Raw genomic sequence first — 288,358 nt, 5'->3', positions numbered from 1 at the left:
GCTTTTTATTTTTATAAGTTGAATAAACACTGCCAAGGTCCTGTGAAGATGCACCTTGCAGTATTTTTAAACCATAAAAACTGTTTATTTGTTGTTGAGTTCATATTTAGTGGAAAGGCACATACATATTTATACATAACTGGCTATGTTAGTAATAAAAAATAATGTTTAATTTGTACGAATTTAGTAGTAATTGGAGTAAACCTTCTTTGTTAGGAAAATTGAAATGGAGATCACTGAAACGTTTAAATTATTTCTCCCTTACAGTCGACTTTTATCATCTTATGGTGATGGCTAATCCCTGATCTTATTAATTGTAATATTATGCTATTTTGCAATAAAAATATTGTCTATATCAGACAAGTGTCTAAGCCCTGTATTGGCCTGGTCTGAGCCCAATCGTCTCAGTAAGTACAGTAACAATTGCCCCTCTTTACCAAATTATAAGGTTTGTTTACTGACATTACTTTCAATAGCACTATTTGTAGCTACAAAGCTACAATAGCTAAAGATAGTAGGATCGCTTTTTTGTATCTCCTGCTTGATTTAAAGCTAATTCTTCGAATCCCTGAGGTGAGGTGAGGTGATTCTTAATTTGCAGACTTGATTGACATTGCTTTCCTGATCCAGGGACTGAGGGACAACCATCTTATGAACTTACACTAAAGAATAAAATAAAGAAAATGTACTTCATAAGTGTGGTTATATGGTAGGTAACTAGCAATAAAGATTACAAACTTCTTGTAAGACTTAATGGGACGTAAAAAAAAGCAAAAGGGCATTGGAAAATGGACCTACCTTATTTTCCGTCGATTACAGTTCGAAACAAAATGTAATTCCTCCGGCTTATTCAATTGGGACGTCATTAGGATCACGTGCGAGTAATTTTATTCTACGAGAACGCTTTTATCGGATTTACTTCGAAAAGAACACCATACTAAGTGTATGTGTTCAAAGAGATTTTAGTGAAATGTTAAAACAAATGAAAACTAACCTAAACATTTTCTCAACGCAAACAAAAGAAAAATAAAAAGTTGGTGTTTACCAACGAAACTATTTTTACATAAACTTACCTAATACTTAAAAAAATAGTTAATTTCCTATTCTTTTGTTTCAGGGTTGAAGTACACCGGCCTCCGGGGTAAGTTGTGTATAAGTTAATAATTTTAAAAGTTTTGTAGGGCCTTTTTGTCGACCCAAACCTACTCGTAAAGAAAATTACAAAGTTTTATTATGTGCTCAGGCGAAAATGGCTCTATGACTCTACTGTGTTTCTTGTTGGTAGTGTATTAGATTTTGAAAATCATTTAAGGATATTGTGGGACCTAACTTCTATCACGATCGCTCTCAATATGACAAATATTTATGTAGATCCATTCAGCAGTAATAAATGTTCAAATCAAGCTGAAAACGATTGCTAATACAAGTTTAGGATGAACCCATTATCACTAATTAGAATTTCTTTCTACATCGAGATAGTTGCTATCATAGTTAAATTACGTTGCCTTCTCAATGTAGAGTAGACTAAAACAAATGTTGTGTTCTGCTACTACAAAAAGCAAAATATACCACTTTCGTTTGTCGATGTCTGTCCTACCATGTATTAAATAGATACATTTAAACTCTGATTACCTTCTCCGCAGCGAAGTTCGGTTGGTCAGATGCCCTCGCCGACACAGAGTACTTCTTCAAGATCCCTCGCACCATCAGCGAGGCGGAGAGCAGCGGATGGAAGAGGACTGAGCGCCCTCCCGGCCCTCTCCCAGAGTTGAGGATGTACTGCCCTCCAGGCAGAGCAGTCTGCCCTCTGTTTGACACTGCTGGATTCGTTGCTGGTCTGCAGATTGCTGTGAGTAGAATAGAAAATATTGAAGATGATTTTTAGAATACTGTAGCTGCTTCGCCGTGTGGTGACGGCAGAGTAGAATACATTTGTCACCAACTCCAACTCTTCCCGCGGGTGTCGTAAGAGGCGACTTAGGGACACTACACATCAAACAGAGAACGGGCAGCAGCGCTCTCTGAAGAACATCAATCTTTTAAACTGCGATCTCCAACCCGCCTGCCAAGCGTGGGGATTATGGCAATACCCTCCACTATAGTGAAGGAGGCTCATAGTCCAGCAGTGTAAAGGCTGTTGATGAGCTGCTGAAAAAAACCGAAGCCCCTGCTTAGGCATAGGCGATCTAGGGCTTTCAAGGCATGCTAAGTCCGATGGATACAGGGAGTGGGGGTGCTATTAGAACCATAGCTTCGAATCGGTAGCCCAACGCCAACATCCTGGGGAGGGCACTAGACCATTCTAGGGCTAGGATAGGTACAACAGGTAAACTGGTTGACATACCTACATAAAAAGTTTACCTGCATACTACCTAACCTGTATATTCGCTTCGCTTTATACCTTGGTGATAAAAAAACAAAGTCAACGCAGGTCGCACGCAGCTTACAAGAGTAAGTAAAGTACACCCACGTTACTTATCTGAATGACGGTAAAAAAAGTTAATTTATTATTGATGAATTGCAAAATTGGAGGTCATTACTTGTTAGGCTAGCCGCTTTAGCCAGACGTCCAGATAAACAAAAGCATAGTACCTATATGTTTTAGTCTAACTTTAATGTATGTACTTGCCTACTTTTACTTACAAGGAAGTACTTTAAGCACATGATTACTTCAAGAATATGCACAGCTGCGCCCGCGCCGCTCAGCAGCCGTTTATCTAATTTATTTAGATGAGCAAGATCAATCTCAGCCGGGCGTGGACAAAACGATAAGTCCAGAACGATCTCGCTTCAATGTTATTTTTAGCTTTGCATTATGACTATGCAGTAAAAAGTACCTAACAAAAGAAAACCTACTGCTATGTAGGTATACGTGGGAAACGCAGTGGAAGTTTCCAGCTTTGACTTATAAAAAATAAAAACATTGGAACAAAAAAAATTTACATTCAATAGCGTGTACGATAAAACATCACTGTGGCATCTTTTGTAGTCGTGCTTGTTACTTGTAACATGTTGTTTTCCAGAGTTTTAAAAGATCAACCTTTCGACTCTACTGTATACAAGGACAAACCTTCGTTTATTCAGCAACATAATAAATAAATAAAATAAATCTTTTATTTACTTTTACAAGCAGGTACCTACTTACATTAATCTGAGGCTGGGGCCTACCTAGTAAGTATATGGATATACCTGTGGCAGGAGGCCCCGCTCTACTTACACTGGTTACGATAATTTAAGTACACATGTAATCTTTAACACTAGTATGCAAAATAAAATTATCTTTTTAGATTTCAGTAGAAGTTTTTTACAGAAGCAAATTCTTACAGTTTTTAAATATTTCAATAACTGTCGATTCTCACTGTTTGTAAGTGTACGTGCGTGCGCGCGCGCGCGTATATATGTGTGTGTGTGTGTGTGTGTGTGTGTGTGTGTGTACGATTTAAATCTTGGGATCGGTTCGGATCGGAAAAGCTAAACATTGCTTGATACATAGGTAGTTATAGGTAGTTATAATGCGTTAGATATAACAATCAATAAACTGCTTAATGTTTTCTCAGCTGCCTGTTGATGACTACGAATCCCTGGCCATCAAACCTGAAAAGAAATTTGTGAAGTGGAACGCGCCGGCCGTCGAAGGTGAACCTGCCAACCAGTACTGGACCCTAACCCAGTTCTACGTCTCTCAAGGTAAGGGTTAAAATCATTGGTAGTAGTTAGCCGCGTCGTTCTATCAGATTAGAATATGACCCTGCCAACTCCTCCCGAGAATCTCGTAAGAGGCGAATAAGGGACAAATGCGGTCATCAGTTCTCCGCAATCCGTGTGACTAACGTTGGGAGTGTAGAATAAATCTTCCATTTGGTTCTAATAACTTGGAGAGAATCGTGCTCCTGAATTGGAGCCTAAATGACCAATGAAATGGCAAAAACAAATTACGACTGTCTGCTCTGTGCGTGCTCTCAACCCCAGCGATTGTTGTTTGCAAAGATAAATTAGGTACGTTTAAATTGTCACATCCTTTCACTCACGTCGGCTATTGTGTCGATTTACGAGTAAGATTTGTTGTTGTATCTATGCTTATAAGTTTATAACTGATATTATAGACTGACATTCTTCGCAATTATTTCTTTACCTCCCCAACCAGTCTGGCCAGCGAGGGGAGTGTGGGTCAAATCCTCTTCTAGCCAATAAGAGAGAGCCGTCCTCGTGCTTCTTCGCCATAATTGTTTCGGTCTTGGCAGAGCAGTCGTGGTCACGTTGAGGCGATGTTGTTCACGTCTGTTGTAGAGGTGGATATAGCTCTCCGCACGATCTCCCGCTATCTCTCTCTGTTGGCAGACTGCCTGGTGATTTTACTTGGTCAGTCAGGTCCTCGTACAGTGAAGTCTAAATAACCTGATGGTGATGACGATGATGAAGTATTTGTTCCTTTCAGACTCCCTCAAGGCCGGCTCAGGCCCGCAGGTAGAGAACGGCGAGACCCTCCAAGATGGCGGCGTGTGGGTCACCGGGCTGGACGGCAAGCTCCTCAAGATTCCCATCTCTGAAGCTGAGCTGAACACCACCGCCTACAAGAGACAGAACTGCGTTCCTAACATGGGTAAAGATTTTTTTTTAGATATCACCAGTATGGAAACTTCCAGTCAGACTACGGAAGAATTGGAATCTTATTTTGCTAGAGTAAAAAGCCTGAAGAAATAAATGTGATTTTAAGAGATTGTTGGAAGCAAAAGTCTATTTACTAGGTACTATCAATCAAGGAGGCTTGATGTGGGTGTGACATGTTTTTAAAACTAATCAAGACACTTATTCTGATCACAAGGGGTGGATTGTTTACCCATTGTGAATAATGAAAATATTTTTATTTTTAACAAGCATTAAATTGTCTGTTATGTTTCTCACCTTACCATTCCTCTGTCCTCAGGCACCCACTACTACTACAACATGACAGAGCAGATGAAGTGCGAAGACCTGCTGCCCTGGTTCGCTCTGACCACCAACGGGGAACTCCTGGGCACAGGCTTTATGATGTTCGGCAAGCTGGCTACGCAGAAGCCGCGCCACTGGTTCGAGATCCCACCCTCCAGATCTGAAGTTGCTGAGGTATGTCACTTGAACAAAAACAGGACTATTCCCACCTCTTGTTCCCAACAATCCCAACCGCTGTAGCTGTAGATCCGTAGGAGTTGCAGCAGAACTCCTGAGTAGCCAGGATCTATAGCTTGACAGCCAATAAAAACCCAACCAGTGAAGGTCAAGTTTGTCACTTGAACTGTAAACATGTCATGAATCATATAGGGTAAACTTTCCAGGAATTGGACAAAACACCTTTTATACGTCTTTATGAATATTATTACTTTAAAAAGCATACAAAGTTCTTTCTACTAAATCAGAAATATGGACTAGTATTATATTATTTGTGATATGGCTTACTGATAAATTTTAATATGCTATGTTACTTATCTAATACAATTAATCATCTATAAATGAATGGATAAACCTGGGAATTTGGATTCAGTAATTCTTCATTTTTAGGAAAAACCAAATTAGATAACTACAATAACAATTTTATCAATTTTGTCGCAACAACAACCTTTGAAATTTTTCGAATTTCCCATAAGCCTCGTATCGCATATTCAAAATGTAAAACAAAGGCGTAAAACACGGCATTAAATCCACGGTTTGTTTGCTAATTAGGGTGTAATTTCCCCATGATTTAGCCCGACCCCGTGAGCCATGATCCCTCCAACAAGGACCCTTATTAGCGAAATCAGCGTTTAAGAGATGTCCACGTCACTACCACCCAGTTTGCTTTATGGGGTGTATTGCGTATCTTTATTGACAGTCTTAATAATTATTATTGACGGGATTGATACCATATACCTTAATTTCGAGTTTCCGATATTTCAGCACTGTTGCAAGCGCCATGATCACCACCATGGTGACCATGAAAGTTTAAAACAATACAATTTATTGACAGTCACTTGTTTAGTGAAAGCCAACAGATTTGAAGACTCGTTTAAATACCTAAACTCAAACCAATATGATCCCAATGTGATTGAAATAAATAATTATTTAATTTAATTTAAAATTGAATTACTGTGTCACCGTAAAATCTATACTTATAATAAATCTGTAGAGAGGTCAATTCTGTACATGAAATATATTTTCAAAATAACTATCAGGGGGTGATTAGTGATCGATTCTGATGCCAAAAATGCAATCAGTAAATTTTTTGTCTGTCTTTCCGTCTGTCTGTCTGTCCGTCTGTATGTTCCTTATAGAAACAAAAACTACTCGACGGATTTTAACAAAACTTGGTACAAATATTCTTCATACTCCTGGGCAGGTTTAGGATTTCCCACGGGAACAGGAATTACGGGAAAATCCTTTTGTATGAAACATCTAAACCGCTTAAGTTAGACGCTTTAAATTTCGCACGTAGGTACTTTAGTAAACTAATTCCCACGGGAACGGGAATTCGTGGGAAAATCCCTTTGTATGAAAAATCTAAACCGCTTTAGTTAGACGCTTGAAATTTGACATGTAGGTATCTTAATAAACTTAAAGCTTAGTTACAACAGGATATTGAAAAATTCCCACGGGAACGGGAAAAAACATTTGAATGAAAAAATCTAAACCGCGTAAGATAGATGAAGGGGGTAAAACGGGATCCACGCGTACGAAGTCGCGGGCGGCCGCTAGTACCTAATATTAGTAAACAAACATGCACGTGATTTCTTAAACAACACATCAAAGTAATAGCGTGACGTATTGGACTATGGCCACTGAAATGTATTGATTAACACCGATAATAATTAATTTTATCTAAACAATAAGATATTTTGAAGATAATTCACATTATCACCCACAAGCCTTATATTACGTAGCGTAGCGTGTTTTGTTGGCAACTGATAGCATAATTTGAAGATATGGAACTTTGTGCGCATCAAATCTTAACTAAATACATGTCGGGCTATCTAATAATCATATGATCCAATCCATAGATTAAAGTTTAGCGATCTATTGTATTTCAATATTTGAACCATCCAATCACAAAACAGAATCTATTACGTGAGAGCGACGTTCCAGGATACAAGCCTAAGTGCGAGAGTGTTGATAATATCAACATGCCTCAAATATATTTATAGTACGTATGCACCTATAGGTGCAAGTGTACTATGTCAACAATCTAAATTCTAATAGGATTTGGCGATAAGTAGCATTTCGCAAAATTATCGCAATCGCTAATACTCATAGCATGGTACGTAATAATAATAACCCTACGGATTTTCTTTGAAAGAGGGCTTTTTGATAAAAAAGCTGACTATCATGTAAAAAAATAATGAGGGTCGTTGTTAAGCTCCCTATTTAGTCTGCTTTAGATCTTTTAGCTAAAGGTATTCTTTTTACTTTGCTCTACATATTCTTACCTACAAAAATAAAATCTAATGGTCTATTTGCAATGTATAAAAATAGCTCTCATAGCAAATATTTATAGGTCAATAATAAGAAAATAATTTCGAGACCTTGTGAAAAGTCCCGCAAAGGTATAATGAGTTTTGAATAATAACTCTTTCGTAAGACGTATTAACTGATACCATTTTTTGTCATTTACTGAGCTTTAGCCTATTGCTATGAGTAAAGGGTTAACGATGGCATCCGATTTGATACCAAACTTAATTCAAATTGCCCGTCCCGTCCCAATTGGCCACTTGAGAGAGAGCCAAACGACCAGCGCAGCCGATATAATCGAATGAATCATGTTTAGAACGGCACTAAACTTTATGTTCCTGCATCTGCGCTTTTACATCATGCCGTCGTAACACAGAGAAATACGCTGTCATTAAGTACATATGTAGTAAAGCGAAATGAAAATTAGAAATTATTTGGAAAGCGAAGAGAGCCTTTTTGTAGTGTCCGACCGAATGTTCGGTTTCGGTTTCGTTTTCGGTTGAGTTTCGGTAAAAACACGAGTTTCGGTTTAGTTTCGTTTTCGGTGGCGAACTTGCCGAAACTACGACCGAAACCGAATGTGCATTCGGGAGTTTCCGCGCTGTTATCGGTCATGTTCGGCGCGTTGAATGAGTGAATGAATCCGATCAAAGCCAATGTAGTGCGTGATTTGCTCGCTTGTTTGTTTTGTTTGCTGTTAGTTTTGTTTTGTTGTGGTGGCGAGTTTTCGAGTGATTTATTTTGAATTTGGTAAGTTTTATCTCGTTTTATGTTGTTATAACATAAGAGCGGGTAGTAAACATCAAAAAATATATTCAATATGACTGATAAAAGTATAATCAAGTTTAATCTAACCTATAAATATTTTTTTTGGTTCGCAAATGCTAAACGTAAACAAACATTAGTTAGGTAGTTAGTAATGACTATAGTGCATTTCATGGTGATAATATTATGGATTCAGAGTTTCAAAGTTCATTTTAGTATTTATCACCAAGGTATCCAAGTGGCAAGTACAGTAGATACTAACTTACGTACTACCAATTTCGTTTTGAGAAATTATTAAGGTAAAAGACCCGACCATGGGACGGGTTATGTAGATGTCCTGAATATTGCGAGTAATTAAAAAAAATCTAGACTATGTCATCCTTCTTTTTCTTTTCTAATGTACAGTCGCGGAATGAAAAGGTTCGTCACCTTAGTGTCGGTTTTCGCTTGCACTAGGTACTGCCCCCCTAGACAAAACGCACTTTTTGATCGAATCGAAAATCGAATCCGTCAAAACTCCATACAAAAAAGGGGCTTTTCGACCACTTATCGACTGGTTTGCGATTATAATTTGCACTTTGTCTAGACCCACTGTAAGAGTCAAACCTGCCAACATAACCGTGCAAGAAACAATGCTGCTAACATTTAAATAAATATGACGTTTGCTAACGAATGAGGTTTTGCTTGTTTATTTTTCTATCCCATCAGTGCAATGTTACAAAATGTAGTTTTTTTTTTCAATAGATAATGGCAGGTTGAACCAACAAGAAGGTTTTAGTTTATCAATCATAATAATCTTCTTGACAAGTTAAATCGTCAAACAACTTTGATCTGAATAATTTTGAATTTTATTGACGAACAGTTAAAGATTATTTTCTCTAACTCGAGATTATTCTGTAACATAGTTTCAAAAGGTAATATGTGCTCGCGATTCGTTGAAGGAATCAATTTGAAAACTGACGAACCTTTTCATTCCGTGACTGTACATAATTTGATACCTTATAAAAAGGCGCTTTATAAGTTCAATTTTAATGCAATTTAAAGGGAAAACAATAAATACTGACTGATTATAATAACGTTTTCTTTATTTTTCCCTCAAAATATGAGCCTTGTGAGGAAGTTTCGGTTTCGACCGAAATAGATACCGTTGCCGAAATTCGTTTTCGGTTTCGGTTTCGGTCGTAAAACTAGTTTCGGTCGGACACTACCTTTTTGTGTCAGGAAATGCCTACGTGCACTGGTCAAGGACAGGGGGAAAATTTTGCTGTGTGAGAGTAAAAGTTTAAGAAACCTTTACACCACCTTAGCTGGCACTGCAACAGATGCACAGGCTTGCATTTTTAACGTCCGACATCGTGTGTTTTCAGTTTTTCACAACGGAAACGTTTCATCAAAATGACGTTCACTGCTGGACAAAGGCCTCCCCCAAGGATTTCCACAATAACCAGTCCTGCGCCGCTGATCCAGGCACTCACAATCACAAGGAAAAGCCTACCCAAATAAAAAATGAGACTACATTCGTAGAGCTCTACATAAAAATGTATGGATATAACGTTTTTTTCTCATCAGATCACCATCCCCTACGCCCCCAAATGCCTGGAAGAGTGGGGGACATCTTACGGGATTCTGTCCCTCCACATCTACTACATCGATGACCCATGGAACATTCGGTGCAAGTAAGTGAGTAAGTAATAAGTGCACATTCTTTTCAACTAACCCTTTAGATTTATGTACTAACCCTTGCTGATGTTTGAAAACTTTGAAGAGAACTTTTCCTGAGTTTCACTCGCCTTAATATCGATGAAATTGCGGGGAGAAAATTGTTTTTGCATTTTGAACATGGGTCATTCAAGACGAGAATAAAATAGTTAAATATTTTCCAAAATTCTCTAGTAGAGACATTCATCATTGACTACGACTAGCGTCTTCTTAACACGTTGCAATTTTTTTTAGTTTAAGTTTGTTCTCTATTCTATTTTATCTTTTGACTTACTTGTCGAATGTCTCCAGACTTTATTGCACCGATGCATTGATTATTGCACGAACAAAGCATTTTAGAAAGCATTGTTAGCATGTTGATATTAATTTGTTTGACTTTTTTATGGCACTATAAAAAAAGCCTCTAACAATTTACTTGCGTCTAACTTACACTATAAATCGTTCATTTCAGCCAAATGCTGTCCATTGCTGGACAAATTCCACTCCTATGGATTTCCACTGGTCCTGCACTGTCTGCATCCTGGTGCTTCCTGCACATTAAATAACAATAACTTAAATAAATGTTTAACCCCTTTTTCGAACTCTCAGGAATGGAGACTCAGTGAAACCGGCTCCCGTGATGGGCAGGCTCATGCTGAACGGGTACCGGTACGCCAACCAGGTCGCCGACGAGGTCAAGAGACTCTTCAGTGGTTGATCATAGAAGCGACTTCTTTCACTTCTAATAGGCATGGAAACAAATGACGATCGCGAAATTTCACCATTTTAACATTTGCAAAAGAACAAATGAAGACCAAGAGTTACTCGCGTCATTTGTTTTCAAGCCTATCACCGTAGAAATTATTTAAAAATCATATTGTTTATAATACATTAAATTAATTTGAAGTAACTAAGAACTGCATAGCTATGTCTTTCCAAATTGGTGAAGTCGCTTTAATTAGGTAATATAAAATCTTTATTAATATATTCTGTCTGTGTTGACTATCAATTATTTTTTAATCGTATTTATATTAATAGCCAATAGAGTCTCGTTTGAAGAGCAGTCGGTGACCGGTTTTAAGTTTAAACAACAAATAATACTTAAAATAAATACTTAATTGTGTACTGACTGACATCGTGTTTTATTTTCCTAACCCTTAACTTATAAAGATACAAAAAAATAACAAATAAAACACTGCTTTATACAGGAAAATAATCATTAGTTTCCTGGTTAGTATTTGATTAATATTACATTGAAAAACTCTATGCTTTACTGTTTTGCCGAAAATTAAGTGTGTGATGTGTAGGTAGAATTATCTAATGATAAATGTTGTTCGAGATATTATAACATTTATTAATTCTCGATTAAAACTTGTTAATTCAGCATTACCAACCTGTCTGTTAAGTTAGTTGCTTTCTCGATTAGCGGTTGATGATACACAAAATTAAAGTTTTAAGCAGATTCTGTTAAACAATCAAGATGACAAGAACCACGTGCTGCCCATTCTTGACGATGACAAACCAAGAATTAAAACAACTTTATCTAATGCATCTTATCTTATGAAACAGAAGAAACCAATTACTACCACAATTATTTATCTTTCACTAGCTGTTCCCGCGACATCGTACGCGTGAAAATAGTTAGTTTGAATAATATTTCCAGTTTTTGCAACATTTTTCTTTACTGCTCCGTCCCTATTGGCTGTAGGGTGATGTTATAGCCTAAAGCCTTCCTCGATAAATGGGCTATCCAACACAAAAAGATTAGCGCGTTTAACCAAGCAACAAACTCTTCAGTTTTATAATATTAGTACCTATAGATTCATAGCAATAATATACAGGGTGGAAACGTTAAGTGATCTCACTCGATTATTTCTAAACTATACACGATATCGAAAAACTGATTACTGATTCTGAAAGTGCTTCACAAGCTCTTTCAAACGGTACCAATAATATGTTACAGAATAAACTGGATCTATCAGAAAATTCAATGTTTCCAGCTTCCATACATTTAGAACTACATAATATTAAAAACTATACAAGATATCCAAAAACAGGTTACTGATCCTGAAAGTGCTTCACGAGCTCTATCCACCGGTACCAATAATAGATTTCAAAATAAACTGGATCCATTCGAAAATTCAATGTTTCCAGCTTCCTGGGCGTTTTAAAGCCGTTACGAGCGTGTTCGATTGAATTGATTGATTTTTGTAGTAATCTGCTCCACCTGTTGAAGAAGTAGCTGTCTCTTATTATTATAACAACCTAGAGATTGAATCCACCTAATATTATCTAATTTTGTTATTAGCATTTAATTTTAAAGTTTTGATTGTACCCAAATTCCAATCTCTATCTACATCTGCGATGTGTTTTAACATGATTAAGCCTAATCAGACACAGATAATGTTAGTTAATCATAATATAAAAGAGAACTTCCTAATTAGGCCGTGTAGTTCTTAAAAAAGCCCTAGCCATGCAGAAACTAGTTATTTTAGCTGCCTGCATCGCTGCAGCCAGCGCTGCAAGTAAGTAGCGGACCCAGGATAAGATAGTTTTGTAAGTTAGGATTTCAGTTCCGCAAAAACTGCAGTAACTGTAGACCACGTAGTAAGTAAGCAAAATATACTTACCTAAGCTCAAAGAGAATTAACAGCCTTGCGTAGACCTTCAAGTCTGTTGAAACCCTAGACTCTTCTAGAAACCTTACAGCAAAGCTGTCATATGTGTTTTTGGCAAGTACATAACACCCGGTCTGCAAACCTTTTGTACCCTTTGCACCACCGGCCTGCACCACTGGTGGTGCAAAGGGTATTTTTAAATCCCTCTTGCACCACCAACAAATAGTGCTGTGCTACCATCGACTGTAAAACTAGTAGTAGACTGTAAAATACTTAATAATTTAATTGTTATAAATAAATCAAAACCTACCTAAAAGTTTTAATTTGTGTGTGTGTAAGTGCCTATAAACATTTCACTTCAGACCCACGATACCCCGGGCCTACATCCTACATACAACGAATAAAGTACCAGGGCAACATAACCATAAAGGAGCTATTTTATGATACATGTTTATTTCTCGGGTCAACCAAGAAGAATTTGATATAAGTAGCTCCTTTATGATTATGTTGCCCTGGTACTTTAGGAATTATTCGTTGTATGTAGGTATGAATGGTTGTTATTAATTTTTATGTTATGTTGTCAAATCTGTCCAGTAGTTTCGGAGCCTATTTAGTAGGTACAAACAAACAAACAATCAAATCTTTCTTCTTTATAATATTAATATTATATGATTATAGATAATCGTTTTACAGTTAATGGTAGGGCGGCACTATTGGTGGTGCAAAAGGGATTAAAAAATACCCTTTGCACCACCAGTGGTGCAGGCCGGTGGTGCAAAGGGTACAAAAGGGTCTGCAAAAATGCTTGCGACTTGTGTGATATTCTTGATGGACTGACGACTTCAAGAAAATATGACCAGTGGCGCGCTTTGCTGTCTTGTAATACCTCACGTCCTCTTTAACTGTCTAAATAAATCTCTTTCTAAATAACTATTTATCCACCTGTTAAAAGTCAGCAAGCCAGGTGCTTCTCTTGGTCTCTGATGATGAAGTTATAGGTACTAGGATAAAAAAAAAAAGCATAGATTTTTAAATACGTTTTCTGATTATATTTCAGCTCCCTGGAACAGTGGACTTAGCGGTAAGCATAGCACTATTTTTTATCAGGTGATTCAAATTACGGAAATTTCTACTTATGGAAATAAAATCTTTTAAAATAAATAACGTAAATATCTCACTACTGGAATCAAATAACTTACAAAACTTTGTATATTGCCTTTTTAACTGTCCTTACCTTCTATCGTTTTCAGTCCGTTTCGGGGTTGGTCTTACCGGTTGGGGTTCATCCTTCTTCATCTCCGTCCCGCAAACTCTGTCCGACGCCAAGAACTCCCGTTGGGTGGAGACCGCCAGGCCCGATGGCCCTCTCAGTAGCCTGGTGATGCTGTGCCCCTCACAGGACGATGTGGTCCTCTGCGCCCTCTATGATGACAACGATGATGTTGCTGGTCTGCAAGTTGCTGTAAGTTATTGCCAATTAAACCTATGCTTCTTGCTCAACTATTTTGTTGATAATGATTTCATAAGGGGAACGAGTCTCCTGGAGCATTTATCTATGTATCCAATAGAGGAAAATGTAAGATGTTCTTAAACATGATGAGACTAATCTTATGGTCGAGGACACTCCACTTGCGAATTCTTACAGGGTATTATTGGATAAGTGGCGCGTATAAGGGCTAAAAGAATCAGTGACAATATAAACACTGAAAAAGTCACATGAAAACTTCAACGAATTAACTGATTCAGCAGACCTAACTTAAGAAAATCCCTACTAATTATAGCGTAAAATTGTTATAATTTTTCATTCCAGCTGCCCACTGACAGCTACACCGACGCTGCTCTGGACTGGGAAACCCAAGGCTACACGAGCTGGACTGCGCCCGAAAACTCCAGTGGTGATGTCAGGACTTACTGGACCTTGCAGCAGTACTTTGTCTCTGAAGGTATGGGCCCGTTTTCTCTACAACCTGCATCTTCCATCATTACCTTTGGTTGTGAATGGTGTTGAATTTTTACCCCTATGGCCAAATGTTACATAAGTAATTTTAAATGTTACTTACTAACCCGAATCTGATAACAGACTTATCAGATGACATTGCCCGCTATTTACGATTATATCAAAGTTATGCTACTTACTTAGTAGGTACTAAATAAATCAAATAAATTAAAATTAGTACGTAGCGTACTAATTTTAATTTAATTGATTTATTTAGTAGTAGTTTAGCGTAGCGTGAGACCTAAACCTACGTGCAGCTGTTCATGTCCTCTGGCTTTAATGATGATGATGATTATGATGGATGTCTTATTCTTAAATCTAACTTGCTATACACATAATTGCAGTGATGGGTTAATAATACATTTTTCCTTCTTCGTACCTTTCTTACAACATATTTTCCATTTTTAAAGCTACCCTGAGAAAGAGCAAAGAGGAGCGCCGCGCCTCCCGCTCCCTCAGCCGTGGGGTGTTGCAAGAGGACGCCGTGTGGGTCACCGGCTTCAACGGGGACCTGGTTAAGATCTCCGGCAACGCCACCGAGGTCACCGACACCGCCACCTCCCTGTTCACTGAACAGGCCTGCGTCATTCTCATGGGTGAGATGATAAGTCACTGCTATTTCAAGCCAAGCTGCTCAAACAACAAGTGAACATTTTCTTTCAATATCCAGTTTTACATTTAGACAGTCTATGCAACGCAACATGGGCAGAAACAAAAGCATATTTTGTTTGTAGTAGGTTTTATTTAAGCCTATGACCATAAATGACACATCACACATGCTACAGCCAGATCCTCTAGATTTGCTTATTATAGAATCAGAGAATCAGCCTCGAGAAATTGCAGGGTCTTAAAGCTTGTGACTTTTTCTAACATTCCATCCAATGCCTACCTCCTATGATCTACTAATTATTGTACAGTCGCACAATAATTCGTGACAATCAAAGAAGCCAAAAAGTTCGCAACACGTCTTGGTTACAATTGGAATAAGGTTGTGTTGTCAACTTTTTGACCACTTTGGGTGTCAAGGACTATTTGACGCTGACTGTACTTACCGTTAGTCCTGCCCCGCAACATAATATTCTTATGTATCGTTCCAGGTCGCCACTACTACTACAACATGTCGCCCACCACCGAGTGCTCGTCCTCCACGCTGCTGCCGTGGTTCCCACTTCTGGACGTGCGCACTGAACAGCTGATCGGTACGGGCTTCATGTCGTTCGGCAAGCTGCCCGCTTCGGCCCTCGTCAAGGACTACTTCGAAAGACCCACTGAGAGTGACGTCAAGGTAAGGCTGGTTTTCGAATCGCGCTGACCGCTCGCTGATCGTCGGCGCTGACAAATCAAAATGTATGTAATTGAAGGAAACCAGCCTAAGACATAACAACACACTCGTCGTCGTTGTCGAACAACGTCGCATGTCTTCATCCGTCTAATTTGTTTTTGGGCATTAAACTACTCTGAAGTAGCTCCTTTAAATGACTTTATTATTATTTTTAAAAATTCATAAACATATCGGCGGATGTGATTATTCTAACGCAGTTTACAGACGTGTTCTTTTTTATCAACCGATTTTCGATCCGTCCGTCCCGTCCCGTCGTTGTTCGACGTTATTTAGGTACTTGCAAAAATTCTTGTAGTGAATGCGGCACTAGCCCATTTTGATAGATTCAGGCTCGAGAAATTCAATAAAAGCTTACGCCCGTATTCACAAACGATGCTTGCTTAAGTGAAACAGCAATTCGAATGCACAGCGTTGAAGAGCTCTGTGATTGGTTCATGTGTCACCCTGTGCGTTCACGCGCACTAGGTGATACACAAATGTGAAGGTGAGGTCTCTAACTCATTCATTCTCACTCGTTAGTTGCCAAATCGCACCTAGCATACAGTTTTCTTGGTCAAAATCAGTGGTTTGAAATTTTTAAATAGTTAATTATGTGGATTGACTACGGAACATCTAAACACCGTAAAACACTCATGCAGTCTTTTGTTTTTGGGAAATTTTACAATTGACTTTGACTTTGACAGATGATCGTGCCCAACGGTCCCGACTGTATCTACGAGCTGGCGGCGAGCCCCGGCCTGGTCACTATGCACATCTACTACGTGGATTCACCCTGGCTCATCAACTGCATCAACAACTAGGCTCAAGAAGCCCACGCTTTACCATCGAATGTATTATTTAATAAATTCCACAATAAACAGTTTTAAATGTAAACAACAGATAGTGATTTGTCATTATTACCACTAGTACCTACCAGTTTGCAGCCAACTCCTGCTAACGCTAACGCTGCTGAATAAGTAGTTACGATTTCTGAAAAGATGGAAAAAAGATTGTGTGAATTAGTAGATATTAAGACTTCTAAATAGGTACTTATTAGCAGTGGCGGCGTAGCATGGGTTGGCACCCGGGGCGATCGACCCCTACCCTGTACGTACACTAACATTTAATCCTTGTGAGTACTTATTTATTTAGGGATAGACACAGTACAATATCAATTTAGTTTACAATATGTTTTAGTAAGATTTTGAAGGCTAAATGACTATCCAACATTTAAAATTTCCACATAATAGGTATGTACCTTCTCGTCTCATTAAGTCATTAGACTGAATTCTACAACACCCTTCTGGAAACACAAAAAAATATGAATGTGGTCGCCTTATCACACTTAAAAATAAATTTTATCTGAAATGATGATACCTTAACAATGTAGGTAATCAAAAACTGTAATCCTTATCCTTTCTACAATTATCGCTATGCAAAATATGTATACTATATATCTTATTTTATTTATCTACTTACGTACTAAGATAGCTGAGAAACATGGTGAAATCATTTACGCATATGCACAAAAACATTGTTGCCGACTACCTACATGGAAACGCTTGGACGACTACACAAAGTGCCACTGCCACTAACTACTACAATACTCCGAGTTCGTTCGTTCGTTCGTTTCAGCCAAATGACGTCCACTGCTGGACAAAGGCCTCCTCCAAGGTTTTCCACAATGCACGGTCCTGCGCTGCCCGCATCCAGGCTCTTCCCGCGACCTTTACGAGATCGTCGGTCCACCTTGTAGGAGGCCTGCCCACGCTACGTCTTCCAGCCCGTGGTCGCCACTTGAGAACTTTTCTGCCCCAACGGCCATCGTCTCTACGAGCTATGTGCCCCGCCCACTCCGAGTATAGTTAGATAACAAAAGGCGTTACTTTAAATTACAAGCCGCTACCAACCGGGCAGCATGGAAAGCATTGAGGGAGGCCTATATTCAGCAGTGGACGTCCTATGGCTGAGATAATGATGATGTTACTATAAATTATTGCTATCAGGAGTAATATCACATGAGTAAATAAATCGATTCTTTACTCTTTTTTGAGTGCAAGTTACCTTTAACAGTATTATTTTGCCTATATTCCAGGATAATCAGTATGAGGGACGTCACATCATCTCTACAATTAGTCCAGTCATTTGGTAGTTTTACCTATAAAGTTTTCCGGGAGTAATGAAAATTGGTATCTACAATGTCACCGTAAAATTGTGAATTCCGTCAGATTATAATCTGACGTAGTTAAATTACAATCTAACCTAACCTAACCCACTGTTTTAGTTTACAATCTAACGCGTTATATTATAAACTGACAGAGTTCACAATTTCACGTTGACATATTATACAGGGTGACTGGAACTGAGCCCGCCATAGCTAATACGCGTATAGAGGAGGTCATTTGCTAATTATTGAACCTTACTTTCTATAACTAAAGTTTTATAGTTTAGGAGATATGACAATTTTATAATTTTTCAGATTTTTCCGAAATTTGACCTAAAAACTGCTTTAATTTTTTTTCTCGAGTGATTTCAACAGTTTTTTTTTATTAAATATTAATATTGAATATGTCTTTATTCAAATAAAATAAATTTCTGTTCCAGATAATGATTGAACAACTAGTTACGAGCCGCCAAAGTCTAACAAAAGTACAAACCACGATAAAAAATTCTACTTCGAATTCTTAAAAATATCTCTAGCTTCTCTTCTTTCTACACCTCAACGATCCTTCAACGATCATAGCAAATGTTGTGATAGGGATAGAGACATGCGATTTTTGGTTTTACAAAGATAATACGATAGAGAATAATACAAAGTAATAAAAACCACCGGTTATAGGGGCAGTTTTTGGAGAAAGAAGAACGGTCACGCCCCATACAAAAAAAAACCCAGACCCGACAGAAACGAAACATACCTCAGTTTTTTTGTCATGTCTTAATTAGTTAAATTATATATTTTTTAAATTCGAAATCTATGTATAACACCAAAATATTACCCTTTGTTTTTGTTCAGGCGTTATACAAAAACTAATACAAAATGCCTATTTATCACCAAAATTGGTAAATCTATGTATCTAAATGTCTATTACAGCTGCTATGGAATGTATCTAGGTGACCTGGAGATATAGCCGGATTATACAGGGTGGTTATACATATGGAACGATAAGTGATCTCACTCGATTATTTTTAAACTATACAAGATATCGAAAAACTAGTTGTCTCATTCTGAAAATGCTTCACGAGCTCTTTCAAATGGTACCAATAATAGGTTACAGATTATGGAAGCTGGTAACATTGAATTTTTGGATTTTGTAACTTCTCGTTTCTACACTGTATAATCCGGCTGTATCTCCAGGTCACCTAGATACATTCCATAGCAGCTGTAATAGACATTTAGGTACATACATTTACCAATAAGCGATACGGTGTTGCGTTACAATCGGCCATCCTGAAACAATTGCTCCCGCAATGGGAACAGAGAGGTTTGTGATTAGTTTTCCAGCAGATCTATTAAATCTTCAGTCTCCAACTGCTCGTCCGAGCTGCTGGCACTGTCAGACACAGGAGCTACACTTTGGTAAGGCTACAAAGAGTCTGCAGAAACTAATGCCGTAAAACTTTTGTATCTTCTTAAACCCTTGATGCTTCTGAGTTTGTACCTATCATTGCCAACAACTTTGGTTATAATATAGGAACTAGAATAGAGCTATGTAGCTTAGTGTTGACCTTAGCAGTACTACTAGTAGGAGCCTGTCTCCAAAGCACCAGATCACCTTCCTTATAAACATGAGCGTTTTTTTTTTCGACGTTTATCAAAATTACGTTTCATCCTGGCACTAGCTTTTGTTATACGATCACTTGCTTTCGCAGGTTTGCTCTTGTGTGGTTTCAACAACACGCCCCGGTATAGAAACATCGCATACTGACCTACCACTACGAGAAAACATCAACTCATATGGTTTAAACCCAGTAGTTTCATTAATGGTATTGTTTATACCCCAGACTACATCAGGCAACGAACTGGACCACTGTTACCCGCAGCCTCGCCCGGGTCCGTAGTACGCAAAGCATTGCGAATAGTTCTGTTTGTGCGTTCAACTTACCCATTAGCACGCGGGCATGAAATAGCTGTCCGTATGTTTAAACTGTTTATCTGTTCCTTTCTTAAAATATCTACTAGTAAATGCCTTCTTATGATCGGTTACTAGTCTATCAGGATATCCAAACAAACTAAAATCCCTTTTAGTACTCTGATAGTTTCTATTGAGTTTACTGTTCGAGTTGGTTCCGTCCGCAATCACAAATTTACAAAATGCGTCGGTTATCACTAACATTTATACGCTTGCCCTTTTTATTTTGTTCTACAGAATATGGTCTACGTGGACCATTCGAAAAGGCTCGGTTGGTTTGGGAACAGGGTGCAACATACCTTCCTTATTGCTATGTTCGCCTTTCCCATAAGCACAATGTAAAACTGTTACATATTTACGAATAAATCGTGACATTTTAGGAAACCAAAAATCAGTTTTGATCAATTCTAGGTACCTATACAACGTTTTAATCCTACCGTACCCTTTTTCGTCATGATGCATTTGAACTAGGTATTTATCACCTAGCTGTTCTGGAGCATCTTATTGAATCTTACCAACTAATGGGAATTACTACCAGACGATTCCCGTATAGTGTTTTTCGGTAAAACATATCATTTATCAACACAAAATCTTTTGTTATATCGAGGTTTGCCGTACTACTTTTTAAGTGATCAAGTATAATTTTTAATTTATCGCCTTGAGACTGAAATTTACTGAGGTTTACTGAGACTTGAAACATTAAATAAATTTAGACACACTTTAAACAAATGGCTGTTAGCTAAGTGCTTCTACTCCATAAGAACTCCAAAGGAATAAAGGTTAACATTGTAATGTGTATTTTATGAATCACATTTAGTATTATAATTCAATTTAAGTATATAAGGTGTTATTTTTTAAACTGATCATACTTTACCAACGCATTTAATAAAATCATACAATTACAATCCAAGTGTTTTTAAAAAAAATTCAGGCTAGTTTTTGTTTTTACTTTTCCTAACAAAAAAAAGATATTATTTTTACAACCATCCTGTCAACAACAAGCCTCTCTCTCTTTCTTTACTCATTTCATTCATACGAGTACGAACAATGGCCGCGCGCGTTCATTCAACGTTCACACACATAAAGGTTAGATTACACTAAACCTACGTTACCAAAAATTATCACTCGTGAGTATGTACGATGTTACGTCATGTTAATAGGTACTACGCGCTGGGAGAAACAAAATCTAGTCACATAAGTAGGTAAATAAGTGTATTTTCATTAGTGTAATAGCGGGGGACTTTTCCAACGAACCGAGGCGAATCATCCGCGTTAAACTAGAAATTTAAAAAAGGATAGAAATTGGAATTCAATATCTACGGTTTCGTAATGCCTACGCAATTATTTAGAGACGTAATAAAAAATTGATAGGTACATACCTATTACTACTTCGCTTCGCTTCAGTGGAAATGCACCCTAATAATATTGAATATGAATAGGTGTTGTAAATAAAACTCACTGATCAATTTTCCTGGTTTTAATTCCTAAATTATGATTTGCCATCACACTTTAGATTCATTGTTGTTATTTAAAGTTCCTAGGTTATTATTACACTAATCACAATACATTTTGAACGTCAAGCCTTTGTTGAATGTTCACGTAAACACTGTCTTGCACTGTCTAGTCCAGCCACGATCGAATTGAGGTAATGCTTCCGGGCTGCACACTTGCTTGCTGTTCACTAGACACCAGTACACCACAAAAGTACACCACGTCGGATGTTGTATTCACAATTCGCGCACTAACTTTTTTACGGAAAAAGTCCCTTTCGCGTAAACAAGCACTCATCTGTCCAAATCACACTGTAGGAATGTACTTAGGTAGACTTCCGCAATATCCATCGATAGAACTCGGTCGCGGTCGTGGCCCTCTGGCAACAACTCCTTGATAAGGCATTCCGTATCAGGGTTGCCAACTCTACGTATTTTTACGTAGATCTACGTATTTTAAGCCTTCCTTGCAAACCTACGAACTTTAGTCCCGGAATCTACGTATTTTCTATCAAATTTGCAAAATAGGCTAAATAAATAATAAATAAATAAATCTTTGGACAATTTCACACAGCGCCAGCTAGCCCCAAAGTAAGCAACTTAATGCTTGTGTTTATGGGTGCTAGCTTAACGGATATACCACTTATATACTTTTTTTTAAATACATAAATATTATACATAGTCACACCCAGACCCGTCACAGAAATTAAAATTCATCATTTCAATTTCTGCCCGGGCGGGAATCGAACCCGGGACCTCTCGGCATAGTAGTCCGTTCTGAACCACTACACCAAACGGCCGACAAAAAATGGGCATAGTTTCCTTTACTTTCGCGAAAAAGTTAATAAACGTTCCGTTTTATACTAACGCACACCACTTGCCTGCCTCGCCACTCAACACATCGCGCCAAAACAGATGACTCATGTCACATGGGTTATAATCCGATCACGGTTATTTGCTTATTTGGCATGTGGCAAAAGTCGGAACTAATGTTATTTTGACATTTCCCCATACAAAAAATGCTGTACAGCGCCCCCCTGTAAATATTTAATTTGTCTGAAAACATTTATGAAAATGATATACAATAAAAGTGTACTTTACTATTTTTAGGGTAATATAAATTGTCGTTTTATTACTTTTATCTACCCCTACTCTCTTCCTTTCACTCAGAAAAAAAAGTACGTAGATCTACGTATTTTCTATATGGAAATTGTACCATTTCTACGTATTTTTCTAATCTGTCCTACGACTTTTTCAAAATCCGAGTTGGCAACACTGTTCCGTATTTTTACACAAAAGCTGCCGTCTGCGGCGCTCGCATCTGGGTACCGCCAGCACTGTGCCGGTGATTGAAATTGAAATCCAGAACTTCGTCCTCGAAGCGCACGGGATCTCGTCAAGTCAGGATACGGCTGCGCTCCCTGAAGCGCTGCGCGGCTCCAAACAAGCAAGGTGTGAAGGTTTTCGACTCGTCAATGTTTCTCGTTGGCCAGTTAGTGTGCCCGAAACATAATTTCACCTGCGTTTTATTATTTATCAAGCGCGGCATTCTAATAACTCGCACACACACTGCAATACGTTTGGGCACATTGGACGGACTGGGACGATTGTTTATGTTGTTGCGCTCCCGCATGCCGATCGGCGCCGCGGCGGCTCGGCGCGGGCTGTGGGCGCGGAGCGACTGGCAGCGATATCAATATGGCCGACTCACGAGGCGCGGCACGTGGCAGCGGTCGTTGCCCTCGCCGGCTACTACGATAGTGCGTAAACGAATACTCACCGCGCTCAAAGGATGATTTATTTTTTATTTTGTTTCGAAACATTCTTTGTCGTTTTACTCGAAAACTAGCCTGAATTTTTTTGAAAAAACACGGGTCTTATTTATATGATTTTATTAGATGTGTTCGTAAAGTATGATCAGTTAAAAAATTAACACCTTATATAACCTAGACATATAATGGAATCGGAATTAATCACTTCATTGTATTTTTAATTATTTACTAAAATGTGCTTTATTAAGTAACTATTTTATGATCAAACCACTGTACCATATTCTTGGAAATAAATGTTATCTTATCTTGAACTGTATGAAACCAATCTGAAATTTGTAACTGTATGACGACTCAGGGGCATCGACGTGACGCATCCTCTCGCCTGGGTTGTATTCAACACTAACTTATATCATAATCTTGAGTAAAAAAAATAACCACAACCTTGCGATTCGTAGGATAATATCACGCTTCGTTAAAGTAGCTCGCACTGCAGTACAGTCAATTACAATTTTGACATGTTTACCTACTACATACACACGAAATTTTCGTAACGACTCGACTACCGCCAATGTTTCGAGTTCGTAGCTAAGTATGATACATGCTCTCTTCCTTACAAGTAAGTAACGCCGCTAAAGTACATGACGGGTCGTAAAGTTTCATCGTAGAGTTTCATCGTAGAGACGATGGCCGTTGGGGCAGGAAAGTTCTCGAGTGGCGACCACGGGCTGGAAGACGTAGCGTGGGCAGGCCTCCTACTAGGTGGACCGACGATCTGGTAAAGGTCGCGGGAAGAGCCTGGATGCGGGCAGCGCAGGACCGTTCATTGTGGAAAACCTTGGGGGAGGCCTTTGTCCAGCAGTGGACGTCATTTGGCTGAAACGAACGAACGAAAGTTTCATCAGATTGTCGTTGTAATAATATACCCGCTATTCCTGATTTGCATGCATCTGTACGTATTTCTGTCGGCAAGGCGGAATTTTATAATGCTAAAACCGGCTTAGCGCAAATACACTTTTTCAGTTCCTCAAAACTGGCGATTTGTTTACTTACTATCCCAAACACAAGTATTTTTTTGTTTTGTTTAGATGAGTTAACGGACGGGCTATTCAAATTCAAATTCAATGTGCGTCCACTAGAGCAGTCGAACTTGAACCTAAAAACTAGTACTGTTTGAATCATTTTTATTTGTAGTTTTAATCATTTAATTTCGATTATAAGAATTTTAGACTAGGAGCCGGCTGATTTGTGTATTGAGTACCTAATAACCTATTTTTTAAATTAAAAAAAATAAAATGATGATATCCTGACTTCACTATACCATTTATATGCCCATGTTAACATGGGCTAGTGTCGGCTCATATACCCATTTACCTAACACCCTGTATACAAGTAACGAACTTGTTTCCAAAGGCTCAAATATTTGTGGCGTTTCTAAACGCAACCACTTTAATTTTTATTTAAATACTGTACGAGCACGATCGTACATCCTGCTGCACCGTCAGCATCGACCGCCGGGCGACCCATGAACCCTGAACGTGCACCGTTGGCACTCTACACCGACGGCACACTAGCAAATACTTATAATTGTGTATACTAAGTAAATCATGTATAAATAGCAATAAGAAACAGCAATAAAACAGATATCAACCGTCCGTCGTTGTGTCTCATTTCCCCCCGCTGCGGCCAAGACACCCTTAGCCGTCGCTATGATCAGTCCGGTGAGTCTGCCGGGCTGGCAGCGGGTCCCCGCCGCCTACCTGCCATCCTAACGCTGCTGCCCTGGGCGACCTGGGCACAGCTTCCTTCCTATCAAACCTTATTATGTCTAAGTATTTATTGTTAGGCAGGGCTAGGGCTCTAGGGACTTAGTGTCTTAGGGAATAGGGACTCTAGGCTCACTAGGGAGTTAGTTCCCTTCCTGACCGCATATCCCGGGCACGGGAGCGGTGCCTTACAACCACTGCCTCCCGCCCGTACATCTTCGAGCCGGATCATTATCATCAGTAACCTTCAGGACCCTACAGTCGGTCTTATCAGTTTATTTACTTGGCGTCGGGAAGGGGTGCCTTACAACCACTCCAAATCCCGACTGCTTAAACATTTCTTACAACATTTAGCATTATCAAGACATCGACCATACACTGGTATTAATTTGCACCGTTGCAGATGGACGTGCCATCAGCAAACAATTATTAATTTATTTTTACACTAAATAAAATCAGTGTCGTGCATACATCGCATAAATCTGTGTCAGCGCGTGTTAGTCATGCAGTCATTGACATGGTGTCATTGTGAATACTAAATACGAGAATGGAGAGTCCCTTTGGTAGGAGCACCAGGACCAGTCGCAGCCCCCCTCCACCACAACATAAACCACAAGCTAAGGTAGCCCAACCCCCCACTGAGTCGAACATTGAAAGTACTGTATCGACCCAGGAAATACAAAAATGGCTTTCTTCAATTGAGAATTGCCTGAGTGAGATATGCAACATATCTGCTGAGGGAAAGATGAACACTGAGCAGAAACTGAAAATCAACAACTATAGCAGAAATGTCATGGGAGGTGTATCTCAGTTAGCCGTACAATATCAGTGTCTGAAACAAAGATACATCTCAGCCCAACTGACTATCAATGCCTTAACGGACCAAAAAGAGACGTCAAATCAAATTGGGGAACAGATTCAGGACCTGAAAGAATGCATACGTACTGCCCCCCAAGTTCAACCACCTAGCTTATCTTTCGCTGACGTGGTACGAACTACCAAACATACGATCGCACGACCTTCGAGCACCAGCACTTTGGCCATTTACCCAACTAGCAAAGATAAGTCGAGCGAAGACACGAAAAAGCTCATTCAAACAATAATCAAGCCCGAAGAACTTAAACTGCATATACGCGGAATGAGAAAAACCAAAGAGGGAGGTGTTATTATTAGCGCTGAAGGTAAGGATGACCTTGAGAAGCTCAAGCAGTCAGAACAGCTGAGAACCTCGGGCCTGAAAATTGAAGAGACCACAAAACGGATGCCAAAAGTTATATTACTAGGAGTGCCCGCCAATACCCCCGAAAAGGAACTTCTGGAATGTTTATTTGAGCAAAATATTTCGGGTAAGCATCAGCATATAGAGCGAGAAGCGTTCTTAGCCAAGGTAAAACTTAGCCACAAATCCGGCAAAAAAGATGCGAGTCACTGTAACTACATACTTGAACTACCCTCTGACCTCCGAAAGCTTATTATTCAGCAGGAAAGGGTTTTCATAAATTGGACCTCATGCCCAGTACGGGATTATACAATTGTGACCAGGTGTTTCAAATGCCAACAATACGGGCACTCGGCTAAATATTGTCGAGAGACTGAATCCACCTGTGGGCACTGCAGCCACGTCGGGCATTCAATTAAAGAATGCCCAAAGCAACAAGAACCTGCCAATTGCGCTACGTGTCGGCGATACAACAAACCGAGCCAACATAAAACAGGAGATGAACAATGTCCCGCTCGGAAAACTGCTGAGGCTCGATATCTGAATTCCATAGACTATGGAGGCGCCTAGAGCGCCACACAACCAGTTCTACAAGCACAGGGATGGGTAATATATCACCTGATTTTATTAAGGACATAGACTCTTCTTACGAATTTGAATCAATAGTATGTGACCCACATTCATGCTCGTCCTATTTATCTAATAATAATATTAAAAGTAGTCTTAACATTTTCATGCAGAATATTCGTAGCATCAATTGTAACTTTAATGGAATGTTAGCGATACTTAGCCAAATTAATGTGGAAATAGACATGTTAGTCTTAACTGAATGCTGGCTCACCTCTTCCCCTCCAATTCCTCAGCTACTAGGGTATGATTCGTACGTAACTAACAAAACTAATATTTTACAAAACGACGGCGTAACTCTGTACATTAAAAGTAATTTGAGCAAGGTCACTGTGGAGGAACCCGACATAGTGGATGCAAATTGTCTCATAGCAAAGATAGGGACAGATACGGCAATTGTAGCTATATATCGTTCACCATCATATCATAATATTACCAATTTCCTACAGTCATTGAATCAAATTTTACAACAAGTATCAAACTTTAAAAATGTATTCATTATGGGCGATATAAATATCGACATCAAACTCGGCAATATCGAAAGTAGGTCACAGGAATACCTGACCTTTGCAGCTTATCTAGGTTTCCTACCTACTCATCTCCATCCCACTAGGTCGGGTAACTGCTTAGACCATATATTAGCAAAAAGTATCATCCCACTACAAACTTTAGTACTAACTTCCTCATTGACCGACCACAATTCCTTGCTGTTGTGCTTAGAAAAGCGCTACCAAAAATCTTACAGTATGCCGAAACGATCAACTATGTGTGCTCAATCAGCGCTCCATGACCTTGAAAACTTAGATTTAAGGCCTTTCTACAGTTCAGATGACGTCAATAGATCGGCCAATTATCTTATAAATTCACTAAAAAAGATAATTGTACAAAATACACGGACTGTATATTCAACCAGTAGTTCCAAAATTAAGAAACCATGGATAACTCCAGGTCTTCTGCGCTGCATAAGACATCGAGACAAACTTCATAAAAAATACACAAGAACACCAGACAGTGAAACTCATAAAATAATTTATTTTAGGTATAGAAATTTCTGTAATAACGTAAATGCGCCTATTACCGCCAGTTTAAGCTGTCTTCGGATAAACGTTAGAAAATTAGATATAAGACGTGGTGATAGAAAAGACACTTTAATTTATTTATAACAATGATGAAGTAATCTTTGAATTCAAGTAGTAACAATGAGTATACAATCACACAATAATTAATAAATAGCAATTTAATCTGAAAAAGCAGTTGTTTCTATTACCGACCTATAGACGAGGTGTGTTTCTATTAACGTTTTTTCTGTTTCTATTACCGACCGCTAAGAATATTGCTCTTCAATTGGGTATATTCCAAGAGGCACGGGTTCGATTCCCACTCAGAGGCTCGGGAACCACTTGATTTTTTCAAGTTAAATTTGTTTTGCTTTTAGTTTTAGTTAAATTTGTTTTTTTTTTTAAGTTTTTTTTTTATTATTAAAAGAGAAAAGGCATGCTTCTCGAAAACAAATAAATAATCAAGCAGAAATAGTAAAATAATAAATTCCTCTATTATACTTGATTACGCGGTACCCGGTGTTCTAGTGAGTAGTGAGGGTCATTATTTAAACTGTATTTGAGTTTTAATAAAATTTAATTTTCATTTAATATTTTATTTCTATTTTTAATTTGACTATAACTTTAAATTAGTTTTTTATTGATTTTAATTGTGTGTAATTGTGTATTTTAATTTAGACGTCTGTATAATTATTTTAAATTATTTTTTTATTATTCAAAATATCTTAAAAAGTTACATAGTAGTTGTGATAACGCATGATTGGTTTGGTGTCATGTCATAAATGTTAGTTATATACAAAATGAAGGCTTATAAGTGTTCGCAGGTGGCGTTATAGTTATGAGGCGGTAATAGAATTAAGTATGAATATTACTTTATTCTATTAGCGACCGTAAAAAAAAACAGTAACCAGCTAAAATATCTACTTTAATGAAGACGTGATCAGTGAAGTGCCATTTTTATTAGGTTTTATTTTATATCAAATAGGTACTAATTAGAATTTAACAGGTTTTTATAAAATCTATTGTCATACATTATTAGAGATATTCTTTAATGTTCATTGCAGTTTTATGCCAAACCTATGACAGTTAACATATGGCGTTAATTGATTTAATTATGTGAAATATTCTTATGAATCGATAAAGATAACAAAATGGAGGTTAAATGCGTAATTAAAGATATAAATACTAAAATAAAAAACGTTATCAAAATTCTAACAACGCCATGGGTCGTTATTAGGAACCAAATTATTAAAAGTGTTTCTATTACCGCCCTTAATTAAAACTGTATTTAAGCGACAAAAATACAGCGAGAGGGCTATATTGAAGTTTTATTAAGGAAACTAAAGTACGAATTAATATTGTTATGCAAAAACGTGTTGGTATACTCATTTTAAATGTGTTAAAATCGCTAATTAATAACAAGGTGCACCTTAAGTAGCTGGGAGCGCGTCAGTATGAAAAGTGCGCCCGTTGCGGGCGCGTCCCATTTAATGTCAAATAACTCCGTTTACTGGTTATTTACGAACACAAACTTTAATCGTTGTGATAGTCAATAAACATATCTAGATATTTTTTAGGTAACGTGTTTTCTGGAACCTGTTATTATGTCTTTCATGAAAGAAAGAAAAATAGGGCGGTAATAGACTACAAATTTTGGGGGGTCGTTAATAGGCGCACTTACGTTAATCTTTTAAAAAAATTAAAGCGTCAGTATGAACGTGACGAAATTCATAAAGCAGGTCATGACAAAAAGAAATTGTGGAAAGTCATCAAAAATATCACCTACACTACTAACACCAAATCTTCCGCTCGGCAACTAATCACGAATTCCGCCTCGGCTGCACAATCCGTAAATTGTGTAAACAAGTTCTTTACTAATATAGGCAAAAATCTCGCTGAAAAAGCTAAACTAAATTGCACGCAACTTTTTCCCTCTATGCAAAACCCTTCCAAATTACAAACATTACACTCGTTTGCCCTATTTAGCACTGACGAGGCCGAAGTTGAGCAAATTATCATGACGCTGAAGAATGACTGTGCGTCAGGAATTGACAAAATCCCCTGCTCTTTTATTAAACAATTCAAAAAAACAACTTACTCCTCCGCTCACACATCTTTTCAATCAATGCATGTCGAAAGGAATTTTTCCCAACGTACTAAAGAAAGCAATAATACGACCCATACATAAAAGTGGAGATAAAACCTGTATGAATAACTACCGCCCAATAGCTTTACTGCCATCCATTTCCAAGATCCTTGAAAGGCTTATTTATAACAGACTCTTAAATTATTTAGAAAAAAATAAACTTTTGGCAGACACTCAATTCGGTTTCAGACCGAATAGGTCTACTGATGACGCAGTACATGAGCTCACCAATTACATTGCGAGACAACTAGACTCAGGTAATAAATGCTTAGTCATCTTCCTTGATCTTGCAAAAGCTTTCGATACAATTTCGATACCAATGCTTCTAAAGAAATTATACGACCTCGGTATTAGAGGAATTCCTCATACTCTAATCAAGGATTATCTTTCGGAAAGAACTCAACGTGTAATTATAGATGATGAAGTGAGTGAAGAGTTAACTGTCGAATATGGGGTTCCACAGGGTAGCATACTGGGGCCGCTGTTATTTCTCACGTATATCAATGACCTATGCCTACTTCCACTTCCCGACAACAAAGGGAAAATAATATCGTACGCCGATGATACAGCTCTAATGTTTAGCGCAAACTAGTGTCCGACCGAAACAAGTTTTACGACCGAAACCGAAACCGAAAACGAATTTCGGCAACGGTGTCTATTTCGGCCGAAACCGAAACCGAAACCGAAACTTCCTTACAAGGCTCATAATTTGAGGGAAAAATAAAGAAAACGTTATTATAATCAGTCAGTCTTTATTGTTTTCTCTTTAAATTGCATTAAAATTGAACTTATAAAGTGCCTTTTTACTCTAAAAGGTATCAAATTATGTATTAAAAAAGAAAAAGAAGGATTTATAGTCTAGATTTTTATAAATTACTCGCAACGGGTCTTTTACCTTAATAATTTCTCAAAACAAAATTGGTAGTACGTAAGTTAGTATTTACTGTACTTGCCACTTGGATACCTTGGTGATTAAATACTAAAATGAACTTTGAAACTCTGAATCCATAATATTATCACCACAGAATAATAATAAGTACTACGTACAGAAGTTTTACTTCGCGAAGGCATTTAAAAAAATGTATGCTCAATGTCATTAACAATATGGTGTAATTTAGCCTGTCTCAAGAGTCAAGCACCATTTTGTTGACAAACGTCAGTGATCGGCACTGCGCCGAAGCTATAGGGCTGACTTCGGTAAAATGATGTGACGTGAGGTGCCAAACTGCGGAAAATGGCGGAGGAAATACATGATTTAGCATGACTTATCATGAATAATATTAACTACTTATTTACCTCTCAGTGTCTTGAGGCAACTTAAAAAAGTACATTCTGTGTTTTTATTATTATTTAGGCAGTTAAATACTGCACAGTATTTAGTACACCATTTTCTTTATTTTCTTCCATCATACACAAGAATACGCGTGTGTGGGTCAATGTTCGCTCGTATGTGAGGCCTTGTCGAATAGTATCCTGTAGGTGGGCCATCGTGCGTGTTTTGTTTTCGATGTAAACTCGCGGAGATGAACAGGCCTGTTATCACCATGAAATGCACTATAGTCATTACTAACTACCTAACTAATGTTTGTTTACGAATAGCATTTGCGAACCAAAAAAAAATTTATAGGTTAGATTAAACTTGATTATACTTTTATCAGTCATCTATCTATCTATATAAATAAAAATAAATAAATAAATAAATATCCTTGGACATTTTACACTGCGCTTCTAGTCCCAAACTAAGCAAAGCTTGTACTATGGGTACTAGACAACGGATATAAACATACTTAAATACTTTTTTTTTGTAAATACATACTTATTATACATAGAAAACACCCAGTCCAATACAAACAAATATGTTCATGCACACAAATGTTTGTACTGTGCGGGAACCGAACCCGCTACCTCCGGAATAGTAGTCCGTTTCGAACCACTACACCAAACGGCCGACAAAATGTATTGATGTTCGTTAGTCTGATTAAAACTCGAGAACGGCTGGGCCGATTGAGCTGATTTTGGTGTTAAAATTTTTGTCGTAGTCCAGGGTAGGTCTAAACGGTGAGCAAATAAGGAAAGATTTGCTTATTTATTGCCTTTAAGGCGGAACAGAGTTCGCCGGGTCAGCTAGTATCGAATTTTTTTTAAATGTTTACTACCCGCTCTTATGTTATAACGACATAAAACGAGATAAAACTCACCAAATTCAAAATAAATCACTCGAAAACTCGCCACCACAACAAAACAAAACTAACAGCAAACAAACAAGCGAGCGAATCACGACATTGGCTCTCGGATTCATTCACTCATTCAAAGCGCCGAACATGACCGATAACAGCGCGGAAACTCCCGAATGCACATTCGGTTTCGGTCGTAGTTTCGGCAAGTTTGCCGCCGAAAACGAAACTAAACCGAAACTCGTGTTTTTACCGAAACTCAACCGAAAACGAAACCGAAACCGAACATTCGGTCGGACACTAGCGCAAACACCTGGAGTGACGCGTTCGCACAAGCTCAACTCGGTTTCGACTCTGTCAATCAGTGGCTTAAAAACAACTTACTAACCCTTAATGTAGATAAAACTAAGTTCATAACATTCTCCTACAATGCTTTCTCGCAGCCTACCTCAAACTTATACTCCATTAAAGCCCATTCCTGCACTAATTCTCAACAAGCATGTGCATGCCCTTATTTAAATAGTACTGATAATATGAAATACTTAGGTCTAATCATTGACAAACACCTGAACTTTAAAGCTCACGTCGAAGCTCTCACATCTAGAGTCAGAAAATTGATATTTGCCTTCAAAAATCTGAGACACGTGGCTAAGGGTCCTCTTCTCAAAACTGTCTACCTCACGCTATGTCAGTCATTAATTACTTACTGTATTACATCCTGGGGAGGCACGCATAAAACTACACTAATACGCTTAGAAATAGCTCAAAGAGCTGTTCTGAAAGTAAGCACTTTCCGACCAACACGCTTCCCTACAGTAGAGCTTCTTACGAAATGCGACGTTCTATCAGTACGTCAACTTTTCGTATTACTAACAATCCTCAAAAAACACTCACTAACTCCCTTTAATCCCGACCTCAAAGCCAACAAAAGGCGCGCCGACATCGTATGTCCCTCTGAGCGATTTAACAGACAGCATACCCACAAATTCTTTTGTTTTCTAGGAAGCTTTTTGTACAACAGTATAAACAAGTATCTCTGTATATACCCAATGAACAGCAAAGAATGTAAATATGCACTGCAGAAATGGCTCAAGGGTAAAACATATGATGACACAGAAAACCTGTTAATAGTTATTAGTTAAATTACTTACTTTAGGTATGCTAGCTATAAATAAACATTCTGTCAGCAAAATTTTATTTATGTAACAAAATTGTCAACCTTTACCTTTATCAACATTGTTTTGGTGTAATTATTTATAATATCTGTTTAATAAGCACTAACTTACATAATAATTAGTATGGATACCTAAAACACAGGCAAACATTTTTGCTTAGTTTAGGTATACTACCTTAATTAACATATTGTTACTAACCAAATAATTTCATAGTCCCATTTAAGTTTCTTGTATTTAGGCTAAGTTTTTATTCAATAAATTTATCTTATCTTATCTTACTGGTCTTCCCATATCAATCGGGAATATCAATTTATTTCAGTAACATTATTATTTGTTACGTAATATCATTCATTCATAACACTTCGCGAGCAATGTAGCAAAACTGACCAACTCGTGAATTAACATTTTCACTGAGCGCGGTCTTAACATCATCATTATCAAATCATCAAATGGTAGCAACCAAGAAAGCTATCAACTTTATCATTATCAAGGTTATGTAGCAATCAAGAGTCTACATAACTTATTATCAAACAAGTAGCAATCAAGACGCTACAAAACAAGCAAACAAGATCAACAAAGTGGCAATCAAGACGCTACTGATCTTAACATATAATTTTATCAAGTTGTAGTACCTAAGCAAGAGGCTACAATTAAACATCGTGGTCCGTACGGTGCTACTCACAAACAAACATATAACATTAACATTGTGGCCCGTACGGTATCACTAAACATTATCATTTATCATTAACATTGTGGCTTGTGCATTGCCACAAAAACATCATTTTTTACATTATCATACTTTGCTACATTGCAAGCGCATTTTTTAGCATCAGCGATTCTCGCACAGTTTCAACATTCTGCAAACGTGAGCATTTTGCAGTCAATGACATTATCAAGTAACAAACATTTTATTACGTTTCAAAGTAGGTCAACTTAATCATAGGCAGTGTAGTTAGGAATTTGGGTGGGGGAAATTATAACATCATAACATCTTAAAATCATAACATAACATCAGGCAGCGTATATTCAACTCAACTCCGCTAGCCTTATCAAAAACATTTATCAGTTCTGTTGTCCTCAAATATCAAATTATTAATACCTTCTAACCAACACCTATCCTATCCTATCATCAAGCAACGACAACTACAATTATCAATTAACATCGACTACCATCAACTACCATCACCATCGATAAACAAAGGGACTGCAACCTGGACACCAAGCAGCCAGGACACTGCACCCTGGACAACAAGCAGCCAGGAGACTGCAGCCTGGACACACAGCAGCCAGGTCATGCAGCCCCACAACAGCAGCAGCTACAGTCGGAGCATCAGCATCTCCACTGCAGCACTGACCAGCATCATCAGAACAGCAACAATCTGACAGCAGCGGATCAGTTATCGGCCTCCCGGAAGTGGGTCTCACCGGTAACCGAGAAGTCGCATATGCTGTTCAGTCAACACAAGCCAAGAAGGCAAACTATCAAGAGGACGACAGCCAGAACATCAAGAAGCCTGGACAACCAAGGGGACTGCAGCCTGGACACCAAGCAGCCAGGACACTGCACCCTGGACAACAAGCAGCCAGGAGTCTGCAGCCTAGACACACAGCAGCCAGGTCATGCAGCCCCACAACAGCAGCCAGGCCATACCAGCAGCCTTTTTTTTTTTTTTTTTTTTAGTTTTAAGCTGGTACCTCTGACGTGGTAATCAGAGCCTTTGTTATCACGGATTTTCAATTTCACACGATGTTTTTAAAAGTTTGAGGATTAATTTGGAAGATTGTCTCATAATTAAAGTACTGTTTTGTTTTATTTCTAAAAAAGTGTACAACATAAAAATCGTTTGTAAGTTAAATTTGCTAAGTTTACTTTATTTTTCTTTAGTATTTGTTTATTTATTGTTATTCCTATTTTTGTATCAGATTCCGAACGTAAAAGAAGTTTTCTATAATTTTGCCAGATAATATTTATTTTTGTTTTATCTTTTATTTTTGTTACGCAATGCTTTTCGTGGTTATAGTCATTTTAACCATTCTGCATTGTTTTACTGTCTGTTATTATATTTTCATTTTGTAGTATCGAGATTGATGCTGTTTGACACAAGAGGCAGAACGCATGGGAGCGGTTAGCGACATCGCATTCATCAGCCATATTATCACTCGTATGGTACAGAAGCCGTGTCATCATTTCGAGATTTGTGAGGGCGAATGCCAGATTGCAGGTTTCAACTTGTTCACTGAGATTGGCCCTCCCTGTTTCTCCTATCCGATGATTCACACCATGTTTTAACCGACGCTGTGACCAACTGTCAATATGGGAATTCCCGTCGCTCCCACTCCCGTAATGTTCCCTGCGAACCTCGACCCGTGTTTGTATATTTTCATTAAAATATATCTTCTTTTTCAGATGCAGCTTGGTGATCTCCGGCATCCCGACCGAGGCAGCGTCCCGAGCCTCAGGTTTCTCGTCGACAAGCAGTTTCTTCAGCCTCGCAGAACCAGACGACGACAACAGTAAGTATTTACCAGTTTGCATATTACTTTTAATTTTGTGTACCAATTCTAGCTTCGGTTTCCCATGAAACCTATGCCAGATTGTTTTCCTACCCTGATTTTCTCTTAATGTTTTAATTTTACTTTTATTTACAGTGTTTTCCAATTTTATATTTGAAATTTGGTTGTCGTCGTCGAGCTCCGCTTGGCCTTCGGAAACCCCCTCCTTCTTCGAGTCCAAGATGTCAGTCGAGAGCACTACCCCACCACAGTCACCAGAGACCAAAGCCACACCTTCACCTGTTGCGCACGAGTCGAGTCCGTGAGGATTCATAGCCAGATCGTCGTTGCTTGCCACAAGGACCACCTTAGCAGTACGCAACCGACGACCTGGCCAATGCGTCCCACCGTCTGCGCACTGGACACGCATTGCTGAATGCGTTGTGGTCAGTTTTATCATATTTGGCAGAGGAGCAATTTTTACAAGAGGCGTTGACGCCAGCCAGAAAGTCCGCACACTCGGTCTTGAGGTGCGGGCCCCCGCAGTGGCTGCACAGGTCGACTGTCTCAGTGCAGAAGCGTTTTCCGTGGCCGTAGCCAAGGCACCTCGTACACTGGACCAACGGGGACTGATCTTCGACCCTGACCTGCTGCAGATCCACATGCAGGGAACCGCTGTCAATGGCTCTCCGCCAAACGGCGGGTGAGGTGGCGACCACCACATGGTTAGTGTGCGGATTCCTGGCGCGCTTCTTGAATTTAATCTGCAGACGGTCCTCCCCGTCGCCGAGGTCGCGAAACAAGTCCTTGTTTTGGCTCCTGATTGCCTTAAGGATGTCCTCGTCGCTGTTGAGCAACAGAACATCCTTAAGGAGCAGGAGCGGGTCCTTGTTCTTCACCTCCTCGACGACGAGCCGATCGCCTGCACTCTCTATCCTGGCCTTCACTTTTGCTCTCTCCTCCTTGGATCCGCAGCTCATAATAATCTTTTGGTCTTTAGCTTTCCGGATCCGCTCGACCTTGACCCATCCTTCTTTCGCATTAACAGCCTTCCTCACTTTACTCAGCACAGCGTCCCCGGTGTCGTAAACGTCCTCCGAGGACACTATGACTGAGTGAAGTGTCTTCGTCACTGGTGACCTCCCACTGGCCCGGCTTGAGGGGCAACCGGTCTGTGCTCGATTGAGGAGGAGTCGCCGAAGCCGATCTCGAACTCCCCTATGCTTCGCCGGACGTTGGTGGTTGTGATCGATGGTGAGATCACTATCGGTGACCTTCTACGCACCGGCGAAGTCCGGGGTGAAGGATCCCGGCGTTTGACGGGGGTCCTGAGACCGAGAACCATCCTGTGGTCGGTCAGAGGTACGCGTCTCTATGTATACGCCTTGAAATTGAAGAAAATCAACGGTCCGTATGACCGCTTGAAAGCAAGTTAAAATAAAAAAGTTTGTATAAGTTATATACATATAGAGTAAAATGTAAAAATAAAATTGCTATAATAAAATTTCCCTTTTTACAGGTAGGGGAGAGGGGGGCAGCTTTGGACAGGGGCAGCTTAGAACAAATGAATTTAAAAATCACTGGTTTAGGCTACAATGGTATAAATAATAATTTATATTGCCAGCACTGATGCGCATAGCCGTCACATCTCATTTTTAATATCTAACTGTAGGTTAACCGGCAAAAGTGGTTTTTTGTTTTTGACTGCCAATTTCGCACTTTTTTATTTTGGTTCTAAGGATTTTGTGGACGTAGTTTTATAAAATAGTGAGTGGTTTGTTTACTATATGGAAGTTTAAATAGTTTCAATGTAGATTTGATAACAAATTGCGATATAAAAGTATGTTCCGTTATTAAATTTATGTTTTTTTCTGGAAATATACCCATGGGGCAGCTTTGAACGAAATAGTTGGGGCACCTTTGAACTTTATCAATTTTCTTTTTTAAGTGGTATTATGAAATCTTAAGTTTTCTTAAGTTAAGTTTTTACATAAAAAATAAGCAGATTGCTTTACTGTGACAGATAAAATTTCAAGCTGGTTGAAGTCCGGGCAAAAGCTAGTTTTAGTAGTTGATTGATATTTTTTAAATTATGCAGTTTTGTCTTTGATGTGTCATTAAACAGAAAGTTTATTAGTATTTAGTTAATTGATATATCTTATATTTACTTTTTTTTAATAATATCCCTAAGTTTTGTGTTACTTTGTACAGAGTGATGTAAAATAAAATAAACATGTTAAATTGATCCCAAATGACACTGATCATTTAAAATTTTGTTTATTAATTATTTTAAAAATACACATTCATAAATATTCAGTTTTATTTCATTGAAAAAAATACTAATTCAAAACTGCCCCAGGCGTGTTCAAGGCTGCCCCGACTACGGGGCAGTTTGGAACGTTTACAGGTCTGTGCAAAAATCTAAATATCTTAATAAGCGTTCATGAATAATTAAGAAGAACATCATTATTTTGTTGTGTGATAACCATGACCTCTATCTAGGAAGAAAAAAATAATGAAATCGTTCAAATTTGGAAGATATTTAATAAAGTATAAAAATTGTTCAAAGCTGCCCCCCTCTCCCCTACTAACAGTCAGGGCGGCGATCGTTGCGGTACCGGTGAGTCGAATTTTATGTGTGTCAATTATTAATTTGTGTGCGTGTTTTATTTCCAGATGCCGGTAGTCGCAGCGTCGCAGCCAAGCGGTCAAATAAATAAGTTTAAGCGGTAAAATTGTTTACCTGTCGATAAAAATGTATAAAGTCCACGCAGTTGTGTCAAAAATCCTTAATCCTAAACTCAATTTGCCTTACAAATGTCAAAATATACCTATACCACTCGAAACCAGTGGAATCCGGAAAAATAGTATTTTGCCCAAACGAAAAACTTTACCTCCCTAGACACAAAAGGGTGGGTGGGCGGTCAAATTTTTAAAGTTTTTGACGTCGGATCCCTACAAACGGGGTGTCTACGGATAGGGCTCGCCGAGACGAACACGAATAGCCGATAAACGTCGGGGGTGGCCCTATAAAATTTTGAAAATGACGTCCAAAAACCGTCTCAGATGTTACCCAAAACACTAAAGACCGCCAAAAAAGCAGAATTTAGTATGGAGCGGTGTCAATCGAACGTCAGGGGGATGCTAAACCGAAAGGGGTGAGTCTATTTAAGCGAAAGAATTTTGAAAATCGGACCAAAAATGACAAAGTTTAAAAATTTAGTATGGAAATTTTCTAAGTCTAAATTAAAAATACAAAAAATTTAATAAATTAGCGAAATGAAATTGTAGGGGTCTCTAAATGGTACTGGCGTGTCGGCAAAAAATTTGCGCTCAAAATGATGTACAATACCTATAGGTGCGCTATTATTTTCTAGAAAATTGAGTTCTATTACCAGAAGCCTTGGCCACACCAGTGCCAGGCCTCATCAGCAGCCTTGGCCACACGTCAGCGCCAGGCCACATCAACAGCCTGACCATACCAGTGTCAGGCCATATCAGCAGCCTTGGCCATACCAGTGCCAGGCCCCATCAGCAGCCTCGGCCACACCAGTGCCAGGCCACATCGGCAGCCACGACCACATCAGTACCAGGCTACATCAGCAGCCTTGGCCACACCAGTGCCAGGCCACATCAGCAGCCACGGCCACATCAGTACCAGGCTACATCAGCAGCCTTGGCCACACCAGTGCCAGGCCTCATCAGCAGCCTTATTATATTTGATATTTGAGGACAACAGAACTGATAAATGTTTTTGATAAGGCTAGCGGAGTTGAGTTGAATATACGCTGCCTGATGTTATGTTATGATTTTAAGATGTTATGATGTTATAATTTCCCCACCCAAATTCCTAACTACACTGCCTATGATTAAGTTGACCTACTTTGAAACGTAATAAAATGTTTGTTACTTGATAATGTCATTGACTGCAAAATACTCACGTTTGCAGAATGTTGAAACTGTGCGAGAATCGCTGATGCTAAAAAATGCGCTTGCAATGTAGCAAAGTATGATAATGTAAAAAATGATGTTTTTGTGGCAATGCACAAGCCACAATGTTAATGATAAATGATAATGTTTAGTGATACCGTACGGGCCACAATGTTAATGTTATATGTTTGTTTGTGAGTAGCACCGTACGGACCACGATGTTTAATTGTAGCCTCTTGCTTAGGTACTACAACTTGATAAAATTATATGTTAAGATCAGTAGCGTCTTGATTGCCACTTTGTTGATCTTGTTTGCTTGTTTTGTAGCGTCTTGATTGCTACTTGTTTGATAATAAGTTATGTAGACTCTTGATTGCTACATAACCTTGATAATGATAAAGTTGATAGCTTTCTTGGTTGCTACCATTTGATGATTTGATAATGATGATGTTAAGACCGCGCTCAGTGAAAATGTTAATTCACGAGTTGGTCAGTTTTGCTACATTGCTCGCGAAGTGTTATGAATGAATGATATTACGTAACAAATAATAATGTTACTGAAATAAATTGATATTCCCGATTGATATGGGAAGACCATTGTATGGTAGATGTCTTGATAATGCTAAATGTTGTAAGAAATGTTTAAGCAGTCGGGATTTGGAGTGGTTGTAAGGCACCCCTTCCCGACGCCAAGTAAATAAACTGATAAGACCGACTGTAGGGTCCTGAAGGTTACTGATGATAATGATCCGGCTCGAAGATGTACGGGCGGGAGGCAGTGGTTGTAAAGCACCGCTCCCGTGCCCGGGATATGCGGTCAGGAAGGAAACTAACTCCCTAGTGAGCCTAGAGTCCCTATTCCCTAAGACACTAAGTCCCTAGAGCCCTAGCCCTGCCTAACAATAAATACTTAGACATAATAAGGTTTGATAGGAAGGAAGCTGTGCCCAGGTCGCCCAGGGCAGCAGCGTTAGGATGGCAGGTAGGCGGCGGGGACCCGCTGCCAGCCCGGCAGACTCACCGGACTGATCATAGCGACGGCTATAGGTGTCTTGGCCGCAGCGGGGGGAAATGAGACACAACGACGGACGGTTGATATCTGTTTTATTGCTGTTTCTTATTGCTATCTATTTATACTAGTCCAGTCAATGAATGCCTTAACGACGGTGTAGAGAGAAATCCGTGGAACACAATTTCAGACCTCGGGACTTTATTTAGCCTAGTTAGGTGGTGAACATAGCAAAAGTCCCCGCCCTTAGCCCTTGAGCCGGCGGGGAGAGAGGGGTTTAAAGGTACCACTTTTCGGTTTTTCGCTTAATCCTCAGAAACTATGCGTCCTAGTGACATGACTACTATGAACCAAAAAAAGCTTATTCAATTTGCTACAGGTGAGACCGTCAAGTTTTTCTATATCTTGTATAGTTTTTGCGGCATCTGCTCTAGAAGGTCTGTAAAATTGGAAATTTTATTGTTGTCTTACATGTTCCTTTCAGGAGAAAATCGACTAAATCAACATTGAGCAAACACTATAGACATGCGGGAGTATGTTAAGCCTAGTTCCATGGAGGGGACTGCACCGTGCGTATATTTAGACGAACCAATTAGAGCCACTTTTGACTCCTCATCATTCAAAAACTACTGTGCATTAACACTTCAAATTTGGCTCATGTATTGAGACTTGCAAGATATACATCAGCTTCAAATTTCATAAATATACCTCAAACGGTTATTTAGGTATTGACGTTCAAAAATCGATATTTAGAGCACTAAAATCTATCTATCACATGTGAAATGTTAAAATTTACTGGTTTTTTATTTGTTCCTTTGTATTTACATAACTACCTTTCTGGATGCCAAATTTGAACCTTCGAGGTCACCTGGAAGTGGTTAGAATTTGGTCTATAGGTCAGACTTGTAGATTTTTGGACGTCAATATCTAAAGAACCGTTTGAGGCATATTTATGAAATTTGAAACTGATGTATATCTTGCAAGTTTCAACACATGAGCCAAATTTGAAGTTTAGTGTTAATGCACAGTAGTTTTTGAGTGATGAGGAGTCAAAAGTGGCTCAAAGTGATTCGTCTAAATATACGCACGGTGTAGTCCCCTCGCTGGAACTAGGCTTAACATGCTCCCGCATGTCTAGAATGATTGCTCAATGTTGATTTAGTCGATTTTCTCCTGATGGGAACATGTAAGACAAAAATAAAATTTCCAATATTACAGACCTTCTAGAGCAGATGCCGCGATAACTATACAATTTATAGAAAAACTTGTCGATCTCACCTGTAGCAAATTGAATATGCTTTTTTTGGTTCAAAGTAGTCATGTCACTAGGACGCATAGTTTCCGAGGATTAAGCGAATAACCGAAAAGTGGCACCTTTAAACCCCCCTCTCCCCGCAGGCTCAAGGGATAAGGGCGGGGACTTTTGCTATGTTCACCTCCTAACTAGTCTAAGTAAAGTCCTGAAGTCAGAAATTGTGTTCTACAGTTTTCCATCTATAATGCTTTATTGACTGGACTATACATGATTTACCTACTTAGTATACACAATTATAAGTATTTGCTAGTGTGCCGTCGGTGTAGAGTGCCGACGGTGCACGTTCAGGGTTCATGGGTCGCCCGGCGGTCGATGCTGACGGTGCAGCAGGATGTACGATCGTGCTCGTACAGTATTTAAATAAAAATTAAAGTGGTTGCGTTTAGAAACGCCACAAATATTTGAGCCTTTGGAAACAAGTTCGTTACTTGTATACAGGGTGTTAGGTAAATGGGTATATGAGCCGACACTAGCCCATGTTAACATGGGCATATAAATGGTCTTAGATTAATAAAACCTAGATAGATAGTCAGTGCACGAAAGGTGAGGCAGATTTTAGTAAGCCAGAATGGCTTACTCGTAAACGTCACATGAACTGTCAAAGTGAAAAATTGGTAAACACGTCCGACGACTTTTAATTAATTAAGACGGTTTGTGCTGTGAAAGGGTGTCTAAATACATCAGAAAAACTAAAGAAAGTGACCAGTGTTACATTTCATAAGTAAGTACTACGATTCGACGCGTATTTTGCTTGAATTTGGCTTTCAAAAATTAAATACGGGAATGATACCAGTAACAAGAAAATTTATTTCCCAATTGTTCGCCGTACAAATACACTTCGTTTTTTATGAAATCGAGACTTTTCAGTCGATTTATCTTATTGTAATTATGTAGGTACTTTGAATTCAATAAATAAGTAAGTACATGATGCGTTTTGTTTTTGTTAGTTATAAAATAATTAAAAACGTATTAAAAATTTCCCTACTTTCGGGAAAATCGCCTTCACTGTCTACACTCCCCAACAAAATTGACACTAATGACATAAGATTTTTGCCTCACTCTTGACGAAGCGTTTGTATGAAGACTATCCATCTAGGTTTTATTAATCTAAGTAAATGGTATAGTGAAGTCAGGATATCATCATTTAATTTTTTTTAATTTAAAAAATAGGTTATTAGGTACTCAATACACAAATCAGCCGGCTCCTAGTCTAAAATTCTTATAATCGAAATTAAATGATTAAAACTACAAATAAAAATGATTCAAACAGTACTAGTTTTTAGGTTCAAATTCGACTGCTCTAGTGGACGCACGGAACGGCAACGTCGCAGTCGACCCATATTATTTGAATTATTTGGCGGGAAAATAGTTTTTGGCTTTTAATTATGAAACTGAGAGGCCTAGAGATTTGAAATTATGTCTCGTGTGTACTTTAATAATAACGAATTATTTGGTCTTTAAAACGCAACTCTAACTTATACGGTTTTAATAATCCACCGTGTGTTACGTGTCACCAGCTTACACATACATATCGGTTCGTAGTTCGAAAACGGTTAGAGATAAAGCTTTGAAAGATTTGAAGTCGGGTTTTAGTCCAGTCAATAAAGCATTATAGATGGAAATCCGTGGAACACAATTTTTGACTTCGGGACTTTATTTAGACTAGTTAGGAGGTGAACATAGCAAAAGTCCCCGCCCTTAGCCCTTGAGCCGGCGGGGAGAGGGAGGTTTAAAGGTACTACTTTTCGGTTTTTCGCTTAATCCTCGGAAACTATGCGTCCTAGTGACATGTCTACTATGAACCAAAAAAAGCTTATTCAATTTGCTACAGGTGAGACAGACAAGTTTTTGTATATCTTGTATAGTTTTCGCGGCATCTGCTTTAGAAGGTCTGTAATATTGGAAATTTTAATTTTGTCTTACATGTTCCCATCAGGAGAAAATCGACTTAATCAACATTAAGTAAACATTATAGACATGCGGGAGCATGTTAAGCCTAGTTCCAGGGAGGGGACTGCATCGTGCGTATATTTAGACGAACTAATTGGAGCCACTTTTGACTCCTCATCACTCAAAAAGTACTGTGCATTAAGACTTCAAATTTGGCTCATGTGTTGAGACTTGCAAGATAAACATCAGCTTCAAATTTCATAAATATACCTCAAACGGTTCTTTAGGTATTGACGTCTAAAAATCTACATGGCTGACCTATAAGACCAAATTCTAACCACTTCCAGATGACCTTGAAGGTTCAAATTTGGCATCCAGATAGGTAGTTGTGTAAATACAAAGGAACAAATAAAAAACCAGTAAATTTTAACATTTCACAGGTGATAGATAGATTTTAGTGTCCTAAATGTCGATTTTTGAACGTCAATACCTAAATAACCGTTTGAGGTATATTTATGAAATTTGAAGCTGATATTTATCTTGCAAGTCTCAACACATGAGCCTAATTTGAAGTGTTAATGCACAGTGCTTTTTGAGTGATGAGGAGTCAAAAGTGGCTCCAATTAGTTCGTCTAAATATACGCACGATGCAGTCCCCTCCCTGGAACTAGGCTTAACATGCTCCCGCATGTCTATAATGTTTGCTCAATGTTGATTTAGTCGATTTTCTCCTGATGGGAATATGTAAGACAAAATTAAAATTTCCAATATTAAAGACCTTCTAGAGCAGATGCCGCGAAAACTATACAAGTTAAAGAAAAACTTGACTGTCTCACCTGTAGAAAATTGAATAAGCTTTTTTTTGGTTCATAGTAGCCATGTCACTAGGACGCATAGTTTCCGAGGATTAAGCGAAAAACCGAAAAGTTGTACCTTTAAACCCCCCTCTCCCCGCCGGCTCAAGGGCTAAGGGCGGGGACTTTTACTATGTTCTCCTCCTAACTAGTCTAAATAAAGTCCCGAGGTCAGAAATTGTGTTCCAGGGATTTCTCTCTACACCGTCGTTAAAGCATTCATTGACTGGACTATTTTTTTATTCGACTTTAATTTATGAGATATAAAACATTGATGTAGCTTAAATATTTACGAAGATACAGATGTGTCAGCTGGAGACACGGTACTCCAGCTCGCACATAGTTTTTTGATCGTGGTTTTAACAGTATTTGAGCTAAAGTCTTGAAAATTGGAAAGCCTACTATTTGGATTCAACTGTAATTTTTGAGGTATAATACATTATCGTAGCATAAATATTTACGAAGATACAGATGTGTCAGCTGGAGACACGTGTCCTCAGCTTACACATAGAAAACAACTCATAGTTATGAAGTTCTAATGGCTCTAATTGAATGACTGAGAGGTTTGATGACTCTAATTAGGCTTTTATTGATGGTATCCTTAGAATTGCTCTAGGGCCAATGAGGAAGCTGTTGACATTCAGGTATATTTATTGGGCTTTCTATAATTATGGATATTTATGCGTCGGAAACATGGACTCTTCGTGAAACCGATAGGAAGAGGATTGACGCATTGGAGATGTGGTGTAGGAGACGGATGCTGGGAATATCGTGGACCGAGTTTCGTACCAATGACTCCATATTAAAAGAACTCGGCATCAGACAGCGCCTATCAACCACGGTTCAGTCACGCATTTTAACCTTCTTCGGCCATGTATCTCGGCGCAGTAATGACTCCATAGAGCGTCTCGTAGTGCAGGGAAAAGTTGAGGGCACCAGACCACGTGGTAGATCACCAATGAGATGGACGGACCAGATCAAGGCCGCAACTAAGTGCTCGGTTAGCGAAAGTACCCGGAAAGCTGCAGTCCGCGAGGAATGGCGCCGTATTACGAGGAACATCACTCTGAATCGTGATTCAAAATGATGACCACGACCACTCTGACAAGAGTGTACCGACTGAGAAGAAGAATTATTGGGCTTTCAAATAACACCAATATTGTTGGGGCACCATGATTGTGTCAGTAGAAAAGAGTTTTCCTGTAAAACGTAGGTGGGCCGATTTTTGTGATGACCAGTATATTAGTAGGAGTAGGATTATTTAAGATACCTTAGGGTATTTTCATCATAAATTCCAATTTATTTGTTTATGAATGAATGAAGTCAAGTCTATCAGCTTAAATAGATAATGAACTGACTATAATCTACCTAGATAATAAATAAAAGTAGATAGATATCTCAAATTTCTAATTTTGTGAGTTGCCCTGAGCACGAACAAATATTGTTCTCTGTAATCGTTTATTTTTTATAAAAAACGAAACAGCACAGATACGGTTATGTGGGTACTTCGAGCGTGTGTGTAGTCAAGTGTTGTGTAGGGCAGGGAAACCAAGTGATCAACACAAGATTCTAGTTCCAACTCATTTATTCATAATACCTAACTAAAACATTACAGTTCGGTGTCACGTGTCCGTGCGTGTGTCAATTTGGACATTGAACTTTACAATGCAATTTATTACAAATGTTATTGACACGGTAACCACAGTTAATTCATTTCTTTTTATTTATTTATTTTTTTTTTTTTTTTTAAATTAAAATTATGTATATACAAGCTTTATAAATAAAAAATTTCATCTAAATCGCTACCTTGGGGGAAGGTGCCCAAAAGGCTGGCCATATTTTATTTAAAACATAATACACATAATAAAAAAAAAGTACATGAGGCGAACATAATGCCATGTGGCGTTCTCCTCCATTTAACTTTGAGGCCAAACTGAAAATAGAGTTGTATAATGAATACAAAAATACGTTTAACAATACACGAGAGAGTCATTCGTGCTCAGGGCACAGAACTTACTGACGTAATCATGATTGACGTTGCTATCCTATCTATTTGTCTTCAGTATGATTTTCCCGATTAAACATAATCCCACAGATAATATTATCTAATGGTAATATAAAAGAGGGTAATTAATTAGGACAGTCTAGTTCTTGAAGAAACCATGACCATGATTAAACTGGTTGTATTAGCCGCCTGCATTGCTGCAGCCAGCGCTCTTGGTAAGTTTTATAAATACGCAATTTGTAATAATTTTAGTATGTTTTATGACTGTAATTGGCAAAGGAGAACCAAAGTGACAAAATCACGTGGGCGGGGCATATAGCTCGTAGAGCTGATGGTCGCTGGAGCAGGAAAGTTCTTGAGTGGCGACCACGAGCCGGAAGACGTAGCGTGGACCGACGTTCTGGTGAAGGTCGCGGGAGGTGCCTGGATGCGAGCGGCGCCGGTTTTTGTGGAAATCCTTGGGGGAGACCTTTGTCCAGCAGTGGACTTCTTTCGGCTAAAACGAACGAACGAACGATTTGGAAAAGGATCAATACCATAGGCCACGTCCACACAATAAGGCAGATTATACGAAAGTCGTATGAGTATGATCGGCCTTTGTGGAAAAGCTTTCGTTGTTGTCGAAACTTGGATTGTTCTGAAATCTAGGCAGCAATTCTGCAAGTCTAAAATCACTCCAGATTGAAAACGTAACTTAAAATATGATTAAGCAACAATAACCTACTTAATTACAACCGACTCTGTGGTCTAGTGGTAAGACCACCCGCTTCAGACGCAGAGGTCCCGGGTTCGATTCCCAGTGGGTCCTCCATGGTTGAGGATTCCGAGTGAAGCTCGCTTCCACCTTCGGCCTGATCGTCACTTACCATCAGGTGAGATACAGGCCAAGAGCTTCCTCGTTGTGGATAAAAAAAATAGCTTGAACTAGAGTTTAAATTCAAATTCAAATTCAAATCTTACAGCTGTTTTGTTTAGATGCTAGATCCAAATTTAAAAAGAGCTTGGTAACTAATTTTGGATGACGTATTTTTTACAGTTGACACGTGTTTTTAATCACGATATCTAATTTCATTTCAGGTCCCTGGAAAAGTGGACTAAGTGGTAAGCAATAATATATTTTTATTCAAGTAGGTAGTTATTAACATTTCGCCATTAGAATCGCTTTAGGCAGTTAGATTTTTTCAAGTTGTTTATTTATGATATTTTTATCTATTCAGAGAAAAGAAAAACAACAACAATCTGAGTTGTTGTTGTTTTTCTTTTTGAAATAAAAGCTTACTAAATATAATGAAATAACTACTAAAAATATCAATCTTTTTGATCTGTTGTTTTCAGTGCGTTTCGGGGTTGGTCTTATCGGCTGGGGTTCATCCTACTTCATCCATGTTCCGCAAACTGTGTCCGACGCCAAGAACTCCCGTTGGGTGGAGACCGCCAGGCCCGATGGCCCTCTCAGCAGCCTGGTGATGCTGTGCCCCTCCCGAAACGATGTGGTCCTCTGCGCCCTCTATGATGACAACGACGATGTTGCTGGTCTGCAGATTGCTGTAAGTTATTACTAATAAAATCTTGCAAAATTACAGTGTAATATAGGAAGTGACTAAATGATAAATAAACATCGAAACGTATACAACACCTTTGCTACTAAACTTTTTACAAGAAAAAATGTACTTAATGCCTGCACGTAAACTTTCGCCTGCCGTTGATATTATTTTAGACATGGATATCATGAAAACATTTAATAATTGTAATAAAAACTTCATCAAATGAAAACTTAAAAGAATGTGTAACTGAATCAAAAGTTCATATTCAGCAGACTTAACATTAGAAAGGTCCCAAATAATTTAAGTTATGACGTAAAATTGTCCTCATTTCATTCCAGCTGCCCACTGACAGCTACACTGACGCTGTTCTGGACTGGGAAACCCAAGGCTTTAGGAGCTGGACTGCTCCCGCCAACTCCAACGGAGTTGTCAGGACTTACTGGACCATACAGCAGTACTTCGTCTCTGAAGGTACTAATTTATTTTCTCTACAACCTGTACCTTTGTGATTGACGCTAAATTTTTACGCCGCTTGACCAAATATTTTTACATAAGTAATTTTGCATGATTCACTCACCCGAATCTGATACAAGACTTATCTATCAGATGACACTGCCCGCTATCTACGATTACATCAAAGTCATGCTACTTACTTACTGAATAAATCAAGTAAAAATGTGTCATGTAAAGTTCTTTAAAAAAGAATAGCCTAGCCCAGGATGTGTAGTGTGCATCCATACAGTAGACAGATGGTCCTTGGTTGAAGCAAGGCGCTGGATACGAGCTACTTCCAACCGGTAAAGATAAATATAGAAATCATATGGTGAGACCTACGTGCAGCAGTTGATGTCGTAATATGGCTGTTAAGTTGATGATGAATGTCTTTTACTTAAATTACAACTTGGTAAACGAGTATGACTTGCAGTTGTGGATAATCAAACATGAGAATTTTTCTTCCTTTTATATCTTTTTTGTAACTATATTTTTTATTTTTGCAGCCACACTGATGAAGAGCAAAGAGGAGCGTCGCGCATCCCGCTCTCTCAGCCGTGGTGTGTTGCAAGAGAACGCCGTGTGGGTCACCGGCTTCAACGGGGACCTGATGAGGATCTCCGGCAACGCCAACGAGGTCACCGACACCGCCAACACCCTGTTCACTGAACAGGCTTGCGTCATTCTCATGGGTGAGCTGATAAGTCAATGTTTTGCAATATTTATTGCTGTGTCCTGATCATGGATCAAACTGATCAACAAAATAAGGAAACGGTTCTCTGTTTTTAACCCAATTTACAAACTTAATAATATTTATCCAGAACTAAGGCACTGAGTCAAAAGCATTAATTTATTGGACCATTTTTGCGTAATCGTCTGGACCTTATAAACGCTAAAGAATCAGCCAGGATACTAATGTTTTGATAGAATTGCAGAATGTAAAAAGTGACCTCCAATACCATGAGGTTCTTATTAGTACTCGTAGCTTAATTAAATATCATTGGCGCCGTTTTTCCTTCTCTATAACATCCTGTTATGTGTCGTTCCAGGTCGTCACTACTACTACAACATGTCGACCACCACCGAGTGCTCGTCCTCCACCCTGCTGCCGTGGTTCCCACTTTTGGACATGGGCACTGATCAGCTGATCGGCACAGGCCTCATGTCGTTCGGCAAGCTGCCCGCTTCGGCCCTCGTCAAGGACTACTTCGAAAGACCCACTGAGAGCAACGTCAAGGTAATGCTGGTTTTAGAATCGCGCTGACCGCTCGCTGATCGTCGGCGCTGACAAATCAAAATGTATGTAATTGAAGGGAACGTTTCTGAGTGACGCTGATCGCTCGGGAGCTCGACGCTCCATACATTTCGGCTGTCAGCGCTGACGGTCAGCGTGCGTCAGCGTGATTCTAAAACCAGCCTAAGACATAACAACACACTCGTCGTCGTTATCGAACAACGTCACATGTCTTCATCCGTCTAATCTGTTTTTGGGCATTAAACTACTCTAAAGTAGCTCCTTTAAATGACTTTACTATTCAGGCTCGTAAAATTTAATAAAGGCTTACCTACTTACGCTCGTATTCACAAACGATGCTTGCTTAAGTGAAACAGCAATTCGAACGCACAGCGTTGAATAGAGCTCTGTGATTGGTCCGTGTGTCACCCTGTGCGTCCACGCGCACTGTGAGACCTTACAGTAATGTTTGTAAATACGGGCGTTAGTTGCCAATTCCCACACACAGTGCACACAGTTTTCTTGGTCAAAATCAATGGTTTAAATTTTTTAAATAGTTGATTATGTGGATTGACTACGGTACATCTAAACACCGTGTCTAAACACTCTTCTCATTAAAACATTGGTTCCCAAAGTGGGGGGGGCGCCCCTCGGGGGAGGCGCAAAGACCTTTAAAGGGGGGCGCGGGCCATCTGTGTAATTAAGTATAAAAAACCTGCGACCGCTGAGAGAATGCATTCCAGACTGCTCGATACGACCAATAAATAATCTGCACTGGAGGAGAGGGGGTGCGGAATTTTTTGTATGGTCGAAAGGTGGCGCGTCTCAAGTAAGTTTGGGAACCAATGCATTAAAATATTATGAGACTAAAAGCTCATTTGAAGGACAACGCTTTGAGTTTTTTATTAGTTATTTATGTTACCCTCTTTTTTGAGAAATTTTACGATTTCTGACTTTGACTTTGACAGATGATCGTGCCCAACGGCCCCAACTGTATCTACCAGCTGGCGGCAAACACCGGCCTGGTCACTATGCACATCTACTACGTGGATTCACCCTGGCTCATCAACTGCATCAACAACTAGGCTCAAGAAGCCCAGCCTTACCAGCCCAGCCGAGTATAAATACTTAACAATTTCTACAATAATCAGTGTTGAATGTAAATATTTAATAAACTCTACGACAGATAGCGTTTTGTTATTATTACTACAAGTACCTACCAGTTTGCAGCCAAGTCCTACTAACGCTAAAGCTGCTAAGTGCCTAGTTAGGAGTTCTGAAAAGGTGGAAAAAGATGGTGTGTTTAACACCATTTTTTTTTTGTCGCGGAGAAAATGCTTTGGGACTCCTCCGCTCCTCTAGTCCGTCCTGAAAGAACGGGGTATACCTACCCACTAAAACCTCATTCCGGCGTTCTGTCATCGCCCGAATCGGGGTGTTGTCGCGAGCGAGTATCCGGCCGTAGCCTTAGACTTCCGCGACACCAACGACGACAGCCTGCCTGCCTACACGGCGGACCCCAAGCCCCCCTTGTGGGGGGCCAACGGGAATGGTCCGAAACGCCAAGGTGGTGGAGGTGGAAAGGGTGCCCCCGCACCCCCGGTCTGCTGGCCGCCACCTGAGAGCAGAACGGTCGTACAACCGCCTTCTCCAACCCCTTCTCCGCCTGCGGGGCGATGGGGCGATTGAGTCGTTCGCGAGAGGGATCTCGCGCTCCGCTAAATAAACACACCAACTTAAGCCCACTGTATGGTTTGTTGGGCCATACATTTATCTAAGTAGAGTTGTAGTTAGTTGAAGTAGAGTTGAAGAGCACGTCGAGAAGAAAAGATCTCCAATGTGTAAAGTTTGTAAGCGCGTCACACACGGCGAAGATAATATAAAATATACATAGCTGGGCATTAACTCGTTAATCCGTTAATCGTTTATTAACGAAGTTAACATTTCTTTTAACGGATTAACTTTTAAGTTAACTTTAAAAAATATTAACGGACTCGTTAACTTCCGTTAAATTATCCTAAATCCGTTAATCGTTAATCCAGTACCTACTATTTACCAAAAAGATACAGCAGGCACGCTGAAAAACACTAGAAAAACGCGTTCTGACAAGTACGTTCGGGCTTCTAGAACTTCCAGAACCCAAAACAACAGTTTTTGTAACAACGAAACGATATAAAAAATGCTATTTTTTTATTTATGTAATTACAAGCTTTATATTGACTTCACTTGTTAGTATGTGTGGGACAAATCTTGCAACTGAATTTAAGACCAGTTCTCCTCAACCAATTGAGCTGAGGTATACTTATGTAAGTACGATGAAAATGCAATGTCATGGTACCATTACGCTGGTCTGATGATGGAGTCAGGAGGTTGCCATAGGAACTCCTAAATGAAACGGCGGAATCGCATCGAATTTTGGTTCGTTGGATTTGTCTTTTCGAGCACTTTAGTATTAGATGATGATGAGATTTTATTTATTTATAAGATGATGTTCAGGGTCCTGGTGATGGAGTCAGGAAGTGGCCATAGGAATTCCTAAACGAAACGGTGGAGACTTATCGAGTTTGGGTTTGTTGGATTTGTCTTTTCGAGCACTTTGGTGCTAAATTGTATTGTAATTGAACCAAGGTTCTGAGATTGAGATTGTAAAATAAAAGTATAATAATAAAAAGTCTACTTATTCCAAACTATGGACTGCTGTCTTGCAGTCTTCCAAATGATATGAAAGAAATATCATATTTCATAATTTAAGTGTTTTAAATGGTAGCGCATTTTCTTACATAACTTTTCAATTTCTATCATTGGAGGTCCGAAAATATTTCTCATACAATTTGATACCATAATGATCATTTTTCATAAAAAATTTAAAACCTACATGTTTAAAAACATAATCATTGATATTCATAATATCACTAATCATACACTTAGTTTTTACTAATATTTGTTTTCATATATTTTTCTATACTAATGATCGAAACTCATAATCATTCGAATAAATAACTATAATATTCATAAATGTGATGTATCCTAATATTTGTTTTCATTATTACTCACTAGCGGCCGCCCGCGACTTCGTACGCGTGGATCCCGTTTTACCCCCTTTTCCCGAATTTTCTTTGCTATAAACCTCACGGAGCCCGAGACCTTTCCAACGAATGCAAAACCGTGGAAATCGGTTCGTGCGTTCTGGAGTTATAGCGTCAGGGAGGAAAACCCGACTTATTTTTATATAGTAGATAAGTGTATTTATCCATATTATTGAAAACTAGCGGCCGCCCGCGACTTCGTACGCGTGGATCCCGTTTTACCCCCTTCATCTATCTTACGCGGTTTAGATTTTTTCATACAAATGTTTTTTCCCGCTTACTCCCGTTCCCGTGGGAATTTTCCAATATCCTGTTGTAACTAAGCTTTAAGTTTACTAAGGTACCTGCATGCCAAATTTCAAGCGTCTAACTTAAGCAGTTTAGATTTTTCATACAAAAGGATTTTCCCGCTAATTCCTGTTCCCGTGGGAATTCCTAAGTATACTATAACCTGCCCAGGAGTATGAAGAATAATTGTACCAAGTTTCGTTAAAATCCGTCAAGTAGTTTTTGTTTCTATAAGGAACATACAGACGGACAGACAGACAGACAGACAAAAAATTTACTGATTGCATTTTTGGCATCAGTATCGATCACTAATCACCCCCTGATAGTTATTTTGAAAATATATTTCATGTACAGAATTGACCTCTCTACAGATTTATTATAAGTATAGATCATGATGTCTATTTTCGTATTAAATCGTATTTTAACATTAAATTAATTTGAAATGGTCCAAAACAGGCAATATTTTGTGCCACAAAACTAACGTGACAGAAACGAATCTCTGCAAAACCGACTCCACGTAGTCTTGTCTGCCCTACCCCTAGAGTGTAATTGAAAAGCCGGAGGCGCGGAGGGATGGCATGCATGCTTCCGCAGCTTCGGCTTTTTGGATCGCCATCGGCGCCTTCGGCGCCTCGGCGACCAGCCTCACCCGCTCCAGCTCACCCGGGCGCCTGAGCCTCGTTACGCAAGGGCGGAAGGGCTGCACATCCCGCAGCGCCGGAGACGACGAGATACCAATGCATGCTGCATGCTTGCTTTCATGCTGCATGCTCTGCATGCTTATCTACTCTATTAAATTATATATGATTTTTTTAAAGATACGAGTATGTCTGTTATAAAGTAAATTATTCTGAACAACAACATTATGAGTTGAAGTATGTTCTTAGTAACAACATTATTAATTAAAACAATATGATCAATGAATGTTATGAAGAAAAAAGTACTGAAAATAAAAAAAAGTAATTTAAATGGTTCTTGGTAGTGACAGTATTGATAAAAAAATTATGATTACTAACTGTTATGAGCTCCGATGGTAGTAATAAAAATGTATGAATAAAAAAAGTATGAAAAATAAAATTATGAAGAGAGATTATTATGAACAAAAATCGGTAGTAAGACAAAGAATAGGATATAGAATTTTATGTGAGCCAATGATATTGTTTTTATATAATATCATTGATGTGAGCCAATATAGAACCGTTTTAAATAGCCCTTCAAAAATGTCCCACGAAAAAAAGCAATTACAGAGGCTCAATTTCGACACTCTCTTACTTCTCCAAAGAAGCTTTGAGAGACGTAGAGTTGTTCTTCCCTGTATCACTCAGCTGTGTCCTCCTGATTGGGCTATAAAGACTTGCGACTTGTGGTATTGCTTTACCAGTAGACACGTAAATATTTGTATCAGCGGCACAGGAATACAAAATTTTTCAATTCCGCTGTCAAGTGTATGAGTGAAAGCTACTTACTTAGATGCTAAACGATTCTTTTACATGATTAAAGTTTGGTATTTTGTATCTGCGTACAGAAATTATTGTTTTCTTTATACTTTGAATTTTGTAACAGTTTTTTAATTCCGGTGGCGCAATTTCGGTGGCTCCGGTGGCGAATCTATTGCCAGAATTGGTCTTATTGGCTCTGAAGCATTGTACTTAGATCTACTAAGGTCTCAGCCATAACTACAATATCGTCAGTGAATCGAAGTTGTCTTCATCAGAAGCTTGAAAACCTCGAAGTGGGAGGTAGTGAAGACTTTAATAGATTATGGTGTCTCCCTGTCTTAACTCTCGGAGCAACCAGATAAGTTTCAAGTTTTGATCTTGGAGGCGGGCTGATATGATGAAGTTATCATACAAGTGTCAGCGTTTTATGATATTATAGATATTTATTATTGTTGATTATTTATTTTTTTAAAACATTATTTAATTTTAACACTAAAATAATACATATTGCATATTTTACGCCGCACGCTTGCTTGTGCAAAACCAGAGATACGCAACCGGTCTCGACCGGAGCGCTTGACTAGTGGTGGGGAGAGTTTATAAATATCGGTGTTGCACAAGCAAGCGGGCATTAGTGTGCCGGCTCTTGGAGAGGACGGACGTCTAAATGTTGTGCTGCCACAATAAATGTAAGTACATGCTGTTATGCTGTTACTATGAGTAATTATTGCTATATTTATTATTTTGATTATCGATAAAAGCTTATATACATCATAATTAAAGTTATGTATTAATAATATATAACTATTCATTGCTATTTTGGTTGATTTATATAGAAATATAAATTAAATACATACCTACATATTATCTAGTTTGAATGTTTATATTTTGTCCTTTTGATTAAAGTATTTAAAATATGATAAATGTTTTTATATAACCCCCTTTATAGTGATAAAAGTATAATTAACACATCAAGATGCCCGACTATCTGACATTTCAGAAGTGGGATCGAAATTGCTATTTTTTTTCTTTTTCTCCCAAGTTCGCTTATTTTTATTTTTTTTACTAAATGACCGGTCATTTCGAACGAACGAACGAAATGACCGTTTGCTGTGTCGAACGGACACACTGCGTAAAGGTTTTTGAATTTTTCCAGAAAATGAACCAGCCTCTTGCATCACCACGGGCGCGATCAAATTCGCGTCCGCCTGAGCAGATAGACAGGGCTAGTCCAAGCCCTGTGTTGAAGACACCCGATGTTGGTTCTTACCAACAACGCATCCAGCGTGACAAACTGTCGCGCAGTCACCACGATGAGACGCGTGGTCACCGTGATGAGCGGTCACGCAGTCACCACATCGAGGAGCGCGGTCGCCATGACGAGCGATCGCACAGCCGCCACGACGGGGAGTGCGGTCGCCGTGACATGCGGTCACGCAGTCGCCACGGCGGGGCGCAATGCCGTGACAAGTGGTCGCGCAGTCGCCACGATGAAGCGCATCGCCGTGACGAGCGGTCGCGCAGTCGCCACGGCGGGGTGCGTCGCCGTGATGAGCGGTCGTGCAGTCGCCGTGACGAGCGGTCGCGCAGTCGCCACGAGCGGTCGAGTAGCCACCGCAACGAGCCACACGACCAGCGTCATGAGCGGTCGCGCAGTCGCCACGGCGAGGTACATCGCCGTGACGAGCGGTCGCGCAGTCGCCGCGAGCGGTCGAGCAGCGACCACAACGAGCCACACGACCAGCGTCATGAGCGGTCGCCCAGTCGCCACGGCGAGGCGCATCGCCGTGACGAGCGGTCGCGCAGTCTCCGCAAGCGGTCGAGCAGCCACCACAACGAGCCACACGACCAGCGTCATGAGCGGTCGCCCAGTCGCCACGGCGAGGCGCATCGCCGTGACGAGCGGTCGCGCAGTCACCGCAAGCGATCGAGTAGCCACCGCATCGAGCCACACGACCAGAGTGATGAGCGGTCGCGCAGTCATCGCGACGAGCCACGCCGCCTGCACGCCGACCAGTCGCCTAGTCTTCGAGACGGTGTGTCGACCAGCCAACCAAGTAAGCTCCCTTTTCGTTTAAGCGATAGTGAGTCAATTCCATGTACCTTTACGTTAGATAATATCTCTCAAATAGTACAAGTGCTAAAGTCAATTAATCAGACCGATTCATTGGATAAATTGGGCTCTATGAACAATACGGTACCGGAATTCGATCCCAAGAGAAAGGAACAGACGATGGTCATGTGGTTACATAAAGTCAATGAGTGTGCTAGTATTTACGGTTGGACAGAAAAACAAATAATTCACTTTGCATTACCCAAATTACGTGGCGTCGCTCAGCGATGGTATGAGGGGTTATCTACTGTTCTTTACTCTTGGGACGAATGGCAAAAGAAACTGATTTCTGCATTTCCGTCTGAAGAAAATTACGGCCAAATGCTAAGCGATATGTTAGCTAAGCGAGCGCGATTCGGTGATTCTTTAGAAGAATATTACTATGAGAAAATAGGCCTGCTAAACAGATGCGGTATTGTAGGCACTAAGGCGGTAGAATGCATCCTACATGGCATTGACGATAGGTCCATAAGACTAGGTGCCGAGGCAGTAAAGTTCGATGACCCAGATAAACTTTTATCATACTTACGTAATGCGAGACACGTTAAACCTTCTAATGATCGTAAAGTAGGTAAACTTCCCTTAAATAAAAATCAGGATTCTCAACCCAGACCATTTAACAAACGTTGTTTAAATTGCAAGCAAGAAGGTCACTTACTGGCGCAATGCACGGTTCCCTTAAAAAAATGCGGGAAATGTAGTAAAATTGGCCATGAGACTGAACAATGTTATTCAAAACGACCAATACCAGATAAAACTGTCTTACGGGTAGCTAGTAACGAGATAGAGATGATATCAAACGATTCGGTAGATCTTGGTGCGAATCAAAAATATTTTAAATGTGCTCTAGTTAATGGAATAGCGATACCGGCTTTCATTGACTTCGGTAGCGAGTGCTCAATGATTAAATTAAGTGAGTTCAAAAGATTTAACACCCACTTTACTACGACAGACTTGCCCGTACTGAGAGGATTTGGCAATTCCATGGTAAAAGCCTTAGGAAGCCATAAAGTACAGATTGTAGTCGATGGAGTAGCAGCACACTTAGATCTTGTTATAGTCCCGGATACGGCCATGCATGTTCCCTTGATGATTGGCCAAACTTTTACAGAGCAACCACATATAGTCATTAGAAAAACAAGTGACTCTTTGGAAATAACAAGTTTGGAATTACCTTCAACTCCAATCCATAAAGTCAAGTTGTTCTGTAAAAACGTAGTTCAGATTTCAGGCTTAACTATTATCGAAGTTTGTACAGATAATCCAGATTTTAATGGAGAAATATATATTGAAGGAAGTTTACGTCTCAAAAATGATATTCCGTACTCTGTTTCATCCGGGTTATTTAACATAACTAAAGGCCAGGGTCAAATTGTTGCGAGTTGTTCTCCATCATTGAAATTCACATTAGAACAGGGCTTCCTAATTGCTCGTGGACATGTAGCTCATGAAGATGTTACCACTAAAGCTTTGAACGTCATGAATGTATCAGCATACAAATCAAATCCTATTACAATCGCGGATTTGAACATAGATAATGATCTATCCGATGAAGAAAAACAGCAACTCTTAACATTGTTGAATGAGTATCGCGACTGTTTTGCTTTTGAACTCTCTGAGTTAGGTTGTACATCAGTAGAACAAATGAAAATAGTTTTGCAAGACGACCAACCTATAGTCTACCGGCCGTATAGACTTGCCATAAGCGAAAAGGAAAAGGTTCGGGAAATAGTCAGTGAATTACTTGACAATGACATTATACGTCCCTCGACTTCACCTTATGCAAGCCCCATAGTACTTGTACGCAAAAAAACCGGGGAAATTCGCCTTTGCATTGATTATAGGGCTCTAAACAGAAAAACTGTAAAAGAAAAATACCCTATGCCTCTCATTGACGATCAGTTAGACATTTTGGCTGGTAATTCATTTTTCACAACCTTGGACTTGGCATCAGGGTACTACCAGGTGCCTATCCGGGAGGATGACAAGCCCAAAACAGCATTCGTAACACCCGATGGGCATTACGAATTCAATCGAATGCCTTTCGGGCTTGCTAACGCGCCCGCTACTTTTCAACGCCTAATGAATCAAATCTTGGGAAACGCTCGTCACGGTGAGGCACTGGCATATTTAGACGATATCATTATTCCTTCCAAAAGTATTGCAGAAGGCATGTCCCGACTGAAATTTGTATTACAACTGTTTAAAGATGCAGGATTATCGCTAAAACCATCAAAATGTTATTTCTTCAAACGTACAGTTGACTTTTTGGGGTTTGAAGTTTCCGAAAATGGCATTCAGCCTGGTAGTAAAAAGATTGAGGCAATCAAACACTATCCAACACCTCAAAATCAGCACAATATTCGCCAGTTCTTGGGTTTGGCAAGTTTTTTCCGAAGATTTGTGCCTAAATTTTCAATAATAGCAAAACCTTTGACACATCTCTTAAAGAACAATGTCTCATGGGTATGGGGTACTGAACAGGAGGCAGCCTTTAACACATTAAAAAACGAGCTAATACAAAAACCTACGTTAGCACTATATAACCCAAATGCCGAAACGGAATTACATACCGATGCGTCTAAATTCGGAATAGCAGGAATTTTGTTACAAAAGGACAACAATGTTTTACGGCCTGTGGCATATTTTAGTAAGCAAACTACTCCCGAAGAACAAAATTACTCTTCGTATGATTTGGAAACGTTAGCAGTAGTATCCGCACTACAGAAATTTCGAGTATACCTGGTCGGTATCCCTTTTAAGATAGTCACAGATTGTAATTCCCTCAAAGCCACATTCCAAAAGAAGGATATGCTTCCCCGTGTCGCTCGATGGTGGGAACAATTACAGGAATTCAATTTTGTCATCGAATATAGACCCGGCGCGTCAATGCTTCACGTTGACGCATTAAGTCGAAATCCCATTCCATCGACTCTAAATGTTCTCTCTGTAACCGATTATAATTGGCTTACCACCGTACAGAGTGCAGATGACACCGTACAAAGGATAATGGGTATTCTCAAAGATCCCGAGCTCGATAATATGGTCGACATAAAGGCAAACTTCAAAATTAAGAATGGTAAATTGTTTCGTGTAACTCCTGAAGGCGATCGATGGGTCGTGCCAAAAGGTGTTCGCTGGCAAATTGTAAAACAGAGTCACGATGACATTGGCCACTTTGCTTTTGAAAAAACGTTGGAAAAAATAAAGTCTACCTACTGGTTCCCAAAAATGAGACATTTTGTAAAGAAATATGTAAACTCGTGCTTAGAATGTGCGTATTCAAAATCAACAACTGGGAAAAAACCTGGTTTTCTTCATCCAGTGCCAAAAATAGCGGAACCTTTTGACACGATCCACATCGACCACACCGGCCCTTTTATTCGTAGTGCCAAGGGAAATATGTATATCCTTGTGATAATTGATGCGTTTACTCGATACATTTATCTTAAACCCGTTAGGAATACAAAGTCTCAGACTAGTATAAAGGTCCTCCAAGAATACTTTGGAATTTTCGGAATCCCTCGAAGAATTATTTCTGACAGGGGAACCTCATTCACCAGTGATAATTTCAAACATTTTATGTCTGAAAAGGGAATTAAGCACGTTCTAAACGCCGTTGCCACTCCTAGAGCAAACGGGCAGGTAGAACGATATAACAAAATAATTGTTGACTCACTAACCGCAAAAACTATCGGAGTTAAGGAAAATAAATGGGATGAAATTTTGCCCGAGGTACAGTGGGGTATTAACAACACATTTAACAAAGGCATTAATCGCACACCAGCTGAAGCTTTATTTGGAAAAAGATTAACAGGGTCTAGTGAAGGTAGGATTATCTCTGAATTAGAAACAGATATTACTAAAATTAGTACTGATCAAAGTCTTAGCGAAATTAGAGATGAAATAAGTACACACATTGAAAAGAATCAACGAAAAGACAAAGTCAGGTTTGATAAAAAGCGCACCCAGCCTATAAAGTATCAGGTCGGAGACCTGGTAAGAGTAGAGCGTCAGGTACCTTCCACGGGACATAGTAGAAAGTTAATACCTAAGTTTCAAGGGCCATACCGGATAATCAAAATTCTTGATAACGACCGATTTCAAATTGAGGACACACCTATAACTAAGAAAGGTAACAGACGTTATTCAACAATAGTAGCCGTAGATAAAATCCAGCCATGGTTGAATTTTAATAGACCGCATGATAGCGATAATGAGGTATCGAGTGAATCTGATGAGTCGGACAAAATTTGTAATGAATCAGAATAAATGAATCTTTATTGAAATGGTCTGATTGATTGAATTGGTAAAGTAAGCTAGATTTATATCTTATTTTAAGATCATTTGATAAAGTGTAAAAATAATTATGTATTGGCAAAGGACAGAAGGGTCCTAATGCCACAAAATGGACAAAAGGTCCTATTGCTATAAAAGGGACAGAAGGGTCCTGATGCGACAAAGGGACTGAAGGGTCCCAATGTCACCAACTGGACAGAAGGGTCCTGAAGCGACAAAGGGACAGAAGGGTCCCAATGTCACCAACTGGACAGAAGGGTCCTGATGCGACAAAGGGACAGAAGGGTCCCAATGTCACCAAATGGACAGAAGGGTCCTATTCTATGAAACATTGTTGTACTAGTAATCAGAGTATAATAAGTAATCATGATGTAAACCTATAAGATGCATGAGGTCATGCCTTTTCTAGGATGGCCGACTGTCAGCGTTTTATGATATTATAGATATTTATTATTGTTGATTATTTATTTTTTTAAAACATTATTTAATTTTAACACTAAAATAATACATATTGCATATTTTACGCCGCACGCTTGCTTGTGCAAAACCAGAGATACGCAACCGGTCTCGACCGGAGCGCTTGACTAGTGGTGGGGAGAGTTTATAAATATCGGTGTTGCACAAGCAAGCGGGCATTAGTGTGCCGGCTCTTGGAGAGGACGGACGTCTAAATGTTGTGCTGCCACAATAAATGTAAGTACATGCTGTTATGCTGTTACTATGAGTAATTATTGCTATATTTATTATTTTGATTATCGATAAAAGCTTATATACATCATAATTAAAGTTATGTATTAATAATATATAACTATTCATTGCTATTTTGGTTGATTTATATAGAAATATAAATTAAATACATACCTACATATTATCTAGTTTGAATGTTTATATTTTGTCCTTTTGATTAAAGTATTTAAAATATGATAAATGTTTTTATATAACCCCCTTTATAGTGATAAAAGTATAATTAACACATCAAGATGCCCGACTATCTGACACAAGTACCTCAGAAGTTGCATGTATCAACAGTCAAATTGGCGCCATTAAAGAGACTGTAGCACAGCCCAGGTCTCGACCGAATCAAAAAAGGTTTTCTTATAGTACAAAAAGGTCAAGAATAATGACTGAATATAGTATCAGTCTTCTGTATAATTTGAAGCAGCATTACATACCTAGTATTACGAACGTCTTTGCGAAAATGAGGTTGTCTGGGAACTTTCATAATAAAACATAAAAACCTGTACTTAAGTAATAGGCCATTATTTTCTGTAATCGCACCACTAAAGTGGTAAGTCGGAGATTCCGTTACATGTTTTTGACTTTCTTAGGACTAACTCCGTACCGCGCGGGAATAACTTGACATGTCATTTTTGCGTACTTTTCAGGGGAGCGATTTTAAAGTTTAGAGTTCTCTGGTAAATCTGAATTAATGATAATTGATATTTTTATGATTGAAATAAGCTAATTTGATGCGTATCTTTCGATTGGCGTAAGAATTTAATTAAATTATCTTCTTAATCTATTAAAAAAAAGACTTGTCAAGTTGTGTACCGACGACTTGTCAAGTTATTCACCAAAGAAAAACAAACATTTAAGGTGTAAAAATTGGATTTAAGTTAATTATTTTGAATGAAGTTTAAGTAAAAAAAACAAAACATAAAAATAGAACATATTTTTATCACTTTTGCAATGAAATAGTAACAAATTTATTAGAAAAATCAAATATAATCGCAGATTATGATTGCTTTTGATCAGATAACTGTACGTTTACTTAAAATAAAAAAAAAGACAAATAAAAGAACAAAAGCCATGCTTCATAACAAGCACAAATTAATTTTAATTATTTTAGGCTTACCATTAAGCTTAAAATAATTAAAATTAACTGAAATATTTTTGCGTAAGGTCGACACGCCCTTTCGCGTCCACCGTCCAGTTCACGTCCAAATGACGGATCACTCTAGAACGAAAGCTATTGCTATGATTCCCTGAATGTATGACACGTAAACCCACATTAAAAAAATCTTATAGCATGCTACCGTTTTTGCCAAAAATAAATCCCACGTGAGCAGGTGCGCGTTTCAAGGTAAGTTTTTAATATATTTAGGTCTAGTTTGGGATTTACCGCAGTCTCTAAGCCTTAACCATGAACCATACAATACGGATAATGATATCGGTGATTGTACTTTATTAAATGATACTTAAAATAAGGTGGATGCGAATTTACTACAATGAAATTTCCACTTTGCGTCAGAAGTGATCGCGGTCTGGTCTAACTGGGTCTAAGATATTAAAATATACAAAACAATGCATGTTGTATATTATTTCAAACGTTATTTACATGACTTATCGAACACAAAGATTTTTTTCAGTACTTAGGCCTTTTCCTGGACGCTAATACACGCTCCAAATGTAGCTTACCCTTTGTGATAGCCAATTTGCGTCCACATTATCACGACAATTTTTTAAATACAGAGTACAGACGTTGTAAATAATATTAAAAAGCAAACTGTGCCTAGAGAGGAGACCATATTGCAAATTGAGCCATGCTATTGAAATTTAAAAAAATGAAATAAACTAAAAATATGAATGTTTATAATTACTAAGTGTGATACCTAAATATTTTGAATACCAATTAGGTAGTAAGATTTTATCTATATTTTTTTATTTCCATGCTGTTATTAATTATTAGTGATTTGAATGCATTTTTTCTATAATATTAATATTACAAAGATATTAAAACTTCTAATGGTTTAGAGCAAGTTTAATACTATACTTATAAAGACTAAAGGGAGCATAATGACAACAATTTTTTGTTCAAAATGATTACGAAAAATTGTATATTATTTTTATTCCTCAAATCTACAAACTCACTAAATAGACGAGATCTGGCGTATCGACCCTACTTACCTCATCATTATTCCTAATTAATGTCATTGAAGTCAATAGACTATAAAAATATCCAGAACTTAAAGTTGACCTAAAAGTTTATTATTAGATTTTTTACTTATATTCGGTTGTCAAACGAAATCTTAGTCTGCTATGAAAAAACATAAGTAGATAGTACCTACCTATTGACTAAACTTATCTTTCTACTTTCAACTTGCTATTTAAACGTTAATTTAGTTTTAAACTATTGAAAATAGTAATAAAAGTAATAATTAACGCTTAAATATATTAAAAAATATTTTCAGGGGTTGCAAAGTAAAAAATATTTAAAGACGCTCGAAATCCTGACAATGTTATATTTTAACAACTGCTAAAACACATATAAAATATGATTATACGAATGTAATAGCTGGATAACTCCAAATATCCAAACTCTTGACAGTGTGCATAACTAGACAACTGCACATATCGATACCTCTGGGCTCAAAGGTCGTAAAGGACAAAATACCGAAAATGAGTTTTTTATACAGTTGTACTCAGAATTTAATTCTCTATCGATCTGTATATTTAGTTTGTCGAAATTCTCAAAAAAAGTGCCTTTACGACCCATCATATTTGATGAGCTAAACAGAATTCATCGTGAAAATTGGGATGTAAATACCATTTGATTTTTTAAGACAGTTAACATGGTAGTAAAGAACAAGTAAACACAAATTTTTGGGCGTATAATATACATGTAGTATAATCTATTGTCCTTTACAACCTAAAATTTTCATACCAAAGTCAAGTAATTTGTCCTTTACGCCCTTAGATTATCTAAACCAATATTTCAAAAATCTACAAAGAAAGGACATTATAACAACTGAGTAGGTAAATTTTATAGACGTTTCTTATTGTATTTAAGTATGTGCGTTTAGAACAAACGAAAGAACTAAAAAATCATCAAAAATAATGTATTAAAACTATTTTAGAGTGCAACGTTTATGTTATTTGTACATATAAAATGATGACATCTATCCACATCGGGTAAAGTAATAATGATTTTTATTATTTCTCATATTTGAAGAAACTAGGTATTTGTCAGGTAAAAGATAATTATAAGATGATTTAACAAAATTAAAACATGCTATAAAATAACATATTACCTAATTAAGTTAGGATAGTCATCATACAAATTTAAAAAATGAAAAATCTAGATGAGAAAAAGAAGTCACCTTACTGTAGTACCATAAGGTGTCATTATTACCCGACTACCGATATGTTTTGTATGCATAAATCACACAAATGCTACACTTTACAATTGTATTTAATTATTTCCTAGGTATTTTGACTAACGCTCTTGGTCAAAACCACCTTTGAGTTTTGACTGTAACAATTATAATAAATAAGTATAGTTTGTAAAGTTTTTGGATCAGCTAAAAAAGTATAACTAGTAGAAAGAATATTTACGCTTAACATGGGAAAATATAGTGTCAGTTGAGACTTAATGTACTAAAAAACGTAAATGCACTTTTTTTCGAAGTTATATTTTTAAATTAAAAATAATTGGCTTTTAAAAACGATATTGTGTAGGAGTGCAGTAAGTTGGATGTACTTTACTGGAATGAAAAATTTCCTACTTGTAATCTTACTTACCAAATATTTCTACTTTTGTACCAAGTACAATAACTTAATTTCAAGCTATTATGAATAACAATGTTTAATCTATTTAGAATTTAGAATAATTATTGTTTGGTTTTCGTTTGTCCCTAATAATTCTATCCTATCTGCATTATCATAAGGTCAACTGGTTGACAGACTGCCCTATGGAATTAAGTCCGCCATTTGTTGTTTTTCGAAACAATCATAATGATTAAATAAATAAATAAAATTAAATTGGTTTCGGCTTATCGTAAAAAGTAGACATTATTAATATGAAGTTTTATTTAAAAGCGTCATAATATATTTTTTATATTCGCTCTTATATCGGAAATGGTATCTTCTAGTTCGAAGATATCAAAACTTCTGCTTGCTTAAATAATACTTTCATAAATTGTGTGCATTAAATTATGAAGCTTCGAAAAATCATTTTATTTCATTTAAAATACCATAATTCATTAAAAATATGTAAAGAAATAGTATATTACATATCAAATACCATAAAACATTAAATATTTAAGCTAAATTATCAATTTACCCTTGCATAATACCTTACTTGGGTGTTCCGTTACGACCTATGAAAACCTATAAAACTATGTAAATTGTCATTTATTACCTTGGTTTTGTAGTTTTGTAAAATAAAAATAGACTTACGACCTGAGTAACTTGCCTAGGACGTATATTTGAGGGGCGTAAAGGACTTTTTATTGTAATTTTGAGGGCGTAAAGGAAATCTATCTCAGTAAATATAGCCCTAGTCCAGTTTTTCAATACCTCTTCGGAAAATGCTGTGAATTCTAAGCACTTTCTTCTTAGGTCATATTTTAGTAGCTCAAAAAACAAAAAAGATACAGTCGAATAAAAAAATAAAAAATCGTTTTTTGCTTCTCCTGAAAAGTCGTACTTTGTCCTTTACGACCTTTGAGCCCAGAGGTATCGATATCATGGATGTGTTTAGTACTCAGAGAGGATCATAACTTGATAACTGTTTTTGTCAAATTAAAAACGAAAATCCATAAATGTATAAGTCGAGATATTAACAAATACATGTTCTGACATACATTGATAAATCGAAATATAAATGTTTGTACGAATAATATTAATTGGATATATCGTTATGTCAAATATTTATTGCCTAAATTGGAGATATTTACTTGTGAACAAGAGCTGTATTTCAAGTATTTTTGGATATTTCGAGTTGAGTTTTTTATACCAGAAGGGTATAAGGTAGAGGAAACGTTTAAGCTAATAAAAAAAAAAAAGTGCAGGTCGAGATGTCAAGTTATTCCCGCGCGGTACGGAACTAATGTTTGCAATCCCTAAGTTTACGTTATGTAGAACACATTTATTTTCAATGCTTCGTGCATTCGTGTTCAAGTTTCTAACACTCGCAGGGAATGGTCCGCGCTGAGACTGTTTGGTTTGGTTTTTTAAGACTACCGACTTTTATGAAATATTAATTTAGTGATAATTATTTCTTTGTTTTTAGCGAAGCTCGTGTCGCTTATAAAAATGTATTAAAATGTTAGTTTCTCAGTAAGTGAATCTGTATTCTTATGAGAAATAAAGTGTCTTTAACCATAACCATTTAGAGACAATAACTGAAAAGAACATTTTTTTTATCCACAACGAGGAAGCTCTTGCCCTTCATCTGGTATACAACAGGGAATATGAAAATATTGATGAACTGCAGACAAAGCAGACTGAAGCACAAAACCACATTAGAATGCAAGAAGAAGCTTTTGTAAATTTACGAAGAATTTTTTTGCGTCGTTGTCGAATGTGCATTCAATCACTTCCCATTAATTGTCCAGTGCAACTTAGATGTAATTAGGTCTAAAGTAAGTGTTGGTAAGGATTTATGCAGTAGGTAAAGTTTTATGGGGCAATAGGGATTCAGACCAAATAAATCAATATAAAATGTTGTGTCAACATAAATTACGTAGGTAATATTGATTTTCCCACCGAGTTTAGTAATTGTGCTGATCATTTTATGTGCGACAGTCATGAACATAAAGACATTTTAAATAAGTTATATTTGAAAATAATTAATGTTCTATCAGTCTGCAATCTTAACTTTTAAAGGACAAGGTAATTTATATAAAAGGAAAGTGAAGCACACGCAGAGGCACGGCGATGTTTTGATTTATTTCGGAGTTTTCCTGCGTGATCTAATCAGAAATGAGGAGATCCGCAGGAGAACCAAAGTGACCGACTTTGAAAACAGAGGTCACGTGGAATTTCTTTTACAAGAAATAGCGCCACAATATACTTAAGTAAAAAATACACATAGGTAACATTTTTGACGACCTCCGTGGCGGAGAGGCGCACACACCGGTTTTCAAGGTGTGCCGGGCCAATCCTGAGGTCCCGGGTTGGATTCCCGACCGGGACAATATAGAAAACGATCTTTTCACATTGTCTCTGGTTTGGGTGTGTTGTGGTTCGTCGTTCCCGATTTCCATAACACAAATGCCTTAGCTACTTATTTTGGGTTGGAGTAATGTATGAGATGTTGTCTAATATTAATTAATTTGTAATATTTTATTTATTTATATTTTTTATTTATTTATATTTTTTATTTATTTATATTTTTTATTTATTTATATTATTTTATTTACTTTTATTGGTTACTCTGCAATGCCAAACAACATATCATGTAAAAATATCAAATCATTTTAGACAAATATATTTTCAACTTAGTCTCGTCGTATCTCAGAATTCCCATATGTCACAACATAGCGCTTTAAGTGAATATATACCTACAAGTATAAAGCTTTGAAATAAAATAGGTTTCATCTTTGTCCGCCGTGGGGCATTTTCTCATAGTAAAGTTCCCAATGTCCTTTATACAATTACATGATGCGCAATTTGGCTTTAGGGCCGGGCTCTCGACGGAAAGTGCAATTTTTGCCCTCAAGGAGACCGTCAGGTACTACACAAACAGGAAGATGCCAGTTTACGGTTGTTTTCTTGACTTATCGAAGGCTTTTGATATGGTTTCTTATGAAATCCTATGGGAGAAGCTGGAAACTACTGGTTTGCCTAGGGAGCTTGTTGATATCTTTAGATATTAGTATGAACGGCAGGAAAACTGTGTAAAATGGGCAGGAGAGACATCTGACATGTATCGGTTAGAATGTGGAGTGAGGCAGGGGGAGTGTTTACCTCTCCTAAGCTTTTTTGTCCTGAGTGACGCTGAGCGCTCGGCGCCGACGCTTCATACATTTTGGCTATGAGCGCTGACGGTCAGCGTGCGTCAGCGTGATTCTAAAACCAGCCTTAATACCTCATCTCAAAAACCACGAGTTCACGAAAAAGTAGCACTAATCAATTATACCACTTACAAATTTTATCAAAGTCCCCAAACTTACTCATAATTTTAGAGCAGCAACATTGAATTGATGTGATTTGGCTAAGAATGTACTATAGAAAGATCAGTCTGATACGAAAAGTCTTGGAAAAAGCTCGCACAGATGATAAGCCATGTTTTCAACTGTCAAATACGTATGTGTATTTACATAATAATTAATTATTTTAATATTTTTTCAAGCTGTTACAAAGCTATACCTATATTTGTACGACGAGTAGAGTATCTATAACTAAAAGACAAATAACCTACATGGGATAGTACATAATTTTCATTACATTTGAACGAAATACGTCACCGACACTACGAGAGATTATTCATTGAAAGGCTTTGTGGTGTAAAATAAAATTATATTGTAAACTAGCGGCCGCCCGCGACTTCGTACGCATGGATCCCGTTTTACCCCCTTCCCTTCATCTATCTTACGCGGTTTAGATTTTTTCATACAAATGTTTTTTCCCGCTAACTCCCGTTCCCGTGGTAATTTTGCAATATCCTGTTGTAACTAAGCTTTAAGTTTACTAAGGTACCTACATGCCAAATTTCAAGCGTCTAACTTAAGCGGTTTAGATTTTTCATACAAAAGGATTTTCCGGCTAATTCCCGTTCCCGTGGGATTTCGGGAAGTACTTGTTGTAACTAAGCTTTAAGTTTACTAAGGTACCTACATACCAAATTTCAAACGTCTAACGTAAGCGGTTTAGATTTTTCATACAAAAGGATTTTCCCGCTAATTCCTGTTCTCGTGGGAATTCCTAAGTATACTATAACCTGCCCAGGAGTATGAAGAATAATTGTATCAAGTTTCGTTAAAATCCGTCGAGTAGTTTTTGTTTCTATAAGGAACATACAGACGGACAGACAGACAGACAGACAGACAGACAGACAGACAGACAAAAAATTTACTGATTGCATTTTTGGCATCAGTATCGATCACTAATCACCCCCTGATAGTTATTTTGAAAATATATTTCATGTACAGAATTGACCTACGAGGGGTGATCCAAAAGTAATGATAATCAGATATTAATTTGTAAAGCACCTAAAAATATGAAAAAAAATTGTTTTTTGCTTCCTCATATACCCACTAGTTCAGCATAAAAAAATCATATAAATAGGACACGATTACCGGGAGGTATATTAATTTGAATACGAACAGTCGGAGAGTAAACATCAAAATGGAGAAAAACGAAATCAGAGCTGTCATCAAGTACATCTGTTTGAAAAAAATGTCTACCAAAGACATACACAGCGACCTAGTGGAAACATTGGGGGACTCTGCTCCTCCATATTCCACGGTTGCACGCTGGGCAAAGGAGTTCAAGCTGGGTAGAACATCCACAGAAGATGAACATCGCGAGGGCCGCCCATCCACGTCCCTCACTGCAGAAAACGTCAAAAAAGTCGAATATATCATATTGGCAGATCGAAGAGTGACCATAAGGCATGTGGCTGAGGTCACAGGGATCTCATATGGTAGTGTTCAAAGAATCTTTGCGAACGAACTGCATATGAAAAAGGTCTCTGCGCGTTGGTATGGTGGAATACCTAGAAAAGGGAGCCACTATTACGGGCTCTTACTACGCAGACCAAATAAGAAGATTGCGGGAAGCCATTTAAGAAAAAAGACGAGGCATACTCCGAGCTGGAGTGTTGTTTCACCAAGACAACGCACCGGCTCACAAAGCCGCCGTCGCGATGGCTGCCATTCAAGAAACGGGATTAGAATTGCTCGAACACCCACCCTATTCGCCAGACACCTGGCTCCCAGCGACTTCTATCTCTTTTCTCGACTCAAGGAACACCTCCGAGGCAAAAAATTTGAGGACGACAGCGAGGTGATGACTGCTGTAGAGGCGTTTTTGGAGGGTCAAGACAAAAATTTTTTTTCAAAAGGGTAAGGGAATTATGGGTTTAGAGAAAAGATGGACTAAATGCATTGACTTACTAGGAGACTATGTAGAGAAATATTTTTTTTTTAGTTAAAGTACCCTTATTTTATATTGATTATCATTACTTTTGGATCACCTCTCGTATCTACAGATTTATTATAAGTATAGATAAAATGTTACATTGCTTTTAGTTCAGAGTAGAAAAGTCTTCTTCTTTTATTATGGCAACGGCTTGGTTTTGAGAACCATGATTTCGCCAATATCACGTTAACAGTTTTGACAAAGTAACAGGGTTTACAAAAAACAAAAATATTTAACGTTTCAAATAATAAGCAAGAGTAGAAAAGTCAAGAGAAGAGAAAAAAGTGACAGACGTAAAAATGTAAAAATAAAAAGTAAGTTTCTCGCCAGCCAGGCGAGCGGCCAAGGAGTTTGGTCGTACCTTTGCAACCTCTACTTATTACAATTTTACTAGGCCGTATGCAAACAGACCTGTACACAACATTATTCCGACTTATTTGTCCATAAAATGAAGTTGAGTCACTGTATATCGCCATAGATACATAATTAATTCCTTTATCTACTAGATAATAAACAATAGTACCCCCAAGTTCCTTATTTTGTAATGTGCCCTGAGCACGAATAAATATAGTTTCCCCCTTATGATATTATGGTAAGGTAAGTGCCCCCTACTTCGGTATATTATGGCTCTTACGACTTTAACATTTTATTTAAAAATAACCAAGCATGATATCAGTATGAAAGCTTTTGTATGCTAAACTTTGGTCTTTTGACAGTAACTTAATACATAAATTATAGCTATATAGTTTGAACTTTTTTTAATATTAATTATTCTGCGGACCTCTTGTTTGGATCCTGTTTCGTGATAAAATTTTGCTCGGTTTCTAAGTTCGTGAACTCATGTCCCCTATTTCGGGATACGGTTTTATGCATCGAGTTAGGATATTTTAATAATGAATAAGGGTTTAATAAATTTAAAAACGATAATGTATATTTAGAATAAATGAATTGTGTGAAATTGACGATATTACACGTACCTGAAATATTTATGAGAAATAATGTGAGTCTAGCTAGGTACGTACCTACGTATAAAATTTGGATTTGTTAATTCTAACAATATGTGAAAATATTAGAAATGTGGGGTAACTTACCACCTTCCCCCTCATAAAATTTTGATTTGTTATTTCTGACGATATGTGTATAAAAATAGTTATACAAGTCATTAGAAATGTGGGGGGGGGGGGGCTAACCCCCCCTTCCCCCTAATCCCACCCTTGGAGCTGCTTCAAATGGGGGTACCCCCCCCCCCCCCTGAAAATAACCCCAGATACGCCAATGACTCATAATAAAAAGTAAGTAATTAATTAATTTCTCAGGTAGGTAGGTATTAAAAACTAAAAAATATGTCGATGTCTTTGATGGTATGTGTCACAAAACTACCTAACACTATACATTTATATATCACGAACTTGGAAAAAAGTAACAATAATACGGTTTCTTGTTTCGTGATACTGATTATTCCAAATTCCCCAAGTAAAATTCATGGATTATTGTCAAATTGTGTCAATTAACTATTATCTATCTCATATACAATACAAATAAACAAATATAAATAAAACATATCGAGATAAAACCAAAATTACGTTGGTAGTACTTATGCTAATTTCTCTTAAAATTGGTCATTTATGTGAACTTCAAACTCGTGTCATGTAGATGCTAGTGAACGAAACATATACCGAATTTAGGTCATGAGAAACTTAAATAATTGTATTATTTGTTTCATAACTTACATTTAAATTATCATAAATAATTATTTAAAAACCAAGCATCAAAATGTTATCCATAATATCCTTGATTCGGTAGTGTCACGAAATAGGGGACACCCGAGAAAAAATATGTACGCTATTTCGTGAGTCAAATAATCGCAATTTTAAAGGAGTTCTACGTTTTCTTATAACTTTTTTCTAAGTCAAATCAGTTGTCAAGGAACAGATGAAACCACTATTATAAGTTTTATTCAAATGGACGTTCCTTCGCCTTTCTATAAGCTTAAGAAGTTGGAGTGCTAACCTTACGGTGAGAGCAACCTTTTCACGCCGCACGGCTGATTTTGGCTCTCTGAGAGTTTGAAGCTTCGTATTGCTCTCATTTTTGGCGCCACAATGTTGGTACTAGGTTTTTTAGATAGCTTAAAGTATAGAGTTTTTGTAGTGATGAAGAATTTTTATAAATAATATACCATTTGCTTATTATTTGAGCTAGAAAAAAAACTTACGAACTTACGTACTATCACGAACTAGTAGCCGTTTACCTTAATCGTTTATTTAACGGTTTTTTGTATAAAAAACAAAACAGCGCCGCTACGGTTGTATTTATTTGTTTATTTTATTTAAAAGTTCATTATCTTCATCATTTCAGCCGTAGGACGTCCACTGCTGAACATAGGCCTCCAATGACTTCCATTATTAACCGGGAGGTAGCGGCCTGCGATACTTCCTGTTACCCTATATTTTTCAAAATTTGCGTTGGGCATTATTTATTGCTAATGATCTCTAGTATTACTGGTATTACCCCTGTCACCCTGTATCCCTGTCACCATGTATGTCACATAAAACCAAGTACATAAGAATAACTCCATATCTACTAACTTCAGTTCGTAGCATTCTCTTCCAGTTATCCTTAGGGCCAAACTAAAAATAGAGCTTTTTCCATACTAAATGTCAATTTAAACAAGTTTTCAACAGGCGTTTAACTTTTTGTAATAAGCCCCTAACTTTTTTACGAAACTATTACCATACCATCACGAGAGTCATTCGTGCTCAGTGCATGCACGCATAATACTTATTTTTAACGTTCAAACGCAATGTTATGTACCTATAATGAATGACAATCCTATCCTATCTGCACAGTATAAAGTGTGTCCGGGCATGTAGTGATCAAACTTTAAAAGGGCGTAATCTATGGACAATCTTATCGATGAAAATACTTCAAATTTAGGGCTTGACCCATTTCTCGCAAAATTACAAGGATTTAAGTTTTGAATTTTAAGTTTTCACCTCTTCCTTCAAAAACAAGTGATAGCGTGGGTAGCTTAACACTAATAAGCAAAAATTTTATATCATGCGATAGCCAATAAAATTATCTATTAGCAGAAGTAGAAAACAGATACAAGTTTCATACATTTTAAGGGAGTAAGAATGGATTTAATTAGAAAAAAACATGACTTTTTTCACTTCTTTTTCAGTTTTTTTCCAACACAAGAAAAACCAGGTCGTTAAGGTATGTTTTATTTGCATTGTGTTATTAGTATTTGAGCTATTCTACAAAACGAGTGTAAATTTATTAGTCTACGTCTATTAGTTTCGACGTAATTGTTGAACAAAGATTTCCCAGCGGTTTCCATAGCGCACGCGACATGCGAAATCTGCGAAAATGCACTGCCTGAAAGAATCACACAACCTATTCCGATTACTATGGAAACCGCTGGGAAGGGGTATCTTTGTTCGACAATTACGTCGAAACTAATAGACGTAGACTAATAAATTTACACTCGTTTTGTAGAATAGCTCAAATACTAATAACACAATGCAAATAAAATATACCTTAAAGACCTGGTTTTTCTTGTGTTGGAAAAAAACTGAAAAAGAAGTGAAAAAAGTTATGTTTTTTTCTAATTAAATCCATTCTTACTCCCTTAAAATGTATGAAACTTGTATCTGTTTTCTACTTCTGCTAATAGATAATTTTATTGGCTATCGCATGATAAGAAATTTTTGCTTATTAGTGTTAAGCTACCCACGCTATCACTTGTTTTTGAAGGAAGAGATGAAAACTTAAAATTCAAAACTTAAATCCTTGCAATTTTGCGAGAAATGGGTCAAGCCCCAAATTTGAAGTATTTTCATCGATAAAATTGTCCATAGATTATGCCCTTAAAGTTTGATCACTACAAGCCCGGACACATTGTATATTATGAGCTATGATTTATCTACTGTGCTATCTGTTTGTTTGCAGTATGATTTTCGAGATAAAACATAATCCGACAGATAATTACCTAATGTTAATATAAAAGAGGGTAATTAATTAGGGCAGTCTAGTTCTTGAAGAAACCATGACCATGGACAAACTGGTTGTGTTAGCCGCCTGCGTTGCTGCAGCCAGCGCTCTTGGTAAGTTTTGCAAATTCGGAATTTCATAATTTTACATATTAGGGGAAAGTAGTACGAGTTGATCCCCTGGGGTAAGATGATCTTTCGCGATTGTGCTGAAACCACTAACGTCATTTAGTTTCTTTCACTGGTAAAACATAGCTCTGGACACATCCCCGCCTCAGTCAAATCGTAATGGTGGCGTGAGCGATACATCGAATTTGACGAGAAAAAATAAAAATTGTGTACTTCTGATCTAAAATAGGCATGACTTTGAGCTTATGTTACTTTTATTCAAACAATGTTAAATGTAATTACTGTTGTCGTTAGGCTTTCTATTATGTTTAATTTTAATATTTTGACCATAAAAACGTAGCCGCGTACTTGTAGATTATTTTAGCAAATATTTAACTAAAAGTGGGACTTGGGTCAAGATGATCCCTTCCTATATGTACGAGATGATCCCTGGGAATTAAAACAAAAAAGTCAATGGAGTAGGTAAAGGGAAGTGAAATAAAAGAAAGAGAACTTCATATAACTCACCTGAGTCTGAAGGAGATGATACTGAGTGGCTGTACTGAACAAAAAAGTTTTCAAGCGATACCAAGGGTGAAGGATGCATAAAATGTTATGCATGTGGAAAATGGGGCCATAAAGCATGTGCTGGGGTAGAGGGTGATGAAGCAGGTGAATTTATTTGTGATATATTCAACACAGCTCCAGCCAAAAAGCGTTTCAATTATTTAAACGCTTTTTAGCAGGTACTAAGAAAGAATCCGTTATTTTCGTTATTTAATTCGTAAATGTTTTTCTTTTCTAACTTTTTAACGATTTGTTCGCATAATTAGGTACTCCGAAAGGAATATAACCAGAAAAAAATAGATCATAGAACAGAATCATAGGGATCATCTTACCCCTACCTGGGGGATCATCTTACCCACAGGGGTGTACAAGATGATCACTTTGTAAGGTTTTGCAAAAAATGAAATATTTTAATGAAACCTCAATTAATTTCTGGTTTTGAGTATAAGGAAAGTTGGATAGATAAATATACTAGTAGTAATCGTCTTTATTTTTGGTTTACCTTGAAAAATATGTATTTTACAGCGATTCCCGCTTAAGGGGATCATCTCGTACTACTTTCCCCTATGTATTCGGTTTTATGACTGTATTTGGCTTAGGCCACAGTACCAAAGTCAGTTTTTATTCAGTACTAGTAAAGCCCTTTCCAGGGCACTTTTACACGTCCTAAATATAGTTTGCCCTACCCTACCGTAGGTCACATCCACATATTAGGTCAGATTATATGAAATTCTAATGGATATAACCAGCCTTTGTGGAAGAAAGCCTTCGTCGTTGTAGAGACTTGCACTCCGCAGTATAAAATCTAAATCACCAAACAACCCATCCAGAGTGAGAGCTTTAACTTAAAATATGATGCAATAATTTCCAAACCATACCATACCATACCATAAACATGATTTTTTGCTATACAGACGTTTGATCACGTTTATCTAATTTCATTTCAGGGTCCTGGAATAGTGGATTGAGCGGTAAGCAATATTATTTTTTCATTGTTGTAGTTATTTTTTGGAAATTAACATTTAAATAATAAAAAATATAAATTATAAAGAATCAAAAGTCTTTCAATGTATTTCAAAGATTCAAAATAAGTTACTTAAGTTAATACGTTCATCATACCTTGGTTCTATTGTTTTCAGTGCGTTTTGGGGTTGGCCTCTTCGGATGGGGTTCTTCCTACTTCATCCATGTCCCCCAGACTGTGGCTGATGCCAAGAACTCCCGCTGGTTGGAAACCCCAAGACCCGATGGCCCCCTGAGCAGTTTGATAATGATGTGTCCTTCCCAGAACGATGTGGTCCTCTGTGCCCTCTATGATGACAATGGTGATGTGGCTGGTCTCCAGATTGCTGTAAGTTATCTTCTCAGCCGACAAATTCAAAGAAAAAATCATTCAAAAATCTTTTTCCCTTAGAATGTATCAACAATATCTTGATCTCAATATCTATTTCAGAGTCTTTATAGAGGTTTGTTCCAATAGTAGAAATTCATGGACCCATGTCCCAGTTATTCATACACAAAAATAAAATAATTGTGCCCATTTGTTCTTCCAGCTGCCCGCTGATAGTTACACCGGCGCTGTCTTGGACTGGGCTACCCAAGGCTACACGAACTGGACTGCACCGGCAAACTCTAATGGACAAGTTAGGAATTACTGGACCTTGCAGCAGTACTTCGTTTCTGAAGGTACGTTACATAATTGAATAAATCACTTACCATCAGATGAGATACATGCCAAGAGCTACCTCGTTGTGGATAAAAAAAAGAGATCGAATAAGTAAAATTCTTAATATAATTTTTCCAAGGGCCCATTGTAACCATTAAAACCGCTTCCCTGTAGTAAATTTAACTATAGCTTCGTCCCTATTACGCTCCCAACTGTTCTACAAGTCTTTCGCTCGTATTTGTCCAGCTGTAGACGACATTTGTCTGCCACAAATGGTTTCCTTCTCTTATTTGCTCTACTCTGCTGTAACTATTTTTGTTTTCCCTTTTTCAGCCACATTGAAGAAGAGCAAGGAGGAGCGCCGCGCCTCCCGCGTGGCAGGCCGCGTACTGCAGGAGAATGCTGTGTGGGTCACCAGCTTCAACGGAGACCTGATGAGGATCTCCGGCAACGCCAACGAGGTCACCGACACCGCCACCACCCACTTCACCAAACAAGCTTGCATTATTCTCATGGGTGAGCTATACATGCTGTAACCTTTAACCCTTAACCAGGCTCTGGTATCTACAGAGCCCACATCAATTTGAACGTTATGCTGTGAAGATACTGTTGAAACCAATTACTTTTTTAGCCTGGTTGTGGGTTAAAGAAGCCAAGTGGACCCACAAGCGTGAAAATCTAAATAGCAAAATCTTCTCTGAAGTTATGATCTTCTCAGCCCAAGCAATAATCATAAAGCATTGACGTATTTTCTCTGGAACTCTCAGACTTAATGTTGATGTGTTAACTTACTGCAGGACATAAAGCTATGTATGACGTATGGTTATCTGTCTTTCCAGGTCGCCACTACTACTACAACATGACAACCGCCACCGAGTGCAGGTCTGACACCCTCCTGCCGTGGTTCCCACTGCTGGACGTGGGCACTGATCAGCTGATCGGCATGGGTTTCACGTCGTTTGGCCAGCTGCCCGCTAACGCCCTCGTCAAGGACTACTTCGAAAGGCCTACCGTGAGCAATGTTGAGGTATGCTATCAAACATAACACAATATCAAATATTCAAAGGTTTTCAATAGTTGTTGTATAAAAGGATCTGACAGCCAATAGACAGCAAGGTTCTGAAGTGGAGGTCACGTACCGGCAAGCCAAACGTACAACGCCCACCCACAAGGTGCGCACAGTAGTAGAAAGGCGCTGGATGAAGACCACTAACAACCGGGCAATCTGGAAATTATTCAGGGCGGCCTATGTTCAGCTGTGAAAGTCCTGAGGCTGACATGATGATGATATAATGACGCAATGTAGAGCCTTTAGCGGCTGAACTAGCTGAATAATTAGATAATAAATAAATCTCTTTACAGTTGATAGTCCCCGACGGCCCCGAATGCCTCTTCGAACTGGCGGACAGCCCTGGCCTGACCACCATGCACATCTACTACGTGGACTCACCCTGGCTCATCAACTGCATCAACAACTAGGCTGAAGAACTCTACCTCTACACATGGAATGTAAATAGTTAATAAATTCTGCAGTCAACAGTGTCTTGTTATTTCGACAAGCAGGTTCCATTGCTAAGCTCCTGTCTCCTTTACTTGTTGGGTTTCGTTGGTGGTCAGTCAGTCAGTGATCTATCATAAATATCTTTGTTGAACTCCTGTGCAGCATAGTTGGTGTAATAGCAAGCTTTGCTTTGACTGTAAAATATTGTTTCAACATTCATGTTACCACTAGACAGGCAACATTTTGCTTGTGTTCTTAATACCTACAAGGTTTTACATTTATTCGCTTTTTAGGGTTCCGTACCTCAAAAGGAAAAAACGGAACCCTTATAGGATCACTTTGTTGTCCGTCTGTCCGTCCGTCCGTCCGTCTGTCAAGACCCTTTTTCTCAGGAACGCGTGGAGGTATGAAGCTGAAATTTATAATAATTACTCAGGTCTACTGTCCCTTGAAGCTGTGAAAAAATCAAACTTCTAAGCCAACGCAATCAAAAGATACAGCCGTTTATGCCGCAAATTTTCGACACTTGCAAGGGAATCAAAACCTACAGGGTGCTTCCCGTGAACTCAGAATCTTGAAATTTGGTACGAAGCAACGTCTTATAGCATAGATAAAGGAAAAATTACGAAAACCATAAATTTTTAGTTACATCACATAATATATTTTTTTTTAATAATTTTAAACTTACTACCCATTTCCTCATAAACGCGTAGAGGTATTAAATTGAAATTCATACCAAATACTCAGGTCTATAATACCTTTAAGCTGTAACAAAATCAAACTTCTATGTCAACGCAATCAAAAGAAACAGCAATTTAAGCTGCATATTTTGAAACTCGCAAGTACTCGCAAGGGAATCAAAACCTAAAGGGTACTTCCAGTCGACCTAGAATCTTGAAATTTGGCATGAAGCAACGTTTTATAGCACACATAAAGGAAAAATTCCGAAAACCTTAAATTTTTAGACATTACAAAATATACAGGGTGTAAGGTAAATGGGTATATGAGCCGACACTAGCCCATGTTAACATGGTCATATAAATGGTATGGTGAAGTCAGAAAATAGATATCTTCATTTTAATTATTTTAATTTTCATACAAGTCGGATTTTGTAAAAAAAATTGTATGAAAATTAAAAAAATAAAAATTATACACCTGCTTCGTGATTGATCTAATGACAAAAACGAATGAACAATTTCAGGAAACTGAATCTTTAAAAAAATCTTATCTGGAATAGCTGATAAGGCAAATAATACAATAATAATATAATACAAAAAATAAAATAAAGGTTTATGATTATATTTTTGATGATTGTAATATTTGATTGTACCTTTAATTTCTGATAAGATAGACAGTAAGTAGGTAGTAACTACATTACAAACTTTCGTCACAGAATACATTGAACAACTTTCATGTTAAGCAAAGTTATTATTTTAATTGGAGATGCAAATCTTATGGTAAAATGTTTTTTAACTTTCCCGCATACAGTGGTATCCTGGTGGTATGGTAAACAAATCGTTTAGTTAACGGCACCCCTAATGTATAAGTGATGCTTCCAGTTGAAAATCGTTCGAAATCGAATGTATAAAGTGAATTGTTGACCATATACCAGGGTTAGTTGGATAAGTCGGGATAAGGCTCAGCTACACCGGCTCCTGCCTCTGCTCAATAAGACGGAGATTGGTGGATTTTTAGAGGGTAGACCCCTCCCTTCTGGAGGGGAGAGCCCCACATAATCCGTCGCCTTACCACAGCGGCGGGTATGCAACTCAATGCATTTTTACCACCTAAAATAAAAGCTATTATGGTATAGTCAATGGTGAACAACGATAACTTTCATGACCCATGTAAAGTACTGCCACCGCTCTACATTTGCCCCACGTGGTGATCTAATCTTAACTAATTTACAAGTTTTTGTCAGACAATTTAGGATTGCTAACAAAGTTATTGCGATTTAAAATCACAAAAATGACTCCAATGAAAATACATATAAGTTTGTTTGCATGGCCACCTAGCTTAGGTAACGTTATCTGGAAATTTTGATACCTTAACTAATCAATCGTACGAGTGTGGCTAATTATTTTGATAACATTCCTAATTATTATTCTAGATTAACAACAATATTATGATTAATTACAATAATTACGATAAAAATCAATCAACCGTTTCCATTCAACAATCAATATGCTAATCAAAATGCCTGCCATAATGAAATAAAAATTCATATTTTTCACCTAAGCAAAATAAGTGGTTATTGAAAAATCCTACTAATATTATAAATGCGAAAGTTTGTGTGGATGTAGTTTGTTACTCTTTCATGCAAAAACTACTGAACTGATTTTGATGAAACTTTACAGTTATTAATACTGTTTATAGTTTGTTAAATAACTCTCCTTCTAGCGCAGTCGGGTAAAAACAATTAGAAAACAGAAATTCAATACTATCGTAGCAGTCATGCATAAAGGTACAATCTCTTAATCATTCATGTGATATTAATTAATTGTAATAATTCGTCAGTTGCAGGTTCACTTGGGGTAACTGACAAAATACGGTTTTTGAGTTAAATATACAGTTTTTCTTAGTTTTTTCTGCTCTTTCGAATGGTATACGTAAAAAAATTCTAGCTTTAAAAAAATTACAATTACACGGACATTTTCAGGTGTGAACTTTTCAGATTTCCTTCAAAATTTTGGTGTAACTGACATTGTAATAATTTTACCAGGTTGAATTGGTGTATCTGTAATAATGTAAAAATTTTGCTACAAAACTTTGCAATTACACTGATTTGCTAAGGTTTATAACATGAAATAAAATAGGAATTTAGAAAGTTTTAAGGCATATTACATTATTATTATACCAGCAGTATCAGTTAAAGAAGTTAAAGTTAGCTCAACAAAAAAAAAATTGAAATTGAGCAACTATCCAGCCAACTAGGCGTCACTGCGCGTTGCTAACATTAACCTGTTGTTACTCTGTTACTTTTACTGTTGTAGTACTCATTACCTTAATTCAACATTGCTATAAAGAGGTGGAAAATTAAATCCATTTTGTTTTCAGTTTAAGTTGCCCTGTAGAGCTAAATACGGTATTGGTAAGTCAAAGCTTAAAAAAATATTGAAATTACTTAGTTTCACAGTAATACTTTAGTTATTTCAATATTTCTGTCTTAAAAAAATTAAATACACATATTTTCATGATTCCCATGGCTTTTTTTAACATTTTTTAATGAATAAAATAAAAGTTACTTCTAATAAAATAAAATAAAAAACAAAGAAAACGACAAAATGTAATTTTTTTCATGAATTCTCTTATTTTTTAATACTTTTACATAAATTATACAGCAACTAAGTAAACAAAACCCAGCAAAAACATCAAATTATTTTAATTTGGGCAGTACTTACACCAATTTGACCTATGTTTTTTCCAAAAGTATGGTGTAAAATTAGTGTAACTGTCAAAAGTACAAAAATACATTGGTGTAACTGCAATTTATTTCCTTAACTAAGACATATTAGATAATTCTTTTTATTTAATCTAAAACCGCGTAGAATTCTAAGCATTTCTGTAAAAACAGATCCAAAAAAGGTTAAATAGGAAAAAAGTTATGTCCGATTTAAGACGAAAAAAAACTTTAAACGGCTCTACTGAAAAACTGTATTTTGTCAGTTACCCCAAGTGAACCTGCAACTGACGATATTACACTGAAATAGAATACTAAAGTCTTAAGCCGAGTTGCACCACCTTATTTTAACCGTTACAATAACACTAACCGGTGCTTTTTGTATGGAGTTTGACAGATTTTTGACGTTTCTTAAAGTTAAAGTAAAATGGTGCAACTCAGCCTTAGTATTTTACTTATTTATGATAATATTGATTGATTTACCTACGTATAGTAATCAATTATTTAGTAAAAACAAAACGTGTTTTAATCGCTACAAGAGATAAAATTTGTTTAAATCTAGGAAATACCGCTTGTATCTCTATCCGGACTGACTTAGACTTTTTTATTAATTATCTCACGTTTTATGATAAAGGAGTCTCAAAAATATAAAAGAAGGTACATCCTCTGTATCCGGCTAGTAAAAGAAGCCCTCAGCATGAAGCAACTAGTTCTTTTGGCGATATGCTTTGCCGTCGCGAGTGCCGCGGGTAAGTGGACATTGGTCAATTTTTGCATCATAACTCAAAGGTCATGTTAGGTTGGTAATTCAGTTCTTTATCATCATCGTTTCAGCCATAGAGCGGCCATTGCTGCACATAGGCTTACCCCCAATGATTTCCACAAAGACCGGTTAGTAGCGGCCTGTATCCAGCGTCTTCCTGCTACCTATATTGTAATTCGGTTATTTCAGGAAAAATATCAAACAGCGGTCTTAACTACACTCAAATCTTGAATAACCGAAGTAACAAAATAAACATGGAATAAAAATAATAAAATTTAAGCTTTGACAGTTGTTATGTTTATCCAATGAGCCTGTATATAAATACAGGCTAACTAGATAATTTTAGAAATTTTATTGCGAAATTATCTAGTTAGCTCTTACGACCTTTGAAACAATAATTGACTTACTGTGGTCTAACTTTATTTTATTTCAATTTTCAGGGCACTGGAAGCCAGGTTTAAGTGGTAAGTACCCAGTAATTACATTTTTACGCAAAACCCTAAGTTCGATTCCGCGGTCTTACTCAACGATCTTAGCAAAATAACATACGTGAGATTTGAGCGAAATATAAAAAAAACACCGGAGCGAAGGTACCTACCCCTAAACTTTAAGGCTGAGTTGCACCATCTAACTTTGACCGCAACTTTAACGATAACCGGTGTTTTTTGTTTGGAGTTTGACAGTTTTATTACGTTTGTCAAAGTACCTAAGATGCTGCAAACCAGCCTAAGGGAGGGAGAGATTCTCTTTGACAAAATTAAAACTGTCACAAATGGTACTTTGTCTGAGCCCCCTGGAAATTGACCATATTACCTTACCTTACAGTGCGCTTCGACACCAGTTCAGTCGGAGCCGGCAGCGCCTTCTTCATCCCTCTCCCTCAGACCGTGTCTGAGGCCATGAGCGCCCGCTGGTTGGAGACCCCCCGCCCCGCCGGTCCTCTGTCCAGCCTGGTGATGTTCTGTCCCTCCCAGAACGACGTCGTCGTCTGCGTTCTCTACGACGACAACGGGTTTAGCTCTGGTCTGCAAATTGCTGTAAGTTTATTACCTACAACCCTATCGAATTAACTGCGCACCTCGCCTGAATGCGACTCACCCGCACACCTCCCTGCGTTCGCCTCGGTAAGTACCAGAGCGTCGATGTGACGTCACGGCTGCTAGGTGTGCAGTTAACTCGATCGCGTTGTATTAATCTCAAATTAAATAGTACTACCGAGTACCTACAGGTTAACGTTAAACTGAATCGGTTCTTGCAGTAGTTGAGTGGTCATCAGGTGTAGCATGTGACCATGTGACGTAACAGAGCAGTCACGTCACACATATCTGAAAATCATACCTATTCGTCACGCTGACTTATATTTTACCGTAACAACAACAGACTCCGGCATGCTCCGGCTCGCACCGCTACAGTAAATAAGTAAGTACGCAAGAATCGACTCAGTTAGGTATGCTCTATGCCTGTAGTGCATCAAAACAATCAATGTCGCTATCTAGCACAGCTTACCAATACCTAACGAGCTACCTTGTTCTTATAGCTCCCTGAAGACAGCTTCGCAGACGGTGCTCTTGAATGGAATGCCCAAGGATTCACAAAATGGACGGCGCCCGCCAACACCGATGGAGTTGAGAGGACGTACTGGACTATCCAACAATACTTCATCTCTGAAGGTTCGTTTCTCTACATGGCATTCTGGAAATTAGTTACACTCTTGCTTGCTACCACAACCACTTTAACCAGTGGTAGCAAGTAAGGTTTAAATAAGTAAACCATCTTATTTAGGGCAGTCATCCAAAGTTATAAGTTATAAATCGTTTCATCCGCGAAGATGCGCCCCACCATTCTTCCGCTAATGTTTGAGTGTTATTGGTACACGCTAAATTATCCATGAGTGCACACGCACACTACCTACAATGTGACAATAATGACGCTCGGATTGCTCTGATCAAACCCGCACCCCGCGCTTCCCTCGACCAAAAATTGGTGGGGCGCGTCTTCGTGAATGAAACTGTCTATACCTACCTACATAAAGCGTTATAATTAAAGTAAAAGATATACTTAAATTAGAACGCCTACTTATATGTAACGAAAGCGATTAAACTATAATAGTTAGAAACCAGTGAAATAAATTGTTTTTCTTTAGAATTCCTAAGCAAGAGCAAGGAAGAGCGACTGGCTTCCCGGGTGGAGGGCAAGATTCTGCAGGAAGACGCGTTGTGGGTGACCGGCTTCTACGGAGAGCTGATGAGGATCTCAGACGACGCCAGTCAAGTCATTGACACCGCCACCACACACTTCACTAAGCAAGCTTGCATTCCTGCTATGGGTAAGTGCTAAAATGAAAGGACCTGATTGGACAAAGAGGATAATTATTATGAAGTACCTATTTACTTTTAGGTTCCTAGTTGTTGTAGGTCTAGGCTTTACCTACTTAGTTACGAAAAAAACCAGACTAACTTTACTGAAAAAAAAACTACAAGAAATATAAGTTCGAAACGTCACAATTTACGACGATATCCGAACGGTGAAGGTGTCGGAGTGGCCGACTTGTGAACGTGATCTGAGGAACGCGGGTTCGATCCCAGTTGCCGCTCAACTATTGTGGTGAACCTACTCGCACCTAACACAAGCATTAGTTAAGCTTACCGCGAGGGGTTAACGGGACTATTAGTAATTTGTACTATACAATATTCTTTAAAAAAAATGTAGGCACTTATCGCTAGAAACCGAGCTCTTTCAGACAGCATCAACAACTTACAGTGGTACCTACTTAACACTGAACGCTACTTTTTGTTGTTCCAGGTCGCCACTACTATTACAACATGACAAAGGAACTGGACTGCACGTCGGAGCAGCTCCTGCCCTGGTTCCCTCTGCTGGACATGTCCACCAACCAGCTGATCGCTTCAGGGTTCGGAACCTTCGGCCAGCTCCCCGTCTCATCTCTCGTTAGGGACTACTTTGAGAGGGGAAACAGGAACCTAGTGCAGGTAATTTTAGACACTTCGGTCGTTTCAGCCGAAAGACGTCCACTGCTGGACAAAGGCCTCCCCCAAGGATTTCCACAAAGACCGGTCCTGCGCCGCTCGCATCCAGGCACTTCCCGCTACCTTCACCAACTCGTCGGTCCACCTAGTGGGAGGCCTGCCCACGCTACGTCTTCCGGCTCGTGGTCGCCACTCAAGAACTTTCCTGCCCCAGCGGCCATCAGCTCTACGAGCTATGTGCCCCGCCCACTGCCACTTGATTTTAGAGATTCTGCGGGCTATATCCAGTCACTCTGGTTCTCCTACGGACACTTAACTACACAATATTATATTCATCATCATCATCATCATCATCATCATCATTTTAGCCATAGGACGTCCACTGCTGAACATAGGCCTCCCCCTGCCTCCCCCAATGATTTCCACAATGGCTGGTTGGTGGCGGCCTGCATCCAGCGCCTGCCTGCTACCTATTATTATGTTACCTACTAGCCACTTAATAACTAAATGAACATGAACAATTAATTGCTTCCTGGGACTGTGTCTGAATAACGTTTTAACAGTGCCAATGAGGGCTTATTCCACTATTCCCCGTTGACAATCCCCGTCAACGGGGATTAGTGAACTTTTTGTTCACTATTCCCCGTTAACGCCAATTGGAACTTATAAAATCAAAATAAAATCCTAATGATGATGATGATCCATCCGACCGATTTCGGCCATAACGACCACTCCGACTCCTAGCTGTCTTGGCGGCGCTGGTGTGCCCGAAGATGGCTTACGTAGCCTATTTTCGCGGTAAAATCCCTCGCGCATTGAGGGCATCTGAGCACGCCGCCAACATAGTTATAGTGAATGGCGGCAGATGGACGGGCCTTCAAGTCATCGCGCTTCGCGTCGAGTTCAGTCGTACGCTGCACCTCGAACTCGTGGACTTGCCTTTTTACAATCTCCCGCCATTCTGGACGCTGTGCTGCCAAACCTTCCCACTGAGAGGGCTCAATGTTGCATCTTTTCATGTGCCGCTTCTGTACATCTTTGTACCTGAGGAGTTGACCGCCATGTTTCCGCTTACCCTCCTCAAGTTCAGAGTAGAAGATGCGCTTCGCCACTCTCTCCTCCGTCATACGTGATACGTGACCACACCATCGAAGTTGGCGACGCATTATATAGGCCTCAATGCCACCCACATGGGCTCGTCGTAGCACCTCGGTATTGCGCACTCGATCAGACCATCTGATCTTCATGATGGTACGAAGGCATTTGAAAATCCTAATATAACGGGGATTAATGAACTTTTTGTTCACTTATTCCCGTTGACGGATATTGTCAACGGGGAATAGTGGAATAAGCCCCAATGAGTTGTATTGCGATAAGTCGTTCGTTCGAATCCCACCTTAGGCAGGTCGGTCGCTTACTTATAACTTTTATACTTTAGGTCATCGTTCCCACCGCGCCCGAGTGCATGTTCGACCTGGCTGAGAACCCCGGACTTCTGACGATGCACATCTACTACGTGGACGCCCCAACACACATCAACTGTCTCTTTGACAGCGACTAACCAACTTATCTAGATCTTACTGTTGTAGAAATACTGAGGGTATTATTAGTTTATAAAATAAATCGAAATAAATTAAAAGTGTACTTTTAATTGAAATCTCAATTATTCCTCAGATAATGATAATTTAGATGATTTCGATTAAATTGATTGCTCGATTTTTTAAGTAGGTTATTTTTTAACTCATAATACAAAAGGCGTGATCTAGACACAATACAAAAGACGACTGAAGGGGACGAAGGACGCGCCTCGTTGTTTTATCGGTCATATAAATAAAAGGGACTGGGAGTATTACCAGTATTACTGGGAGTCACATACCATCTTTTTATTTTATTGGTTCACCAACAACTTATGCACTATAGTATAATTTGATGACTAAGTACAGTCAATTAGGTAAACACCTTAGTTGATCCCTATACTGCCGCGTGAACCACCATAGCATTTTTGCGACATCATACATACCACAAACACGCGACGTGATTCATGCCAATACAGATATGAAATTCACGTCGCCTGTTTATGGCATATCTTAAATTTTGTTAATAAAACATCACCAGTATAAAGTTAACAAATTTATTGAGCAACTCAACTGACACCAGTGGGTGCTTTGTGAGACCTCTTCTTGACCTTCTGTTGCCTGCGTTTGAGATGGCGTTGGATTCTTCCTGCACCTTCCTTCTTCAATTCTTCATATTGCTTCACTAATGCTTCAACTCGAAGTTCCGCTGAAACAGAAAACAAAAATTAAGTTCATATTCAAAGTTTAAGCTAGCTAGGCTAGAAACATTGCATAACTTTAACCCTTTCCCTACGGGTCCTTGGAAACCAATGTTGCCTCTCAATACGGGGTATTTAAACCTATAAAATGGTTTGCTCCACTTTACATCAAGATATTTTTAAAAGTATGAGACGGTATTGAAATTGAGAATATTATATTCTGCAACTAATGTAGTTTCATAATTACAAGTGCATTTTACACTTAATTTGCAATTTTATTGTTTTTTTGTCGTGAACCGTGATTTAGTATTAGCTTTGCCAAAACAATAATAGATGCCACCCATATTAAGAAGTGACTTTTGACTTGGCAACAATAGGTGCCTCCCGTAGGTAAGAGTGAAAGAGAGTGAAAGAAACAATAGAAATTTGAACAAGCTTAAAGTACCCTTCTCAAAGTTAAAATTGTTTTCATCTGGTCCCCATAGCATGCTTATAAAAATATACAACCACCTACCTAACAAATTGAAAAATTTAGAATCCTTCACGCTTTTTAATAAAAATCTAAAAATCTTCCTAATTAATAAATGTTATTATAATTTGCAAGAATTTCTAAGTGATAAATTCAATGATAGTGATGGGTAATTCGAAATATTATGTTATATTTAATAATGTTGTTATAAAATTGTAATGTTGTAATTGAAATAAGTTTTGTAATTATACAGATTTCTAATATTATTATTTAAATTATAATACTTGTTAGATTTAATCTCATGTTGCAATACCCTAGCAGGGTCCATGTTTTGGGTCTATGTCTATATGTAAGAACTTTTATATACCAACATTGGAGCAATAAAGAATTTGAATTTGAATTAGATGTTAATACATAAAGAGAGCTTACATTTGTTCTTAAAGTGTGGCTGTCTTCCTTCTCTAAATTCCTCTTCTGTTTTAGTTCTCTGCTTCAGAGCTTCTTCCCTTTCTTGCTTCTTCCTCTTGCTCACTCTGTGCTGTTCATTAAGCCTTTGTAACAACCTACGTAGCTTCTTTTCTCTTTCCGGATCTGTAGTTTCTTTCAATTCAGCCCGAATTGCCTTGATATCATTCATTCGTATGTCTGATAAGAAATTGTAGTTTTCTGAGAATTCTTTCTTGTCAAATTGTCCACATAATGGGTCAAACCTGTAACATAATTCATTAGGTGTTGCTAGTATAACTGTTCACTAGCTTGAAGAGACTAACTTACTATAAAGTTTACATAAAAAAGCACAAATACAATAAGTTACCTGGGGTCACGGGCCTCCTTTTTCTTTACCGGCGCACTTGTGGTGCAATCTAGCAAAAATGGCACCGGTTTTTTAGCGCTCACTTCACGCGGCCTGTTTTTGTTCTCCCTTTTGAAGACTTTAGGTTTCTTTTCAGTAACTTTTTTACTTCCAAATAAAGCTTCATTGTACACTTTGGCACCAATCCGTTCTTTCAGTTTTTGCAGTTCTTCAAATGATAATGATGATAGCTCAGCTCTGATAGCAGTCTGAAATTAAAACGTAATTAAAGCAAAAGGTGTGTGAAACTTACAGATCGAATTTTTAGGTTAGAACTCACCCTCTCATTATCGTTCGATTCTTCCAACGAATCAACTTCTTCTTCACTGCTATTCATTGCAATATTTTTGTTACGACTTTGGAAAAATAAAAGACCAGCTGGCTTTTTCACAAAATTCTACCTAACTAGACACTTAACTAGATTTCTTCTTCTTCTTTTATTTTGGCAACGTTAACTAGATTTACAAAACAAAATGTGACGTGACAGACAGAAATGACATTGACAGCATGCATGCACTGAAATGTCATCAATGTCAATTATGACATTCGTGACATCAAACATGACATTTTAAAACGTCAAACGTCTTTTTTTTTTCAAGCACCGTGGGTCTAGACAAGTTGCCTTTTTGATTGAATCGAAAATCGACTCCATACAAAATAAAAAATTGGCCAAGTGCGTGAGTGCGTGTCGTGCCACGCGCAGTGTAGAGATCCGTAGTTGTCCGTCGTTAATACAATATATTTCAAAAGCAAGCAATTACTTCATTTAAAGTCACTTATAACATTTTCTTCTAAGAAACTTTCACTAGTTAAGAAATTTTATAATACATGAGTTAAATGACTGTTACTCTTAAACTGACTGATTTATCTAAACCGCTATAGTTTTTCTTGAAAGTTCATGAAAAGCAATATCATCACGAATTTTTTAAGATTTCTAAAGCCCACAGTTTAGTTTTTACAGGGGGGGACGCCCTACTCGAACAAAAATTGGCACTTTAAACTTTAATAATTTGCAAACTGATCCCTAAATGGAAAAATAGTCTTAGAAACCCTTAAGCCATTTTAAAATACCTATCCAACGATACCCCAAACGAGGGGGTAGAAGATGAAAAAAAAATTCATCCCCACTTTACATGTAGGGGAGCGGGAGCTACCCTAAAATATACATACCTCCACAAAATTACAGCTCTCTAGTTCCAACAGTTTCCAAGCAAATCCTCGGACAGACAGACAGACAGACAGACACACATATCGAAACTATAAGGGTTCCTTGTCAGGACTACGGAACCCTATAAAGGCTTTTCGACCATGTTTCGACATAAAAACAGTGTATAAATATGTTTATATGTTCGTCTCAACTTTCGCTGCGCAACCTATAATGATAAGGCTTTTTAGGTACCAGCTACGTAATTAAACTTTTTGATTCTTTGTACCTAATTTAATTTATCATGGTATTTAACATCAGTCATAAACTGTCAATGACAAATAAACTGACTGAGTCAAAATATTCAGAAAAATGTGATAAATAACAAAGTGTTGTCTTGCATTTTAATTATTTACATTTTAAATTACATAATGGGCTTTGTGAAGGCACTTTCAAACACGATAAAATCGTAGATAAGTACACTAATCAAGACAACAAAACAAGGTATGGACATAGATGAATCGATTACAGTAACAAAATTGAATTTACAAGATGGACGTGCCCTTCTCATGATAGGATGGCAACCAAAGTCTTTTGAAATGTACCTGTATGTAAAAGACAGTCTTTGGAAAGGTAGATTCTCTGCCAATAGGCTAGCTGGTTTCAGTAAGAATTTACACTTGTCTGAAAATGAATATTTTGAAAATACTAAACGATGTCTTTCTCAACAAAGAGACGATTATCGCTATGAACTAAAAAGTGGTTTCTTTTATTGGAAAAGAAAATACAAAGATTCGGTTGTTATGGAAGGGTTCCTTCCAATGGAATTAGATGATTCTCCACCAAGCACCCGACCAGATTTATTTGAAATAATCCTTGTATTGAATAAGTATCTCAAAGGAAAAGTAATAGATCTTCAACGAGAGTATAAATCTATAAAGGAAGACTATGCAAAATGCCTTAAAGATACTGAAGAATTCCTAAATCTGAAGATTGAAATGGAAAAGGCACTTTGCGACAAATTTTTGAACTTAATAAGTTTAAAAAAGTCTAAAGTAGAGGCCTTGGAAAAATCTGCTACCAAGATTAAAGATGAAACAAAGCAAAACAAGTCTAAGAAAATATCATACAGTGAAAATTGATTGTGTTGCGAACATTATTCTGAATAAATACAATTACTTATAAGACTTGATTATTTTTACAATGAATCATTAGTATTTTTTCTGTAAACTAAACCTAAAAACACCGTATAGTTTTTTATGGTCATGGCCACTAGTAATCTATTAGGCTTACAAGTTAACGTTATCGTTATTTTAGATTGACATATATTTTAACGGACGCTGTTTAGTGTTCAGCTAGCTCATTCAGCTCAACACGTCACTTCAATAATCATTCATTCAATCACTCACGTCACTGTCAGTCACTGTTCAACAAAGTTCAAAAACAAAATTTGTTTTGATTTGTTAAATTTTTCTTATAAATTCTCCAAAAATGGAGCCAAATATCCCAAATAATACATTGATATCAAAATTACACATCAATGATCAAGACATCTATGTACGTATACAGTGGGAGGACAATGAAAATGATTTATTTCGCATAAAAATTTTCGATGGCACCAGCAGTTGGTCTGGACGATTTTCCACTGAATTTGCTAGAAGCTGCAGGAATATGGTTGAAGAAACTGAAGATGACTATAAACGTAATGTCAGAAATTGCCTGGCCGGCACCATAGAAGGTTTTACCTTTGACTTTGTTATTCAAGCAGAAGACCCTAGTGTTGCAAAGTTTAGTTGGAGGAAATTATTTGATGATTCGACATTGATGGCTCATGGCTCTGTTCCAGTTCATCTTGATGACAACCAGGAGTCTAAAGACAATTTAATTGACTTTTTGTTGAGGGAGAACAAAGAACTAAGGGATGTTATTGAAGTTTACATGAGGAGAAATGATGCACTGACTGACAACCTGGAAAAATGCAAAGAAGAGCTGGAGGAATTTGTGAACATGAAGACTTCCCTAGAAACAAGTCTGTATGGTAAATTTATACAGTTACTCAATGAAAAAAAGAGGAGGATTCGGCTACTTGAAGAGAATATACAGAAATTCGAATAAATTCTTGTGTACCCTTATTATTACCTTATTTGAACCAAAATAATGTGTATCTCTAGGTGTGTGATGAATTTAAGAAATTTTTGTGATTATCTATCTTTGAATTTAATAATAATAATTTAATTGAACCAACATAATGTAGGTAATAGGTGTTTGAAATTTTGATGATTATTGTATGTTTAATTTTGTATTTGAATCTACTTAATGCGAGTGTATTGTGTAGTTGTAAGAAATTTTTGTCATAAACAAATGAAGAAATCATACTTGCGTTTTATTTCTTCATTCTCTGAACTTATCAGTTTTTTCACTTCCTCATGGCAGAGATTAAAACTCAATAGTTAATAAATAAATAAAACTCAGTAGTTATGAAACAATAAATATTTTATTCATAAAAAAATTTGCTTATAGCTTTTAATTTATTTAAGTATTATTTAGTAGCTTCTTCCGAAGAGGGTGATGTACTTAGGTTTGCTCTTGCAAGCTGGGTGGATGCACACATCTGTCGTGGAGAGCTCACGAGGCTGCTGGAATGGGATGCACAGAGACTTGGCTCCCATGGCCGGGCCTTTCACTTCAGTGGTTGGGTCATCTTCAGTTCTATTGAAGAAAAAATATTTGTTTTAGTCCTCTTGCCTAATTGAAGCAATGAGAAAAAATCGGCATTTAAAATTGTTGCTAGAGCTAAGGAGAAGCTTGTCTTAAAGAATTTGGTCATAAACATACTTTCAGTACTTTAATGTGAAAGTACTGAAAGTATAATGTTTATAAGAGGATCATAAATAAGTACAATAAATTCACTGGCTGACAATTTAACTGGTACTTGAATGTATGGTGATGCATAATTTCCAAGCCAGTAGATTTGATACAACAGCTTTAATAAAGTTAATTTTTCATCCTAAACAACTGGGCAAATGAAGATAGCTGATAAATACCGCGCGCTGTCATTCTTGATGCTATCCTCGCAGGGCATCTCTCCGCAGAACGGCGCAAGCAGAATGTGTTTGCGCTCCAGCGCCGCCGTGAAGTCGTCCCATTTCGTCACCAGGGACAAGCGGGCGTCGCGGTCCTTTGTCGCCCTGTGCAAGAAATACAATTATATTGACTCATGTAGTAGTAGGTACATCAACAGTATACTTGAAAAACAAGACAAAGATACTGTTTTGTAAAAGTGCTATTAGGCAAACCACTTGGGATGTCTAGATTGAGAAAATTTGTTTGGCAAAATGCTTGAAATAAGGTTTACCTAAGTTACTTGGACATAACTAGGCGGGTGATAAAACCCTACCGTGGCGCCATTCTAGTGAGTGCAATAAAAGTCATCCTACCGCTTCAGTATCCACCAGTAGGCGCCACTATCCTAGTTATTAGCGAGTGGACAGGCTTACTTTACAGAGGCACCCTGGTTGTTTACCTACTGGTAGGTAAGTAAGCGCTAAAACGATAGGCAATAGTGGCTTAACTATAGGGTGGCAGGGCTGGCAAAATGCCACGGGGCCCCGGCCCAAGACCCAAGACCCTAAGACCCCTCGCGATGCTTGAGGGCGGTGGTCCCGGGGCCCCTCTGAAAAATTACCCTAGGCCCTTGGACTTGCTACAGGCTTCGGATGGTATAGTTACGCCACCGATAGCAATAGCAAATAGGGCTGTAGACTACTATGGAATAATGGACATACTTCGCCAACATATCTTCATGAGTTTTCTCGAGCAAGGCCACCAGTTCAGCTGTGGACTGGTCGCGTTTCAGCGTGAGTTTCTCGCCCGTGAGCCGTCTCACTGCCACCACTTCACCGCGCTCTATGTCCTTGGGGCCTAACTCTACGCGGATCGGAACGCCCTGGAAGGTAAAGATTAAAATAATATACAAAGACTTACATTAAAAACAACAAAATTGTTATAAAATATTCAACTGACATGACTAAATTTGAGACAGTAACAGAAAATGAGTGCTTGATGCTGATGTAAAATATGCCTGACTGTTAGATCTGCGCCCGCCATGTTTGATACCACTAGTTTTTGAGCAGGAAAATTCAGGGAGAGAAACTTATGAATTGTGATGCTATACATACACACAAATTTGGAATTGCAGAGTAGAGCGCATTCTTTCTTGTTCGTCGCGCTACATTCTTGTCAGAGTGCTCGTGGTCATCACATTTGGTATGGCAATAAATACAACTGTCTTTAGGGCCAAACTACGTAGTTCCTACCTTGAGCTCCCAGTGGTTGAACTTCCACCCAGGCGAGTAGTTATCCCTAGTGTCTGCTTCAGCTCTGATTCCACCCGCGCAGTATTGGTCCACCAGCTGCTTGCACGAGGCGAGCAAGCTGGCTCGTTGTTCCGGCGTGCTAGAAGCGGTCACTCCGCAGGGGACGACTATGACTTGCACATCGGCCACGCGTGGGGGCAGCACTAGTCCGCGGTCATCGCCGTGGACTAAGACCATTACACCTGGAGAGAAAGAATATGGTCAACGTTTTCGTCAACGGTTGCACCATTACACCTGGATATTTTTGGTACATTTTCTGTCCTGAAGACCTAAGATATTAGGCTTCCTGACAGATTAAATTTTAGAACGTTCCTAAGTACAGGATGAATATTTCAGGTAAGAAAAAGGAAATCAGAAAATACAAAAAAAAAACATGAAAAACAGCTGGTACATTAATGTATGTAAGCCTGTATACTAGGTGCTGTTCGTTCGTTTCAGCCGAATGACGTCCACTGCTGGACAAAGGCCCCCACAAGGATTTCCACAAAGACCGGTCCTGCGCCGCTCGCATCCAGGCACCTCCCGTGACCTTCACCAGATCGTCCGTCCACCTAGTAGGAGGCCTGAACCGGAAGACTAGGTGCTGATTTCAATTCAATTATTAAGTCGACCAATTACAACTCCCAAAAATTTTCGATTGTTTTCCAAACGACGTTAAACTGTGGATGACAAGTCACGACACAACACCTGTGTACATTTACGCAGGTTAGCTATAATTTTGTTCGTTAAAGGTGGTCGTCTCAATTACTAAAATTGATTCGTGACACCCTTTGAATGAAATGAACTCCGTAAATATAGCTAAAGCCCGGTCTGTGAGTACGTAGAATTTTGTCCAATGACCCCAAGCTACCCATCCTTATCGCTCGCGCGTAATTATATTGCTGTCGCGACTGTGCGACGGGCGCCCGCAGTGAGTGTGCGAGCGCGACAGCAACATAATTACGCGCGGGCGATAAGGATGGGTAGCTTGGGGTCATTGGACAAAATTCTACGTACTCACAGACCAGATATAGTCTGGTCTGTGAGTACTAAAGAGAGAACTAAAATTATCAAATTAAACATAAACCTTACCAATAGTTCTGGTGGTGATTCCCCAAGAGTTCTGGTAGACGTATGCTTTCTCGTGCGTGTCGGGGTCGTCGTAGACCACCTCGAACATCTTCGAGAAGTTCTGGCCGAGGTGGTGACTTGTGGCTCCCTGTTTTTGATGCATACAAATGTTATGCACGATGCTATACAAATGGTAAACTTGCTTCGACAAAAGTATTTCTTTTTAGCTTTATGCGAGGATGTCAAAATAATGCTGCATAGGTTATGAGTATGAACGAACTAGTATAACTATTAAGTAAGAGCTACGTTTAAAATTTTACTAAAGAAGAGAAACACAGAAAAAGGCACAACCTTTCAGTCATTCGGAAGCCTCATTACTCACATATTTTCTCAATATTCATGTTAAGAGCTCAGTTACTTTCAATATATTAGGCATTTTCAGAGGTGCTATTTTCTATTTTTTTTTATGCTAGACAAGGCAGGTATTTGACCGCAATCGCACCTGGTGTTAAGTGAGATGCAGTCTAGGATGGTACATATCTGCCCTGTAAGTGCCTATTCACTCTCGCCTTGAAAACGTCCGGATTATAGTGTTCAGGAAATACAGCAGCAGGCAGCGAATTCCCGTACCTAACTGTTCGTTCCTATTACTTACCTACTATACTAATTTATTTCTCCGAGCAGGATTCGATTTCCAATATACAGGGTGTTAGGTAAATGGGTATATGAGCCGACACTAGCCCATGTTAACATGGGCATATAAATGGAATGGTGAACTTCACCATACCATTTATTTGAGGTTGAGATTGAGAGCCATCTGCGCTCACCTATTGTCCGGTGAAGCTGAAAAAGCCGCTCACGGCTATCAGCATAGTCCGTCCAAAAAAAAAAACCTTACCATTTATATTATTATGCCCATGTTAACATGGGCTAGTGTCGCCTCATATACCCATTTACCTAACACCCTGTATACAATAGTAAACACAATTATTTCCCGCTAACCTGGATAGCTCTCCCGCTGGCTGGAATATAAGCCTCTACGGTGGTGGTGTAGTCTCCTCCAGCGAATTTCTCCTTCTCAGTCTTGCGGCCCTTGATCACCGGGATGGCTAGCAGCTCTTCGTACACCCGCGCGTAAAGATCTGTTAATTTTCAATTAGTTTTAGATTTCCAATGATTACTAAATAACTTCTTCTTCTTCTTCTTAGTCGTTACGCTCTTGGCAGAGCGGTCGTGGTCACGTTGAGGCGTTGTTTACATCGGTTGTAGAGGCGGATACAACTCTCCGCACGATCTCCCTCCATCTCTCTCTATTGGCAGACTTTCTGGTGCAGTCACATAAGCCGTCTCCTACTGCTGCTTTCACTTGGTCAGTCCAGCGCATTGGTGACCTGCCACGCGATCGGGTTCCTTCGACTTTGCCCTGGACGACCAGTCGTTCTATGGAGTTGTCATCCCGCCTCGAGACATGTCCGAAGTATTGCAGTATGCGCGTACCCGTACACTAAATAACTAGACAAGCCGTTGTTGTTGTTAGACCTTATTTTAGAGTTTGTCACATTGAAATCTGAATGCATTCTGCGGTCAGATCAAAGTGAACGTAGCCCGTCATCATGTATGAACAACATTTTCAGTCAGGGCAATCGATTACCCCGCAGCCAACGGTCCTTAAGCGTTTTTGACTTTTGACTTGACCGCAGAAAAAACATTCTGTATGAAAAAACCTTGAGTGCAATAAAGCTTTAAATTTATAAATATCTGATGGCAAAAACAACATTTTATTTTGAATCTTATTTCACATTAATAGAATTCAAAATAAGTTGGCAAAAAAAACACCAGCAAGCACTATAATTTTATTGAAGTTGCACTAACCGAGTATCTGTAGGACCTCCTCGGCGGCCTCGGACTGCAGCCGGAAGGCGGTGTGGCCCTCCTGCCACAGGAACTCGCGTGTTCTTAGGAAAGGCTGTGGCTGTTTGAACTCCCATCTCTGTAAAACATTGCAATATTTTAACAATATTGTATGGTATTCCTGCATTGAAAAGCTGAAGGCAGTGAGCTGGTTAAATCTGTTGAAGAACCGGTAACCATTTGAGTAAACACACATTAGGACGACCTCCAGCTAAGTGAAGTGACGAAAAGTCACTTGGCAGAAACTGGACTCTCCATACATAAAACACGATAAAATAGCGCATATTAGGAGATACCTATGTTCAGCAGTGGACTGTAACTGTTATAAAATGTTAATGATGAGATTATTTTTATTTGTATTTGACGAATGTGGTTATGAGTTTATTGATACCATCAACCAATACGGGATCGGACACCGCTGATCAATTGAGATACTCTTTGTGAGCATTGAAAACGCTATTTTGTATAAAGCCTGGTCCGTGAGCACGTAGAATCCCGTCCAATGACCCCAAGCTACCCATCCTTATCGCTCGCGCGTAATTATATTGCTGTCGCGACTATGTGACGGGCGCAAGCAGTGATTGTGCGAGCGCGACAGCAACATAATTACGCGCGAGCGATAAGGATGGGTAGCTTGGGGTCATTGGACGGGATTCTACGTGCTCACGGACCAGGCTTTAGTACCCGAGTTTGTCCTCACTTTTAGTTAACCTGGAAGTTAACTTTACCCCTAAATGACCTGATTGTGAAAATGTACTTACCGGAAAGCAGCGTAGGGTGGGTTGACGACCTCATAAATGTAGCAGGAAGGCGTTGGATGCAGGCCGCTACCAACCGGGAGATGTGAAGAGGCCTATGTTCAGCAGTGGACGTCCTGTGGCTGAAATGATGATGACACTTACCACTACATTATTCCACTGGTTGAGCTTGTAGGGCAGGTCGCGGTGGCTCTGGATCCACTTGGCGTAGGCGGGGTACATGACGGTCTCGGACGTGGGCCGGATGGCGATGTGCTCGGCCAGCTCCGACGAGCCCGAGTGCGTCACCCAAGCGACCTCTGGCGCGAAGTCTGCTATGTGGGTCTTTTCGCGCTCCAGAGCTGCCTGTAGTAAAAGTATAATATTAGTAGACATTGCAATTCGCAAGTTGATAAATATACAGGGTGACTGGAACTGAACCCGCCATAGCTAATAGGCGTATAGAGGAGGTCATTTGCTAATTATTGAACCTTACTTTCTATGGCTAAAGTTTTATAGTTTAGGAGATATGTCAATTTTTATACTTTTTTCAGATTTTTCCGAAATTTGACCTAAAAACTGCTTCAATTTTTTTTCTCACGTGATTTCAACAGTTTTTTATATTTGATATTAATATCGAATATGTCTTTATTCAAATAAAATAAATTTCTGATCCAGATAATGATTGAATAGCTAGTTACGAGCCGCCAAAGTTCAACAAAAGTACAAACCACGATAAAAAATTCTACTTCAAATTCAATTGAAACAAAAATTAATGGTGATAATGGATTGCCAATAATCTTAAAAATATCTCCAGCTTCTCTTCTTTCCAATGATATATCACACGTTGTAATTGGATATTGAAATTTATCAAAAATTCAAAGTTTATGGAAGAAAATGGAGTAATAATACAAAAATTATCCATACAAAGTTGATTTTGAATTTTTTTAATTTTTTTTCTTTATAATGTGATTATTATTTTTAAATTCATTTTAAAAAAAACACGAAAATAGTTATGAAAAGGAGTATAGCAGAAAATATGAGTTGTTTGAAGAAACTTTGTATGGATAATTTTCGTAAATTACTCCATTTACTTCCATAAACTTTGAATTTTTAATGAATTTCAATATCTAATTACTACGTGTGATATGTCATTGGAAAGAAGAGAAGGTAGAGATATTTTTAAGATCATTGGCAATCCATTATCGCCATTAGTTTTTTCTTAAATCGAAATCGAATTTGAATTTTTTATCGTGGTTTGTACTTTTGTTGAACTTTGGCGGCTCGTAACTAGTTATTGAATCATTATCTAGATCTGAAATATATTTTATTTGACTAAAGGTTTATTCGATATTAGTATCAAATAAAAAAATCGGTTAAAATCATGCGAGAAAAAAAAATTAAGCAGTTTTTAGGTCAAATTTCGGGAAAATCTGAAACAAGTATAAAAATTGACATATCTCCTAAACTATAAAACTTTAGTCATAGAAAGTAAGGTTCAATAATTAGCAAATGACCTCCTCTATACGCGTATTAGCTATGGCGGGTTCAGTTCCAGTCACCCTGTATACAGGGTGGAACCTGGAACTGAACCCGCCATAGCTAATACGCGTATAGAGGAGGTCATTTGCTAATTATTGAACCGTGCTTTCTATACCTAAAGTTTTATAGTTTAGGAGATATGTCAATTTTTATACTTTTTCAGATTTTTCCGAAATTTGACCTAAAAACTGCTTCAATTTTTTTTCTCGCATGATTTCAACAGTTTTTTTTATTTGATATTAATATCGAATAGGGAGAGGGGGGCAGCTTTGGACAGGGGCAGCTTAGAACAAATGAATTTAAAAATCACTGGTTTAGGCTACAATGGTATAAATCATAATTTATATTGCCAGCACTGATGCGCATAGCCGTCACATCTCATTTTTAATATCTAACTGTAGGTTAACCGGCAAAAGTGGTTTTTTGTTTTTGACTGCCAATTTCGCACTTTTTTATTTTGGTTTTAAGGATTTTGTGGACGTAGTTTTATAAAATAGTGAGTGGTTTGTTTACTATATGGAAGTTTAAATAGTTTCAATGAAGATTTGATAAGAAATTGCGATATAAAAGTATGTTCCGTTAATAAATTTATGTTTTTTTCTGGAAATATACCCATGGGGCAGCTTTGAACGAAATGGTTGGGGCACCTTTGAACTTTATCAATATTCTTTTTTAAGTGGTATTATGAAACCTTAAGTTTTCTAATACTTCGTAGAAGGTTCTTACATAAAAAATAAGCAGATTGCTTTACTGTGACAGATAAAATTTCAAGCTGGGTGAAGTCCGGCCAAAAGCTAGTTTTAGTAGTTGATTGATATTTTTTAAATTATGCAGTTTTGTCTTTGATGTGTCATTAAACAGAAAGTTTATTAGTATTTAGTTAATTGATATATCTTATATTTACTTTTTTTAAATAATATCCCTAAGTTTTGTGTTACTTTGTACAGAGTGATGTAAAATAAAATAAACATGTTAAATTGATCCCAAATGACACTGATCATTAAAAATTTTGTTTATTAATTATTTTAAAAATACACATTCATAAATATTCAGTTTTATTTCATTGAAAAAAATACTAATTCAAAACTGCCCCAGGCGTGTTCAAGGCTGCCCCGACTACGGGGCAGTTTTGATCGTTTACAGGTCTGTGCAAAAATCTAAATATCTTCATAAGCGTTCATGAATAATTAAGAAGAACATCATTATTTTGTTGTGTGATAACCATGACCTCTATCTAGGAAGAAAAAATTAATGAAATCGTTCAAATTTGGAAGATATTTAATAAAGTATGAAAATTGTTCAAAGCTGCCCCCCTCTCCCCTATGTCTTTATTCAAATAAACTAAATTTCTGATCCATATAATGATTGAATAGCTAGTTACGAGCCGCCAAAATCTAATAAAAGTACAAACCACGATAAAAAAATCTACATCGAATTCGATTTAAAAAAAAATTAATGGTGATAATGGATTGCCAATAATCTTAAAAATATCTCTAGCTTCTCTTCTTTCCAATGATATGTCACACGTTGTAATTAGATAATGAAATTTGTCAAAAATTCAAAGTTTATGGAAGAAAATGGAGTAATAGTACAAAAATTATCCATACAAAGTTGATTTTGAATTTTTTTTAATCTTTTCTTCATAATGTGATTATTATTTTTAAATTTATTTGTCAAAAAACACACAAAAATAGTTATGAAAAGGAGTATAGCAGAAAATATGAGATGTTTGAAGAAACTTTGTATGAATAATTTTCGTATTATTACTCCATTTTCTTCCATAAACTTTAAATTTTTAGTAAATTTCAATATCTAATTACTACGTGTGGTATATCATTGGAAAGAAGAGAAGGTAGAGATATTTTTAAGATCATTGGCAATCCATTATCACCATAAGTTTTTTTTTTAAATCGAATTCGAACTTGAATTTTTTATCGTGGTTCGTACTTTTGTTGAACTTTGGCGGCTCGTAACTAGTAATTCAATCATTATCTGGATCTGTAATTTATTTTATTTGACTAAAGGCTTATTCGATATTAGTATCAAATAAAAAAATCGGTTAAAATCATGCGAGAAAAAAAAATTAAGCAGTTTTTAGGTCAAATTTCGGAAAAATCTGAAAAAAGTATAAAAATTGACATATCTCCTAAACTATAAAACTTTAGCCATAGAAAGTAAGGTTCAATAATTAGCAAATGACCTCCTCTATACGCGTATTAGCTATGGCGGGTTGAGTTCCAGTCACCCTGTATACATCGTTCGTTCGTTTCAGCCGAAAGACGTCCACTGCTGGACAAAGGCCTCCCCCAAGGATTTCCACAAAGACCGGTCCTGCGCCGCTTGCATCCAGGTACCTCCCGCGACCTTCACCAGATCGTCGGTCCACCTAGTGAGAGGCCTGCCCACGCTACGTCTTCCAGCTCGTGGTCGCCACTCAAGAACTTTCCTGCCCCAGCGGCCATCAGCTCTTCGAGCTATGTGCACTGCCACTTGATTTTAGAGATTCTGCGGGCTATGTCAGTCACTCTGGTTCTCCTACATAAATATATACATATATACCTATTAATATTAAGTACACTTATCAACCCGGAAAGGGATCAACACCGAATCGCCTTTCGCCGCACTGTCCAACCGCAAGACGAGGCGTTTATTTACGTTACGGTGCGGATAAGTGTGTGTGCGTTGTAGCACGGAGTCTCGTATAAAGAATACTGACCGCCTTGAATTGATACGGTTACGATCCGTTTCCGGGTTGATAAGTGTGCTTCGGTCTTAATGTTAAATGCAGTGTAGTCGCAAGCAAACGATAATAGCCTATAGGTAATTTGAGATACGAGTAGTTCGGTTTTATTCCTGTTGAGCAGTGAATTCACTCTCAAAACGAGCATGTATCTAGCTTATATTTAGTAGGGTGAGAAAGGGAGAGGCTTCCCTCATTCCTGACTCATCATAGTTTAATGAGTTTCAATGGTTTATTAAATTGTCCTAATTGAGAATGTTACTAGGTATGCAAAATCACTTGAAACCTATGTTACAGTTAAGCTTTTACATTTACAAATACATTAGTTTTTATTTCATTCAAAAATACCCAGTAGTTATGATTTTATAGGCATTCAAAGTTCGCTTAAATATTGAGTCCCGCCGACGGTCACGTGACCCCGTGTGACGTACATTCACAGCGTCCGCTCACTAGAAAACGGATATAAACATACTTAAATATTTTTTTTTTGTAAATACAAACTTATTATACATATTAACACCCAGACCCATCACAGAAATTAAAATTGAACCAAACCCAAACTTGATGCGATTGTGTCGTTTTATTGCGAATTACCTTCCAGCTCCATCATTAGACCCCGATTACTATATAGAATTAAAATACTCATCAGTACAAAACGAACGAGCCCAAACTCGATGCATTTAAGTCGTTTTATTATAGAGTTCCTATGGCCACCTTCCAGCTCCATCATCAGATCAGCTCCATGTCATCATAATATTGCATGGTCATCCAAATCACATGTGTTTGCGAAATTTCAGCTTAATCGGTTGCCTGGAAGTGGGTCTTAATTCAGTTTTCAAGATTCCACCCATACAAATATGAGCCAGTCGTTGTAATATGACGTCACGCGCATAAAATGGCGGGCCGGCCGCCGCCCGCACTTTTAAAATTCAATATCTTGGAAACTAATTGACGTATCGAAATAATTCTTTCACGTGTATTTTTTATTTTTAACAGAGAATACAGAAAGCTAAAAAACAAAATTAGTGAACATTCTTCATTGTCCTACATTAATCCTACCTAATTTAACTTACCTTTGACACAAATATGGGGAAGTATCCGTCCTTAACGCCTAACTTCTTGAAGTGTCCCGTCAAGAAGTTCCTGATGGTGTCCCATATGCTGTACGACCACGGCCGCAGGATGTAGCAGCCGGAGATGTCGTAGTAGTCGATCATCTCCGCTGGAGGAAAATGGAGTTTAATTTTAAGAGCATAGGGTTCATAATTACCGCTCCAGCTGAGCTCTGAATGTGTACTTATGCATTATACAGGGTGGAAACGATAAGTGATCTCACTCGATTATTTCTAAACTATACAAGATATCGAAAAACTGATTACTGATCCTGAAAGTGCTTCACGAGCTCTTTCACACGGTGTCAATAATAGTTTACAGAATTAACTGGATCTATCCGAAAATTCAATGTTTACAGCCTCCATACTAAATGTATGCCGGTCACACAATATCAGAAGTTGTTAAATGATTTTATTAAATAATAAACACTTAAAATGAACTCGTAATGCATTCTTATTTAAAATTATTCATGGAAAACATTGGTTTTAGGGTTTATTTGCTATAATATTATCAAGACATTAGTACCATGACTGTGGCAGTACTAAATGTATGGAAGCTGGAAACATTGAATTTTCGGATAGCTCCAGTTTATTTTGTAACTTATTATTGATACCGTTGGATAGAGCTCGTGCAGCACTTTCAGGAGCAGTAACCAGTTTTTGGATATCTTGTATAATTTTTAATATTCTGTGGTTTTACTAAATGTATGGAAGCGGGAAACATTGAATTTTCGGATAGATCCAGTTTATTTTGTAACCTATTATTGGTACCGTTGGATAGAGCTCGTAAAGCACTTTCAGGATCAGTAACCAGTTTTTGGATATCTTGTATAGTTAAGAAATAATCGAGTGAGATCACTTATCGTTTCCACCCTGTATACTTTTAATTTTAAATGCATTGCTGTTAAGTTTAATTGTTGAAGCTAAGGATAAACTATGGAATGAGTGTACGCAGACGTGGCATACGGAAAATTAGTAGCTCATAAAGTAGTAAGTATGTATTATAATGTCGAATCATCATAATGAGAATTTATGTGCATAAATATAGAGTTCATATTACAGATCCTTAAAGTTCGTAAAGTACTTTGGGTAATAATTTACTTACATTTTGTGATGACTTGCGAATACCATTCCGGCAGGTCTGTGTCTTTACTCGCTTCCAGTCCTAGCCTGGTGATTTTCTTCACACCAGTCGACGATTCCTCTTTGGCGGGCTTTGGCGACTGCAAAAATAATACAGTTTATGAAAAGTGTTTTCTTACTTAACTTTTAAAGTCCCAGACGGCATACATTAATGCCATAACAATTGATTATCTATTCTATTGTGTCTAGATTCGCGGGCCTTGAAGGATTAAATGAAGAACTGCCATTTTTTTTAATCACAGATTATGACATAGATGTTATTACATATCAGGTGTAAAAACATACTTTATCAAGAAGTTGAGTGCAACTTTCAGTTGAGGTTTTTATACACCTGTAACACTTGCGTGGTGTTAACGCCATCATGACGTTTTTTTTTCTTCAGGATCATACCTACTTAGTCTGGGAAGGAGTCTACTTAAAACAGATTTTCCCGGTTTTTACCCAATGATGATGATGTTACTCAAATGATACACTATGATGTTACAAACCTGTTCTTTGGGCTTGGCCTCCTTCTTGGCTTCCTTCGGCTTGGCTTCTTTAGGCTTCTTGTCCTTGGGCTTAGCTTCACGTGGCTGCGTGGGCGCCGCGTATGGGGTTCCAGTTTCCGCTTGGTACTGCGCCTTGAGATCTAGCAGTTTCTTCACCTCGGCGTCTATTGAGGCCTGAAATAGAAACAATATTGAATATAGCTTATTGACGACTTAGGCCCGGTTTTTTGATTCGTGGTTAAAATAACCAATGGTCAAATTTGACAGATGTCAAATGACAAGTGGTTAAATTTCAGAAAAAAATGTTTTTCGAACAATGGTTAGCTCGACTTTTAGTACATTTTTAAACTATTTGTTTACATTTTGTTAATATTTAACCATTAGTAGCAAAATTTAACAATTAGTTATTTTAACTAAGAATCAAAAAACTGGGCCTTAGTAGAGGCACAAATTAGTTAATATAGTCAGTCCTCGTGCTAAGCCAAATATGCTTGTGTTACGAGTGGATTCACCACAATAATCCAGGGGCGGCGGGGATCGAATCCACGTTCCTCGGTTCTCGACTCGATTCTTATTATCATAGATGCAGGGCCCTGTTCATAGCGGGAGGGGACGCTGACTTCACTCACATAGTTGTTGCAATATTGTTCCTATTACCACTACACTAGATACAGTATATTTGTTACCTTATCAGCCTTCTTGGCCTTGAGGTCCCGGACTAGGTCGCCCTGCTTGGCGACCGCGGCCGCTAGCTCCGCCGCTTTTCCTTCTGGGGCGCCGTTCATTGCGGGAGGCACGACTTCACTCACAAACACAACACCATACATAGTTGTTGTAAGATCGCTCCTATTACCACTACACAAGATACAGTATATTTGTTACCTTATCAGCCTTCTTGGCCTTGAGATCTCGGACTAGGTCGCCCTGCCTTCTAGGGCGCCGTTTATTGCGGGAGACGTTGACTTCACTCACATCAGACTACACTGCTTAGCGACCACGACCGCCAGCGCTGTTCATTGCGGAAGGAGACGCTGACTTCACTCACGTCAGACTACACATCGTTATTGCAAGATACAGTACCACTACACAAGATACAGTATATTTGTTACCTTATCAGCCTACTTGGCCTTGAGGTCCCGGGCTAGGTCGTCCTGCCTTCAAGCCGCCGTTTATTGCCTGAATTAACTCACATCAGACTACACATAGTTGTTGCAATATTGTTCCTATTACCACTACACAAGACACAGTATATTCCACTCACATTAGTTGTTGCAATATCACACCTATTACCACTACACAAGATACATCATTTAGCTTGATATGCCGTCGTTTACCTTATCAGCCTTCTTGGCCTTGAGGTCCCGGACTAGGTCGCCCTGCTTGGTGACAGCAGCCGCCAGCTCCGCCGCCTTTCCTTCTGGGGCGCCGTTCATTGCGGGAGACGCTGACTTCACTCACGTCAGACTACACATCGTTATTGCAAGATACAGTACCACTACACAAGATACAGTATATTTGTTACCTTATCAGCCTACTTGGCCTTGAGGTCCCGGGCTAGGTCGTCCTGCCTTCAAGCCGCCGTTTATTGCCTGAATTAACTCACATCAGACTACACATAGTTGTTGCAATATTGTTCCTATTACCACTACACAAGACACAGTATATTTGTTACCTTATCAGCCTTCTTGACCTTGAGGTCCCGGACTAGGTCCCCCTGCCTTCTAGGGCGCTGTTTATTGCGGGAGACGTTGACTTCGCTCACATAATACAACACATAGGTAATTGTTGCAAGACTGCTCCTATTACCACTACACAAGATACAGTATATTTGTTACCTTATCAGCCTTCTTGGCCTTGAGGTCCCGGACTAGGTCGCCCTGCTTGGCGACAGCGGCTGCCAGCTCCGCCGCCTTTCCTTCTGGGGCGCCGTTCATTGCGGGAGACGCTGACTTCGCTCACGTCAGACTACACATCGTTATTGCAAGATACAGTACCGCTACACAAGATACAGTATATTTGTTACCTTATCAGCCTTCTTGGCCCTGAGGTCCCGGGCCAGGTCGTCCTGCCTTCAAGCCGCCGTTTATTGCCTGAATTAACTCACATCAGACTACACATAGTTGTTGCAATGTTGTTCCTATTACCACTACACAAGACACAGTATATTTGTTACCTTATCAGCCTTCTTGGCCTTGAGGTCCCGGACTACGTCGCCCTGCTTAGCGACCTCGGCCGCCAGCGCTGTTCATTGTGGGAGGAGACGCTGACTCCACTCACATTAGTTGTTGCAATATCACACCTATTACCACTACACAAGATACATCATTTAGCTTGATATGCCGTCGTTTACCTTATCAGCTTTCTTGGCCTTGAGGTCCCGGACTAGGTCGCCCTGCTTGGTGACAGCGGCCGCAAGTTCCGCCGCCTTTCCTTCTGGGGCGCCGTTCATTGCGGGTGGAGACGCTGACTTTGTTTCCTAAACATAAACACCTTAAAATTAGAGACCTATGGTGTACTCAGGTCACCAAAAAATAAGAAAGGACGGTCAAAATCTCCGAATCTCAGATTTTATAATAATGGTAACATAAGTAATTACCGCACTAGTTTAGAAGAGAGCTGACCAGCCGAGTTAAAGGCTATCGCGCACCTACTACGATCATCATCTTCCACCTATCTACTTTCCAAATAGGTTTAATTGAAATTAAGGTTTTTAAGGTGATTATAACGTTTCGCGTGTCAGTTATATATTAACATAATTATGATCACAACACAGATAACCCTCCTTCCAGTCGGGTAAAAACTCGACACTCTCGCAAAATGTACCTGTGGTTTTGGTTTGTTGGCGGGCGCCGCGTTTGGCGTCCAATCGGTTCCAGTAGCTGACTTGTACTGAGCTTTCAGCGCCAGTAAGGTTTTCACCTGTACAGACAAGTTTCAATGTTAGATGATGAACATAAAATTAGAGCGGATACTTTTTTCTCACTGATAGGAAAGGGGTTTTATCAGCATAATAATATAATTCATAAAATAACGGGGTTAGCATAATATTCATGTTTTAGTGAAAAAATAATAATCTATCAGCAGAAATGTATAATAAAACCATGGCTAGAACATTATTAAATCATTCAACAATTTATATCATCCAGGAAAGCACTTTAGAAGTCGGACTACATCATCATTTCAGCTATAGGTCGTCCTAAGCTGAACATAGGCCTCCCCCAATGATTTCCATGCTGACCATGGTAGCGGCCTGCGTCACATTCACATAAACATCTGAAAATGACCACCACATTTAACAGAACCTACCTCAGCATCAATAGTGGCCTTGTCAGCTTTCTCAGCCTTGAGCTTCCTCACTTTCTCGCCCTGCGCGGCGATCTGAGAAGACACGTCGTCAGCGGGGCCTTTAGCTGGCTGCAGGGCTGGCTGGGCAGGAGACGCACCTGGCTTCCAGTCCTGGGAATATAAATATGTTTTAATATGTTTATAAATAAATATCCCTGGACATTTTACACTACGCTTCTAGTCCCAAACTGAGCAAAGCTTGTACTATGGGTACTATAGTCTGGTCCGTAAGCACGTAGAATTTTGTCCAATGACCTCAAGCTACCCATCCTTATCGCTCGCGCGTAACTATGTTGCTGTCGCGCTCGCACACTCACTGCGGGCGCCCGTCGCACAATCGCGACAGCAATATAATTACGCGCGAGCGATAAGGATGGGTAGCTTGGGTTCATTGGACAAAATTCTACGTGCTCACAAACCGGGCTTTAGACAACGGATATAAACATACTTAAATACTTTTTTTGGAAATACATACATACATATTATACATAGTAACACCCAGCCCCATCACAGAAATTATAATTCATCATTTCAATTTCTGCCCGGCCGGGAATCGAACCCGGGACCTCTCGGAATAGTAGTCCGTTCCGAACCACTACACCAAACGGCCGACGACGGGAATATAAATAAGATTCTAAGATTTCCTCATCTTCCTCGGTCCTACACTGATAAGGATCGCGACCACATATAGTGTTCCTCCACAGACTTCATAGGCTATTAAGCGTTATAGTCTTTATAGTAAATTAAATTTTATTAATGATCAAGACTGCTATCCCTGAATGAATGCACCAAGCTAACCACCAACAGACAAAGATAGCGAGACATCGTAAGGCGAGCAACATCCGCCAACAACAATCCACATTCCTGACTACCACGAACCTCTGTCAAGAGTAAACGATCGAGAAGAAGAAATTAAAATTATTCGAAAAAGATCAGCGTCATTATAAGACTAGGCGCAGACCACCGATTTTTAGTTGGCCGATAGTTGTGCCCGATTTTAAATTGTATGAAGAATCGGCCAAATAAAATCGGCGTAATGTGCGCACTTCCATACATGCCCATACTGATCAACTGCTCGACTAAACTATCGGCCGACGAAAAATCGATGGTCTGCGCCTAGGCTTAATGTGTAAAATCGTCAATTTTGTTTCCAAATTAGCACTTTTTACAATTACATTAGATGCCCCAGTGATTTGCTTGATGTGCTGTTTTTTTACAGTGTAGGTACTCTAAAAATGAATAAGAGGTGTTAAATTACATAAGCGAGCCGGTTATTTGATACCAGTACAACTCTGCGGTGATATATTATTCGTGGTAAAGGTCAATGACAAGGAAAGCATATTTTAAGGATTTGCCAATAAACAAATACTGCCAAATCCTAAGTAGCAGAAGTGTTCATTTGTATACTAGACTACTAGTTTTCACAAAGAAATAGTTTTCACCACAACGCTCTCCTATACTAATTCTGAGGATCACAGCGATTTCAAAGCGATATTTAAAGTTTTTATGATTATTAAATTGTAACCTACTAACTACTATGAACTGTAAAATTGTTTGAAATAAACGTCATTATTATTATTATTAAAGTAAAATAACACTTAAAAGATTTTCCCGCCTGATGCAGTGCCAACAGATTAATTAATCACTTAACAATAACAAAAATCACAACCAATTATTTTTATATTCCACACAAGTACCTTCTAACTCGAAAATTGTACAAAAGGCCATCGAAAGAAACGCACGCCTCTTACTGACTTCACATAAAACGTAATATTTGTCCAGCTGCTCCGCTCGCCACATAATCTATACGTGGACTGGGAAACTAGTGAAGTATAGAAACGTAAAACAAAATTAAGCCATCTCTTACAATATTATAGGAACTACTATTACATGTAAAATAAGAGCTAACTAATACATAAAATCGCTTTGAATTAACACTTAACGCCGATAAGATTTGCTGCGATAATGTTAATAACAGTACGTTTTATTATGTGTTGATATATTGATAATGAATACAAGCGTTAAGAAATAATAATGTAAGTAGATATATTTTTTAATTATTTTCAGAAAATATGGAATTATTGATACGGTTAATATGAGGCAAATAAAATGAAGATGCTTCTTGCAGTTGCTAAACAATATATTCCCGCAGTTATGTACTAAAAATCTAAAAAGTACCTATGTTTGATTTAATTTTCCCATCACTAATTGTGACGTCATGATTTTCACTAACTCATTGTTCAACATTCTTTATTGCACTAAAATAATATTTAAAAGATAAAGATTATGAATTCCGCTACCAAAATAAATAAGTCAGTGACCTATATTAGTTCTGATTTGGTCAATATTTGCCGAATGTCCCTTATGTCCCTACATACATAGTAACAACTATCCTCTAGCTAGGTTATCTGGAAGAGATCGCTTTATAGCTATAAGACCGCCTAAATTGTGCTGTATATTTTGTATATTCTTTCTTTTTCTTTTCATGTCTTGTCTAATGTACAATAAAGTGTGTTCTATTTATAATAATAGTACAGCCAAGTACTGAAATGAAATTAAATAGTTTAGTCAGTACATAGGCCCTTTCTAGGGCACTTACACACGTCCCAAATATAGCTTGCCCTGAAATATAACTAACCTGTCCCGTAGCCGCCTTGTACTTGGCCTTCAGTTCCAGCAAGGCCTTGACCGCTTCGTCGACCTTGGCCTTCTCAGCCTTGGCAGCCTTGAGCGAGCGGACCAAGTCACCCTGTTTGGTGATCTGCTGGTCGAGGTCTTTGCCGTCTCCGGCTGGCGATGATGCCGCCACTGGTGCAGGAGTCGCACCAGGTTTCCAGTCCTGAGATAATGAACTTGAGCTACAGATACAGCTGATAAATGATTCTTCTCAATATTTAAAAACAACAGGGAAAGGAAAGATATAAGTTTCTAGTAAGGATTTTCAGGCCGCTACCAACCGGCTTTTGTGGAAATCATTGAGGGAAGATCTATGTTCAGCAGTGGACGTCCTATGGCTGAAATGATGATGTTGATTTTCAGTCGATACAGAAACATGATTTTTCATGGTATAAATAAATTCGCTTAACCTGAAGAAATTACACTTAACTGAGTGGCGAAACGCACGTCATGCAAAAGGATTCACGATAATGTAGCCGATGTGATTTATAAGAAGAATAATTAATAAAAGTTGACTTTGACTTACCTGGCCCGTAGCAGCCTTGTACTTGGCCTTCAGTTCCAACAAGGCCTTGACCGCTTCGTCGACCTTGGCCTTCTCAGCCTTGGCAGCCTTGAGCGAGCGGACCAGGTCGCCTTGCTTGGTGATCTCCTGGTCTAAGGACACTGCGTCGCCTCCCGACTTGGCAGCCGCGACCGGCGCGGGAGTTGACGAAGGTTTCCAATCCTTAAAATTAAGAATAGAGGTTATTCTGAAGAAGATACAAAATAATTATGGATAACTAGCAATTGCCTGCGACTTCGTGATTTCGTAGATTTCGATAAGAAGTCAGTCATATAATATATAATAAGTGTAACTAATTAAGTCTATGTGCTATTCCAATGTGATTGCCACAACGCGTCGTGGTGAGCGTTTTCATTAGAGCCATAATACGAATTTCGCAATGTGGGTGTTTTACTGTACCTAACTGTAATTTATTCGCTCAATGAGCGTTAACTGATTTTTGAGCGTAACATGTGCAATGGTATTGTAAAATTGCATCAAAATCTGTACAGTAGTTTTTGCGTGAAAGAATGTGAGAAACATCCATCCCCACATTGTATAAGTTACAAACTATCCATAAATTCAAATTCTTTATTGCTATTCCACACGTTGAATAGTTCAAAATAATATCGAATACTGTCCAGTACGGACCTCTCAAGTTCATCAATCCTCATAAATTCGGTCAAGTGCCAACCAGATGTGCGACTACCTGCTGGGCCATAGGTTTCAATAGTATGGTATGCGCACAAAAAATACACAATATTTTCTAATGTAAGTACCATCCACTGCATTTCACTTAACATCAGATGGGATGCGATTGCGGTCAAATACCTGCCTTGTTCTGCATTAAAAAAAAACCAAAAAAGTAATTTAACATTGCAACTTATCGCTAACGAACCTTTCCAGTACCAGCCCTGTACTTGGCATTGAGCTCCAGTAAGTTTTTGAGGGCCAAGTCGATCTTGTTCTTTTCAGCCTTGGCGGCCTTGAGCAGTCTGATCCGGTCTCCTTGCTTAGAGATCTCCTCATCCAGGAATGAAGCGTTAATAATACTAACCTTCCCAGTAATTGTACTTGGCCTTAAGCTCTAGCAAGTATTTGACGGCCAAGTCGATCTTGTCCTTGTCAGCCTTGGCGGCCTTGAGCAGTTTGATCCGGTCTGCCTTGCCCTTGAGCGGTCTGAACCAGTCCCTTGTCTTGGAGATCTCCTCATCCAGGAATGAGGCGTAAATATTTACTAACCTTCCCAGTAGCAGCCTTGCACTTGGCCTTAAGTTCCAGCAAGTATTTAACGGCCAAATCGATCTAGTCCTTGTCAGCCTTGGCGGCCTTGAGCAGTCTGATCCGATCTCCTTGCTTGGACATCTCGTCCAGAAACGAAGGGTAATTACCTATTTACTAACCTTTCCAGTAGCAGCCTTGTACAGTCGCGGAATGAAAAGGTTAGTCACCTTAGTGTCGGTTTTCGCATGCACTAGGTACTGTAAGAGTCAAACCTGCCAACATAACAGTGCAAGAAACAGTGCTGCTAACATTTAAATAAATATTATGACGTTTGCTAACGAATAAGGTTTTGCTTGTTTATTTTTCTATCCCATGCCCATCTGCATCAGTGCAATGTTACAAAATGTAGTTTTTTTTTATTTAATAGAAATAATAATGGCAGGATGAACCAAAAGAAGGTTTTAGTTTATCAATCATAATAATCTTCTTGAAAAGATAAATCGTCAAACAACTTTGATCTGAAAAATTTTGAACTTTACTGACGAACAGTTAAAGATTATTTTTTCTAACTCGAGATTATTCTGTAACATAGTTTCAAAAGGTAATATGTGCTCGCGATTCGTTGAAGGTATCAATTTGAAAACTGACGAACCTTTTCATTCCGTGACTGTACTTGGCCTTAAGCTCCAGCAAGTATTTGACGGCCAAGTCGATCTTGTCCTTGTCAGCCTTGGCAGACTTGAGCAGTCTAATCCGGTCTCTTTCTTTGGAGATCTCCTCATCCAGGAATGAAGCGTAAATATTTACTAACCTTCCCAGTAGCAGCCTTGTACTTGGCCTTAAGCTACAGCAAGTTTTTGACGGCCAAGTTGATCTTGTCCTTGTCAGCCTTGCCCTTGAGCGGTCTGACCCGGTCCCTTGTCTTGGAGATCTCCTCATCCAGGAATGAAGCGTAAATATCTACTAACCTTCCCAGTAGCAGCCTTGTACTTGGCCTTAAGCTCCAGCAAGTATTTGACGGCCAAGTCGATCTTGTCCTTGTCAGCCTTGGCGGCCTTGAGCAGTCTGACCTGATCTCCTTGCTTAAAGATCTTGTCTAGAAACAAAGCGTAAAAAGGTACTAACCTTCTCAGTAGCAGCCTTGTACTTGGCATTGAGCTCCAGTAATTTATTAAGGGCCAAGTCGATCTTGTTCTTTTCAGCCTTGGCGGCCTTGACCCGATCTCCTTGCTTGGAGATCTCGTCCAGAAACGAAGCGTAAATATTAACTAACCTTCCCAGTAGCAGCCTTGTACTTGGCCTTAAGCTCCAGCAAGTATTTGACGGCCAAGTCGATCTTGTCCTTGTCAGCCTTGGCGGCCTTGAGCAGTCTGATCCGGTCTCCTTCCTTGGAGATCTCCGCGTCCAGGAATGAAGCGTCTCCAGTAGATGCTGACGATGGCTTGGGAGGATCGAAGGTCGCGCCTGGTTTCCAGTCCTGGGACATAGAAGTGTTTACAATATTTTAATAGTTAAAAGTTAACACTAACATCCTATTGAGATGTAATCGTGATAAGTTTTACATTAGAAATGTACAGCTGATGTGCTCTCGAATTTATGCATACGACGTTACAAGCAAATAGTTTTAAAAATAAAGGCACTTTATAAGTTAATTGACCTTTATTTGGACAGTAACCCACCTAAGTATTTACTAAAGAGGAGCAGATAACGGTGAACTTTTGTGTGCCGGACGGTATGGGGTTGCAACCCTGTGCGGACCCTTGATACCGTACGCCGACACGGCGCGATGCGGGGTGCAGCGCGAGCGGGAGAGCGAGACGAAGGGGGCGGGGAGCGCAGAAATAATAACTCGGTTGTGGTTGAGACTGTGACCGGTTCCTCGGAGCAGTGGCGAGAGCTTGGTGTTGTAGCTTGTTGAGGAGAAAACGCGGAACTGACTGGGTCCGGATGGCACCCCGATATTTATTTACTTTCATTAGAGTGAGAAAACCTCGTTGCCTCTCGCTCTAATGAAACAGCAAATCTATTGCCCTCTCTTTCTAATTTAGACCCCCCCTGGGCGGCAATACCGTATAGAGAGCCTGTTTTTTATCTATTCGGTGACCTATTTTTTAACTATGACCTTGACCTAATTCTTATCGGATTCTAATTAGCTCTTCCACTATTCTTTGGAATCTATGTTATTTATTTTCAGACAAATTACTTCTTACTATTCGATAGGTAAATAAAGGTACACATGTACAGGGTTAATTACTAATTAAGAATTTGTACACGAAATAGGGCTCATTTGGCCACACGATTTTACATTAATTGCCTTTATGGCTAATTAAGATTATCACCAATTAAAAGTAAATAACTATAAAGATCTACACATAATTATCTATCTAATATACATACTATAAATACGACTCGACATACATAACTATGCGAAATTACAGGTTTAATCGATATACATAAAACAAAGGGCTATCAAGTTATACATTTCTATGATTTTCTAAAATAAACTATGATTTATACATCTCCAACGTCCCACATACGCCTATTAATCAGTAATTAAGGACTCGACACATTACTAATTGAGAACCAACAAAGAGAAAGTGGACTGTATTACGAAGTTATCGACATTTAAACTATACAAACTTTATAAAACGAAATAAAAATGAAACAACTATGAAACAAAACGAAACAATTATTTACAGCTATTTAAGTTTCTATTCGGGGCCGTCCGTCGTGCACATTTTGCCTGTTGCTCTTATAAGTCACGTACGACGTACGACTACCTAATTATTCAACATAAAGTAAGGATAAATGAATACTTATGGGCCATTTTTCGGCAAAGGGGTAACGAGACGACGTTCATACATTGGCCCCTCTTTGTATCAAACAAAGGACAGTCGTTCGCAACATTGTCAGTAGGCCATTAATGGAATCGCCACACGCAATAACTTAGTTACGATTATGAATAAGTTCTTTTAGTAGGTCACTTAGTAATTCAACCTCATCATTACATTGCCATTCATCCTACACGGTATATCTTTATCTTTTACACTTTTACGGAGAGAAAAAGAGGGACATCGTAGTACTTATTCTTACTTATCTATGGAGAAACATATTATTGTCACCTCAGATCCACAGTGACAAAAGTCAAACGTGCGCGTGCGCCGTTAATCTCCAACTTTTAAAAGTACCTTTATCTAGTATTCTTACCTGTCCAGTCGCAGCCTTGTACTTGGCTTTCAATTCCAGCAAGGCTTTGACAGCCTCATCGACCTTGGCCTTGTCAGCCTTGGCAGCCTTCAGGGACCTCACCAGGTCACCCTGCTTGACGATCTGGTCGTTCAGCTGTCCGACCGCCGACGTCGCTAGCGGCTGCTTGGCGGGCGTGCTGGGAACTGGTTTTGGCTGGAACAATAGATAATGTATGTTGTATTCAATGGTGCAGGGCAGACACTATTGTATTTATCCCTTAAAACGATGCCGTCGCAAAAGGAGCATCCCCAATCCGTCTGGCCAGCACTACAATGAGGAGTAAAAAACAAACTCATAATAGGCATTTATTTTTGCAAATAGGCTTTTAAAAAGCACTTTTACCAAAGTTTGTGTGTATGTATAGGCCAAATCTACATTTGCCTCTGCTCAATTGAAGAAGATCGTGTTCCTGCAGTGAATTACCTGCTGATGATGATGAATGATAACTAAGTAATTTTATTACCTAAATTAATTAATGGATCGTAAACTCTTCTATGCAAACTTCTTAGAAGAGTAGAAAACCATAATTAATTTATTTATTGTTCCAACTTAAGACACAACCACTCATTATATGTATTTATATTTATGAGTCTATCTATTCAAGATATTCAAATTAAAAGCACATAAATCAAACAAGAAGAGCCGTCTTTGAAAAACTAAGGGTCCAAATCCACAATGGCTATAATAACAAATGACGCCAAATGGCATCATGGGTCTAAAAGTCGAGCTTTCGATTCCCGGTTTGTGCTGCAGGTTACACAAAAGATAATTAAACATAAAGAACACGCGCCCCTTTGATTGACAAGCCTGTAAGGGGGCTAGTAGGTAAATTAAAAAGGGTTGATACGATGTACTCAAATTACATCCCTACAAGTTTTAATAGGTACCTACGTAGGTACGCAAAAATGGAACGTCCATCAAAAGTAATCGATCCTTGTGATCCTGTCCAGACCCAATTAGGATGCGCGTAAGCCGAGATGAATGAATTTATCATTTTGAACCTTTTGCCCAAGGCATACAAACTTGATACAGTGGACCCCCGGTAGTCCGGCCCCTGTCTAATCCGGCGCCCCCTGTAATCCGACATGGTCTATTATTTATTATTGAATACGTATTCGCTAAGCATGAAAAGTTATTGCATATTTTTTGTAAGTTCTATAGCATTAATGACGTTAATTTTATAATAAAACGTAAGCTCTCTGTTGTTGTTTAATTTACTAAATTTGACATACATAATGAAGTATAATTAGTATTTCAGAGTACATATGTACATATGTATGTATAAAGAATCTTATCATTGGATCTGTAATTTGTCGGATTAAAAGGTACTCTTTTGTAAAAAAAAACCGGACTATAGGGGGTCTTAGGCAGTACTCTATAATCCGACGAATTTGATAGTTCGACACTGCCCTGCAAAATGTTTGTCGGACTACCGGGTGTCCACTGTACTTTATTTCACTCTTATTTCGGTTTTGATGACAGTCTGCCCTCACGACCTGTGAGTCCTGTGACGCTTGCATCGCGGATAAATTTATGTTTGGTTTAAAACAAAGTTGAGTCCATGAAGAAATAGATCTTTTAAATAACTAAGTAAGTAGGTACTAAGTAGTCAGAATTTTTTAAAGGTCAGTCAAAACAAAATCTTTAATCTAAACAAATCTCCCAAAATTTGTCACAGCAGTTCTCAGCATGAACCATAATTATAAACAAAAGGGCTATTCATACTTCCTTTTAGCTATTACCTACCTACACTAGCTTTATCTTTCTCTCACTTGTAAACATTGACTGAAACAGAGTGACCCATATGTTGACAATATGAATTGTATAGCGAGCATCGGGGAACGTTTATAAGAACTTACAGTTCAAGGACCGTGAGGAGATGAATAGGGTCCCAACAACCACTTGTGAAGTTTAGTAACTTTTTTAACTTGCTATCGAACACACGTGGGACGCTACTTAACGCAAAATTGACGTGCACGACCCGGTGTTTCTGGTCTGCACACTGACTTGTGGTGATGTGTCGACTCATACAATACTTTCTAAAAGTCACGTAACTTGGCGCGAACGAAGGCCCGTGGGTGGATATCCATCGCCGCTTTATGTCTCTGCAGTGAAAGTGCCGGCTAAAACAACGAGTGATGCACATCTTGACAACCTACGCGTTTTGACTTTTGGAAGGAGGCGCAAAGAAAGTGAATGCAAGTGAGCGATTTTTGAACTTTAAGCGTGTGTGCTTTAAGATTCAAACTAACTGATTTATATGTATACTCGTACTTAATTAACTTTAGGCACCTACAGTAATATTGCTAATGCAACAATAGAATAGATAGGAACAAAGGAAAGATGAACGGATTTTAATGAAATAGTACCTACATAATTTATGTCTAAGTTTTGCGAATTCGCGAGTGTCTAACCTTACCTATTAAATTAGAGTAGGACCTACTTTACCTACCCACCTACCTCCTCTTCATGATTAATACGAATGTAATTTGCAGACTGCATTTTAACAAATAATGCTTAATGAAGTAAGTAACCTACCTACTCGGGGTAAGTAGGTACGTATCAAATTTCTGCATTGATTTCAAAACGTAAGTTGGCTAATATGTAAGTATTAAAAGGTGTTGTTATTACAGTATTTAATCACTACTAAGCAAATTTTCATTACTTACTGAGAAAAGGGAAGCCAGCTTAGATTAAATTAATCTTAGTAAGCCAGTTAGATTTTCTACGTAATGTAGGTAGGCCTACTATTTTTAATTTTATTCAAACCACTAGAAATTAGAAAAGCTCGGTTTTGTTTTCGAATTTTGGGCGGGTAATACTTTACTAAAGTACCTATTAAGCTTAGGTAGTGTTTCTTCAATCTTGCCGATCTTTTATTCCGTCCAATCTTATATCATTAAAAGGAACCCGGAAGAAAGAACACTACCTGAACTCGTTTCAGCAATGTTTAGAATGGAACCTTACGATCTCACTACACTACTTAGTCAGTCATACATTTTGGTGATTTCGGTGCAGTGCATGCAATGCATGTTATAGGCAGTTAGGTAGGTATATAAGCGGCACCTAGACCTAGGTGCCAGTCTACCTGCCTGTAGGTACTGTGTAAGTAGGTAGGTATTCTATACACAATCTCTATCGATTTATTAGTTAACAGTAACTAATGGTCCTGAATCACTTGCCGGCGGTTTTATAGAAATATTTTAAGCAAATAAACATTTCATCTATAAAAAATCTTCAAATAAATTAATGATCAATTCAATCATCCCAAAATACTCACGTATTAATTGTTGTAAAATCTTGCCTTTCTTTCCTTTTCCAATAAGATATTTCCCGAAATGTTGCCTACTCAATACTGCTACGGACTGTTTCGGACCGAGAAACAAACTGTCAAAAGTCAGAACGAAATTTTTGCCCGTCAAAAATTTTACGAAAATTACGCGCCTCTGGATTTTTTGTTGGAATATTGCCTTTTTTAAGTAGGTACATGTATCTTTTGTTAAAGTAAAGATTAGTTTTTTCTAGAGTACCTCCATTTAAAAACTAATAACTCGCTCTGCGAATAGAACAGTAAACAAAACTTTCTTGCCTTTTGCCTTCACTGCGAGCGTGTTATCATTTTTATAGAGACATGGAACTTGTAAAAAGTGTCGACACTCCAGCAGATCCCAACTCTTCAATTAATAAATTCAACAAGAACAGAGAAGTGACTGTGTGTGCGGTAAAACCGTTGGACAATCTTTTAGTTGCAAAAAATTTTCGTGTAACTAAACTTAATTATTGCTGCAAAAATCAAATTAAAGAATCTTCAGAAAAGATACTTCCAAAATGTTATAGAAAAAAGTGTCGAAGAATGAGTAGTATTCTAAGAAATAAACACTATAATCAGGAATCTGTGGGTACTGTAAGTATGACTATCAATGTGTTCAAAAGGTTAGGCTTATTTATAATATTCAAGTACATATTATTTTGTAACTATATTGAAACTTTACAGAAAAAACACAAGAGTCGCAGGAAGCCAAGAAGTTACAAAATAAAGAAAAACCATTCCCAAACTAAATATAGCAAAAGAAAACAATTAAAAGAAGTTAAAAAGGTAAATTTTACTGTTTATAAATAATATTCAATTACTGGATAAAGAAAAAAATCATACTTATGTGTTTATTTCAGAACGCACCGAAAGTTGATGAGCCCGAACTATCATTGAGTCTATCTTCAATATCAGATTCACCTTCGGATGGCAACATCAGTTATGAAGACATTAGCTCAGATTCTTTTACATCAAATTCAGATAGTAAACTTGATACACTAATAAAAAGAACTAAAGAAGTGAGTATTTTAAAATTTTATTAGAAGCTAATTTTACTGGCATTGCATAAATGTATTTTAAGTTGGAATATTAATAATATTATTTCTTTTGTATTTTTTGCAGCGTGAAAGAAGAATGTCTGGGAATAATTTTGAGAAGCCTTTGTATGCAAGCTCTCCACTAAGTGTTGTATCTTCTGTTGAATCAGGACAATGGGATGGAGAAAATGAATCTATCAATTCTCTTGAAACTTATGTCCTGGAACGGCAAGATATGTAATGTTATCATGAAGCAAATCCTGATAATGTTCCTTTTAAAAATGAATAGTTGAGTGCTGGTTGCACTTGGACTAAACCAAAAACAATTCATAATAATGAAAAATTATATTAAAACAGGTTTTAGTAGATAAGTAAAGTGTGTAAATATTATGTGTCTCAAAAATTTATTGAATGTAGGTTAAGAAATAGAAAAGCTATTTATAATGAACTTGTAGCTAACTATCATGTGTTGACCACTGATGTAACCAAGTAGTAAAGCTTGTTATTTTATCTTATATTCAAAAATTTTATGCGAGAAAGTAATTTTATGAAGTAAGTAAGAAAATGTTTGATGTTAGGGATGATATGATAAATGGTGTTTTGTCTTTTATTAAATATTGATAAAAAAAAGATTTATGTCTGTCTGTTACTATATGGTATAAAGATTATATTTTTTTCTTGTGATTAGTTCTATGCATTTTATTTAACTTCTGCATTAGGTTTGCTATAGCAACATAAACCATCTCTCAGTGACCACTAAGTTGTGAAATATAAAGATGAAAGGTAGGGTTCAATAGGCGCCGACAGATTCTATAGTACTTGAAATATAAAACCTATCTCCAATTTCAATAGCATTTATAAACCATTCTGTAGTTTCTCACGAATATGTAGGTACGTACTTACCTATCTACTTAGTTATTACTGGCTGACCTGGCGAACTTCGTACCGCCTAAAGGCGCGCGCGCACGTTTGAATTTTGTCTTCTCTCTTTTTCTCTTTATAAAAGTGTACAAGAGAAAGATATACTGTCACGGTGAGTGACAAAAAGTCACTCTTGCGCGCATAGCCTACGTTATGGTATTAGATCGCGGACTACCCGCAATTTATTAGATTCACTAAAAACATTACCCTCCATTATTGGGTAGTTGGGAAAAAAGTACTTAGCCTCTAACATAAAATAATTTATATGGGTCAGCTACGGTACCACCATACCAAATTCCATCAAAATCTGTCCAGCCGTTCTATTAAAATAGTGTCTAAAGCCGAGTCACCAGCGTGCAGCGCGTGTTTTGCTCTAGAAAATCAACAAAAACTAAAAAAAAATTAAGGCACTTTGTTGGTTGTTGACATGTTTTTGTTGATTGTGTAGGGCAAAACACGAGCGCAGTACGGCTGAACCATTTAAGAACCTAGTAAGTGCAGCGGAGCAAATTTTACAGGAGAGCGAAAAAACGCATTTTCATTTGCCCTGCTAAGATGCTTAAAGATTTGGATAACTTCCGATGTTTATATTAAAGATTAGTTACTAAAGTATACTTTATGGAATAAAAGAATATATTTAGTTAAAAATTGCAAGTTTTATGCTCTTTACTAACACTAAAAATTATTTTTTTGACAAAAGTGTCTCGTAAAAATCAAAATCAAAATCGAATAAGAATCAGTACTCATGTAGTCCCCAGATTTTGATATGGTTATCGAGTGTCAGCCAACAGAACTCGAAATAATATTTAAATTACAGTAGCATTTTACCTCTAGTAAGTCACATTGACCATTTTGAAACCTAGTAAGTCCATGCACTTACTAGGTTTTAAATGGTCATTGTAACTTGCTAGGTTTTGATAATGGTTTTTGCAGATTTGAATTGGACTTACTAGGTTTTTAGCAACGCGTTTCTCCGGTGTTAAGTGTAATAGAGCGATTTCTGTCTTCACATCCTGTGGAGACCTTAATTCTAAGGTGATTTATGACAAAAAACGAAAATCTGAAAAAGTGTCCCTTACTAGGTTCTTAAATGGTTCAGCCGAGTAGCTGGGGACCAGACTTTAATAACACTAATTTGTTCTAAGTAGTGAAAATAATTAAAGCATTCTGAAAGAAAGTCCCTTCACGCATGAGGTCTCAGAAAATGAAAGCAATAAATTGAAAGATCGAAGAAAATAATAATGGCCGCTAATATTGCCGCAACTCTCGATATCCTTTTTTCTTTGCTTTAAAAAAACAAAATGTCATCTTGACATTTGCCGGTTGTTTCCATCTGACGTTTAGTTTCATGTGTCTTTTCCAATTGGAAAATGAAGATCACTATCAGCCCGCGAAATATTAGCATAATTTTTTTTATCTAACTTACCGACTTCACCGTAGCATTGCCTGGATTTATGTAAGTCATTTAAACTCCCTAACAAAAATAATTAAACATGAATGTTTAAAGTTAGTCAAACACATTTGAAATACTTAATAAAATGAACATAGGAACATTATTTTATTCTAAGAAAGAGGAAGAATTTAAAAGGTAGGTAGGTATTTAGAGTGAAAAATCGTAAATTAAGCCCTGTATTTATTGGAGTCGTTCTTTGTTACAGGTATAAAATGTCGAATCCGCACAATTCTAAGTACGTAGGTAGTTCTAACATCATTATTGTGCCAACTGTGTCGTTCTGTGAACCGCCGCCCCCGAAAAAACAGAAACTTGATGCCAACCAAGAACCCAGGGGCCAAACTATACCTGTAGTCCCTATAGCAAATACTAGCAGTGTGCCATTTGTCCCTATGGAAAATAATAACAGTGTGCCGATTTTCGCGGGGGAAAATGTTCCCAACAATAAGCCAGTACAAGTAACACAGTGTATAAATATCACTGAAGACACCAGAAGAGAATGTGAGCAAAGAATTATGAAGACGCTGAGCTGGGCTTCAAATTACTTGCAAAGTATTGGACAGTCGCAGTCCAAAGTTACGCAGGTAAGTGAATTAATATTTGAAAGAATAATTTCAATTTATCACTGTCTGACCTATATTTGAAACACAAAAAACATGTCCCGGTGTGTATGTGATATCTTTAACATTTGTCTAGTTCACATATTATTTAAAAGTGAATTAGGTAGTAGTATTGAAGTTTTTTTTATGTTGTCATTTTGATGACTCAGGTCCACATGTATTTAATTGTGTCACTTGTTATTGACAAGTCAGCCACTTAGAAAATCTTGACCGCATGTTGTATATCTACAAAATTATTTATGTAAAACATTACTAGTATTTAAGTTTAACCTGCACAATATCTGAATCATATCAAAGTTAGTTAATTAATTATTACACAATTTACAAATACAAACTACATAATACAAATCATGAAATTATTTTGGTATTGAGCTTCAGCAGTTAGGCACTTAGGCATCTTGTAAGAAAACATTACATATTTCAGGAAAATCTAAGGAAGGCTTTAGTATTTTGGGAGACATTGTAAATTGAAAATTATGTTAATTAATGATTTTAACAAATAAATATCTTATTATTTTTGTTAGTATGTTACAACAAGATTTAAAAAGTTATCAAATAAATAAAATATAAATTATGTTGATTCTGATCATGAAAGTTATTTTTATTTTATAGGATTGATTCTTCTAACTCCCAAATGTTTCCTTTTCCCTAGAGATTGAAGTTCAAATATTTAAAAATCCTTTCTATACAAATTATCATCAGTAATCAGTCATTATAGTATAGGGAGGGAGGTAAGTTTCTTTTTGAGAATTGATAAATGCCCTGTTGGAAATGGTATTTGAATAGTAAAATCAACCTTTTTAATTGATCTACATTAATATTATAAAGAGGAAAGATTTGATTGTTTGTTAGAATGGAATAAACTCTGAAACTACAAAAAAGATTTAAAAAATTCTTTCATCCAAATTTTTGTCTTCTAAGTCTTATCTGTCAAAAAACTTCGAGTATTTACTGTATAATAAAAAAATACCGGAAAACGCAGCGTGTGACCTCCACCTACAAGGTGGACCGACGACATCGTAAAGGTAGCAGGGAAGCGCTAGACGTAAGCCGCTACCAATCGATCAACATGGAAAGTATTATTGGGGGAGGCCTATGTTCAGCAGTGGACATCCTATGTCTGAAATGATGATGATGATGATGATGAATAAAAAAATAGGTATTTCTTTCGTCATTTTCCGCAATTTGGCACTTCACGTCACACATTAATTTACCGAAGTTCGCCGACCCCGTAAATCAGTAATTGACAAATATTATAGGTAAATTAATTAATTAATATTGTGATTTTATAAATTATGACAACTCTTTATTGGTACGAAGTTCGCCGTGACAGCTAGTAAACTATAAAAAAAACACCCTTTATTAGTCACGATAATGAATGCATAAAAATAAAGCTAGTTCTGGTATCTTGTCTAGCCTTTTAAAATTGGTATCTATTGATACCTCCACGATATAGGTACCACCTATTTAAAATTGTGAGATTTATCATTTAAGATTTTTATATTTTCTACAGCTCACAAATTCAACAGTTCAGAAAAAATATGCCAAAGTTGATGAAGAAATTACCAGCAAAAATGTTTCCAAGACAACATTCAAATATGATGATGTAGTTAAGCCAACAAAAAAATTACCAAGCTTGTCGAATGTTGCGAGAACAACTACACCATTGAAATATAATTCTGTCGCTACTGGAAATAACCATGAAATAAAACACCCTATTGAAATGAATTTTTCCTACCATAAACGATCCACGGATCTAGACAATGATAAAGTAAAGGCTCTTCACACAAAAAATAAGTTAAACTCATCAAATACTGCCGAAAAAACTAAAACTCCTCTTCGCTTGAAATTTCCTACTTCTTATTCAAAAACACACGAAAAACATAACCCGTATGAAGAAAAGTATGACGGAAATTCAAGTTTAAAAAATGTTGACAGAAATAATGCTGTAAAAAAAGTCAACTGCATTTCCATTTCTCAATCAAAAATACGCGAAAACATCACCTACAATAAAGAAAAACATGACAAAGACATACCCAAAAATACAAAGTCAATGCGCGAAGCAATTTCTGTACAAAAAAGATCTGCCGATCGACATGCTGACCGAAAAAAGGACTCCAAAGAAAGTAAACCTTCAACATCAAAAAACGAAAATCCATACAAATGGTATGGACCTCACATTAAAGATGCCATGGAGACCTCCAACAGAACTGAAAATCGGTCTGAAAAACGGGCACATACTTATCGTAACAGTAGATCACCATCTCGCAGCAGAAGTGAATTGAGAAAAGAAAAGGATAAATACAGTTCCAGTGATTATACTGTAAAACGTGATAGAAATCATGATAATAGCAAAGAAAAAACGAATCCAACCAAAAAACCCAATAACGAAGAGCATATTATAATTAATACAAAACCGTTAACAAAATCTAATCAAAAATATATTAATAAAACCTCCGAAATGTCTAATACAGCTGTTAAAAGTGTAGTTCAAGTAAAAAATAACTATGATTTAAATAGTCCTAAAATTGTATCTTTTCATAGTAATAATGTTGAAGATTTAAGAAGCAAGCTCAAAAGAAAACATGAAAACAATAAACGCGAAAACCTAATCATAACTGTACCAAACAACGAAAAGAAAGATACCCCTAAACCGGTAATTCCTGAAGAATCTCCAAAATTGCAAAAGAAGTCTAGGAAGTATAAAAAAATCAAATTAGTTATAAATGTTATCTGTGAAAACGGGTCCGAATCCAGTGAATCTGACAACGAGACTAATAATAAGGACAGTCAAGAAGTTAATGAAGATATTATATCTTTTCTTGATGACTTTAACGTCGATGATATTGTAGACTCTTTGAATGATGAGGAGAATAAAGTTAATGTTAAAAACCCTTCAAAAGAGGAATGTTTGGAAGACACTGAACACGATACTGTTAAAGAATCTATAATAAACGAACAGGAACTGAAAGCGAAGGACGATTTAAATATGCACAAAAGGTAAGATACAAAATAATGAAAAATCATACTCGATATTTTATTCTTGTTTTTTTCATACTTAACTAATAATAAATTTATTGTGTTCTCTCCTCAGATTCTACACCAAATCACCACAAGTCAAATTAGAATTGGAACTAAATCGAAACTCGCAAGAAATTGAAGATTATGTTAATGATAAAAAATATCGGTCTTTAGAATTAACTAAGGATGAGAATCAAACTTCGAACAAAATTCATGATTCTGGTACATTCCAAAATAAAAATAAAGTCGGTTTGATAGAGATCAAATCTAGGATATCAGATACCAATTCAACCATGTACACCCGCTCATTTAAATGTGGCCAGAATGTGGCAGACAGAAATGTGACTGTACCAGACATAATTGTAAAAGAACAACACGCATGTTCAACACAAATAGGCAGCGATGAAACCAAACATAACATTAATTCTATTACCAAACCAGTCTCTACTTCAAATAAGGAAACAAATCTAACTAAAAACGAAAAAAGTTGGGCCAAACTAGACTCTAGTCAAGCAATTATCAGATCAATTGAAACTGGCAACAATACAACTAAACAAGACGCCAGTGAAACTATAATAGACATCAATTCAACCAAAATTGTTAACAATTATAAACTGGATAATTGTTCAGCTAATCAGAACACTAACCAAACCAAAATAAATTATTACCCAACGAAACTAGATGCCGATCGAATTAAACAAGATACTGATTCCACTAAACTGATACCTATTCATACTCAACTGAACTCTAATCCTGTTAAATTCGACAACAATTCAAATAAACTGGACACCAGTCAAAACAAACAAGACAATTATCTGACTAAACAGAGTACAGATATAAATACCTTGGGTTCTAGTCAAAGCAACAGTTTAAGTAATGTACCAGGACGTCATAATATTTTTTCTGCCATTGATGCCATTGTAAGCAGTAACCAAAGCAAACTGGTCAGCAATTCAACTAAACCAGACATCATTCCAAACAAACGGGGCTCTAATCAAAGCAAAGTGGATAAAAATGTTACTGAAATAGACACCAGTATAAACATACTAGATAACTTTTCCACAAAAGTGGCTACTAAGCAATCTAAAGAGGATAGTAAGTCAACTGAACTTATTGCCCCAAGTGAACAGGGCACTGGTTCAAATAAACTTAACTCAGATCTAACTAAAATAGACTACCCTAAGTCAAAGCTGGATAATAATCGTACTAAACCAGTCAGTAATTCAACTGAAGCAGGCAATGATCTAATTACTACTAATGTAGTACTAGACCCCATTGCAACTCAAATAAACATAATAAAAAATACACAAGATATCAGTTCTAAAGTGGGCGCTCAACCAATTGAACAGGGCACTAGTAAAACTGAAGTGGAATACGGTGCAAATAAAGTAGACACTAATTCAAATGAACTGACTACTACGTCAACCAAGCTAGGCTCCAATCAACTGGACAGCAATCTTACTGAACTAGACATCATTACAAATAAATTGGATTCTTGTACAAGTCCAAATAAACTGGCTACTGATTCAACTGAACTGAACAAAGATATCGATATAAATAAATATGATACTACACCAAATAAACTTAGCACCAGTCAAACTGAACTGAACACCATTCTAAATATACTAAAAATTGATCCAACGAAAGTCAGTACCATCCCGATCAATAAAACTACATCTGAAGTCGCCAATATTACTACTATTAGCGATAAAGGCAAAACATTCGAAAACGAGACAAAAGAAGTTGTTACTATAGACTTGACAGTAGTAGAATCCGAGAATGAGCCTAACAACACATCTTCAAGTAATCATATCGTACAAACCCCATTAACACAACCAGAATCAGAAAAGCAGCATACGATTGCGAAGTCTGCAAGCGACGATGTCATTGACTTAACATTGTCGCCAAAGTCATCAGAAATAAAAAATGTAGAAAGGCCTACAAAAGAGACTTCAGTTCCGATGCATAAAGATGAAGAAAAGTCATCAAATCATAAAAATACTAAATCATGTGAAGATACTTCAGAAATGATAAATAACGCAGAAAACCTTTCAATCGATATAGAAATGATTAGCAAGGAGCATGAAAATAAAGAAACAATAGCAGATGAAAATTCGATTAATATTAATGACGTGATATCTATTGAAGAGGGTTCAGAAATGAGTAATAAAAACTCTTTAATTAATATTGGTATAGTATGCAAAGAACATGAAAATAACGAAACAATAGCAATGGAAAATTCGATTGATGTTGATTTGTCGACTGAAACCGAAGAGGTTTCTTCTAATAACATCATACCAACAAAAGAACAGCCTATCGAATCCAACCAAAAATTGGCTAAAACAGAAGAAACGCTGACGACAAAATATTCACCTGAACTGCAGCTTAAAGAAGAATGTAATAATTCACAAAATAATATAGAAATCAGTAATATCACATATGAAAAGGAATCTACTGGAAACAACATTACTAAACAAACAACAGAAGTATCACAAGATCTACAAGTACATGAGGTCAATGAAAAATTAGAAAAAAATGATATAATCTTGACTGCATTACATCTTGCGTGTGAACAAGTCAACAGTATTGCTGATAAAACTTCGAATAATTCAGGGACAAAAGGTACTGACCTAAATGTGAATGAGAATGACGTAGTGAGCTTGAACGACGAAAATTTAACAAGTTACAACTCCGAGACAAGTGATGCGGATAAAACACCAAGTGCTGGAAGTCCTGAATGTTTAAAACTTAAAATGATTACAAATAAAAATGATGCACCTGTTAAGTTAATGGAAGTTGTGCCGGAGGTTAAGACAACTTTAATAAAACAAGATATGGTCCATAACGAAAAAAACAAAAGCGAATCCTCTAAACAACCACAAACTGCAGTTACTAAATTATATTTGAGAGGAACAGAACTACTAAAAGCGCTGGAATTCCGACTGACAAAAAATTTAAAAACAAAAATTACCATTGAATCGTTGATACATCATGGCCGATTTTCTAAAGTATACCGATGCAAAGCTGAAAATGGGCGAAATTATGCTTTGAAAGTTCTGAAGTAAGTACCTATACATAATACTTGTGTGTGGTATTTCATAAACGTTTCGTATTAACCAATAATGTATCTTTTTTACAGTAAGGGCAAGAGAATGACAGGCTGCCCAATAGGACAAATGCTGAAAACCATCCAAGCGGATATACCAAAAAAAAATTATCATATCATCTTCCTAGTAGATGGATTCACAATGGCGGAGCACTCGTGTTACGTAATGGACTTTTTCCCTAAAAACATCAAGGAAGTGATGAATGAACGTAAAAAATGTTTTCACATCGATGTCGTTCAAATGCTTACAAGACAATTAGTATCAGCAGTATTAATATTACGGAATCATAACATCTTACATTTAGGTAATAACGGCGGATTCTCACTACGAAGCTTAGCTGAAATGCTCTAGCAAGCTACTCGTAGTCACTGTTCAATTTCAGTATGAAATTAAAAAATATAACATAGTCTAGACTCTAAAGCATTTCTGCTGCTGCTGCTGCATCACTACCGCTAATTGTAATTACTTTTAAAAACCACGTGTTTCCTTTTTATTTTTCAGATATAAAACCAGCTCATATTCTCATAAATGCTAACAATGACCGAGTGAAGCTCGCTGGATTTGATCAAGCTCAGTATTTGGAAGGTCACACTGTTCTGCCAGGAGTAGGCACAGCGAATTATCGAGCCCCTGAAGCGATATTGGGATTTCCATACTTCGGAAAGGTGGACGTGTGGTCTACTGCTCTAGTCATTTATGAAATGTGTACCAACAGCCAGCTATTCCCGGGCCAGTACAATAACGATATTCTGTATAAGCAGATGTGTATACTTGGTAACATCCCAAACGATATGTTGGTCCAATGTGTTTTCACAAACAAACACTACCGCGGCCAATTTTTTGCCAGGAGATATGGTCCTGCTTGGGAGGTAACTATGCCTTTTGATAGTATGAGCTCTTTTGGTCCAACGATAAGTTTGAAGCGATAATGTATTTATAATATCTTTACAGCAATGTGAATTGATAGCCAGATTCAGGAAGAGTAACAGGATCTCCTCTTCTTTATTTGAAGCATATTATAGGGACTGGGGACAAAAACTGACCAGAAGGCAAAGGTCTGATGATTCAGCGAAATTACGTATTCTTCGTGATTTACTTCAAGAAATGTTGCATCTGAATCCAACAACCCGTATGCCGATAGAATTCGTGTACACCAATGCTTTTATTTATGAAACTTTCAACCTTGATGTGTATTAAAAATTTATATTTATGTGTAGTATTTAAGATTACCCGCTGCATTGAGTATTATAAGTTTCGATCCCTGTCTCAGCGACTTTTTGATAATAAACGTTTTGACAAGGATGTGTACTCACCAACTCTATGCAGCAAAGTAAAATGATTGTGGAAAATGTCATCTATTTTATCTTTTATTTGTTATTAATTTAGTTGCTTAGTTAAAGTAGACAATACAGCATGAATGATTGATTTAACCAATGATTTATTAGTACTAGTTAGACGATTATAATTATAAAGAAAAACGAGTCAATTATTAGATTACGATCAATCGCGCATGCTGTGTCTAAATACTTCGTTAATTTTAAGTTTACAGAGTTCCTAACTTGCGTTTATGATTATTGAAAGAAATATTTGTTTAGTTTTAAGAGTTTATAGCATTTTTTCTTAAATTACCAGTTATGTTGTCTTAAATTAAGTTGTTTATGTTAATTAGTGTATAGCATCCGACGAAATTTACTAAACTTCTGTTCAGACTTATCTACCAGTATTATAATATAAGAACCAGTAGCGCATAAGCATTGAGGTAGATGATGGAAACTACGTATCGCAGAAACAGCATCAAGCAAATTTCGTACCAATATCGTTGAAATGAAGTGCAGATTTCATTGACAAGAGAACACCATTTTCTGCGAGAAAATAAACCTTAATTATTACACCGTATGCCAACGGCATAGGGTCCTTTTTTCTGCTCTGCCTCTCAGCTTACGCGCAGCATTATAAAGATAACAATTTCGCAGAGCTTAAAATTGTATTTTTCGTAACGTACGAATAAACTTTTTACTTTTTTACAAAAGCGCAATATTTATTTATATCTTGTCAAACAACTTTATTCGGCTTCAATGTTTCCTATTGATTGTCAGAAACTAATGTTATTTAGTTATAGTTTTAATGGTTAGTATATTTTTTTACTTTATTGAATTTAAACTGTCATTGGTGTATTCATATTGCCACGAGTATACGGGACCTCTCGCAGAGTTAACACTTCCAAATGGCACCCCACGTAGCAATATCAATATACCTTTGATGACGATGACAGGCATAAAGTACGGCCAACTAGCAGCGATACAAAAGGTCGATTCGACTGTCGAATTGACAATCTATTCTGTCTCTTCCCATCTTGTGTATTTGTCGTAATGTCTCGTTCTCCCGCCAAAATATGTCAAAGTTAGACGGGTTCGTCAACATTCGGACATCCATTTTAGTATAAATAGTTGTTGCAATTCACGAGGGCGAATCTGTTTTGTCGGTTCTTATTTTATTATTCCGATATATTGAAAAAGGGGTAGGCCTGTTGCCATACACCGGGCACATTGTGAGGCAGAAATGTTATTATTATTCTTGTTATTTAATTTAAATCTACATTATACAATAATTCATATTATAACAAAAACAAAATTCGATAAAACATCTATTTTTATGGTGTGACAGATATTTTTTAAAACTATATTGTCTACAAAAATATGTAATCTAACTACACTCGACATCAAATAAATCGCACCTCCCGCGACAAGCACTTTCAAACGTATGCATCCCCACTTCCCACCAATATTGACACCATTTGAAAGCCTAGTTCTAAGCTTCATTTCATTAAAGGAGAGGTTTTTACTCCAAAAATGTGGCTCTAGAAGGATCCAGAGTCACTTCTTCAAAAAATAGGTAGTTACGCTTGAGCCAACTTTTATGGCTATAAAACTGTTAAGTTGGGATTAATCGCGATCCATCTGTTAAAGAGGACACGTGAGATCATTATTTGGTTTTATAACCATAAAAATTGGTCTAATTGATCCCAGAGGTGAGCCCAAAGTGAGGTCTTTTTTCAAGTCACATTTATGGTATTTATGTTAATCATTTATTAAGAAATTAAATGTGTTTTTCTTTAAGGATATTTATTGGGCTTTCAAATAACACCAATATTTTAGGGGCACCATGATTGTGACAGAAAAAAATCTTTAAAGTTTGCGTCGCGGAAGGTGCGGTTTATTTGATGTTGAGTATATTAAAAAGTTATGCACCCCTGCTATTCCAAATGACCATGACATTGGGTTTGTTTACATTTGGTATCGCTTCTCGTTGGCCGTACTTTAGGTCAAGTACGCGTAAAAAAAATGTATGCGATTTACTCGTGTAAGAACGTGAATCTATCTGAACTTAAAGCTATTGTGTAGTCTAGCTAGCTTATTGCCGGAGTGGTAAGCTTCGCAGCGTAAGGCTAACGTGTCTGAAGCGCTACGCAAACTTAAAAACTGTGCACTGTTAGATAAAAGACCGTAGCACATACGCCATTTATCGACCCGAAAAGGGATCGTAACTGTATCAACTCGAGGTGGTCAATATTATTTGTATGAAACTCCATACTCAACGCACACTTATCCGCTCACCGTCAAGTAAACCATTCGCCTCGCAATGAGGGCTATCGTTTTTATACTTAACAGTGGGCACCCATGGCGATTGACAGGACCTTACTCTACAGTGGCGCTAACTGGTGAGCGCTAAAACGATAGCCCTCATTGACAGCGCGCGAAAGGCGATGACAGCTCGTAAAAGGCGATACGGTGTTGATCCCTTTCCGAGTTGATATGTCTGCTATGACCTAAAAACTACCTTGAACTTTACGTTCTCCCACTACCTGCGCTGCTATACAGAGTGTTAGGTAAATGGATATATGAGTCGACACTAGACCATGTTAACATGGGCATATAAATAGTATGGTGAAGTCAGAAAATTGATATCTTCATTTTAATAATTTAAATTTTCATACAAATCGGATTTTATAAAATTTCTGACTTCACCATACTATTTATATGCATATGTTAACATGGGTTAGTGTCGGCTCATATACCCATTTACCTAACACCTTCTATACACTATTTGTGTTAAGACTTTGACGGACGGTTTGCCAAAGAAGTAAACTACATCTACAGTGAAGGACTAAACTTGGAATAGTCACTTGAAGATACAAGCGACATGACTTCCTACACGGCACTCTCGGATACAGCAACCGCTACGTTTTCCCGTGGATAGTTGCCGTGTCGGCTACAATGGACTAAAGAGCCAGTGAATGCCAGACCTTCGTTTTATAAAAGCAGAAAGTTTGTCAGCGCATGCTCCCAACATAGGTAAGAACGTTGGACCATCATGAAGTTTCGAGTCGTCGAACCATCAATCAAACAACGAATCTGGCGTTCACTGGCTCTTGCTCTATAATGTGATATGATCTACGTCTGCGCAGCGCCTGAACCTGTTTTAATCTTCGGAATTTTCATGTTACGCAAGGTTACTAAAGCGAAGAGGACAAATAAGAAAAACACGATATGATGCACCAAAAATTTTATTTTGTTTAGTAAAGCCAGGAAAAATAAGTGCTCAGCATTTCATCTAGAACGAGATGTTTGTTAGCAGCGAACGGAAAAGCATAGAAGCAGTTTTGTAAACCCATAACCGAATAAAGACTACCAGAAGTTACAAATTCGCAAAGGACAACAGCTACATTATAATGGAACACAAAAACACAAACGTTACTCGCACACTAAAATGCATATTTTACGCGCGTTACATTATACCTACTTCTATGTTTTTCCGTCCGCAGGATCAATTTTATTGATAAAACTGTGAATATGGTCGTGATGAAGTTCGCGTTGCCAAAACCAATAAGTTAACAAAGAGTTTTAATGGGATATGACGTGCTTGGGTTTTGGGACCAAGCTAAGATGGCTAGCTGAGGGCAGCGACTAAGTTGTTTCATAGGAGCCGAGTGATTAGTCGATATTTAGTCTCTATTCCAGCATCTAAGCCACGTGTAGAGGGAAGGCATTCTTTCTTTAAAATTTACTTTTTAATTTGACCAAAATACTTTCAAAAATATTTCCACGTTGGTTATTTCTTGTTTGCAACTGTAATAGGTATTACCTAACTACTCACTTACCTGCCAAGTACTCGATTCTTCTCATAATATGTCTTTATTCCTTGCACATAGATTTTAGAACATCTTACACAATGCATTTTACAAAGCCAGCTTTCCTAAAAACTATTTCACCATTCGTTTTTATCTTTTTTTTCTACAATTTGAGCGAAGATTATTCATCATCGAAACTTCCTAGTTCTTTCGAGTATTGTAAAAAAACTGCCTATAAAAAACTTCATCCCGTTTTCAACCCAAGGCAAGAATTTCCCAGTCATCTTATATTTCAATTGTTACAAAATACATAATATTTTGTTATTCTTTCAATAAACTGCCTATAAAAACTTCATTCCCCTTTCCATACGAGATAAATTCCCGGTCATCTTACATTTCAATTCCTTCAAAAAGCTACATATAAAAAAGTTCATCCCTTTTCCAACCCATAATGCAGGTCTTTGCTCTTTTGTTTCAGTCCTCTCTTCTTTCGAAACTTTTCAATTCTTATAAAAATCCTATAGTCATAGTCATATAAAAGTCATCCCCTTTTCAACTCACAAATCTAATCCCCATTTCAATTCCTTCAAAAAGCTACCTATAAAAAGTTCATCCCTTTTCCAACACATAAGACAGGTATTTGCTCTTTTGTTTCAGGCCTCTGTTCTTTCGAAACTTTTAATTCTTATAATAATCCTACAAATAGTCATATAAAAGTCATCCCCTTTTCAACTCGCAAATCTAATCCCCATTTCAATTCCTTCAAAAAGCTACCTATAAAAAGTTCATCCCTTTTCCAACCCATAAGGCAGGTCTTTGCTCTTTTGTTTCAGTCCTCTGGTCTTTCTGAAACTAATTTCTTTCAAAAAGCTATAGCCATATAAAATTTTCAACCCACAAATCTCATCCCACTTACCTGGCCGGGCATCTCCTTGGTATGTCCGTCTGGCACGTGGAATAGTACCAGCGGCGCCGCTCGCGCCGTGTGCGGTGAAACCGGCGCCGGCGCAGCGTCCACTCTGAAGAACCCTCGGCGTTGGAGCTGGATGATGTCGCCGACTTTCACGTGGGCTAGGGACGGCTCGCCCAGCATTGGGACTTCCCACTGGAATTAGAAGGTTTTGGGTGTATTGAATAAGAAGTTAATGAAAGAAAGAAACTTTGATTTGAAAGCGACAAAAGACCATCGGCCTCGAAGTCGGCATCGGGTTGCCGACTCGAGATTTGAGGGTGGTTAGTTCGATTCATGTAGAAGGCTGGACTATTACCAGGCCTGTTTATCTCCGCGAGTTTACATCGAAAACAAAACACGCACGATGGCCCACCTACAGGATACTATTCGACAAGGCCTCACATAAGAGCGAACATTGACTCACGCACGCGTATTCTTGTGTATGATGGAAGAAAATAAAGAAAATGGTGTACTAAATACTGTGTACCACGTTAATACTGTGTACCACGGTAGTGAGTCAGTGTGTACACCTAGTAGTCCACAGTGGCTCAATTATCATTTTTTTGTTTTAGGTTCCTACTTTGACATAAGTAGTAAATAATGTAGAATCATGAGTGCTCAGTTACAGTTCAATAGTGTATCTAAAATGTGAGCAAATTTTAGGCCAATATTAAAGCGATATCTATTTTTATTAAGTTTCGAAAAAAAAGTGAGTCACTGTTGCCTCCCTGACCCTACTTTTTTAAGTTGCCTCAAGACACTGAAAGGTAAATAAGTAGTTAATATTATTCATGATAATTCATGCTAAATCATGTATTTCCTCCGCCATTTTCCGCAGTTTGGCACCTCACGTCACATCATTTTACCGAAGTCAGCCCTATAGCTTCGGCGCAGTGCCGATCACTGACATTTGTCAACAAAATGGTGCTTGACTCTTGAGACAGGCTAAATTACACCATATTGTTAATGACATTGAGCATACATTTTTTTAAATACCTTCGCGAAGTAAAACTTCTGTACGTAGTACTTATTATTATTCTGTGCTATTACTATTGTAGTGAACCCCTCTCTTAACATAGACATAATTCTATATATTTAGCTTACTTGGTAGGGTTAACAGGAATATGAGTAATTTGTTTACGATAAATTAAAAAGAAAACAAAACCCCACTATTCATCATCAGTCTTTTGTTAAAAGAAGTAAAAAAAACATCACCCCATGCATCATCATGATACGACCTCTCATGGACGACCTATTAACAGAAATCTTTTCATCTTAGCCGGAAAACATCCACTGTTGGAGAAAAGGCCTCCTCCAAATATTTCGATCCTGCGCTGCCCTTTACTCCTTCATCCACTTGCTTCCCGCAACCATTGCCAGGTCGTCGACCGACTAAGTTTGAGGCTACATTACTTTTCAGAATTAACATTTTAACATTCTTACCCTAGTCTTGTGCCCAATAAACTGTTTGAAGTCCTCGTCTTTTCCCAGAAGTGGCTTAGATATTATATGGTCAAAGTACACGCAGTAAGTTTCGACCATAGGCGACTGCTTACTGTCAGCCAGCCAGGTCAGTTTCAGGGTCTTCTTGAAGTCTTTGTTGTCCAGGTTTGATGTTGCGTCTATACTTGTGACTGTGCCGTCTGGTGCTCTGGAAATGAATGTTTAAATTAACTATGTGCTTTGGAACGGCGTTTACCCGTGGTCCCCCCAACATGTCCCCATATGAGTGACTTTAACCCACATGTGTGATGTGAAGATAGTATAAAGATATTATAGTGCCATACCTACCTATAATTATTTTCTATATTAATTATAGATTTTTTTATAATATTATAGATACCTAGGCTAGGTGACAAGCAATGTTTGCCACTTAGTGCGGTGGGACCATGGTTAAAATAAATTACCCGTAGACCCACTGGCAAACACTGTTCAGAACAGTGGGACAACGGGTAAAAAAAATTACCCGTGGACCCACCAGGGGGACATGTTGGGGGGACCACGGGTAAACGCCGCTTTGGAATGGTAATAGAAAAGATACTAACATAGGCCTCACTAGTGTGATGAGGTGTGTTGTGTTTCTGAAGCTGATTGACTGAGTAATATAGATTGAGATTTGATCAAGAAATAGGTTTTTACAGCGATTTAATAAATAATAATAATAACAAAAAATCCTACAACAAGTGTCTAACTGTGTTTTTAGAGGGCAACATTATTAATAAAATAACGAGTCAAATTGAAGAGAAAACATGTCATTGCATGCACATTATTGCACATGAACTCAAGCAGAAGCTTTTGGTTTAGTAATAAGAGAAGGGACAAATACGAGAATATTCCGTTACGCGAGTGTTCCGGTTCAGTGGAGTGCGGACCAATTAATTTCTCCATTTGCCTCTGGAAATCAAAAAAGGTTGTGCTCCTACAATAGAGACTAAATGACCTGATAATGATAAAAACTTACTTGTGAATCTTATCAATCATAACATTCCCGTAGTTAATGAACGTGGCGTTCTCTCCTTCCTTCAGACTCTTAGCATCGGCCTGGTCGATCAGCAACCTTGGTGAGACCCACACTGTCTTGTTACCCACGTCTGGGTTCTTGGGATGAAGAGGCACCGTTAGGCTGGAGTCTGAAGAAACGCCCTTGAGGTTCACTGGCACGGTGCTTGTTTCTAACGCTGTGTAGCGCGGCGCTATTGGGTCTATGACCTGTAATAAAGAAAAGATTAAACTGCCAGTTCGGACGTTTAAGATCGATTATTTCACAAAAAAATCATGCGCCGCCATTTGATTCTGTCTTGAACGTCTTGTTCATGGTTTCATGTCCTTTTGTACATTCGTCAACCAGGCAATTTAGGTGGTGGTTTCCTCCTTCTACGGACTGTGAAACTGAAACGTACCTTCTTGTTGATGGCCCATATCTTGTCCCACTCCATGAAGACCACGGAGCGGCTGGAGCCCTGCGCCTGGATGAACTGCCTCAGGCCTTCCACCGTCATGCCGCGACGTAATACTCCCCGGACCGTTGGCATCCGCGGGTCATCCCTGTAATATTTACAAGGGAGGGAAATTAGTTAAACACACCATTGATAAACTTTTATAAAGGCAATTAATCGATTTTACGCGATAAACCCATACATTTGACGCCTAAAATCATGGAGAGAATAAGATTACAAAAATATTGAAAATATAAACTGTTACTTACCATCCATCTACGAGGCCTTGCTCTACAAACCAGGTCAACTTCCTCTTTGACAATACTGTGTTTGTCATACTTAATCTGGAAAGAAAATAAAATAGTAAAATTAAATATTCTTAACATTACTACCGCCTTCAATCCAGTCGCCAAATCGACAGTGCGACTGACTATCAAGGTCAAATTATCGATATTTCGACTACACTATCACGAAACACGAAAGGCGGTTCAGACACAGCGATAATCGCGCGGTTGTTGAGCAGTTCTCATACAACCGTAACCGCACGGTAACCGCCTGTGTTTCGCCAATGCGAACCACCTGCTGTACTCGTGTGCGTTATAAAATGCTCAGCAAAATGTTGCCACCTTTCAACAAATAATGCAAATAATTAGAGCCCTATCTGGTGTAAATATGCCCAAAAATTTTAAATTCCAGCCTTCAGCTGTTTCAACACAAACAGACAGTATTCAGTATTCAAGGAAAACGGATTCTGCCAGGATAACGTTATCGCAGCTACACCATTTTTAGCCAAGTGTCTCGATCGCGTCGACAAATCGACATCTCGATTGATTATCAAAGTCAAATCGATATTTTGGCTAACTATCGCGACACTATTTTACCTGCTGTAATCCCAAATGTATGGCTTCCTCAGTCCCAGCGCGGCGATGAACCAGTAGAACTGTGGGTCTCTGTCGTGGTACTCCATGGTCCGAAGTACGTACGTCACGGCTTCGATCGCCGACAAATCGACAGCGCGATGAAATCGATATTTGGGCAACACTATCGCGACCCTACCCTTTTAACTTACCTGCTATACTCCCAGATGTATGGCTTTCTCAGTCCCAGCATTGAATGAACCACTATCAAGATCAAATCTCGATATTTCGACAACACTATCTCAAAACTAAACTTATCTTACCTGCTGTACTCCCAGATGTATGGTTTTCTCAGTCCCAGCGCGTCGATGAACCAGTAGAACTGCGGGTCTCGGTCGTGGTACTCCATGGTCCGAAGCACGTGCGTCACTCCCTCGATAGCGTCTACGATTGGGCACGCAAAATCGTATGTGGGGTACACTCTGGAAAAGAACATTTTGGGTTGGTAATTTTTGGAAAATGTCATGGAAGTTATTTAGTTAAAGAAAAATATGTGGCACTGTACCAAAATGATGATAACACCTTAATGACTGAAATATACAAAAGCACAAAACGAAATTGGCATGTCTTTCATTTCATCTAATTATCTTTTAATGTACCTACACTCATTGACATGATTGGGCTCTCTTGGGGAGAAAGCGCGAGAGAGCGAACCCTAGATCTCGAAAATTAATGTAAATAAAGACGATTCTATTAGACAGCCACTAAAGACTCTTTAAAAACTGAAAAACTTTGTTACTTTATTTTTTGGATCCTCCATCTCAAAAGGTCAACCTCTGTCTCACTAGGTATAATACAGTGTGAGTCACGTTAAAGTGTACATATGAAAATATGTGAAACTGGATCTATTTTTATCGACAAAAAAGAAGTCAAATTTTTTTTGAGATTTTTTAAAAAAAATTATAGATTTTTTTTTCTTCCAATTACTTCTCGTAAAGAAAACGTAATTACTTTTAAACTAAGAGGTATATCCTGATAAAATAAAACAGCAATAATGCTAAATAACAGGCGATACTAAAAAAAACATAAAATACACAAAAAAGGCCAACAAATAATAAAAAATTATACTTTTTGAAAAAAATCTGCTTTTAAATTCGTGTTTTTTTGGTTATTTGATAAATTTCTCCAAAAAATGTCCCTATAACCGGTGGTTTTTATTACTTTGTATTATTCTCTATAGTATTACCTTCGTAAAACCAAAAATCGCATGTCTCTATCCCTATCACAACATTTGCAATGATCGTTTGAACTAAGCCTCTCCGGGCGCGCCATTTAACGCTTCGTTAACAACAAAACTGAAAATGGTTCTAGATTTGTAATTTTGATAAAGACAAGTTAGATTTCAAATAAAACAAAAGATTTGGAAGTAAACTAAGCATTTTAGTTACAATTCACTCCTTTTTGTCGATAAAAATAGGTCTAGTTTCACCTATTTTCATATGTGCACTTTAACGTGACTCACACTGTATACTCACTTGTACTGCGTGCCAGTCCTGGGATGCGGTTCCGGCTTGCAGCGGTAGATGGTGGGGTCCCGCAGGCAGCCGTTGGTGGACTGCATGTCGATCTTGGCGCGAACACAGCACTGCACGCCCACTGCGCTCGCTTTCTTCATCTCCTCCCATAGCTGGAGGTTCTTTTCCACCGCTGGGAATATTGTCATCATCATCAGGTTTTTTAGGCTTAGACATTCAGGCTAATTTTCAATTTCGAGACAATAAGAGCATTTGCCAAAGGACCCAAGGAAAGGTGGGCTGATGATATAATGAGAGTAGCGAGAGAAAATTGGCTCGACCTAGCCCTGGACAGGAAGAAATGGAGCGGAATGGAGGAGGCTTTTGCCCATACAGGGGTGCCACAAGAGTGAAGACAAATGCTTCTAACTTAATATTTAAAATTGTAAACTTGCGGAAATAAAAGCTTTATTTTTATTTTTTATTTTATTTTTAAGAGCATTTGCCTACATTTCTCACACTGATATCTCTTACGCATTAATCAATTAATCAATCAAAATCAAAAATATTTTAATCAGTTTAGCTTTAGACCAATAGTTTGGCACTTATGTATAGCTGGGAGGTACTCAGTAGAATCAGGCCTGTTCATCTCCGCGAGTTTACATCGAAAACAAAACACGCACGATGGCCCACCTACAGGATACTATTCGACAAGGCCTCACATACGAGCGAACATTGACTCACGCACGCGTATTCTTGTGTATGATGGAAGAAAATAAAGAAAATGGTGTACTAAATACTGTGCAGTATTTAACTGCCTAAATAATGATAAAAACACAGAATGTAATTTTTTAAGTTGCCTCAAGACACTGAGAGGTAAATAAGTAGTTAATATTATTCATGATAGTTCATGCTAAATCATGTATTTCCTCCGCCATTTTACGCAGTTTGGCACCTCACGTCACATCATTTTACCGAAGTCAGCCCTATAGCTTCGGCGCAGTACCGATCACTGACGTTACTTGTCAACAAAATGGTGCTTGACTCTTGAGACAGGCTAAATTACACCATATTGTTAATGACATTGAGCATACATTTTTTTAAATACCTTCGCGAAGTAAAACTTCTGTGCGTAGTACTTATTATTATTCTGTGGTAGAATAGAATTACTCCCACACTCGTGGATGTCGTAAAAGGCGACTAAGGGACAAATATGCAAACATCAGGCCTCCGCAACCCTGGTCATCATGGGGAAGGTAGTCATTACATAACAGGTCAGGTCAAAAACAACAATACAATAATGCAGCATTGTAAGAATTTTTCTGTCGATCTTTGCTGCTTCAATACAAATTATATTAACTTACAGATACAGTCCCATCCTCCAAATGAACGAAAATAAAAGTTAATTTAAAGTTACTAGCATTTTCATTAAACTAAAACACTTAAAAATATTAAGACCCGTGTCTTACTATTTTAGTTGAAATGGAACGCGAAAGTTTAAAATCTTATACAGTGAAATGAAACTAAAATCACTCACAGTTATTCTTATTCCTGCTATCAATCTTCTGTTCCCTCTCCGACTTCATTTGCTCTGCTGGTGTGTCGTCTACGAACGCCTTGCCCTCCTTGATGAGCTTCTCACAGTATTCAAGCATCAGGTCGAAGTACTGGGAGGTGTGCGTGAACAGGTCTGGCTTGATCTCCAACATTTCTACGTCTTCTAAGATCACCTGGAAGGAAAAGAAACTATGTGAACAAGTATCCTTGTATACTTATTAAAATATTGGAGAAACATTTACAAGAGATTTTTTTTTTGGGAACAAGATGCAAACAACAAACTACATGGCAAACAAATACATCTATCACAGTAGTCAAGTTGATATTTCGAAGCTCTTACAGAATAATATTGTTCAACAAAAATACCTCAAGTAATCTGTTTCAAGCAGTCACTGAAAGTTGCCTGTGTTATAATCGACATTGGGCACAAAGGCAGCTGGACAAAACATTGATTTGATGGATAGTAGAATGAAGCCACATGAAAGTTATTGCATTTTCTAATAACTTCTATAAATTATCTTAAATCAAATTATGCAGGAAAGAAAAAAATACTGATATAGATTAGAATTAACACAATGTTCTTATGTTTTACCTTCTCAAAGTCAGCATTTTCTTTGGCTGGATTAGTATCATCAAACCTCATGACTAGTTTCCCTTGGAATGCCTGCTGATAATATTGGTTTAGCAACGCGGCTTTGGCATGTCCAATGTGAAGGTACCTGCAAATTGAATATGCAACATTTAGAGAAAACCTTCATTGTATTATATTACATGTTAAATTAGAGTCATCTGTTAAATACAAACAGCTAGAGTGCCTATCAGATTCCTTTGACAATTACTAACCACATGTATTTTATTTTTAACACAGTTTTAATCAGATCTAAACCATTCAGCATGCTCGTGGTAAATTTACCTTAATTTACTAACTTTCACTACATATAAAATTAAATAAATAATAAATGAGTATAGTGAAGACATACCCAGAAGCTTCAGGTGGGAATCGTACAACAACTTTCCCCATCTCTGCATGAGGCAGTTCAACAAACTTGCCTTCCTGTTGTCTGCCAGAACTTGCTTCCTTGTTTGCTGGTGGTGACCTCCTATAATACATCAATAGTATAATCAGTAGTCCTAAATTTTATAAATAGTATTAGCTGGAAGATATTAAATTGAATATCACAGAGTTGCACAATGTTATAGGGATTTACTAGGTAGTAATAATGATCAATAATATTGATTGTATGATGCAATATTATGCTCACCTAGATGAAGATTTGTTCAGACTCTCCAGTGCTTCAGAAGGCAGTTCTTTCAAGGCTTTCAGGACTGGAGCCTGGGCCCCAATCAGCTTTAGCCAGCGGCCTACATTGCTGTATTGATTTGTTTTTGAAACCTCTTTGAATCGGCCAGAAACTGCATACAAAAGAGTTGAATTGATTGTTTAATTTACAGAGAAGCTAACTTCAGTATAAGTAATTCAGTTATTATTATAAGATAAGAGGAGCAGTTTTTTAGATCTCTATGTAGGTAATAAATGAGCTCGTAAAAACAAGATTAAAAAATGCCACATTTTCAAGATAGTGACAAAAATGATAGACCATAGAGTAAAGTTAAAGGTGACTATTATTTACGTACCATGTAAAGCTGCAAACACTGCCAAGTCAGAGACAGTCAGTGACTCTCCCACCAGATAAGTCAAAGGACCTAGGGTTTTGTCCAAGTACTCAATAGACTTAGGGATCTCATCCTCCAAAGTGAGGCTAAACGTTAGCCAATGGTTCATTGTCACCGCCTGAAGACCATCAGCTTTCTTGACATAAGCATTTACGAGTATTCTTATCAAATCGTTGCTTGTCCCGTATGGCATTGGCTTAGCTTTGGGAAGGGTTACCGTAGAGTCATTGCCCCAAACTACTTCTATGGTTTGTCCAGAACACCTGAACAGCTCCACCGCCAGTAAACCCCCTGAAAATAAGTGAGAATTTCTATTTTCAGACCAATCCCAAAATATGACGCAATGTAACATTTTTGAAAACAGTGTATATACCTAATGGTGGGTTTGATTTATTACAAACAACTTTCATTGTTGCACGTAATTAAGAAAGCCGGTAATTAATATTTTATCAATTTTTAAAAAACACACGTTCGCCGATGGAGCACACCACACACGAGTAAAAGAAATGTCAATCAAAAATGACAGACGACTGACAACTTGACTACAGGGATGTGCATCGACATCCAAAGGTATTGAAACATTAATCGATAAATATACATTTACGATTAAACTTTACAGTGGTTGATCATAAAATCATTCGTCATAAGCCCGATATTTTAAAATTATTAATTTTGTGAAAATTCACTTTTTTGTATTTGTAGATAGGATAGAAGATAGTTTGTAAAGATTCATCAATTAAGCGACGAGAGCTTTAATTTGAAATGCTTGATTTACTGGGACTATAGTACAATTTCTACTCGTTTAGATTTTTTGTTTGCTGATGGGTAAACATAAATGGCTCTAGCTAGAGTATTTCTACCACATGCCTTCTATATCGGATGGATAAAAGAAACACAATTCGTTACGACCACACAATAAAGCAGAGTAAAGTATCAATTTTTTTTTTTGAAGTAACGCGCCTTGGTAGCTTGAAAAGCTTTTCCAGCTTCACCGGGCAGAGTGGCGAGTACAGAAGGTACTCTATCCGTTTGACGATCGTCGGTGCGCGTGCCGACGAGGCCGAGTGTGGGCTTCGCGGAGCGAAGCCCAGAGCCCCGATTACGGTAACTTTTAACGTTTCCAATCCAGACGCGCTTCATCGATTCTGCGATACGATTGGTCAAAACAGCTGACGTACGCTGTTGAACGACCAATCGTATCGCAGAATCGAGAAGCGTGTCTGGATTGGAGACGTTAAAAATTACCGTAATCGGGGCTCAGCCTCGTCCGCGTCGGTCGCAGACCGACGTTCGCAATCGGGCCGTATCGAGTGCATAAGGTGCCCGATCAGTGGCGAACCCAACTAGAGGGTTGCCCACCGCGGTGTTGGACCAAAGTCTACCCTACACGGCGAGCTCACTCTAGTGGGCCCGATCGAGGGGAGGGCCTGAGGGCGCCACGGTAGGCTCGGACCTCGGCTCAGGCCGTGTCCGGGGGACGGATAGGGGAAGGATCAAATATCAATAGTTCAATAATTAATTCAATTAGTTTGCTTCAATTACTATGCTTTAATAATTACATCCCTAGTTTGAATGTTGAATGATTTTTTTTCCTTGCAACCTTAAACGTGTAAAAGAAATAATTTTCAGAACCATTTTCTCCAATAAAAATATTTTTTATAAAGAAAATTAGAATATAATTAAGTCATGAAAAAACCTGAAAATAGCGTGATTATTTTAATATAAATTAAACTTCCATATTCATAGCGCAGATTTTTTTTACAATGGTAACAACAAACTTTGTTACTGTCAAACAGGAAATCAATGAAATTTGGAAAATGTTGGAAAATGCCTGGGAAATTATGAAACAATGTTAACGCTGACCGAATTAAACAAATTAAAATGACACTGTGAAACGATAACTTTACAAACAGAGCTTTAAGTTTTGTAGTTTTTCTACTCATGTTAATGGTAAGTTATAAACGATTTATTTAATTTTAGCACTTGCTGTTTACGTAAATGTTTTTTTTTTAATGTAAAGAGTTAAAGTATTATAATACATACAAATTGTCTACTTTCAGACCGCAAAGTACAATATTTATTGATGGAAAAGTAGCGCGCTAACGTACTAATGAGGATGAAACGGCAAAATGTTCGTACATTATCGCTGGTGGTGTGCACGTTCACGTATCTGCTGATCGGCGCGGCCGTCTTCGACGCGCTGGAGTCCGAAACTGAAAGTAAACGCTGGGAGGTTTTATCAGGTTTGTAGATATAGTTGTACCGTTATACGACATCATATCAAGCTAGAAACACTGTACCTTATCTACAGTTCTACTTCATAGAAACTACTACTTCTACAGTAGGCGCGCGAGTTCATGTCCATCCTGAGGAATGCGATAGTGCTGTTACCTAACTAATTATGCTAATGTCGATATCGATAATTATTACCATTAAGTAATTAACTAAGTAGGTCAACCTTATCTACTTATTCCATATTTTTTGCAACTTATAAGTAAGTTTATGTAAATAAGTAAGTAAGTAAGGCCCCGATGGACATGAACTCGCGCGGCTACGTTACTTCATAGATTTTATTTTCAAGCCCATGCTAATATGTTTGTAGAACTTAAAATCTAACTTACATACACAACACTTACTACTTACACAATATGACTAAAGATTAATTGTTACTCAAAAAATATTATTAAAACCATTTGACCTTATTCATACAAAATAATTTTCTCACTTGAGATTAAACTGCAAACAACTTTAACTAATTCAGATCTAAATCCTGTAATTAAATTATTATCAATTTTCAGATATGAAAAATGGCCTAGTCCGTAAATACAATATTACAGCAGAAGACTACCACATGATAGAGATAGTAATATTAGAGAACAAGCCACACAAAGCCGGTCCACAATGGAAGTTTGCTGGAGCCTTTTATTTTGCAACAGTCGTTTTGGCTATGATTGGTTACGGGCATTCCACTCCAGTGACGGTTGGTGGAAAAGCATTCTGCATGGCATATGCAATGGTAAGTAAACATCATAATATGATGGGTTTTTAACCTGCTTTCGTATAATCTCAAATCAGCCAATCCAAAATCCGTTAAGACTATTGTGGCCTCAAACTTTACTGACAGACATTATTTATGACTTAATCGATTTATGTGCCTGGCTTTAATAAAATTATTGGGATTTCAGGTTGGCATTCCACTAGGGCTGGTCATGTTCCAAAGTATTGGCGAACGGTTGAACAAATTCGCTTCGGTCGTCATCCGTCGCGCCAAGTGCTACCTCCGCTGCAGCACCACAGAAGCTACCGAGATGAACCTCATGTTCGCTACAGGCATGCTGTCTTCCATCATCATTACCACTGGTGAGGGTTTATTATTAATTAGAAAAACTTGACATGAGAGTAGAGATAATAATAATTATGGATTCTTCCTTGGTTGTAGAATTAAGTTGGGTCCCAAGGTCCTTGGTCGAAGGACCACTGTAGATTGTGATAACTTCATTTAAATATTTTTGCTCACAGGAGCGGCGGTATTCTCAAGATATGAGGGCTGGAGTTATTTTGACAGCTTTTACTACTGCTTTGTGACCCTGACGACGATTGGTTTTGGAGATTATGTTGCGCTTCAGGTATTCATTAGTCTAACTGAAATCTATTTTACTATTCTTAGGCAATATTTTATAGCTTAAATTTCAATGAAAAGCAACTTACTATAGAAAACTGCATAAATCAAAGTATGCAATCAGGGTTATAGTTTGTAATTTATTTTTGTTTTATTTACAGAATGATCAAGCTTTAACCAGTAAGCCCGGTTATGTTGCCCTCAGTCTGGTATTCATACTTTTTGGACTAGCAGTAGTTGCTGCCAGCATCAACTTACTTGTGCTGCGTTTCATGACTATGTGAGTATCTTACATACACTCTAATGCATAATAAAAAAATAAATAATTTACCTAAATGTAAAAAAAACTCTAATTATATTATGATGTGAACAAAAAATAATATGCTTATAATGGGTTACAAATTACTTTCATATTGCATTAATAAATAAATAATAAATCTTTGGACAATTTCACACAGCGCCAACTAGCCCCAAAGTAAGCAACTCAATGCTTGTGTTATGGGTGCTAGTTTAACGGATATACTACTTATATACTTTTTTTTAAATTATTAAATACATACATATTATACATATTTACACCCAGACCCGTCACAGAAATTAAAATTCATCATTTCAATTTCTGCCCGGCCGGGAATCGAACCCGGGACCTATCGGCATAGTAGTTACTTTCTGAACCACTACACCAAACGGCCGGCATTGTATTTTATTCACTTTTACTATGTTATCAAGGTTGCATTAATTAATTTCGTTAGGTATTAAAATTTTATTCTTATTAATTTTATAGGCAAGCAGAAGAAAACGCTCGAGATGAGGAGAAAGACGGCTCGAGAACGCTGTTGCCTATCGATGGGCATGTGCTAGCGGGCCGCCAGCGTTCGCACGACGATCAAGCTTCGGTATGATCCTACTTTTATTACTCAGTAAAAATTTTGGAAATTTTTTACAATGCCAAAAATTACATTTGCACAACTACATAATTCAAATTTAGAATAAGACGACAATGGTCGAGTTGATGGTTGATGATGACACCTACCTACCTAGTATGTAGTTGTTTTAAATGCCAACAGATGGCGTCATAAGGTTTTCGTCAGATTCCTGTACCGCGGTGTCCAGATTTTTTTTTTCTTTCTTGACCTCCCTCGGGTCGCTCAGTTTCGACATCGCTTCTCGGCCTTTTGGCTAAGATCAAAGTGTAGTATCTGTTCTTTTCAGCTTAATATCTGAAAGTTCCCTCACTGAGGGACCAGTATATTAAACTGATTTTTGTCCTTTGAGAGGATGTTCGGGGCTCGCTCCACTCCTCTCGCGGGTCGGCCCGGCATTGCAGTGCCGCCGGGATCGGCCCACATTTAACCCTATAATCAAGCCGACAAGTAGCTAAGTGTGTTGCACAATGTGCAATTCATATAAGTATGGTCTTCATCATCCATTAACATGGTCCTCCGCCATGATGATAAATCCATATTGATCGATTGGTAGAGGCCTGACTGAATCCAGCTCTATGAGGTTGTCAGTCTACGTAGGTGGACGTCCCACGCTTTGCTTTCCAGTGCTATTTCATAAAATGTCAATGTTTTTTTGGTGGTAACTTTTTATATTTCTTTGAAAGATAGAGGTATACGTTAACGGAATATGTATAGAAGCTGATTAGCTATATCCATCACTGTTCCAGGTGTGTTCGTGCAACTGCCTCGGCAATAAGCAGTGCGAGGGCGGCGCTCTGTTGGCGGCGCCTCGCGCGTCGCGTCGTGCCTCACGCGCATCGCTCTCGGTCGACCTCATCGAGCGGGCATCTGTGTAATGTTATGATTTATGATGAACAATGTGCCAATAGGGGCATTTCACGCGAAGCGGACAGCGAAAATCAAGTCAGGTTTTGGATTTTGTTCATATTTGGATTAAATGTACTGCTATATGACCTGAATGGATGTGCATCATTATAATTTTTTTATGAAGCTTAGTTTATTTTTTATGAGCGTTAAAAAAATTGGTAAAATTTCAGGAACAGATTTTTCAGAAGCTATTACTGCTATTATTACATTTGATTAAAAAAAAACTAACTATTGGACTTTTGAGAATAAATAACTGTGTTTCTTACTATTTACTACATATTTGAAATTTCTTTTTTGTTCACATAGAAAACCGGAAGTAAAGTTTTAAAATCAAATTTTACAAAACTTCGGTATTTTTTAAAATTTTTATTTTTATTTTAAATTATACCTAGTAGTCTATAAATAACGTGTGTAAAGTTGTAGAATGGAGTCTGTATTGGTTTTTGATTTAGACGCAGAACAGTGCGAGCGCGCCGCAGTGAGCGTCATACTGGCTATCGACATTTGGCTACTATATAAAAATTATTTGTTCGAAAATAACTGAAACGTTAATATTGTTGCAGGCATACTCTTAAACAATTATAATTTTGACTCGGCGAACTTCGTACCGTCTAACAGACAATGATTGTTGGCATTGAGATGGTATTACGTCGCAGACCACCCACAACTTATTGGATAATATAGGTACTCTTAAAACATTACCCTTCTTTTTGGGTATTGATGAAATTTGATATGGAGGTAGCTAGCCAGTTGGCTAGCTTCAAAACATTATTCTTCTTTTTTAGGTAGTTGGTTAGCTACCTCCATATCAAATTTCATCAAAATCTGTCCAGCCGTTCTTGACTTATAAATCGAGTAACTAACACGACTTTGTTTTATGTATAAAACAAAGAACGGCTGAACAGATTTTAATGAAATTTGGCATGGAGATAGCTGGCACCCACGACTAACATATCCCGACTACCCAAAAAGAAAGGTAATGTTTTAAGAGTATTATCCAATAAGTTGTGGGTGGTCTGCGACGTAATACCATCTCAATGCCAACAATCATTGTCTGTTAGACGGTACGAAGTTCGCCGAGTCAAAATTATAATTGTTTAAGAGTATGCCTGCAACAATATTAACGTTTCAGTTATTTTCGAACAAATAATTTTTATACAGTAGCCAAATGTCGATAGCCAGTATGACGCTCACTGCGGCGCGCTCGCACTGTTCTGCGTCTAAATCAAAAACCAATACAGACTCCATTCTACAACTTTACACACGTTATTTATAGACTATTAGGTATAATTTAAAATAAAAATAAAAATTTTAAAAAATACCGAAGTTTTGTAAAATTAAAACTTTACTTCCGGTTTTCTATGTGAACAAAAAAGAAATTTCAAATATGTAGTAAATAGTAAGAAACACAGTTATTTATTCTCAAAAGCCCAATAGTTAGTTTATTTTTAATCAAATGTAATAATAGCAGTAATAGCTTCTGAAAAATCAGTTTCTAAAATTTTACCAATTTTTTGAACGCTCATAAAAAATAAACTAAGCTTCATAAAAAAATTATAATGATGCACATCCATTCAGGTCATATAGCAGTACATTTAATCCAAATATGAACAAAATCCAATACCTGACTTGATTTTCGCTGTCCGCTTCGCGTGAAATGCCCCAATATGGTACCAAGAAATACATACATGAATAAATTGATGATGATGAACAATGTGCAACAAATAATACATACAGGGTGTGAGGGATGGTTTGCAAAAACTTGCCGGCTATGCCAATGTTGCAGTTTTGAAACTCGGGTTCGATGTCAATTTTCTTTTGATACATACGACAGCACATCAGACTACAAGTACACATATTTGTTGCAAAAAGATGTCGCAGTGTTTGGCTTTACGTGCCGTCGTCTGTTATAAAAACTTAATGCCATAAGGAATTATCTGCCAGTTAATAACCTTAGGAGTAATGATTAATAGATGCAATAAAAGTTTATTGGCGACTTTACAAACATACTGTTTCCATGCGGCCAGATTGACAAAAATATATGGTGTTTAGTTTACCAGGAACATCATAAAACAAAAAGAAAAATTAAAAATTCCTTGAAGTACTTAATTACTGTAGAACTTGAAAAATGTGTTACTTAACTCAAAATTTAAAGTTTTAGCGAACCTGTCCCTTACACCAATTAAAACAAAATATGCAACAATAGTTTTTACGCCTGTATAAAATCGGTGTGACAATTTGCGCTCGAGCACAAACCTTTAATTTCACATGCCACAAATAAGATAACAAATGTGATTAGTAGCCAAATACATAGTAAATTAAGTACTTAATTTAAGATTATGTAGTGCCAATTTGATGTGTAGCTTAGCTATTCATACAAGTTTTTTTGTATCTAGTACTTTTAGTACTTAGTGTCTGACGGGAAAAGAAAATTAAATATTTAATGACGCGTTATTTTTTGGATTTGATCGTAAGATGTGTAATTAGGAAAGAGATAAAAAAATTAAGGAAAAATTTCAAGTTAATTAGTTAAGTCTGCATAGTCACAGAATGAAATATAGCTTGAAAATTGTACGTGTTCGATTGTGTTTTTAAAATGAGCTGGGGAAAGCAAATTATGAATCTAGACTTTAAATAACAATAAATTAATATTTATTAAATAAAATACAAAATGACTGCAAGTTAAATGTACACAAATTCTCACAAATGAATAAATGTAAGTTATTTATCTACACGGTTCACACGTTAGTTTGTAATTTGTAGCAGTGTGCCAAAGTTTTATACAATTTTTAAACAAAATAAATATAACACAACAATTAAGTCTCAATAAATGTAAAGCAATAAATGTAAAGCTATAACATTCACCAAAAAAAGAATAACATATAACTATAAATACAGCTTATCTGGTTTGCAACTTGAATCTGTTGAATCTATAAAAGACCTAGGAATCATCCTAGATTCTAAATTAACTCTTGATACTCACATTTATAATATAATTAATAACGCCTTCAGAATGTATGGTTTTGTAATGCGCAGAACTGAACATTTTCTAAAACCATCTACATATATATTTTTGTATAAAACACTAATTCGATCACAACTTGAGTATGCTGTGTCTATCTGGAATCCCTTCTATAATAAATATGTTTTGGCCCTCGAAAGAATCCAAAAAAAGTTCCTTCGTTCTTTACACTACCGATTCTCTCGTAGATACTTGTCATACCAACAGCTTCTTGAAAAATATCATCTTCTCAGTCTAAGGCACAGACGCATGCAACTTGAGGCTACATTGTTATATGACTTGTGTCACAACAGATACGATTGCGCCCCACTAATTGGTAAACTATGTTATAAGGTACCCACAAGAGCACACTGCCGTGCGCCTTGTCGATTGTTTGAGACTTCTCGTACACGAACAAATGCTGGAAAACGATCACCCCTGTTTCGTCTTGTACAAAATTATAACGAGAACTTTCACTCAGTCGATATTATTGCGGCTCAACCAGGTGCATTCAGAAAAATGATATTGCTCACATTGCAGGACAGTGCTATTTGAACCAACACAAATTTATAAGTACACTACCTCTCAACGAAATGTGTAATGATTTTGTTTAATAAATCTGTGGTAAACGGTGTTGGTGACAAATGGACACTTACTATTGTAATGTATACTTATTTGTATAATTTCTCGTTTGTCACTGTTTGTTTACCCCAATAAAATAAAATAAAAAATAAAAAATAACACATCGAGTTTTTGTACACAAAATTTTGGTCGCCATTATAATCCTTCGCACATGGTTTTAAAAATATCCCCCTATTTTCGTTTATTTATAAAAATGTTATTTAATTGTGTAGTTTTTTTTATGATCTGTGATAAAATTAAGTATTTCATCTCATTTATTAAAGTAGGTAAGCTCAAATGTTGAATTGTTTTTGTATTTATTAGTTTGTTAATGTTATACGTGTATCGGTGTTAATTAAGCTAAGTAATTTATTAATTATTATAATGTGGTATTGTGCCAAGTTCAATATTATACACGGAAATAAATGTTGATAAACAAAAGCGATCGTTTTTATTTTATTAATTTTTAAAACTTGTCACTCTAAAACCGTATCTTGTAGTCTCCAATATTACAAAGTTAGAAGATAACTAATTAAGGTAAAAGCACTAATAAAATTTTATCGCTTTTAAATGGTTCATTTAATGAGTTTAAAGGTGTTACCTATTTAGCTTTATCTAGGCCCATGGCATTGACCTATAAACAATTTTGTAGTTTCTCTTTACCACCCTATATAAAAGTGTCTCTTCGGTGGCAGAGCCACTTAGCAAAATGTATGTTAGTAGGACAGTTAGTTTCTTGGTAATTTTGATAATTAGAAACAGTGTCGGGTTTTATTTTTCATCGTCTTCTGAAACAGGACTGAATGCAGTGAATAAGGCGTCACGATGTAAGTAGTTACCCACAATAATATCTACTTTACCATAAGATATAGATAATAAATTGTTTTCTAAATTGACCGGGAACCGAGTCTGGACCTGCGGAATTCTGCACTGTAACTTTATGGTTGCGCCACTACGCCAACAGTTCGTAGTTATATCGCTACTTAATTACTTATTTTTCTACTACTTTATTAATTCCCAGGGAACGTGCCATGGCTCGGCATCGGGATGTGGTGCAATGGCTGCCCGCCCAAGAGCTGTGAAGATGACGAAGCCATCATCCACGGGTACTGCTGCGGCTGCGCCTACGCATCAGGTAAAATAAACATAGTCTGTTAACTGTAGGAACTACTAAATATTAGTACCTAGTATGAAGTCAATTTTTTTTATTTCAACATATAGTTACGGCGCTGATGGATTCGCATCTATAATATTTACTAGCTTTCCGCCCGCGTGGAATTTTGTCTGTCACAGAAAAACTTTATCGCGCGCGTCCCTGTTTCAAAAACCGGGATAAAAACTATCCTATGTCCTTTCCCGGGACTCAAACTATCTCTATGCCAAATTTCATCAAAATCGGTTCAGTGTTTTTGGCGTGAAAGAGACAGACAGACAGAGTTACTTTCGCATTTATAATATTAGTATAGATTTGTATGGATGTTTAATTACAGATCGGCTACCAGTGATGTGTCCCCAGTTCCTGCAGTGCCCGCTGAACCTTCACGGGCTCTGCCACGACTACGAGTACATGATGAGATGCTGCTGTTAATAACCAAGGACAAAATTAGTTGCTACAGTAAAATAGGGCCAGTTTTACAGTTTCCCGATTATTATCAGTAATTTCAACGGGTATTCCCAGAATCTCTGGAACGTGTAAAGTCAAAAATCGTAACCGACAGACAAAATGTTGAAATTGGCCCTAAAGCTTTATTATTATTATGTGCCTAAAGCAAGTTTCCCGTTAATAAAAAATATATTTGTAAATAAAATCTATCCAGTGCCTAACGAAAAATATAACAACTAATTTAATTTTGACCAGTATGTAACTGTACCTACCCAAGATGTACTAATTATAGAAAAAGATTTAAAAGTGAGTCAAGACTGATATTATTTATTTATGCAAAATAGAGAGGACTAGGTCACAGAAATAAAACACTTTTTATATAGCATACTGTTTTAATTTCTAAGAAACCCTCAATACAGAAATACAGTGGGTTAGCGGATTTGATTTAAGTAAACTTAACTCAGACATAATAGTATAAAAATAACGACATTGCGAGTAAGTTACAAAGATCGACAGGTAATAAAATAATTAATACGATTTAATATTCTAAACACAATCAATTAAATACTTCAGCATATTTACTAATCCTTTCTCAGAACACAGGACGCACAATACGAAACAGATACAAATATACAACCGCGCTTAGAACATTAAATCGCTGTTTAATTTTAAATTATCACAATACTTCTGTGATATTGATATATGAATATGTCTTTTAATTAATACTATGATCCCGCTTTACTTTAATCGATGACTACATAAGTTTACTATATAATATCTGTCTAAATTATCTAAGGCCAATTTGCTATATCTACAATTTTGTGTTAAAAGTTACGACAGAGTAGTCTTACATTTTAAAAGTTCTAACACAAAATTTTCAACATAGCACTCCCCAGAACGCTTCACGATATTATTCAATAATATAAACACCCAGTGCATACGAAGTATTAAATTAGTATTTCACGTGATAAAATTATAGAGTAACACAAGCTGGAATAAAACAATAATATTAAGCCTACGAATGGACAGCTGAGAAGGTCGAAAGTTACGTAAGGGCTGCACACTACGCTACTGTGTGGAAGAACCCTACTGGCAATATACACAAATTACATTACTTTTACAATTGAGTCATACAAAAAATTTGAGTTTTTAATTTCTCATATCACTGCGGACCGAGCTAGAATGAATGGGCGTCTATTACGTTAAGCGTAAGGTGTTATTTAGAGTAAAGTGCCATGCAATTACCTTCCATCGCACTTCACTCCCAGCCGTAGCGTAGTGCGAGCGAAACGGAGTATGTTACAAGTCTGTCTAAATTACTCTATACGATACAAAAACACTTGTGATTTTCCTCTCATACAACTACGCTGATGTTGCCTGCATCGATATCCGAACAGCACGAAATAATTAACCTACGATATTTAATATAAACATGTATAAACATACACCCATCCATTTCACCTTGCTTTAACAATATTTATTGGACATAGCAACTTAATAAGAGTTAGCTTAATTAGACGTAGTCGCGTCGAGGGCTCGGGTGGCGCTCGATCTAATTACTTTAATATGATGCGATCATGAAACATTTGTGGTAATTGCATTTTATATATCGGGTGCGGCGGCCGGCGCCAGCTCACGCCGCCTCTGCGTGAAGCCGCCCGCCTGTGGACAACAAATACAGGGTTGATTATTGGGATTTTTGTATTGATGATAATGCTAAATAATTTGATTATGGTAATTTTTGGCTAGCGGGCAATCCTGACAATATTGGTTTATATCTGAGACCATGGGGGGATTTATCGGTGACGATGGGGACGGCCCTGGTTGATTTCGACAGAGAGAGAAGAAGCCTTCTACCCAGTGGACTATACATCATATTCTTACAGCATCCACGGAAAGAGTGGGAAATAGTCCTACTTTACACTATTAAAGTAGACGGCCAATCGTCCTTTGATCTTTGATAAATTAAAGAAGGTCATGTTTCTGCAAATGAAATGACCTGATGTTGAAAAGTTGAAATACTGACTTTGGCGACGTGAGTTTAGCAGCAAGAAGACTTGCCGGTGTCGATGGGGCAGCCTTGGTCGATCTTGACGGAGGCACTATCTCTGGTCAATGTAATCTAAACCATATTTCTAGAGCATCAGGGGTCACATTACCTTGGCGACGTGTTCAGCAGCAAGAAGACTTGCCGGTGTCGATGGGGCGCCCCTGGTCGATCTTGACGGAGGCGCCCAACAATTTAAACCATATTCCCGGAGTATTAGAGGACGTATTACCTTGGCGACGTGTTCAGCAGCAAGAAGACTTGCCAGTGTCGATGGGGCAGCCCTGGTCGATCTTGACGGAGGCACTATCTCTGCTCAATGTAATCTAATCCATATTTCTAGAGCATCAGGGGTCACATTACCTTGGCGACGTGTTCAGCAGCAAGAAGACTTGCCGGTGTCGATGGGGCGGCCCTGGTCGATCTTGACGGAGGCGCCCAACAATTTAAACCATATTCCCAGAGTATTAGAGGACGTATTACCTTGGCGACGTGTTCAGCAGCAAGAAGACTTGCCGGTGTCGATGGGGCGGCCCTGGTCGATCTTGACGGAGGCGCCAACATAATTTAAACCATATTCCCAGAGTATTAGAGGATGTACTGTGTACTGTAATATACACTATATTCCCACAGCATAAGGGTCACATTACCTTGGCGACGTGTTCAGCAGCAAGAAGACTTGCCGGTGTCGATGGGGCGTCCCTGGTCGATCTTGACGGAGGCGCTCATTGTAATTTAAACCATATTCCCAGAGTATTAGAGGATGTACTGTGTACTGTAATATACACTATATTCCCACAGCATAAGGGTCACATTACCTTGGCGACGTGTTCAGCAGCAAGAAGACTTGCCGGTGTCGATGGGGCGTCCCTGGTCGATCTTGACGGAGGCGCTCATTGTAATTTAAACCATATTCCCAGAGTATTAGAGGATGTACTGTGTACTGTAATATACACTATATTCCCACAGCATAAGGGTCACATTACCTTGGCGACGTGTTCAGCAGCAAGAAGACTTGCCGGTGTCGATGGGGCGTCCCTGGTCGATCTTGACGGAGGCGCTCATTGTAATTTAAACCATATTCCCAGAGTATTAGAGGATGTACTGTGTACTGTAATATACACTATATTCCCACAGCATAAGGGTCACATTACCTTGGCGACGTGTTCAGCAGCAAGAAGACTTGCCGGTGTCGATGGGGCGTCCCTGGTCGATCTTGACGGAGGCGCTCATTGTAATTTAAACCATATTCCCAGAGTATTAGAGGATGTACTGTGTACTGTAATATACACTATATTCCCACAGCATAAGGGTCACATTACCTTGGCGACGTGTTCAGCAGCAAGAAGACTTGCCGGTGTCGATGGGGCGTCCCTGGTCGATCTTGACGGAGGCGCCCTGCGGCGCGGAGCCCCCGGTGGGCGGGCCCACGCGCGCTTTGATCTCCGCCGCCATGGTCATGAAGGCTTGCTCCACGTTGGTGGAGTTTTTAGCTGACGTCTCCAAGAACGGGATGCCTAGCTGCTCCGCGTATTGCTGTGGTAAAAGTTTGTGAATGAGAATTTGGTATACGTTAGATTAGTAATCTATGAAGCCTCGATAGCCGAATGGTGAAGGTTTCGGACTGGCAGATTCGTGGCAGGGGAACGCGGGTTCGGTCCCCACTGCCGCTCGACTATTGTGGTGAGCTCACTCGTGATACAAGCATATTTAACTTAGTGCGAGGGGCTAACAGGACTATTAGTAATAACAAATAAAAAAATACTAATAATCTTTAAAAACAATCTAAGATTACAGTCTAGCCTAGCCTAAATCACTACTTGTAGTATCTTACGCGTTAGAGCTTGTCCAAATGATGCGTGTTTATTCGCGCGTTCGTTAAGTACTAATGGGGGGCGCGGGTAAAAACGCGTCATCTGGACACGGCTTTGCTAAGTTCACAATTTAACGGTGACGTACGTCATGATACAGCTTAAACAATCGTGAATGGTTTTTATAAAACAGTGAACAGTCAAACCTGCTCTGTATGTCACTATCACTAGCTGCAGCGTCACTCTGATGCGACATTCACCATTGAAAATGTAATAAAATGAATATTTTGACACTGGGGTGTGCTATGATTCAACGTCCAATTATTTCATACATATTAAATATAGAAAACTCCCAGAGCACAAACATGTTTTGAATTATGAGGAGATTGAACTCGCAATCTATCGCAGTGTGTGTATGTAAACATAATTAAAAATTGCGCCATTATTTCTTTGAGTTCATTACAAAATAATAATAATAATTATTTGGCATCACCACCAAACCAAACGCTAGACAGTAAAACAGCTCGTTCATAAACTAGTTCTCACTATTTGTACAGTGTATCGTACAATGCCGTCAGTCAGTACGCGGCTTATCAGCAGCTTGATTTGTTTGATGGGACATTTATGTTGAGGAAATACTATTTTGAATAATCATCCTATTAATAAGCGATGTATATGATATAAATGATGACGTATATTGAACAAGGATAAATAACTGATTCTGTTCATATGTAACAAGGATATGCTATCCCGGATTGGGATGATTTGGGTGTTTTAATACATATTAATATTTATTTACTTCCCAGTCGCATTGGGATAATTCTGTCCCAACAGAGAAATTATGTAATTAAATATCTCTACCACTATGCTAAGGGATAATTCTGTCTTGACAGTGAAATTAAGTAAATAATGTATTAGAAAGGAAGCTAGTCTAATCTATACTTGGAATAGGCGCTGCTAATGTTTCTATCGCTTAATACAAATCACTCTTAATTAGTGTGGTTAAATACATAGGTAATTTCATTACTATGAAGTGAATGTATAAAGGATAGTTTATATCCCGGTGTTTAGACAGGGGACACTCAAAGCTATTACTTTCTGTAACATACCGAAATATACACGGGCGAAGTCGCGGGCAAAATATACTTTGTAACACGTCTTTAGTCCATGCATTGAATGCAAGTCAGTGTTTACGTTTATCAACTCTCAAGGTGTAGGTAACTATTTCGGTTGACTGATAAAAAGTAATCAGTGCGTGACTAACGAATGAAGTATGAACTCTCGAACACGTCATTTTGTGTATTGATCATTGAATTTCGTTGCCTTGGCCTCTACTGACTAAAATTAGCGATTGGACGAGTGCCTCCCCCAATAGATACATATTTGTTGCAAATAATTGCATTATTATTATATTTATTTATTGTATGCTGTACATAACTTGAATAAGGTGTAGTTTGTTTAGTTAGGGCTCGTAAATAAGGGTGTGTAGAGTACTTGGCTCTAGATATCTGATAATTTTTCCACAATGCCAGCCATTATGGTCTCGTTTTTGATCGGATGCTCTTTCTAGTTGAAAGAAAAATACCTACCACGCAAAATGGCCAAATTAAAAGGCTAAGTGCGATTTTCGATCCCCGATTGCCCCGCTAAACTAAACTAAGAAAAATACCTCAACGTTTAGCTTGACATATAGAATAGCCCTCAGCTGTATAGATTGTTCCATCCACGAAGACGCGCCCCACCAAAGTTTGGTCGAGGGAAGCGCGGGGTGCGGGGAGTTTGACCCGAGCAATCCGAGCGTCATTGTTGTAGTGTGCGTGTGCATTCATGGATAATTTAGCGTGTACAGATAACACTCAAACATTACCGGAAGAATGGTGGAGCGCGTCTTCGTAGATGGAACGATCTATACTTGGATATTTTAGATATTTATAAAAGCGAAAGGTCACCGATTGACTGACTCACTCACTCATCACGAAATCTCAAAAATTAAGTACTAGGAGTCTCAAATTTAGTTTTAGAACTTGCAATTTTGCTAAATTTAACCCCTAAGGAGGTAAAACGGGGGTTGGAAGTTTGTATGAAAGTCCTATATCTTTACACGTACGAAATCGCGGACGGCCGCTATCCTACTAATATTACAAATGCGAAAGTTTGTGTGGATGTCTGGATGTTTGTTACTCTTTCACGCAAAAACTACTGAACGGATTTTGTTGAAACTTTACAGTATTATTGTTTGTAACCCAGATTAACATATAGGCTATAATTTATGCGGATCTGTGACACAAAATTTCACGCGGGTGAAGCCGCGGCCGCTAGTAACCGCTAGTTATTATTATAAATAAACTCACGTTGGCTGTGGTGTAGTCGACAACCTTCTTGGTGGTGAGGTCGCACTTGTTGCCGACCAGCAGCTTGTTGACGTTGTCGCACGCGTAGCGGTCGATCTCCTCCAGCCACTGCTTCACGTTGCTGAACGAGTCCTGAAACGAAGCGAGAGACCGTTTGAGCGAATGAACAATAGATTCATTGAAGAAATATGCATGTTTATACTGGCTAAATAAGGCTTAGCTTTATTAATCTAAGTGTTTACCTAAGACATTTTAAGGAAGCGAAAGACGCGTTTAAGCAAACGAGCGATAGATTCATTGAAGAAATATAAATGTTTATACTGGGCAAAATTAGGGTTTCGATTTATTATCTAACCCCTTTACTAATAAAACTTACACGCTCGTTGAACAGTGTTATAAAGTGACGTTTAGTATGGAAATGTCATTTTAAAACAGTGTTCAACAACTATGTAACTTTTTATTAGTAAGGGGGTAAGTGTTTACCTAGATCTTTCATTGCCAACTAGGATGTTTTCCTTTAAAAGGTCAATATCAGTATTTTTATAGTACCTAAGTAATTTTCTAAAATAATTATGAATGACCAAATGCCACTGCTCTGCAGTCATAAAAAAATTTAGAAATATTTTTTATGATACATTTATTTCATGTTTTTTAAACAGCTACCAGAGTTTGCTACTGTTTTTGATGCAATCAAAAGTCCATAGAGCGCCATCTCTTGATAGAGCGCGTAACATTTCGCACATTCGTAATGCATGTGCACAGGCATATGGATTTAATCTTCACTAATCTGATACACTCAATAGATTGCCACTAATAATTAGGCCATTGATAAGCAAATAATAGATGACCAGCATCCAACATTAGCTAGATTGTCAAGAACAATAATAGAAGCTGATAATGCCTAGCTCGCTGATAGTGTCTCTAGCTGAATTTCTATTATTAAATATAATTTGTCTTCCCTTATAATGGTTATAACAAGTATTCCACTAATCTATAAATCTATACTACATTATTTACTTATAAATAAACAAAGTACCTAAAGTGATGTTTTATTAACATGACTTTCAAATTGCAATTAAGAATACAAGTTTTATAAATGAAAAAAACACAAATAATGGATATTAACATGAATATACATACATATATCCATCTATTATCCATTAATTAATGACAGTGTGATAGTATCTAAACCACAATATATTTTCGTAATTAAACAGACATTATCATGAATAAAACATTTTAAGTTGTAGAAAAATAAATAAAATTCTTGTAGTTCTAATTTTTTGCATAAATTGACTGAGATTTATTAGGTTTCAAGAATCTTTAGCACATTGATTAAACATTAACCCACTTGTTACTAGCGTTTGATATACGGATCAACATAAAAATTAAATTATTATAAACAATGAGGGTGGTTTCTGATAACATTGTTTATGTTAAACGATTGCTGTGGGGTCCTTTTGTCCATCAGAAGTGTTCTGTTCTCCAATGGGTGTCACATTTCAATCGTAAGCGTTTTGTTGTTTTCGTAAATTTTACGATGACTCTTTCAAGGTGAATACAAACATGATAAGTATTTATTCTAAAGTATTTCTTGCCGAAATATGAAAGTTTGTAGCCCACTTTTTGTAAATCGATAACATAATTATAAACATTTTTATAGTAACTGTTACTAATTCAACGTTAAACTTAGTGATCCGTATAAGGAACGCTAGTAATATGAACTGCGGTATTTTGTTGTTTTAGCGCCTGCCTTCGAGGCCCTTTCCTTTAAATGAAATCATTGAAGAACTGGAGAAAAATAAAGATGAGTGTATCCCTAACTCAATCACAATTTTCCCGCCGGAAAATCCGGAAAATTGTATAGGTGACTTAACCAAAGAGAATTCTGGTGATGAAAATAAAGTGTCAATAGATTTGCCTGGATTACAAATGAGAGCCCACGTAGAAATCACTAGAGAATTCTTCATCCAGTGATGATGAAGAAGACTGCATCCCGTTAGCTTAGATAGCCAATCATGCCCTAGACAGGGTCAGTCATGTTTGAAGATATGAAGAAATTATTTTTTGTAAATGAGATGATTTAGTGTGGTTACAATTGCTTCAAATGCATTGAAAATTGCGCCAACTGTCAAAACCAACTGAGATTTTCTCCGCCACATAAACAGAGAAGAAGTATTTTAACATCTAAAATTCAGTCACAACACACATTTTTATGAAACTCACGCTTTGATACAAATGCAATGTTTTTTGCAAGAAATATAATATTACCCTTTATCCCAGAAAATGTTTTGGGCATAATATACAGTTCACACTACTGGAATTAAATTTGAAAAATAATAAATTTAACTCTGAATATTTTTTTATCAATGAATATTCCATATTTTATGCAAATAATTTAATAACTTACGCAAGTCGCAAAGAGTAGGTATTATCTCTAAGTTCATACAAGTGGCCGTACATATTACTAGCGTTCCGTATATCAAACACCATTTTCCAGAGTTTCCGTAAGACCAATATTTTTTTTTGTATTTTTCCTGTTGCCTTCATGCATTAAATAGCCGATATATGCAAAATCACAGGAATCGTAAGAAAAAAGGGATATCCGTAACAACTGGGTTAATAACAATTACTGTCATTCTTGTCAAGAAATGGAGTAGTAATTTTCTTTATTCTCTCACTGTGCTCAAACAAGATGGATTAACAGTGACCTACATGTGCATTGCATTGCCAATGTGTTGAAAATGAATAATAGCATGTGTTTTTGCTACTCATCTCAACATAAGTTTTTTACTTGTGGGAAAAAGGATTCTAATACAGCCAAAAATGTACCAGTGCTCTGTAATCTATCGCATCATAAAATAGTCTAAAATAATACAAAAGTTCCCTATTTAGAACTTATTGTTCTTTAAATGTAGGAACTGTTGCATGTGTTGATACAATAACTGTGTGAAGGTTGTTAGTTCAATCAACCCATGATGCATTCTAGAACATGCACAATAATGAACAATAAATAGGCTATTATGTGATATGATCATCCATTGTTTTGTAAACTTTTAATAATAGTCAATAATTTTCATTACTGTTGCTTTATTTTGAGTTTGAGTGATAGTAGTAATTATTAGTCATTAATAAACATTTCTTTCTATATTTTAATTCTCACCTGGTCTGTGCAGTCGTAAACAATGATAATTCCATGTGCCCCTCTGTAGTATGACGAAGTGATGGTTCTAAACCGCTCCTGTCCTGCTGTGTCCCATATTTGTAATTTTATTGTCTTGCCATCTAATTCTACAGTCCTAATTTTAAAGTCTACACCAATAGTGCTGATGTAACTCTCTGTGTATGTGTCGTCTGCGAATCTGAGCAGTAGACAGGATTTTCCCACTCCAGAATCACCAATCAGGAGCAGTTTAAACAAGTAGTCGCTGAAAACAATGATACATTACATTATAAAATGTTTACAAACTATAACACTCCCTAAAATGCAAATGATGCATCAATGAACGATAAAACTAATATAGGAGGCGTAGCTAAGCAAACAAAGAAGATACAACACGACGTTATTACAAAGGATGCGATATAAAATAACAGGTCCTGAAATCTTTTAAAACTAGAGTAAAAGGTGTAAAGAACCGACTTCTGGAATACGGAAGTGAGTGTTGTGATGTGATCACTGTGCAATTTACGCCATTCATACCCATATGATTACGTTTTACGTCTACAAATCCAAAGAAATACCACGCATACACAATGAGTCACCAGTTCATAATTAAATCCTCTAAAAATTTACTATTTGTAAATGTACATGAGATAGTTATACAGCCTGTGAGATTATTGAAAGAAATTAGATGTTTTACACAATGAACAGGCAAAAAAGAATAGGTTTTGTTCCTCCTTGTTCGAAACTTTAATACCACGAAATTGATACTTACTATTCTGGATTCATCTTTGTACTATTTATATATTATTTTCAAAATTATAAATTAACAGAATATATCGAAAATAATAAAGTTCTTTGTTTGGTAGAGCACTAAACAGCGAAAAATAATTATTATACGTAGAATAATGGCCGCCGAACGAAACACCCACACTGACGTAAGTCAGAAATTCACGACAGGAGTGCCACTTGGCAAAAACTAGCTGCGTTCAAGACTTTTTATTTTTTTAAATAATGCTACGCTTATGATTACGATTTTAAAATACCGTTACTGTTATTCGTTACTTCTTAAATTGCAATTTTTACCGAAAAAATGCTAATTTTATGAAACGAGATGAAAAAGAAAAAGTTCCGTTCCACTTCTAAAGCAGGCAAAAATCTATAAAAATGCTAAAATTAACTTCCTCAGAATGATTCATCGAGTCGGTACTGCCCACACATTGTAGATTGAATACGATAAATAGCAATAGGTGTATTTTAGGTATACATGACGACGACCCTGGCTGAATTTTGGAGTTAAAGAGAGAATGAACGAATCCATATTTGATCTTAGTTTTATTAATCTAAGTATTTGATATACATTATATTGAAACCTCTCGACTTTTATATCGCTTTTCTTGAAAGAATAAACATACGGAACGGATGGTCTAACGCAAAGGGTGTTTTACAGTACGTTTTTAAACGTACAGATATAACCATCTGTGCTCGGACTACTCTCCATGTAAGGGCCTTTAGATAATACGCTGGCATTGGTTGACAAGATAAATATACTCACTGTATAAAATCAATAAAAAAAGCATAAATATGTTAAACATCTGCTTTATTTACAAGATAGGTACATACTAGAAAATAGGTGAAAAGTTACAGTAACAAAACAATAGGTGAGATTTCATCTAAGACACCCAGATATTTTATAAAATCATTTCTTGTAGTATGCTAAGTGGAATCTTCCATATGAACAAACTCCTATCTTTATATCCCGCGATAATCTGTAACAAAAATAAAACATTAACGACAAATAGAGAGAATAATAAATTAGGGACAAGAGTCAAGAATACATATTTAAAATTGTTATTAGTGGATCATCTGGAAATATTTGGTGAAGTTCTATGTTCAGCAGTGGACGTCCTTTGGCTAAAACGATGATCGCCGTGTATCGCCGCGGCTCGCCGTAGTGGTAGATGTACACGCAGCCACCGCAGTGGCCCCCCGTGGCCCCCGGCTCACCTTGCTGCCCAGCACGGCCAGCGACAGCAGCATGAGGCCGGGGCCGCGCAGCTGGGCCAGCGGGCGCGGCTCGCCGTCGCGGTAGATGTACACGCGGCCGCTGTAGTGGCCCCCCGTGACCCCCGGCTCACCTTGCTGCCCAGCACGGCCAGCGACAGCAGCATGAGGCCGGGGCCGCGCAGCTGGGCCAGCGGGCGCGGCTCGCCGTCGCGGTAGATGTACACGCGGCCGTTGTAGTGGCCCCCGTGGCCCCCGGCTCACCTTGCTGCCCAGCACGGCCAGCGACAGCAGCATGAGGCCGGGGCCGAGCAGCTGGGCCAGCGGGCGCGGCTCGCCGTCGCGGTAGATGTACACGCGGCCGTTGTAGTGGCCCCCCGTGGCCCCCGGCTCACCTTGCTGCCCAGCACGGCCAGCGACAGCAGCATGAGGCCGGGGCCGCGCAGCTGGGCCAGCGGGCGCGGCTCGCCGTCGCGGTAGATGTACACGCGGCCGTTGTAGTGGCCCCCGGCTCACCTTGCTGCCCAGCACGGCCAGCGACAGCAGCATGAGGCCGGGGCCGCGCAGCTCGCCGTCGCGGTAGATGTACACGCAGCCGTTGTAGTGGCCCCCGTGGCCCCCGTCTCACCTTGCTGCCCAGCACGGCCAGCGACAGCAGCATGAGGCCGGGCCCGCGCAGCTGGGCCAGCGGGCGCGGCTCGCCGTCGCGGTAGATGTACACGCGGCCGCCGCAGTGGCCCCCCATGGCCCCCGGCTCACCTTGCTGCCCAGCACGGCCAGCGACAGCAGCATGAGGCCGGGCCCGCGCAGCTGGGCCAGCGGGCGCGGCTCGCCGTCGCGGTAGATGTACACGCGGTCGTCGTAGTGGCCCCCGTGGCCCCCCATGGCCCCCGTCTCACCTTGCTGCCCAGCACGGCCAGCGACAGCAGCATGAGGCCGGGCCCGCGCAGCTGGGCCAGCGGGCGCGGCTCGCCGTCGCGGTAGATGTAGACGCAGCCGTCGCAGTGGCCCCCCGTGACCCCCCATGGCCCCCGTCTCACCTTGCTGCCCAGCACGGCCAGCGACAGCAGCATGAGGCCGGGCCCGCGCAGCTGGGCCAGCGGGCGCGGCTCGCCGTCGCGGTAGATGTAGACGCAGCCGTCGCAGTGGCCCCCCGTGACCCCCCATGGCCCCCGTCTCACCTTGCTGCCCAGCACGGCCAGCGACAGCAGCATGAGGCCGGGCCCGCGCAGCTGGGCCAGCGGGCGCGGCTCGCCGTCGCGGTAGATGTAGACGCAGCCGTCGCAGTGGCCCCCCGTGACCCCCCATGGCCCCCGTCTCACCTTGCTGCCCAGCTCGGCCAGCGACAGCAGCATGAGGCCGGGCCCGCGCAGCTGGGCCAGCGGGCGCGGCTCGCCGTCGCGGTAGATGTAGACGCAGCCGTCGCAGTGGCCCCCCATGACCCCCCATGGCCCCCGTCTCACCTTGCTGCCCAGCACGGCCAGCGACAGCAGCATGAGGCCGGGCCCGCGCAGCTGGGCCAGCGGGCGCGGCTCGCCGTCGCGGTAGATGTACACGCGGTCGTCGTAGTGGCCCCCGTGGCCCCCCATGGCCCCCGTCTCACCTTGCTGCCCAGCACGGCCAGCGACAGCAGCATGAGGCCGGGCCCGCGCAGCTGGGCCAGCGGGCGCGGCTCGCCGTCGCGGTAGATGTAGACGCAGCCGTCGTAGCAGCCGGCGAACAGCAGGCCGCCGGTGACGCGGATGCACACGGTGCCCTTGCCGCCCTCGTGGATGCCCGTGTGCGAGCCGCTCTGTGGACAAAATAAACAATAATTAAAAGACAATGCCGGAAATTGGCGTCTTTTTTTTCGCGCGGCCATCGACCAAAACTTGCTTTTGATTACAAAATAGTGTAATAAACCAAACTTACTATGACATGTATACCTCTAAACTCAGTCTGAATTGAGTTACGAGCATTAGAAGTTTGATGATTTTACATACTAGATTTGCTTTTTGCGCGCCAGTTTGTTTAGAGGTATACAATAGTATACATGCCATAGTAAGTTTGGTTTATTACACTATTTTGTAATCAAAATACAAAGTTTGGTCGATGGCCGCGCGAGAAAAAAAAGACACCACCTTCCATACAAAATCTGGCATTGCCATTAATGGGGATCCACAGATTTATCCGCTAGATGACGCTAGCGCGGCGGATCGAATAGTGACACTTCTGAAACTTTGCTATCTGTGTTGAAATAGTTTGAAGTAAGTATTTACTGACGAAAAGACTATTTCGAACTGGAGGCTTGTGTAGTGGGAAGTGGGAAATATTGTCCACTTCTTTTGTAGAATAGGACCATCCTCACTCTTCCCGTAAATGTCATAAAAGAAATATAACATCAGGCCTGCCCAACACATTTGAACAGTTAGGGAAGTGTTAGCCAAATCCTCAATTTGTGTCTAGTAAATTAGAGGGGATCATACTCCTGCAGTAGACTAAATGACCCGAAAATTATAATGACGATATCGATACTCACAGTATAATCAAAAACGTGTATCTGATGGCTGCTGGTCCCGCAATACACCTTGCCTTCTTCATACAGCAGCGTGTACACGGTCATCTTGGGCCCCTCCAGCGTCCTCAACAATAGGCCGGTCTGTGCGTCCTTAACAGTGACGTCCTCGAAGCGAGCGGCCACGAGCAGAACCTTGCGAGGCCCCTCCTTCATTGCCCGGAGAGCCAGGATCGACTGGTCGGAGAATTTGACGGTGCTCACTGGGATTAACATGTTGTTCTGAAATTATAGATTGATACTTTTTATTGGATATCAACAGAAGTGACAAATAAAAGAAATGCATTGAAATTATATAATTTAGGCGCTCTTATTGGGGAGCATTCAAGTATTACGTAACGCAATTTTTGAAGATTTTAGACTCCCCCTCCCCCCCTTGTAACGCACCGTAACGTTTTTCTGTACCCCCCTTCCCCCTCTCTAAACGTTACGTAACACTCAAGTGACCATTTTGCCCTAAAGGCGCTATAAGTTATGTTATAGTTTTTGTCCTTGGTATAGTTTTAATTGCTTTTGCGGTAATCATACTAAATAAAACAAGAGATTTTTAATCCGCAACACATGCGTATTTTGTTTATTTTTCTATAAATTTTTGGCTTTACTCACATACAATTGTTTTTCTCTGTGATTCCTATCCTATTTTAGCTTTTTTTACTAATAAACTCTTAAAATACATAACATGTTTATTTTAACCTTTGGGAATGCAATTATAAACAGAAACCCAACTGAAATACCCCGTAAAACGTAAACGTTTATTAAAAAAAAGAAACAATGTTACGTAACGTCTTGTAAGAAAGACCCCCTCCCGCCCCTGTAACGCATCGTAACGTTTTACGAGACCCCCTCCCCCCCAAATTGCGTTACGTAATACTTGAATGCTCCCTTGCTTATTATTTAATTTGTCACACATAGTATAGAGCAGGGGTGGCCAACTTAATTAGATAAGATCTACTGATTACTAACGAAGCCTTGGGTACTTCTTGAAATCTTAAATGAACCAGCATAGTTTAGTACACAAAAATGTAGTATTTTTTCCCTTGCCACGATCGACTGGACTAATAGTCGCGATCGACCAGTTGGGCACCCCTGGTATAGAGGCTGTTTACATTGTCCGCTTAGGTTTGTATTAAAAAAGAGAGATGATCTGTAAGGTTTGATGGTCAGCAAGCAAACTTGTGATAGTTAAGAATGTAAAAAATTCGATGACCATGGTCTGAAGACCTATCGGCGTTAGAAAAACAATCAACTTCATGATCTAACTATAGTCTGGTCTGCGAGCACGTAGAATTTTGTCCAATGACCCCAAGTTACCCATCCTTATCGCTCGGGCGCCCACAGTGAGTGTGCGAGCGTGCTCACAGACCGGGCTTTTATCTATTGCATAAAAATGAAAATAAATAAACATATAGCTATGATTGTTATTTCCTTACCTTACATTCAAACTGCAAGACAAACCCTGTCCTTGTCCCCACAAATATGGTGTCCCAAGCTCGGTCCATGGTCTGTATAGGACTGAGCACATTGCACTCTGGCCCTTTCTCCATACCAGTCTGAAACAAGACATTTTATACTGGTACCGACTATTAGTTTCAGTCAAAGGACAAAGGCTTCCCCAAGGGTTTCGACGACAGAGCCTGTGCTGTCAGCGACTTTCACCAGATATCTTTGGTCGCGAGTGTGAAGCCTGCCTACGACCTTGCCGTGGTCGCCACTCGAGAACTTTTCTGCCCCAACGGTGATTGCCACTTAATTTGGCTGTGGGCCATGTTATGTATTTTAAAATATAGTGTATAGTCTATTTTTGTTGTAAAGTGGCACCTAATACAAATACATAGAATCATCATCTTCATTTCAGCCACAGGACGTCCACCGCTGAACATAGGCCTCCCCCAATGACTTCCACATCGCACGGTTGGTAGCGGTCTGCATCCAGCGCCTTCCTGCTACCTTTATCAGGTCGTCGGTCCACATTAGGTGGACGTCCATGTACATAGGATGTCATGGATACATAGGATGCCATAATATTTCTACTTTGAAAAGAAGAATTGATAAAAAAGTTAATTTAACATTTAAAAAACATTATCATACCTCCAAATCATAATACCGTATCCTGGAGTCGAGCGAGCCGGTATACACCGTGGTTTCGTACTTCCCCCTGACGATGGTCAGACACGTCACCGCCAGGTTGGACCCCTTGAGGGTAGACAGCAGCTGGCCGTCGTTGCTGTAGTAATACACGTTGCCGTCCAGGCACGCTGCGATGAAGTTGTTGTCTATCGGCTGTGGAGGGTAAATTGTTGAATTAGTAAGGCAACATTAAATAAATAAGTGAGCATCTTTGGATTAAGATAAGGAAATGTTCGAAAATGTTTAGACACCCCTACAGACTTTTAGTCGGTCGATGGTTGGGCCCGATTCTAATTTGTATGAAGAATCGGCCGATACCAAGGTGCGCACTTCCATATTTGTTCATACTGATTAACAGCCCGACCCAACTATCGGCTGACAAAAAGTCGGTGATCTGCGCCTAGGCTTAAGGCTGGTCACAAATACGATCAAGTACTCAAATTACTATTGAAAAAGTGAGAAGTCAAGAGAAGGCACTTTCTATTTGGTTTCCATTGTTATCTAATTGGATTCCAATACATAACTAGGCTACGAGAACCACGAACTATTTCATTATTATAATGTAAAATCTTTGAACTTACTTCTATAGCGAGTACTGCATCACGGCCAGTGACGGTAATCGAGTCTCGCCGGAGGTTTTCGTCCGTAGAGTAGTCATACATCCTGCATACACTCTCTAACGGACTGTCGTACACCGTAGGCACTGTTGCCTGGCTGTTGTCGAGTATTATATCCTCATTTATTGCAATCCCCATTCTATCGGCTTCTTTATCTTCACCGGATTTGACCTCGCATATATCGCCAATGATTATGTCTTCGGAAACATCCATCATGTCTATCTGTAAGTCGTTTTCTACAACAGTATCTTCGACTACTACAGTTTCTACCGCGGAAGCCGCGGTATCTTCCTCATTTTTGTGAACATCAGATTTACTGTCAACTTCAACCTGAACCTCAGGCACCACTTCTGATTTCTCAGATTCTTTCTCTTCCTTTACAGATTCTTCGATAACAGTACTAAGCTCTTGATCATAATCAGTTTTGTTTTGGTACATGCTAAAGTCATTACGTTCTAAAAGAACATAACATTCTTTTATACCATAGAGTAATAACAAATTGGTTAACACCTGTTTTGACATTGGTTTGGTCTTCTTAGATTCTTTTTTCTTTGCTGTCTGCTTCGCTCCTTTCTTTTTCGACTTCACTGGTGTCTTTTCATAGTCGTCGAGGGATATTATGTCTTCTATAGGCCTATCGTCAGTTATAATCTGTTCTAAGAGAGAAATGTTAGGAGTTTTCGCTTTACGGTTACTCCTCTTGACAGTGGGACTGGCAGAGCTTTGCCTACTTTCAGCCAGCACTTTGTTTCGCCTTGTCCGTTTTTCTGATTGTTTACTGGTATGTTCAACACTCTCCATTGCAATTTGCTCTAATTCTTCCACTGGTATACTGGTGAAGTCCTCAACAATAGCATCCTCCTCTGAGTTGCTTGTGCTATCTACATTACTCACTGGTTCTTCAGTTATGGGTACATTCAATACTGTCATTCCCAAAGTAGCTTGCATGGTGTTAGGACATGAAGCATTTGATTCTAATGAACTGTACAGTTTAAACTTTTCTTGCAACAAAACCTGTATTTCCAAATCAATCTCCTTCATCCTTTCAAAGGCATCTGTGGTTTTGCTTGGTTTTTCTATTTTGACATGATCAGTCTGCACAGCTTTTGCATGCGTCTTTTTCTTTTCAGTTTGGCAAAACCGTGAAGTAGAACTCTTGCTTTCATTGGTTTGAGTTTCTTTTACTTGGAACTTCTTATGCCCAGACTGCACTCTCTCACTTGCATGTATCCCCACAGTTTGTGGTGTAAATTTTCGGCTGGAGTAATTTTTGGGAGTTTGCTTGGATTTACTTAAGTCTACGCTCTTGAGTGGAGTATTTGGGGACAAAGCAGTGTTTCTATGTGCTTGATGCACAGACGCTGGCTTTCGCGGCTGTTCAACGAACATGTCTATACTTTGAAGTTTCTTTTTAGACTCCGATTTATTTGCATGTGTACTATGGGCACTGTCTTTTGGGCTCACAATGGAATGACTAGAGGAAATTGAACGCTGCCTCTTCTTTTCTTCGCCATCTTTTTTCCTTTGTGGTTCTTTCCGTCTGACATACTTGTCAGAATAACTCTTATCCTCAGGATCAACTTTTTTGGGGACTTCTTTGCTACTGTCATTCTTTGAAATATTAAAATTAGAAACTACCTTAGCTGTTTCTGAATATTGCTTTTTGTCTTTACTTACACTATCATAAACATTAAATAAACTACTCTTATTTACTGTTTGTTGGTCAGTGTCAGATTGAGATGTTTCGCTTTTCTTGCGTTTTTCTTTTCGGTGAGAAGGTCTTTGATCTATTGATCTTTTGCGCGAACTAGTTGATACTGATGATTTAGATGATACTTCAGTATTTTCTGATTTTTCGGTCTCTTTTTTACTTTCTTTTGTAGATTCTGCATTACCCCCGTGTTTAAGCGGCGGTATTTTCGGTTCGCTACTTACAAAAGTTTCTCGCGTAGGTGACGGTTCTCTTTTAACTGTCACAGAGCTTTTTCTAGATTTATGTGCAGCTTCTGAACCATTCTTGTTAACAAATGTCAGTTTTATAGGCGACTTCGCCATGTCAAGCAACTGATTGTCAATTTCTTGTTTTATGCTGACAGCAGGTTTGGTTGGAGTTTGGGATTTGTCAGTCAAATAACTGTTGTCAGTTGAGTTGTTTTTAGGAGTGTTGCGAGATGGTGTTTGCTGTGGGCTTGATAATTCATAAGTGTCCATGAAAGTATGATCAACTGCAACATGGTACTGTTTGTCAAGTTCTGCAAATGGATCGTCTTCTTCTGAAAATTGTTCTGCATTTGTATCAAAGAGAGGCACTTGTGGTTCCGTGTCTTTACTTTTGTCCTCACTGTGCCTACTATCCCTACTTCGCCTAGACGGCCTCCTTTCATCAGCAAACGTAGGCAAATTCTCCTTAGAATCTCTAACATCCTGTTGAATATGATCTTTTGAGTGTGTTCTTGACAGTGATCTCTCTTCTGAACTATAACTTCTTTCAAGACTGTTATCAGCACTTTTTTTCTTGGACCTTCTTTCAAACAAAAGTTGTGGTTTTCCTTCTGGCTCTGGAGAAAATTGCAATGGTGTCTGAACATTACTGTTTGATGTATTAAAATCTTCAAAAGCAGCTGGAGAGTTGACTTGATCGTAATAGGTATTTTCATAATCTTGGTAGTGATAGCTTTGATTAGGGTTGTAGTCATAATTTTGATTGGGGTTATAGTCTTCATAAATTTGCTGCTCTTGCACTGGAGGGAAATGTGGCTGCTGATGTTCATCTACCACTTGGAACGGTTGATCATACTCATTTAGTTGCAATACTTTACTAAGCTCTTCCATAACAAGTGGCTTAATATCCTCCAACAAGACAGTATCTTGAGGGTCCAAAATATATTGCATTTGCTTCATAAAGGTATCCTCGTAAATTGTGTTCTTATCATTACGGATGAAATCTTCACTGGTGCTCAATGATTTCTCTGCAACAGATCTCATATGCTTATTCAAGCTATTTTGTGACTCAGTTATCAAACTGCTTATGGCGTATTCAAACTTAGTTGACGAGCTGGGGTTGTCCATCAATTTATGAATTCTGCCTTTGTCCATTTTAAATAGTTCATGAACAATTTTAGTTTTCATTTTGTCACAGTTAGAGTCAACATTCCTGTGTCTTTGCCTCTGCATTCTTTTTTTGACAGGCTGTGGCTCTGATGGATTTTGGTAGCTTTGTGAGGTAGAAGGTATTCGTAGATCTTCATCCTTGTGGTCAATAACTTGGTCCCTAGAAGATTGTGATTCACTACGATTTTGTAACCTCCTTCTCACGATATCAACAGTATCGTCTATGGACCGGCTGAAGCTGTTTGAGGTGTCAATCGATGAACTGGAATTTCCACCATAATGATCTGAAGAAGGTGGTCTATGTCCATCATATTCAAGAATTGGTAGTTTATTACTGTCCAATTTGTCATATTGTTTATTTGATTTATGATACTGATTCTGACTCCTGTTATCGATGAAATATCTGCGGATGTCAGGAGTGTGTGACCAGGCCGGTCGTCCTCTAAAAGATTCAAGGTTTGAGGGCTGGCTAGCAGGTCGGTCGTCAATATCACCCATGCTATTGATGTGTGGGTCTCGTTGAGTATTCTCATAATAGTTTTGATCTTGGTATGGGTTAACATGATCACTTGATTGCCTTAAACGATCAACTAAAGGAAACACTGATCTTTGGTTTGGATGATGGGTCCTATCTTGTGATCTGTACTGATTGCCGGGCCGATTATCCCTTCTTCTGTCATGATGGTCAGAGGGACGCATGTCTGGCGCATTAAGTTGATTGGCGAAAGGAGGCGGCCCTCTGGGAAGTCGTGGCCCCAGTGGCGGGAACCTGTAATTGCAAGTCAGCAAAATAAGTAACCTCATGTTAAGACCATACTTCAATGAAATCGACTATTCTAATATACCTAGTAACAATAACTAAGATTATCAAGTTACATAGTATCAAATTCTACCAATGGATGATGCTATTATGTTTATGTAGTCAATTGGACATTAGGCGCGCAAAATGATGCAATGCAATTATTGCTTATTCTACTTAGCGAAGTGATCTCAAAGTTTTTACCTGGGTGTATCCATAAGGCCATAGCCTCTAGAGGGTCTGAAACCGCTCCCCCTGGGTCTAAAATGCCTTGGATTTTCATTTCGCCAACCTCCGATGCCAGAATGACCTCGTCTCATAATGTTGTTTAATTCATAATAATCCACAGGTACAGAGAAAAGCCAACATGTATTTAATTATAACAATATTATTAGCTACTAACACTCAGTAATTACGGAAGAAATCACGAAATTAACATCTAAAATTAACAAAAATATCAGCCACCATTATGTTTGACACTTCAGGTGACATGCGTACACAAGAAAAAACTACCGGATTTACCATCAAAGTCATCATTCTCGATTGCAATTGGTTACAATGGTTCTGTAACAATTCTAATTGGTCAGTTGGTTGTTAGTGTCCAAAGACACCGCTGGCGCTATACTTTATTCAGGTTGGCTTTGGCAAAGGAGACGGCTAACCGTTTCACAAAAATAATGACCATGACCATGATATGAATAGTCGAATTTGTTATCTATCTAAATAATATCATTTTTGTTAAATAAATGCTATTGCGATGATAAAGTGCATTTTCAAATTATTGTGGTATAATTGGATAAAGGTTGGTTTGTTCTTTTAATAATGGTGTGAAAGCAACCTGTTGCGGCTTGCACTCCACTAACTTGATAACTTCTCATAAAATCACTGTTTTCTATACATTTTTATGTTTTCTCTAATTAATTTAAATTGTAATTTATTTTGGTATATTACCTGTACCTTGGTTTATCCAAGTTTTAGTTCTATTCAGAGAGGGTAGAATCAGAATTATTAAGCACAATTTCTTGTTAAATCTTATTCTACCATTCTACTTACCCTCCTTTAGACGCTGATGCACTTCTCAGGGTGGTTTCTTCTTCATGGTGGTCAGATGTAGGCATGAGTGCATCCTCAATAGAGATGGTGCCAACATAATGTTTTGAGGGTACAATAAAAGGCTAGCCTTTCTAACGAAACATGTTTATTTTTTAGGTATGTAAGGCCCAGAACAGACGGTGAAACGCAACTGCAACGAAACTGCAACTTTCTGATGATTCTGATGAATGAAACTGAAAGTTTCAAACTGGTCGCGTCATATTGTGTGGTCTCTCAACCACGTCTCAACCACGGTCTCAACAGACGCTATGGCAAAAACTTAGGGTGGGTTGCACCATCTTACTTTAACTTTGACAAACGTCAAAAATGTGTCAAACTTCATACAAAACACACCGGATCTAACAAAAAAAAAAATCAATGAAGAATGGAATAAATAAATTATCACCGGGCAATCTTCAAATTTCACTGTCCACCGTGTCTCGGTAAAACCTGAGCCCCGATTACGGTAATTTTTAACGTCTCCAATCCAGACGCGTTTCTGATTCTGCAATACGATTGGTCAAAACAGCTGACGTACGCTGTTGAACGACCAATCGTATCGCAGAATCGAGAAGCGTGTCTGGATTGGAAACGTTAAAAGTTACCGTAATCGGGGCTCTGTGTCACGGTAATAATATCATACAGTATTGTAACTTCATATAAACAGACGAAACGAGAACTTTCTTTCGAAATTCAAATCTCGGTATGCGCTCGGTATGCAAAAGTCGGGGGTGTCGCGAATGTGCCGAATGGACGTCGGTGGTCAAGTGTTAAAAATGACAAAACTGTTTGAATTTGAGTGACCGTCATTTACGGTCAAATTGTTCAAAAACTAGTCAATATGTCATTTTCAGTCAGTTTGATTTGAAATGAAAATTATATTGTATTAAACCAGCTTTTGCCCACGACTTCGCTCGCCCGAAATTAACGTAACAGATCATTATGATTATTAAAGTTTCAAAATTATTTACGTAGTTTTAAATAAATTAAATCTACTAATCACAAAACAACACACATTTTTAACCTATTCCATTCACAAAGTATTTTGTTTGTCTAACTAAATAAAAAAGTACAATCACAAAACTAGATAGAAATTGTAAGTAGGCAGATGTAATTTTAAACTGGGTACTGTAGGTGGGCAGCCCTATCGCATGTTGTCATACTGTGACGTACCGCGCGACTGTTGACATTTATTTCAAAAATATGGCCGAGTTGGAATACTGTATAGATAGTATTACCGTGTCTGTGTGCTTCAAATGCGCACCATTGAAGCCATTAAACAGAATAATAATAACACACCGGATATCGTTATTAGTTACGGTCAAAGTTAGATGGTGCAACTCAGCCTTATAAGTAGATATGTTACGGCTAAAGATAGGTGTGAACATAAACTTAAGATTAGCCGGCTAAACTTGTTTATTTTCGACGAGGTGTTAATGTTAGTTTCTTCTATCTTTAGCCGGCTAAACTTAAGTGTAACCGCAGGCCCTTGGCTAAAAATGTAGAAGGAAATGGAAAAGGAAACAACGTAATAATGTTTACTATTTTGACACGAAAACTTTATTAAAAAATAATCACTTTCATTACACATACTTTTATGTACCTATGTAGGTATTCAAAATTACAATTATTACAATAACAAAATATTAATTACTTAAAATAATATCTACCTAATCATTAAAATAAAATAATAAGGAACCATTTGGTCATTAAAGGATCTTCTGTAGGTATTTAAAATTACAAAATGCGCGTTGTCTCCCCACCGCCCCCTCAAGCCCTCCGCCGGCCTGGCGCGCCCATAGAATACATTTTTAGCCGTTTCGTTTTGGCTAATGTGCACATTAGCCGGCTAAAGATGGAATATCACGACGCAAACTAACATGTTATCGAACTTTAGCTGCTTCTCGAAGATAAACTTAAGTTTAGCCGGCTAATCTTAAGTTTATGTTCACACCTATCTTTAACCGTAACAGATACACAACTCAAAAGTAACTAGCAGGTGCAGTTTCGTTGCAGTGCGTTTCACCGTCTGTTCTGGGCCTAACCGTGCCGTAAGCCGTAACTGTAACTTATAATAAAAGTAAGTACCTATTTAGCCAAAATAAAACATTTTGTTCAATATCATTATTTTATTTATTCAAAGCAGTTATATATTTTTACAAAAATAATATACAACAATGTTTACTGCCGCATTTAACATCAATATCATTAAGTACACAACACAAGTAGGTATTGTTAGGATTATCCTGACAGTGTAAACTAAATAAAAAGATAAAGGTTCAGTAGAAATAAGTAAGTAGGTCTACGAAAATACTGCAAATTAGAAATTAGGTTGACACGTATTACATAAAAATAGTGCAACTTTGCAACGAAAGAAAAGCTAGGTAAGCTAGCTTCGCTCTCAGAGTCCCATTTCTGTATTTTCTGTGATTTTCGAGGTAGTGGGCCATTTCTGTGACTATCGCTATAAAAACCGATGATAGAATCAGCTTAATTAAGTAGTAGATGAAACCCCCGAAAAATACTTAAAAATGAATCCTGACGAAATAATCACGAAATAAAATTCGTCATAAATGTTTGTGTCCACAAGCACTGAACTGCTATTATCGAAAAACGTTCGACCCAAAAAAAGCACCAAAATTCTGTTATTATTCTACAGCGCACTAAACATAGTGGTAGTTGACTTAGCACATATTTTAGCAAGCGTCCCAACACTACACCCCCGCTAAGATAGACGTAGGGTCCTCGACTCCTGCTTTCACTTTCCTTAAGAACAGCACTGCTTCGCGCCCGTCTATCAGTCTGTGGTCGTAGGTGAGTGCCAGGTACATCATTGGCCTGATTTCCACCTGGAAGAAAACATACAGTGAGTTTATGCAAGTTTCGTAAGGTTGCCAAAGAGTCAAAGAGTATCCCAGTAACTAATAATAAAGGGTGAACTATGTCGTTACTCGTTGTCATCAAGGTGATTCACTAGGTTCTTTTACGTTCAGTTTACCATTTACAATAACCGCGATAGTCATCCTAAGTCCTACCGCTTAGGCACTAACCAGTTGGTGCCAATGTCTTAGCAAAATCACGAGTGGCGCGTAAGGTCCTGTCACTTCTTGCGGCTAAGAGTAATTGGTTGGCACATTTGATGAGCAATACTGAATACACTGCTCCATATTAATAAAGGCGTTTTTCCCTTTTATTTTTATCTATGGGCTTCACTCTTACCTTCCCCGCTATTGCCACAGGCCGTTGGAAGATGGCGTGCATCCCCAGGATCGCAGACTGGGGCAGGTTGATGATGGGCATCGACAGCAGCGAGCCGAACACTCCTCCGTTGCTGATCGTGAACGTGCCGCCTTGCATGTCTCCGGGGGTCAGTTTGCCTGCGAAGGAAATGCTAGTGAATCTTCAGTTTCAGAGGAATTTGTTTTTCAAGTAGGTAAGTTAGGGACACTGACTGATCGAAAAAGCTCCTGATAAATTTTGTCAGGCTAAAGATTCAGAGCAAAGATCCCTTTCCTCTACGATTGTAGTAGGTATACCTAATGTACAGTGCTTCTTCACCAAGCATACGGATTAAAGGAAATAGGATGTCTCGAATTCGTATCTTCAGCTGTGACTAGAAGAAACTAATACAGGGAAAATCAATCCGAGGTGTGGGCTAGATGATTACTGAGTTTTGATAAGTCAATGCATAAGAGATATTGATCCTTAAGTGTGAGTGGGTTGAACTTCCGGAGTCTCAGCGCGTTACCAAGTATTTTCGATTAGGCTAATGACAGGGTAAGTTACCGTCTCTCGCTTTAGCAGCCAGCGCGTTCAGAGCGAGCTCAATCCGAGGGTAGTCCATGGACTCCACGTTGCGCAGTATGGGCACCACCAGGCCACGAGGAGTTGCCACCGCCACTGATATGTCCACGTAGTCCCTGAAGACAGTAAAATAGAGTTCTGCGGGGCTAAGATGCGCGCCGTGATAAACTGCTATCGCGGCGTTATATCGATTTTGACGTCACTATATCGTTTTATCTACCGGCGCTAACATGGCACCCCGAAAATTATCATGTCATCTGTCAAAATGTGATAGTGATAGATTTTTTTTTTTTTTTGTGATAAACCTGGCAAGCCCTAACATGAAGCGCTAACTATATCATATTTTGACATCACGATAGGATAGGATGTGGTGTTTTTATCGTCCTCGATCCTTGCCCACGATAGCAAGACGATAGGAGATTAACTTTTTTGCAAGCTACTTTAACTCTATTTATTTATCATTTATAATGGTAAATGACATTTTACGACTAATTTGAGGCTAGTAAAATTCAAAGAAAGGAATCTAGCACCTTTGTGATACTTTTACTTCTAGGTGGAGATTGAGTTCTAGTTCAAGAGTTTATCAGTGTGAGGCGAATCTTGCGACAGTTTATAATCGCTAGCTGCAAAATCTTAGTGCTCCCACAGTCCCACCCACATATTAATTCCGTACCGCGCGGGAATAACTTGACATGTCATTTTTGCGTACTTTTCAGGGGAGCGATTTTAAAGTTTAGAGTTCCCTGGTAAATCGCAATTAATGATAATTGATATTTTTATGATTGAAATAAGCTAATTTGATGCATATCTTTCGATTGGCGTAAGAATTTGATTAAATTATCTTCTTAATCTATTAAAAAAAAGACTTGTCAAGTTGTGTACCGACGACTTGTCAAGTTATTCACCAAAGAAAAACAAATATTTAAGGTGTAAAAATTGGATTTAAGTTAATTATTTTGAATGAAGTTTAAGTAAAAAAACAAAACATAAAAATAGAACATAGTTTTATCACTTTTGCAATGAAATAGTAGCAAATTTATTAGAAAAATCAAATATAATCGCAGATTATGATCGCTTTTGATCAGGTAATTGTACGTTTACTTAAAATTTAAAAAAAGACAAATAAAAGAACAAAAGCCATGCTTCATAACAAGCACAATTAATTTTAATTATTTTAAGCTTACCATTAAGCTTAAAATAATTAAAATTAGCTGGATACATTTTTGCGTAAGGTCGACACGCCCTTTCGCGTCCACCGTCCAGTTCACGTCCAAATAATGGATCACTCTAGAACGAAAACTATTGCTATGATTCCCTGAATGTATGACACGTAAACCCACATTAAAAAAATCTTATAGCATGCTACCGTTTTTGCCAAAAATAAATCCCACATGAGCAGGTGCGCGTTTCAAGTAAAGTTTTTAATATATTTAGGTCTACTTTGGGATTTACCGCAGTCTTTAAGCCTTAACTATGAACCATACAATACGGATAATGATATCGGTGATTGTACTTTATTAAATGACACTTAAAATAAGGTGGATGCGAATTTACTACAATGCAATTTCCACTTTGCGTCAGAAGTGATGGCGGTCTGGTCTAACTGGGTCTAAGATATTAAAATATACAAAACAATGCATGTTTTATATCATGTAAAACGTTATTTACATGACGTATCGAACACAAAGATTTTTTTCAGTACTTATGCCTTTTCCTGGACGCTAATACACGCTCTTAATGTAGCTTACCCTTGTGATAGCCAATTTGCGTCCACATTATCACGACTATTTTCTAAATACAGACGTTGTAAATAGTATTAAAAAGCAAACTGTACCTAGAGAGGATACCAATATACCATATTGCAAATTGAGCCATACTATTGAAATTTCAAAAAATGAAATAAATCAAAATATATGTATGTTTATAATTATTAGATGTGATACCTAAATATTTTGAATAGCAATTAGTAAGATTTTATTAATATTTTTTATTTCCATGCTGTTATTAATTATTAGTGATTTTGAATGCATTTTTCTATATTTTATTAATATTACAAAGAGAATATTAAAACTTCTAATGGTTTAGAGCAAGTTTAATAATACTATACTTATAAAAACTAAAGGGAGCATAATGACAACAATTTTTCGTTCAAAATGATTACGAAAAATTGTATATTATTTTTATTCCTCAAATCTACCAACTCACTAAATGGACGAGATCTGGCGTATCGACCCTACTTACTTTTACCTCATCATTATTCCTAAATAATGTCATTGAAGTCAAATAGACTATAAAAATAAAATTATCCGGAACTTAAAATTGACCTAAAAGTTTATTATTAGATTTTTTACTTAAATTCTATTGTCAAACGAAATATTAGTCTGTTATGAAAAAACATTAGTAGATAGTACCTACCTATTGACTAAACTTATCCTTCTTCTTTCAACTTGCTATTTAAACGTTAATTTAGTTTTAAACTATTGAAAATAGTAATAAAAGTAATAATTAACGCTTAATATATTAAAAAAATATTTTCAGGGGTTGGTAAGTAAAAAATATTTAAAGACGCTCGAAATCCTGACAATGTTATATTTTAACAACTGCTAATGACACATATAAAAATATGATTATACGAAGGTAATAGCTGGATAACACCAAATATCCAAACTCTTGACTGCGTGCATAACAAGACAACTGCACATATCATGGATGTGTTTAGTACTCAGAGGGGATCATAACTTGATAACTGTTTTTGTCAAATTAAAAACGAAAATCCATAAATGTATAAGTCGAGATGTTAATAAATACATATTCTGACATACATTGATAAATCGAAATATAAATGTTTGTAAGAATAATATTAATTGGATATATCGTTATGTCAAATATTTATTGCCTAAATTAGAGATATTTACTTATGAACAAGAGCTGTATTTCAAGTATTTTTGGGTATTTCGAGTTGAGTTTTTTATACCAGTAGGGTATAAGGTAGAGGAAGCGCTTAAGCTAATAAAAAAAAAAAAGTGCAGGTCGAGATGTCAAGTTATTCCCGCGCGGTACGGAATTATTACATTACCTACCTTGTAAAATAACCATTACTTACCTACTTAGGTAGGCAGTCAACAGTACATCAGACAATACATATTAAGTTGCAAATGTCGTGAGATACCCCACAGTGTTTAGCTTGATTTAAGTACCTACTGTCATCTGTACATAATCTTGTAAAATTATTGAAAATGGGGCGGAATGTGGTGACCGAGCTTCTTGTGTCTACATCAAACAGTGGCAAAGTTATTGTCAGAAATTAGCATTGGGTGGGATGTGTAATCAAACTTGCTAATAATAACAATGAGAATAAATGAATTTTACTAATTTTATAACTTGATGGTGATACCATACATACATTCCACATTACTATCAATCTAATTCCTCCATGTGGTCTTTTTTAAGGGCTTTAATGTGACAGGATGATAATCTTGTACAATTTATTCCATTATAATAAATTCATCATCATCTCAGCCATAGGACGTCCACTGCTGAACTTAGGCCTCCCCCAATGCTTTCCATGTTGCCCGATGGGGCAGCAAGGTTCTGGGGTGGAGGCCGGGTACCGGAATACGCAGCGTGGGACGTCCACCCACAAGGTGGACCGACGACATCATAATGGTAGCAGAAAGGCGCTGGACGCAGGCAATAAATTCATTATTGCAGTGTAATTTCAAAATAATTCAACCATTATTTACAAAATCTTTATTTGGAAAACTTTTGTTTTACAATAGCTATTTATAATTTCAAATACAAACAGAATTCCATGAATTGGTTAGCCTACCCAGTACCCTTGAAGTTTTTCTTGCTGATTGTTATTGTAAATTTTCATGATAGTGAGCAAGACTTGATTATGTCTGCTTTAGAATGAAATAATCACTCATAATCCCACACTTCTTCATCCACTGTCTGAAAAAAGAAAGAATATTATTTAAACACAATTATAAATATTACAATTACATAAACAGTTCATAAATAGAAACATTTACTTAATCCTATTTGTATTTTAAGTTTACATACAAAATATTGATCACAGTATTATTACACGGTGAAAGAACTATGTGAAATAAATATAGGAAAGAAGGTGAAAGCTTATTTGTAGGAATAAAGATATTTTTCCTTTTCTCCGGTGCTGTTACTTATGAAAATCAAGATGTGCGGAGTATAGCTAATATTTTAGACTTTAGGTACTTACTTTGCTACTTTATTAATGAGTGTAACTTTATTTCTCAAATCTCAATAAACTTTCTGACTGCTTCATGTAAGTTGAATAATTACTGTAAACCTCGCATTATGGGGTAGGTAGTGGAGTTCGGTTATTCTGTTAATTTTGAAGACTTCATTCTTTAATACTATCGGTATGATTAGGAATTCTTCATTGCTTTTCTTTAACTTGGTTATCTCTTCGTTTGATATTTTCCGTACTTTAGAAATATTAAAAATAAGACTGGAAACATAAAAATACAATTTTAAAAACACAAACAAATACAATCAAGCAGTCATGTAATGTCAACAAAATTGACATAACTTTTTTTTAATGACGTTCTCACTGCTTTAAGATATGTGTTTTTAGCCGAATTAGTAGCAGAAATGAACGAGATTGAACGAATGAGCTAAAATATTTCAAGGTTGGCCAACATAATAACGCAATTTTTTCTTAATATGGCAACAATTGGGTTATCACGCGATAGCGGTCGATAGACTTTTCTATCGATGGTCCCATGTTAGGGAAAATGATAAAATTATCTACGTGATCGAAAATTGTCTTATCATATCATGTCATTGTCGATGCGCGCATCTTAGGCCTATAGATGACCCACGCTGAACTGTCCCACCAAACTCAATGACAGGGGGGCGCTACCATCGTTCAACTATATGGTTACCAACATGGCAAAAATCTGAACCAGCGATCCGGTATTGACGGTGGCGCCCCACTGTCAATGTCATCGACAGGACAGTCCAGTATTTTGGAACTATACTGAACTATGTACTTATCAAACCTATGACGTCAGGAAATAGAAGAGGACACAAAGGTAAATAATGTGATGTGAATAATATGATGCATAGCGCATGAGGTATAGCGCATTCAGAGAGGTTCCTATGGCAGTTGAGTAGTGAAGGAGGGTGTATTTTTGTTACGCCAAACAAGTTATTGTGTTCGTGCCGCAGTGTCCTCAGACATGTCACAGTCACATGTACAACATACCTGTACAACAACCATAGGTTGTCTGGAAGAGATCGCTTCATAGCGATAAGACCGCCTAGTTGTACCTTTTCTTTCTGTTCTTATCTTTGGTGTGCAATAAAGTGTATTTATTATTATTATACCTTCCCCCTTAGACAAGTGGCAAAACGTGACAGTTGTAATTTCGAAATGCCTTCGCGCTGGCTTTCTTTGTGAGTAGTAACTTCGCTCCGTGAAGAGATTGTTTAAAGGAGTTTGACAAATAACTATGTGTCAAGTTTCTAAAAAGTATGCGCTATACCTAGTACCTACCTGTACTTAGTTATGAAGTGTTTAAAAACCTGTAAATGATGTCTTCGCCGATAATGACGCCGTTGACGACGGGCTGGTCCATCAGCGCGTTGGCCGACGCCTTCAGGAACGGCGACATGAAGGACAGCTTGACCCCGTACTTCTTGGTGAACGCTTCGAGGTTCGCTTTGCGGAACGCCATCAGTTTGCTGAGAAAAATACAAACGTTTAAAAAATATCATCATTATTTCAGCCACAGGACGTTCATTGATGAACAATTGAACATAGGGCTCCCCCAATGATTTCCAGAAGCTCGGTTGTCAGAGGACTGCATCAAGTGCCTTTTTGCTCCACTGCTGAACATAAACCTCCCCCAATGATTTCCGGTTGGTATCGGCCTGCGTCCAGCGCATTATTGCTACTGTCCACCTTGTGGACATGAACGTGAGGATGGCGCGACAAAACAGTGAACATTCAGGGACGTGATTCATCAAAGTGGAGACGAGGAGATGCGACAATCGTCATAACGGGCAGGTTATTCCTACAAAAGCGTAGCCCGCGCTCCTACTAAAGCTGAGCAAAGATGAGACGTGTAATAACAAATTCTATTGGTTGATCATTTTAACTCGGTTCCGCGTTTTTGTGGAAAACGGCCCTCATCCTTGCCGATGTCAATCAGGGAACCCTATACCACCTTCACGTCGCGTCTCAACTTAGAGCCAGAAAAGGCTTCAATGTTTTCCTTGAGAAAGAAACTAGACAAGTTTCCAACTGAGTAGCTAAATCTTACCTCATGTCGCACTCGTTGAAAGTCGTCAGCATAGCAGTAGTACTCTGCGCTTCCTTCAGCCTCTCGGCGATGCGTCTGCGCATCTTGTTCATGGGCACTGGGTGCTCCGTGCGCGTCCCCGATATTGTCTTCGTGGGGTCACCTATCCTTAGAGCTGCCGCCTGCGAGGTAAAGGTTAAGAAATCTTCAACAAACGGATCATGTATAGGTACTAAAAGTTGTTGATCAGGGACGGTAGGAAAAGAATAGCTGAAGATCGAAACTGATAGCATACCCTCTATTGTCCAGCAGTGCACTGATGTCCGCTGACTCATCAATCATGCTGAGATGAAACCTATTAGAGTAGTTGATTGTAATTTACTAGCGTAATCTTAGCTGTGGCAGGAGGCTGCCTACTTTACTTTAAATAAGAGTCCAGTTCTGTTTCGTTTGTTGACGGTGAATACCTATAGGTTAAGATGGTAGAGCTTTCTTAGTGGATGCAAACATGGTGGCAGAGGCAGCAGTTGGTACACAGCCGTGCTGCCGCAGAAATATACGTGATAATTCTAGTTGCTATTGTGTCTAGGGTTTATAAAAACTGACAGAGTTTTTCGCTTGCGTTGGTTAGGAGATTATATTTACCGTAGGTCCAGCAGGGGCTTTCTTAGCAGCCGCAGGTTTAGCAGCGGGCTTGGCAGCAGGGGCGGCGGCGGGTCTGGCGGCCGGCGCTGCGGCAGGCTTGGCAGCAGCAGGGGCAGCAGCCGCCGGCGCGGGCGCTGCTGCCGCTGGGGCCGGAGCCGCCTTCGCTGGAGCTACTCCTGTTACGTCCACCTAAAAATGACGGGTACATCACATGCAAAGGAAAGAAAGATAAGCAACGAAAAGCAGAGGTGATGAGCTTTCATGTTAGAAAAAAGGCAACCCCCTTTCGAGTTCGACTTGAATTAAGAATTTTAGGTGTAAAGTAAAGATTATTATTAAATGCAAGGTAAAGATATTCAAATGCTGGCTGTGATGTGCTTTATAAACTATCTACGCACGAGTATGCAGAGAATAGCTTGGTTACTGCGACATGATGGATTTCAGCATTGACGGACATCTTAACGTAATATCTTGAAGGCATATACCGAGAATAGCGGCTGCTGCGACTTGACGGACTCCCCATCTTTGACCAGCATCTTGACGATGGTCCCGTTGCCGGGCGACATGACCGGTAGAGCCGTCTTGTCGGTTTCTATCTCCAGCACCACTTCGTCCATCGCAACTGCATCACCCTCCTTCTTTATCAATCTGTTGAAGAGGGTACATTTGGTTAAAAATGGACTATTAGCCTTTTGGATAAGACTAAAAATTTAGCAAAGGTGCAATCATCAACATCATTACAGCCACAGGACATGTAATTGCTGAACATATATATGCCTCCCTCTATGATTTTCAGATTCGCCAGTTCGTCCTGCATTCCTTGGAAATTTCGTGGTGTCTGTATACCAGAAAACTAGGATTATGTTTTCTTACGTACTTGATATCGCCAGAAGACACTGAATCCGGGAAATTTGGAGCCTTGACTTCTTCCACTGCGTTCTGTGGCGTAGACGTTTTGATCATGCGCTTGAGCAGAAAGTTCTGGTGCGACGTGTTCCATTTGAATGATTTGTCACTTCTGTAACGTGATAAAGTTCAAAAAGATTTATTTGCAATTAAAACTGTTGTTAAAGGCCCGTGCAGACGAGTGACTTTTCCACAAAGGACACTACTATTTGTCTGCGCGGGCCTTTTAGGTATGTTGTAGATACTCAGTTCATCATCATCATCATTTTAGCCATAGGACGTTCACTGCTGAACATAGGCCTCCCAAAATGATTTCCATGTTGATCGATTGATAGCGGCCTGCGTACCGCGCTTTCCTGCTACCTTTATGATGTCGTCGGTCCACCTTGTGGGTGGACGTCTCACGCTGCGTTTTCCGGTACTCAGTTACTTACATTGTATTGTTGATTGGTGTTATGTGTATGAGCCTTCTCTGTATGCTGACTACCTGCTGCGTCGCGTTTTTAGTCTGTGATACCTGAAAAACAAACATTTATATAAGATTTAAAAGATAGTCACCATACTAAAAAAGTACAAAGTATGATTTATTAGAAAAAGGATAAGAAGACTCTATATTGGAACGTTACAGCCCATAAGGCAATCTATACTATTATTATAAATGCGAAAGTAACTCGGTCTGTCTGTCTGTCTTGCTTTCAGGCCTAAACCACTAAACTGATTTTGATGAAATTTGGCATAGAGATAGTTTCGAGTCCCGGGAAAGGACATAGGATGTTTGTATCCCGGTTTTTGAAACACAGACGCGCGCGATAAAGTTTTTCTATGACAGACAAAATTCCACGCGGCCGAAGCCGCGGGCGGAAAGCTAGTAAATAAATATAGTAATGGAATACTATTATGTAAAACTCTATTGAGGAACATTTTCCACCATCATGGAAATGTCACACTCCACTGACGCGCTTGGAATGTTTTCATTTGATGGCTTTTTAAGTTTCATCATCATCATCATCAACAGCCCTTTACAGTCCACTGCTGGACTATGAGCCTCCTCCACTATAGTGGAGGGTTTTGCCATAAGTTTACTTAATGTTCATTAAATGATAACTTACAAGCCGTATTATCCTTCTCCTGAGCATGTTATGGTAAAATTCGTATGAATTTTGAATATTTCTCTAAATAATAACATTAATATATCAAAATCATAATCGAAAATCAATAGACAGATCGATGACACTCCTGAAGGTTGACTTCTTTTTCTAACTTGCTGTCAGGCTGTTTTTGTAAAAAAGTTTAATAAAAAAGGTATTTTATGGTGAGAGAACAATAACAACAATGCAATGAAATCAATAAATGAGCTCCGCTTTTTCTCCGACAATAATTAAATTAGGACTAGAATAAGATTAGTACAGTGGCGCCACCTGGTGAGTCTATGATATTTGAAACGAGCGACTCGCGCCGTTTTCAAGAGAACTTGTGGAAAAAACATTTCAGAACAATCAAACCACAAATATCAGTCGACTTTTTTCAAAGGCTAGAAATGTATTTTTTTATTAGTATTATTAAAATGTAGAAAAATTAAAAGTTGCACTTTGAAATAATAACGAACTGTATAGTTAAGCTTCTACATAAGAGATGGCGCTACACGTTTCAAACCTGCCTATCCTCGCGATAATTTCAAACATTATTTCTACTATTCTCTAATAGATGGCACTACTCATCCTGAAAAACTTTTTAAAGGTTTGAAACTGTTTTTTTTTTCTCTTCTTTAAGTAGTAATTAAATTAATTTGAATAATTATGTAACTTTTTGTGGACAGAGGATCTAGCTAGTGAAGATCGGGAAAACACGCAAAACCAGCCGTTGGTGGAAATCATTGGTGGAGGCCACCATTGTCCAGCACAGTAGGTCTTTTGGCTGGAAATTATGTTAACGAGGTACGTTATTTTCAAATTTTTCGTTGGTTTTCTGTTAAGTTGTGAAACTTTGGAACTTACTTTTTTTCTTATAGAAACCTCAAAAGAAAAATATGTAAGTACTAGCTTTTGCCCGCGGCTTCACCCGCGTGAAATTTAGTTTGTCACAGATCGTCATAAATTATAGCCTACTAGCTTTCCGCCCGCGGCTTCGCCCGCGTGGAATTTTGTCTGTCACAGAAAAACTTTATCGCGCGCGTCCCTGTTTCAAAAACCGGGATAAAAACTATCCTATGTTCTTTCCCGGGACTCAAACTATCTCTATGCCAAATTTCATCAAAATCGGTTGCGAGGTTTAAGCGGGAAAGCGTAACAGACAGACAGACAGACAGAGTTACTTTCGCATTTATAATATTAGTTGGGATATGTTAATCTGGGTTATAAACAATAATACTGTAAAGTATCATCAAAATTCGTTCAGTAGTTTTTGCGTGAAAGAGCAACAAACATCCAGACATCCAAACTTTTGCATTTATAATATTATTAGTAGGAAGTAGGATAGGATATTAGTAGGAAGTAGGATTTACAATTTTGATAGTTGTTGCAATTCACAAAGGCGAGTGAGCTTTAAATTTGTGTGGTGGCTCGCTACTGTTCGTTTTTCAAAAGTTTTGATAGACACACTATCATTACGTGCATGTAGTATACCTACACATACAAGTAAAGCTTCGTGAGTTGCAAGAACTGTACTTACCAACTTATCTTCAGTAAATTAAAGAAAATTTTGCATATTTCTTAGACATACTATGAGAAGCAATCGTGTAACTTTAAATATCCAAACAGATACTTAGTACGTATAACTAGTTAATATAGATAGTTATTGGTATTTGATAGTTTAATTACCCTCCTTTGAATGCCTGAAGAAAAGTGAGGTTCGATCAATTTAATTACTGACGAGACGGTGTGGGATGTACCGTCTCATAACTGGGGTACAGTCAGCCATATATTTGTAGTTTTTTAAAATGTTGAGCGTCTTATTGAATTATTCATAATTTGTAAAATCATTGCATCTAGCCTAGACACCAAGAATAAGTACCTATTATCCTTTTACTCATGTGAGAATGAGATTTTTGAAAACATTTATCCATTGTGTCACTATTTAATTACGATTTTTTCAAGTTAGTTTTTTTAGTTTGACATGCAACTTTTAAAGCTAGAAATTATACGAACAACAAATCATAATTTGATATCTCTAACGGAAGGTTTGCTTTCTCATTCCTCTTTTGAAGTAAAATGAACTCGCTTTAACTCGTCTATAAGCATTCAACTGCGCTAAATGACCCTTTACTGTTTGCGAATGTACCATCCGAAAGAGCCCCTCTTTGTGATGAAAAAACTTTAATATTGAAAAAAGAACAAAATTATGAATTTAACTTTTTTTTCTTACAAATGGTTTTCGTGAGCATTGCCAGTATAGAATTAAAACATAAAACAGATCTAACCTTTGACTGGCATCAGTTGCTGGCCATTTAGAAAAGTATACTTTCAGAATGACAGAGATGTGAAAAAAAAAATCCGTCTTTTTTTTTCTTATAACTTGTCAATTATTCTTATAATTTTAATTATAATTTCTTATAATTTTGGCAGGGGTTGGTTTGGCATATTGGAATGCTAAAACAATTTGTAATAGGCAAGTATTATAACTTATTATAGCATATCAACTGCCCTAAATGACCCTTTACTGATTGCGAGTGTACAATCCGAAGGGGCTCTTTGAGACGATATTAGCGGTGACCACTCAAGATGTCGTTACATGTCGTTATGGCGGCCTCCTTGGCTGGTTCAGGGCTGTCAAACGGGTTTGAGATAATAATAATATTGATAGGGGATCTGAGTATTCACAAATAATTGTTTGAGAAAATGCTTGAAAGATACTTCGTCCAGAAGACTAGGCTGAGATTGGAAGTACGTCTCTACAAAACATCTTAGATTTGAATTAGTTACTTGACGATGGACGAGCTCGAATATGGATTTGAACTGACTTAGGTGCTATTAAAAACCAGCTTTTTTCATGAGGAGCTATGAACCAAACACAAACACAAATTCGTAGTTTGACCGTCAATAAATTATTTGTACCTACAGAACCCAAGGTGTGCAAAGACGATCTTTTTAGTTTTTCTAACTTTTTACGTAGCATTGCGCTACCATGTTTGAGACTAGACACTAGACTTTATTTACTTCAAATATTCCTATTCTGAAACTCAAGGTTTAATCGAATTTAAACATAAAAAACTCAAGGTTACAGGTTGGTAAAACGTCACTTGCCCATTTATGTACCTACAAAACACAACACAGGTTGATAAACAAGTCAGGTATTAACTGTCCACTATAGATACTGCGCATCCTTGGAATCAAAACCTACTCTATACCACAGAACCTTAAAACTAACTAAGATTCTCTCTCATAACCCTAAAATACCCATTGAGACAGTGAAGTGAAGCGAGCCATCCCTGCAGCGAGGGGGCGTCCCCACTAATTTGCTAAGATTCCTCGCGCCCGCATCTTTGATTACGGATCTATACGACCCGGTGGACGGATGCGCATTTAGCAGACCAATTTGTTATGAGTATTCACTTGGATGCGATCATGTAAATAGATCTTGCAGCTATGATTGGAAATCAAACGAAATGCCTACCTTGATAGAGAGGTAATATTAGGTACCTTCTCGTAAATTGAAAAGGGTTGCATAACTTCAAAAGTTTACAGCCGATTTTTCTACCAAATATTGTTGACACTGAATACCACTGTAGTCATTTGAGTAAACATTAAATTGTTAAATAAAAGATTTTTAAGTCGGTTATTTTCTAGCTGCAAGAAAGATCAATTAATATGATGTTTAAATACAAAGACCCAATACCCTGAAAAATACCCTTTCTGCTTTCTTTGCTTTGTCTTGGACTCTACATGTCTTTATTGTCATTTTCTCGATTTAGTTGTTAATTTATTATTTTATTTTATTTAATAAAAATAGGCTGAAAAATAATATGTCGTCGCTTGCCTCTCTAACTGACGTAACTGACATTTAGCAACATTTTCAGGCGATTAGACAGATCGATTCGTCTTGCGAAATTGATTATAGTCTATCCAATATAGCTTGATTAGAATGACAGCTGCCATCAAAAGTAACGACATAACTTTGTATAACGATTAATGAGAGCTAAATATTGGCGGACAAGAAATAATTCACGTCTGACCTACAAACAATATTTTCGAGGACGTGCTTCCAATAAAAATGTTAATTTCGTGTAAATGCAGCGTTAAATTACACCAATAAGTAGTAATTCGAAATTATAAAAATCAAGCTAGAGTATTAACGACGTCTCTACAAGGTTATATCTCGAGTTACAAAAATGTTAGTGTTGGGACATATCGACAAATGTCATATTAAATTAAAACTAATTTTTTAACATATTTAAGTCAAGTTATACGTTTTTCTAAATTTTCACTATTAAAAACCAAAAAACATTTCATTCTTAAATAATCAAACATCGGAAATCAATCACCGGTAATTTTTTGGGTATTCATAGCACCGTTGCTCTAGAAGAGAAGCCCACCGCTCTCTAGCGAGAGGAAAACCCACTGAAGAACACTGATGATAATGACTACGACTTAGGTTGTACACCCTTGACATGAATTTTAAATTTTACTGTCTTTAAATTTAAATCATAATTTTCATTTTTATGAATAAAGATATGAAGAAAAATTGGGTGCATTTTTTATATCATTTTTTCGAAAACTTATCGATACATCTATGTGAACCGTACGAAACATACCCAGCACTAGTCACATTCGTTTGACAGCCGTCATTCTAATCAAGCTATATTGGATAGACTATAAGATGGTGTAGATAACTCAGTTTCGAAAAAATGTCTGATACGTCAGTTAGAGAGGCAAGCGACGATATATCTAAAGTAATTATTATTTATATTGTCAATTAATGTTAAATTAATATGAAGAGCAGGGATATTCTACCACAAGTATTTATTTACTTAAAAGAATTCCTCGATCACAATATAGAAATGTAAAAACACCTGATTATGAATAAAGAAATTTGAATTTGAAGTTGTAGCTTAAAACTTTACGCAATACATACATATAAACAAATTAATAACGTCTAAAATAGAGACGTCACCTACCGTCCAGCATTACAAATAGCGCGTGAAATGGATCTATCCTCGGCAGTAGGAAGGCGCCTCCCGCTGAGGCGGAGACTTGGCAACAACAAGTGCTTCAAGTGATAGGCGGCAGCGATTACGATATCCAGTGTAGATAGAGATATCTAGGAGATAAAGTCGTCGGTAATCAATAACCGTAAGATACTATAACTAATTTAAAGCTTTTTCAGGAAAAGCGCGTAAAATGGGTCTACCCTCGGCAGTAGGAGGGCGCCTCTCGCTGAGGCGGAGACTTGGAAACTGCTTCAAGTGATAGGTGAGAGCGGTTCCAATAATATTGGAACCTCCTAGATATCTCTATCACTAGATACATATCTAGTGTGTGGATAGAGATATCTAGGAGGTAGAGTCATCTGTAATCAACTATTATACATGTAAGACTTACTTACTGATTTACTTACTAACGTACAAGACACAGCATTCATGTCAAACTTCGTGTTTGTGTGTGTTCCGATGTCTTAACGTGCACTAAGAAATGCACATAAGATTTTCTTTCGTTCAACGTTGATTCTAGTCTGAGCTGCATTAGAGAGCCAAATCTGTGAATAGAACCCAGAATCCCTGAACTTTTGGACTTCTGTAACCACAGGGTTATTGAGATGTTGTTTAGTAATTCCCGGTCTTAAAAGAATGTTTTTTTTTTTTTTTTTTTTAAATTTATTATTCATTTATTTACATTTGGACCACCAGCTAAAATATCCGCTTCACCTCTTGGCAACTGATAAGTGGACAAATCGTGTGGGCATGTAATGGTCATGCCTTCAGTTTCATTGTTTTACCTGAGGAAATAATATTGTTATTCCTGTTCAATAAACCTTATGTACACGTTTTCTTCTGTTTAATTTATACATTTTGTTCACGTGCATAAATAAATGTAGTTAACGTTAGTTCAGTGTGATTTACAAGTTTATAAACATAGTTTAGAGTTCAAGATACGAGTATTATTTAGATGACGCGTGTTGAGTATTATCAACATGCAATAAAGAATTATGACTTTTAGCATTAGCTTAGCTTCTAACTTTTATTATTATATTAAAAAATAAAATAAAATAAAATAAAAAACAACTTAATTGCACAATAAACGTCGTAGGCGGACTAAATGCTAAAACATTCTCCGCCAGTCAACCCTTGGGTCATGCAGAATACTGTGAGTATGCATTTGCAGCAATATCATTTCAATAGAAATTTAGTTATTTACGAAGTAAGAAATATAAATCATACTATATTTTATGACTTCACGAATTTTCATTTAATTTTCAGTTCTTCTATGCAAATTGCTAGACTAGCTATGACGATTTTTGACATTAAAATGCTAAAATTATGATCTCTACAATCTTTCAATATGGATTTTAAAATAACTTACAGAAATCGAATTGCCTTAGGTGGAAATTGAACTCACGACCTTTTGCTTGCCGGGCGACTGCTCTCAATATGAATCCCATCGACGATTTGTCATACACAGATTAAAATATCCAAACTTAGTCCCCATCTTAGTCATCAAGGGAGGTCGAAGTGAATTTCCTATCGCGTCGGACGAAATAAGATTACGGCATTCGTAATTACTTCTCGAGGACCGTTCCGGGGGAACGCCCGCGCGGCCGCGACACGCCCTGGCACTGGCCACTTGGAAAAAAGATTGAATTCGAAAAAAGAAGAATAATAAAAATATATTGAATTTGAAAAAAGAAGAAAAAATATGAACTTTTTTTCTTTTTAAATGGCTTTCATGAACATTGCCAGTGTCTGATTGATTAAATAGAAAAATCAAACTAAGTTTTGATCCGTCTCAGCTGCTGGCTGATTTTTCAATAGTTAGTTATCTTATAACTGAAAAATAAACTTGTCATTTTGACATATTTCCCATACTGAAACTTATTCAACTCAATGTATCAAATTTATTCTTCATTAAAAGTCATCCAACGATTAAAAATCAGCCCATAGAAAAAGAAATTGGAAAATTTTGACTTTCAGGATGAAATAAGAAGATTTTCTCATCTTTTTCTTTTTTTATGATTAGGAGTCGATTTTGGCTTCTAATAGGAACTAATATAAAAGACCTAGGTGTAGAAGCTAAATTATATTGTAGTTAAAGTTAAAAGTGCTATGCTTTCAGTGCTTTAGTTTTCCTTGGCCAAATATTAAAACCAATAATGAATAGGTACCTTCTTCTTTAAATGTGTGTAAATTATGACAACTTTATTATTAATGCTCCATCTGAGTATTGAATCCCAGTCCACGAAACCACGTACCAAGCCGTAACAAATATCCCGAATCGCCAATGCATGCAAATCTGCTCGGCCCTTATGAATACTCACGAAGTCACTCGAGAAAGTACCGGGGGAACATGACTCGGTCGTGTTAAACAAATTAAGTCTGGCGATAAGAATCTCTTACTTCCAAGGGAAATCCTAGTTAATTCAACTGAGTAAAACTGATTTTCTTTCTCACAAAATTACATTATGAGCTTCATAGTTCAATAGTTATGTCATGTCCAATAATATAATTTGTAAGCTGCAATCTATACTAATATTATAAATGCGAAAGTAACTCTGGCTGTCTTGCTTTCACGCCTAAACCACTGAACCGATTTTGATGAAATTTGACATAGATATTTGAGTCCCGGGAAAGGACTTAGGATAGTTTTTACCCCGGTTTTTAAAACAGGGACGTGCGCAATAAAGTTTTTCTGTGACAGGACAGACAAAATTCCACGCGGGCGAAGCCGCGGGCGGAAAGCTAGTAAAAGTACATTTACAACTGTTAACAATAAAAAACTCTTGGATATGTTTTTTTTTTCTTTATAAGAATTGCAGGATGCAGAACTATTGCATATTATTTTATCATCAAACAACCCATAACATGATTTATGATTAAAGATAGGTACTAACATTAAATTATCTGTATCTAATCTCACTTTTGTTATTTTGCATGTTAAAATCGTCCTAGAGGTTATTAAAGGGCTATGAAACGGACTGACCACGTGACCAACCTTTTATTAATCCGTAATTATTTATAGACAGCATTGTCACCCGCCATTAGCACACGTGTATAATACACCCATACGTGTAGAGTCAATGAATTGTATTACAAGGAGTTAAAGTCCATTATTGGGCTAAATAATTAATTTGTAACTCGAATGGAACTGTTCGGAAAATGATTTGAAAATGTATTGTTTATTTACATCCGGCGTTTTTTCACTTGTTGCTGGCCAGTAATAAATCTGTCAACGAGGTTTGTTTTTGTTATGACCGTTGCCAAGGTTAGAATAAAGTGTTTCGTAAGCTTTCCGATCACACTTGACTGTGAAAAACAAACAAAGTTAACTCTTCAATAAGTATTATTATATTCTATTGTATTCAAATGACAAAGAAACCGATAAATATAAAATGCAAATCATCAAAACGCTACATAAACTTGTCAAAAAAATGCAATAACAAAACGCAAACGGTGCAAGTTTAGCGAATTAACGAGAATCGAGGAAGAGGGGTTCTGGTAAAAAAACACCCCAACAGTCGAAATTACGCAATGAGACGAAAGCTGAGCGAGCGCAATAAATTCGCGGGCCCGATACGCACATAAACAGCTCCCCTTCGATATTTGAAAATACAAAATGGCCGCGCGTCTTGTCTTTATCTTTTTCTTATGGAAATGAGGGTGGTTTTAAAGTTGAGAAGTTTGCAGTTTTATGGATATTCATCTGTAGAAGTGTAGATGGGGTGACTTTCTCTTAGTTTGTTCAAACAGATATATGTACCTATTTTAGGTAATACAATACACAGAAAAATAGATGGAATAAGTTTGGCAATACTAAGACAAAGATTTAGTTAACTCTAGCGTCCAAAATGAAAACTCGTACCTAGACGTATCTAGATAGGTATTAAGAGAGAGAGAGAGAGAGACATAGGTATTGCGCTACGATAGGTAAATTCCTTTTTATAAGAATTTAAGCAACACAACATTAGCAGTTAGATACTTGCAGCATTTTTAGTCTCAAAACTAGATTTAATCACGGTTGACCGTCCCAAGAATAATCAAACTTTTTTCTAAAATAGAGTTACAATTTTCTTTCTAAACAAGAAAACACCTAAAAAGGCTTAATATTATTCAAATAAATTCAAAAGTGTTCGACAATCCCCATCCGCCATACATCTAGATCTCCAAAGACATTGCCAAAATCTGAGCAAATTTATCAGCAACCGGAAGTCTTCTCTACTTCCGGCGTCACAATGGCTGCGGATCCGTTTCCCGCACTTGAGCTGAATATATTAAGAACTTCCCCTTAATTAATTGCGAATACTATTAAGTTTATTGTTAGAGCGGTAAGAATAATAACGCGGCTTTAAATTTAATCACTATAGTATGTTGAACTAAATTAAAACTTTTTTTAAAGATCTAGCGGCAATATTTTAAAGTGGACACAAAATTATCGTATAATATCAGGTGTATTGTAGAAAAACCCACTAAGTACTTACTTAAAAGCAGTGAATATTGTATCCATTTCAATGTATTATATAAATAAATTAGAAAAAACATTTACATGCCAAGTCAAATTTTATAAGTTTTCTCAGTAGCATACTTGTATTCTAAAAGCTATGTAGTTACTTCATCATCATCTTCATCATTTCATATCAGCGATATAGGACGTCCACTGCTGAACATAGCATAGGCCTCTCCCGATGATTTCCATAATGATCGGTTGGTAGCGGCCTGCATCCAGCGCCATGTACCTAGTTACTTATTTTAATAATAATGACGTTTATTTCAAACAATTTTACAGTTCATAGTAGTTAGTAGGATACAATTTATAATCTTAAAAGTAATGTTAGTAAAGTGTTTGGTTTTCTAATAATTGTAGGCATTTTGAAAGCCGCCGAGTGTGACTATGCCAGAAGTGTCTTGTCACATAATCACCCTCCGCACCCAATATCTCCATATAGGTGATGTGTATCTGTCAGCCATCGTTTTCAGAATACTTATTTAGTTTAGTTTATTTTGTCTAAAACTTACGAGTAAATGTCTTGTTATGCCTTCGATACACATCGCAAAGTTCCACCTCCAATCGATAATCGATTGAGTTATCACAACAATTGCCAAGTATTAAACTTTTAAGTCAACACTAGATTTACACCGACAGCTATCCTTAGTACAATACAGTTATGGCGGCCCATTGTCTGAAGACAAACTATAAATCCGCTGTTTGGAGCGTGGACCCAATAAATCGACAACTTGCCGACTCCGACCGGACTTACGGGCCAAGAAAGTATCCAACTCGCTTACTGGACAAGCCTGGATAGGGATGTGCAAAGATATTTATCGATAAACTTTCATAACTTGATTTTCACTTGTTTTGTAATGGGAATTCACTGGTTTTTATTGGTCGAAAAAATGGGAACGAGATGTGGGAACAGGCCTGCCGTATAACTTATTAAGCACTTATAGTATATACTTATAAGTTACCTATACCGCAGGCCTATTCCCACATCTTCCATCGTCTTATAGGAACTGTAAAAAACTGTAAACTTTCATTATATTTTTTAGTGTAATTAGTCTATATTAAATAATACAGTATTCCGCTAATCCATAATTTTTATTACTAAACAATTATGTTTATATGGAAACGTCATTCATAGACATAACAGGACAGTCTCTTTAGTCTAAGTAATGAATATTAATTTTAACTCTGTGTAGTTACTTAACAAATTATTGACATTAAGCATGTACAAGACTTCTTAAAACATAACCACTCTCTTTATTTTTCTTTCATTGTAAAAGAAAAAAAATACCTGGCTATTCTACAAAACTAAATGTGAGAATATTGCAAAATATTTTATCGATAAATAATATAAAATCGGTTTTCCCACCTCTAGTGGTGGTTTGCGAGCAAGTTCGGACCGTTTAAGCTGAAACAGTAGCTTACTTATTACCTGAGACGGACAAGTTTCCTCCACTTTGCCGTAACTACGAAATTCAATCGACAATTTTGATTATCGGTGTAGCTATGTTGTGGGAAATTATGCGACAAATTACTGGTGAATTGACCAGTGCTTGTAGAATTAATCAACATATTATTAGAGGGTGACTAAAGGCTGGGTTGCACCATCTTACTTTAACGTCAAGTATGTCAAAAACACCGGTGGTTTTAGTTACGGTTAAAGGAAGTGCAACTCAGCCCAAGTTTGTTGCGCAGCTTCTTATGGTGCAAAATGATGTGTCCCTTTGGTAGAGTAAAAATAGACACATAAGGACCAACATCATTCAGCTTCTTCTGATAGTATTTGAAGTCTCTACTTTATACAAAACTTTGAACATTACAATTAATCAAAGCTCTCTGAATTCCAAAATGTCCATATAAAAAAGTACCCAGTACTATTCGAGTAAGTATTTGACATAATCAACGGACTTTCCTCCTTCTACATCACGTTACCTTTTACCTTTGTATCCTTCTTATAACCATAATAATATATACGTTTTCGCAATTTTGCACTTGCACAGTTTTCCTCCCGAACCGTCAGTAAGCCTGGCTCGGCGCTCCAAACCAAGTATTACCAACTTAAGACTCCAACTTGCCGCGCCATCATAATATGCGAGGGAATTATAAACTTTGCAAGAGAATGTTCGTGGGAGTTGATAAATAATATCACAGCAGTGATAGTTAGTAGAAGATATAAATTTAAAGTAGACTTAAATAGCTAATTGGTGCTTTTAAACCTAAATAAAGAATATTCTGAGTTCTGTCTCCCTTTCCTTTGATTATTCAATAAACGCCCCTGTGCTCTAGCGGTAAGATCACCAGTCTCAGACTCTGAGGTCCCGGACTCCAATCCCAGTGAAGAGAAAATTTTCTCCTCGGTTTGGTTGGTCATAGGGCTTGTTCTAAGTTTTATGGCGACAGCATAAAAACAGTAGGTAGGATTTTTTCCTTAGTTGGAGGTAAGATAACTCTTCCTCTGTGATAGAAGATTCCGGGTGAAATGAGCTTCCACCTTCAGCACTTTCCACTAAGTGAGATGTTAAGAGCTTTCCCGATGATGTTAAAACACACACAATCTGACAATATTAAGAACCGAAATGAATGTTCCAGCCTATGTTTCTAGCGTTCTAGCTGACTGAGTTTATACCGGCGTTTCTTCTTTGTCTCGCAAAAGGCAAGGAGATCTACCTTTTACCTTTTTTTTATAAGTGCCGAAATACTGGTCAAAACTGAATAAATTTTTCTGATATAGATTATGAAATAACAGCGTAGGTCCGTATTTAAAATAGTACAATAATTAAATTATCGGTGTAACGTTCGCCTTCAGTCTGGCCTGTGGTTTCGATAGATCCAAATATTGAAATTGATCAGTTCACAACTCCCTCTTATATGTTAACGGATGCGTCTTTGCGGTAAGGGGAGGTGAAATTTATTACATTCTGATTTTGTAATAAAATAACAACGTTAAGGGTTTCTTAACCCTCCAATGGCAGTAGACGGATCATAAAAAATATTTCAATATTTTAACATTTGCAATAAAATACGATCGACTCTGGTTCAGTTCTGTTTGTGAATCGATGTGTATTATTATTATAGCGTTTTAAAATAGTATCCTACATACATCCCAACTCAAGAATTCTTGTAAAAGTCTGAGATTCGTGCAAACATTGAAGCTCAACCGAAGCCATGCTTGAGTTAGAATTAAATAAGGGTAATTTCAATATGACGAAAAATTATACGAGTAAAAGTCTTATCGATTATGAATGACTCGAATAATTGTAAGCCTAAGTATATGAGCCTAAATAAAGCTCGGGTGAAGCATTTCATTGTAAATGAATTTTCATTGTAATTGATCAAACTCGATTCCATGTTCTACGAAAATCATATTATTTCTCGTGACGGACGAAGGGTAAGTTCTTCGCAGTCTACGCGGGCAGACCGTACCTATACGCAGTTTGTAAGCTTGCTTAAAAATTCATAACCCTCGAATCACATCTTCCAAGACACATCAAACGGATTCGGCATCGTGGGGTTACTTCCATAGCGTCCCCTTCAAAAAAGAAAAAAATCACAACGCAAAGACGCAATTACTCCTAGGCAAACACAACTTTGCCGTTGCCGAACTAAAAAGTTGATTAATTTGTCGTCATAAAGTTCAATTTGCCGTGAAAGTTTCGCACAGTTTACGCAAAAGTATCGCGGTAGGCAGTACGCTAAAAGCTCGCTCGTTCAAAGAAATGCTTCTAATGAATCTATTGATAGCTCAGCTTATGTGTATATGTGTCAAGTATTTTTTTAAACGCACAAACAGTGAGCCTGTGTGCGTGCAAGGAGGGGAGGCCAAGAGATGCTTTCTTCGACCCCTCGTTTCTTATAGAACGGTCAACCGGTTTTGGTATTTGTATTCTTTGATCATTTTAGGTATGTTTCATATCAAGTTACTCATCCTGAAAGTTAGCTTAGATACTGAATTTGAAATTGATTCAGTTAATTAATTACCTAGAATGAATTTATCATATTCTCGTAGTTTCACTAGATTTAGTTATAAGTAAGTTGGTACGATTTTGGACTAATGTTTTACTACTGAGTAGTGGTCAATATTTACGTTCATCGAATATTTTAGGGAAAATGGTTAAATGACTTTAAAATGACAGGCCTCCCAGTCGGTGGACGGATGATCTAATGAAGATCGCAAGAAGCACCTGGATGCAGGCAGGGCAGGATATTCTTTTGTGGAAAGTCTTTGTCCAGCAGTAGACGTCCTCTGTTTGAAACGAACGACGACGATTTTAATATGAAACGTTAATTTGTCATTTGCACCTTATCATTCAAAATTGATTGATTGATGAATACTAAAGACCTGGGTCATTAATATGTTAATAGAAAGACGATCATTGAATAACTTTAAAGTTTATGTCCTGCACAGTAGATGTATCTGAATAATATAAATAACTCATATTTTGTAACGTATCTTGATTTCACGTGCAGTTGCGTCATTCGCTTGCATTGCATAGTTTATGTAAGCGTGAGGTTAAATATTTCATACATATTTACCTGAAACACTGGCCTTTATGTCCCAGCTCATAAAGTTGATAATGAAGTATCAGATTTCGTAAAAACCGCATCGAGACGGATAATCAACATATGCGAATTGCAATAACTATAGTTTCGCGTCGCGTCGCTCTTGGTAATCGGTTAAGGGGATAACTGATGTGAAAATAAACTACCACTTTAAACCCATTGAGAGTGTACTTTCCCGGCATTCGTAAGAGACGAACGTTAAAAATATTAGGTTAAAATTTATACAGCTATTAACAAGTCTTCATACTGTTCCTTTAATGAGCTGTACCTAAATAAATATTATTTCTTTATCCCATCACTGAAACCTGAAATTTCTTTTAAAATAATGGCTTTAGATGTTTTGTAGAGGGTAAAAAGATTATGAGACATGTAGAGGCTCCTTAAGAGCATATGACGATTTGTAAGAACTATTTATTAGTCTAAACAAATAAAGAAATTTTGACTTTGACTTTGACTTTGTACTGTCTTCTACAAATATCCTCTGCAATCAACTCTTCTTTATTATCTTCATTGATGACAATTGGTTCTATTAAGTCATCTTCATTTGCTTAACTCGAAAGGCAAGTAACTGAAAGGTAAAAGAGCTGAATAGTCTGTCTATGTGCATAAATACATGAAGCTTACTCCTGGATTTATGTATCGTTTCTTGTAGAAATATTAAGTAAAACAACTCCTTATTACATCAATTACCTAACCTCAAACTAAGTAGTACCTAAAGATTAAAGCGCATGGTAACCAGATAACGGAATCCATTAGGACTTCTTATTACCTACTTATCAGATTTTTTGTCCTCAACGAGTTAGCTCTTGGACTGCATCTTTGCATGGGAAGTGATGATCAGGGCGAAGTTGGAAGCGAGCTTCACCCGGAATCCTCAACCACAGCGAACCTGGCTATCTTACTTCCGACTCGCGAAACACAACAATGCTGTTAACATTGTTGTTATGGCGACAGACTTAGGTAAGATGGTGATAGCTAGGCGGACTTTAGACAAGCCAATACTAACAACACCTACTTCGTTCGTTTTAGCCAAATGAACTAGGCTAGGTGGACCAACAATTTGTGAAGGTCGCAGGACCTGGGTGCGGGCAGCGCAGGGCCCGGTCGTTATGGAAGTTCTAGGGGAAGGCCTTTGTGCAGCATGTCCAGCAAGCTTTACGTCATTTGGCTGAAATACTTGCTTACTTTACATAAAAAATACGTTATTGTTGGTTGAGACATTTGCCCTATTTGAATTTTTACTTCAAACTTTAAAACAAATAAAATTTGCGAAAATATCAAGTCTACTAAGTCGCAGTACAAATCACTCCCCTTATTCGAGCGACTCGCCGATCGTCTCAAGCCCGCGAGGGTCGACTCCCGGCCCTTGCAAAACTCCTCCTTCATATTTTCTTCTTTGTTATGTAAAAAATAATAATGGGTGAAAGGGTCCCAAAATCGATACGCCTATATGTACTTTTTCCTCGATAATGGCTGTTATTTTGTGAATCGAATGGTATCGATTTGCAATGGGGCTTGAGATTGTTCGTTCGAGGCGGACGATTGAAAGTTTTGTTTTTGTTTTTAAGATGATTCATACTGAATTGACTTCATAAGCAACTTTAACCGTTAGTGACTACGAATCAGTCACTAACTCTCTCTACTTACTAATAGCTCTACTAAAGGTACTATAATGGTTAATGAACCATTATTACCCCAACCAAACATTACAGTCTTTTTTTGCTAAAGAACATTTTTTTTTAATAAAGTCCTTAGGGGTAAAGATTTTCAGTAGCACTGTCACACTAAAATAACATATCTATGAAGTACAGATCCTTTATTTTCTGCTATCCCAACTAATATTATAAATGCGAAAGTAACTCTGTCTGTCTGTCTGTCTGTTACGCTTTCCCGCTTAAACCTCGCAACCGATTTTGATGAAATTTGGCATAGAGATAGTTTGAGTCCCGGGAAAGAACATAGGATAGTTTTTATCCCGGTTTTTGAAACAGGGACGCGCGCGATAAAGTTTTTCTGTGACAGACAAAATTCCACGCGGGCGAAGCCGCGGGCGGAAAGCTAGTAATAAATATTTTTAAACAGGCAAGTGCCCGAAAGGTTTAGGCGTAAAAATCTTAAAACAAATCAAACTTACCTCCTTTTATTTTTACTCACTTTCAGCCTGAAAGCCTTTGCCTTTTTAACTTCGACCACAACTTTCATCGACTTTTTATCACAAAACTTCCTCACTCGAAAACCTAACGCGAACTAACACTCCAATAGCTCTCGAGTCTAACTGACCCAAATCTTCAAAAAGCGATTGATCTAACCGGTTTACCAGAAACTGGGTCTTTTGTGGTCGCACAATAGTCCAGATGGTCTCGGATGCTGTTAGTGTTCGCGGGCCTAGGAAAAAAACTGGTTTAACCCTGAATGGGCCATTGTGCGCGATCGGTTATTTTGATTTATTCGATTTTTAGTGTGCGAGCCGCGGGATAAAAAGATGAAGCGATCAACAGGTACATGCGAGGATAAAAGTGTTTGGATGATTTTTGAATATGAAGGAAATGGGAACGATGCTAGTTTTATTTGAGTGACGTTATTAAGTCACACGTACCTATTATGTGTGGTTACAAATTAATTAACAAGAGCTAGATAGTTAGATGTTCTAATACTTTTCAGGCATCTTGTTCCTGTGAAAAAATCTTTTTTGTCATTAGACATTAATTATTAAATGAAAATTTGTTTTTAATAATGATAAGGAGTTTTGACAAGAGTATGAATAGGGATTTTAAATAAATAAAATAAAGATCTTACATACGAAAATGTTTTATTACCAAAAATTCTTCACAAAGTCATACTTGTGCAGATGCGGAAATACAATTACAATAAAATTAAGACGGAAGTAATCACGTTACATAAAATTTTCTTTAATGAATTTTATAGGTCTTACCAAACATTATTTAAAAACATCAATATCACAAAAATGACTTATTTTAGAACATCACGCGCTTTGCGCAATTCTTAAAATCTAACATGCTCAACCAATTTTCTTAATTAAATCACAAATTCATGTGGTATCCAAATTGTTACAAAAATACAATATGACACAATTTTGATACATAATGTTGGTTTATAACATTCATCCATTATTTTATAAATAATTTACAGTAGGTTTTTTGCATTTTTTTCATACATATTGTGCTTTATTATCTATTTTTTTAATTAATGTATAACACTGGTGTGTAAGAGTGTCCGCGCGCACTTTTGTCCTTTATACGAATGCAGGTTTGCTCAGCGCGAATAATCGTCGTTTATAGATCGGTATTAAACGGTTAAGTGTGACGAATCAACAAAAAAACCCCATAAAAATCGTGTGTCTTGTATGGGAACAACTCTAATGTAAAACAAATACCTTTGGAGTATCACTAACAATGACGTAATTTTATTAAATTTTTTAATTAATTAAGTAGGTAGTAAAAATGTTTTTTGCTATACATATAAACAAATTAAGCTGATCCATATTTTTTTTATGTCGCTTTCAAGCCCATTTCAGGCAAAAAATGCTGGCATTATTACCACAACTTTGGAATATCGATATGAATTATGTAAAATTGTTACACATTCTTAAGTAGGCACTTAGTCAAAATATATCTTTTAGGCTACACATACATAAACAAGTTTTAACGTGATTCAAATTCACATGAGGTCTCTTTCAGACTCATTTCAGGCAAAAAATGCTACCATTACCACCACTTCGGGACAACATATCGGCTGATACTGAAAATAATTACAAAAAAGATAACCCTCCTTCTGGCGCAGTCGTGTAATAAGCTAATTCATCAATCCTTAAAAAATATGAGACATGACTTAATTGTGAAATAATATTTTTGTGAGCACTTTTGTGCTTCAATGTCCGAGCGTTCTTTTTATTCGTCCTCTGCCGTCAGTGTGTTGTTGAAATAAACAGTGTAATCCCGCAACCGTACTATTTTTAGGTCAGATTTAAATACTCGTGAACTCGTGTAAAAGTGAAAGATATGTTTTAACTGAAAATTTTAAATTAAACTCACGATTAAGGACATTTTTATTGTAGATTTGTTTTAATTGTAGATCCAGTTTTGATTTTAAAATCGACTTCATAGAATTTTCTTGGAAGCGTCTTTTAATTTGTAGAGAGATAAGTCGTTTATGGTTTAAAGATGCCCTTGGTAAAAGACAATGCCGGAAATTGGCGTCTTTTTTTTTTCGCGCGGCCATCGACCAAACTTTGTTTTTTGATTACAAAATAGTGTAACAAACCAAACTTACTATGACATGTATACCTCTCTAAACTCAGTCTGAACTGAGTTACGAGCATTACAAGTTTGATGATTTTCATACTAGATTTGCTTTTTGCGCGCAAAGTTTTGTAAGAAATTGCAACAAAATAGTGAGATTGTATGTGTAAACAAACAATACCATCCATTAAAGGCTCCAGACATCAGTATGGAGCAGAATCAGCGCAATAAAAAAATAGCGCAATATTTTGTTGCAATTTCTTACAAAACTTGCGCACAAAAAGCAAATCTAGTATGAAAATCATCAAACTTCTAATGCTCGTAACTCAGTTCAGACTGAGTTTAGAGGTATACATGTCATAGTAAGTTTGGTTTATTACACTATTTTGTAATCAAAAAACAAAGTTTGGTCGATGGCCGCGCGAAAAAAAAAAGACGCCACTTTCCATACAAAATCTGGCATTGCCATTTATTTCAACGTTATGAACTTTTGAAATTGATTTAATGATTTGTACAGAACTCATCAAGACTTCTTACGCATTTTTTTGTAATCATCAACTTTTTATAACCGAAATCTTTTTAACTGACAATAACGGTCATTCATCTCATTATGGAAATCAAATTCATAGGTAGATATTTCAGATCACCCTCAGTTTATCTGGACCGGTCCAGCAGCTGTGTCCGGTAATGCCATTGTGTTCGCCGGCCTATTGGACCGGACATCGGACAATTAAGGGTTATCTGTTACACAGATAGTTTGAATTAATAAGCAAACTTGAATTTGGAAGGTTGGAATAACAATTTGATTAACCGTTACTTACGCGGTGAATGTTTAAAAACGTTTTTGGAATTGTGTTTCTAAACTGTTTTTGTACTTGAACCAATGTCTGATGATGACGAATCTACAGATTTTGTTGTTGTGTTCTGTGTGGTCAAAGACAGAAAAGAGCTATGTACAATCACTGTATAATATTAGTTGACCTCTATCTCTAAAAATATTTGATTTAATTTAATAAAATAAAATTTGATAGCTCTACTACAGAATACTCACTCTTTAGTGCTAATTTTCAACTCTAAACAGGTTTTGCTTGATTTGTGTTTTTAAAATACATAACTGTAATTATGTAGTACCTACTAGTAATTCGGTACGATTTTGTACGGCTTGTTCAATAAATAAAAATATTATATCCGAAATGTGCCCAATGTGCCCTTCAAATAGTGATGGTTTTTTCAAGATGAAGCTGTTACTTAGTGCTTCCGAAGATTACCTATGAAACTATTAAAGAAACTGTAAATATTACGTGATCGACGCTTTGGTGATTAAATTATGAATTTTCTACTTCATGTATTGTTGTTTGTCATTATTTAAGATCGTGATTTTCGTTACATAGAAGCCTGAATGTTTATTTTATATGACAGTTAAGTTGTCAATTTAAGTTTTTGTATTAAATAGTTTTAACAGTTACCAAACCGTTATTTACATTGTTTGTGAGTCAGTTACAGGTTAAATTTTTATTGACCAAAGTAAAAAAAAATCAGTAAAAGCTAGAGTAGACAGACAAGTTTTTTTTTGCAAAACTGCATCTATGATAACAAAATAAAATTCCACAATATTGAACTTAACGTGCTGTTGTACATAGTATTCAATTAACCGCAGAATATCTTCAATTAGGCTTAATTACATAAACGTCTAAACATCGCTTGCAAATACTCGCACCGCGGGGCGTCCGCTGTTGCCGACGCGCGTGGGTCGGTCGGACCGTAAGATCGGTGCGACGGCTCTACCACTAGCTTTGGTAAGACAAGGTATGATACGGTTTATAAATTCAATTTAAGTATACCTTTACACATAACTTTGCTTTGCTTAGTTTGGGACTAGAAGCGCAGTGTAAAATGTCCAAGGATATTTATTTATTTATTTTTATTTTAAATTAACAACTTGAATAAATCGAACTGCTTAAGGCGGGACTTAGTTTAAGAAGCGACTGTACATAAGCTAGGAATGTTTAAATATATTTTTTTATGTTTAAACGTTTTTTTTAACCATTCTTTGCAAGAATAAGGCCCAGTTTTTTGATTCATAGTTAAAATAACAAATTGTTAAATTTTGCTACTAATGGTTAAATATTAACAAAATGTTAACTAATAGTTAAAAAATGTACTAAAAGTCAAGCTAACCATTGTTCGAAAAACATTTTTTTCTGAAATTTAACCACTTGTCACTTGACATCTGTCAAATTTGACTATTGGTTATTTTAACTACGAATCAAAAAACTGGGCCTTAATCAACTTTTTTCATTGACTTTTAATTCTTATCTCAAGATTTTAATGGATAAGGGGCCTTAGTAAGTGAAAACGGCAATATTGATCGTATTAACTATTAGCTGTTACTTAAAGAATTGACGATATTTCGCACTGAAATTTACCCATCTGAAAATCATTGTTCAACAGTGGATGAAATGATGATGATGATGATAAAGGTTGTTAGGTTAATTACATTTTATTTGATCGGTCCGGACCGTGCTAAGACAAGGAATTATAAAGTATTAAATTAATTAACAATGCTTTTCTTATAGTTTATTCAATGACGGTGGTTTTTCATCTTACACTCTATTCTTTTGGTAACTTAATACAGACGCGCGTGGGCCGGACCGTGCCAAGATCGGTGCAACGGCTCTAGTTTTAGTAAGATAACGTATGATACAGTTTTAAATTAAATAATAATGCTTTTATGAAAGTTTATTCTACAATGGTAGGTTAATTCACACTAAAACACAAGCGCGTGAATGTAACGGACTGATAATACAGAGTATTAATGATACATTGTTAGATTTTAAATTTTTATTGGTAAGCAAACACTGAGGCTACTACGATGGACTGACGACAAAAATAAAGTTAATGGTGTTATTTAACCAGAAGTAAATTACTTTTCGTAAATAACTTTCGTAATATTAGAGACATAAATAAATTGATTTTTAGTTTACCATAATTATGATCAATATTGTGCCTAGTGTGATTTTAAAAATGTTTGTAACGTGTTTATAAGTCTGATAAAAACCAGTTACTGATTTAAACAATATATAAATTTTAACATCGTCATTTTCTACTGCTGTATAAGAAAGATTCGTAGTTAGTTCTTGTACTATAGGTTTATACTAGGTGGCTTACACAGTTGCTAGAAAAGTCTTACAGAATATCCAAATAATTAATTTACTGCACACAAATATTTTTTATGGAAAATATTTTTTATAAACGAGGTGTAGAGAAAACAATAATCCACTCACCACGAGAGGTCGCTTCCGTTCGAGTACTATGGTGCCCCTAGTGATAATTTTTTGAACTACAAATACGAATAATCCCATCTAGTGGGGAGAGGCGGCACTAAAAGTTTTAGCTACCGCACCCTAGATGTCGTTGCTAGTCCAGTAGTGTACAAACTTTTAAAAAGTTTAGTTAAGATGCACCTTATGATGTTTTATGCAACCAATTACCAATGAAATGATATTTAGGTAAGTAATTATGGTGCTCTTCATGATGTAATAGTAAAATTACTGTGTTTGCATTTTTCAATAGGAGTGAAATTAGTGAAAGCTTTTATTCATTTAATTATTCGAGGAACCCATACATACTTCAAGTTTTGTCGACCAAATTAATTTTGTTTGCCCTAATTATGTAATCTATTCAAGCCTTTTTAAGTTAATCTTCCACAGAGCTGCCAACCACTCTTCCTTTGAAAAACACAATTTTTCAAGTCATCGGAGCGAACTAAAGAAAATAACCGAACGATCCTGTTCAAAATACCTCGGCAAACTTATTTTTTGTGGGCCATTAAAGTTTTTTCTCCTTATTTTAGAGTGTTAAGGTCGAGTTTAGCGTGGCGTTTTGGTTGAGGGTATAAACTGGGTTTTGTTTATCAGGGTATTCATGACCTATTGAGCCCTCAATAAGGCTTAAATTTGGTACTAGATCTAGACGACCGACGATGTAAAAATAAAACTTAATTTAGTTTACGTAAAGAGGTTTTGGTTAATTTCGTTTTATAATCGTCTTCATTATAAAATCTATGAAATGACATCAAATCTTGTGTATTTTTTTCAGGTAGATAAAAATTTTCAGCAACATCTTTTATATTTTACGTAAGTAGGACTTGTACTGTCCAAACTACGTTTTGTCTAAAGATTTTGTTTTTATTTTCTTTGTCGGGATTCAATTTTTTTTTTAAATATGCCGTCGTCTTAGTGATTTGCACTTATCAATTTATTTTTTATTATATTAATTAGTATACGTCTAAAAATGTATGAACCTAATCAAGTCTGCCCATTTCCTAAATCTTACGTTGGTACTCAAGGCATCCCAGTACATCCGCGGGGATGAAAAATGATGGCGCAGCAGCCTAGCTCGCATTACCATAATGATGGAGGAAGAGACACACATAAATCAGGCGACCCTTGGCCAGCGGTTGCGAAATACTTGCTTTGTTTACGTTATTTTTGTTAATTTACATTATTACCTTTAATCTTGCTAAATAAAACCTTAAAGCAAATACATTTTGGTCAAATACGTATTGAAACTATCTTTATAATCGAATTTTTTTTTATCACAATCTACACTGCAAAAATCTAAACAGTTCTTATATCCTCTTTGGTGGAGTTGACAGAGCGACAGCATGTCACTGGCCAGAAAGAAAAAGTTCTATTGCCTTTTAAAGTCGGCGCAAGATTTAAAAAGTGAAAATAGTTGTCATTCTAAATTGAAACCGTTTGGAACGGGGAGGAGGGGGAGTAGTTTTCTCCGGTTAGGGGCGCGGAGGCGCCACATATGTTTTTTTCTTCCCGCCATTTACAATTTGACGTTAGTCATTCGCAAAACTTTTCTTTTTGGAAGGTGTTGGAAGTTAGAACAGCCAGAGAACGAGAGATCTTTTTTCGTTTGTCTAATAAGATTTTACGCGTCAAATTAGGAACATAAATTATTAAAAAGGTAGGGTTGCTTAAAGTGAAAGATAAAAAACATAAAGTAATATTGGTAGGTATACGACATAATAGCATTGATGATCTTTTTAGACCAAGTCTTATGATGAAATAAGTTTTTCATGAAATTATTGATATTCATGATATGAAAATTCATATTATTTTTACGTAAGAAATAAATTGATTTTGATCCCAAAACTTATATGACAGATTGATTTTTGGCAAAAGGTAAGTAGAATAAAACTATTTAAAAGACACACTAGTAAATTAATATACTCATAGTATATGGTTTCTATTACCAGGCCGAATACCTAATTAATATCGCGCCATCATACCAATATTATTCGAAGCCTTAGCAGCGCTCGTAAAATATCAAATTCATAACATTATCCCCGATGTTTGAGTATACCAAAAGTCGATTTAACCGTAATGGGACCAGCAATTCACAAACACAAAACACTATCCATCGACACAAAAGATAACCCAAGCAAGTTTATATTGATAGAGGCCTGAAATTTAATATGAAATATTTGAAACTACGAACTACTACTACACGCGCGCACTAGCCGCACACAGGGGCAAACGTAACACACATTACGTTGAAAGTGGGGAGACTTTGTTACATTAAGGAAGAAGGGCAGAAGATGGGAGGGGTGGTGGGGGGAGGGGGCTGTTTTGTATTCAGCCCGCTCGTTCGTTTACGATTTCGCGGGACTCTTGGAGATTTCCACAGCGTTGCGTCACGATCCGGAATTTCTTTATTAGGGATGCGTAGGCATTCTCTTTGGGAACGATTCCGTCGATTCGTCGGGATATTTGCGTAAACAGCGTAGAATCGATTTTGTCTGATGATTACAGCCGAATTGTTCACGGTAATCGGGTTTTGGGAGAACGCTTTTTGGGACGCATGATACTGGACGGCTGAAAATGTAGTTTGAAATGAAAGTGTACCTAAACAAAGCAAAACTGAAAATTGATAAGTAGACAAGTTTAACGTTACTATTATGTATTACGTTTTCGTGATTAACTCGTTTTTTACGTGTACCCATTTCGCTGTGTCAATTTCGGTACAGAGAGCCAATGAGAATTCTTAGGTATAAATATTACTTCTAGTCTTTTTCTAGTTAGCTTTTGATGGAAACAAAGTAAGTGTTTTCGATTGTTCGAAGAGAGGCACGATTTGCATGAGCAAAAAGCACGAGCGCTATTATAAATATGGTCCTGAAAATTTTAAGATAACTGTTTTCATCAATAATACTTACCGATTTCCATGTAACAAGCATGGTATCGTTTCAAATGTATGTAGGAAAATTGTTTTCCAAAAATGAATTGAAATCAAATTAACTACCTACTTTTATTTGTAACTTTATATGATACTAATTTGTACGCCACTCATAGGCAAAACATAGAGCTCTACTCACTATGTACCACCTGAATTCCACATGTTTCACCTATGTATTAACAAATAAATGATTTGATTTAGGTTAAAATTAATAACTCTACAAGGGTAGACTTACGTATACAACCAAGTATCACAATGACATGTAAACCAATACAGATTTTTTATTTGTTTTATTTAATTGGAAACACCTTGAAAAGATTTTGGAATTTCATAATACAGAAGTAAAATTAAAAGTAGCATGATGATATAGAGAGCAAATGTACCTCGTCAGCTGTAGGAACATTATACAGGGTGGCCAAAACAGTGAGGTCTAAAAGAAAAATTTAGATTCCTTACATCAAGGTGTACCTAAATCACCCCCATGTATGTAATACGATTGTGCTTAGTTTAGGAGATAGAGTTAATTTTGTGATATTTTAAAATTTTATGACCTAGTAGGCTTTAAACATTTTTATCTTTTTTTTGGGTTGACTTTTTTCGGATTTCTTTTTTTCGACAGATTTGTTATTAATTGAAGATGTTTGAAAAAAATAATCACCTTCCTAGCTTTGATTCAAGATACAAAAGTTTTGCTAGAAACATTAAATTTATGCTTTTATCAGAATACTATCAAATTTTCAACTTAAAAGTTCAAGTAAAAAAAAGAACTTCCATAGGTCCAAAACCATTTTAAAAACTGCGCCGTTTCCTGAACATTCATAATAATACAAAAAAACATGTACTTAATGGGCCACTATTTCCTGTAATCGGTCCACTAAAGTGGTAAGTCGGAGATTCCGTTACATGTTTTTGACTTTCTTAGAGTGAATTAATATTGGGAATCCTCTAAGTTTACATTACGTAGAACAGATTTAGAGCAGTAACTGGACAGAACATGTTTTTATTCTCAACGAGGAAGCTCTTGCCCTTCATTACACCTGGCGGAAACTGATGATTAGGCTGAAGGTGGAAGGGAACTTCAACTCCAGACGAACTATAGCTTCCTACCTCCAAATGCCGGAATACAGTAATGCTATTAACATTATTGTTATAGTGACAGACTTAGGAAAATAGAGTTGCTAGCCAGGCAGACTTAGATCAAACCCTACCGCCAACCAAACCGAGCAGAAAATTTCACCTCCACTGGGAATCAAACCCGGGACATCTGAAACTTACCTCTTACCACTTGAAGACAGAGGCAGTTGTTACATTTTACTGTTACCCTTGAAATACCTACTACAGTGAGAAGAAGAAGGAGGGATATTTGGTTTATGTTCATTAAAACTTACTTAAAATAACAATGTGTTCCAGAATTTGGAGGTAGGAAGCCATAGTTCCTCTGTAGTTGAAGTTCCCTTCCACCTTCAGCCTAATCATCAGTTTCCACCAGGTTTGATGAAGGGCAAGAGCTTCCTTGTTGAGAATAAAAACATGTTCTATCCAGTTACTGCTCTAAATATGTTCTACGTAATGTAAACTTAGAGGATTCCCAATATTAATTCACTCTAAGAAAGTCAAAAACATGTAACGGAATCTCCGACTTACCACCTTAGTGGACCGATTACAGGAAATAGTGGCCCATTAAGTACATGTTTTTTTGTATTATTATGGATGTTCACGAAACGGCGCAGTTTTTAAAATGGTTTTGGACCTATGGAAGTTCTTTTTTTTACTTAAACTTATACGTTGAAAATTTGATAGTGTTCTGATAAAAGCATAATTTTAATGTTTCTAGCAAAACTTTTGTATCATGAATCAAAGATAGGAAGGTGATTATTTTTTTCAAACATCTACAATTAATAACAAATCTTTCGAAAAAAAGAAATCTGAGAAAAGTCACCCCAAAAAAAAGATAAAAATGTTTAAAGCCTACTAGGTCATAAAATTTTAAAATATCACAAAATTAACTCTATCTCCTAAACTAAGCACAATCGTATTACATACATGGGGGTGATTTAGGTACACCTTGATGTAAGGAATCTAAATTTTTCTTTTAGACCTCACTGTTTTGGCCACCCTGTATATACATAATAATAAGTTATGATTATGATGAATTGGAATTTTAAAGCAAGAATAGCTAAGGTAAGGAGCTATAAAGTAAAGGTAACTTTTCTATTTCAATTTAAAATATTTTCAAGAACGTCATATTATCATCAGGTTTTTTCCATCTTTTTACGTTTCTATGTAAAAATAACGACTGTTTTGTCAAATTAAAGTGAAACCAATGCAAACAATAACTTGTTTATAAATAATAAATGTTCTAAACTTTTTGAATTTTGAAGTTAAAATCAGGAAATCCAAACATTAATAATGGTTTATTTTTATAAATATTTCAGTAGTGAATCTGAAAATAAATAAAACTTTTTCAGACCCGCTCCTCTCCAGTTGGACGAAAAACGAAAAAAGTTTTACATGCTTAAAAACTTAAGTCTAAAATAACTAGATTTGTTGAATAATTCGCAAGCGGTTAGCAGACGACGGAAAAAGGCTCAAAACGTCATAATAAGAGGGGGAGGAGGGGCATTAGCGAAAAGTCCAAGAAGACAATTATATGCAAATCTTTTTCCGCTGCTTTAGCAGTCGAGCAACAAAGTACAACACTGTTAGGGCTGTCGGGGTAAGATCAAAATTAAATGTGATATTTTTAATTTTGAAAAAAAAATTAACTAAAGTACATAACTGCAGAATGGAGTCATGTTTTTCGCGTGATCTTAAATTTACTCATGCAAATCCAATTGCAGATAAATGGGTAGTTGTTAATTTTATATTTGGGTTTGCAATTTTGAAAAGAATATACGTATTTATTCTTAGTAACTATGTAGTTTCTTTTTCATTAAATTTTTTGGTAAACAGTCAACCCGAAGTCTACGAATATTAAGGTTTTGGAGGCAAAACATTTATAACATGAGCATTTGTTTTTGGTGGTACATAGGCTCAGGACTGTACTTATGTCATTTTTAAACCATTTATTTCATTTTCCCACTTAACATCAGGTGCGATTGTGGTCAAATACCTGCCTTGTTATGCATAAAAAAAAATTCATATTTAGTACTTATTATTTACTAGCGGCCGCCCGCGACTTCGTACGCGTGGGTCTCGTTTTACCCCCCCTTCATCTATCTTACGCGGTTCATATTTTTTCATACAATTTTTTTTCCCGCTAACTCCCGTTCCCGTGGGAATTTTGCAATATCCTGTTGTAACTAAGCTTTAAGTTTACTAAGGTACCTGCATGCCAAATTTCAAGAGTCTATCTTACGCGGTTTAGATTTTTTCATACAAATGTTTTTTCCCGCTAACTCCCGTTCCCGTGGGAATTTTGCAATATCCTGTTGTAACTAAGCTTTAAGTTTACTAAGATACCTGCATGCCAAATTTCAAGAGTCTATCTTACGCGGTTTAGATTTTTACATACAAATGTTTTTTCCCACTAACTCCCGTTCCCGTGGGAATTTTGCAATATCCTGTTGTAACTAAGCTTTAAGTTTACTAAGGTACCTGCATGCCAAATTTCAAGCGTCTAACTTAAGCGGTTTAGATTTTTCATACAAAAGGATTTTCCCGCTAATTCCCGTTCCCGTGGGAATTCCTAAGTATCCTATAACCTGCCCAGGAGTATGAAGAATAATTGTACCAAGTTTCGTTAAAATCCGTCAAGTAGTTTTTGTTTCTATAAGGAACATACAGACAGACAGACAGACAGACAGACAGACAGACAGACAGACAGACAAAAATTTTACTGATTGCATTTTTGGCATCAGTATCGATCACTAATCACCCCCTGATAGTTATTTTGAAAATATATTTCATGTACAGAATTGACCTCTCTACAGATTTATTATAAGTATAGATTATAAATGAAAAACTTTTATCTGGAAAACATTGGGGGACGCCTATGTTCAGCATTGGACTTCCTTTGGCTGAAATTAAATGATGACTATGATGATAAAAAATAATGATTTTAAAGATTTAACTAACCAGTCTATGTGAATAATTTTTCAGGTAGATGTTTCATGTTTTAAAAATGTGTCTGATACTGTGACAACGAAATTTTTTTATTGACAGCGTGCGGCAGCCCTGCAGAAGGCGGGGTGTGTTGAAATAATTTTTCCCTCTAGTTTTAAATGCCGGCCGCGTCTCCGACACCTCCTGCGAGTGTACAATTTCGTCTTTTTGCTCGGCAACATTGTCTTGCACTTTTTGCTGTAATTTGTAGTTGATTTTCAAGGCGAGCGAATAAGAGTTTTTATTTTTTTAAGTGCGAATAAATTGGAGTGCTCATTATGGCTTACTTGTTCCTCAATTTAGGTGAAGTATTTTAGATTTTATGTTCCTAAAACATGATTGTGTACGTAACGGATTCGTCTTTTTTAATGAAAATGTGATTCATTTGAGAAGGAAGAATAATACATTTCAATATTATGACTTAAAATGAATTTCAGTTTGTATTATCTTTTCTTGAAACTTTTGGTAGTTTCATAAAAATGGCTTTTACTGTTTGAAAACTAGACTGTTACCTAATGCCGAAATGTTTGTTAAAGAAAAATATTAAAATGAATGATTTAAAAGTAAAATGCTAAATCATGGATACCTACTCTTATATGCAGCAGATAGTGAAATGACGTTTGGAGAAAAGTACTAAAAGTCGTCGTTAGCGAAAGTGAATAGATCTGAATTACTACTGATCTAACTGAAAATATATTTTCTGTAATATCTGAACAAATTTTAATAGTTACGACCTCAAAAATATTTCACATGGAAATGTCCACATTATTCCAATGTATTAATTAAGTTTTTCTACATTCCAACAAAAGTGTTAAATTTTGTCTCTTGTCTATACTATTTTTGATTTTATTACGTACTAGATATTATGATGGAAAGTGGATTTTGAATTTGGTTTTTAAAAACTCAATGCGAATATAATATTCCATAGAGTGATATAAACTCATTTGTTAACCGTGTTCTTCAAAATAAACATAATACCGTGTCCCAACAAATACGTCGAAACGCGATCGATAGCGTTTACTTAGTACGGAATAAAGTGGACAAAGCGAACGGACGTTTTCATCAAACAAAACACGTACGGGCAGCGATAACCATCTACTCTAATGAAAAGCGCTCGTGATTGCGACCCTAACAGTCTTAAAGTTTGGCGCACACACCCGCGCGCCCGCCCACCAAGGAATGGAAGAAGATATGAGCGCGCCGCTGTAAACGGACCTCTACACCCCCCACTCCTGTTCTACAACTCACAGGGCTGGTTCGGAATTTGAATTTGAATTTTCGAATTCGGAATTTGAAATTTTGAATTCTACGAAGTCTGGATAAGAAAGCAGATTACATCACTATTTCCCCATTATACTATTTTTAAGGATGGCTAGCATTTGATTGATTTTGATAGGCACTAATTGTATTAAAAATGCAGTAGCAGGAGTGTATTGTTGTCATTTTCATGAAGTTTTCAGGTTGTAACCTCTAGAAGCTTTACAGATTAGGTGCTATAATCTGTAAAGCCTGACCAAAGAACCTAGGACCACAAAATAACATGTCATTTTAGTGATTTTTTATAATAAAAAAACTAGATAATATTTTAAAACTTTCATAAAGGATCCTCATGAACATACGTAAAGCTTGCGCTTAAAATGGAACAGGAAATCATTAAATATTTTACTTTTTGATATGAATTTGGAGACAAATTATCAAAAGTGAAATTTTTGAGTGTTTCATTTTCCAATGTAAAATATTTTTGCGTTTCTTTTTCTACAAGTTCTGAGACAGTTCAATTTATTAAAGAAAAAGGCAAATAAGAGTATTTTATGGCACAAATCATGTCGACCTCGACGTGTATTGCCATCATTATCAAAAAAGAAGAGAAGAAATAGGAGTATTTTAATTGTTTTTGAAAACCCGGTTTTATTTTTTTCATTACTTTTTTAGGGCGTTATAAAACAACAAATGATACAAAAAAAAAATTGAATAAAAAACCTAATTTTTTGGCACTGATCATGTGCAATCCGTACGAAGTCAAATTAAAAAAGCTGAAATAAAACAATAAAATTATGAGTAGAAATGGATTGTAGACATGTCATAAGCATGCGCTAAGCTTTCGCTGAATGGAAATGAAATAAGTAAAGATAAGTATTTGTGCACAGAAGAAAGACATTTTTTGGGTGTGTCATTTTCTAGTGTAACACACTAAATTCTGAAATAGTGTCTCAGAATGTATGCCCATAGGTCTTATAAGCTAAGCATCAGGTACGCAAGACTGCCGCTATGGCTAAGGACTGTAAAAAGAATTTCAAAATTGTTTTATGGACAAGGTAAGGTGTTCGTTTTAACAGCAGTGTCCAGTAAAAATTTGGATTCACACATTTTGATTCTGCTTAGTCCCAGGCTATGTTTTTTTTTAATTTCATGACTTTTCAATGTTCTATTGACGTCATTTACAGTTCAACAATGCTTTTAGATTCACTGTGATTTCCAAACCTTTTAATGATTTTCATATTTTATAAAGTAGGTATATTCTCTATTATTATTTATTATTACCTATTGATTGTGAAGTAATAATTAATAAATAAATTCCCTTATTATTCCAGCTGACAGCCCTGGCCACATTAAACGAGCTAGCGTCTCGGAATAGATGTCCAGAGGTCTTTTCAGGGCGGCGGCGCGAGGTTGGCCCCCCAACGAAAGAAACCCCCCCGCCTTAAGGACGTATCGATCCGCCCCCGTCTTATGCCCACTTTGTATTAATTATTCGGGGGCCGATTCGACCGAGGGTGGCCGAAATGTAGATTAGGTTTAAGTTTTCCGAGCGATTTCGTCTGTGTTTTAGGATGCTGGATTTAAGTGATACTTACTGTGGTACTTTGTAAGGACTAAGTAGTTGGCGAAAATCTGAAAAATCTACCTAAAACTGAACTGAAAAGGGCATTACATACCTACTTTTTATAATTTGAATTTGGAGAGCAAAACCCTGCGGTATCTTATGTAGTTTAGATACCTACCTACTGTTTTTTTTTTAACAAAAATGTTTGTTGAACTGCCGACTGATCACTTTTTGCAATGTGTGAGTATATTTTACAGCGGTAGCTTGCCCTGTAAAGGGTTTTACATACTTTATGAATCTGAATTTGGAGACCGGCATATCAAGCAAAACGCTGGTATCTTGTAGTTGTGATGGATACTATTTTTTTTAACAAAAATGTTCGTTGTCGGTTCTTTTGGAAACTTTTATATTGTTTTTAGATCAATATTGTTATCAATATAAAATATAAATTTTAATTCAATAAAATGGATAAACTGAGAGGAAAACTGGTTTTAAATAGAGTCGTGGTTGTTGGGAACCGATAGGTGGACCAACCTCTTTTTTATATTGTCTATGTTTTTTATACTTTTTTTATTACTTTTGAGACCTTTTGTTTTAGATTGAAGTTGATGTTTTTTGATAGCCGTTGTGGGCAATATTTGCAGGAATACATCTTCATTTTAACCGAAGGTTTTTCTTATTTCCGCACGCCCGAGCGGCTGTCCTTCACATAGTTCGAGCCGGATCCATTTAGCCGGATATTTTGGTAAATATGAAACGGATTCAAGGTAAGTCCACTGTCCATTCAATTGAGGCGACTTCCACTGACCCTCATTCAGCCCATCATGCCATTGGGGAGGCGTCAGATCGCCATTCACAATCATCCCATCCTTCATCCCAATCTCGACATTCTTTGAGAAGCACACGCTCAGTCATGGCGCAACGCCTGTCGGCAGAGGCCCGACATGCTTCTGCAATCCTCGAGATCGAGGAAGAAAAAGAAGCGCGACAGGCTCGGTTAAGTCAGCTAAAGATAGACGCCCAAAATAGAGCTCTTGCTGCCGAGTTAGCGACCTTGGAAGCAGCATCTTCCAAGGTGGCTTCGAATTCTTCGCATGCTAATTCTGTCCAATCTATGCTTCACAGCTTGCCGGCCGAGTTCCCACCTTCCACTCAACCTCCAATCCCGGAAGCCGTGGGTCCTGTCATTCCGCAACCAGCTCCTCTTTCTCGCCCGCACGACCCTCAAGCTCCACATCGTGCGGAGGAGAACCGCAACAGCGCCGTTGAAGATTTGGCACGAGCTATAAGGTCACTTGGTAATAAACCCAGGATTTGTGACTTACCAATCTTCACGGGTAAGGCTACGGATTGGTTACCATTTAGGCACACGTATAAGCAGACCTCTACGGCATTTACGTCATCGGAAAACCTAGCTCGAATCAGATCAGCCTTAAGAGGAGAGGCTGCTCTTTCTGTGTCAGCATTGGCCTTAACAGCTACTGATCCTCAGGAACTTTTACGGGCACTAGAAGACCGTTTTGCACGCCCTGAGTTCATTCTCGCTGAGGAACTTTCAGCGGTTAGAGCGCTACCTAGGTTGCGCGACGACAATAAAGATTTGAACCTCATTGCCTGTAGAGTGCAAAATTTAGTAGCTACAGTGAAACATTTAGACCGTAAAGAATATCTTTATTCACCCGATTTGTACAATTCACTTTTAGTTAAATTAACACCGCTTCTTCGCAGCCTGTGGATTCACTACGCAGCTAAACATTCCTCAAGCTGCACGAAGCTGGAGATGCTAGCAGATTTCTTGAGCGAGGAAGCGCGTTGTCACGCCCAGTTTGGCCTTCACTTCCAAATTCCCAGTGAACGTGTTGAACACACGAAACACAAACGTGTTGATTTTTGTCACAACACTTTTGTACACGATTCTGGAGTATGCGGTTTTTGTAACGGTAAACATGTTTTGGCTGATTGTCCTAAATTTAAAAACGTTTCCGCAGACGAAAGAATGATTTTTATTTGCAAATCTCGCCGATGTTTTTATTGTTTGGGTGAGAAACGTCATCTTTGGCGTAAATGTAAGTCTGGTCGATGTGACATTGACGGCTGTCAGTATTTTCATCATAAATTACTGCATGGTGCTAACATGCCAGTTCGACAGACGTCAACGTCACACCAAAAAGTAACGTCTACGCCACATCAAAAAGTTCTCTCAACCGAAACTTATACTCCTTTGGAAAAATCCACATCGACTCAACCATCGAGTACAGTCGATAACAACTCTACTTATGTGAGTTCCCATGAACCGTTCCAGTCTCAGAAAGTTTTACTGAAAGTGTTACCGGTCATAGTTAGCGGTCCTTTAGGTGAGGTAGAGACGTTAGCTCTTTTGGATGACGGTTCCACAGCCACGTTAATTGACTCAGACATTGCTGATCGTTTGGGTTTGAGTGGACCAGAAGGTCGTGTACGGGTTCAAGGAGTAGGAGGAATGTCTAGGGAGGATAAAACTCGTTTTGTCAGTTTCAGAATTAAAGGAAAGTATACTTCTACTTCATATACAATTAATAATGCAAGAACTATAAAGAATTTGAACTTGTCTAAACAATCTGTTAATTATTCTGATATTTCAGAATGTGCACATCTCTCAGAGATTGCAAAAGAGATTTCATTTACTGAAGGTACCCCTACTATTTTAATAGGAGCAGGGGACTGGCATCTTTCTATTGCTCGTGAAGTCAGGTCAGGTTCGCGTGACCAACCAGTCGCGACTTTAACGCATTTGGGCTGGGTGGTACATGGCGCTAGCGCTAGCAGTAGTAAGACCAAGTCAGTTGAGTTCGTCAATCATTTAGACGTTATTGAGGAATCTTCATTAGAGACTTTAGATTTTTTAGTTAGGGAGAATTTCAAATCGGAGGCACTCGGTGTGTCTAAACTCCCGCGATCATTTGGGTCTCAACAACAACGAACTATTCATCTTCTAGACGACCGTCTCTCGAGCGGTCAATTTGGTGATGTTTTAAGCTTTCGTCCTGAGTTCCCTGAGGAGTTTCCGTCCAGGTTAACCAAACGCGACGTACTTTCTTATTTTACGCGTTTGATTAATCCGATGGGCATTTTATCGCCATTTATCATTCACGGACGAATCCTCCTCCAGGCTACCTGGACAGCCAAGGTTGGCTGGGATGAGGCCTTACCCAGCGACCAGTTGAAGCTTTGGCCAAATACTGAACCTTCGTCAGCTCTAAGTATAGAATGCTTTCGAAAATTTGAGAACATTGATAGCATTCATGTAACGGTAGATACGTCTAGCCCGGTCGTAGCAGATTCGACGCGTTTTTCTGTTTGGCTGAGATTTGTGCGCGCGAATGCTCGCGCGCACCAATTTATCAAAATTCTTAGGAATCGAATAAATTCAAAATTAATTTCGACTCGTTTGGATAATCTTTTAAATCATCATTCACGACGTCCATCCTCATTTTGTCATTTCATGAAGCTTTTGAAACCTTTTGAAGCCGAGGACTTGCTGAGGGCTGAGCAACATATATTCAGGAGTTACCAGAAGGAATCCTTCTCGGAGGAATATGAGGCGCTGCAAAGGTCTGCCCCAGTTGAAAAGCGGAGCCGAATTTGGAAGCTCGCACCGTATAAGGTCAATGAAGGCATTGCTCGATTCCGCGGTCGCATCGATACAGCGGAAGCTCCAGTTTCGACAAAGCGTCCCATGCAGCTCCTGGATAGCCGGCGTATAACAGTACAGCTTATGTTAAGACATTACCATCAGGAAGCTGCGCACGCCCAACCAAGACTCGTGATGAATGAAGTCCGTCGAGGTTTTTGGGTGCTTCATCTGCGGACCTCCATTCGATCCATCGTCCTACAGTGTGCCTGGTGCATTCTTAACAAGGCGAAAGCCATGTCTCCCCCATTGGAGATCTACTTCCGGAGAGACTAGAGCATCACCGACGCCTTTTACGTACGTGGGGCTAGATTGCATGGGTCCAGTTCTCATCACAGCGGGCCAAAGGCATGAGAAACGTTGCACGATCGCACTCTTCACCTGCTTGACTGCGAGAGAGGTTAATTTGGAGCTGGTGGCCAGTTTATCGACAGACAGCGCGCTTATGGCGTTGGAGGCGTTTTATTGCACGACGCGGCGCTCCATTGAAGATTTTTCCCGACAATGGGACGGCTTTCGTCGGCGTTTCCAACATATTGAAGTCCATGGCAGAAGCTGGAGCCAACCCTGGCATTTTTTGGTCCTTTCAACCGCCAGTGGCTCCGCACGTGACGCCCCGTAGAGACTGCCTTGTATGCCATGCTCCGAGAACGTACGCCCAAGGAAGAGCTTTTATTCACAACTTTGCTGGAGGCAGAAGCTTTAGTGAATAGCTGCCCACTAACAGATATACCAACCGACCCTCATTGCCCCGAAGCCCTTACACTGTTCACGCCATCTTAGGTGCTTCATTCATTCCCATTCCATCCAGGCTGATCCACCTGTCGGTGCACCCCTAGAGTAGTGTGGCTTCGCCACAGGAGGGGAGGATGTTGGGAACCGATAGGTGGACCAACCTCTTTTTTATATTGTCTATGTTTTTTATACTTTTTTTATTACTTTTGAGACCTTTTGTTTTAGATTGAAGTTGATGTTTTTTGATAGCCGTTGTGGGCAATATTTGCAGGAATACATCTTCATTTTAACCGAAGGTTTTTCTTATTTCCGCTCGCCCGAGCGGCTGTCCTTCACAGTGGTTTTAAGTTTAAAGTTCATGCTTACACTTCCCCTACTGCTCTTTCACAATAACAATTTGTCCTGCAATTTCACGGCGTGTATGCCGTTTATTTTTAACCGACTTTCTAAAAATAACCCTCTAACAAACACGAAAGGAGGTTTTGAACTCTGATGTAAGTTTTGAAATTTGTCTTTGCCCTGTCCGCGTAGAGTTTGATACAAAATAAGCCAAACTTATTTTATTTTTATTTTATTACATTGTTAGGAAAGCAAACAGTATTCTATAGAGTTAGAGTTACCAATTAAAGCTTTACTATTTTGATGATTAGAGTCGTGAGTTCGTATTGGTTAAAAAGTGTAATTGTGTGTGAATTTATTTTGAACTCGTTAACTTTTATTCAAACCCTAGCGGTTTTTAAAGCTATGTAAATATAGCCTTTGTTTTATTTATTTATTTATTTTATTTTATTTTATTTGGGATAACAAACAATTGCGCAATATTGCAAATACAACTGCTGAACATTAAATAAACTTATACTATTACGCAACCAGCACTATTATCCTCATAGTAATATTACAAACTTATTTTGGTACAAGCTAACCAAGCAAACAAACAGTGTTATATGTGCTTTAACTTAATGCAAAGAAGAGAAAAAACAAATACAATTAAGGTACATTCGTTAATACATCAAGGATGCACTTTCTGAACTTTGAGGGAGACACTACAAATAAATCGATATCAGTAAAATATTTGTTGTATGCATCCATTAATCGCCATAAAGAAGCTCTTTTGCCAGCGTTAGTTCGACATCGTTTAGGAGCAAAAAGTCTGTGAGTGTAAGCATCTCGTATACGCTGGGAGCGACTGGGGATGCGCAGGTAAATTTGATTAATTAGTTGGTTGCTATCGAAGCCATTACGACAAATTTTAAAGAGAATAGATTGGTCAAGATACAGTCTCCGTTGTTTGAGAGTTAATAACGAGTATTTATCCAAAAGTGATTGATATGAGGCCCGTACCTTTACAGATTGGTAATTTAGATTAAGTAGATATTTACGTTGTAAGGTTTCAAGTTGATCACTGTATTTATTGTAAAACTAGCTTTCCGCCCGCGGCTTCGCCCGCGTGGAATTTTGTCTGTCACAGAAAAACTTTATCGCGCGCGTCCCTGTTTCAAAAACCGGGATAAAAACTATCCTATGTTCTTTCCCGGGACTCAAACTATCTCTATGCCAAATTTCATCAAAATCGGTTGCGAGGTTTAAGCGGGAAAGCGTAACAGACAGACAGACAGACAGACAGACAGACAGACAGACAGACAGACAGACAGAGTTACTTTCGCATTTATAATATTAGTTGGGATGGGTTCCAAACACATGTAGCATACTCCACCTGAGGTCTTACGAGTGATTTGTATAGTAACAGGTGAGTACTTAGCTTCTTGAAAGAACTGCAGGTACGTCTCAGAAATCCAAACATTTGAAAACCCCTAGCAGTGATGTAGTCGACGTGAGCATCAAAATGCAATTTAGAGTCGAAGAGTACACCTAAATCTTTGATTAAAGAGACTCGTTCCAGAGGAGTGTTACAAAGCACATAGTCATATTGAATGGAGCTAATTTTTTTAGTGAAGGATATAACTTTGCATTTAGGTATGCTCAAGTGAAGTTTATTGGCTGAACAGTAAGCAGTTAGTCGGTCCAGGTCCTCCTGTAATTTGACACTATCGTCAATGCAAGTTATTTTACGAAACACCTTAAGATCGTCTGCGTATAATAAAAAGTTACTGTCTAAAACAGGTGTTTATATCATTAATGAAGAGTACAAAGAGTAGAGGACCCAGGATCGATCCTTGCGCCACACCAGAGGTCACGCTGACCACATCTGAGCTGAACCCTTGGACAACAACCCTCTGAGTTCTATTTTTAACATAGGAGGTGATCCAACGGAGCAGACTTCCACGGATACCGTTATATGCAATTTTTTGTAAGAGTAGTGTATGGTCCACCTTGTCAAAAGCCTTGCAAAAATCTGTGTAAATTGTATCAACTTGCTGTCTATTATCCATATTTTCAAACAAGGAATTTGAATACAAAATTAGGTTACTTACTGTTGAACGATTTCGAACGAATCCATGCTGTTCGGGGATGATAGTATTGTGTAGGGTGGGATAGATTGCCTTATGAACCAGCTTCTCCAAGACTTTTGACAAGGTAGACAACAAGGAAATTGGCCTATAGTTGGTAACATCGTGTTTGGCACCACCTTTATATACAGGAATAACATTAGCAGTCTTCCACGCTTGAGGCACAATTCCTTCCTTCAGACTACGATTAAATAAATGAAACACTGGAGTACTGATAGACTTAGCGGTATGTTTTAGGAAGAAAGCAGGTAGGCCATCCGGCCCAGGACCCTTCGCAACATCCAAGCATTTGAGGGAAGAAACTATATTTTCTTTAGTAAGAATCAAGTCGGAGAGAATTATTTGATTATTGGTTGGAGACACAAAGTTAACCGAAGCACTGATATCTGTAGGTTCGTATACTGAGCTGAAAAAATTTGAAAATAATTTACATACATTTTTTTGTAATTGTCTTTTAGTTGTTAAAGTATCAAACATCGCTAATATGCATCCTTGTACATTTTTATGTGCTTTTATAATAATACTCGTATTAGTTATGACGAGTGAGCGATTTTCCGTTCTTTCATTCTATGAACGAGATACCTATTATGGTGTTAGTACAGGACGGTTCATGTTGGCATGTTATATGTATAGTATTGTATAAGTAGTTATAATACAAGCGATTTGTACGTTGTAAACATTTACGTTTAGTCCTCTTCTAAAAGCCAGACAAGTAAAATATGTCCTTCGGGTGCGTTTGCGAATTTAGAAACTGTTTGTTAACAAAAGCTAGGACTATACTTACAATTTTATTATTGTCAAACAAAATCACTAGTGTGAAAAGACCCTTATTAAGTTACAACTATTGTATGGTTGTTTGGTCTCTCTAATCAATGAAACAAGTATAGTAATTTAACGAAGCTATTTAAAATAGTACTAGTACTTAATTAGCATAATTTGCAAATTTCAATTAAGTAGGTTTATGAAAGAAGTTTTTTATATTTTTTTAAGTAAGCATAAAAAAGGTAAACCGAATAATACATTTTTGGTATAATTACTACGAGTATTGTTAGCGGATGATTATCATTTATCAAGGTAGTTACAAATTATTCATTCATCGAATTGGCGCTTGGTGCCTATAAATCTAAAGTATCTTGAATAAGTATTTTATTTCGTAACCTTCAGAAGGTTCTAAAATTAACGGATTTCGAGGTTTCATTTTATTTGTCTTCATTTCAGTAAAACGTAAACGTTATTGAGAGCACACGAGTTTTGACTATGAATAGACGTTTTCTGTTATATTTTTGGGTCGTTTGTGAAAATAAGCTACATATTTAGGATAGGTTTTATGAAGTCGAGAAGAATCTTATGATGCTTGAGTTTATTGTCACAGGAGGAAAACATGTAATAAAATTGTGACCAGCGATGTTGGATTATCTCTCAAAAACTAGCTTGTAAGAATAGGGTCAATTTCCCAAACACATTTTTTGAGCGGCGTAGCTGAAAATCATATGTTTTTTATGACATAGAACTTTGATTTTTTTTTACACGAAAATATACAGAGGTTCCATTTTGAGGACAACATTATTAATAAGTATTTTCTTTTACAAATTCGACAAAAAATAATTGAACTAAGCGTTTCTAATTTTGGTGCAGTGTCCACATCCTTAATTTCTTACAATATGTATTTTTTTAGCTGAAGATCAACACAGAACTAAGGGAAAAGGTATATTTTTGGATTATACAATCTATCTATTATCTAAGATTACCAAATTAAGCAAGTTTCCCAAATAACTGTGATTAAGTCACGTCCTTAAGTTTTGTCCGCAAAAAATTTATGATTTTGGTGTCAATAATGAAATAGCTCGTCAGTTTCTTTAAAGATCAAACAGGATTTAAACACTCCCATCATTCGTTAGGTTTAGTACCGCCCCCGCGAGCAGTGACGGCAGACGGGTGCAAGACCTCTGCGTCTTCCCGCCAAAAACGTAAATGTGTTGTTTTTTTTTAAACGGACAACAATTCTGCAATTTTGGTGTCTTTTTGTATAAGATTTCTAAGCTATTCTTTTTAGTTGAATTGCTCGTATAATGTAAAGGAACTGTTTTCATACCATGTGTTAAAATGTTATTGTTATATTTAAAACAGATTTCATATAATTTAGTTTTTTTAACGAGAATCTAATTTTGGTGAGTTAATTTTGGTGTTTTTGGTGGTGCACCAAAGCATTTTTAACCGACTTAACTCCGTCAATTGTGAACCGATTTTCAAAATTCTTTTTTTGTTCTATAGGGTACACTTATGTGGTGGTCCCATTGTCACCAAGTCAGGATCTGATGATGGGATCCTAGGGAAATCGAGAGTAAACCTCAAATTTTGTAGGAATGCAATACGTTTTCTAAAGTTATTCAAGTAGTCATCATCTAATGTTGATGAGGTGATGATGGAAGGTAAAACTCCTTAACGCTTAGGAGTTGGAGGATAATTCTTTAAATATTTTAGGTAGGTATGTACATACAGTTGTATTATTTCAGGTATTTAAGATGAGCTGATGATGAAAGGTCAAACAACATAAGTTAGGAGTTAGATGATACTCAATACTCATTTGTTGATACATACATTGACACACGATACATTGATACTTTTTAGTTGCCGATATTTAAAGTAGGGAGCCTGTATTTTGCTAGGAAGATTATTTACACTTGGATTGTAATTAAGACTATAATTTTCCATTACAAAATGGAAAATTATAGTCTTAATCACATTAAACATAGGTACTGTCCCTCTTCAGTGACAATAACAAGGACTAATCAACTAAAAAGCATGAAAAAAAAAAATTTTAACAAAAAAATTAAAACCGACGCCAACAATCACTTAAAAGTAGAAAATAAGTACGTCGTTATTTATTTATTAGGACAATATACCATGATTAATATTTTTGGAGTCGGTGCTGGTAAATTTAAAACCATTTCTTGAGCTTGGCACTAAGATATGACCGACTGACAGCATATTTTCTAATTTTGGTGCTTTAATATAAATTTTGGTGTTCTCTTAATTTTGGTGTAAGGAAAATCTAAAAAACTACTGGACAAAATTTAATGTCTTAATCATTTTAGAAACAGTATAAGTTTCCAATAAATTTGATCTATAATTAAAGAATAAAAATACACAAATAACAATTTCCACCAAAATTAGGCAAAAATATGCACTTGTTGAAATTCACCCAATTTACCTGTTGTGAATCTGTTTGTGGTCCAAAAAGTTTTTTTTATTTCCTATTTCTAAATATTAGCTCAAAGATTGTTTTGACCAGTTTTGTAATTTTATCATAGTATCAACTTTTAGTTATACAATTAGTGTGTCTGTAAATTCAACACTGAAGCACTTTCTGCTTTTGATTTTATAAAAGTGATTTTTTGCTTTTTTATATTTAATAGCAACCAAACCTCCTCTGTAGGAGGTTTATTTCTGCCAATGTTCATTTAATTGTTTGTTGTGCAATAGAATATGGGTGTTTTAGTTTTATTTCTTTTTCGTGGATTGCGTGGAGACAAGTAAGTATTCGTGTTCCTACAATATATTTTTACCAATAGATAAGTGTCAAAATACTTCAGCAAAAAAAAAAGTTTCACCCACTAAATTAATGATAGTGCGTAAAAATTTAGCTTTCGCCCACCGCCACGCCGGCAAATACCGCCGATATTCGTCAAAAGCCGGCGTCTATTGGAATGCCGGCGTTGATTGAACGAAAAATGCTGTCCTATTTACGAAAATTGATTCAGCACGCCGAATAGAATAGAATACGCATTTCGTTAATTATTTGCCAGATACAGACAGACGTTCGAGTGGTTGGAGTGAGTGTCTATTTTTTCGCATTCTTTTGTATTTCTTATCTTTTATAATTTTTTGGACAGACTGAAATCACGTTTTTTTCTAAAGTTTACGTTGAGGAGTAACTAGTTGCGGTGGTTGTCTTTTGTTATTTCTCATTTGTTAGTCTCTTAACGTAAAGTTAGGTTTTCTATTACGACAGGAATCACGTCTAATTTTTTCAACAATTTTACTAACCGCTGAGGGTTAAACGACAAAACAAATATCTCTAGAGCTTTTCCTCGTGCCATTTTCAAGTACTTAGGTACTGGTAAAAAGAAATTGTAAACGTGTTTGCTTTGATGAATTTAAAACACATTTTGCAAAGTGCACAGCAATGAACTTTAGTTGTTTTTTTTTCTATATTTTATAGCCCCTTGCGATTGGCACATTTAGCCAGTGTTAAGTATTTTCCCGCCAAGAAAGTCCGTTAGAGCAGAAATTGTCGCTTTTGTTTTTCTAATGAAAATTTTAACAGTGTCACTTCAAGGTATTTTTAAGAAAAAGAAAACTTGCTTAATCAGAATGAATGTTTTAATCATGGCCACTAAGACCTTCGACTTTTATGGAAGAAAAAAGAAAAAATGACATCTGAGCGTCGAATTTCAAAAAAGGAATATAATTTTCTTGCTCGTGTTTGCATTACAAACGAGCGGTTATCAGGCCATCTCGAGTGGTGATTACGGTGGGCACACACATTAATCAAGTGGAGAGCGTAAGACGAGATCGGTGCAAAGTATCGCGTTGCGTCCGCGCCGTTATTATACCCTAAGAATAGATAAATGTTATTTACGAGGGGAAATTTTAGTGGAGAAAATTTGAATTTGGAAGCTCGTTTTGGGGAAACTGGGACGTAGGATAATGCCAGTTGAGTACCCACGAAGTCTGATAACGGGTAATATACATATTAGCCTATACATAGGATGATTATGAAACACGAGGGCGAGTCAAGAATAGTTTTTAATCCAATTCTATACTATTATTTTTTGGATACAATCGCAATGATGACCTCGTACAAAAATGTCTTGAACATTCGATGCTTTTGCTATTGTCCCGAAGCAGTACTTAGTAAGTTTAAATTATAGGACAAGTTAAAATGCTTTCATATCATAATTAATTTAATTATGGCTTTTTATAAGTTTTAACGTATAAGTCAGCATAAATATTAGTAACTTGAACAAAGTATTAATTTAGTCAATTTGAAATGAAGCTAAAGTGCCTGAAGTATTGAACAATGAAAATTTCGTAGGATATTAACATGGTGTTCAGTTATTTAAATCATAAATCTGGGATGAACCAAGCTTAGAATGTCATCACAAATGATTCTTTTGGCACCATGTTTTTGAAACTTTCCATTCTTAGAGCGAGACGCTACGTGAGTAACGCGACACAAATAAATGGCTAAGGAAGAAAAAGTTATTTATTTAATGACATTTTATTTGCGACTTTATGAACAAAAATGAATTTAGGTTATGTAATCACTTTTTTTGGGCTTTACAAATTGAAAATATCTTTAGAAACGAGTGAAATAGCATCTTTCTTCAGTTTTGTTCAGTTTTTGGTAAGTGGCAATAGTGTGGGCCATTGATTTCATAAAAGCTTAATGGTAAACTTATGGGAATTTCAGACAGTATAAATATCAAATGCAAAAATGATTTCCAGTGGAAAAATATTCAGTGCCTCCGTATCCATAATGTAATCCAACCCTAAAATGTTTATAGTATAGCAAATTATGTAAAAGAAAACAAAATACCGTCTAAAGAGACATCACGTGAACTACAAGAAAAAATAAATTAATTTACGCAGATTTAAGCGGACCGGTTCAACATAATCTCTTAACCCTGAAAAGCGCACGTTCTTTTTTCGAAGTCGAAAAAATATAACCCTCCAGTGCGCGCGAACACTCTAAATTCTTAACTATCATGCATTACGTTGAAATGAGACAACCTTCATGGAAAAAACAAAATTTGAAAGCCGATTCCAAATTAGAAATTCGAATGTTCAGAACGTTTGGCTTTTGTTTAAAAAATTTGAAGTTCCATAAAGGTCATTTCATGAGAACGTAATTTTATTGTGTATCTAAGTAGTATATACTTAAAGACGTATCTCCAGATTGGGCGCTCCTTACCAGCGGGGGTGCGGGCGGTGCGGGGGCGGCAAGACACTCGATCAATACCGACCCGACTTTCAAACCGCTTTCACCCTCACGAAAGTCGCCCGGACTCCGGCTGAGCGGACCCCGAGGGAGCGGTGTAGAGCTGGTAATACCACTTCGTTGGATTTTCTTGGAGTTTTTTTTAAGCTTCTACGATGTACTATCTGATGAGAAGTGAGGGATGGTGAGTTTGCTGTTTTCTTCGGCAGTGGCGATCTTTCATCGCGTAGATTGTTTATACACGTGAAGTGTTTTCATCGGTTTTTAACGATGCATTTTAGGAAAGCTCGCAGTAATTGCTCTTTGGATAGCCTTTTATAATGCTTTTCTGTTGGATGCACAGTTCTATTTTTTGAACAGTAATTTAGCGTGAGCTAATTTTATTCTCACTTAAGCATTATGAAATTCAGCTTTATCCTTTTGATTCAGCTTGAAAACACTTTTTGCTGCGATGGTAGCTTTTCCGTATCATCGTGACACGACCTAAAACAACGAGAATAAAATTCTTTAGTAAAACAAATAAAAGTAATAAGTGACGTTGGTTACATTACTGACTTTACATACTAATGGGTTGGTAGTCATTGCTAAAGCTTGTGTGTTTGGCTTCCTATTAAAATAGTGACTGTGCTAAAGTGTCAGCAAAGTCAGAATTTTTGCAGCCTCTGGATGTTATGCATACCTACACAATTCTTTATGAGTTTTTGGTAGTGAATATCTATAAAATAATACGTACTCGTATATTCATATTTTTTTTTTCTGATTGGAAGTATATTTATATAAATATTTATAGAAAAATAGGTTTTACTAAGTAAGAAGGCTGACAGTATCATGATATACGATAGCTTTTGCTTTCAGGAGGGTGTAAGAACATCTCTATACAAATCCGTGTACGTCTTCGCACGCTGTCTTCACGTGGCCTCAACCCTCTCCGCGAACATTTTGTTTCTCCCCCCACCCTCTGTCTTATATTATATACCGCGTTCATCTTGCGACCTATACGGGTTATGCTTATATGATTTTGGTTCTCATATTACTGTACGTATAAATATGTTTTCGGTTATCATATTATTATAACTGCCTAATGTTGAGATGTTTTTGATCGTGTTTCGACAAACTAATTTGGTTTATATTTTTGGAAGTAGCTTAGTTCTTAGTTAAATCTAAAAATACGTTCCTAACTATAATGTAATAATGTGGGCATAACAAAAGGGTTTCCCGTGAATTTTGACCGACTGATCTATAAAGGATCCTGTCGGTGTAATATTGCACGCAAGAATTCCCACGGATCAAGGATGGGAAACCACGAGCCGGACTACACGGACCTGTAGATCTTTGCGTCTTTGCTCTTGTTATTTTGTAAAAATGACGAAAAGGAAGATTTGTTAATGTTGTTACATACAATCATGTGCTTATATTCTCATTTCGCGATATTAAGTCATCACATTACTACTCAGTTAATTAAAGTGACTGAGTTTGTTGCGGCGCTTCTTCTCAGCACTTGCCAAATGTTGGTCTCGAAGCGCTGGTAGGGTAAAAAGATTATGAGACATGTAGAGGCTCCTTAAGAGCAAAATATTTGACGATTTGTAAGAACTATTTAATAGTCTATACAAATAAAGAAATTTTGACTTTGACTTTGACTTTGAAAGCCTTTATAGGCTAGGTAACTAATTTTACTCACTTAATAATTTACACTGAATGGGCAACCTAAATTGTGGCGTTAAAAGTCTTTTAGTTTTCATTCAGTTTTACTATACAATTGTTGAATTGACAGTATCTAATATTTATCTTTTATTAGTGTAAAATATTTCTCATAGAACGTTTTCTCACCAAATAAGAACGGGTTAAACGAGATCCGTCTGGATGAATTCTGGGATCCGTGAGAAACGGAGATGGAGGGTCTCTGTGACCCGAGGTCAAACTTCGAAAGGATGCTGAGAATATTGGACGGTAAAATGAGCGTTTCGTATCTTAAAAATGTATTTTTGAGTCGATAAAAATAATTTTAAGCTTTGATGATGGAAAAATTCGGTAGGTAAATAATTGAGACATCTTTAAAAAATAAATAGTTTTAATACATTTAAAGTTAACGTCGTCGTCCAAGCTATTTTATTTATGACCTAACTGGTGTTATCATTCATTCATACAATCGCATAACGGCGTAAAAAACAATAATCTTAATATAATATAATGACTCAAAAAGATTTATGGCAAAAAAAAAACTAATTGAATCCATACATAAGATAAAAGTCTTTCTATCATTTTGTAGCGATGTATTTTTTGACGGATTTGTCGATTTTTTCCGTTGCCACGTTCTCACGGCAGGTTGACCGCGCGGTCACGGGTCACAACCATGACCCGCGGGTCAGAGCGTCCAGCAACGGCTGTGAACGGGTTAAAAAGGGTGTTTCACTTTACGGAACCTGTTTCAATTTGTTAGATTTTTTTATTATAACATCTTTTAGATGTCTATGAACTTAGTGATATTTCGATGCTTGAAAGGGAAAAAAAACTTTAAATCTCTTTTTAGCGAGCTTCATTGACCAATCAGTTTAATTATGAATTTAAACAAATACCTAACATTTTTGCCGCCTATTTAAAAAAAATACAAAATACATAGTTACAATATTAGAAGACAATCTGAATGAAGTTAAGTGTAAGATTGTTAGTAGCCAATATGGCAAATCTTGAACGCTTGAATACTCTTTGCTGGCGAGTGTATTCTATTACGTTTCATAACAAAACCTACAATGGCCAAAGTTGGCAGTTCACCCAAAACACCGTACACAAATCAAACGGACAAGACCAAAGAAACGCAATCCGGTTCAGATTATGTGCTAGACTACAGCGAGGCGATAAATAAGGCGCAAACGCAGTGGTGGCCCAGTAAGTGATAAATTCCGGAGCAATTAGACTTAATCGTTGAGTAGAAAGCGAGGATCTTGCCGCCCGCGATCAATAGCAGGGGTGCGCAACTTTGGACAGTGTAAATTAGGAAAATTACTTTTTTAATATAAAAAACGTACAAGTTTGTAAAAGGTCAGCAAAATTATTCACAAGATTGTAATGTTTTTGCACTACTTTTACCCCCGTATTCTGACTCTCAAAGCTTATAAAACTCAAAATCAAGTTGAATTCAGTAGTTACACTAACTTTTTTCAATTTGACCACAAACTCAATGGATGGTGGAAAGATATAAATAAGGCGCAAACGCAGTGGTGGCCCAGTAAGTGATAAATTCCGGAGCAATTAGACTTAATCGTTGAGTAGAAAGCGAGGATCTTGCCGCCCGCGATCAATAGCAGGGGTGCGCAACTTTGGGCAGTGTAAATTAGGAAAATTACTTTTTTAATATAAAAAACGTACAAGTTTGTAAAAGATCAGCAAAATTATTCACAAGATTGTAATGTTTCTGCACTACTCTTAGGCCTCAGTCTCGAGTTTAGCGGGCAGCGGGGCGGGAGCGGCGGCGGCGCGGGAGCGGCAGGGGTCTTATGCGTAAAATCAAATAGACCGGTTCTCGAAAACAGCGGCGCGGCAGCGGCGCCGGAGCGGGCAACGAGCGGGCAGCGGCGAGGGAGCGGGCAACGAGCGGGCCGCGCACTCCTTCTTTTGCCCACAATAAATCGAGCGTTAGGAATAAATTTGAATCGAAATAAAATTGTCGCCGTTGTTTAGACATTTCGTTTGCGAATAAAAACAAATATCTCGACAACACAACCCCGAACACAACACTTCGCCGCTAAAGCGCCGCGCGAGCTGCCCGCTTGTTTCGAGAACGGGTCTGCGTTGCCCGCCCCGCTCCCGCGCCGTCGCCGCTCCCGCCCCGCTGCCCGCTAAACTCGAGGCTGAGGCCTTAGGCCCGTATTCTGACTCTCAAAGCTTATAAAACTCAAAATCAAGTTGAATTCAGTAGTTACACTAACTTTTTTCAATTCGTCCACAAACTCAATGGATGGTGGTAAGATATAAATAATGCGCAAACGCAGTGGTGGCCCAGTAAGTGATAGATTCCGGAGCAGTTAGACTTAATCATTGAGTAGGAAGCGAGGATCTTGCCGCCCGCGATCAATAGCAGGGGTGCGCAGCATTGGGCATTAGAAAAAGGAAAATAAGTTTGCAAGAAGTAAGAAAAACAACGTTATAGAAATCCTTGGAGAAGGCATTTGTCCAGCAGTGATCATTTGGCTGAAACGAATGAAGAAAAACTACTACAAAAAGTTATTAAAAGGTCAGCAGAAACAACAGTTTTTGAACTTGACTCTTATGTTCGGAAAATTCAACATGAACTTGAACAATTGCAACAGAAAACTTTTGAATGTCAAGCTCAAGACGAATTTCAATATTCAGTTGTTTTCTCTCACTCTCTCAGTCATGTCACGTGGTATATCAGATAAAAGTACCTACCTATGATCAAGTTCATGTTGAATTTTAGTATCAATTGTTTTCTTTGTCTCTTGTCAAATGGTAATGGTAAGTCACAAAATAAGTATAGGTACTCGTACGTACCTAAGAAATTAAGTACATGTAAAACACGCTTACTAAGTGAACGCCTAAAGAATTCATGGGCAGTGTTGCGACCCTCTATGATATGCTTTCATGATACCCTTGGGCACTTCTCCGTAAAAATATTTAGGTACAAGATAAAAAGGTTGGTTAGAGCTATAGGCGAGTTGGTCGGATCTTGTAGATATCGTAAGATATAATAAAAATAACGTGATATGAGCTCTATACTTAATTGAGTATGGTCAATCCAAGTTATTCCAACTTATGTATGCGAGTCATTTCTACAAGTATTTAAGTATGTAATCTGTAAGTCTAGATATTAGCACGTCACTACCTTGTTTAATATACCACGCAATTTTGTATACCCATTCTTATAAGATACACTATACAAGAATGCATGGTAAATTCAGTGAACTGCTCCTGAATCGAATGTACCTACTACTGCTATTTCTATTTATTTATATTAACCGGCAGACAGTGGTGACTGAGTTTGTTGCGGCGCTTCTTCTCAGCACTTGCCAAATGTTGGTCTCGAAGCGCTGGTAGGGTAAAAAGATTATGAGACATGTAGAGGCTCCTTAAGAGCAAAATGACGATTTGTAAGAACTATTTATTAGTCTAAACAAATAAAGAAATTTTGACTTTGACTTTGACTATGTGATAGCGATTTTTTCCTCCATATTTTTTTTATGCATAACAAGGCAGGTATTTGACCACAATCGCACGATGTTAAGTGGGATACAGTCTAGGATGGTACATAGCTGCTCTGCAAGTGCCTATTCACTCTCGCCCGGATTATAGTTTTCGGGAAAGACAGCAGCAGGCAACAAATTTATGCCTAGTGAGAAGGAAAAGCCCATTTCATATTCAGGAATGAAGATTACCAAATGTTGTGCACCCCTGTTCAGTAGTTTATGTGGCACTACATTATACTCGTCTCGGCAGAGGCGTTGTAATAAAATCTAGCCGGCGACGGACGCTTTATGAATATTGCTCTAGGGGTAAGGCGTATTCAACCTATCTTTGAATAATAACGAAGCTCTAAGACAAAGGCGGAGATTGTTTTAAAAGAAAATACTTCAAAATGGCCGTCTTTTTTTAAACTTCTCTGTCTTTTTTACCGGACTGCGCGACGCAAAGGAGTGGTAGTGTGTTTATCCATTGAGCCATTCTTCTTTATACATACCAACGATAGTTGATACTCGTACTTGATAGCAATTTTTTTGGAGCTTTTCGTTTTGTCATTGTTAGCCTTTCTTGGGTTCTTATCATATAGAAGAAGTATAAAGTTCACGTAAGTACTATAGGTTTGTTAAGACGGTTCCCGCAGAAGTACATCTGCTTGTTCTGGCTATTGGAAACTTGTAAATTATCTACCTACATAAAATTTGTTAATTTCGCATGTGAGTGACTGTAAAGTTTTTAATGAAAAATAAATGTTCTTTAAACCTATAGATGGAAATTGTTTTTATTGTTTTTTTTTGTTGCTTGCTGTAGGTCTTTTTGCGTGAACTATGCCAATCAGAGACTCAGAGTGGTGTAACGAGAGGTATCGAAAGCGATGGCGAATCCACTAACTCTACATTGGCAAAAATGAAAATGAAAAGCTTCTAAGGATAACACCCCTTTATATTCTGTGTCTTTTGATATTAAGGGGTAGGTACACGTTTAGTAACAACACAAATAAGTGCTTAGGAATTGTAAATACATTTCTGTTTCTCTCTCAAATATCTCACTAGCTACTTAATAAGACAACAGCCATTATGTCCGTAACTGTTTGTCTCCGAGAACCGTGGGTGGAAGGAACAAACACGTCCAACGTTAGACAGGCCCCACACAAGTACCCGTTATTAAACTAAAACACGAAGCACCGCTCCGGAAAAGCAGATTTATATTACGACCCAACTAAGATCATAAAACTATACTATATCACCGACCCGAGTATTAATATCGCACCATTTATCAACGACCGTCCCCCATCTTTTGTGTAAGAAACACCCGTACACCCCAACGAATAAGTTTCACCAGCGGCGACTATTCAAACGTACGTCGTAAACAGCGCAACTTGCGTTCTTAACTTCGCTGCTTCAGCGGTCGTAACAGGAAAATTGGATGCGTGGGCCGCTCCTCTAATTTGGACTTTAAATGTTGGGGATTAGTTTTGTTTTTGGGTGTGGGGTGGAGATAGTTCGATTTTGAGGTCTGAAATGAAATGGACTTTAGGTAGGTAATGTAAAGTTGGTTATCGCTCGGTTGGCGCCGTTCGGTGGGTACAGTCGTAAGGAAGTTCGACGATTATGTTTAGTCAGCGCTGGCTGTGTAATGGAAAGGAAGTAGGAATTGGGGCCTGTAAGATGCGGTCGTATAAGGCGGCCATTCGGGCCCCCCGGAAGGGGGTGGGAGGGGCGATTTGTTTGTTTCTAAGGCCCGCTCTAGTCCGCATCTGCGGGTAGGATTTAAATTCGGGTGTTTCGGTCTCTGGCCGGTCTTTGTCGGTAATGTCCTCCTCGGTTGCTTGATGAGGTGGCTCTTTACAACTTTAAATTGAAGTGAGCTGGGAAAATTGTTTAGAATTCGGACGGTTTACGTAACGCCGGTTTGTTGCGTTTAAACTGTGCTTTAATTGAGGTACATTTGAGTTTCGGGAGCGCTTCTTTTGTTTCTCTACACCTGTTTTATTACACTTGTCTCTACTAACATGATATTATGTAGGCTAGGTTCTTATAGACGTTAAGGAAGGATGAGCCTTCATTCTCATTCCATACTATGTGTGTATTGTGTACTAAGGTAGACAAACTTATATTCAGTCTCTTAATACTATTCTCCTTGTTAGTATGTTACCTAAATGTATAACTAAGATGTTTTTAATAGCATTCAAGTGAATTTAAATCGCATTCTCAAACCTGCACTCAGCCTTAGGCAAAGTCGCGGAGTAGTACTGTAGTCTGGTAGTAGTTAGCTCTTGTACTGAGAGCGAGATGTAGTTATTTATTTATATGTTTGCTTCTTAAGCTTCCAACTAGAAAGCTTAAAGCTAATTACATTATGTATATTTATTTGTACTTTAGAACTACATTTATGTAGTACTTAAAAAACGTTGAACGTAAAATATGTGAGCAAATACCAACCCTATTCAAAAGACTTCATGAAACCAATATTTTAATGTTCGTAGTATGATACAGATATACTACAAAAGAGTATAGATTGCTACGAGCTACGACCGTAAGTGCTACGAGTTTTCGTAGACGATCGCTACGAATGTAACGTAGAAACGTGAGCAATAGCGAGCCTTATTATAGTGTCTTAATTTATTATGATTTATGTGGTAGTTGAGATTGGTGGGATTTTGTATCATAAATATATAGTCAGTAGGCGCACCCTCAGCGCCGAGCCGTTTTTATCGAATTCAAGCGATAATTCCATACATTTGTCGTCTAAAATCATCGATAAAATTTTGTCGACTAGCTACCTACCTACCTAGCTACCAGCCTACGGGATGCGATTGCGACAGTCACTGAGTAAAAATGAGAAGCAGAATTTGTTTATTTAACTAAATAACACCAAAATAATAAGCTCCACTTTCATTGGCTTTTACCCACTCTGTACTAAAATACGCATTCTACAGAATTCCACATCTGATATTCAACCTCGTACTTGGCTTTTATCTTGGCCATTCCGCAAAAGGGTTTAACTAAAGTTCCCGAGATAAAATCGGCTACCCTTGTTCTTTACCCTTACGTAGGAAGACTGGATTCCATCCCCCGCGTAGATGATGTATCAGCCAAGGAAGTTTTAATGAAACGCTCGCAAACTATGTTCGTTGTGTATCTGACCCTTTTCTTGAACATTGATGGATTGCTTCGAGCGTTAAAGCGTTATGTATTTTGCATCAGTTGGTACGAGTTTTAATTTAGTTAAGTTAATTTTGTTCTTAAAAAGTTTTTAATTTAAACTCCTTGAATATCAGCACCAGTCATGGTGTCAACATAATACGGTGTAATACGAGTACAAAAGAAAATACAAATGCTGTCTGAATGTAAAAAAAAACAAAAACGTTTTATTTCAGACTAATTTCGGCACATGTAATAACAAAATAACAGAATACATAAAAACTTTAGTACCTATTCATAAAAAGAGCGAACAATTATAGCTCTACAAAAACATATTTTATCTAAAAAGAAAAATCGACTTCTCCATCGGTTTTTCGCTTACCAAGTGACTGTCAGTTTAGTATTTTTTTCAATCCTCAATCATATTTTTAAATCACATAGACGTTTCCTTAGAACTCTTATTTGTTTATAAGTTGCATAACATCTACAATATGGCGGTTCAGTACTCTATGCCCTGGGGAGGCGATGTATCGAAGCCAAGGAAGTTTTAATGAAAGCGCTTCTGGCGTAACTAAGGCTCTATGTGCTTATTATATCGGCAAGATAGAGGACTCATATTGCACTTACAGTGGTTTTAGTGTTACTCAGTACAACAGTGCTGATGTAAGGGAAATTAGAAGCGTTGCTCTTTTGGCGGCATAAAATTGTTTCATTTTAGGTGTCATTTAGAGCATTGGAAACGATTTTTTTGAAGTTTATCATCACCTTGAGCCTGAGCACACACTGCCTTTTCAAAAACGGTTAATGTGGGTACTGTTTATATGGGTATTCTCCAATAGGTATTATATTGAAATTATGCGATAATACGAGTACGAGTACACTATCTTTGCGTGAATGTAGGTACCTAATGGATAAGTTATTATGTTTTGCTGTCTAATAATTAGGTCCCAAAAATTGTACCTTTTGTTTTGCTACTGTCCTTTCAGTAAACTTTGAATCTATGTCATCGTTATAACTTAGTGACAATAGGCTGAACTTCTTCACTCCGTTATAAAGCCTAAGGCATCTGAAGCTCCGACGCTCCGTCTTTGATGTCCACAGCCCTACACAGCCGTGTTAGAGCATCGTTTCCACAACATTGCCACCGTTCTTGTCCTCAATCCTAGGTCACTGGTCGGCCAACTGAATTAATTTTATTGATGAAAATGAGAATCGGTACGTTTGAAAATAGCTGTAAGTACGAGTACATAATGTTTACATTGAAAAAAAAAAGAATAACAAAAACCTAGATGAAGACTGGTCGCGTTCAGATAAATGTAATTCTTAAACGCAATGGTGAAAAATTAATTTTTTACAAGTTTCTAGTGAAGAATTAAACTACCTGCTCAATTTTTTAAGATTTTTGTGATGGCTAGGAAATTATTCTATTCTCATTACTTATTGAACACCCCTAGTATGTCCTTGCGATGAGACCAAATTAATTTCGCTCTACAATAATTTTTGAATTTCATGTAATTATCTGTTTTATTTGGTGTGCAATAAAAAGTGTTAAACACGTGTATTTCGTGCTGCAAGCGATGCAACAGGTCGCGAGAACGGAGGCGATTCCCAAAGAACTTTTTTATACACGATGTATACAGGGTATTTAATTGTTAATTCTTTTTGAGTTTTGATTATAAAAATATTTTACTATGTTAAATGTAATATTTGTCTCACTAATCAGAGTTTACTTTACAATCGACACGATGTAGAGACCATTAAAATTCTTTATAACTCCGTATGACTTTTTAAATAATGGAATTGTAAGATCACTATTAATAATATCACTAAGAATAATGGAAGATCACTAACTATAGGTTAGTCAACGGATTTTTTATAGATAGAACATAATTTTTGAAATTCATGGTTATATTTTGTTCACTTAATGAAGATAGTGTTATGTAAACAGGAATATTGTTACTTAGTAAAGTATAACTCACTGGACCGATATATTTCTTTAAACATTGAAGTAAAATGAAAGTGTATGGTGAGTGCCACCCTGTATGAAGCCGGTGGAATAGTTAGGGTGGGTTCCACCGCAAGATTGCTACCATTCTTTAGCCCGCCCTAGAAGGTACCGCGCCCAAACGAAATTAACCCCTTAAGCACCTCTCCATCTCAGCTCGGATTGATTAATCGAATTTCAGGCGCTTTGATAAGGGCCCGTGAAAAGATACGGTTTTATTAAGTGCCTGCAGAATCCTTTCATCTGGTCTATTGAAGGTTTAATAGCTGGGCCCGGCCTGTTTGGCCTTTGTGTTGGGTAGAGATAATTTTGGAATATCTTTTGGAATAAATTACTAACGTAACATTAGGAATAAGTATGTCTTTAACTTTGTTGAGTGGGTGAATTAATCTGTTTTGTCTAAACTTAGCTAGAATCTCTGAAGCCTGAACTTGACGACTTCGTCCACGAGTCATAGATATATCATTATGTGATAGAAACCGATCTGCCTTTGTGTATGTAGTTCTATATCCAATTACTTCATTACCTAAGAGAAGAAACTGCAGGAGCAGTCGAAGATTACTTTTTAAGTTAAACTAAATTAAATAATTTATTTATCTAAATAGAACGCAGATTAGTGCGTCACATTGTCCTGTATAACAAATTGTTGAGGTAGGTTAATTTCGCACTATTTTTTATGTTTCAAACCCATAAATATTATAAAATCTAAAAATTTATCACCTGTACAAACCGACCGTTAAGTCTCATTCAAAAATTTGCATACATAGTGCGTCACATTGTCCTGTATAACAAATTGTTGAGGTAGGTTAATTTCGCATTATTTTTTATGTTTTAAACCCAAAAATTTTATAAAATCTTAAAATTTATCATCCTGTACTAACCGACCCTTAAGTCTCAGTCAAAAATTTGCATACACAACCACTGAAGCAAAAATTTTAAAGCACTAAATTTTCCACTTTTTTCCCAACCAGGCCAACTGGATTTGGTCGCATAAACGAAAGTGTCCGAATTTACACACTAGGGTCGGTCCGACCCTTCACGGGCGAGTGAAGGTTGGACGCGGCCATACTCAAGGAAATTGGGTCATTTGTCCCTTACTACCTCTCACTTTTGTGCGTTAAGAGTGTTTTTGGTTTGGACATTCGTAGGGTTAAGTATCGCCCGTGAGTCCAAAGACACAGAGGCCACTTTCCATTGACCAGATTATTCGATTCGGTAAATCCTTTTAGGGTTTCTGGCGAGGAAAGTAGGTTAGTTTAGAATACGTTCTTTGCTAGTTTTGTTTGTCGTTAATTTGTTCAAGTTGAATGTAAATGTTGGGTGGACTGTGAGCGGGAACAAACTCATCGACATCGATAAATTTATTGTTATAATGAGGATCAGTACTGTTGTAGAAAATGCAATAAAACTAGTATCTACGTTAATCTTTAAGACATAAGAAAGATATATCTTTTTGAATTATCCAAATCGGACCATTACTTACGAAGATATTAAGTAATAAACATAGGCCGTTTTTGCCGCTAAAAGTCAACGTACGCAGGGCCGCGTGACGTCACTATATCCGAATCGAGCGCAGCTGGCGTACTATTGGGATAGAAAATATTTTTTTCCAGCTAAACTATCAGTTTTAGAAAAAAACTTTTAATAACATTTATTCATCAAAATAAAGTAACCCATCGACCAGTAATTTTTAAAAGTAAAAATTTTGAAAAATAAGTATCGCTATGTCCAAAGACCACATTTTCATAGGATTCGATGGAATGCGGAGACGCGGTTGGGGTGAGTGTAACTGTATGATTGTTTGTATTGAACATAATAATACATAATATGAGTGCTAATAACCAGTTTCTGGCCTAGGGGGGGGGGGGGGGGGTAGGGGGGGGGATAAGTAATACCCAGCTTTTAGCCTGGGGGAGGGGCAAGCCTTACCCAGCTTCTGGCCTTGGTGGGAGGGGAGAGAGGCTAGTCATACCCAGTTTCTGACCTGGGGGGGGGGTTAAGTCGTACCCAGCTTCTGGCCGAGGGGAAGTCATACCTAGCTTATGCTTATGGACTGGGGGGAGGGGCTAGCCTTACCCAGCTTTTGGCCTGAGGGGAGGGGGGATCAAGTCATTTTTATATTTTACTTGGAAGAAGATATGACTAAGAACACTTATGAACACTTTATTTGAATAAATCGCCAAATATACCACCGCGGAGACCCCAATCGCGTCTCCGCGTTCCATTGAATCGTATGAGCGTATGGATTTTTTGCGATATTTTTCACAATTTCTATTTTTAAAAATTACCTATCGATAGATTACTTTATTCTGATGAATAAATGTCATTACAAGTTTTTCTCTAAAACTGATAGTTTGGCTAGAAAAAAATATTTTCTATCCACGCAGTATGCCGGCAGCGTTCGGATCGGATATAGTGACGTCATCGTTCCCGCGCCGGGCGGTCAGTGAACTTTTTTAGTAATTTGGCCATAACTTCGTCAATTTTTGTCGTAGAACAAAAATGTTTGGACTGTATATTAAGGATTTCTTAGCCCTATAAATCTGCATTCACAGCTAAAAATCGAAATGATCCTCATTATCTCATTCGTGTGACGAAAAATAATGTCTATCAAAAAAGTAGCACTTATAATTTTAGAAAAAAAAGCTACACGATGTTTTTCGACTAAACAAAGATTAAATTTTTCATCATGAAATTCTTACCAATTTTTATTATTCAGTGAAAGTATGAAGTCAGTACGCAGCCATTTTTAAGTACTAGGTAGGTACGAGCATATGTAAAAGTACCGAATGGATAAATTGCAAGTATTTATCACAAAATACTATATTGGCCACTACAAAAGCCTCTAACAATACAACAAAACTTTCTTATTATAACCGTTCAAAAAATCAACCCAAAACTTCTATTCAAAAAGTGACAAGGGGACGGGTCTTAACGACACCCCGAGTTTCTCGACCTATCGGGTCTTAGCCACCCCGGGGGGTCGCCCCTCGGGCCCGGCCGCCTTAAAACTGGGGGTCGATCCCACCCTCTTTCGATATCGACTTGAGCCCCAACTTCATATTCGGTAATATCAATTTGTTTTATTGCCTTATGTGAGCTAACTTTGTAGTGTAGGCGTTGGTTGTAGAAGAATAGGAGATATAAAATACGCGATTGATTTTGCAGCTGGTTTCTTATCTCATCTTATTAGAGACACTAATATTTTATAAGCACAGCTATAAAATATTCAATCATCTTACAAGCTAACAGAATATATTCCAAAATATATTCCAATATGTCAGTACATATCTTAGGATGGCACTTAGTTAAGGGTCCAGTTACCCAGTTAAGGTATTTTGTGACACCTTTGGTCTGTAAAGTGTATAGCAAGTCATCTTAGAACACATCAGTTGAGTTATGTCCTTTTCCGAAACAAGGCTGGCTTTGAATTTCAGTGCTGGGTAATACCATGGCAGGGCCAAGAGTTTCATTCATCCAAGCGACATTCAAAGATTTTAAGGACAAATATCATTAAGCCTGTTTCGTAGCTAACAAAATATACTTTTTATGATTACTCTTGATAATACATATATAGATAGTGTGTAAGCTCCGAAGTAAATACATTTAATAAGAGGGAATAAAAACAAAAAGAATAAGTTATTTTGCGCGCCATTTGTAAAACTCATTTATTTTTGCAAGTAGACTTATAAAAAACACTTTTACACGTCAGTATTAACCCTACCACTGCTTCGGAACAATAAATGGCCAAATCTATCTATCAAGCATATCAAACGTTTCAAATTTCGGCCTTCATTACAGGACGTCCTCAACCCAAAAACTTCTTCGGCTTCCAAATTCAAACTGAAAGTGGGGTCACAAATAACACGGCAATAAAACCGTTACGTGCCACCGCAGTAGTTGCCCTCACGTATCTTGTACATTATTTACTTGATATAGCGCAGTTCGCTAGTTAAGGTGGAGTTCCGATGAAATATGTCTTGGGGGGTAGCCCCCTGTTAAGGAGCCTAAGCCTGCATTAGAGGGGCTTATTAGACCGCCGGCCGTGATGAGATGTTTCAGTATAATCTACGCGCTTTGAAACTTATTCGGTCGGAGAACTATATACATTTGACTATGTTAACGAAAATTCAAAATTGTTGGATATTGAAGAAGTAGATAGTGTGATGAAAACGAAAACTTGTAAATATTGGATTCAATTAGAATAAATATTAAAGTTAGATCAGCAAAATTTAGGCTGTTCTTCTTCTTTTCGTGTCGACAACAAACCTACACAGTGTCAGCCCAAAACTCCGCCACAAGAGTGGCGTTGTCAGTAGCACTCATCAAATCCTCCTGAGTGCAGTTGCTTGGGCACTCAGGGCATGACATCAGGTGCCTCATCGACTGGGGAACAAAACCGCACCTGCACTCCATGTTCAAGCCATCCAAGAATCCCCACCTGGCCAGATTGTCCTTACTACGGCCAACCTGCGTCCGAAGTCTATTTAAAGACTTCCAGGTAATTTAGGCTGTTATTTTAAATTTTCGTTCTGTCGTTAATTTAAATTTTTTTTCGTTACATTATTTACATGCGTAATAAAGATAAGTCAATTAGTGATCCCTTGCTTTGAAGCTGATTTTTCAGTTGCTTAGATGAAAACGATATAAACAGACAAATATCTTTACATTTATAATACTTATTAACGTAGATCAATTTCATCCAATACCTCATTTTACTAATTGGCCAAATGCCTCTTCTCTAAGCATAGTTTAGACTTAACATTCAACTTAGCTATAGTAGGTATATCTAAGAGAACTTGTACAGCTATAAGCTGTATAACTGAAGCCTATGGCGGAGGCGGAACTTTGGACAAATTGCTTGGCCGCTAACGACTTTAGTTGCGACAACTACCGATTTGGGCGCCGAGCCCTTAGCTCGTGTCTACACCTAAGTGGATAACTACTTTGAGTCTTATTGACAAGGCCATAAACTGGGATAATTATTGCAGATAAATTGTGAAACGTTTTTCCACTTTGTGCTAAATGCTTGATAATGTGGCATTTGAATTGAAGGAATAACAAATCGTAGGTAACTTACTAAACTTATCTACTTGATTTTATGGGAGAAAAAGCCCGACAGTTTAACCAATAGCATCTAAAAACTGATATACTTGTTCGTACGTACTTGCATAAATTAAGTTTGTAAACTAAAGTTTATTAAAGGACCTAATAATAATTAATAGAAACCCTGGATGGGTTTTTAAATCGTCTTATAGCATCACAACATCTGCTACCTATTTCCTAGATTCGAACCCGCGACCGAATGGTAGACCCAACCTCCGACTTGTAATAAAATTGTTCTCATGTGCCGTAGGTAGCAATTTTGTTGTTGTGTTTGTAAATCGCATTAAGAAAAATCATACTTATTATTTATTCTATTAAATCCACTTTAATTTAACATCGCAATCAGTTCTGCAATCCAGAGATAGCGAACTTTACCTATCTCATTGTTCTTCCCAGACACATCAAAGTATTAACGAAACCCATTACCAACTACCCTAACGAAGTCCATCAGCTTTCATAGGCATTAAAGTCTAGGTTTCTATACCTACATTAACTTAATTGAAGCTTAAGCTTAACACTACCTATTTATAAGCAAGTCTAAAGGTGCCCACCCGAATGTTTGCGAAGCATTTGCTTAATAACTGAAACTTTGGGTGGGTCGAATTCTCCTAATACCTCGCGTCTGTATACAGGGCGTTGTGTGAAACTATCATTAGAGGGCGTCTGTGTGCGTGGGCCTCGTTGCCATGGCGACGTATCTTAAAGATCTCCCTCTCTGGCCCGTCTCAGTTTTCTCCTTTCTCCTTTACACGCGTTTCTTGTCGGGAGGCGTGAACTGTACGGTTGGCAGAAAACTGATTCGATTTTAAATAAGTATGGAACGAATATGAATTAATGAAAAAAAGACACCAGAATTTGTTTGATGAAATAGATTTAAAAGAAAATGATGTCATGGGATAATGACACAAAATAATTTATGATCGTAGAATAGGTATAGCAGCAGGATACTCGTATTACATTTATTTCTATTACAAAAAGGTCCATTAACAATCCATGTTTAGATTTTTTCAAAATATTTTAACACAAAAGTCTATAAAAGAAGATTTTTTCTGATAAGGAAACTAACTATTTGGTTTTATTACATTAGACTCAAGTCTTACATTGAACAGTTTGGACTGTAACATTTTTAAAAGTTGGCTAGACTTCACTAGGAACTAGCTAGGTATGTACGAACAAATTAAATTTCACATAACTGCACATCAAGTACAGATTGTTATTAATAAAATTTTCCGAGACTTAACCATCTTTCACATTCACCAAAAACAAGAATATCATCCTCAAACTAACACCCCGACCGTACCAAAGGGTTAACCGTGGGGGGTGAAGCCGTAATGGAGTGCCCCTCCCCGCGCCCAAGCCATAAAATTGTAAATTAGTGATGAGCCGGCCAGCAGCGACGCCTATCGATTTATTGGTAGTTTTGCTCCAAGAATATGACGAGCCTTTCGAAATGACACCGATTTTACATTTTCATTTTTAATTATTCTTAATTAATCTGTGTGCAGTGTGAGTTAGCACCAAACGTCATCGTTAGCAAATGACATGAAATGTATGACAGATTTCGCTATATTCAAGATTCAAAGATTTTTATGCACTCGTTAGAGATGACGTTCAATGCAAACTCGTGCTAAGCACTCTGTACCTATAAATACCTAGTATTTTTTACTTGGTTTGGCTCTTTTTCTGAGATTTACAACTTGAGCGTTGTCATCTTCTACTCAAGGATGAATTTAATATGAAAGTAGGTAGGTATGTTTAATTGATTAGGACGCTCAAGCCAATTCAGAAACCGAGCCTTTGCCTTGTTAATTAAACGTTTTCTATTTTTCAAATTTGTTTTAAATACCCCAATTCCAGATTATAAATATTATAATAAGGTTTAGAAAAAGTACTAAGAGTTACATTATTTAATTTAGAAAGACTAAACAACAACTTGAAAAAATCGAACTGCGTGAGGCGGGAATCGAGCCCACGACCTTTCGCTTGTCGGGCTGTGCTAATAAACTAATTAGTTTACTATTTTATGAAGTTGTTGTTTATTTAGTTTATTAACAGTATACAGAAAAATCATTCTCTCGGTTTTCTAATAGTACTGCAAGTTTTGTATAGCTAGGATCTACCACTTGACCGTCAATATAACCCAATCAGAGAAGGCCAAGTTAGTCTCGAGGGGGCTTCACTGTTATTGGATATGAAGAAAATCCATAGGTGCTATGATTAAATTTTCCGAAAATTAAATAACCGATAACTAATAAACGTAAAACTTTTAGTAAAGTTGAATTTTAAAAATTTAAATGGCAAATAACATGGATATACACGGCACCATATAATACAACCGTAGCTACGAATGTCTCTACAAGTAACGCATGGATGCGCTTGACCGGTGGCTACGACTTCCTTTCACGTATATATGATGACGTTATAGAATTTTATTAAAAACATATTATACAACACACACCGAAAATATTACTATCTAACACTTAAATATATTGTGCTACCAAATGTTTAGTAAAATATAGTTAAAAACAATATAGAAATAGAGAGACTGGTGTATAGAGGTATAAGAAACTTACCGGTAGGCTACATGGCGTGTCGCGTCACAACCACAAAACTTTTAGAACTGTGTCACCACCGCAGCATCTTTCGGAGGACTGATCAGAACTGAAAAATCGCAGATGTCGACATATTTATAAATATTAATGAGTGGCCAGTTACGTCCGGTCAAGGAGTTATGTTAATGCGCCGTGGTATTGTGACGAAACCGGTTCTTACCGATAAAATTAAGGGTGCTGAGTAAGTCACCGCGTTTTCTTTGTTGTCGATAAACTGTTCCCCCACTCTTACAGACATCCCTTTAGAGTTGATTTTTGTGTGAGCTGTATTTTGGTGACGGTAGAGATAAGTTGGTGGAATAGAAAGGTGTGTGCATACAAAATAAGCGGGATTCTGCAGCATCCCCTAGGTCTGAACTGTTGGACTCTGACCTCGGCTATTTTAGTGTACATCCCGTGTCGTGGGATATTCTTTGAGATGAGATCCTGTGGGAACGGAACGGTTTTGTCTGAGCTGAATACTATGTTCAGAATGCAAAGTTTGTTGATCTGACAACGGGATTTGCAAGGTCTAGATTATCAGATTTCAAAATTCTAAAGAGCATTGAATGTACTGATGAAAAGAGGAAAAACGGTTATATGGTTCAGTATTGTTGTGTGGAATGTTAGCATTTGAACCATATTAATATGGTTTGTGTACATGTACAACTATAAATTAAAACAACCGAAAGACAAATTGACGTTAGACTTCGATTGAGAAGGAGATGGTTATTTTGTGTTTTTAAATTTTATAGCGGTGGTCAATAATACTCGTACTTTTCTAAATTTTCTATTTTAGGAAAGATTGCCTTCAGTAATACAGGCTGAAATACATGACAGATTTATAATTTTATACCGCTGTGTCACATTTGTGTGATTTACCTTATTCTAGTAAGAACCGAAACATTGAAGATTCCTAAATTTATACCGCTGTCGCAGTATGGGTGACTTCTCATACCTTATAGCTAGTGTATCAAACTATACTAAAGTGTGGGTGCCTCCCACCTCTGTTGAGTTCATTTCCGCGCGCAAATCGTCTTGCTCCCTGCATCAAGCTGATGGGTCCTGGCTGCTGTGTGTGACGTAACGTTGTGACGTCAAAATATTTGTCGATTGAAAATTGGCAGGATCGAATTCGAGATGTATCCTGAAATGCGTTTGTTGTTATGGTTTCGTTTCAGTTTTCAGAGAATTAATAGGTAATAAGCTACGAGCAAAATTAAAATCTCTTAGATCGTAACATCTGTAAAGTATTTAGAATAGATACCTATTAATTTGGCTCTATCACAAAATTCTTACATTTACCTACCTACCTATCATCAAATTGACTCTTCAAAAGGTAGTAACTAACTTTTCGATTTTAAGTTAGGAAATTAGGAAATGATTTATTAGTTTAAGAAACTTTTCTATCTTCATCTATACTATGTCTATCATGAAGCATAGGTACTACAGGCAGCATTAAAGTAACTTCAGGTACGTAATTATAATGACAAATGACAACATAATAGTTGATAACATTCGCTTTCCAACGACATTGTTGGCTTCAAAGAAATTATCGCCAAAGTTGGCCCATTACTGCAAATCGAGGCCCAGCTAATGCACAAATGTTGGAACACGCGCGAATTAGAGACGACAATGTATCCTCATAACGATACTTTACTATCGCGCCGTGCAAATTACTTCTTGGGGCTACAAGTTGGGAGGGCTAGCGATTTATAAATCATTTGATAAGTTTTGTTTATTCGTTTCAGAGTATTTTTGTAAGCCAAATCTCACCTTTGTCTCTGGTAAATTAGAACGGGTCGTGCTTTTCCAGTGGATATTAATGACCTGAACATGGTGATGATGATATTTTTATAATCCAGCTTTACGTTTCGAGCTTATAAGCTCGCTTACAACCACATATTGGTAGCGCAAAGCGTTGTGGCTACACGAGCTCACGTAGGTGTTTAGAACTCACGAAAAAGCATATCAATTTATGGTATTTGAATCAAAGAAAAAAGAGATTTTAGGCCCAGTAGGCCTAGGATGCGCACCACGACACTTTTATCGAGGTCGATAAGATTTTATCATGGCGGGCATTCTAGCTCGGATTAGATCGAATCGCTGGGAGGGCAAAAAATGATGTGGTTTCTTAACAACCAAGCCGAGTTTTTCAGTTTAATTGGGTGTAATCAGATTATACATAATGAGATTTCTATCTGTTCCGATCGCCGTCTGTTATCACTTGAGCTGCCTCTCCCAGCTCGCCCAAGGCGCGCTGATAAACAGTTTATGCGGTCCTGCGCGCCTAGTTCTGTGCCGATCGTGCGATAAGAGCAGGTAAAGATTAGGGCTCCGTCGTAAACTGCCCCCGCTTTATGGCGCACCCTCGGTTATATGGCGCTGTATAAAAGCAAAGGATAGTAGGTATGTTTACATTTTTATAGTGGGGGGTTTTGCTTGGGAGGTTCAAGTAATCTGGCATGAGGAAGGGTATATGCTTAGAATCATGGTGATTTAACTGACTGATATGTTGAAATGTCGCCTATTGTGGCGGTTGCGGGTTCGATCTCTGTGTTCAAACCTTTTTGTGCATGCACATACCAGCTTAAATGTTTCAATATTGTAAGGATGTGTCAGAAAGGTAGGCTATACCTTTTATTAAAGGTTAGACCTTTCACAACTCAGATATTTGGTAAGTATTAACAAATCATTCAGTCAACTTCGATCGAGCAGGAGTACCTATTAGATGTGTCGCAGGGCTCACTCAAATTGTGGAAGACGAATATTCGTGTCCTTAATAAAACACCATATATATCTACTATTTCATAGTTTACATTTATTTTTATTTTTTTATGCATAACAAGGCAGTTATTTGACCACAATCGCACGTAATGTTAAGTGGGATGCCGTCTAGGATGGTACATATCCGCCCTGTAAGTGCCTATTCACTCTCGCCTTGAAAATGCCCGGATTATATAGTCTTCGGGAAAGACAGCAGCAGGCAGCGAATTCCAGTCTCTAGCTGTTCGCGTTATTAAAGAGTCATGCGCATTTTTACGTAATTCAAAGTGTATCAGGTAACCACGGCGCGCTGAGACACATTTAATTCTGTACAGCTCATCTATCTTACTTATAACTCTATATAAGTATATACAATATCTATATAAGTATACAAACACCCGCATAGCTAATCAGCAAGGTAAGAAATCTCCCCGCAGTACGGTCGGCCACGCATTAGGGTTGCACGGTGCGTGCCGCCTTTGTTCCACAAATATCTGTGTCACTCCAAGACAGGGGATGGATGTATCTATCTATATCTATACTAGATACTTAGATACACGTGGGTGAGGGAAGAAATGCTACTCACTGCGACGGGTCAGTGACCGAATACTGTTATTATGTAGAATAGAAGTGGTTAGATTAAGAATAATACAAACATCTATATATATAAAAGAAAGTCGTGTTAGTTACACCACTTATAACTCAAGAACGGCTGAACCGATTTAGCTGAAAATTGTCAGGGAGGTAGTTTAGAGCCAGGAGAAGGACATAGGATACTTTTTATCCCGTTCGAAATTAAAAAAAAGTCTGCTTATTTATTGCCATTAGGCGGAACAAAGTTCGCCGGGTCAGCTAGTTTTAAATGAAACAAAGATCGGTTTGACAGAACTCTACTAGATAAACCTAGATCTACTTAATACTTTCTCATCAGCTTTGAACTGTTCTTATGACTGATAGTCTGTCTGAATTAATATACAGCATTGTTATTTATTGTTTACTGAAAGAAAATAGACAGAGTGTTTCCAAAATAAAGCTGTAAAATTAGGATGCTCAACTGTTTCAGGAATCATTTTTCGATTTAAGATATTAAACTTTCGCGTTCCATTTTATCTTCATAGAAAGATAAAATAATGAAACAAATTGACAATGAATTTATTCTTGACATAACGTTAATTTAAGAAATAAAAAGAGGCAAATTATAGGTAAGAATTTTTGTTTACATCGAACGCGTCGCTAACAGCATCGTTTAATAAATACAAAACTTGACAAAGCTAACTAACATAATAAAAACAGTTAACTTTCACTTTGAAACTATCCTAAACTGACTTACATTAAAAAGGCGTTTCATAAAACTAGAAAAAAGTTCTACAAAGCGTTTACAGCACCCGGTGAAATTGAAATCGTGTAAATTCCATAAAAGTACTTTTTAATTTGTGTCTAGAGACGGCCGTTTGAACAAAGCAAAAAAGTTAGTGCAGAATAAAATGAAATAAATTAAGATGACTTCCTAACATTAATCAAAAGAACGTTTTTTTTTCTTCTTTATGGCTCTCGCGGATTGCCAAAAGAAGGTTTAATGTCAAAAGATATCCTGAGCTTTACCCCGTATTCACAAACAAGACTATGAGGTCTCACAGTGCGCGTGGACGCACAGGGTCACACGCGAACACAGAACAAAGAGAAATCACAGAGCTTTATTCAACGCTGTGCGTTCGATTTCCGTTTGTGAATACGGGCGTTAGTATTGTCGCAAAGTGCCATGGTAATCGTTTTTAGTCTTTCAGGTGTTCAAGAACACTTATGTTACTCGTAACAAATCTTATCAAGATTTGATTACAGTTTTCATCCTGAAATAAGTGGGCTATGTTTCGTTGATTTAAATTTCTTCTTCTTTTCATGATTCCATCGAGTCCTCGTCATTATTTTTATTTATCTTTATTAAAGAAACATACAGCCTTGTTTGACACATACAGCTTAAAATTCATTACTAATTTATAAGTTAGTTAGGTACTTACATCAGAAGAGTAGGTAACTTAATTCGTTCTATAAAATATCTTCAGGAACGCTTAGTTCCTGTACATACCCAATGATAATCTTCATTCTCTCGTATCTCACACACTTTGTAAGAACAAAGCATAAACAATGCATTCCGAGATAAAGCAGTCCTACATAATTGTTGTTCATCAACCAGCACATTCCTTTTAAGAGGCGAAAATACGACGACCAGCCAACCTAGACCTGCACACCTTCCACAAATACCCCTCTAGTGGTACATAATGTGGGGTACAAGAGGGGAGGGGCAGGTCAAGTTAGATCTGTGGCCTGGGAGGCACTTCAAACGGACAGTCATAAAGAGGAAAGTAATTCGTGACACGGTTCTCCAAGAATCCGCCAGAAATGTTCAGCATAAAGGTGCTTTTAGATTGTAGAGTTAAGCTGCACGCAGGAATATTTAATGAATGCTACTGACAACGCCACTCTTGTAGCGGAGTTTTGGGCTGACACTATATAGATTTGTCGTCGACACGACAAGAAGAAGAATTGAGATTCCAATTTGTATAAGAAATTGTACCTACACATACGTTCCTTGGATATAATGTAATATCAATAATGATACCAATAACTTTTGTAGATTAATTTTACAATCGTGTAAACTATGTAGCCTCAATGAAGGCAAAGCTAAATCTTCCACTCATATTTCACAAATCATAGTTTTTTTAGTTTGTCAACAAATATTTTTCTTATTTTCAAAATAGTTGAGATATAATATTATGGAAATTATTTTTTATACAGTGAAAATGAAAATACTATTATTAAATAAACACTTTACAAGATATGTGCCGCTCTCGTATAAGGTTAACCTGTGAAACGAGAGTCAGGCTCCTTCACAAAAACATAGACTAAATCAGTGTTTACAGTGAATTTTATCTTATAACTAGCGGCCGCCCGCGACTTCGTACGCGTGGATCCCGTTTTACCCCCTTCATCTATCTTACGCGGTTTAGATTTTTTCATACAAATGTTTTTTCCCGCTAACTCCCGTTCCCGTTGGAATTTCGTAATATCCTGTTGTAACTAAGCTTTAAGTTTACTAAGGGACCTGCATGCCAAATTTCAAGCGTCTAACTTAAGCGGTTTAGATTTTTCATACAAAAGGATTTTCCCGGTGATTCCTGGTCCTGTGGGAATTTCGGGAATTCCTTTCTTTTCTTAGTGCACCTCTACGGTACCTAAGCTACGTCCCTTATAAAGTTCAAGTGCCTACGTTTAGCCGTTTAGGCTGTGCGTGGGTATGTCAGTGAGTCAGTCATACAAAAGGAATTTCCCGCTAATTCCAGTTCCCGTGGGAATTTTGCAATATCCTGTTGTAACTAAGCTTTAAGTTTACTAAGGTACCTGCATGCCAAATTTTAAGCGTCTAACTTACGCGGTTTAGATTTTTTCATACAAAAGTTTTTTCCCGCTAACTCCCGTTCCCGTCAGAATTTTGCAATATCCTGTTGTAACTAAGCTTTAAATTTACTAAGGTACCTGCATGCCAAATTTCAAGCGTCTATCTTACGTGGCTTAGATTTTTTCATACAAATGTTTTTTCCCGCTAACTCCCGTTCCCGTTGGAATTTCGTAATATCCTGTTGTAACTAAGCTTTAAGTTTACTAAGGTACCTGCTTGCCAAATTTCAAGCGTCTAACTTAAGCGGTTTAGATTTTTCATACAAAAGGATTTTCCCGGTGATTCCTGGTCCTGTGGGAATTTCGGGAATTCCTTTCTTTTCTTAGTGCACCTCTACGGTACCTAAGCTACGTCCCTTATAAAGTTCAAGTGCCTACGTTTAGCCGTTTAGGCTGTGCGTGGGTATGTCAGTGAGTCAGTCATACAAAAGGAATTTCCCGCTAATTCCAGTTCCCGTGGGAATTTTGCAATATCCTGTTGTAACTAAGCTTTAAGTTTACTAAGGTACCTGCATGCCAAATTTTAAGCGTCTAACTTACGCGGTTTAGATTTTTTCATACAAAAGTTTTTTCCCGCTAACTCCCGTTCCCGTCAGAATTTTGCAATATCCTGTTGTAACTAAGCTTTAAATTTACTAAGGTACCTGCATGCCAAATTTCAAGCGTCTATCTTACGTGGCTTAGATTTTTTCATACAAATGTTTTTTCTCGCTAATTCCCGTTCCCGTAGGAATTTTGCAATATCCTGTTATAACTAAGCTTTAAGTTTACTAAGGTACCTGCTTGCCAAATTTCAAGCGTCTAACTTAAGCGGTTTAGATTTTTCATACAAATGTTTTTTCTCGCTAATTCCCGTTCCCGTAGGAATTTTGCAATATCCTGTTATAACTAAGCTTTAAGTTTACTAAGGTACCTGCTTGCCAAATTTCAAGCGTCTAACTTAAGCGGTTTAGATTTTTCATACAAAAGGATTTTCCCGCTAATGCCCGTTCCCGTGGGAATTCCTAAGTATCCTATAACCTGCCCAGGAGTATGAAGAATAATTGTACCAAGTTTCGTTAAAATCCGTCAAGTAGTTTTTGTTTCTATAAGGAACATACAGACAGACAGACAGACAGACAGACAGACAAAAATTTTACTGATTGCATTTTTGGCATCAGTATCGATCACTAATCACCCCCTGATAGTTATTTTGAAAATATATTTCATGTACAGAATTGAACTCTCTACAGATTTATTATAAGTATAGATAGAAGATTTAAAAAAATAATTCATAGACCGGAGGAGGGTGAACAAAGTCGCGGGCATAAACTAGTCGATCCTACAGGTACAGAATTACTCCAGACGAATTACTGAATAAGGATTTACGCCCGTGCCCAGCTGAAATTACTTTATAGTTTAAATTAAAAGCTGCTTATTTTATAGGTTTTGAAATGACAACAAATATTTCAAGATGATGCAAAGATCAGTATTTACGTGTAGGAGTATAGTGTTTTAATCTTACGGATTTTGCAGTTTGAAGTAAGGAATCGTGGCATCGCAGGCCTTTTGGGATGATATTTTACGTTCGTTTCAGCAAAACGTTTAGTACTTACTACTACTTACTATGCGTATCTTGATTATTTATTTACGAAAGATCTCTTCCTCTCCGCTTCTGTCTGCTGTGGAAACTAGACCATACAATAAAAAAAGTCGGTTAAAAACTAAAGGATGATGGGCACAAATGTATGGAAAGTGGTACCCGCTCCAATAGCCATAACCAATATATATTTTAAAAGGCCTTTAGATGTAGGAAAATGTCTGCTATGGGGCCAGTTCTAATTCACGTTTTGAAAGCAGTAATTCCACTAAGTATTATAATGAAAGTATAACACATCATCCATGTATACGAGTATGTATTATGACTACAATCTATTAATATAACTAAAAGAAGCATTGAAAAGGAAAGGATTATACCTACGATGAACTACCCAAGCTGTTAGCCCTTTATTCACTTTCATCATCATCATCATGATCATTTTGGCCATAGGACGTCCAGTTGAACATAGGCCTCCCCCAATGATTTCCACAATGGCCAGTTGGTGGCGGCCTGCATCCAGCGCCTTCCCGCTACCTTTATGAGGTCGTCGGTCCATCTTGTGGGTGGACTTATTGGGTCTTGTGGGTTTATTTGCTTTAGCAACCCATAATAAAACCCTTAAGAAGTAATAAAACTTTAATCCCTTTATTAATAAAAGTTACACCCTAGTTGAACTCTGGCTTAAATTGTCATTTGGTATGGAAATGTCATTTTAATCCAAGGTTCTTCCTAGGTGTAACTTTTTATTTTTATTAATAAGGGGGTAGTACTTCTTTAAATAAAAATATTTATTTCACAATTATCCCCATCAATAATTATAGAGTTAAGGAAGGATGCTGGAGCAGTAAACCCTTCCTGCCTCGCATAACCTAAGTACCATACGATGGACACGTATGATACTTCTTCTTCTTCTTCCTCGGTCCCTCACCGATGAGGATCGCGACCACAGATAGTGTTCCTCCACAGACTGCGGTCATAAGCTGTGTGGACCGCACGATGCAAACTCCCGCCCACCGTCTTCCTCACTGCGTCCGACCATCTCGTCGGTGCCTTGCCCCGAGCGCGTCCCCGTTCATACTGTATGATACTTCGGTTACACAAAAAGTATGTTTATCTTCGAACGCGACCAGATCTGAGGCTGGTGGCCATAGTAAATGTTGTTCGTCTTGGTAAGACCTTTCAAATGACACTACAAACATAACTATTGGAGCCGGGTACCATTCTGCAAAAAAATATGTATATCTTCGTACACAACCAGATCTGAGGCTGGTGGTCATAGTAAAAGTTGTTCATCTTGGTAAGACCTTTCAAACGATACTAGACACATATCTATTGGAGCCGGGTACCATTTTGCCCATTTTCCTTTGTTCTTTTTTCGTTCTGACCTAAAATAGTTTGAAAACGCTTCTGGTTTTACACACACAAAAATAAAATCTTCTTACTATCTTACCAATTACCATGTACTTATCTAGCACCAATTATGTAGAGTTTGATGAGTGGATAGGTAATTATAAGCACTTTCTTAGTTCAAAGCTAGAGGGATTCAAACCCGCAGCTCCATGAGCGTTGCAGGTCGGTACTTCAAACCACCAAGCCAGGCGGCCCTCTAACGGTTTCATAAGAAAAACGGTTTCTTTGGGGACGCATAGATCACAGGGGGTGAATTTAGTGCGATAGATCGTTTTGAAATAGAAAAAAAATGATGAATACTTGTCTTGTCATATAATCCGTGGTCTAGTACCCATATTACATGCTTTGCTTAGTTTGGGACTAGAGGCGCAGTGTAAAGCGGCCCCGAGACGATCAATCGCGATTGTTAATTTTACGTGATTGACAATTGATCGTTTGCAAAAGGCATTGAAGCGATTGTCAATTGAATTTACGTGATTGAATCAAATTGATGATAATTTTAATTGAAGCCCAATTGACAGGTGCTATTGAAGCTAATATTGATCGTTTAGCTGAGCAATTGACAATCGTTTCCGTCAATTGGAATTGTCAATAACGTAAATACATTGACAATCGCGATTTATCGTCTCGGGGCCGCTTAAAATGACCAATGATTATTTATTATTAAATTATTTTTGGAGCTGGCTAGCTGTCAAAAAGACGGATGGCCGGTAGCTCTTAAAATGAGCAACTTGGTTTTACAGGAAAGCAAAAATGGCATATTCATCCTGAATACGCCATTCCATTGCTAAGGCGATCTCTATAACACAAGGATCTCTCCCTAGAGAGCCTTTGGATGTTAATATCAATCGATATATTGTTAATATCAAGGCCACTTTTAGGTATGTTATTGTTTAACCGCACAGCGCTTCTGAGGATACCATTATTATCTATTATAATACACATCATAAGTGTATAATACTTGGAACGTGCTCCATCCAGAGTGGCTTTACCATCTACATAGGCAAACAAGCAAGACAAACCATGAGTTTGCCTTGTATCGCAGGTGCCCAACTAAACTGAACTGGCTTAAACTGGTTATAACAAGTTAAGGCTGCGGGGTCTGAGGGGGAGGGGTCTAACTAGATTCCTCCCAACTTTCTCGTGCCAGATAATGATCTTCGCTACGTGGGTGCCCGGGCGGTGGTGGTAGACTGGCGGGCGAACGCGGCGGGACGAACGCTCGTCTGTATTCTTTGGAAATGCAGGATCAGTCCTCACAGAGACACTCTTAAAGCATATACCTAGCATAATAAAGTGGCTTATAGTAGGTAAGCACATTATGTACCTATGTAGATAGGGGAGAAAAAAAATTTAGATGACTGAGATAATAACATACTTGTCGGAATGTGTAAAAGTAACTATCTAGTAATCTGAGGGAGTACTAGAAATAACATAATAAATAACCCCACCTGATATTTTATACATACTTGTGTCAAGAGTGGGTTCACTATGACCACGATAGTTCAGCGGTCGAAAGCTAAACAGCGACCATCGAAATCGATACCGAAGCTTTAATTAAGGCAATTACCTATATCAATTTATTTTTTAAATGTTCGTTGAAGTCCAAGGATGGTTTCACGGCGAGATTTGCAAAATTTAATCCCTAAAGGGATAAAACGGGGTCCACGCGTACGAATAAATTTCTTATTCTTATTCATTTTAAAATCACAATCGTAGATATAGAACCTACTCGATAATCCACGGAGTTCGAATTAGCGGCCCTTGAATCGGCAATCCAAAGCCGACGCCGCTAAGTTATTGTCTTTTATTCTATTCTTGCCAGAGTTTGGTACCTTACCTGGTAAAGATCGCGGGAGGAGCCTGGATGCGGGCAGCGCAGGACCGTTCATTGTGGAAAACCTACCTTGGGGGAGGCCTTTGTCCAGCAGTGAACGTCATTTGGCTGAAACGAACGAACCAGAGTTTAAAGGGGAAGACTAATACCAATTATGGTCTTTGTAACGAAGGATATTGGTAAAAGCATCCAATGAGTCGAAGTGAGTAAACACCTCTCTCTTATGGTGTTATGTTATTTATCGAGGTCTCCCTTTTATGTGTTACGGTAAATGTGATAAATTGAAAATTATTAATAATCGCTGGTTATTATGAATAATTACCAACATTACGAGGTAAAAGTGATTAGGCGAGTTAATCAGTGATTTATTTAATAATGTAACCTTAATACTAACAAATATGTTACACAGTTCAGAAGTTTTGTTTACAAAAAACAGTTAAGAAGTTTTGTTTCCAGGAAATTCTAATTATAAAATGATGTTGATTAGAATGGATTAATTAATTCTGCTCTTTCACCTTTCATAATTCTAAGTTCCATGATTGGAAATAACTAATAGGAAACATTAAATTGTAATTTTTATTAATAAAAAGATCGTATTTGTATTTCTGAAAAGTATTATTTGCTTACTTCAAATTGTGCAGTGTTCTGTTTGTCAAAATATCCCAACTCTCTAAAAAATGATCCCACCCTAAGTACCTACGACTAGTACGTTTTCATAATATTCATACAAGAAAACAATACTCAAAGTACGTTTTAGGAGTGTTGGAAGATGATTAATTGACCACAGCGCCGCACACCTATTACAACTTCGCGCCAGGGGAGCGCAACCTTTGCACGCGGTATTAAGATTTATTCGTGCGTAACTTTATTTTATTAGATAAAGTTTTTGAGGATATACCTAAATATATCGTTTGTCAGTCAGCTGAGTGGCAGCAGTCTAGTTGACGGAAAAAGCTTAAAATATAAAAATACATATTCTGGGTCAAGTCGGATACATCTTTTAAAACTACTAGGTTGTAATGCAATACCTAAATAACTCCAAAATGATGCACACCATATTAACCGATTGAGTCCCAGACGGCATTAATTAATGTCATAACAATTGATTATCTATTGTGTCTAGATTCGCGGAGCTTGAAGGATTAAATTACATTAGCTAGATGAATTTGATCCTGTGACCCTTGGCTTAGAATGACAAAAGGACCTCATTTACATTACATTGTCATTGACATTTCCTGTACACCTACTGAAATTTTCCTTTAAGGATTTTCAATAAGTTAACGTATTACTTTTGAAAGCATTCTCAGTACATTTAATATTACTTGTGAAAGTAAAGCAGTCAAATTAAACGAGGTTTCCTTACACGTTGCCCAAGAGCATTGTAGTGCCAGCAAACTAAACGCAATTAATCCGGCGACTAAAAGGTTGCTCACCTCTGCCCTGTACCGCGACAAACTATCTCTGAAAGCCTGGTATTTACATATCTTCATCAGAGAAAATGGGGGTGAAGATGATTTGGCGAAATTGCGCCCCACTGGGGTGGAAAGGGGGGTAAGGGGGGTAATTGCTCCAAGAGAGCAAGTCTTGGTACTTCGGTACTTCTGTGACATTCGTGTAGATAATTTGATTGGGTTTTGGGATAATTGCATGAGAGGGCGCTTTGTCCGAATTAATACTAAAACTGGGCGTCGCGATATGTAAATTAGACAATTTCACCGGATACGTTTCGTTCTTAACGTTTTCGGATAATTATGTTATTTATTCGTCTGGTGCCGGTGGCGAAGTTAGACAATTTCTGAATTGGTTGCAGAATATTCAATTGATATTTTCTATCTTCTCGTACGTAGCCTAAAATTTTTAGAAAACCAGTGGCTATACTAAATACGTTAAAAGAAATGGTGAATTAAATGAGGAACCCACCTGACAGTTCCCTATCCGTAGGGTTCCCGTCTTTTTAGAAGTGTGTTTAACATTCTTATTTTTGCAACAAAATGGACGTTACGTGTGAAAAATACCTTATTACAACTCTACATTCTTTCATTTAATGAAATGTTTTTAAGTATGTAATTTTAATCCGATGTAATTATTATTTTTCAGTAAAAGCATATTATATTTTTTCAAAATTAGTTCGTGTCCTTCTAAAATTCTAATACAAACTAACAGCGCCACCTAGCGTTGAGTAGAAGAAATACATATGTGGGCGACGGGTTTTTTAGGTACTAATAATTTATAGAATAAAATGCTAATTGTATACTGTAACTCAGGTTAATTATTCATAATAATATTAAAGAAATTGTATATTTTCATATCCTCTTTTTTAAGTAAATATTTACTCAACCTATTAATTGCTTTAGTGCTGCACTCTGCCGGATGTTTAGAAAAACCATTAATATTAGGATTTATCCCTTCTTTCCATATAAATAATAGTTTTACAAAGTCAGCTTTTACTAAAATTAATAAGTTTGAATTTAAAGAATACTTTTGTGTATATTTACTATAGGTACAACAACCCGTACAACATGTGCTAATGTAATGTAGTGCTAATGTTTAATACGAGTAAAGTAACTAAATTACATACACAAATAACTTTTTATGCCTGGTGGATTTTTTTTGTATTGAATGGTTCTTGTATTTATAAGTTTGATCTTTGGGTCAAATGTCTAATTTGAAATGAAAGTTAGAAAGTTTATACATTTTAATTCAAACTTTTTAGTGTTTCTACTCCACGCTAGATGGCGTTACCATATTCTTGTAAGGGGGTCCATCAGTTTGTTTAGACACTCCAGCAACAACTTTATACGAGTGATACACATCGTTTATAGGAAAAAATATTTATTTGTTAAATAATAATATTTCATATTCAAAAAATCTTAAGCCGTGTTAGGTAACTATTGTACGCATTTTGTTATCTTTAAGAATGTTTTTTTTTCTGCATTTGTTTAAAAATCTAATTAATTACAAATAGACAAATACTAACTTACGCACTGAGTTTTAATAAGAAAGTTTTACATGCATATTAAGTATTTGAAAGAAAATTACATGGATGCTATTGCAAAACAATGTTTGACTAAAGATTAAAATTAGTTTAGTAACTAAAGATAAGAACACCCATTATTTTCCAATGAAATGTACCAAACCGCTACAAAAAAAAACAGGTTAAGCTTTGCTTTTATTAATCTGGCGGGAAGAATACAACCAGCAAGATTTTTTTTAAATTCATTTTTCCATTCCTACTGATATTAATTAAGTTGAATTTGACACTCCAAACAATTTTGTGTCAATTTATGTAAAAAGTAAAACACTATTTTATGTTAACTGATAAAAATATGACATTGTCGGTACTGTACCTCTAGTAGGAAAAACTTTCGAGTTCGTTTCGTTGCGTATTCAAAGTGTCATCGAAAAATTTTGTATGAAAAATTAAACAGCGCCCCCTATATTATAGCCGCCCTAGGGGGCGCTGTTTAATTTTTCATACAAAATTTTTCGATGACACTTTGAATACGCAACGAAACGAACTCGAAAGTTTTTCCTACTAGAGGTACTGTTCCTACTTAGGCTGAGTTGCACCACCTATTTTTAACCGTAAGTATAACGTTAACCGGTGTTTTTTTGTATGGAGTTTGATAGATTTTTGACGTGTGTCAAAGTAATAAAGTAAAGTAAGATGGTGCAACTCTGCCTTATAATATTATAAATGCGAAAGACTCTGTCTGTTATGCTTTCATGCCTAAACCGCTAAACCGATTTTGACGAAATTTAGTATAGAAATAGTTTTCAAAGAACATAGGATATTTTTTGTTAATGCTAGTGTAGTATAAATGGAAAAGCTTGGACGAATGAATATTTGGTTCAATTATGCCAGAACGGCTGAACGGATCTTGATGAAATTTGCTATAGAGATAGACTGTAGTCTTGATTAGTAAGTACATAATATTGTTTTTATCTCAAAAAATATACGATTTCCGGAGGATTTATGTATTTTTGTTTTTCACAGAGAAAGGGATTGACAAAGTTTTTGCTCTACATTGTAATACATTTTTTGCCATCATTTGTGAAATACTTAGTTCGTGCTTTTATCAGTAGGTATTAAGTTGTGCTGGTACAGATAAATATTTTACCAAGCCGTAAGTGGTGGATGCAGTATTTGATGAATTTTTCCGATGCCTCTTTTTAGGGTTCCGTAGTCCTGGCAAGGAACCCTTTTAGTTTCGTTATGTCCGTCTGTCTGTCTATCCGTTTGAGATTTTGCTTGGAAACTATTGACATTAGAGAGCTGTAATTTTGTGGAGGTATGTATATTAATCACGCCGACAAAGTGGTAGATTTTTTTTGTGTAGCTCGCCTACATGTAAATTGTAAAGTGGGGATGATTTTTTTTTCATCTTCTACCCCATCGTGTGGGGTATCGTTGGATAGGTATTTTTTAAAATGGCTTAGGGTTTTCTAAGGCTGGGTTGCACCATCTTACTTTAACTTTGACAAACGTCAAAAATCTGTCAAAATCCATACAAAAAGCACCGGTTATCGTCAAAGTTACGGTCAAAGTTAGGTGGTGCAACTCAGCCTAAGACTATTTTTCGATTTAGGGAACCGTTTGCAAAAATTAAAGTTTAAAGTGCCAATTTTACTAAAATTACTCTAAAAACTAAATTGTTGGCTTGAAAAATCTGGAAAAATCCCAACTAATATTATAAATGCGAAAGTAACTCTGTCTGTCTGTCTGTCTGTCTGTCTGTTACGCTTTCCCGCTTAAACCTCGCAACCGATTTTGATGAAATTTGGCATAGAGATAGTTTGAGTCCCGGGAAAGAACATAGGATAGTTTTTATCCCGGTTTTTGAAACAGGGACGCGCGCGATAAAGTTTTTCTGTGACAGACAAAATTCCACGCGGGCGAAGCCGCGGGCGGAAAGCTAGTTCATAATAATGGTGCTTTTTCTGAACTTACAAAGAAAACTATAACGGTTAAGATAGATAAATTAGTTTAAGAGTAATAGTCGTTTATCTCATGTATTAGAAAATTTCATACCTAATAAAAATTCCTTAGAAGAAAACATTAAAAGTGACTTTCGATGAAGTAATTGCTTGCTTCTGAAATATATTGTTGTAACGTCGTACGGAACCCTACACTGCGCGTGGTACGATACGAACTTGGCAATTTTTTATGTGTAATGTTGCTTGGAAGAGTTATAGGTATCATTGCAAACGTTGTGATAGGGATAGAGATATGCGATTTTTGGGTTTACAAAGGTAATACGATAAAGAATAACACAACGTATTAAAAACCACCTGTTATCCCCGCATTATTTGGAGAAATTCATCAAATAACCAAAAAAACACGAATTAAAATGCAGATTTTTCTCAAAATGTATCATTTTTTATTATGATGTGTTGCCATTTTCTTAGTATTTGATGTATTTTTTTAGTATAGCCTGTTATTGAGCATTATTACTGTTTTTATTTTATCAGGATATACCTCTTAGTTTAAAAGTTATTACGTTTTCTTTACAATAAGTAATTGGAAGAAAAAAATAAAAAAATAAAACTTAAAAATTTTTGACCTCTTTTTGGTCGATAAAAATAGGTCTAGTTTCATCTATTTTCATATGTCCACTTTATCGTGACTCACACTGTATACTGATAGGTGACGCTTCCTGATTTAATATTATTTTGCTTATCCTATTTGTATACTACCTGCGTCACCATGAATATTTATATAACTATATTACAGAAGTAAAACTTACCCCACTATAAAAACATTTTTTTTCAGCAATTTTTTGTCACTTAATTTCTATTAATTTGATTATTTTTAAGTTTGACTTTAGTCACGCCAATGCAATCGAACCGACCGAGTATATTTTTGATTTTACAAGTTCCATGATTTGGTTGGATTTTCTGAAGTTTTGAAATCGTGAAAAATGTTTTGCGTAAACAATGTAGGAAATAATATTTTTGTCAGTAGTTTTTTTGTGTTGAAAGACTAAGGCTGAGTTGCACCACCTAACTTTGACCGTAACTTTGACGATAACAGGTGTTTTTTACTATGCCCTTACAGGGTGCATGTGATGTACTACCCTACCATTTACCAACGGTCAAACCACACATGTAATTCAATTAATGATTAGATTTGAAGTTTGACAGATATTTGATGTTTGTCAAAGTTAAAGTAAGATGGTGCAACCCAGCCTAACTAAACAGTGTACCTCACTGCAAGTTTGAGATTGAATTGAGCTTCTTCAGTGTATGAAACCAAATTTTAGTAACCTATGCATTTTTTATGGTACCTACCTAATTTTCTTTTCTACACTTTTGAATGTGTTATTTATAGAAATGTTTTTTGAAGACTAATAAAATTGATGTAAACGATATCTACGATGCAAAGCTCTGTGAATAAAATTGACAAACTAAATATTTTTGATTTCAAAGGTCTATTGAAAAATTATTAGATTTTCAGAACTGTTATGAAATATTTTTATGATGGGTTGTCTTGAAATTATTGGTTTATGATTATCAATTTATGTATAGGCGAAGCAATAGGTAGACCACGCATCAGTGTTTTTTTTGTTCAACTGAATGCGAGCTCGATTTTTAATCCGATGTTTAAATGTCGTAGTATGAGTAGGTCACGATGTTTCTTTTTAATCGACGTCTTTTTTGTTTGTTGTACTTTAATTATTCAAAACGTGCAGATAAGAGTATAAAGGGGCACTTTGATGGATTTTAATATGAAAGAGCTTTGCTTTACTTTCTAGCATTTATCAAAGTAACAAACGCCCGTATTAACAAACGATGCTTGCTGAAGTGGAGCAGCAAATCAAACGCATAGCGTTGAATAGAGCTCTGTGATTGGTTCTTGTGTTACCCTGTGCGTCCACGCGCACTGTGAGACCTCATAGTAATGTTTGTGAATACGGGCGTTACTCTACCATGGATAAGTTGTTCAAGTAGCTCTTACATCTTATTAAAAACTAAGCCTAATATCAAAAATATGAATTTATTAAATTTATAGTCTTTGAGCTAAAATTTTTATTAAACCAAAAAATTAAATATTAAACCAGTACCTGCACCTACTGTACTATGTAAACTACATCACAAAACATGATATTTGTACTTAATTCTAGTACATTATTAGTAATTTATTATTATTATTGAGTTAGTAATTGACTTAATTAAACCTATAATTTGTTAATTAAACTTAATTACATCAATTGCCACATTGTCATGGTATCTATTACACATACCTATTAGATTTTGAAATCGGTGTTTTAGTTTCAAATATTGTATTCAAAGCAATTTTAACATTCGACATAAGTAAAAACATAACGCTCGCTCAACACTTAATTTTCAGTGGGTCTTATAATTAGTGATAATTGTAATTTACAGACATTAGTATTATTCTATTCTCCTCTAGGTTATATCATAAGTAAATCCATCGAATTTCTATCTATCGAGATTTAATAAAAAAATCACAAAAAAATTAACCCAATTTTATTGTAAATCTCGTCATCCCGTTTATCCTAAAGTGTCTCCAACAGCGCAGACGTGTATCTACATTTCTAATCCAAAGCAGCAATAAAATACTTGAAATCAACGGACAAATTAAGCCAAAATTAATACCAGTCTTCGCAGCCATGGCAACATGGCCGCCACCCCCCGCCATCTAACACACCCCCCCGCACCCGCATAGAGCTTGCTTTTTTGCGAGCGAGAGAGACCTTCCATTCGCAAACGCTTTCATTCTAAAATATTTTCTCAGACCTCTATTCCCCATTTGAAATTCAACCTTGTCTAAAAGCGATAGAGTCGAAAATTGTATTGTGTTACAGGTCGTATAGCGCTGTTTTGCAGCTAGACACGAGAGCGGAAAAGTGTGAAAAAGTGAAAGAGACGGATAGAGGCGCCCGTCTCGGGCGGGGCCCAAGTTTTCGTGAGTCGTTCGTAGCTTAGCCGTCGCTCTGCTCGCACGAGCTCGTTTCGCGAACGAAAGAGCGGGACGGCGTTATTTTTCACGTTTTGTTTTTTTTGTTCGGTCTTTATCTTGTGGAAAAAGGTGCGTTCGGGCGGGGGGGAGCCGTGCGTTACAGTTTAGGGGGCACGCACACGCGCGCGCGGTAATGAATAGTGGTGTAGAATGTTTAATCACGGTTTTTGGGTACTTAGTTCGAGCGTTGTAGAATATGAGATAATTACGTTCAAAAATGATTTCCGATGAAAATGATGAATTGAAAATTTTAATGAACGCCCGTAGAGAATTTGGTAATCAGTCATTTTATACGATATTTGCAATGTTTGAATAGGCCATGTATTTGGAAAATTAAAAGCCTATATTTATTTAGTGAATGTTAGTTGAGTGTTACATAAGTGCTCGGTATATAGCTGGGTACTTTAGGCTGTAATTAGTACATTATGTTTATCTGCCGTGTATATCCAGACACATAAAATGAAATGACCAATTGTCTTTATCATAATCTATACCTACTTACTCTAATAGGATAGTTTTCCTTTATCGTGTGAGTATTTTCATGACTCAATCAGACAGGACTTAGGTTTTTTCGGAAATTATAAATATCAACCTGATTGTTTCAAAACGAAGTCTGCGTGTTCCAATCCAACCAGGAACACATAGTTCCAATTTGGAATCGAACCCAAAACCTTTTCAAGCAGAGGAGTCAAGAAATAAAAAAATGTGTTTTGATACACCCATTATTTTTTTCTAAATAAATATGAAGTTTTTTTTATGGGACAGGAGGCAAACGAGCAGACGAATCACATGATGGTAAATGATTACTTCCATGGTAGGTACTGAGACATTTTCGAGATAAATCTCATCTCATAATTTATTTCAAATGCATTCATTCGTGTCATCTTAACTACTTTTACGCTAAAGCATCACAGATTTAAATACGTGACTATTTTGCTCTGTGAATTTTTTATTTCACACAAACATTTGCATGTTGAGTCCAATTAAAGGATTCAACCCTTGCGCTGCCGTGGGAACGGTCACTGCGACCTGTCCGAGGAATATTCATAAGTTGACCCCGGTAAGGTCAAGACTTCTGACCCCACGTGTGCCGATGCTGCGACAATAGTGTAGACGTTGGTCATTTGCATGAAGCGAAATTTGGGGTCAAAATTAAAAATTCTAATTAGATAAGGGTTAGCTGTCTTGAGAAGTGCGAAAGTTTTAGATTGAATAAAAATAATTACTGCATTAATTAATATTCTTAACTTTAATATTTGTTTAACAGACAGTTATTTGTGGTTTATTGATATTCCATCATCATTTTGAAAACGACTTTCTAAGTATGATTGGGATTCTGTACTGGACAAAAACATATTTTGCATCAAGCATTATACTTGTTCACGACCACATCAAATGCGTAGAAACGTTGTAGGTTACAGGAAAACCTGATTCTATTTGAATAATGCAATAACGCTGATAAGCTATGAAATAAGGAGAGCATTTTTAAATCCCTTCAATGTTTTCAAACGAAGATGCGCGAGAAATCGTGAGAACAAACTAGCCATTTGCAATTCTAATTGACCCTAGCTCGGTTCTATTCTTTAAGATTCACAAATAGGTCACTTTGACCCTTGCAAAGTGAGTTGACCCCACCTGTTGTGTGCATAAAAATTTACATGAATTAAGTGAATCTCTCCTCTTTCCCACATCTTGCTCCTGATTAGCATTATAAAGATTTTAAGATAAATTCGCTCCATCCTTGACCCGGGTTGCAAGTTGTGAAACGGATTTTTACAAAGGGGTTGTTTTAATTATGGGGATTGAGTTCTTTAGTGTTTGGTCTTAGCTAATGTCAGTTGGCAAGATTCTGCGGGGTCGAAACGGTTTTTGATAAGCAGTGTAGGGTTAAGATTTGCTTGTGTATGAAGTGAATTTCTTCGCTCGTTGCTTCGAAGGTGACACGTTTAGTGATTACTTAGTTTTAAGGTGTAATTTAATCATGATGATTACAAATACAGTGTGTAGCTAATATAACTCGGTTAAAAATAACTTTCTCAAAATAAAATTAGTGAAGTACCTGCAAGTTCAATATTTGTTAAAAGTGGTGATATTGATACTGAATAATATTCATGTTTTTGTAAGTATAGCGGCTTTATGAGCAAAAATAAAATAAGTGAAGAGTGTAAGTGAATTTTTTGAGTGTAATTGGGACGTCAACGAACAGGCTTTCTATGAAAGCTTTCACCGACGACAATTTTGAAATTAAAAAGGTGGGTACAATGAAATCTCTTTAGGCTGTTGTTAAGGATTTGTCACAAACAAAGCGGGGACCCAAAAAAGGGAACAAGGCAAAAAGTAAGGTAAATTGACTCTGAATGTAGGCTGGGATGGAGCCCACAAATTCCGTATTATCTTCCATCTCTTGCGCTGACAGCCCCACCCCTGAAAATCTTTTGTTGCGAACGCACAAACGGAGGCTTTGATTATAATATGTAATTAGATGGAGCGAGTATTGTTTTAGAAGTTTTTGAAGTAAAATTAAGGGGTATTTAAATAAAATAGGTAAGTTTGTAATTATTAATAAGTAACTTAGCCTTAATTTGAGCTTTCTACTTATTGAGCAAATAATTTTGCTTGTGTTAGGAGCATAACTTGTATTAAAACTTACTGTACCTACTTTTGCTAACATTATTTGCTTGTAGCATATTAATGAACTTATCAATGAAGTTACTCACATGAAGTCTTAAAAAATATTTCTTTTTATTTGACGCTGCCATGTGCAAACCACACGATGCCATAAATTGTAAGAAAAAAAAACAACAAAATTTTGATTCAAACGTCGTTCCTTTTTCAAAATTTGAAGAGCAGAATTTTATTCTTTGTGCCAGCGTTAGGCATTTCTAAATCGCAACATTCCCAAACACAACTTTTGCCTTTATGACAGTAATACGAGGCTAGCTGACTAAAACTTGCCGATTTCATTTAGGCTGGAATAGTGAACGTGGAATAAGCTGGTTGTTGATTAAGCCGTTATTAAACAGTGAAATTGCGTAGGCGCGCCGAGTTGTTTACACTCAAATTCGGCGCAGACGGCGGGTATCGTTTGTAGCCAATAAAGTATTTACATTGGTGGGGAGCACATATGCGTAGTGAGGGAGATTGTGGTGTATTTTTGAATCTTTAAGATATAGCAAAGGCGTTTATGTCAAATAGGATAGGAACCGGAATACTGTTCTTAAAATTTTCAAGAATAATAGATGAAATATAGATGTCAAATTTCAATTTGGAATACCTATTACTTTTTAATTTTTAATGGTTTTGCTGTCTCTTGCCAGTGCACGTATGCCGTAAGGTTGCGTGTGTTATCGTCTTTATAAAAACAGTTGATTGCACTATTCCGCTTTAAATCTTTAATTAGGTAGAGTAGGAGCCATCTTGTCACATTTAAATTTGGAATTTAGGTACCTAGAATACCTACTTAAAATTCGGCGTAGACGGCTCGGCGGCAATCGTTAGCGCGCAATAAAGTATTTACACTAGGGGCGGCGTACGCACGGCGGTCGCGCGATAGTTGCCATGGAACTGTGGGTTTTAATTTTTTGAGATAAAAAAGCGACCGTAGCAATGGTAGTCTTTATATTGTTACTTGTAAGTATGAGTTTCTTTACGTTCCAAAGCTGCAGTCAGCTATTGATAGCCAAGAAAGTACACAGGCATGTATTCTGAAAGATTTGACGATAGTTGTTACATAACGTTTTTCTTCTTTTTTATCAGCGCGGTATTAGAACAAATCCTCATCCGGAAAATATTATTGTGCGATAAGTTGATAATTTGCTGAAGCTATTTATTTTAGAGAAAAAGAAAAGTGAATGAGAAATGTTAGTTTTTCAAGTGGCTTCATTGTGTCCATAAGTACCGTCCTTAAATCTATAAAATCTGGATCGACACCAGAACTAGAATATAGAAGAAACTACAGATGAACTAGCAACAGCAGGCAACTAGTATCAAAATATGCCGGTCGCGACCGGGCGGTCTCCCCAATAACCCCCTGTTTATATCAGATTTGTCCCGATTTACAGTTAATTGAAACGACAAAACGATTAGTTCGCTTTGCTCGGCTCCTTTTTAGTCCGTATTGACGTAATTTAATAGATAATTCGGTTTCCGACGCCATTGTGGGCGCAATTTGTGTCGTTAATAACCCTGTTATGGATGCGTCTGTCTTTTGTAGAATTGAAGAATTAGATAGGTAGGGTGTTTTGCATCTTGTGGATGAGAAGATTCCAATGAAATTACGTCTAATGGAATAGAAGGGCGCATAAAATGGATATGTCACAAATAAAAGGAACCAATTAAACCTTCGTTTTGAAACAGTTGTTACAGGCTCTGTTTCCGTGGTCTTTCCTTGTCCAGATGCGTACATCTGACAGTCTACTTTACACGACAAGGGTATTCTTATTAAACTTGCTCAGTTATTATAATATTGATAATAATCAATTTGTTAAAGTGAGTGTCTACTACTGCCTTTATGTATAGAGAGATGTTGATGTCTAGCCAACGAAATAAAAACAAATGAAACTTCTTAATTTTTTAATTTTGAACGTCTTCGTACAAAAAACTGGCCAGTACGCGCATTGCCCCCGAGTTCAACCTCCATTCAATATCCGATTTCGAAAAAAGAACTTGCGTAGTGACGTGACCTTGCGTGTTTCAGTTCGTTTTTCGTTCAACACGCAGGCGCGGTGGGGTTCGGATCAATGCCGAAAAACGGGGGCCTGATTAGGGCTCCCACCTTTTTATTACCTATGGAGATGTGCGTTCGGGGTAGTGCGATGCGTTCAAACAGAAATTCGTATAGGTTCACAGTTTTCCGCATTGTTCTCTATTGGGTATGCGTGTGTGTGAGTTGCGGTCGTTCCTCTCTATTTTGACTGATTACAGCTAGTTAGGACTGTTATCGAAAATTTTCACAGCACTTTTAGATTAAACCGTTATTAGCTTTCATAATGTGAATGTTTGTCGAATTTTTGTTTGAATAGCGTTATAATATCTCCTCTTTCGTACAATAAAGAGACAGAGAAACTAATTGACTTTAAGTTACTACCATATAAAACCCTTAGCAAACGCGATTTTTTCTATAAGTATAAAATATGCAGGTGTTATTGATTAATTAAGCTTTTTACTTTTAACAATGCATGCTGCTGAAGTCAATTTAGTCTGTATTGAAGATGTCCGAGTCATTATCCTGTTACAGTAAAAACTCATAAGGTTTTGCGCCTCATTTTTAAATATCTTTTTGGTAAGAATATAGCTGTAATATTCGTCTCGAATTAACCGCTTACGCACGCAATTTTGCGAAGTGGGCCCAGCCCTACCGTCCCCTCGGCCCTCACAAAAGTAAGCTAGCATCTGAAGGGTTTGGTTGCTAGGCAACGCTGCCTTATTCGGGTCGATATAGACCCATGTTATAATTTTCTTTAATCGTACGCGGGCGTAATGGCCGACGATCTGTTACCAGATAGAAGCGGGTGGGTTAGATGCGTAGGGTGGGGCAGTGGGTGAATTTATCGGGGGTTTTTGCAGTTTTGGGGGATTTGGGAGCCCGAACTTTAGCCGGTTGGATTGGGTGTGGAATGTATTACGGATAAAATTCAAATATAACGGGTGTTCGATTGCGTGAGTTGGCGCATTCATGTGTGATGGTTGCGGTTCACGTGTCAAATTATTGGCTTATTTCAAAATTTTCAACTAAAAATTATTTTACAATTTTCAATCATATAACTCTACGAATCACTCAGAATGTCCACCTTTATAAGAAGTAAATTTTATATCCCAGCTTTATAAGAAGTAAAAAGAAGTATTTAGTACCTAGAGCTTTTTGATTCTACTTACTAGTACCTCCTACAGGAGTACCATCTACCTACTTATACTAAACTAGCTGACCCAGCGGACTTCGTACGGACAATGAAAAGTTATTTTAACTCTAATATCCTGTGTTCATCAGGGATAAATAAAATTAGGTAGTCCAGTAGTTTCGGACCCTATTCAATACAAAAATATTTCTTCTTTATGATAATAGTTTAGAAGTCGCTTACATTTTAAAAGGTTAAACTAAGTTGGAAAACATTATGCCGATAACCTGGACCTGAATTTAAAGCTCTCGGTACATGAAACTCAATGCTGATAGTTTTACAATAACCAATTTAATCATCAAGTTCGGTTCATAGAAACCTGAACGCAAACAAGCCAATATTTGAATTAGCACTTGCCTGTTTTAAATTGGAAATTATATTTTATTCTAACGTCATTAATATTAAATTGCGGAAATTTTAATAAAGTGATTCTAGAAGCATTAAAAAGTAATACAATATTGTCGAGGTAATATTGTAAAGAAAGAAAGAAAGAAAAAATATTTATTTGATACTAAATGATACACATTGACATTACAAAGTAAAAATAATAAAATTGTTGTACCAAATTGTCTAAGTATTTATCGATAAACTCTACGGCACTGCTGTTAATTAATAAAATTAAACGTTATTCTTAAATTCTTTAGCACAATAAATCAAATAGATAAGGTTGGAAGTTCAATAATAACTTCCAGTTTATCATTACGAGTATTAAGTTCAGCAGTTTACGCCCGAAAAAGTAACATACAAACAGGGTTATTTCCGCTTTTATTATAATTTAAGTGGTGATTATAAACACACAAACATTCATTAAAAACATGATACCTACAAAAATGTTGTCATTTTTTAAAGTAACTATGGAATCAATTACTTAAAGTAAGTATACAAAATTTGTTCACGGATGCCCGGATGCAACGATCATTTTAATATCGAAACAATCTACGCTACCGAGAAAAGATTATAATAAAATAATAAAAAGCAAACTTCATAATATCACTTAATCCAGAAGCAGCTCGCTCCATCATAATATGCCTGCGTTTAACTCCATAAATAACTCTTGTATTTTCAACAGCAAATAAAAATAAAGTTGAAACCTCATTTGGGGCGATAAAAAGCACACCAGCCAGAATTAAATAATTGAAAAAACAGTAAAGTCGCCAGTTTGCAGTAAAATGGAAAGTTATTTTTCAGATCGAGACTTTCATGAATGAAACAAATTCGCGGAATGAGTGAAAAATTGTCTGCCGCACAGTGGGCGAGGGTGCTCGCGCAAAAAATATTTCACAATTTAACACTTACATTTAATTAATCAGGATGAAATTTGCAATCCTGAAGGTCGTTTATCTGCGCTGTCGATGATTCCGGAAAGTATTTTAAATATATTCTTTAAGTTCATTTTTATTGCAACCAAAAAATACTTTTTTGAGTTGTTTTTCTCTTCACTAAAGTATTTTAAAAGATGAAATAAAAATAGTAAGTATAGTAATTTATGCACTTATATGAATCGCATTAATTTAAGTAAGTTTGTAGTTTTGTTTTCGATTCACATTTGTTTGAAAAAGTTCTGGTTTGATTTGGGGCTTAGCTAAACCATTTTGGAGCACTGTGCGGTGCAGTCCATTTGTACATGCATGCAATAAAAAAACAACCCCATGTTTACAATGCGCCCATATCCGTACGTTAGTTGATTAGTTAGACAAACTATTGAGTAATAAAGTTATCGATTTTAATTTTATTTTTTTGTGTTGACGAAAACGCTTGTAGCTCTACATTCCACTGTACTAAAAATAATCTTTGATATTAGGCCTAGATAGATTTATAAAAGTGGTAATATTTATTTTTATTTTTGAGTTATTTGGAGAACATTTTAGTGTACCTATTTATAAAGCTTTAAAACACACGTAAAAGAACTAACTACAAAAATTGCAACACGAAAGTTAATAATATATTATCATCATCATCATCATCATAATCATTTCAGCCATAGGACGTCCACTGCTGAACATAGGCCTCCCCAAATGATTTCCACAATGGCCGGTCGGTGGCGGCCTGCATCTAGCGCCTTCCTGCTACCTTTATGAGGTTACGCTGAGCTTTCCGGTTTTAAAATGTTCACTCTCTACACATTTACTAATTTTTAATCATGTTTGTTAATTGTAATCACATTTTAGTCTGTTTCCCCCATTATCAAGTTCATTCCAGCTGTAAATTATCTAGATTGTAGACCCTAGGTAGACAGAGCATCGACCTGCAGACCGAGACTGGGTATTCATCAGTCATCAAAGACAGGCTAGCATTGCCTTGACCTGTATGTTAGCCCATATAGGCAAAGAATAAACCGTAAAGGATCAATAGTTTTGTGCCTAATTTTTAAAACCCTTTAGGAGTTCAGGCTATGCAAACACTACCTTTGCTTAATCTTTGGTATTAAGGTGGTAACGTCGCGGTGATCGTGCTGGATAGTTTTGGTTATCCAGGATTTCACATTCTTCTGAAATAATGTAAAGTCACTATGATAGAAGAGACGATAAGTATCTACACGTTTGTATCAAACTTTTAGTATTATCTATCACCAGATTAATGAAAGTTAAAGAAGTCTTCAGTTTGAACCAAATGATATGACGTTACTTCTTAGTTCAATCAAACTTTAATATAATAGCCCCGTTTTTTTTAAATGTTAGCTTTCACAACTTAAAATTAGCATTTCAAATGTTCCAAGCAGTTTGTGTACCATTTTTCTAAAAAGTAAAAGTTAGTTTTATTCCTGTCCCTTCTGCATCCCTAATCTATGAACACGCCTTGACCTCAAATGTACCTAACCAGTAGGTACAGTGCGTCGACAGTGAAAGTGGCGATAGAACCACGTTAGTGTATAAACATAAACGGTGCTCACGCACTATTGCCAACTAATTGGCAACTGAATTTGAATTTAGAACCGAACGGAATTATGGCAAAGTAAATAGGTGAATTAGTGAGGTGTGCAGCCGATATTCGATTAGGCTAGTCTGTGGAATCGATGAGACTTATTGTGTCAACGTTTGGCTGTTGATAAAGTGGAGTATCAAGTGAGTGGTTTAGGTTTGCATGGGTATAAATTAATCAAGGTTCCTACTGTTTCGTGCAAAGGAGTACGATGGTAGTCACAGATTCGAATTCTTAGAAAAAACGAAAGTTAGTATAATTAGCAAATATGATTTCCATCCGAAATCATAGATGATTTTGTTTATGTTGTAACCACTTCTTTCTATGTTCTGTGGTTGTAACGTACATTAAATTATCTATGTTCAAATTCAAATTCAAATTCAAATTTCTTTATTCATAACCAGGTGTTTTTACATTTCTACAATATTGCGATCGAGGAATTCTTTTAAGTAAATAAATACTTGTGGTAGAATATCCCCGCTCTCCATATTAATTTAACATTAATTGACAATATAAATAATAATCATGACTTTAGATTATACATATATTATTTTTCAGCCTATTTTTATGTAGTGTCAATTTCTTCCTTATAAATATTTTACTTCCTTCTGTCTATTAGAATTATTCAAGTGTGTTATTTAGATACGTTGGCTAGCACAGAATGGTTTAGTTTGGGGATATCGAAATCTATAATAAATGTAAAATAATCTAAGGTCCTATAGATATTATAATATGGTCACTTTCCTTTACTTTTTTCGTACGGCTCAATAACTACCAATCTTCGCATCGTTTCTGCAAACTGCGCTCTGCAAACCCAAACCAACCACTTGAGGTAGCCGTTTTCTAAAAAGGAGCTTAAAAAGCTTAAAGTTCTAAGCAAAATTAAGGCTGCATTCTGCGGAAGGCCAAGTAATGCCTTAATCCCCGCCAGCTTGGCTCGCCACAGGACCCCACTTGAGCTCCGCTTGGCGAAAGCGAAACCAGTCTTAAGCTGAATAAGTGAACGCCCAGCTGAGTTAATCTTCTTTAGTGTATGGATATCTCTGGTTTGGTCTTGAGTGTAGGAATCGAACTAAGTTTGAACGCAAGATTTTGTGAATTTTCCGGTTAGAGCTTTTGTTTAGACCACTGCAGCACTGTTGATTTTGTGAAGTTAGCATTTTTCAGGACATTTGTACCTTGTTGTAGGAATTTCCTTACCGTTGGAGTAAGATACCTTGGAAAAGAGAGTAGACAAGTATTTTCGTTTTGTGGCTCAAAAGCGGGAGGAATGCATACCTATCTCATGCAGTAGGGATGCCACCAGGGAACAAGGATTAAAAATGGAGGGACGAAAAATATTGCAAATAGATATTTTATGTAGTTTTTTAAAACTTTAACAGATGTTTTTTATCATAAAGCCTTTTTCTTAGTAGGAATTATGTTCAGGCAGAGAATTTTCACGAAAAATTAAAAATGGTTTATTTATATAGTCGGTAAAGCTTCGTTTGTTTCAGTTATTTCTAAGCTTCAAAGATATCGCTAGTAACCAATCTTAACCGGCTCACACCGGTTACCGCAAGTCAATACCCGGTAATACGGCGTGCCCCAGTTGTGGGCAGGTGAAAGTGACCATTTATGTGTGACGTCACTGCATAGGCGACAGAACATTAACCATGTAACGACATTGAGATGTACCGTTGGCAGAGAAATGATGTCTAGGGTCTAAATTACATCGTAGGATTGAATAAGGCACGAGTAGGAAAACAAAGGAAAGTGTAGAGTTATACCTACTTTGTGCTTCAGTTTTAAAATGTTTTTTTTTCTGTGATCACTTTAAGCAATTTAATTTTGCTAGTAGTCATAATGGTAACAATTCGTTGAAAAGATAGCTAACGAACTTGATACCTTTATTGCGACTTCATAATTTAATAATAGAGATGTACGTTTTTTAAACCATATCACATAAAATATCATTTAGAGCCAAGCTTCATACTCTACACGCTCTAACTAACTCTAACTAAGCAAATTCTATACCCTAGTCAAAATAATATGTCATTTATCCTGTTGTTCCAAAAAAAAACCAACTAGCAAGACTGGAACCAGTCGGTTTCTTCCGCCACTTGTTCTCAGCATCAGCCCATATTATGGTGTCCCAAAGTAGTGGCCACCTATATTTGGGACGTGTTTGAGCCTTGGAAAAGTACTGAATAAGATTAGAATTTGACTATTTCTGCCGACGCTACCCACTGTTTAGATACCCCGGTTTAGATGTATCGGGCTAGTTCATTGACTACGCCACAGGTCGCGTCAATTAGTTGCCAATTTGCTAATAAAAACATTTTCATGTACAATGTTGTCAAGACAACACCATAATGGCTCGCATTGTAAAAAAACTATCAGATCTGATGTAGAACTTATATTCTAACTCTACACGTCCTAATTTCTACATAACTAATAAGATTTCTCTATAACGTGCGGGGCGGCGCCCCTCAGATATTTTTATGTAAGACGAAGCAGCGGCACCGCTCCGGCGTCACATCGCCACCGCAACGCATTGTGTGCTTTGGCTCAAACTCTTCAAGCTTTAATTAAACAAACTCTACGCCTTAGTTAAAATATGTGGCATTCATCCTTTTTTTACTAAAAAGCCAAGTGCCAAGACTGTTTCTGCCAACGCTACACACTGTTTAGATACCCCGGCTTAGATGTATCGGGCTAGTTCATTGACTACGCCACAGGTCGCGTCAATTAGTTGCCAATTTGCTAATATCCATGTTGCGGTGTTGTGTACACAAACCGCCAAATTAATTGAATTCATTCGAAAGCACGGATATAGGAACGATATCTAAATTAGCTTTCGTACTTCGATTTTATCTATGACTTATCTATTAGTGTTTTCGAAATTGATTAGGACTATTAATAACTTAACTATAGGGTTTTATTAATAAATGTTTATTCAAGATTAAAATAAAGTACTTGTAATCAACTAACAAGCAGTACAGATAAAAGATAGGCAAATAAAAGGTATTAAAGTTTGTAAGAACATGCATACCTTTCAAGAAAACTACAGATTAGATTTCGATTAAACTTTTCAGTAAGTTGTAGTTTATCACTTTTTTCTGCTTCTAACAGAATCTTTTTACATGAGATTAATACTTTTTGGATCGTAGGTATTTTTACTAAGCTTCGATAGATATTTCATCTATGCACACGGAAACACTATTTATTAAATAATTATTCGAGTAATCTTATACTTATAAATATAAATAATAATGTGGACCATATTTAACCAATATGTATAAGCTTATTAGGCATCGGTCTCCCACAATAATCTATTTTTACCATAAGCTAGATTTGTGGTTGTTGTGGTGAGAAAATAAAGCATTTTTTAAAAATCATTACTGAACATTACATGTATGCCACACAACATATGAAAATATTTAAAAGAAAATACTACTTAAGTTAATATTTTGCCCGTGACTCTTCCTGCAGCACGTGACACAGTTTAGTTCTAATATTATCAAATGCATGTTTATTTACAGTGACATTGGCATTGAAACTGTTGGTAGTGAATGGAGTCCGCAAACATTCGCAGCATAATTTACATCGTGCCTAAACATTATTAACTAAATGTAATGCGTGTACGTATTTAGGTACGTACCTAATTCATAAATATGAGTTCTAAATAACCAGTCCTAACTAGTTGAACCATGGTTTATTTCAGTTGAACTCTGAAGAAACTCAACAATTATATTAGTAGTAGACTCTTTACAAGAAGAACCAGTCTCCTCTCTTTTTTTGTAGTCCAGTACTAGAACCCGCCTAGACTAGACGTCTAGCAAATGGATTCTTTATTAATATAGATGTTTCAACTATTCATTACACAAATTAAATTAGTTTTCTTAGGGCTGATTTTTCAATCGTGGGATAACTTTTAACTGAAGAATAAACGTATCATTTTGACAAATTGACCATACTAAAACTGTCAATGTGCCAAACTTATTCTTCAGTTAAAAGTTATCCGACGATTGCAAAATCAGCCCTTAGTAGTTAATATACAGTCATTTTCATTGAGGCCTTTGTAAGAAATAACATGCCTTTGTCTGATCATCATTTACCATCAGGTGAGATACAGGCCAAGAGCTTCCTCGTTGTGGATAAAAAAAATGTTTAAAACATCTTTATACATGCCAAGCCCAAGCGCACACGTTCTAATTGCTTTAACACCCATCCATAAGAAAAACAACCTCCTATATTACATACACACAAACTCCCCAGCCCCTAATATAATTTCCCCGCGTCATCAATCACGGGGGAGAGTTAAGTCGACACATGTAAATTTTGCGCCAAATTATTCGGAAGGAGGGCGGAGAGCCGCGCAAACAAATTTGCTATATCCAATGTTCTCGGAAAAGTCGGCGATTATATCGGCAAGAGATTTGGTCGATCGGGTATCTACCTGCGGGTATGGTTAGTTATTGATGTGAATTTGCGATCAGTTGATAATGTTCTTGGATATCCTTTAGAATGCTCTGGTTCTGCTTCAGCCAAAGCATTTAGAATTAGCGCACAGTTAAAGAGTTGTAAAATCAATTCATTTTGAAATAATATAATAACAACAGAATGTTTCATTTTTATGCCTAAACTAGCGAATTTTCATGATAGAGATAGGTTGAAACTTAAGGAAGGAGAAAAGCTACATTTAGTCGCGAAAATAATGAGATGAGGGTGAAATAGGCGAGAAAACTTCGGAATAATAATGTTGAGAAGAAACAGTGCTATAATGAGCCAAGCTTTTTTATTGTTTTACACGTTTTTGTCCACTTTTATAAAATCTACTTTAATATCCTCATCTCCTATATTAAGGGTTTGGGTATTCATGCTAATGAACATTATACGTATAGGCATATTTACCTATTATCCCTCTGTTTGAAAAGGGTCCGGCCAAACAAAAACCGAAAAGATATTTCACTCGAAAGAGCCCATTACAACGGTCTTGATAAAAAAGCTGGGGGTCGATGCTGGTGACCCTCGTAAAATTTGCGAGTGGTATTTGGAGGTACTGAAAGATAGCGAATGTCAATACAGTTGCTTTTAGACAAAAAAGAGTTTCGATCAACAAAATATATTTACAATATTGTTTTTGATCTCCCTTTAATCACTCAGAACCTACTTATTGTGACTGCTACATCTGGTAGAAGAATATTTTTATAGATGCTATAGCTACGAGGGGCGGCTGATAATTCCGCGGCCTAAGGTACTTAGCGATGAGTAATTAGCATGTTACTCATGTCACTAGTTGCGACACTCAGTAGTATTTAGGGATTGCAATCCAGCGGTGTTTTCAATCCAGCTGGATTCTTGCTGGATTGACCTGAATCCAGCGCGGATCCAGCAAAATGTGGAACGCAAATAAAATGACGACATTTTTAAGACTTTTTTTTTATTAAGTAACTAGTTTTCCGCCCACTGCTTCGCCCGCGTGAAAAAAGAGCTATTTTTAGGGTTTTCCCAGACATTGTTCGAATTTTTCTCGCCGTAAAAACCATCCTTGGACTTCAATGAACATTTAAAAAAATTGGTCCAGGCGTTGTTGAGGTCTGCGCTTACCAACACATTTTGCGATTCATTACTGAGAATGCCCTTTCGGTTTCCACACTGGTCGGTTTTAGGATCATTAAATAGTGAATAGTAGAATGACCACGACAGCTCTGCCAAGAGCGTAACGAATAAGAAGAAGAAGAAATAGTCATACACCATAGATAAATGTTAACCTCGCACTCGTTCGGTCTCATATACGCTCATTTCTTTTTTCAGTACCTTTTCGTAATCTAATTGACCACTTGGCTTTGGCTTTTGTTTATTAAAGTTCTCCTTCTCTCTTTTAAGTTCCATCTCAAGCTCTTGCCTTGAAGTCATTTTACGTACCAGTAACTTCGGAGAGGCGCCGTTCAACGCACAAAACAACAGAACGGCAACGTCACCGCGCCGTTTTGAAAATGGCGGCAATTCGAAACTAAGCAATAGAAAATTATACGTTTGCGGATCCGCATCGCTGGATCCAGCACTGTATGCTGGATCCAGCATGTTTAAAAAGGCGCTGGATCCAGCTGGATTGCTGTATGCTGGATCCAGCAATTGCAATCCCTAGTAGTATTATAGAAAGCAATCACTAATTAAGTTTGCACTGATAGTTCAATTTCTATCGAACAAATGACATCACCATGTCCGCCAAATCTGGAGATTTGCGGAATTTCGACACCGCGCGCCGCGGACATAATTCCTCGTAAAGAAGGAAAATAGACCGAAAGACATTTTTGAAGAGATGTCATTGGTTCTTCAGGATTCTGGACCTTCATATACCATGTACGGTTAAAAAATGGGCCCGACTATTTCAACACGGACGAGAGACCTGTGAAAACGACCCCCGCCCTGTCCCGATACTGAGTGAAGGAAACGTTCAAAAGTCGAAAAAATCGTTCCGGCTGACCAAAGAATTAAATCGTGGCAGATAGCTGAAGAATATTTCTTTATGTTCGCGAGGCTATTGTACAGAAATGACGTGGGAAACTGAAAGCCAAGCCCTGAAAGACACCGGGTTCTCAGAGATTGGCCACCCACCATATAGCCAAGACCTATTACCTAGCGATATTTTCCTGTTTTTCGATTTGAAAAAGGACTTACGGGGCCGGAGATATGCAGATGACAACGAAATTAAAGCTGCGGTTGGTCGTCATTATGAAAAAAAAATTTTTGGGTGGGTAAAAGGCATTGTATGCGAGATTTAAGAAATGTATTTCTTTTGAGGGAGATTATATTACAAAATAAAAAATAGAAACCATTTATTTTATTTCATTAAGTACCTTAGGCCGCGGAATTATCAGCCGGCCCTCGTACATGTAGGGATCTTCAAACGCATTAATGCTCAGCACAACAACCGAACCGATTAAAGCAACATCGCATTAGCATCAGTTTGTGAGTGTTGTCTGAAGATACATTCCACAACGAGGGCTACCGTTTCAGTGCTTACCTGTTAGCACCTTTGGTGGGTGACAGGGAGTAAAGGCTTTAGAGTGGCGCCATCATGCTGTCTGCAAATGCTATAGCTCCTATCGCTTCAGCTCAAAAAACGCCAAAAACATTCTAATATTTTCTTATACGTATACATAAAATATGTGCGTTGAATTTTGCTCTTTGAAGGCAGTGATCCCTGAATTTGGGCGTGAACGCCAAACCCATATAGGGTTGACTTAATTTCGCGTGGACTCAAGGATCGGACGCCAAAAGGCGGCCCGTCAATTACCGAGGAGGCCGGGTTTGGCGCAAATAATCGCCCGCTCATTTGCGATCCCAAACTCCCCGTGTTTACTACTCATTAGGCACAGCCCCGAAGATCGTTAGATTTGGCCATAACCCCCCCAACGGTTTGGGGATGACGCGAGAAAACTGTTGTTGCAAGGCGGTAATTACCCCGGTTTTGGGGGTAACGGGCGATGGTAAATAATGGCGGAAAATCAAAAAAAGGTAGAGGATGAACCCTTGATAATTTCCAATTTTCCATTTCACGTTTAGGAATATAAAGCTCTATTGAAAATCACGTTATCCAAAAAGAGCGTAAGTTAAGCATACATTTTGCCCAACAGATTAGGTTAAGTTACATGGATGAGGCGCTGTAATGAGCTAACACCTACGTAAATAAGTAAATATAGGTAAATTATTTCCTGTTTTCTTCCCTTTTCTACAGCTTACTCAGGTCATTCGTCACGTTA

The 288,358-nt window shown here is 37.5% G+C and overlaps 13 protein-coding genes, 3 long non-coding RNA genes and 1 other non-coding gene across 18 annotated transcripts in view; 10 read left to right on the top strand and 7 right to left on the bottom strand.

The window, feature by feature from the left end:
* LOC135080746 (uncharacterized) overlaps positions 1–11,051 on the top strand; it is a 12,574-nt gene extending 1,523 nt beyond the window's left edge. The window contains exons 2-8 of one of the 2 annotated variants that reach the window (XM_063975463.1): positions 1,118–1,141; positions 1,644–1,849; positions 3,558–3,687; positions 4,436–4,600; positions 4,925–5,103; positions 9,790–9,900; positions 10,528–11,051. In XM_063975463.1, coding sequence (XP_063831533.1) covers positions 1,118–1,141; positions 1,644–1,849; positions 3,558–3,687; positions 4,436–4,600; positions 4,925–5,103; positions 9,790–9,900 — 815 coding nt within the window. In that variant the 3' untranslated portion in view covers positions 10,528–11,051. Of the gene's footprint in view, positions 1–1,117; positions 1,142–1,643; positions 1,850–3,557; positions 3,688–4,435; positions 4,601–4,924; positions 5,104–9,789; positions 9,905–10,527 lie in introns of both variants that reach the window. The other variant, XM_063975462.1, reaches the window with a different exon arrangement.
* Positions 11,052–12,357: 1,306 nt separating this feature from the next.
* Positions 12,358–16,752, top strand: LOC135080425 (uncharacterized). The gene is made up of 7 exons (XM_063975060.1): positions 12,358–12,443; positions 13,594–13,617; positions 13,787–13,998; positions 14,347–14,479; positions 14,943–15,128; positions 15,630–15,817; positions 16,558–16,752. Exons 1-7 carry the CDS (start codon positions 12,392–12,394, stop codon positions 16,672–16,674), a joined length of 912 nt encoding a protein of 303 aa, XP_063831130.1. The 5' UTR covers positions 12,358–12,391; the 3' UTR covers positions 16,675–16,752.
* Positions 16,753–47,025: 30,273 nt separating this feature from the next.
* LOC135080723 (uncharacterized) lies at positions 47,026–51,362 on the top strand. The gene is made up of 7 exons (XM_063975436.1): positions 47,026–47,118; positions 47,981–48,004; positions 48,239–48,450; positions 48,786–48,918; positions 49,446–49,631; positions 49,989–50,176; positions 51,142–51,362. Exons 1-7 carry the CDS (start codon positions 47,061–47,063, stop codon positions 51,256–51,258), a joined length of 918 nt encoding a protein of 305 aa, XP_063831506.1. The 5' UTR covers positions 47,026–47,060; the 3' UTR covers positions 51,259–51,362.
* A 23,911-nt stretch (positions 51,363–75,273) lies between these two features.
* LOC135080745 (uncharacterized) lies at positions 75,274–79,138 on the top strand. The gene is made up of 7 exons (XM_063975461.1): positions 75,274–75,374; positions 76,883–76,906; positions 77,075–77,286; positions 77,489–77,621; positions 77,935–78,117; positions 78,441–78,628; positions 78,964–79,138. The coding sequence occupies exons 1-7, from the start codon at positions 75,317–75,319 to the stop codon at positions 79,078–79,080; spliced, it is 915 nt and encodes a 304-aa protein (XP_063831531.1). The 5' UTR covers positions 75,274–75,316; the 3' UTR covers positions 79,081–79,138.
* Positions 79,139–83,159: 4,021 nt separating this feature from the next.
* LOC135080721 (uncharacterized) lies at positions 83,160–87,903 on the top strand. The gene is made up of 7 exons (XM_063975432.1): positions 83,160–83,251; positions 83,706–83,729; positions 84,091–84,302; positions 84,803–84,935; positions 85,409–85,591; positions 86,068–86,255; positions 87,691–87,903. Exons 1-7 carry the CDS (start codon positions 83,200–83,202, stop codon positions 87,811–87,813), a joined length of 915 nt encoding a protein of 304 aa, XP_063831502.1. The 5' UTR covers positions 83,160–83,199; the 3' UTR covers positions 87,814–87,903.
* A 466-nt stretch (positions 87,904–88,369) lies between these two features.
* Positions 88,370–90,307, bottom strand: LOC135080722 (ribosomal RNA processing protein 36 homolog). Its single transcript, XM_063975435.1, has 4 exons — positions 90,130–90,307; positions 89,811–90,058; positions 89,426–89,706; positions 88,370–88,535 (listed from the first exon to the last, which is right to left on the bottom strand). Exons 1-4 carry the CDS (start codon positions 90,184–90,186, stop codon positions 88,396–88,398), a joined length of 726 nt encoding a protein of 241 aa, XP_063831505.1. The 5' UTR covers positions 90,187–90,307; the 3' UTR covers positions 88,370–88,395.
* A 2,357-nt stretch (positions 90,308–92,664) lies between these two features.
* On the top strand, positions 92,665–93,108 carry LOC135080898 (uncharacterized). Its single transcript, XM_063975628.1, has one exon. The coding sequence runs from the start codon at positions 92,665–92,667 to the stop codon at positions 93,106–93,108; it is 444 nt and encodes a 147-aa protein (XP_063831698.1).
* A 360-nt stretch (positions 93,109–93,468) lies between these two features.
* On the bottom strand, positions 93,469–145,731 carry LOC135080738 (bifunctional glutamate/proline--tRNA ligase). Its single transcript, XM_063975449.1, has 28 exons — positions 145,591–145,731; positions 145,179–145,508; positions 144,806–144,956; positions 144,524–144,643; positions 144,136–144,262; positions 143,524–143,716; positions 142,008–142,179; positions 140,796–140,954; positions 139,885–139,959; positions 139,580–139,724; positions 139,141–139,388; positions 138,123–138,330; positions 136,644–136,832; positions 117,089–117,283; positions 109,399–109,548; positions 108,916–109,011; positions 108,443–108,568; positions 106,093–106,266; positions 105,567–105,684; positions 104,423–104,571; positions 99,233–99,433; positions 98,292–98,409; positions 97,422–97,561; positions 96,441–96,567; positions 95,310–95,551; positions 94,779–94,939; positions 94,038–94,181; positions 93,469–93,702 (listed from the first exon to the last, which is right to left on the bottom strand). Exons 1-28 carry the CDS (start codon positions 145,625–145,627, stop codon positions 93,537–93,539), a joined length of 4,461 nt encoding a protein of 1,486 aa, XP_063831519.1. The 5' UTR covers positions 145,628–145,731; the 3' UTR covers positions 93,469–93,536.
* LOC135080423 (uncharacterized) lies at positions 120,691–122,164 on the top strand. The gene is made up of 4 exons (XR_010259009.1): positions 120,691–121,034; positions 121,125–121,226; positions 121,301–121,459; positions 121,563–122,164. It is a non-coding gene; the product is annotated as an uncharacterized LOC135080423 (long non-coding RNA).
* On the top strand, positions 123,769–132,357 carry LOC135080737 (MATH and LRR domain-containing protein PFE0570w-like). Its single transcript, XM_063975448.1, has 7 exons — positions 123,769–123,854; positions 124,057–124,435; positions 125,985–127,471; positions 127,566–130,553; positions 130,632–130,903; positions 131,101–131,468; positions 131,551–132,357. Coding segments are annotated over exons 1-7 (5,742 nt in total). The 5' UTR covers positions 123,769–123,852; the 3' UTR covers positions 131,797–132,357.
* A 1,286-nt stretch (positions 145,732–147,017) lies between the features above and the next one.
* Positions 147,018–150,666, top strand: LOC135080422 (two pore potassium channel protein sup-9). The gene is made up of 8 exons (XM_063975057.1): positions 147,018–147,167; positions 147,278–147,460; positions 148,016–148,233; positions 148,403–148,577; positions 148,737–148,843; positions 148,998–149,116; positions 149,621–149,732; positions 150,509–150,666. The coding sequence occupies exons 2-8, from the start codon at positions 147,328–147,330 to the stop codon at positions 150,635–150,637; spliced, it is 993 nt and encodes a 330-aa protein (XP_063831127.1). The 5' UTR covers positions 147,018–147,167; positions 147,278–147,327; the 3' UTR covers positions 150,638–150,666.
* LOC135080920 (U2 spliceosomal RNA) lies at positions 149,996–150,188 on the top strand. The gene has a single exon (XR_010259089.1). It is a non-coding gene; the product is annotated as a U2 spliceosomal RNA (small nuclear RNA).
* Positions 150,667–156,265: 5,599 nt separating the features above from the next.
* LOC135080720 (uncharacterized) lies at positions 156,266–158,132 on the bottom strand. The gene is made up of 2 exons (XR_010259063.1): positions 158,053–158,132; positions 156,266–157,555 (listed from the first exon to the last, which is right to left on the bottom strand). It is a non-coding gene; the product is annotated as an uncharacterized LOC135080720 (long non-coding RNA).
* A 1,112-nt stretch (positions 158,133–159,244) lies between these two features.
* On the bottom strand, positions 159,245–166,150 carry LOC135080719 (ras-related protein Rab-1A). The gene is made up of 4 exons (XM_063975431.1): positions 166,038–166,150; positions 165,266–165,530; positions 162,103–162,234; positions 159,245–159,476 (listed from the first exon to the last, which is right to left on the bottom strand). Exons 1-4 carry the CDS (start codon positions 166,049–166,051, stop codon positions 159,276–159,278), a joined length of 612 nt encoding a protein of 203 aa, XP_063831501.1. The 5' UTR covers positions 166,052–166,150; the 3' UTR covers positions 159,245–159,275.
* Positions 166,151–166,845: 695 nt separating this feature from the next.
* LOC135080421 (uncharacterized) lies at positions 166,846–167,362 on the bottom strand. The gene is made up of 2 exons (XR_010259008.1): positions 167,270–167,362; positions 166,846–167,031 (listed from the first exon to the last, which is right to left on the bottom strand). It is a non-coding gene; the product is annotated as an uncharacterized LOC135080421 (long non-coding RNA).
* Positions 167,363–168,021: 659 nt separating this feature from the next.
* Positions 168,022–176,965, bottom strand: LOC135080897 (zinc finger protein 106). Its single transcript, XM_063975626.1, has 7 exons — positions 176,679–176,965; positions 172,529–176,444; positions 171,909–172,100; positions 171,251–171,370; positions 169,785–170,042; positions 168,870–169,058; positions 168,022–168,798 (listed from the first exon to the last, which is right to left on the bottom strand). Exons 1-7 carry the CDS (start codon positions 176,792–176,794, stop codon positions 168,022–168,024), a joined length of 5,568 nt encoding a protein of 1,855 aa, XP_063831696.1. The 5' UTR covers positions 176,795–176,965.
* Positions 176,966–179,705: 2,740 nt separating this feature from the next.
* Positions 179,706–200,585, bottom strand: LOC135080896 (dihydrolipoyllysine-residue succinyltransferase component of 2-oxoglutarate dehydrogenase complex, mitochondrial-like). The gene is made up of 10 exons (XM_063975625.1): positions 200,367–200,585; positions 189,646–189,728; positions 189,183–189,323; positions 188,791–188,953; positions 188,306–188,494; positions 187,682–187,842; positions 186,942–187,100; positions 181,353–181,486; positions 180,786–180,943; positions 179,706–180,415 (listed from the first exon to the last, which is right to left on the bottom strand). Exons 1-10 carry the CDS (start codon positions 200,397–200,399, stop codon positions 180,281–180,283), a joined length of 1,356 nt encoding a protein of 451 aa, XP_063831695.1. The 5' UTR covers positions 200,400–200,585; the 3' UTR covers positions 179,706–180,280.
* Between the last annotated feature and the right edge of the window lie 87,773 nt (positions 200,586–288,358).

This window comes from Ostrinia nubilalis, chromosome 18 (assembly GCF_963855985.1).
Source record: "Ostrinia nubilalis chromosome 18, ilOstNubi1.1, whole genome shotgun sequence".
Taxonomy (NCBI): Eukaryota; Metazoa; Arthropoda; class Insecta; order Lepidoptera; family Crambidae; genus Ostrinia; species Ostrinia nubilalis.
Note: the sequence above shows the minus strand (reverse complement) of the source record. Positions and strands in the feature narration are given on the sequence as shown.

Bases quoted from the DNA above. Each gene is read 5' to 3' on its own strand.
- LOC135080425 (XM_063975060.1), top strand. From the start codon at position 12,392: ATGCAGAAACTAGTTATTTTAGCTGCCTGCATCGCTGCAGCCAGCGCT. The intron at 13,618-13,786 runs GTAAGCATAGCA...TATCGTTTTCAG, and splicing joins CTGGAACAGTGGACTTAGCG to TCCGTTTCGGGGTTGGTCTT. The intron at 14,480-14,942 runs GTATGGGCCCGT...CCATTTTTAAAG, and splicing joins GCAGTACTTTGTCTCTGAAG to CTACCCTGAGAAAGAGCAAA.
- LOC135080723 (XM_063975436.1), top strand. From the start codon at position 47,061: ATGACCATGATTAAACTGGTTGTATTAGCCGCCTGCATTGCTGCAGCC. The intron at 47,119-47,980 runs GTAAGTTTTATA...ATTTCATTTCAG, and splicing joins TGCTGCAGCCAGCGCTCTTG to GTCCCTGGAAAAGTGGACTA. The intron at 48,451-48,785 runs GTAAGTTATTAC...ATTTCATTCCAG, and splicing joins TTGCTGGTCTGCAGATTGCT to CTGCCCACTGACAGCTACAC.
- LOC135080745 (XM_063975461.1), top strand. From the start codon at position 75,317: ATGACCATGGACAAACTGGTTGTGTTAGCCGCCTGCGTTGCTGCAGCC. The intron at 76,907-77,074 runs GTAAGCAATATT...TATTGTTTTCAG, and splicing joins CTGGAATAGTGGATTGAGCG to TGCGTTTTGGGGTTGGCCTC. The intron at 78,629-78,963 runs GTATGCTATCAA...ATCTCTTTACAG, and splicing joins CTACCGTGAGCAATGTTGAG to TTGATAGTCCCCGACGGCCC.
- LOC135080721 (XM_063975432.1), top strand. From the start codon at position 83,200: ATGAAGCAACTAGTTCTTTTGGCGATATGCTTTGCCGTCGCGAGTGCC. The intron at 84,303-84,802 runs GTAAGTTTATTA...TTGTTCTTATAG, and splicing joins GCTCTGGTCTGCAAATTGCT to CTCCCTGAAGACAGCTTCGC. The intron at 86,256-87,690 runs GTAATTTTAGAC...TTTATACTTTAG, and splicing joins GAAACAGGAACCTAGTGCAG to GTCATCGTTCCCACCGCGCC.
- LOC135080722 (XM_063975435.1), bottom strand. From the start codon at position 90,186: ATGAATAGCAGTGAAGAAGAAGTTGATTCGTTGGAAGAATCGAACGAT. The intron at 89,707-89,810 runs GTAACTTATTGT...ATTATGTTACAG, and splicing joins AAGGAGGCCCGTGACCCCAG to GTTTGACCCATTATGTGGAC. The intron at 88,536-89,425 runs GTAAGCTCTCTT...TTTCTGTTTCAG, and splicing joins GCCACACTTTAAGAACAAAT to CGGAACTTCGAGTTGAAGCA.
- LOC135080898 (XM_063975628.1), top strand. From the start codon at position 92,665: ATGGTTGAAGAAACTGAAGATGACTATAAACGTAATGTCAGAAATTGC.
- LOC135080737 (XM_063975448.1), top strand. The intron at 127,472-127,565 runs GTAAGATACAAA...TTCTCTCCTCAG, and splicing joins GATTTAAATATGCACAAAAG to ATTCTACACCAAATCACCAC. The intron at 130,554-130,631 runs GTAAGTACCTAT...TCTTTTTTACAG, and splicing joins TATGCTTTGAAAGTTCTGAA to TAAGGGCAAGAGAATGACAG.
- LOC135080738 (XM_063975449.1), bottom strand. From the start codon at position 145,627: ATGAAAGTTGTTTGTAATAAATCAAACCCACCATTAG. The intron at 142,180-143,523 runs GTGAGTGATTTT...CAATATTCCCAG, and splicing joins TAGCAGGAATAAGAATAACT to CGGTGGAAAAGAACCTCCAG. The intron at 117,284-136,643 runs GTAAGTGGGATG...CTATTGTTCCAG, and splicing joins CCAAGGAGATGCCCGGCCAG to CCAAAACCAGTTCCCAGCAC.
- LOC135080422 (XM_063975057.1), top strand. From the start codon at position 147,328: ATGAGGATGAAACGGCAAAATGTTCGTACATTATCGCTGGTGGTGTGC. The intron at 148,234-148,402 runs GTAAGTAAACAT...TTGGGATTTCAG, and splicing joins TCTGCATGGCATATGCAATG to GTTGGCATTCCACTAGGGCT. The intron at 148,844-148,997 runs GTATTCATTAGT...TTTTATTTACAG, and splicing joins GAGATTATGTTGCGCTTCAG to AATGATCAAGCTTTAACCAG.
- LOC135080719 (XM_063975431.1), bottom strand. The intron at 162,235-165,265 runs GTGAGAATTAAA...GCTTCGTTTCAG, and splicing joins TTTACGACTGCACAGACCAG to GACTCGTTCAGCAACGTGAA. The intron at 159,477-162,102 runs GTGAGTTTATTT...CTTTTACCACAG, and splicing joins TCGACTACACCACAGCCAAC to CAATACGCGGAGCAGCTAGG.
- LOC135080897 (XM_063975626.1), bottom strand. From the start codon at position 176,794: ATGAGACGAGGTCATTCTGGCATCGGAGGTTGGCGAAATGAAAATCCA. The intron at 171,371-171,908 runs GTATGATAATGT...GTCTTGTTTCAG, and splicing joins TACGGTATTATGATTTGGAG to ACTGGTATGGAGAAAGGGCC. The intron at 168,799-168,869 runs GTGAGACGGGGG...CGCGACGGCGAG, and splicing joins TGGCCGTGCTGGGCAGCAAG to CCGCGCCCGCTGGCCCAGCT.
- LOC135080896 (XM_063975625.1), bottom strand. From the start codon at position 200,399: ATGTGTATCGAAGGCATAACAAGACATTTACTC. The intron at 189,729-200,366 runs GTAAGTTTTAGA...TTTGTTTTTCAG, and splicing joins GCATAACAAGACATTTACTC to GTATCACAGACTAAAAACGC. The intron at 187,843-188,305 runs GTAAATATAATC...TTTACCTCGCAG, and splicing joins AAGCCCCTGCTGGACCTACG to GCGGCAGCTCTAAGGATAGG.